The sequence below is a fragment of the Theropithecus gelada genome, chromosome 6 (genome assembly GCF_003255815.1).
Source record: "Theropithecus gelada isolate Dixy chromosome 6, Tgel_1.0, whole genome shotgun sequence".
NCBI lineage: Eukaryota > Metazoa > Chordata > Mammalia > Primates > Cercopithecidae > Theropithecus > Theropithecus gelada.
Window position 1 is genome coordinate 133,906,242 of NC_037673.1, and position 230,763 is coordinate 134,137,004.

The window sequence follows — 230,763 nt, forward strand, 5'->3', positions numbered from 1 at the left end:
CCCCCAAAACTTAAAAAAAAAAAAAAAAAAAAAAAAAAAAAAAAAAAAAAAAAAAAAAAAAAAAAAAAAAAAAAAAAAGAAAAATAGGCCCATAGATATATAGTTAACTTATCTTTGACAAAGAGGTAAAGTCAATACAATGGAGAAAATATAGACATTTTAACAAATGTGGATGGAAGAACCAGACATCCACATGCAAAAAAATGAATCTAGACACAGACCTTACAACCTTCACAAAAATTTACTCAGAACGGATCATACACCTAAGTATAAACTGCAAAATTATAAAACTATTTGAAGATAACAGGAGAAAATCTAGATAATCTTGGTAATGACTTTTTGGACACAATACCAAAGGCACAATCTATGAAAGAAATAATTGATAAGCTACACTTCCTTACAATAAAAAATTTCTCTTCTATGAAAGTAATGATCAAGAGAATGAGAAGACAAACCACACGAGAAAAGTATTTGCAAAAGACGTATCTAATAAAGAACTTTTAATCCAAAATTTACAAAGAACTTGTAAAACTTAGCAGTATGAAAACAAATAACCTGATAAAAAATAAAAAGACCTGAACAGATACCTCACCAAAGATGATACACAGATGGCAAATCAATATATAAAAAGATGCATCAAATGTCACTAGGAAATTGCAAATTAAAACAACAATGAAACACCTCTACACACCTATTAGAATGGCCAAAATTCCAAACACTGACAATACCAAATACTGGTGAGGATATGAAGCCACAAGAATTTTAATTCATTGCCAATGGGAATGCAAAATGTTACAGCCACTTTGGAAGACAGTTCAGCAATTTCTTATATACTGTTACCGTAGGATCCAGCAATCATGCTCATATGTATTTACTCAAATAAGTTGAAAATTTATGTCTACACAAAAATCTGTACATGGATGTTTATGGCAGCTTTATTCATAATTGCCAAAACTTGGAAGCAAACAAGATATCCTTCAGTAGACGAATGTATAAGTAAGTAGTGCAGTGATACATCCAGACAATGGAATATTATTCAGCACTAAAAAGAAATGAGCTTATCAAGCCAGGAAAAGACATAGAGGAAATTTCAATGCCTATTACTAAGTAAAAGAAGCCAATCTTAAAAGGCTATATACTATACAATTCTAACTATATAACATTCTGGAAAAGGCAAATCCATGGAGACAGTAAAAAGATCACTGGTCGTCAGGGATTTGGGAGAAAGGAGGGAAAAACGGGTGGCACACAGAGGATTGTTAGAGCACTGAAACTATTCTGTATGATACTATAATGGTGGATGCATGTCATTATACATTTGTCCAAAACCATAGAATATACAACACCAACCCTGATGTAAACTGTGGATTTGGGGTGATAATAACATGTCAAAGTAGGTTCATTGATTGTAGCACATGTTCCCTCTGTGGTGATTGTTGATAGTGGAGGAGGCTGTGCATGTGTGGGAAAGGAGGTAATATAGGAAGTCTGTGTACTTTCTGTTCATTTATGCTGGGAACCTAAAACTACTCTAAAAGTATTGTCTATTTTTTAAAGGGTCCTTATCCCAGGAAACCTCTCAGTCACAGACAAGGACAGTTGGTCACCCTATTCCCAAGCTGAGATAAGTTCTGCTTGTGCCTCACTCAGAAATGAGGGCAAAGTGTCTCTGAAACGATCACATTAGTTAATAGAGAAATGTGACTCGGCTTCTAGAAGTTGGAGTTCATGAGAAGTCTTCTGAAATGGGCTTATCATATAAAACAAGACATACCTATTCTCAAAATCCTCATAAAGCAAATATTTGAAAGCGGATTTCTCAAATCATGGGTTAAGATGAATTACATCAGTATCTCTGTCCTCAGGCTGTAAGCCATTCCCCAGGAGAGAGTGTCTCCTAAAATTAGTCTATTCACCTACACACACAAGGATTTATAGATTATTTTCGTACAAACCTTACTGAACAGAGGGAAAAAGATAGACTCACCTTCTAAAATACATGTTTTAAGACTTTTAGAGAAATCACATTCTATCTGTTAAAAAAAATCCATGCACCTGAGGCACCCCCAGATCCTCTAAGGACTGTAAAATTTGCAATTATTGTATCAGGAGGTGGTGAGAGGAGGTTGGAGAAAGAGAAGAAATATCACAAGGACTCTTGGGCTGTGAAAACTGGTACGAAGAGTCAAATGGTCAACAAGCGAGGATCCCCATTCACCTGCACCTTCGCACTTGCTTTCCCGAGGCTGATGCACCTTGCGGGACCTCTGGGGACACCTTTTAGATAATGAGGTGTCTGCCCTTTCCTGTAGAATTTTCCCTAATCCTTTGTTTCACTCTAGCAGACATTCTAAATGAGTGTTCCCAGAAAATTTAAATTAAGCCCATCCCGCAAACACTGAAAGTGAGGTGAGCAATTGTACTGATGAGAATGGCACTTCTCAAACTTCAACATGCCTTGAAAACACCTGGGATCTTGTACTGTGCATGTTCTGATGCTGTGGGGTGGGGGGTCTGAACTTCTGCATTTCTGACAAGCTCCCAGGTGATGTCAGTGCAGGAGTAGCAAGTCCCAGGAGTAGCAAGGACTAAAGGGTATCACCCCAGATGAGCCTGGGACTCGCCCTTCCCAGACAAACTGGATTCCACACACCTTTCCACATAATTGCATTTTTATTCCTTGAGGTTAAGAAACTTTGTCATGAGGCTTTAAGATACCTTCTCTACACAGACAATTCCCAAATTTACATCTCCAGTCTAGATGTCTCCTCTCAGTTTTCAGACTTGTAAATCCCACTGCGTGCTTAATAGCTCCACTTGAATGCCTAACACACTCCAAACTTAATATGCCCAAAACTGAACTCTGGATCTGCTCCACCAAAAAATAATTTAAACTGTGAATCAATCAAAAACCTGCTCCACCACTGGCCTCCCCCAACCCATAGAAAGAATCCCATCCTTTAACTTCTCATACCGAAACCTTGGAGTTATCCTTGAATCCTGTCTTTCTCTCACACTCCCCATCCAACCCACCATTTCTCCTGCTGTCACTCTGGCCTAAGTCATTATCATCTCCTGCCAGGATTTCTGCAGTAGTGTCCTAACCAATCTCCCTACCGCTGCCCTTGCCCCCAGTCATAGGTTGAATGGCCCCAGAAAGATACATCCACATCTAAACCCCTGTAACCTGTGAATATGACCTTATTTGCACAAGACGTTTTTGCAGATATAATTGAGAATCTCAAGATGAGATCATGCTGAATTATCTGAGTGGTCTAAATCCAATGACAAGCGTCCCCATAGAAGTAGGGTTGAGGGAGATTTGAGAGAGAGGATGGCATGTGAAGACAGCACCAGAGATTGGAATTATGCAGCCACAAACCAAGGACTATCTGGAGTCACTACTCGCTAGAAAAGGCAAAGAACAAGTTCTCTCCTAGAGTCCCTGTGATGGTTACTTTTACGTGGCAACTTGACTGGGCCAAGGGTGCCCAGGTTTTTGTCAACATTACTCTGTGTGTCTGGTGAGGGTGTTTTGGATGAGAGTAACACTTAAATCAGTAGAAGAGTAAAGCAGATTGCTCTCCCTAATGTGAGAGGGTCTCTGCCAATCAATCGAAGGCCTCAATAGAACAAAAAGGCTGACCCTCGCCCAGTAAGAGAACTCCTCCTGCTTGACTGATTGAGCCGAGACACTGGTCTTTTCCTGCCTTTGGACTCAAACAGAAACATTGACTCTTCCCAATCTCAAGGTTGCCTGCTTTTGGACTGGACTGTACGCCATCAGATCTCCTGGCTTTCAGGCCTTTGGACTGGTGCTGGAGCTACACATTGGCTCTTCTGGGTCTCCAGCTTGCCAACTGCAGATCTTAGGACCTCTCAGCCTCCAAAATTATGTGAACCATTTCCTTATAACAAATCTCTACATATGTGTGTGTGTGCACGCGTGTGCGTGTATGTGTGTGTACACATACATACACAGAGGCTGACTCAATTTGGGCAGAGTTATAACCCAATAAATCCATTGTACATGGAAAATATTGTAAGTCAAAAATGCATGTAAGATACCTAACGTACTGAACATCATAAATTAGCCTAGCCTTCCTTAAATGTGCTCAGAACATTTACATCAGCCTGCTGTTGGGCAAAATCAGCTAACACAAAGACTATTTTATACAAAAGTATTGAATATCTCATGTGATTTATTGAAAAGATCAAAATTCAAAGTAGGTTTCTACTGAATGTGTGTCACTTTCACACCATTGTGAAGTCAAAAAGTTATTAAGTCAAACCACTGTAAGTCAGGGACTGTCTACGTACATATATAAACACACACACACACACACACATACACACACCCTATTAGTTCTGTTTCTCTGGAGAATCCTGACTAATACAGCCCCAGAGGGAGTACACCTCTGCCAACACCTTGACCAGACCCCTAGCCTCCAGAACTGTGAGAATAAATTTCTGATGTCTTAAACCACCCCGTTTGTGGTCATTTGTTTTGGCAGCTGCCGAAAACAAATACACGCCCCTATCATCTAATCTCAACTAGCAGGCAGAAGATTCTGTTGAATCAAAAGTCAGATCCACTCCCTTATTCATAATGGAAGCTCCTACAACGTCTTCCCATTTCATTCAGAGTAAAAGACAAAGTATGTGCGAAGCCCTGAGGAATCTGCTCCCCCTCTCCCCCCGTTTCCTCTCTGATTTCCTCCCCCACTGCTTTCTCTCCTGCCCCTCCACTCCAGCCACACTAGTCTCCTTGCTGTTCCTTGAACACACCAGTGATGACCCCACCTTAATGCCCTGATCTTCTCCTGAGGTCTGGGTGGCCAATTCCTTCACCTCGTTCTAGTCTTTGGTTAAATTTCACTTTCTCAAGGAGGAGGTCAGGATAGACAGTATAAATGTCTTTTGCAAATAAGGTCATATTCACAGGTTACAGGGGTTTCGATGTGGATATATCTTTTGGGGGGGGCATTCAACCTATGACTGGGGGCAAGGGCAGCGGTAGGGAGATTAGTTAGGAGGCTACTGTAGAAGTCCTGGCAGGAGATGATAATGGCTTAGGCCGCAGTGATAGCAGGAGAAATGGTGGGGAGCTGAAAAGATTAATGACAGATTGGATGGGGAATGTGAGAGAAAGACAGGATTTAAGGATAACTACAGGGTTTTGGTATGAGAAGTTAGAAGGATGGGATTCCTTCTACAGGTTGGGGGAGGCCAATGGCAGAGCAGGTATTTTATTGATTCACTGTTTAAGGTCAGGATAGACTACCTCATTGAGAAAGTGAAATTTAATCAAAGACTAAAAGGAGGTGAAGGAATCCTGATTTTTTTCTAAACCGTAAACCTCAGTTTCCAAATATTCTTATCCTGCTCTACTTTCTATTTTTCCATAGTACTAATCATCTTCCAGCATATTACATAATTTCCATATTTACTATATTTATTATCTGTCTCCACTGGAAGACTATAAGCTCCCAGGTGGAAGGAATTTTTACTCCTTTGTTCACTAACATATCATAAGTGCCTTAAATAGTGCCTGACACATAGTAGGTATCCAATACACATTGAATGAATAAATGAATGAATGAATGAATGAATGAATGAAGCTTTTTCAAGATCACAGTAAATGGTAGAGTTGAGATTAAAACCTAAGACTGGCTCTAAGACCTATACTATTTCTAATCCATACCACCTCCCTAGATTGTTGTTATAATACTGCCCCTGAATTGCCTGCCTATGGACATCTTTGTAGGTGAAACACTAAAAGGGGACCCTCTTAGAATTCTCATTATAAACATACTTGAAGAGAGTGCAGGACAGACTTACCTTAGCCATGGCAGGAGTTACAAATCAGAGTAAGATGTTAGTTCTGTGTGTAAGGAGAGGAGGGTAGGGAAGAATAGAGGTGATCATATTTGTTAATCAGAAAATAAACCAAAAGTAACTTAAGTAACTTCACAAGGCAGTGAATCAGAAATGCCCAAAACTGGAGAACAGTCAAAGGCCACTAAGACCAAACACCCACTAAAGGTTGAATTGCCTCTAACTCAATCCCACCAAGAAGGTAGCTCAACTCTTACCTTCAACTAATACCTTAAATTTAACTTTTCTTCCTTTTATTGAGTAAAATATACCTTCTTAAAATATTCACCATCAACTCCTCTAAATCAGACCTTATTCCCATACATTAGACCTGGGGTCAGCACACTTTCCTTTGAAAAGAATAAGATAGTAAATATTTTAGGTTTTATGGACCATATGGTCTCTCTGGCAACTATTCAACTCTAGTATTGCAGCATGAAAGTACCCATAAGCAATATATAAAATAGCATGGCTGTGCTCCAATAAAACCTTATTTACAAAAGCAGGAAGCAGACCACAGCTTGATGACCCCTGCATTAGACCACCCAGAACAAATTAAATCCCTCTTTCATAGGTCAGTCCTGCAGATACTTTACAATAAACTCAACAGCCCTCAATTCTCTGGATCAAATAAGCTCAATGCCTTCCCCTCTCACTGGTAGGGTTTCCAGTTCCTCCAAGGGCCTGGACCCTCCTCCAACACACTCCAGTTTTCTGTGCATTCTCACTGGGGGATCCTGACCTGAGTAGGATGCTCCAATGTGTCCATACCACAATGGAAGAGGGCTGTCAGCTCCTCCACTCCAGTCAGACCTCTAATGAAGGAGCCAAAGATCACTTTACTTCCCTGCATCCCACATCCCACTGTTGACTTAGAATGACCTCTCAATCACCTACAACCCCAAATCACATCCATACAGGCTAAGTCCTTCCTCCTCCACTCCGTGTTGGTGCCCTTGTTAGTTTAGGCCTTACCTTTTCCCCCTTAGCTTTTGCCTTGTTGAATTCCAGGCTTCAGCTCCCTCTAGTCAAGCTCTCTTTGACCCCTGAACCTGTCATTCAACATACTGGCCATCTCTCCCATCTCTGTTGCTGAGAAGATACTCTCTATCTTCATTCAAGTCCTTGATGAGAAAACTCTAGGAGGACATGTCCACTCTCTCCCATAGTCCCTGGCACTTCCACTGTCCTGTGTATCCCCTCTGTGATTCAGTGACACCCAGAGTTATGGCTCCCCTGGTTGCTTTCTCTCTCCTTCAGATGCTGCATCACAGGGGTATAAACACCAGACAGGATAGAACGGATTTGTGTAGAACATGTGCCTGTGTGTGTGGCATTCCGAGGAGAGAGGGAAAAAGGGAGACGGGCCTCTGCTGGATTCTGTGGCAAAAGATATGGTCGTTAAACTCCAGCACATTTGAAATCCAAAGATCTACCTGTACCCACTTGCTTGGAAAACAACATGATTGCAGTAATTTCACATGATTATCTCTGATGTGTTATGGAGATGTGTGATATCTCTGATGTGGAGAAAGTCTATATCAGTGGCCTTTCTCTCACTACCACTAAGTTATTGAAAATGGAAGTTTCCCCCATTTTCTAGACTGGCTGGGCTTTTACGAGATTGGGAATTTGTGTTTTTTCTTATTTTTTAAGTATTTTTAAGTGAAAAACAAACTGTTTTTCAATAGCTGTCAATCATTGACTTCTTTGTTTTTAGGTTGTGAACATTTAAGTCCCAGGAGAAAAGCAATTCAGAAGAAATGTTGGTCTCTCCCTTGTCAATATTGATCTCAGATCATCTCCGGTTTCAGGCTGTAAGAGAACCAGACTTTCAAAATCTGAGAGAACAGGACACTTGATTTTGAGGCGGGTGTTTCTGGGCAAAGGCCGGGCTACGACGGCCTCTGTCACTAAAACCCCAAAGTCTCTCAACCTCTAGTTTCCCAAAGCCTGCTTGGTGTCCTGAAGCTTGTTTATTCCCTTCAGCATCCACCACCTACTCTGATTCTCAGCATTTCCTTCAGCATTGATGTCCTCTATCAGCTCTGATCTCCTATCTAAACATAGAATTGAATAATTCTTTATTGTAGCCCTAAGAAGCGAGGCTCAAAATTCATTAGCCCTGAGCCGAGATGGGTGGTGGCCTTTATTTCTAGGTGAATAGACAGAGACAAGCTTAGAGTGTGCATATGTGCAAATGTGTGTGTGCTTCCAGCCACTTACCCAAATAGAATTTGGTATTCATGAGTTTTATATTTGTCTGTTTAAGGATGCTCAGACATAAATGGATCTTTAATTACACCAGTCTAAAAATAACCCATCTCCTTGCACACGAATCCCACCTTTCACCAAATTTGTTCCTACTAACATTAGCTTTTCCTGAACTTTCAGAGAAAAGCCTAGGGTGAGTCAGGAAGAAACTCCTGTGTGCAAAGGAAAGACCTCTCCTCAGCAGGGAACCCTCCCCCACTTTTCTGTGAGTTTTCCCCTTTCTAAGAAAAGTGGAGTGAGAGGAGCCAGCAACTGCCTAATTATGGCCTGCCCATCTGCTATTTGTGAATGTCAGTGTTTTTCAGGCTGAGTAGCTTCGCCTTAAAGGAGGGGTTGTCAGTAAGTGCAGAAAGGCTCCCCTCTGCTGCCCTGCATAGAAAGCATCAAACCCGGGTTTGAGGTGGGTTGTCTCTGGGCAAAGGCAGAACCATCAAGGCTCCTGTCACTCAAGCCCCAGGACAGTCTCTCAGCCTCTGGTTTCCCAACAGCCTGCTTGCTGTGCTGAAGCTTGTTTATTTCCTTCAGCATTGATATCCACCAGCTACTCTGATTCCCTGTTTGAATGTAGAGTTGATTCTGGGCTAATGGAAAGCAGGGGAATTCCACTGCAAATGCCCATTAGATTTGTCACTGAGCTTCTTTCTGGAGATATCCCCAAGGCTTTTCTTCCTCTTCCTGTGCTCCCTGAGAACATGTGAGCACAAAACCGATCCCAGCTTCTATCCACACCATTCTATACTCTTAGCCTAGACCTTTGAACCCTCTCCTTGCAAGCCTGGCTTCCTTTTCTTTCTTTCCTTATTCAGATCAACTCGGATCACCCAAGAAAGTGAGACAAGATTCCAATTTGTCTCCTTGAGCTTCAAACCTGAGACTTGTTCATTCCTAGAACTGAACGCCCTAATAGCTTGAGTGCCATCACAAGCACTCCACGCTGCAGCAGAGGCAATTTGTGCTTCAAAAGTAATAGGGAATAAATTGCAGAAGAAATATTTTATGCAAATTAACCAAGCTTAACATTTTGATAAAGGGCTTTTTTTAAAATGAACCAAGGAATCCAATACTCCACTGCAAGTTTAACAAAAAGAAAATTTCAAATGCCTGAATTTTTAAAGTATGTGACAGCAAGAGAGATTTCGCCTGGTATGTAACACCAAGAGACATTAACCACCTATAAGATGGAACACAGGAGCCTAAGTGCCTAAAACTATTAGTTCAAAACAATATTTATGTGAACTTATGGATTAAGGTTTTTCAATAATTTAAATAACTCTCTCCTTTTCAGTGGACTCATCACTAAGCCAAAACATATTTGCTGTGAGATCAATGCTCAATTTGCATGTGAGCTTGGAACCTGCTATCAAATAGAAGAAGGAAGGAGAGAAGAACAAAGATTTGTTGAGCATGAACTATAGTCAGACCCTGTGCTGGGCAGTTCACATGTTATCTCATTAAAACAGGCATGCTTCCAGTCCCCTGAGAGAAAATGACAAAGGAACAAGGAAAAAGCCATATGCTGATTGTTCTGGGTAAAGACATTCCCTTTTGGAAAGAAAATGAGAAGGGTATAATTAATATCTTTTTCACCCACACTCAGGACTCTTGAATAAGATGCTCCTTCATAACTGAAAAAGGTAGGTTGGAGACAAAAGTTTTTAAAAGCCTGTGAATACTCCCACTTACACCAAATTCAGGCTTCCTGGAAGCCCCAAACCCACATCCCCACAATTCGCAGCTGAAAGTAGTCTACAGGAAGGGACAGGTTTCAGCAAAGGGAAAATACCTGAGTCTCAGCTCTACCTAGAAAGGTGTGGTTCCCAGGGTGCGTTCCCAAACCTGAAAGGCCTTGAAATTATTACAGGGGATCAAGCATCCTCAGGCACACCAAATTTGTAGACAGAATATGTATTTCACACACAGGTACACCATTTCCCAAAATGTATGTAAGTACTGTGGTGATTATTACAATGCAAATTCATTTTTTAAATATTTTTATTTCAATAGGCTTCTAAGAAACAGGGGTAAGCTATTCAGTGGTGATTTCTGAGATTTTGGTGCACCTATCACTACATTGCACCCAATGTGTCTTCTTTTATCCCTCACCCCACTCCTATGCTTCCCCCCAAGTCCCCAAAGTCCATTGTACCATTCTTAGGCCTTTGCATCCTCATAGCTTAGCTCTCACTTATAAGTGAAAACATAGGTTTCCCATTCCTGAGTTATTTCACTTAGAATAATGGTCTCTAACCTACAAAAATACTTAGACTCCCACACAATAATAGTGGGAGACTTTAACACCACACTGTCAATATTAGATCAACGAGACAGAAAATTAATAAGGATATTCAAGACTTGAACTCAGCTCTGGACCAAGTGGACCTAATAGACATCTACAGAACTCTCCACCCCAAATCAACAGAATATACATTATTCTCAACACCACATCACACTTATTCTAAAATTGACCACATAATTGGAAGTAAAACACTCCTCAGCAAATGCAGAACAGAAATCATACCAAACAGTCTCAGACCACAGTGCAAATTAGAACTCAGAATTAAGAAGCTCACTCAAAACCACACAACTACATGGAAACTGAACAATCTGCTCCTGAATGACTACTGGATAAATAATGAAATTAAGGCAGGAATAAATAAGTTATTTGAAACTGATGAGAACAAAGACACAATGTACCAGAATCTCTGGGACACAGCTAAAGCAGCATTTAGAGGGAAATTCATAGCACTAAATGCCCACAGGAGAAAGTGGGAAAGATCTAAAATCAACACCCTAACATCACAATTAAAAGAACTAGAGAAGCAAGAGCAAACAAATTCAAAAGCTAGCAGAAGACAAGAAATGAATAAGATCAGAGCAGAACTGATGGAGATGGAGACACAAAAGACCCTTCAAAAAATTAATGAGTCCAGGAGCTGATTTCTTGAAAAGATTAAAAAAATAGACCACTAGCCAGACTAATAAAGAAGAAAAGAGAAAAGAATCAAATATACACAATACAAAATGATAAAGGGGATATCACTACTGATCCCACAGAAACACAAACTACCATCAGAGAATACTATAAACACCTCTACACAAATAAACTAGAAAATCTAGGAAAAAAAATGGATAAATTCCTGGACACCTACACCCTCCCAAGACTAACCCACGAAGAAGTCGAATCCCTGAATAGACCAATAGCAAGTTCTGAAAATGAGGCAATAATTAATAGCCTACCAGCCAAAAAAAGCACAGTACCAGATGGATTCACAGCTGAATTCTACCAGAGGTACAAAGAGGAGCTGGTACCATTCCTTCTGAAACTATTCCAAACAATAGAAAAAGAGAGAATCCTCCCTAACTCATTTTATGAGGTCAGCATCATCCTGATACCAAAACCTGGCAGAGACACAACAAAAAAAGAAAATTTCAGGCCAATATCCCGGAGGAACATCGATGCAAAAATCCTCAAGAAAATATTGGCAAACCGAATCCAGCAGCACATCAAAAAGCTTATCCACCACAATCAAGTTGGCTTCGTCCCTGGGATGCAAGGCTGGTTCAACATACACAAATCAATAAATTTAATCCATCACATAAACAGAACCAATGACAAAAACTACATGATTACATTATTATCTCAATAGATGCAGAAAAGGCCTTCAATAAAATTCAACACCCCTTCATGCTAAAAACTCTCAATAAACTAGGTATTGACGGAATGTATCTCAAAATAATAAGAGCTATTTATGACAGACCCACAGCCAATATCATACTGAATGGGCAAAAGCTGGAACCACTCCCTTTGAAAACCAGCACAAAACAAGAATGCCCTCACTCCCCACTCCTATTCAACATAGTATTGGAAGTTCTGGCCAGGGCAATCAGGCAAGAGAAAGAAATAAAGAGTATTCAAACAGGAAGAGAGGAAGTCAAATTGTCTCTGTTTGCAGATGACATGACTGTATATTTAGAAAACCCCATCATCTCAGCCCAGAATCTCTTTAAGCTGATAAGCAACTTCAGCAAAGTCTCAGGATACAAAATCAATATTCAGAAATCACAAGCATTCCTATACACCAATAATAGACCAACAGAGAGCTAAATCATGAGTGAATTCCCATTCACAATTGCTACAAAGTGAATAAAATACCTAGGAATACAACTTACAAGGGATATGAAAGACCTCTTCAAGGAGAACTACAAACCACTGCTCAAGGAAATAAGAGAGGACACAAACAAATGGGAAAACATTCCATGCTCATGGACAGGAATAATCAATATTGTGAAAATGCCCAAAGTAATTTATAGATTCAATGCTATCCCCATCAAGCTACCATTGACTTTCTTCACAGAATTGGAAAAAACTACTTTAAATTTCATGTGGAACCAAAAAAGAACCCGTATAGCCAAGACAATTCTAAGCAAAAAAAACAAAGCTGGAAGCATCATGCTACCTGACTTCAAACTATACTACAAGTAACCAAAACAGCATGGTACTGGTACCAAAACAGATCTATAGACCAATGGAACAGAACAGAGGCCTCAGAAATAACACCACACATCTACAACCATCTGATCTTTGACAAACCTGACAAAAACAAGCAAGGGGGAAAGGATTCCCTATTTAATAAATGGTGTTAGGAAAACTGGCTAGCCATATGCAGAAAACTGAAACTGGACTCCTTCCTTACACCTTATACAAAAATTAACTCAAGAAGGATTAAAGACTTAAACGTAAGATCTAAAACTATAAAAACCCTAGAAGTACCATTCAGGACGTAGGCATAGGCAGTACCATTCAGGACGTAGGCATAGGCAAAGACTTCATGACTAAAACACCAAAAGCAATGTCAACAAAAGCCAAAATTGACAAATGGGATCTAATTAAACTAGAGAGCTTCTGCACAGCAAAAGAAACTATCATCAGAGTGAACAGGCAACCTACAGAATGGGAGAAAATTTTTGCAATCTACCCATCTGACAAAGGGCTAATATCCAGAATCTACAAAGAACTCAAACAAATTTACAAGGAAAAAACAACCCCATCAAAAAGTGGGCAAAGGCTATGAACAGACACTTCTCAAAAGAAGACATTTATGCGGCCAACAAACGTCTGAAAAAAAACTCATCATCACTGATCATTAGAGAAATGCAAATCAAAACCACAATGAGATACAAGCTTATGCCAGTTAAAATGGTAATCATTTTAAAAAGTCAGGAAACAACAGATGCTGGAGAGGATGTGGAGAAATAGGAATGCTTTCACACTGTTAGTGGGAGTGTAAATTAGTTCAACCATCGTGGAAGACAGTGTAGTGATTCCTTAAGGATCTAGAACCAGAAATACCATTTGACCCAGCAATCCCATTACTGGGTATATACCCAAATGATTATAAATCATTCTACTATAAAGACACATGCACACTTATGTTTATTGCGGCACTTTTCACAATAGCAAAGACTTGGAACCAACCCAAATGCCCATCAATGATAGACTGGATAAAGAAAATGTGGCACATATACACCATGGAATACTATGCAGCCATCAAAAAGATGAGTTCATATCCTTTGCAGGGACATGGATGAAGCTGGAAACCATCATTCTCAGCAAAGTAATACAGGAACAGAAAACCAAACACTGCATGTTCTCACTCATAAGTGGGGGTCGAATGAGAGAACCCATGGACACAGGGAGGGGAACATCACACACCAGGGCCTGTCAGGGGGTGGGGGCTGGGGAGGGATAGCATTAGGAGAAATACCTAATGTAGGTGACAGGTTGATAAGTGCAGTAAATCACCATGGCACATGTATACCTATTTAACAAATCTGCACGTTCAGCACACGTATCCCAGAACTTAAATTATATTTTTTTAAAAAAGAAAGAAAAGAATAATGGTCTCCAGCTCCATCCAGGTTGTTGCAAATGCAACAACAATTATTTTATTCCTTTTTATGGCTGAGTAGTATTCCATTGTATGTATATACAACATTGCCTGTGTCCACTCATTGATTGATGTGCATTTGGGCTGGTTCTATATTTTTGCAATTGTGAATTGTGCTGCTATAAACATGAGTGTGCAAATGTCTTTTTCATATGACTTATTTTTCTCTGGGTAGATGCCCAGTAGTGGGATTGCTGGATCGAATGGTAAATCTATTTTTAGTTCCTTAAAAAGTCTCCATACTGTTTCCCATAGTGGTTGTACTAGTTTACATTCCCACCAGCAGTGTAAAAGTGTTCCCTTTTTACCACATCCACACCAGCATCTATTTTTTTTTATTTTTTAAATTATGGCCATTTTTGCAGGAGTGAGGCGGCATTACATTGTGGTTTTGATTTGTATTTCCCTGATCATTAGCGATGTTGAGCATTTTTTCATATGTTTGTTGGCCATCTGTATATCTTGAGAATCATCTGTTCATGTCCTTAGTCCACTTTTGATTAAATTATTTGCTTTTTTCTTGCTGATTTCTTTGAGTTCCTTGTAGATTCTGGATATCAGTCCTTTGTTAGATGCATAGCTTGTGAAGATCTTCTTCTACTCTGTGAGTTGTCTATTTTCTGATTATTTCTTTTGCTGTGCAGAAGTTTTTTAGTTTAATTAAGTCCCATCTATTTATCTTTGTTTTTGTTGCACTTGCTTTTGGGTTCTTCGTCATGAAGCATTTGACAAAACTCAGCATCCCTTTACCATTAAGACCCTCACAAAAATCTGCATAGAAGGGACATACCTTAAGATACTAAAAGCCATCTATGACAAACCCACAGCCAACATTACATTGAATGAGGAAAACTTGAGAGCACTCTCCTTCAGAATGGGAACAAGACAGGGATGCCCATTTTCACCATTTCTATTCAACATAGTACTGGAAGTCCTAGACAAAGCAATCAGACAAGAGAAAGAAATACAGGGCATCCAAATCAGTGAAGAGGAAGTCAAACCGTTGCTGTTTGCCAATGATATGATTGTATACCTAGAAAGCCCTAAAGACTCCTCCAGAAAGCTCCTAGATCTGATGAATGAATTCAGTAGTTTCAGGATACAAAATCAATGTACAAAAATCAGTAGCACTGCTATACACTGACAGTGACCAAGCTGAGAATCAAATCAAGAACCCAACCCCTTTTATAATACTTGCAAAACAATAAAATACTTAGGAATATACCTAACCAAGGAGGTGAAAGACTTCTAAAGGAAAACTATGAAATACCACTGAAAGAAATCATAAGTGACACAAACAAATGGAAACACATCCCATGCTCATGGATGGGTAGAATCAATATTATTAAAATGACCATACTGCCAAAAGCAATATATATTCAGTGCAATTCCCATCAAAATACCATTATCATTATTCACAGAATTAGAAAAAACAATCCTAAAATTCATATGGAACCAAAAAAGAGCCTGTATAACCAAAGCAAGACTAAGCAAAAAGAACAAATCAGGAGTCATCACATTACCCTACTTCAAACTATACTATAAGGCCATAGTCACCAAAACAGCATAGTACTGGTATAAAAATAGGCACACAGACCAATGAATGGACAGAATAGAGAGCCCAGAAATAAAGCCAAATGCTTACAGCCAACTGATCTTTGACAAAGCAAACAAAAATGTAAAGTGGGGAAAGGATATCCTATTTAACAAATGGTGCTAGGATAATTGGCAAGCCACATAAAGAAGAAGGAAACTGGATCCTCATATCTCACCTTATGCAAAAGTCAACTCAAGATGGATCAGAGACTTAAATCTAAGACCTGAAACCATAAAACCTCTAGAAGATAACGTCAGAAAAACCCTTCTAGACATTGGCTTAGCAAATTCATTTTTAAAAGCAACTGAATATGTAGGAGTTTTGGGGTCATTATATATTCTCCATCAACATACCCTAAAAGTATAATCACTATCATATGGAGGCCTACAATTTTTTAACACTAAAAAGAGTATTTCAACACAATAAACTTAGAAAACAATGATCTTGAAAGGGCTTAAACAGTTGTCACCAAACTCACACATACTACTATGTGGGAAAACAAATCACAGTTCTACACTGCAGCCTCATTCACTCTTGTTTAAAGAGAAATTTTAAGATACTTGACTAATCCTTTTTCCAAAATTAAAAGTTGCACATTAGGAAGGCAGAAAAACATAAAAGAAATGCTCAATTGATTTAACCTTGTAACTTTTTACAATTCCTGTGTATCACAAATTCTCCATAAAAATTAAAACCATAAACTGGAGGAAAGGTATACAAAATAAACATAAGCATAAGGGTTAATAGCCTTAATATGTATATCAGTTTTTTACCTATTTGATTGATCACAGATGCTCAAAAATTATAAAACTTAATAGCATCAATCTGGTGAGAAGGGATTTACACAGTCCTAGTTGGAATATTAACTACTACTTTCCTAGAAAACAAATGGCCAAATGCAACAATATCTTTTTAAGAACTAGCTTTATCAAAATATAATTGGCATATAATAAACTATACCTAAGTGTATTATTTGATAAATTCTGATATATATATATATATATGTACCCCTATGAAACCATCACCACAATCCAGATAGCAAACATGTTTATCACTCAAAATATTCCTTGAGCACCGTTGTAAACCCTCTGCACCACTTCTTCCCACTCTTCCATCCCTAGACAACTATTGCTATGCTTTCTGTCACTCTAGATTAGTTTGCATTTTTTGAGCTTTATATAAACAGAATCACACAGTGTATTCTCCTTTTTTGTCTGGTTTCTCTCACCCAGCAAAATGATTTTGGAATTCACCTATGTTGTTGCACATAAAAATAGTTGATTGCTCTTTATTGCTGAGTAGTATTCCATTCTATTAATACATTGCAGTTTATCTATTTATCCATTGATGAAATTTGGGTTTCTTCTAATTTTTGCCTATTACAGTAAAGCTGCTGTTAGCAGTTATGTAAAAGTCTTTCTGAGGACATATATTTACTCTCTTCTTGGGTTAGTACCTAGGAGTGGGTCATATGATAAGCCAACTTTTGGAGACACTGTCAAACTCTTTTCTAAAGAGGTTGTACCATTTTACACTCTCACAAGCAATGTATGAGAAGAGGAGGGATGTTGCTATCAGCAACAATTGGTATGGTCAGTCAGTGAAATTGGGCTTAAAAAAAAAAACAAAGCAAAACTCTAGAATGTGATCAAATTAATCTCAAATCTAAGCATCTATCTTTTAAAAAAAATTAAAAATAAGGATAAAATACCCACAAATATTCATCACACATTTAATTAGTTTTAAAAATTCAAATTGCCTGAATGTTAAATCATGAGAGATGAGGTAAATTAAAATTGTACATCTTATGATAAAACTCTATTCAATCATTTTATAAAGTAGCTCAATAATATGAAATATATATTAATATATATTCAGTATGATTGAATTTTCATACATATGTGTAATGAGGAAGGGAGGAGGGAAGAATTAGATGGAAAAATGCTTATTCTTCATACTTGTTTGTATTTTCTTCTCCATATTTGTTTGTATCTTTCTATTTTCTAGGTAAATGTGTTTATTACAATCAGAAAAAAAATTTTTTTTTTTGAGACGGAGTTTCTCTCTGTTACCCAGTCTAGAGTGCTTGGCTCACTGCAACCTCTGCCTCCCAGGTTCAAGCAATTCTCTGCCTCAGCCTCCCAAGTAGCTGGGATTACAGGTTCCCACCACCATGCCTGGCTAATTTTTTGTATTTTTAGTAGAGATGGGGTTTCACCATCTCGGTTAGGCTTAAACTCTTGACCTCATGATACAATCGGAAAATTTTAAACTTTTTTTTTTTTTTTTTTTTTTTTTGAGACAGAGTCTCACTCTCTCACCCAGGCTATAGTGCAGTGGTATGACCTCGGCTCACTGCAACCTCAGCCTCCTGAGTTCAAGAGATTCTCATGCCTCAGCCCCCCAGGTAGCTGGGACTACAGTGGCATGCCATCATACCCAGCTAATTTCTGTATTTTTAGTAGAGCCAAAGTTTCACCATGTTGGCCAGGCTGGTCTCAAACTCCTGACCTCAAGTGATCCCCCTGTCTCGGCCTCTTAAAGTGCTGGGATTACAGGTGTGAGCCACCGCACTGCACCAACATTTTTTAAAAGAGTAAAAAAGTAAAAATGAGAGGGCAAGGCAAGTAAAAAAGTAAAAATGAGAGGGCACGGGAGGAGAGTAAAAATGAGCAGGTGCAGAACTAGAAAAGCCCAGCCCCATGAAACACAGATTTTTGGAGGGAGGGAAATACATATGTCTTACCACAGGATTAATAAAAATTGTTCCTACTAATATAATCAATACTCTGATCATAAAGGCAAGGAAGTTTATAATATAATCTTAAAATATTTCCATCCAAAAAGAGTTGTTAAAGTAGAAAAGTTTTTTTCTGTGAAATAAATAAGTTCCTTGACAATGTTAGGTGCATGTAGAACCTATTACCATTAAGTGGTGGCATTTGACACCATAAAGAAGTTTAGGAAAGATGTGGAATCTAATAGGTGTTACAACAGAAGATGGTCATGGGAGCACCCACTACCACCCAGCAAAGCTCAGGGCCCTGTGGCAACGGGGCATCCGTTTGAAGTCAAGGAGGGTGACAGCAGGGGGTTCTGCCCAGGAGAACTGGGAGACAGGTGTGAGACTCCCATCAGACACTGGGCACCAGGTATGGTGTGACCAAAAAGAGACAGGGGTAGAGATGGTTGATGGATACAAAAAAAACTAGTTAGAAAGAATGAATAAGACCTACTATTTGATAGCACAACAGAGTGACTATAGTCAATAATAACTTAATTGCACATTTTTAAATAACCAAAAGAGTATAATTGGATTGTGCGTAACACAAAGGATAAATGCTTGTGGGGATGGAAACCCCATTCTCCACGATGTGATTATTATTCATCGCACGCTTGTATCAAAACATCTTATGTACCTCATATATATATACCTACTATGTACCCACAAAATTTAAAAAGTAAATAATTTTTAACTTTAAAAAAAAGAAAATGAAAAAGAGAGAGAGAGACTGGGACCTGGCAAGCCCATGCCTCATCTCTGGCCTAAAAGCTGAAAACTCTGCCCCCTTGGAACCACATCTTATTCCTCTTTGGGGAAGGTGGGGAATAATCATGGAAGACAATGGAAAGTGAGAACTAGCCTTATGGGTGGGTGACAGCAAAAAGTGGATACACTGAGAGAATGAAAGGGGAGACCCAAGAATCTAGCCACAGGCTCTAAGTTCAGCCCCTGAGTTGTTGGAAATTGGTGACAGTTGTTGAAACATACTCAGTGGATCTCAGAGCTGACCAGGCGGCTCTGCCCAGAAGGCCTTTTGGAGCTCAAGCATCATGTGGTAGGCTGGGAAATGAATGGCCCCTTCTCAACAGAGGGCTTCTAGATATTTCTACCCACAGAGTCACCTTACAAAGGAACACTCACACAAGAGCAAACTGCGAGGTGATGAGGTCCCAAGACATGGGTCTACAGCAGTGGGCTTGAAAAAACTGGAATTCTAATCAAGAACTTCAGTTCTTTTGATTTGCTGGTTTTTCTTTGCCAAGACCCAGACTGAGATGCAGATTCTTGCTGGAGAGGATTGGAGAGGGAGGGAAGGAAGGAGGCGGGGGAGAGAGAGAGAGAGAGAAAGACCCAAAGGTCTGGCTGATACTGAAAACTGGGGGAAAAATTATCAGTTGAGTCTATAAACTCTTGAATTGAGTTTCCTTGGATCCAACATTCAGGGAGCTACTTTCATTATCCAAAAATTCCCCGGTCTCTCCAGTCTATAGATGGAAATGAAGGCACGTTGACCTTAAAAACAGATTCCCTACTCTTGCCCTATGCACTTACAAAAGTCCTCCGGTCCTTGGAGATCCTCCATCTCCTAACAGTCCCAAGGAGTGTCCCTTGGCTCATAAGCCCATCTATCATCTGTGATCACTATGCAGGATCAGCCATCTTTCCTTTGCCTTATCTACATTCTCCCCTACACTCAACAAGAGAGTCTCATTTCTGTTGCTTCTGATAGTACCCATCACAAATACATCAACATATGCCAACATCCACTCCAAAAGTGCCTCTCCTGGTGTGGCATGGTGGCTCACGCCGGTAATCTCAGCACTTTGGGAGGCCGAGGCAGTTGGATCATCTGAGGTCAGAAGTTTAAGACCAGTCTGGCCAACATGGTGAAACCCCATCTCCACTAAAAGTACAAAAATTAGTGGGCATGCTGGCTCATGCCTGTAATCCCAGTTACTCAGGAGGTTGAGGCAGAAGAATCACTTTAACCCAGGAGGCAGAGGTTGCAGTGAGCCAAGATTGTGCCATTGCACTCTAGCCTGGGCAACAGAGTGAGACTCTATTTCAAAAAAAAAAGTGCCTCTCCTGACACCTCCAGGGCTTACAGACTCATTCTGTCTTCTATACCCAAGTGGAAAATCCCCTTGCCCTGACTCTGCATTACTCTGTCGCGTGGGGACAGGGCATCCTTCAGCAGCTCCATGACTTATGGGGTCCTTTGCAAAAATGGCAACTTCAGCTTCTCTCCTTAAGCATTTTCACCATCACACTGAGGGACTGGGCTGGGACAACAGGGCATCCCTTCCATCACCCTTCCTTCTCCCTCTGCTCCAGGTTCTCCCTCTACCAGAAGACAGCCCACTTCTTTTAGCTAAAATCCAAAAATCCCCATAAACTGCAACTCATGCAAATAAAGAACTAAATAGGTTCGAAGTGATTATGTTTCTGAGACCTGTATTTTTGCTAGATTTCCGCTAGTCTACCTCTCCTCAAACCCAATAGGAGAAAACTGAATTCTTCCTGCAAACCTCTCCACCACTACCCCTTTTTCTCTTGATCCTCTCTCTCAACTCCACCTCTAGTCACCAAGTCCTAATGGGCTTTTCCTCTTTTCTTCTCTCGTCTTCCATCCTCAGCACTGCCAGGCTCACATTGGGACAATGAGACAACCTCTAATTGGGCTCCAGTCTTTCTCTCTGTCTCTCTCTCTGGTCCATTGGACCAACACTCTGTCAGAGCAAGGCTGCTGTCTTAATCCTTTGGGCTGCTGTAACAAAATACCCTAGACTGAGTAATAGGTAAACAACAGAAATGTATTACTCACAGTTCCAGAGGCTGGGGAAGTCCAAGATCAAGGTGCCAGCAGATTTGGTGCTGGGTGAAGAGTATCCATTGATGGCATCTTCTATCTGTTCCCACACAGCAGAAAGGGCAACCAAGCTCCCCAGCCCTCTTCTATCACGGCAGTAATTCCATTCATGAAGTCTCCACCCTCACGACTTAATCACCTCCCCCAAGGTCTCAGTTCCTAATAACACCACATTGGGAATTAGGTTTCAGCATATGAAGGGGTGGGCAGGTGGGGGGGGCCACAAACATTTAGACTACAGCTACTGCTAAAGCACATCTCTGGTTATAGCCCATTACACGCACGCACACTCACACATGTGCACGCGCGCACACACACACAAACAGTGATGCTGGACTAGACAGTCACCCCTGGAGCAGAGAAAGTCATGCTGCATTACCCTGTAAGCATCAGTAATAGTAGCCATTTCCCATGCCCCTGAATCAGGCACTCTAAATATCTTATTTTATCAATCCTTACCCAATTCTGTAAGGTAATAGCTATTGCTCCATTTTATAGATAAGGAAAATGAGGCTCCGGTACTTACTTTGCTTTTCCTTTACAAACAGGGGTCTAAACATATTTGGGGTCTCAAAACACTGTGAGAATCTAACAATAGCTATGGACCCTGTGAAGGCCATCTGTGTGCCTCCCACTGCTGTGTCTGAGGTTAAGAATCACAGCTTGACTCTACCTTTCACTGTCCCCAGAAGCAGGCCTCTAGGATGTTAATTTTATTTTCACTTAGTGATCTTGGAGGTTTTATTTTCTTTTTACTTTCTAGCACCTTCTGTATCCCTGGAATGGGGTTAAGCATCCAGCACAGAACTCTAAAACATGAGAAAGAGAGAGACAGAGAGAGAGAGAGAGAGAGAGAGAGAGACCATTATCCCTGACACTGTCCCTCAACTCCCCACAAAAAGCCAATTCCAGTTTCCCAGAATGTGTAAGAGGCATTTTCTCCTGGACAGCCAATGCGCCTTTGAAAGAGATGAGCAGAAGAGCGGCTGCAGCTGCATGGAAAGTAACCCACAGGGTCAAGAAACCAAGGACTTCCCTTCAGGAAGATCAGGAATTAATCTGATTGGTGTCAGAAATACTTCCTCATAGCACCAAAAGAACAAGAGCCCTCCAGCTATATAATCACTAAAATGCCTCCTCCAGCCCTGGGTTAATAGGCTGTCACTCAGACAGGTTGAGCCAGAAACCATCCACAGCAATGACCAAACAAAGCCTCTTCCTCTCCTTCTCACTCACTCATCCACCCATCTATACATGCAAACATCTATAGGACACCTATTGTATGCCCGTGGGTTTAGCTGTGTCCCTGTTTTCAATGAGCTCACAGCATAGAGGGACAGACAAATGATTAAATGGATAATTATAGTGCCCCATGAATGTGGATAAGTGTACATTATAATGGATGGATCAATCATGAAACAGCCACACAATAGAGTCCTATATAGCCATTAAAAAGAATAATAGAGCATCATATCCATATCATATTTCCATTGATATGGAAAGATCGCCACGGTATATTAAATGAGGAGAGAGGGGAGCAGATTGCACAAGAGTATTTACAGTACTTTACTCTCTTTAAAATTGTATTTTATACACACACAAATTCTGGAAAGATGTTCACCAAATTACTAGTTAGCTCTGGGTGGTTGGTTTTCGAGGGACTTTTATTTACTGTATTCTTCTTGTCTTTCTGTTTTGTTTATATAATTTAAATTTTTCTAAATGAAATAGCTTTCTACAATAAAAATAAGAGACATTCACTGCAGAAAATCAATGTGCTGAGTTCAGTAACGGAGACATTTGCAGGTGTGTCCTGCCCCCACCCCATCCCACCACTCACTTGGAGGACAAAATTCTCTAAAGATATCTGAAAAGTAAATGAAGATGTCTAGAGTTTTCTTCTATTTTTGGTTAGCTGACTATTACAGATTAGAGTTTTCAATGCTAAAGATTTTGGAAAATAAGAAATGATACCAAATGGCCCACGATTACCTTCAATGGCAACAATGTCTTTATTTCTCAGAAGTGAGTGTACTTGACAACCACAGCAGTTTTCACTGGATTTATTATTATTATTATTATTATTATTATTATTATTATTTTGGATGGAGTCTTGCTCTATGGCCCAGGCTAGCATGCAATGACACACACAGTCTAGGCTCACTGCATCCTTTGCCTCCCGGGTTCACGCCATTCTCCTGCGTCAGCCTCCTGAGTAGCTGGGACTGCAGGCATGTGCCACCACACCCGGCTAATTTATGTATTTTTAGGAGAGACAGGGTTTCATCATGTTGGCCAGGCTGGTCTCAAATCCTTGACCTTGTGATCCACCCGCCTCGGCCTCCCAAAGTGCTGGGATTACAGGCGTGAGCCGCCGCGCCCGGCCCACTGGATTCTTTAAGAACAGCAAACCACTCACCAGCACTATGCCTGGGCCCTCACGCCATCCCTCCAGATCCTGTCTGTAAAACACACAAAAGCGGGTGAAAGGGTATGAACCTGATTCCGGACGACTTCTCCTGCTCTCACACTCATACAAGGTTTGGGTGTTAAGTTCATTTATTTACTTGACAAGTGCCTTGTGAGCACCCCCACCCTTTGTATTTGGCGTCTATTAGGAGCCAAGGCATGGGGTAAACAAAACAGCATGCCGCCATCCCTGTCCTCATGGAACTCAGGATCTGGTAGGGATAGGGGACTGATACAAAGTGACTCTGGAGTCAAACTCTCTGAGTTCAAATCCTGGCTCCTGCTTACTAGCTGGGTGGCCTAAGCATGTTAGTTATACTTTCTGGCCTTCTGTTTCCCTGTCTCGCAAAGAAGCATAATAAACTCACATGGCTGTAACAGAGATTCCATGAGATGGTGCACGTGAAATGCTTGGCACAGGGCTTGGCGCAAAGCAGCCCGGCTAAAGGCTAATTAATATTGTCATCAGCACTTACACTTGTAATGAGCTGTTGGAAAAGAAGAGAGTCCAGAGGAGGGACTGGGTGCTCTCAGCAGGGAAATCATTGAGCATCTCCCAGCACCGCTGCCCACCTTTCCCAATAACAGTGGTCCAGTAGGAGGAAAGAACAACTTGATCAGACTTGGCACCATTCCTCTCTCTAATTAAAATCATAGCCATCAGGAACCCACAGGACTGATGCAATTTCCTGACCACAGGGTTTGACTTGGGTAATCCGGAAAGGCATGCAGAGGCAGAATGCTAATACCTCCCATTCTAGGGAAATATATTACAGGGGCCCCACCATGCTGACCTTTTCCGCATAGAGTATTTTGATTAACTGGCCACTGATTCCTCCCCTGCAGGTCTGGAAGACTATAAACAGAAAAACGGGTGAGTGGTTGGCCAGTCAGATTTTTGGTTCACTGAAAAGGTTAAGAGAGCGCAATAAAGCACAGCGACTGGAGGAGAGAGGAACCTCATCCGAAGTCACGAAAGGAGGAAGCCAGAGGGTGAAGCTGCCCCACACACTCAGCGCTGAAAGAGGCTGATATCTTTCCTTCTGGTCTTGAGCCAGGCTCGGCCTTTCTGCAGGCCAATTAATTCTAGACACAACATCTGCCCTAAATTCTTCAATGTAATTAGCACATGTTATCAACAGGAAGCTGGTACCCGCGGGCACTTGAGATAATTGTTTCAACACTAGCATTTCTCTGCCTACCGTGAAAGGTCACTGCAGCCAATATAGCTCTGCTATCCCCCATTCCTTTCATTAAATGACAAAAAGCCATTCCTTGTCATTGCAGTTATGTCAATTCACGGGTGCAGGACTCAGGACATCCATGCAAAGGCTTCTTAGCAGTAAGCATGCTGCAAGAGTTTGCAATAATTACTTCCTGTGACTTCTGACATCACCAGTGTCACAACCCCTCATATAGGCCGTATTGCCTGACGTTGTCATATTGCCTGACATCTTTGGGCTGCTGGGGCGGCTGGGGAATGTCTGCACATGGGATCCTCCTTTTTGCTGCCCCAGTTGCAGGAGACCTTTACAGATGGAGCACATAGAATGACAAACACTGGCTGTTTAGAGCAGTACTGAATGTTTTGCTCTGTCTTGTTACTTGACCTGTGGGTGCCGTCGGCTGAGAAGCACAGCTTAGTTTGCTGTGAATAGGACTTAGTGTGCTCAGGATGACTGCACTGGACAATTGCCACCAAGACTACTCAGGACGCCCCCACACATTCTCCAGGAGAGCAAGGAAAGTGGAAATCTTACAAAGTTTCCTCACCTCACCTTGCACCCATGCTGCGGCCACACTGAACCTCTCTTTACCTTTTTTTTTTTTTTTTTTTTTTTGAATTATTTTTCTTTTTCCCCCCGGGTTGGAGTGTAGTGCAGAATCTCGGCTCACTGCAACCTCTGCCTCCCAGGTTTAAGCAATTCTTCTGCCTCAGCCTCCCAAGTAGCTGTGATTACAGGCGTCTGCCACCATGCCCAGCTAATTTTTTTGTATTTTTAGTAGAGATAGGGTTTCACCATATTGGTCAGGCTGGTCTCAAACTACTAACCTCAGATAATCCACCCACCTTGGCCTCCCAAAGTGCTGGGATTACAGGCATGAGCCTCCGCACCCAGCCTCCCCTTAGTCTTGCACAAGCCCCATTCTCTCACCTCTAGAAGTGTCTGATCTTCCTTCTTCTCCAGGAACTCTTCTCTCACCCCTCATTTCACCCGGCTAGTGTGTACTCATTCTTCACCCTAGATAGCATTTCCTCTGGAAACCTTCCCTGAAGCCCCTGAACTAGGAAGGGGCCCTTCACCTTTGGCAATCTTGTTTCATGGTCTGTCTCCCACTAGTAGGAGAGCTGCGTAAGAGCAGGGGTCTTGCCTAACTTGTTCATTCTCCTATCTCCCATGCTTGGCAAGACATTCAATAAATATTCATGGAATGAAGCATGAACACATGGAGGGCATTCCACGCTGCACTGGCTGAGTAACATGAAATTCAGGGGGATATTAGTCCTCAGGGAGACACAATCAACACATTCTTGATTCCAGAGCAAACAGGGGCAAGAAAAACCATACTGTGACCTGGCTGTCCCAGCACTAGTTTCCCAGCAGGCAGGAGAATCCTTCCCGGGAAACAGTACCTCTGTGTGGAAAGCTGACTGCACCCACAGGTCACGTAACAAGACAGAGCAAAACATTCAGTGCTACTCTAAACAGCCGGCGTTTATTTGTCATCTATGTGCTCTGTCTGTAAAGGCATCCTGCAACAGGGGCAGCAAAAAGGGGGCATCCCTTGTGCAGACATTCCCCAGCCGCCCCAGCAGCCCAAAGATGTCAGCCAATGGCCACACCAAGTCATAGCTTAGGGAAGCTTTAGTGCCTCCCCCATAGTCTCCATCAGTTCCCTGACAAGTTACCCCAAAATCTAAACAAAAACAATATTCTTGCTCTGCCTCCCCTCTCCCTCCAAAGAGAGATTCTGGAGATCCCACTACCCTCAGGATAAAGGCCAAAATCCTTCCTGTGGCCAAGCCCTGCTGCCTCTCCAGCCTCCCACACACATCCCCAGCCCTCATTCCCAGGGCTATGGACACACTGGCTTCTGTCCACCCACACCTCCTGGCTCTGGCCTCTCAAGGTTGGCTCAGGCCTCTGCATCCTCTAAAGTGTTCCCTCCTTCCAGGACACCCACACAGAGGGGCAGAACCCCCAGGGCACCACACTCCTCCCACACGGGCTCTCTCCTGCCGTGACTCTACACTAAGTGTGTGCTTACTTGGTTTATTGCTTGCCTCCCCCACTAGACTGTCAATGTGAGGAGGGCAGGGCCAAGACTAGGTCGACTTTGGCTCATTTATCCGCCAGTACTCAAGTGACATGCAACAAAATTCTGTGGAGAGAAATGCATGAACTAACCTAGGTCAACATTACCCAAACTGCCTCTTAATGAAATGCCAATGAGAGCTTGTAAGTAAAAGTTTGAGAAATACGGTGAGCTCTCACCTCACAGTATGCATTTGCATAAGAAAAAAAGAACTCACCGTCCTGCAAGAAAGAAACCTGTTTAACTTTAATGCGATGTTTCCCAGCTTAGCTGAGTGTGAAATCCTGTTCTCCTCTCCTTCAGCATCCTAGAGAGTAGTGTGCCTTAGAACAGCAGTTTGGGAAACACTATCCTAGATCATGTTTCTGTGTTTAAATGTTCTATTTAAACAAACTGGTAAAGACGCAGTTCTTCAAGATACTCTGAGCCACAGAGCCAGGTGAGGTGGGGCAGGGTCCGAGGTGCCCCTGCTTCCCGCCTGCCTGTCCCTACTCTGCCTTCTGTGCCATGATGGCTTTGGGAAATCATGTTGCTACAGACAGAAAGCCTCACTTCCCTTGGCTTTAGGCCAGAACTAAGAACCAGGCTGGGACTTGGACAGGCATGGAGTAGGCATCTTTTCAGGTTCACAACTCCCTCCCACCACATGCTGGCCACTCAAAACAAGAACAGCAATTGGTATCAGCACTTTTCCAGTCATGGTTACTGATGTGATCCTTTTTGCCTTGAAAGAAACCTAGTAGGTAATTCAGATATAATTTTTCTTATTTAAAAGATTAGAGGAACTAAGACCCACGAGGTTCAAGCAACTTGCTCAAGGTCACTTGGCCCCAGAAGTTGCAGAACTTGAACAAAAGTACAAGAGCTGAGGCTCTTTCTTCCATGCCACAAAGTTATTCTTTCAAACTAAAACTATCCCTAAAGAGGCAGCTGCCGGCCAAGCAGGTCTGCAGGCGTCGAGAGAACTCCTTATGCTGGTGGATAACTTGGACTTATCACTGCGTGATAAGATGCCATAACTGGCCTAATGCATCTATGGCAGCGGCTGCCAACTGGTAGCCTCAGGGCTGGATCTGATGAGTGTGTTTTATTCAGCCACATAGTGGGGTTGTTTTTTAGTTACCCACATTTAAAATTCAAGAAATTTCACTTTACAATCTGGATGAAAACTCTGAGGCCTTCCCCCACCCTCAGCTCTGCGTCCTTGAGATGACCGACAGCTGGCGGGGCAGCAGCTTCCCTTTCCAATATTTGATTACTTGCAGGACCCTATGGCCACTCAAATGTTGCTCCCCTGCTTTGTAGATGATGGCCACTTGTTTCCAAGACCTCCAGACACAGAGGTGTGGCAGAGCAGGACAGAGGGATTGTAGAGAAAGAGAGAGAAACACCAAGAAGAACATCTTCTGAAGTTGGGGATAACAACCTCCGCTAAAAATAAAAGCAAGCTTCTGCAACAGTGGGAAATTGCAAACATAAATTTCCTTTAACCAGCAGCCAAACATTTTAATATTTATGCCTAGATTTTCCCAGGCAATTTTAATTCACACTACACTCTTCCTACAGAAAAGAAAAAGGAAGACAGGGGGTACAGAATGTGGAAAAAAAATACTTAAAATGTCATCATTTAAGTGGAATTGAATCCTTTTCAAAACACTGTGTCCAGAGGAGCCGTTGCCTCGAGAGGTGGTTTGTCAGTTCTGTGCACCACTCAAAATCCATTGAAAGCTATAAAAAGCACCTGCCGTCTTCCACAAACTCCAGATTCATTTTCTCCAGGGTTGGATTCTAATGTGGCCCCTTTGCAGCAGAAGCAGAGCTGGGGGCGACAGCTGAGGAACTGCTCAGGCCTGTGACAGGCGAACTTGTTATATTACATTTCAAAGCCACACATTGTTATAAAGAGAGGCAAAGCCATCCAGAGATGCAGCATCTCAAACCCAACTTTGTCAGGCCTGGCTGGCAGCAGGGGGGAGAATACTGATGCAGAAATAGCCAAGCACACTTTTCAAGTTCTTCAGAGTTCAATAGGTCAGGTTGGTTCTTTCTTTCAGCAGATTCACCTCATATTGGCTGTGGAGTTGGCTGGCTGGGTTTTGTATGGGGGATGGGGATTAAGTTCTCCTCATCCCTCATACAAAACTCCCCAACACCCACACAAAAACCCTCAAATCAGCCCTCTCTCCAAATGCAGGTTTACCATTGTCTCCCTGCAAGGTGCCCTCCGCCATCTCTCCAACCCTCCCCACCCTCACTTTCCTCCCAACTGCTGGAGTCTTTGGCCTTTTTTTTTTTTTTTTTTTTTTTTGAGACAGAGTCTCACTCTGTCACCAGGCTGGAGTGCAGTGGCACGACTCAGCTCACTGCAACCTCCAACTCCCTGGTTCAGGCAATTCTCCTGCCTCAGCCTTCCAAGTAGCTGGGATTATAGACACGTGCCACCATGCCCAGCTAATTTTTGTATTTTCAGTAGAGACAGGGTTTCACCCTGTTGGCCAGGATGGTCTTCATCTCCTGACCTCGTGATCCACCCGCCTCAGCCTCCTAAAGTGCTGCGATTACAGGCATGAGCCACCACGCCTAGCCACCTTTGGTCTTTTTAACACATAATCTGCTGCCTGTCCTTTTTACATGTAGAGCTTTGTGACTTGCAGCTACACAGGCTGATCTCTGAGGGCACCGACAAGGCCTCCTGTTTCTCTTTGTAACACACATGGTGCGCAGTGGGAATGGCCACCCCTACGCAGTAGGCAGAGTGGACAGGAGGCTCAGGGCCCCAGTGTGGGAAGAAACAGCAGGAACTCAGACCTAGGGGACCATGTGGCTAGAAGGATGGCAGCTCAGTGGCCAATGGCAGAGGCTTTCCAAGCCGTTGGCACTGCCTGAGGCGAGGCAGTACCCAAGAATGGCTGAGCCCAAGTTTCTGCCAGCCTGGTGGGATGGGGACTCAGATTTACAGAAAATGAGACACATTACACCTCTGAGTTTGTGACCTGAAACTCCCATCAGCCTCAAATCCAGCTGAAAGGATGACAGAAGGAACAAAGAAAGGAAGTAGAGATTTCGGCCTCAGTGCAGAGGAGGGAGGCATTGAGAACACACGGGAAGAAGGATGCAACACAGGCTCCAGGAACAAGGAGTGGCGTGCAGCTGAGTCCCAGATCTGAGCCTGGTGGTATATGTGCTTACAAAACCACAGTGCCTATTCAGACGTAACTTACATATTGATTTCAGCATGGACGTGGACTCCTATTGTCAGTCCCCCAGGACAAACCACTAAAACCCATCTGGGGCCGGGCGCGGTGGCTCACGCCTGTAATCCTAGCACTTTGGGAGGCCGAGGCGGGCGGATCACAAGGTCAGGAGATCGAGACCATCCTGGCTAACACGGTGAAACCCCGTCTCTACTAAAAATACAAAAAATTAGCCGGGCACTGTGGCAGGCGCCTGTAGTCCAGCCACTCAGGAGGCTGAGGCAGGAGAATGGCGTGAACCTGGGAGGCAGAGCTTTCAGTGAGCCAAGATTGCGCCACTGCACTCCAGCCTCGGGCACAGAGCGAGACTCCGTCTCAAAAAAAAAAAAAAAAAAAAACCATCTGGAAGCCCCAAGGGAAGTAGGGTGCCTTCTGAGCAAAGTCCCAGCCTGTATTAGTCCATTTTCACACTGCTATAAAGAACTGCCTGAGACTGGGTAATTTATAGAGAAAAGAGATTTAATTGACTCACAGTTCTGCATGCCTGGAGAGGCCTCAGAAAACTTACAATCATGTTGGAAGGGAAAGCAGGCATGTCTTACATGGCGGCAGGTGAGAGCATGTGATGGAGGAACTGTCAAACACTTATAAAACCATCAGGTCTCATGAGAACTCACTCATTATCACAAGAACAGCATGGGGGGAACCACCCCCATGATCCAATCACCTCCCACCAGGTCCCTCCTGTGACACATGGAGATTATAGGGATTACAATTCGAGATGAGATTTGGGTGGGGACCCAGAACCAAACTGTATCACAGCCCCAGGGGAAGATACTTGGGTACAAAACCATGTGGTGTCACACCACAAGTGACTGTCTCCCACAAAAGCCCCAGGACATGAACCAAACTTCCCAAACCTCCTTCACCAGCAAGCACGGTGTTTCACACATGGTTGAATGCAGAATGAATGTGTCAATCCATCAGTGACGCCCACATCTACCATCCATTCATTAAAGAAATATTTATTCAGCACCAGTTGCCTCACGCCACATGCACTGCACGTGCACATGTTCCAGCACAAGGGACACAGCAGTGAATGAGGCAGACCTGGACAGACATGGTCCCTGCCTTCATGGATCTCTCCCTCTAGTTGAGGGAAAAGACCACCAAAAACTAACAAATGGATTATATTAGGTAGGGGCCGGGGCAATTGAAGAAAATTAAAGCAAGATGAGAGAGAAAAAGTTCTGGAAGAGGCTGGGCATGGTGGCTCACGCCTGTGATCTCAACACTTTGGGAAGCTAGGAGTTCCACACCAGCCTGGGTAACACAGTGTGTTCGCATTTCTACAAAAAAAAAAAATTTTTTTTTAATTAGCCAGGCGTGGTGGCATGTACCCTTAGTCTTATCTACTCGGGAGGCTGAAGTGAGAAGATTGCTTGAGCCTAGGAGTTTGAGGCTGTAAAGAACCGTGGACACACCACTGCACTCCAGCCTGGGCAACACAGCAAGGCCCTGACTCAAATTTTTAAAAATTGGAAGAAAAATCTATCTTGGTGGTCAGAAAAGGCCACCTGCAGGAAGTGTGGCACATGAGTAGAGACGTTTGTGAAGATCTGGGGGAGGACACTTCCAAGCAGAGGGAAGAGCAGAAATGAAACCCCTAAGGCAGGGGTGGGTATGGCAGGAACAGCAAGGGGGCCAGGGTGGCCCAGGTGGGGAGGGGCTATAGGAGGTGGCTCATGGTGGCTGGTGGTGCCACTCACTCACTACAAGTGTGCTCACAGCAGGTGCTGCCTGTTATTCTTCTTTTATCCCCAGTACATAGCCCAGGAGGGAGATGCAGAGGAAGGTTGTAGCTTGACTTCTCCCACCCCTCATCTGAGCCTCTAGCACCACAAAGGCCCCACAAATCCTGCTGTTAAGAGAGAGCCCACAGAGTGTTCGTCCTTAAATGAGATAAAATGGAGTGTTTTCCAACCTAGAACTTTCTGAACATCCCCATCAGGGCCCAACATTTATGTTTGATATCAGCTCAAAGGAAATTTTCTCTTAAAGCATTAGTTACATCTGTTCTGCTATTTTTGCATCTAGGGGAGCAGGAAGCCCAAAAAAAAAAGCCTTCGTTTAAAGAAAGATTCCGGAGGTTTCTTTCCCTCCTGCTTGAGTCATTGAAGTGATGCTGAGCTCCCCAGATGGAGACAGAAAGCGGGTAGAGAGATGAGAGAAAAATGCTACTGAGGTTGTAAATCAAGCCCTTGTGATTGACCGGAGGTACTGTCTGTGCCTTGGCTAGAGACCGAGGGACTTGCCACAGAAAGAGCAATAAGGCAAAGACAGGCCGGGCGCGGTGGCTCATGCCTGTAATCCCAGCACTTTGGGAGGTGGAGGTGGGTGGATCACTTGAAGTCAGAAATTTGAGACCAGCCTGGCCAACATGGTGAAACTCCGTCTCTACTAACAAAATACAAAAATTAGCTGGGTTTGGTGGTGGTCTCCTGTAATCCCAGCTGCTCAAGAGGCTGAGGTAGGAGAATCACTTGAACCTGGAAGGCGGAGGTTGCAGTGAGCCAAGATTATGCCACCACACTCCAATCTGGGTGACAGAGTGAGTCTCTGTCTCAAAAATAAGAATAATAATAATAATAATAATAATAATGATGGAAAGATGAGGACAGAGGTCGAGGTCCATCCATCAGCCCCAGTGTCCTCCTGTTGTGTCCCCTCCACTCCTTCCCTAAGCTGCTGCCAGTCACACCTGATCACCTCCCTTGCGGCCATCGCACAGCCACAGCCTCTCTTCCTCCTGCGGGCTGCGCTCTAGGTGAAGGATGGCTCTGAAATGCAGAGGTGACCTTGTTGCTGTCTGTTAAAAACCCTTCAAAGGCTCCTCCCTCTTCTAGGGACAGAGCCCAAGTGCCTTTCACAGCCCAGTCCTCATCAGCTCCCCATCACCGCCCAACTCCTGCACTCAGTCCAGCTGAGCCGACATTCCCAGAAGCCTGTGACTGTGCCCAGGGCAAGAGGTACATTTTGCAGGGCCCTGGGCACATACCCACATGCGTTTGTGAAACAAAAGTTTCTGGAAACAGTGATCTTTACTATGTACCGTGTACCCTGATATTTTCAGTTCCATCCATTCTATTTGTTTTTTAAAGCAGGTCATGACATGGTAAATCAGTTTCATGACTCACTAACAAACCATGAACTCCAGTTTTTAAAACCATATACTAAATGAATTTCTACCGTCCCTCTGAATCTTTTCTTCTTGCCCGTCTGAGATTTCATACACAGCACTCTTTCCCGTAGGATTCACTTTCTCTTCCTCATTCCCCCATTGGCTAATTCAGTTGTTTTCCGTCTTAGCTGCACATGAGAATTACAAGCGTGCCTTAAAATTATAACAATGTCTGGGCCCTATCCAACCCACCCCTCAACTCCCACTCCGAGATCCTGATTTAATTGGTCAAGGTGGTCAAGGTGGAACCCTGACTCCCAGGTAGTTCCTCATGGGCAGCCAAGGTTGAGAAGCACTTGGCCTGACTTCTACTTAATCTTCAAAATTTATCTGCAACATTCCCTCCAGGAAACTTTCTCTCCCACCCCCGACACACACACACACACACACACGAGTCCAGTTTTGATGGCCCTCCCACAAGCTCCTAACCCTCCCTGGTCCAGGCTCTGTAGCATCCACCACATTTTACTGTGTTTGGCATTCTGTCTCTCCTTTAGGTGGTGAATGGCTTGAAGGCAGAGATGTGTCACATCTCATCTCTGTAAACCCACCATGCTTAGCGCACCAAAAGTGCTCAGTAAATATTTGCTGCAAGATCTTTGAGGTAGGTCCTATTTTACAGATAAGAAAATTGACATCCTGAAGGTTAAATAAGTTAGCCAATGCTGTACAGCCAGAAGTGTACAACGGGATTAGAACTCAGATCTGCCCAGTTCTGGGGTCAGAGCTTACTAACCAGCATGGGAGCCTCCTTTCATGCCCTCAACAGACCAGAGTCACAGTGAGTTCACAGACCCAACCCAAGCTGCTCCAGTCCTTAAGGATGAAGGTCCCAAGAAAGCCATTGGCTTTGCCAGCAGAAGTATTTTTCCCCTGGCTCTTTCCTGGCTCTGGGTTCACACAGTCACCCCCCGCCCCCACGCAAGGGACTTGGTCCTCATCATCTTGCATTTTCACTCTGCACTCTCCCAACCCAGAGGCGCCAACCCAGCTCCCATACTCCTCATGCTGGTTGGACATTTCCAAATGGACATTCTCTCAAACAATATGACTCATCCCAAACTCAGTCTCTTCCTGCTCTTGTTCCCAAACAGTCTCACATCCCCCCCAACCTCTCTCTTTTAATCCTTCCAATTATCTAAGTTCAAAATATCCCAACCCTGACTTTTCTACCTGGCCCCCTCCTCCTTACTCCCCTGTGCCATCCTGCTAGGTACCTGGGCTCCTCTATTGCTATTCCCCATACCCTACCCATTAACCTATCAGCCCATGGCCCTCCCATGCCATTCCCATGGTCAGCCTGCTCCCAGTTCATCACCACCGTTCCCTGGACTGAACATCGGTCTCCAGTACATCTCTCTGCTTCCAGGCTCCCCACACCTATCAACACCCCCAAACAGGATGCCTGACAAATCTTCCAAAGCCCAACTCTGGCCAGGTCCTTCCTTTATTCAAAATCCTCCAGTGAGCCCATATTAACCCACATTGGTAAGTAAAACCCAAGTGTCAAAGCCTACTAGTGTGAGCTGGTTGTAAGGGACCTTTCCAGCCATATCCCACCATGACTCTGCAACATGTGCCTGCACTCCCAGCTGATGACTCTGTCAGGCATGCCATTTCTCAGACCTGCCTCCTCCTCCACCCTGGTCCAGGCACCGTCGTCATCCAGGAGCAGGGTTCAAGGAAAATAACAACATCAGCAGGACCATCCTCACAAGCCGAATGATACAGGCATTAAGCCATTGCTGCCCATGTTAATTCCACGTCATCAAGTCATAAGTTGGGATCATTCATGAGCTCACAGCAGAAAAAGGTTCTGCAGCCTCCCTTGTCCCTAGGGAGACTCATAACCAGAGCAGAAGTGGGAAGTCACCACCACATTTTCTGATCTACACCAAGTTTCCTAGAGGAAGGATAGGTAGGTAATGGAGTTTCCTACTCCTTTTGGCCCATGGGAGGCCCAAGGGCCATGGGAGTACAGAACCCTTGTCATATTAACTGTGAAAAGAAGGTGGGGAAAGGTTTCTAGTGGAGCCTTGGAGAAGGCAGGTGAGGGTAAGGCAGCACAAAATGGTGGGAGTGGGGAAAGCTGGCAGCCTTGGAGATGACACCAGGTCATGGTGTCCCTGTGGACTACAGAGGATGGAGTTTCTGGCCCCCGATATGCCTTCAAGTGACTTACATTTTCATAAGGGAAGGAAGTTATTCCAGAGTGTCTGTCTGATCTGGAGTAATTAAGGCTTAGAAGTCCAAGGAAATATTCATCAGAAGCACCTTCCCTTGAGCAGGGCTTTCTTTCCTCCTTAAACCTGAGAAGGCTGGGGCCTTCCTTCCCTCTACAGTCCCACCACACATGAGGAATCAATCCCTAGATGTCCCATCCCATGACCAGACCTCTTCAATTCGATGCTTGGGGGTCCCTAAGTCAACCCCTCCCCACCCCATAACCTGTCCCTGTTTCAAGTCTGATCCTCCCTTGCACAGTGAGCTGATTAGAGCTCCTACTTTGGCATTCCAAATGCCTAATTGGGAATAATTACAACTCTTAATTACACTTCAATCATTACGTACCAACACTACAGCTGTTTTTAAGTTTTATATTTCATTAAAGCAATGTTTTCAAGAGCCCATTTAAAAAGGAGGAAAAACTACTGAATAATCATTTATATTTAAAAGTAAATAAGAGCAAATTATGATCATGTTTGTGAAACAAAACACTCTACCCAATCCAGTTAGTTATTAACCTAAAAATCTTTCTGAGTCACCTGGAGCTTTAGGTTCACGTAATAAGCTCGGTGACTCTGACTCTAAAATTCCAGGCTTCATTTCCAGTGGTAAAATGCTAGACCCCAAAGCTATAGAGTTTCCAACAAGGATGGCAATGACGAAAAAAATGTGGTCAAGGCAGAAGGTCAGGTAATCCAAAGCAAGACTCCCGAAGACAATAATAACAATTTCTTGTATCGATACAGCACTTCCCATCTTAGAATGTATATTCAGGTATATTTGTGCATAGGTCCAAGCCTCATTTTCTTTGATTGCTCTTAACCTTTTAAAGGTGTAGTCATGAAAATTATTTTCCCCAGAAAAATGCACATTCTTCAACCAAACACAAGATTTTTCACATAATTTTAAAAGGTTCACAAATTCTTACACAGGGTCATCCATGAATTTCTTAGGATTTGTGATTTACAAAGTCCTCAGTGTTCATTTGTTTTTTCTAGTAAATGATGAAAGCATGGAGGCACCTGCAAATTATATGTACTGTGAAATTTCTAGGCATGATTCTTTACTATTCATTCTATAGACATTGACTGAGTGTCTACTGTGTTCCAGGCATTGGGCTGGTTGCCAGAAGAGAGTAAAGATGTGGTGATGAATCAAACAGGGTCCCTTAAGGAACTCGCTTAAGTGGGAGAGGCAAGGGAAGGATGTAGGTCATGCTGAGGAGGAAGGAAGAGGAAGTACTGGAAGAATTTTGGTCCCTGGGATGCTGCCAAGCTGGGGCTGGCCTTCCTATAAAAGCTGCAGGTGGAATGGAAAGGCAGGGAAGTGCCCTGGCACCAAACACACAACAATGATATTAACAGAAAGACCTGAGTCCCATACAAGTAATTCCAACCCCTTGAAAGCAAGCTCATAAGCTTAACCCAGCAGCCAGAGAATGTGATAAGTTTATCCGTTAATTTCCAGGGGTGTGCTGAGTGTCTTCTGAAGACCCTACACACTCAGCATAGGAATGAGAATTCATGGCAGAGATATTTGCTGTAAGAAAGGCAAAGACTAAGTGCAAAGTATGTAGCTAATTCCATAGGTAGTGTATTTGTCTGTTCTCATGCTGCTAATAAAGACATACCTGAGACTGAGTAATTTATAAAGAAAAAAGGGTTAATGGATTCACAGTTCCACATGGCTGGGGAGGCCTCACAATCATGGCAGAGGCAAAGGAGGAGCAAAGACACGTCTTACATGGTGGCAGGCAAGACAGCATGTGGAAGGAACTGCCCTTTATAAAACCATCAAGTCTCATGAGACTTATTCACTATCACAAGAACAGCAAGGGAAAGACCCACCCCCACGATTCAATTACCTCCCACCAGGTCCGTCTCATGACACATGGGGATTATGGGAGCTACAATTCAAGATGAGATTTGGGTGGGGACACAGCCAAGCTGTATCAGGTGGTTTATTGCACTGACTGCTCCCATGTGACATTCTAGTCCCCTAATTCAAAGCTAGGCTTCTGATGTTTACAACCTGTTATTTTGCCAAGCAAACATTTGTTTGTCTACTGTTTACTAACATCACTATTTTGTGAAAGACATTTCCTTATTATCTAAGAATAAAAAATAAAGGACAATTTCATAATGAATTGTCATAATGAATTTCCTCACCGGAAAAAAAGAGTTGGCACTTCACATCATGTGTATATCCACAACGCACACAAATACACAGTTTACATTTCCTTATTTTTCTAGTTTTTCTAAAGACCAGAGAAATTTCATCACACCAGTTCACAAAAGGACATTTGGAAACCAAAGCAAGAGCAAAGTATCTGCAGAGAAATTTGCCTTGCCAGGATCAAAGAGAGAAGGTTTTCAGTGGCGGAACTATCTGGGCTGGGTGCTGAAGGATGAAAGGAGTTCGAGCTAGTGGGTTGCTGGCGTCCTGTAGACACACTGAAAGTGAAGGCAGGTGGGGAGAAGCACAATAGGAAACCTCATTAGTTTTGTCTACTAACAGCCCTTAATGTCCACGTCTGGCCGGGCGCGGTGGCTCAAGCCTGTAATCCCAGCACTTTGGGAGGCCAAGACGGGTGGATCACGAGGTCAGGAGATCGAGACCATCCTGGCTAACCCGGTGAAACCCGTCTCTACTAAAAAAAAAATACAAAAAACTAGCCGGGCGAGGTGGCAGGCGCCCGTAGTCCCAGCTACTCCGGAGGCTGAGGCAGGAGAATGGCGTGAACCCGGGAGGTGGAGCTTGCAGTGAGCCGAGATCCGGCCACTGCACTCCAGCCTGGGCGACAGAGCGAGACTCCGTCTCAAAAAAATAAAAATAAAAATAAAAATAAAAATAAATGCCACGTCTAACTTTTGTATCTTATACATGATCATTTCTAATCTGTTCTTTGTTCTCCAAAGGTAGACTTTCCTAACTAATGGACAAACATTTCAAGTTATTACTGGGTGTCCTTGTTCCCCAAACAGCAGTTCAGTTTTGTTAGCTTTACTATATTTGTGTGTTGTTCCTTATTTTTACCAACTCTTTAATATTAGATTATAGGCGGATAAAACCAAAGACCTATTACTAGAGGAAAAACAGCATATAAGCACTGTACAGTTTAGAAAAAGATAAAGTTTATTTGATGATACGAAAGCAGAATAGTACTTGCTGGACCTAACCCAGTCAACTACATGTGTAATTTTGGAAAAAAAACAAAAATATTTTTTAAAAATTTGACCACAAGCATTTGTCTCTTCTTCTTCTGAAAATCCCACTAAAATGATAGTAAAAATTTTTTTTTCTTTTGAGACTGAGTCTCTCTTGACTATCGTCCAGGCTGGAGTGCATAGGTGGTCTCGACTCACTGCAAGCTCCGCCTCCCGGGTTCACACTATTTTCCTGCCTCAGCCTCCGGAGTAGCTGGGACCACAGGTGCCTGCCACCTCGCCGGCTAATTTTTTGTATTTTTAATAGAGACGGGGTTTCACCGTGTTGGCCACGCTGGTCTCAATCCCTGACCTCGTGATCCGCCCGCCTCGGCCTCCCAAAGTGCTGGGATTACAGGCGTCAGCCACCGCGCCCGGCCTGAAAGTAAAATAATTTTAAGTATAAATAACCAAAGGAAAAGAGAGTGAGAGAGGAGATAACAGTGAATGAAAAATTTCTACAAGGCCGGGCGCGGTGGCTCACGCCTGTAATCCCAGCACTTTGGGAGGCCGAGGCAGGCGGATCACGAGGTCAGGAGATCGAGACCATCCTGGCTAACATGGTGAAACCCCGTCTCCACTAAAAAATAGAAAAAAATAGCCAGGCATGGTGGCGGATGCCTATAGTCCCAGCTACTCAGGAGGCTGAGGCAGGAGAAGAATGGTGTGAACCCAGGAGGCAGAGCTTGCAGTGAGCCGAGATCGTGCCACTGCACTCCAACCTGGCTGACAGTCCAGACAGACTCCGTCTCAAAAATATATATATATATATTCTACAAACTAGGAATACAGCAAATAAATGCAGGGTTGGTAACTTACACAGCAGGGCAGAGGAAGCTACTGCCAATGTGCCCACAAAATGGAGATCGCTATAATAAATAAGCTAATTCTTCCCTCGACACCTTCCAGAAAGCCTCAAGACTTAAGTTTCTATATGCAACAACAGACAGAAGGTTGGGAATGGGAGGCACAATGCTGAAAACAGGACTTATCGAAAGTCGACATACAGAAGTGCTATGCCCCAAGATTTCCTCTCCAACTCCACACAGCCCAGTGACTAATTCCATCTACCCTACTCCCAAAGAAACCAAAGGTTTATTCTTTGGAGAAATTAGAGAAGAGAGGCTCTGGACTCAAACCATCAGGCATACTAGAGATAACGGGAGGTTAATTTAAAGCCTGCAGTCCCCATTCTTCTGCTGCACTCCCAGAAAGCTGAGAATAAGGCATTTTTCCCCTAGGCTACAGACAAGATGATTTTTATCCATAGAAAAGATGGCCAGATTCTTATATTTGCCTTATATTACTACAGTGAAGCCTACTAATTGACCAGTCTCTCTCTCTTACACATACACACATGCACACACATACCTACCTGCCAAAGAGCCTTTAAAAACCATAGTGTTAGATATTAACAGCAAGCAGGATCACTTAATATTTGAGGAATCCCTCCAATGTGAAAGAAAAAGCAAAACAGGAAAAAGGGAAAGAACCAGAAAGAAAATGAACTAATAAAGAGAAGTAAATTCCTAAATTTTTAATAAAAAAATAAGATACTACATCCAAGAAACCAGAATAGGATCCTATCTTTTTTAAGGGAACAGAGTTCAGGAAAGAACTTTAAAATTAAAAATAAGATAGCTCAAATAGAAAAATTCAATGGAAGATTTGGAAGACAAAGATAAAGAATTTTTCCTGAAAGTTGTTTTTGCCTAGTTTCCACTTTTCTAGAAAGAGAGACCAAAGAAGAGGTGAGAATTGGACATGGGGTGCAGAAGACAATGGGACACTGCTTTCGAGTGAATGTTTAAACCTGAGATTTTATAACCACCAAAACTATCATTCCCCAGCCCTCTGCAGTTGAGAGTAAATGGAAACATTTCAAACTTGAACAAACTCATAACTTTAGCAGAGAATCTAAAGCAGAAAAGCTACAGTGTTCCCAAGTGATGAAGGCCTAGTGTATTTGTCTGTTTTCATGCTGCTGATTAAGACATACCTGAAACTGGGCAATTTACAAAAGAAATAGGTTCAACTGAACTTACAGTTCCACGTGGCTGGGTAAGCCTCACAATCATGGTGGAAGGCAAGGAGGAGCAAGTCATGTCTTACATGGATGGTGGCAGACAAAGAGAGAGCTTGTGCAGAGAAACTCTTGTTTTTAAATCCATCAGATCTCATGAGACCCATTCACTATCACAAGAACAGCACAGCAAAGACCCGCCCCCATGATTCAGTCACCTCTCACCAGGTCCCTCCCACAACACATGGGAATAATGGGAGCTACAAGATGAGATTTGGGTAGGGACACACAGCCAATCCATATCAGCTATAGAACAATCAGTACAAGTCAGAAGCAGGAAGATGGAAATTTCCAAGGAGGGGGACTCCAGGAGGAAAACAATAACACAAAATTTATAGAATATTGATATGTAGTTTGCCAAAAAAAAAACTGATAGAAATGTGACAATGTCTAATGAAAAAAAGGTATGTAACAAAAGGTCTGGGAGTAAAAAATAGAAAAAGACATTAACTCTAGAAAATAAAAACCAAATAAAAATTCTCAATAAAAACCAAGTAAAAATAAAAAACAAAATAAAAATTCTCAAAGAAAGAAAACAACTGTAGTACTTTACCTGGCTTATCAATGAACAATCGTCATCATACCAATGTAACCATAGACTCCTAATTCAACCAAAATACATTATGTCATTTTACTGGGGAAGAGGCAGTGAGGTAGGGGTAGGTAAATAGAAGGGAGTGTGTATAAGGATCCTAAACCTACCCATACTCTAACAAGAATTCAATAATGTCCAAAATGAGTGAGTCAAGAAATAGCAGTAGTAGCATATTATTTACAAATATGGAGGTAAGTTTCTAAAGAAATATTAAAGATGTTGAAAGTAGTGGACCCTGGAGAGGACTGAAAATGATGAGGGTTAGGACTCTTGACTGCTACAGCTCATTGTGAGTTTTTAATGTATGAACATATATTACTTTAATAAAAGTAAGTTTTATTTTTTGAAATAACATACATGACGCACTACCATACTATTATCAATAATGTTTAAATGCTTAAATATGTTAAATTTTTTGTGATCCTTCCTGTTCTCTGAAAACAGACTCCCTTATAACACATAAGTCTATTGTTCAACTTGGACCTATTTGATTTTCACCTGTACTTTCAGGCACATGTTCTGTACAAAGGCAGCGATTCATCTGTTAACATTTTTCTAGCACTCAGTAGCTAATCGCTCCCCAGCCCTCTGCAGTTCTGAGTCCAGGCTGGCACCTAACAGTTTCACAGTTGGCCCAGCCAGTCTGGCCTACAAGCTAATGACCCATTCATTGTGTCCTATGATAACAGCAGCCTGAGCCATGGTGTTCAACAGCTGGAGCCCTTATCAGCCCACCAGGTCAGGCCAATATTCCTGTCTCTTCAGGAATCCATCTGGCTTTCAGCAGAACCTGGGAAGTTACTGGTGCCAGCTTGCTTTTCTGGCTTAATGCTGAGGACCAAGTCCTCTACCAATACATCCTTCTTGGGAAGATAATGAAAGTGGTATTTTTCAAGGTAATAATTCCATAACTGTAATGATTAATAAACTTCCCAAAATAAGTGTCACATCTCACCAAGAAGCCAGCAGCAATTAGACTCCTACAATCTGTGAAGCCTTCTGGGGCTGGGGACCTGAATATCCACAACACCCGGACCCTCTTTCCTGGAGGTGTCAGAGGCTCTCCTTCTGTCCGACGTGGACACCAGTCTGTGTGATATGATCCTGCCATTGAGTAAACATCAAGAGGGCCAGACTTGACTTGGACAGTCTCTTTCCAAATCCAATCATGTCATAATCAGATTTAATTGAGATTAATAACCTCTCACAACTGGCTCCAGGTATTTCATCAACAGACACCGTGCTAAGAAAACTGTTTTGCCAGCCTCCAATCTGGCCAAACAAGCTCATCCCTCCTCCATCCCCATACGGGCTCCCAGCCCATCAGACCACCAAACCCTTCAAAGAGAGAAAAAAGTACCAAGGGTACTTCAGGAGTCAAAGGATGAGAAAAGCAAATACAGAACTACTTCTGAGTCAGAAGCATTGAGATCCTGGCATGAACCTCTTTGCTCTGCTCCAATAGCCCCTATTGGGTAGAGGCAGGAAAGTTCTAGAAGCATTGTGGCCATCATTGTTCCTAGGATGGGCCCGACCTAGGCTTGTATGCACTGTAGCTAATGCTTCCCAGTTTTGGCCACCTTGGTTGCTACACTGAACTAAGAGTCAACATCTTATTCATTTCCTCAAAGACATATGTTAAGCACCCACTATATGCCAGGCCCTGTACAGAGCACTATAATTTAGTGTCGACTAAGACAGAACAAGGTGCAGCCCGTGTGAGTTTAGAGTCTAGACATGGATAGTGGCTAAGCCAATAATCTCACACATAAATATGGAAGGACACATTTTAATAAGGGATGTAAGAGTATGGGGATTGATGACAGAGAATAGAAAGGGAACCTAATGTAGATTAGGGGTCAGAGAAGGCCTCCCCACGGCCAGCTAAAAGATGACTAGGAATTAACCTGGACATGGAAGAAAAGAACCTCCCAGTCAAAGGAACCATCTGTACTGTGTCACTGGAATAGAATTATGACAAGTGGTTTGTGCAGCTGAAACAGAGCAAGAACGGGGCCAGGAGAGCTAGACGAGGCCACAGAGTCCACAGAGGCTGGGCCATGGTAAAGAGGCTGGGCTTTGTCTGAAGCACAGTGAGAAGGTGCTTATGTAGGACAGCTCTTTCAAAGGCTTGGAGATGTGTGGGCATATATCTTAAAGCACAGCTCCTGTGTTTCCCTTTTGGGAAACACCTTCCTAGAATAAAGTACATTCATTCATTCATCCAGCAAGAGTGTACCAAGGTAATAAGACAAACACACACCCTGGGTGAATCAGTTTCATGTGGTCAATGGTGTAAAGTTTGTCCTAAAGAACTAATGGGTACTCCGCCCAACAATGTGGAGAAAACACAGGCTCCTGCCCTCTAGGGGCTTGAGGAAAGAGGTAGGTCATCCTGTGATTTCCGCAGAAGAAAAGGCCCTTTCACACTCTTGTTCTAATCCGGTTCTTTTAACCCAGGATGTCAAATGGAAACAACAAAACAAGTTGAAAGAAATTGAACTTGCTCTTTGGAATGAGAATTCTGAAAATGTGCCCAGCAGTCCTCTTCCCACGAACACACACATACATTTGACTCTTGGCCTAGGGCATTCTTTGCTGAGGGGTGGTACAGATAGTCAATGCTGTAAGAGTTAAGAAGAGGGCCAGGCGTGGTGGCTCACACCTGTAATCCCAGCACTTTAGGAGGCCAAGGTGGACAGATCTCTTGAGGTCAGGAGTTTGAGACCAGCCTGGCCAACATGGTGAAACCTCATCTCCACTAAAAATACAAAAATTAGCTGGGTGTAGTGATGGGCGCCTGTAATCCCAGCTACTTGGGAAGCTGAGGCAGGAGAATCACTTGAACCCAGGAGGTGGAGGTGGTTGCAGTGAGCCAAGATCACACCACTGCACTCCAACCTGAGCAACAGAGCAAGACTCTATCTCAAAAAAAAAAAAAAGAAAAAAGAAAAAAAGAGGAGGTGTGGATCAGTTCAGGTTTCAGATGGAAAAGCAAGAAATACCCCATCTAGTTTATCTCAGCCCCATTAACTCATACTTTGCACAGGAGCTATTCAAAAAGGTACTTTGTAGAGAATCATAGCTGAACACTTCAAAAAACTTCAACACTGAAGATGCTTTTTGATGGGGTTAGAAGGTAATAGCTTTAGTCCCAAGAGACTGCACTGGCACCAACAGTTGATACTGAGTCTTTAAGGTGACCCAACTCTTGGGAACAGCTTTTCAAAAAAATTGGAAATGGGACCCTACCTTATCCATTGCAACATGAATGCTCTGCCTATTACCCAAACTGCCAGGTACGAAAGGAGAGAACATGAGATGGCAGTCCCAGTGAAAGCTGCAATTACCCACGGCTCCAGCTCACCTTTGTCCTTCCAGTCTCGGCTGCTTTTCATCGCATGTTTTTCAAAAGCCATTGAAACTCAAGAGCTGGGCTGGGTTCCTGCCTGTTGCCAGAGCTCTCTTTTCTAAGCCTCCTGGGGAGGCCAGATGCCCCAAATTCTGGTCCTATCTCACTCCTCTTATCCGATGAAACTAGGTGGGGAGTCCAAAGCCTCCCCAAAGTTTCCTTTGGAAAGTCAGATCCCAGGGAGCCTCTCTCTTCAGAGTGTGGGAGCACACTTTTTCTTTTTTTTTTTTTTTTTGAGACAGAGTCTTGCTCTATCACCCAGGCTAGAGTGCAGTAGTGCGATCTCAGCTCACTGCAGCCTCTGCCTCCCAGGTTCAAGCAATTCTCCTGGCTCAGCCTCCCAAGTAGCTGGGACTACAGGCATGTGACATGCCTAACTAATTTTTGTATTTTTAGTAGAGACAGGGTTTTGCCATCTTGGCCAAGCTGGCCTTGAACCCCTGACCTCAGATGATCCACCCACCTCAGCCTCCCACAGTGCTGGGATTATAGGTGTGAGCCACCGTGCCCAGCCTGGGAGCACACTTCTATCAGTGGCTTTTCTCAAACTCAGTTCTGACCTGTCACTCCTACATTTAACACTCTTTGGTGACCACCAACTGCCTATTAGAGAGAGCCCAAGCAAGTTCCCTAAGTAGCATACATGGCCTTTTATGATCTGTCACCTGTGACCGCCACTGCCTCATTTCCTCCCCTTTCTTCTCCTTCCCCACAACTCACATCCTTCCCACCCAGCAGAAATGCACCACCGGGGACAATCCCCGAGAATGTGCCCTAGAGTTTGCATGCCTGTGTCTTTGCACACCCTGTTCTCTCTGCCTGGCATACCTTCTCCAACTGCCTCATCCAGTCATAAAACTTCTTCTCTTGAAAAACTCACTTCATGTTCCCTTCTTTCTGAAGCCTTCTCTGATGACTGACCTCTTCCTCTATTGCCCAGTACGGCTTGTAACACCAAAAGGCAATTGTTAGTTGACAGGTCTGTCTTCCCCACTAGACTAAGTTCCATAAAACACAGACTAAAGGCCAGGCGCAGTGGCTCACGCCTGTAATCCCAGCACTTTGGGAGGCCGAGGTGGGCGGATCATGAGGTCAGGAGATCGAGACCGTCTTGGCTAACACGGTGAAACCCCATCTCTACTAAAAATACAAAAAATTAGCCAGGCATGGTGGCAGGCGCCTGTAGTCCCAGCTACTTGGGAGGCTGAGGCAGGAGAATGGCGTGAACCCGGGAGGCGGAGCTTGCAGTGAGCCAAGATCGCACCACTGCACTCCAGCCTGGGCGACAGAGCAAGGCTCTGTCTCAAAAAAAAAAAAAACACAGATTAAAATTTCATCCTTCCCCAGGCCTTACCCGATACCTAGATGAAAGGATATTTACATAGTCCATAGTTAGGTATAACCATTACCATTTTATAGATGAGAAAACTGGGGCTTAAAGAGAAAGAGTCACAGTGCCAATTGGCAGTACATTTGGAACTAGAAATCAGTTTTCTCAACTCCTAATTCAGAGTGTTTTATACTAGGACTTCCTTCCCACATGGGGCAGGATACCTATCTCTACAGAAGATCAGATTGTCAACTTTATGTCCTACTCAGCCAGAGTTACATGACACAAAGGTCTCTGAGGTCAGGGTGTCAAAACCAAAACACAGGGCACCTCCTTGGCATGCCATGTAACCTCATTGCCTTTTTTCCCCTTTCCAGGGAGCTCACAGACTCCCTGGCAGCAGCTTTGCTCCAGAGAACTAAACTCACCCAGGCTTCTGAGGGTCTATAGAAGACATCACTCTAAGCACTATTTTCCAAGGACTAGAAAGGTACCCTAGTTGGGTTGCCTCAGCCCTCTGTCAAAGGGAGAGGTTCTGCACAGGGGACTGAAAACGTCTGTATCACTCACATTATCTTAACCTCCCAGAGTCATAAGCAGGGAAGGCCATCAGATGGAAGCCTTTAATTACCTGCAGATGATCCCAATTAAGCAGCACTGCCTCCCCAATTAGCAGTCCCTTTCATTGAAAATCATTAGGCTTAATTTCATTTGCCAGGAAACACCTTAATCAAGCAAGCTCTGTCCCCAACTCCTGAGGCAGCCAGACTCCCACTGACGTCAGCCTGACCCTGCCTGGCCTGGATGATGATGCTAAATTGAGCTCTGAGTCAATTTCTCAATTAAATCCATCCCTTTAATTACACTGTTTTCTAATGTATAGCCAGACCAATGATCTGTGTTCCTTAAATTACTTACTAAAGGTAGAACATGTTCAAAGAAAGCCTATCCCTAAAGGGGATAAATGTGTAAGCACACTCCAAGAAGGTACCTCTTATAAAAAGTAAATCTGAAAAACCGTAGCAGGACAGCCACAAAGCACAGCCTGTGTTCAAAACGCAAGGCAGGAAAGCTGCTGGCGCCTTCACTGTCAAAATGGGAGGAGCTCCAGATTTCTTCTGCCCCTTTTTTCCTTCACTATGCCCCAAAAAGGTGAAAATTGAGGGATAGAATCTTAGCATGCAAACCCTGCACTACCCTCTGGGGACTGTCACTGATGGTGTGTTTCTGTTCGGTGGGAAGAGTTCTTCCCAGGTGCAGATGCCCATAGGCAGCCATTTACGTTATCAGCCTTTGAATCCTAAACCTTTTACTCAAAAGGTGAGGGAGAGTGACTGCAGGAAGAAGAAAATTCAGAGTTGTGCCACCGGGACCGCTATCAATGGAATTGCAGCCTATTACATGTCAGCACTAAAGCCAACTGTTGACCATCAAATTTAGAATTACTGTAGAGAACCTCCTTCTTGTGTCCAACTCTCTTATTCCAAATTCAGAGTGCCCATTCAGGGTTCAGGGTAAACCAAGGGGTCCATTTCCCCTGTCGACAACCAGCCTGAGATCCTTCACCCTGCTGTGTTCCCAAAATGGTTTTCCTCCCCATCCTAGCAAGGCTCGCCCTCAGCTGGGCTGGCTTTTTCTTCCTTCTGCTTGATTCTCAGCAGACTTACACCTCCAGGAAACGGGAAAGGGAGGAAGAAAAGTACAAGATGGAATTGGTATAATCATAATTTAGAATCCCTGTAAACTTATCCACTAAAACCCTACAAATACATCTTAATTTTCACACTGAAATAGGTATGAAGTTCAAATCAAATTCTGTTTCCTTTAACTTTTTTCATATCCATGTTAATCACATTCCTGTGAAACTGAAGAGAGAGAAGTCCCCCTCCTTGATACTAAATTTAATATGGAGATGATCAGAAGTGCATTTGTCATTGTTGCCTGGAGAGCGTCATGCATTAGCCCTCCCCAAATCAGATTAACACTTAACCATTCCCTGCTGCTCCCCAAGTCCTCACTCCTATGCCAGGCCTCTACAATAATCACCTTCTATTGATTTTCCCCAAACTATTTATTTTTTAAACTTTATAGTCAGCTCACCTTAATTCATTCGTATTCAACTTTTGGTGAAAAACCCCAAACACTGGGAGACTCTGATCCTATCCCCTCTGGTTGAGATAGATATATGTATTTGTCTGAAGTCAATTGTTTTCTATTGACTTTTACCATTTCTTCCCTCTCTTTCCTAAAGACAAAACTATTTAGATCTGATCAAGCATCTGGCCTGTTAGATGAGCTACCCTTTCTCCTTTATAGAAATCCTGATTGAAAATGTGGCTGCTCTGATAGTGGTCTAGAAACATTTCCCAGGAGCAAGCCATAGTTTGTCACTGCATTCAGTTTCAAAGCATTTTGGTTGGGGAAAATGGATTCTTTAAATTTTCCTTAACAAAGTACCAAGTCACTCCTGAGAGTCCAGATAACCAGTGCCTTGCAACCCGCACTGCTTGGGTCTCTGTGCTAGCATTAGGGAGTAAGCCAGGTAAAAAGCTTAGTGATAATACCAGAGGTGGCCATACTACTACTACTAGTAGCAATAGCTAACATTTGAGTCCTTACTGTGTTCCAGAAACGTGAAAAGTGTTCTCCCTACAATTGTCTCACCTATACAGTAGATATTATCCACAATTTACAGAAAAGGAAACTGAAATTTAGAAAAGTCAAGTAATTTCCTCAAGAACACACAGCTAGTGAGTGATTGTGCCCAGGATTAAAACCCAGTTTGTTCTATTTCCAAGTTGTCTGATACCTCAGAGTAGGTAGAGGAGAATTAATATTGAGCTGAGATTAGCATCTATTATATAATAACCCTCTATTCCTGCTTGGCTTAGGTAAGTGCAAATTAATTCAATTTAGATCTGTCCTCGTACTCAGGTTCTGACATCCAGGTGAATTAATTCCCTCTGAGTCTTAGTTTTCTCATCTATGCAATGAAGACATTGGACTGAGTGATACCATGGGACACTCCCAGTTCTTACAGTGTGGGATTCTAGATAAATGTGATATAGACAGAACTATGTACAGACATTTAATGCTGGAGAAGCCCTGGAGGTGATCTAATCTAGGTGTGTCAAATGCACAGCATACATGCTGCCTCTTCCCTCTGCTGTGCCCATGGTAGACATCACTAATGGATCACCATCTTCTTTCTTGACGAATCCAGTCATAACTTCAGAATTCTTTCCAGTTCTATGCTAAGTAACTGAATGAGACAACCGCACATAAAATAAACCTAGTTGCCATCCCAACTGTTAATCAACCTGCTCAACTTAAAAATGAGGAAACTGAGACACAGAGAGGGTAAGGGATTCAATAAACATCTATTGAGCAATTGATATGTGCCAGATCTTGTGTTAAATTCTGAGAAAGAGATGAATAGTAATAGTCTTACCCTCTAACAACTTTCAGTTTCGTGACAGATGTAGGCTGTTAAACAAGCAGTTACAATACTGTGTAATGAGTATTATTTGACCACCTGGGAAATTATCTAACCTGGACTGATTCACAGAAAGCTCCCTACAAGGAGTAGCACTTAAGCTGAGACTTGAATGGGAATAGAATTTTGTCAAATGAATACAGAGTGAGAAGGTCATTCTAAACAGAGAAAGGAGTCCAACAGTTCAAGAGAGCTCAGACTACTTAAAGAGTTGTAAGTAACTAAGGATGGATGGAGCCTTGGAGCATAAAATGCAATGAATTTGTGAATATTGGGCAGGAAGGAGATCAGCAGGAGCCAGCCCATGAAGGGCCACACATACCATCTACAGAGGCCATTCTTTACCCTGAGGGTGGTCAGAAGACATGGCTGCAAATTCCTTGACATTTCTCCCACTGAGAGGTCGTGTCTATATCCCCTCTCCTTGAAACTCAGCAGGCTTGTAACTGCTTCAACCAATAGTGTAGTATGGAAATGGTGCTACATGACTTCTGAGGCTAGGCCATAAAACACCCTGCAGCTTACACTTTGTTCCCTAGAGCTCACACTTGTAGAGCCATGAGCCACCATGCAAAAAGACCAACCACCCTAAGACCACCATGCTGCAGGGGCCACATGTATGAGCTCCGGCTGACAGCCCCAGCTGAGGCTAGCCTTCTGACCTTCCCCACAAAGTGCCATATTTGTGAGTGAAGCCGATTACCAGCTGAATACCACTAACTGACTCTGTTGATGCCCCATGGAACAGAATAGTCACCCAGCTGAGCCCTGCCTAAATTCCTAACCCACAAATTATAAAAGATAATAAAATGGTTGTTTTAAGTCACTGAGTTTTAGGGTCTTTTCTTATGTAGCAATAGATAACTGGAAAAGAAAAGGAACATTGAAGGTTTTCAGGAAGGAAGGTGACATGATTAGATTTAGTCTGGAAGGACCACTTAGGCTGCTGTGTGGGGAATGGATTGGGAAGTGGGAAGAATGGAGCAGAACAATTCTTTGGGCTACTGCAGTTGTACATATAAGTGATGACCAGGACAGTGGCAGTAAGGTAAAGAGAAATGTTGACCTGATTAGAGATAAATGTAGAAAGCAGAGGCAACAGAATGCAGTGACTGACTGATGGGTATACGAGAGAGAGAAGAGTCAAGAAAATTCCCAGTTTTCTGGCACAGGTAATTGGGTGGATGGTGGTACCATGTGCTGAGAAGGGCACATGGAGAGGGAGATGAGTTTTCTTTTTGATGTGTTAGGTGAGATAGTGCAGGATGGGGTAGGCAAAAGCTAGGGAACTCAGGAGGTCCATCTGGGCTGGAGACTTGGATCTGAGAGCCATCCACTAAGTGATGGTGATTCATGAGAGGGATAGAATGACCAGGGATCTCACTGGGAGGAATGAGAAGAGGGAAACAGGGCAGAATCTTAGGGAGTGGCCAGGCTGAGAATGAGCAGGGAAAGAGCACACTCTGATCCCTGAAGTTGTTCTTGGGTGATTCACTTCAAATTGCCTACTATCTTCCTTCTTCTGTCTCCTGTACCCTAGAAACTGTGGGGCTTTGAACATGGCAAACACTGAGGCTAAGGAAACTGTGAGACTAGACTCTCTTCCACTGTCACTCACCAGACTTGCATAAGCCACTCCATGCCAATTTATTTAATTTTAAAATACACTATTTTATTCTCCTCTCTCCATTCCCTCCAGCCTGATTGTTTTCTTTTAAAATGTTCCTCATTTCTCTCTCATTTCATTTTCTTTCATCTGCAACCTGCTATTAAGGTTGTTTTCCCCACAGCTATTTTGACACCAAAGCAGCTTAATCTGTTCTCCTAATTAGCTTGTGATACATACACAGAGTCCAACATCTCCTGTACAATAGCATTCTCTCCAGTCGTCTCCATGGCTCTCCACCTCCCTCTTTCTTCCCTGCTGTTTCATGGGTCCTCCAGCCAGACCTTTCTCTCCGTGTTTCCAAAGGCAGAAAAGCAGAGAAACCGCAGGAATGTGTTCTTACCCTCAGAAGTAATATATCTGTTGCAGGTGGCTGATCTGGGGATATACAATGTCGCCAAGAACATGAGTTTTAGACTCTAGTGGACTGGAATTAAAACATACTGGTTTAGCTACTTGCCAGCCACATGGCCCTAGGCAAATAATAAACATCTTTTGAGCTTCTGTTTATTCATCTGTAAAATGAAGATGATATCAATACATAACTCAAAGGATTAAAAGAGAGAACTGTGTTAAGCTCCCAGCACTGAGTACGGCACAAGGGAAGCACTCAATAGCCAGTGGCTGTTAATAATACATTATGCTAAGGAAGCCTCTTATTACATTTGAGCTTTGGGGTTTGGTGCAAGGGTTGTTCTTGAGATGAGAGAACCAGATGCTTTCAGAACTGGTGCTGGGTGGCTTCCATGACCAGCTGCAGTTTCAGGAACCATGTTCACTGCCTGGAAATGTGTTGTGGTGTCTTCAGGCATGCCTCCACCTTCAGATTGCTAAAAGCTGTCAGCGTCCTTCACATAGACCCTTGGTCCACTTTAGGTTCCAAAATTGCCATTTTGAGGTACCATGAGTTGATGAAAATAGACATCAGCAACCATCTAGTCCAAAAATCAACCCTTACATGTGGGGAAAATAAATCATTCAGTTCGATGAACACCCGATCTATCCCATATTCCAGACCATTTCTTCATCCTAAGTGCCTCCTACTCAGCCTCCAGGATGTCAGTGCATTAAGCTGGTCAGCAAATATTTGATGTGCAAGGAAACACGCCAGGCAATGGGAGTAACAATAATCAATCAAGTGGGCAAAAATATCTGATCTCGTGGAACTTACATTCTAGTCTGGAAAGACAGACCATCAACAAATGAATGAGTGGTATAGAGAAAAAGCAGATTCAGGCAGAGAGGGAGTGAGAGAAATAGTCTTTCAGTTTCTACAGAGACATCAGAGAAGGCCTTCTTCACAAGGGCTTTGCACAGAGGCCGAGGGAGCATGAAGGAGTACTATCTGGGGAAGATTGATTCCAGGAAGAGGAAGGCAAAAAAGGAAAGACCCCAGGTGGAGATGTGGTTGCAGACCAGCAAGGAAATTAGGGTGTGCAGTGGTATTATCAAAAGTGAAAGTGTAAAAAAGGTCAGAGACATAGTAGAAGACCAGATCAGGTAGGAACTTGTAAACCATGGCAGCAAATAGGGCTCTAACTGTGGAAGGATAGGCAGTCAGTGTGGGCCATAACTATGAGAAGACTTAAGCTTTTCAAGGACCACTCTGGACGCTCTACTGAAAATGAATGGCACAGGTAGCAGGGAAAAGCAGGGAGGTCAGTTAGAAGGCTCCTACATTATTATCATTCCAGGAGAGAGAGGATGGTGACTTGGACCAGGAGATGGAGTGGAGGTGAGAAAGGGGAAACTCAGACCTCACTTGCTACGGGAAGCCTCATCCTCTCTCCTCCTCTGCGTTTGCACCACCATAGCACTTTCACCTGTATTTTAAGTGTCTTCTACCTCCACTGATTCTGAGCTCCTTGAAGCAAAGGCCATATTTCATGCATTTCCATCACCTCGGAACTTAACCCACTGCTTAGTGCATGGAACACGGTCCTAATAAAATGAACAAATAATTGTTTTCCTCCAAACATGCCAGGTACCATAGGGATGAACATGAGTGGCCTGTGGCCCAAGAGAATGTAGCACTGGAAATTTATGAGATCCAAGAGTGACTCTGAAGTCTACGGTTTGTCATTTTGCTGAGGCACAAATTTGAATTATTTGCTTGAAGACTTGTCTGTAAGGAAAAGAGACCTCCCTGGTGATTGAGCCCCAGTGACTACCCAGAAATACACACCTCAATCCAACTTAGTTTTTCTCTCCGTTATTCTTAGTGGTATTTTGCCAGGTGGCTGTTTAGTGGGTTCACATATTTCAAGATCCACAAAGATCTCCCACCTGAAAACCAAGAATCAATTTCAAGATGCAGTCTCTACCTTCATCAGGCTCATATTTTAGTTGGGAGGCACACATTACAATAAAATATAAGTGGAATAATAAGATGGAAAATATAGGAAGAAGACAAGAAGGATATTTAATATATGGAAATAATTGATGTATTATACCATATCAACAGAATTAAAAAACAAACACTATACGATTATCTCAATAGATGCAGGAAACGCATTTGGCAACATCCAACAGCTTTTCATGATTAAAATAAAAACCTTCAACAAATTATGAATGGAAGGGAAAATCTTCAAAATGCTAAAGGGCATCTTCAAAAAACCCACAGCTAGCCTCATACTTAATGGTACAAGAACTGTATGCTTTCTCCCTAAGACCAGAAACAACAAAAGGGTATCCAGTTTCACCACTTTTGTTCAACATTGTGTCAGATGTCCTAGACAGATAAATAAGGAAAGAAAGTGAATTAAAAGACATCCAGATTGTAAAGGAAGAACTAAAACTATATTCGCAGATTATATGATCTTAAACGTAGAAAATCCTAAGGAATCCACTAAAAAAAGTCTAGAACTGATAAATGAGTTCTGTAAGGTTGCAGAATATAAAATCAATATAAAAACTTAATTGTATTTCTACACATTAGCAATGAACAGTCCAAAAGTGAAATTACAAACAAAATTCCATTTAAAATAGCATCAAAAAGAATAAAATATTTAGGAATAAGTTTAACAAAAGAAGTACAAAACTTATACTCCAAAAACTATAAATCATTGTTGGAAGAAATCAAGATCTAAATAAATGAAAAGACATTCCCAGTTCATGGAGCAGGAGACTTTATGTTGTTAAGATGGCAAGACTCCCACAAATTGATCTACAAATTCAGTGCAATTTTTATCAAACTTCCAGATGGCTTCTTTTTAGAAATTGACAACATGATCTTAAAATTCATATATAAGAGACCCAGAATAGTCAAAACCCTCTTGAAAAAGAGGAATGAAATTGGAGGACTCACACTTCTTGATTTCAAAACATACTACAAAGCTACAGTAATCACGATCGTGTATTACTGGCATAAGGACAGACATATATAGATCAATAGAATAGAATTGAGAGTCTAAAAATAAATCCATATGTTTATGATCAATTAGTTTTCAACAAGGATCTGTGACAACTCAATGGGGAAAGAATAATATTTTCAACAAATAGTGCCGGGTCAACCGAATGACCAATGCAAAAGAATGAAGTTGGAGTCTTATTTCACATCATATGCAAAAAATAACTCGAAATGGATCAAATATCTAAATGTGAGAGCCAAGACTATAAAATTATTAGAAGAAAACATAGGGGTAAATCTTCATGACATTGGATTAGGCAATGGATTCTTAGATATGACACCAAACATGCTAGATATAAAAGAAGAAAAGTTAGGCTAGGCACAGCAGCTCATGCCTATGATCCCAGCACTTTGGAAAGCCAAGGAGGGAGGATCACTTAAACTCAGGAGTTCAAGACTAGCCCGGGCAACATGGCGAGATGCCATCTCTACAAAAAATTTAAAATTTAGTTGGGCATGGTGGTGCATGCCTGTAGTCCCAGCTACTTGGGAGGCTGAGACAGGAAAACTGCTTGAGCCCAGGAGGTCAAGGCTGCAGTGAGCCGTGATCGTGCCACTGCACTCCAGCCTGAGCTACAGAGCAAGACCCTGTCTCAAAAAATAATAATAATAATAATAGGCATTGGGCTTCTTCAAAAACATTTTTACTTCAGAGGACACTATCAAGAAAGAGAGAGACAACCAATCCAAGGAATGGGAGAAAATATTTGCAAACTGTATCTGATGGGAAACTTATATCCAAAATATATAAAAACACATTTAATAATTTTTTAAGAAAACAAATAACTCAGTCAAAATGGGCAAAAATTCTGAATAGATGTTTCTCCAAAGAAGATGGCCAGTCAGCACATTTAAAAAGAAGCTCAGCATTGTTAATCATCAGGTAAATGCAAACTGAAATCGCCATGGGATATCATTTTATACCCAGTTGAACAGCTATAATCAAAAAGTCAGATAATAACAAGGTTGGTGAGGATGTGAAGAAATAAAAACTCTCATATATTTCTGGTGGGAATGTAAGATGGTGCAACCACTATGGAAAACCATCTAGAAGTTTTTCAAAAAGTTAAATGTATGGTTACCATTCCCGTAATTCTACTCCTAGGTATACACCTAATAGAAACGAAAATGTGTGTCCATACAAAAACTTTTACATGAATATTTATAGCAGCATGGCCAAATAGTGGGGGGAAAAACCTATATGCCCATCAACTGATGAATGGATAAACAAAATGTGGTATATCCTTAAAATGGAATAGTATTCAGTCATTAAAAGGAAGGAAGTACTGATACATCCAAACATGGATGAATCTTAAAGACATTATGCTAAGTGAAAGAAGCTGCTCATAAAAGAGCACATATTATATAATTTTATTTATATTAAATGTCCAGAACAGACAAATATATAAAGACAGAAAGTAGACTGGTGGTTATTTAGGGTTAGGTAAGTTGGGAAATTGGGATATGATAGCTAAAGGACATGAGGTTTCTTTGTTAGGTGATTAAAAGCTCTAAAATTAATTGCCATGATGGTTTTACAACTCTGGACATACTAAGAAACCATCTAATTGTATCTTTTAAAAATTATATGGTATGTGAATTATACCCCAATAAAATCTATTACAAAAACAAAGAGACAAGGAAGTAGAGTGAAAAAAATCTAACATGTTTAACCAGAGTTCCAAAAGTAGGAAAGAAGAGAAAATGAGTCAGAGGCAAAGTTTGGAGAGGATTTTCCAGAACACATAAAAGACACCAATCCACAGAAAGCCCAACAAATCCCAAGAAGAATACGATTTAAAAACACACACACACACACACACACCTTAAAACGTGATATAGTGAAAGCACAGAACACCAAAGATAAAGGGAAAAAAACATAAAAACACTCAGAGAAATACGACAAAGGGGAATGAGTTCAACAGACAGCTGACTTAGCAACAAGGGAAACCTGAGCATGGTAGAATTATATGTAAAATATACTGAAATAAAATTGCTACCAATCTAGATATGGATAAAATAAAGACAAATGAAAACTGGATAATTCAATTCTACCAGAAGAAGTTGACAGGGAGCTTTTTAGAGGAATACTTACTACAATGTTTGTGTGTAGTGAAAGAAGAGCGTCAGCACTGGAACCACAGGACCTGAGTCTGCATCCTGCCCATCACTATTGGAGAAAATAAGAATTGGGCAAGTCACAGAACTTCTTGGTAAATCAGTTTTCTTCATCTGTAACACAGAAATGTCTGTCTACTTATGGAACAGGGCTGGTACAAAGCTTGAATAGAATCACATATCCTAAAAGTCTTTGAAATCTGTAAAGAATGGGGCAACTTGATGTGTACTGATATAAAATTACCTCTAAGACATTTTGTTAATTGAAAAAGAAAGTTGCATTATGTTAATTGAGAAAGAAAGGGTATACAGTAGGCTATTACTTGTGTACAAAGAGGGAGAAATATGGTAGGTGTACACTTTTATGTGCATAGTATATTTTAGGATTCATGAAAAATTTATAACTACAGTTACCTCTGGTTAGGAGAAGTAGATGGCTGCAAACAGGAAAGAGAGAGCTACTTGAAATTTTTCATAATAACATTTAAAAATATAAAACCATAAAAGTGCTAGACAAAGTATATGGCAATATATATTTTTATAATTTTTTTACTTTTATAATCTTAAAGTCAAAGGTTTTTTAAAATGACACAAAAGCAAGATATAAAAGAACAAATTTAACAAATTCAAATAGCCAAAATTAAATGTTCCTGCATGACAATAAAAACATCACAACATCTTTTGCACATTTTAAGTTTTATATTATGTAATTGCATGTATCACACACCACAAAATAAATAAAATCATATTTAAATACTTCTGAATCTCTAATGTTACATGAACCTCATAAGATCTCTGTCCCTTTCTACATTACTATTAATTCCAGGACCAGATCCTCTGAGCAGCAAAGGATCTCAACCTTCATTCCTCAACAGAGGGCCTCCCCTAATCGTGGCTATTTGGGAAAATGTGCTCTACCCTATTGAATTATCCCTTATTCTAGGTGATGTTCCTGATACTTAGATTATTACTCTCCTAGCTCTGTGACATCCTTTAAACTACATTAGCTAATGGCAGCAAAATAGTGGCAGCCAATTTGCATGTCATTTGCATGTCATTTGATACTCTATTCCTGTGAGAACAAAACGTACCCCAGTTTCTCATCCATAACTCCTACAACTGTCCAGATGTCTCCATCTCAGGCAGGCTGACCAAGATCCCTAGACAAACCCCTCACTAGTCTCCACGGAGGAATACACAGCCCCAAATCTGGTCCCAAAACTTCCAATCAAAGTCAACTCTGGCTTTTTCTTCCTTCTTAATCTTACCAGCTGTCACAGGATCCTCATTCCCTGCTAACAACTAGCAACTTTCTGACACAAATTTTGTCTGGAGTTGTTAGGCTCCTAGGAATAAAACATTTTCTTTCCTAGAACAACAAGAGACATATTAGTCCACTTTCAGTTCTGTAGCTTCTAAATGAGTATATAAACTTTTTCTACAGGTTTCAATCTTGCCCTAAGGTGATGCCATTAAATGCGTTTTAATTAAACAGAGTGGTGCATCTGGAGAAGCAAGCGTGTGTGTGGTACTGTCCATGGTTCTGGTCCTGCTTGCCAACCACTCCTAACTTGAGAGATCAATGATAACTGAGCAACCTCTTCCAAGAATTCTAAATATATATAAAAGAAAGGCAGTGGCGGGAGAGAAGGAAAGCAGGAAAAGGTGGAGGAGGAGAAAGAGAGAGAGAGGAAAAAACAGGCTATTTCAAAAGCAGACACCACTGAAAGATCAATTAGCAAAACGAAAAAGAAGGCTTCTGTTTTATTTTTCAACATAACTGAAATATGAACTACAAAATTGCTGAAGGAAAGTAAAAAGTTTATCAAGGATACTGAGATTTGTTAGTGTTGATACCAGCAAATGAGTTCTTAGGGCTGGATGAGAACAGCAGGTAGGTCAAGATGATAAGATTGAGTTGTACCAGCGTTTTTATAATTTTACTTTTATATCTTGCTGCAAATTAGGACTTATGTGTCACAATTGACATAGCTTCTTTCAGGCTCTTGTAAAAGTCCCCTCACACCTCCAACAGCTAAATTGTTTTTCTCTTTGAGAGATTGAGGAGAACTCCCTTCCTTGTCCCCTCCTCCTCTGCTCATACTTCCCTGGGGTCAGCACTGACAGCATACACTGCCCAGAGTCACTCAGCCCTGCAGCTGCTGAACGTTGACAAACTGCCAGTTCTTTCAGCAGATAACAATTCTTCACAGCTTATTTTCAAAACACTTGAACTCTATAATGTATGCTCACTCTGCTACAAAGAATTACAGAAAATGAATACACTCCTCAATCCCAAGAAGCAGAATTATTCTTCTTGGACTGGTTGTTTACGTGCAGCCTGGGCTTTAGGGCACATGAGGAGAAACTGCGAAATTGAGGGCAATGTTCAAGGGGCTTGGAGTGTGAGATGGCTGAGAACTGCTCGGAGCCTGGTAGGAACTTTGCTGCAAAGTAATCACAGGCACTGGCATAGAGGTGTCACCACTAGAAATCAAGGCCATCTGGAGTGTTCTGCATGGGAGAGAATTCTATTCAGCTCGCTTTAGTGGCCCTTTTTATTCTCAGCAGAATTTCTCAGTATTCCAGAATGTCAGAGCTAAAATAGTGCTTAAGTCCATTTTTTCCAAGCATGTTTTCCATTTACAAGCAAACAACAACAAAAACAACCCCAAAACAAACCCTGAAACCCAGAGAAGTTGGGTGACTTCCACAGTCACAGAATTAAAAGGAGATAATCGAGGCTGAAATCCAAGTCTCCGTTCCCAATTCAGGGCTTATTCATTAACCGATGATCACTCCAGACCTGCCTCTCACTGTCCATGTGTCCTTGAGTAAGCTAATTGATTACCTTCTCTGTGCCCAAATTCTCTCATCTATTAAAAAAGGAACACAATTAGCACCTCTCTTTTTGGGTTCATATGAGGATCAAATGAGGTAATTTATGTGAAATGCCTAGTCTGGCTCATAGTATTCAATAAATGAGAATTCTCATTATTATTACTAATGTTATTAATTTCCATCTTACCTATGAAGAAACTAGGTATTAGAGCTTCAAGAAGACTTGGCAAGAGAACAAGATTCTAAAATAATTGCTTTTGAATCCTAAACCCTAACTTGTTATAGAGACTGAGACTAGTTCTCTCAGGAACATGCTTCTTGGGATACATGTGTATTGAAGCCAGCAAGATCGCACCTCAGACATCCCCAGTGCCCCAGGCAGTGAGCTGAAAATGCCCCAACAGTCAGGAAGAAAACTGACCTTGAATTGTTCCTCACTGCCAGCTTCTTGATCCCCAGAACCAATGCTGGGCAATGAAGCCATCAGCAGACTGAAATCCTATATTTTGTGATCTGACCTGGCTGTAGCTTTAATTGCTGAAAATCCAAATTTCTGTTCATCCTCTGACCTTACTGATGAAGCACAATAAATGTTTGAGGATTAATACACATATTAATGAGAAAAAAGACACGAATTTACTAAAGATGCCTGGAAGATAAAAGAATAAATGTCATTAGAGGGAAAATATTAAAAGATGCAATTAACTATACATGAGAAAGATACAATTACCATTGCTGTTTTCAAAAAAAAAAAAAAACCTCATTACATGCATCAGATTAAATTGCCCCTTTTTCCTGTAAATAAACCAGAGATTTGACTCCTCTGTAATGGAATTCAACCCTTAGTCTTGTGAATTAGGATCAGATTGTAATGCTCTCATCCAGTAAGTCTGGGATTATTTCCAGCCAGTTCAGCAGCTGCTCACTCTTGGTTATATAGATCACCACCAGAAGCAACATACAGGACAGAAGGCCCAGCTTTCATACAAATTAGGAAAAAGGGAAAAGAAAGGGGAAGATAACTTGCAGGTGGGAATCAATTAGACCAGCTCATGACCTGTACATACTTGTAGACTCACTCAAAGAACCAGATCAAACTCCAACTCATACTCCCACGCACAGCTCAATCCTGAAGACCTCGTTCCTCTCACAGAAAAATCCATGTTAGGGCATGGAAGAGACAACATAGATAAGCAGAAAGGATGGTGCCTTCCGCTTTCTGGGCATTTTAGATATTGCAGGCCCTTTAATGTACATGATTTTACCCAAGCTCTGTACCAGCCCTGTGAGGGAAGGGAGCCGATGTTCTCCAGTTAGATGTGGAAGCCAAGTTCCCAAGAAGTCCTGCAATTTGTCCAATTTGAGGATATTTTTCCCCAATAGTACCACGGCAAGGATTCAAATTTAGGTTTTGTGGTTGCAGGGCTAAAGCTGTCCATTATGCACATATGAAAATGATATTGATATAAAAATTAGCCAGGCGTGGTGGCGTGTGCCTGTGGTCCCAGCTACTCGGGAGGCTGAGGCAAGAGAATCGCTTGAACCCGGGAAGCAAGGCCTACACTGAGCCAATATCACCCCACTGCACTCCAGCCTGGGTGACAGAGCGAGACTCCAACTCAAAAAATAAAATAAAATAAAAAATAATAAAAATAAATTATATTGGAAATCCCTACAGAAATCTACCTGTCACCTCCATTCGGTAAGAGAAACCTAGCAGAATGTGGGAGTGGCATGCACAGAGGAAGGAAGTGAAATTGCCTGGGCACCTGCTGCAAGCCAAGGACTGCATACACCAAATCCTCACACCAGTCTGCAAAGGAGATGTTCACGTCCCTAGTCTACAGATCAGGAAACTGAGTCACAGCGAAGCAGAATGGCTCGCTTGGGTTTCAGTTTCTTCATGTATGAAATTGCAGGATTGAACTTAATGATCCCTCACTTCCCATTTACCTCTAGGAATCTGTGATTTCAAGAAATGGAAAGAAGCTGCCTCCACCACGCAGTGGAGGGGACCCATGTTCACCTTTATGCCACCCCTACCAGCTCACTCGCTGTTGTGTGGGGCCAACCCCCCTGTCTGAAGCCCTCCGAGACCAAGGAGAGGTGTCTTCTGAGAAGCAAGAAACCTAATGGAAGTTTCTTCTGTCTCTCTCCAAATAAAATATCCCACAGATCTCAGCACACAGCTCAGACCCACTAGCCCGTGGATTCCCATGGAAATGCGGCTCCCAGCCAAGCAGCCCCATATGCTGAGTGGGAGGCCCCCATACACACAACCAGAACAAACTTCCTGAGAGTCCCACAGGGCCACCAGATTTCTGTGTGCCTCTCCACAGCCCACCTGCCTCGGCCCTCCACTCCTCCCAGCAGGAACCCACAGTACCAGAGACCAAGTCACACTGCGGAGAGGATTTATGGAAGTGTCGGCCTGACCAATGTTAATTTCCCTTTCCTGACATTAATAACAGCAGCAGCAGCTACCATCTGTGCACCTTACCATGTGCCAAGCACTGTCCTGAGTGCTTTCCATGGCCTGCCGCTTTCAGTCCTCTCCACAATGCCATGCTTTAAGCACTATTATTATCCCTGTTTTACAGATGAGAAAACTGAGGATGAGAGGTTTTAACTGGCCTAATCTCACACCACTAGTAAGTGATGGATTCAGGAGTCATATCCAGGTTTCTCTGACCTGACAGCTTACACTTGTAACGACTCCCTCCAGGGCCTGGCACTGTGCCTGGTGCTCACCAAAGGCGTGATGAAAAGCCCGTGTGTCCATATGGCAGAAGGACAGGAAACTCTTCAATGGAAGAATGGTGGATCACACTGAGCTCCGGGAGGATATTCACACATGCCTGTGACCATGCTGCAAGAAAAGCAGGGAGGCCTGCACACAACACCGGGAAAAGTAGCACGACCCTTGCCGAGGATCAGAAATGAATAGGGACGTGGGGTGGGTAGTAGTCAACGTGAGCGTCTTCTTTCCTGAGCATCAATTTACTGTACAGTCAAAATTCACAAGGTTCAAAACATACAAGGGAATCATCTCCAGAGAAAGTCCTAAGAGGTAGGCTCAATGTAGAGAAAAAAGAGAAACTTCCATTCATTCACTCAGTAAACAATCTTGAGCACCTACTGTGCACCAGTCTCTATGCAAGACATTCTCCCGGAGCCCACAGTCTGTTGGGGAGAGACCCTGCATAAAGCAACTTCAAAATATATGTCATTAATGACTGTGATGGATGCCATGAAGGAAAAGCAAATTGTGAGAGTATTTGATGAAGAAATCTGATTTAGTTTGATGGGGTCATGCAAGGCCTAACTTAAGACATTTAAGCAGAAACATGAAAGGTGAGTAGGAGTTCATGGAGCCAAGGGAGAGTGGGGGTGAGAAAACATCACAGGGCAGAGGAAGAGCATAGGCAAAGCCCTGAGGTCTGAGTGCTGGAGGAAGGCTGGGGTGGCAGATGGAAGGTTGTTGCAAGGTGGGTAGGAGGAGATGGGCCTAAGAGACACAGGACCTGAGCACAAAGAGCTCTGGGGGCTGTGTTTGGAGTGGTTTTTTTTTAATGTGTCAGGTACCATGGCAAGTCACTAAGCTGGCAAGAGACAGGAGCAGTTTTCCATTTTGGAAAGGTCACACTGGCTGTTGTGCAGAGGATGGATGAGGGCTGTGGGAAGCTGGATGCAGAGAGACGAGTTATGAGGCTAATGCTTTCATCCAGGTAGGAGTGGAGGGTGGCCTGGAGAGGATGGTAGATTGAGGTCGTGGTGAGCTATGCAAAAAAGTCTGGTGACATTTTTGGTGGGGATTGGGAAAGGGGAGTAGCAAATAGGACAGAGAAGAGCTGGAGCCCAACACCTTCTCATCTAGACCTTGCATCGCTCTGGGGGCAACGGCCCAACATTGAGTTCTAGGAATGACATTCCTGAGGCCTCAGCCTCTCCAAACACCACTCCCCTATACTGGAAAAAGCCAAGGGCAGCTCTGGGAGGCTGCTTCCCCAGCTCTCTCCCCGATGTGGGCCCCTTCCCCACTAACAGCTAAGTGGCTGTCCCCAACCAGAGCTCCCTGGGGCAGGGGAAGGAGGTGCACCCCTGAGAGGAAAACAGGTGAAAACAAACCTCCCTCCCTTGGCGGATGGGAAAAGATGTATGTCATCAAAGTGCTTCACAAAAGGGAGAAACAAGATATCAAGAGGCAGGGAAATCCAGCCCAAACCCAGCCCAAATCCCAAATAAATACTTTCTTTCTCTCTTTTTTCTTTCTTTTTCTTTTTTTTTTGTTTGTTCTTTAACTTTGTTTAGAATCAGGGGGTTCATAAGCAGGTTTGTTACAAATGCATGATGCTGAGGTTTGGAATATGAATGAACCCATCACCCAGGCAGTGAGCATAGAATCCAGTGGGTAGTTTTTCCATCCTTGTCCCCAACCCCCTCTCTTATATTCCCCAGTGTCTATTGTTCCCATCTTTAGGGAGATGTGAAATCAACCCAGGTGCCCATCAGTGGTGGATTGGATAAAGAAAATATGTTATATATACACCATGGAATACTATGCGGCCATAAGAATGAAATCCCGTCCTTTGCAGCAACATGGACACAACTGGAAACCATTATCCTAAGTGAACTAATGCAGCAGCAAAAAACCAAATACCATATGTTCTCACTTATAAGTGGGAAATAAATGTTTTCTAATTAAATAAAAATCCTGATACTGTCAGAAATATATATCCAGTCATTTCTAAGTGCCATCCTTTATCTCCTCTCAAATCAACTTTTCTAGGCAGGATCCACGAACACATTTGCCCTTATCAAATGCTTGAGTTCAGAAAAGAAAAGGCAGCAATAACTCTACCTACAGGAGGTGCCATGCCCGATGGAGCCAACAGCTGAGGCTAAGCCCTCATGGCAGCCCCGAGCCCTCCATAAGCGCACCTCCACTCATGCTTCACAGAGCAGCCCCCGGTTCTCTCACCCCCACATCCACCCCAGGGCTACTAATGATGATAACAACTATAATTTATTGAGCAGCTATTGAAAGCCAGAGCAACATTTCAAATAAGCCTTGTACACCAGGTGAAGGATCTGAGACTCAGAAAAGTGAAGCAACTCATGAGTGACTCAGTTAGGACTCGAGCCCCAGGTCTGCCTGACTTCTGAGCCACATTCTAGCCACTTTGCTAAGCCTCCTACTGGGCCCCCTGGGCCATCTCTCAGATATTGTTGGCTAAGCCAGCTGAGGGGGGCGGAGGGATGAGGGAAGGGCTGACAGTTCCCTCTTCAGCAATGAGAATGAGAATGATGGTTCTTACTTCTGTCCCTGGCAGACAGCAAGCCTCCTGTTGCCTGCTGGGCTGTAAAACAGAGAGAAACAGCTGCAGAGCTAAAGGTCAAGGGTTCAGGTCCTGGGCCCCTGAGGCCATTGGAGTGTAGCTCTCAGAAGGGGAAGACCCTGAGAACCCCGAATCCAGGACTAACGGTGACGGCTCTCCCTTCCCCTCTCCCCTGTCTCTAGGGCAGACTTCATTACCCTCCACTTCAAGCCTTTGGAGGGCAGGTCTACCCTGGCATGGTCTCACTGATCCCCAGGTTCCTCTAAGGCACAGAAAGGCAGTGGAGCACCATGGTTAAGAGCAAGGTCCTGGAGTCAGACTACCAGGATTACAGCCTTAAGAATCTTGAGAAAAGCACTTCCTGTTTCTGAGTCTGAGTTTTCCCATCTGTGATGTGGAAATCACTGCGTGAGGCTGTTGCAAGGAATGGAGGAGATGATGCATGTAAAGCCTGGCACCCAGCAGGCTGTGTCAGCCGGCATCACACCTTCCACCCTGGAAGATGGTCCATCCATCTGGGAGAACGAAGTTGACCATGTCAGCCCTGCCAGGAGGCCTTTCTGGGGGCAGCTGTACCCACATCCATACGCAGGATGGGGCTAAGCACCATCCCTCCACCTGACCAGTACAGGAGCCTCAGGCCTTCAGGATCACCCTTTCTATGCAACAGACGTGGAAATAGAGTCTCGGAAAGGTGAAGTGGCTTACTCAAGGCTACACAGTCAGTGAGGACTGCTCCAGGAATCAAGCCCTGATCCAGCACATACGCCATTGTTTCACACCCTCTGTGTCTTTCTATATGGAGCGTGCCAGTGAGCACTTTGTCATTCATGTATGAAGTCCATATCTTGGGCCAGAAATTATGCTAGGCTCTGTCCTCAAAGATCTCACAGTCTTCTAGGGACAGACAAGCATGCCATCATGAACAGATGATTGCATTTGAGGGTGGAGGTACCTCACCAAGGGTCGGCACAAGGTCCCTTAGGGACACAAAGGAGGTAGCAATCAACCTTGCTAGGGAAGGAGGGTCAAAAGCAGAGGCTGCCAGGAAGTGGGGCTGCCTGAGCCAGGTAAACGAATGTGTCTGGGAAGGGCATTCCAACCTCAGGAATTTGAGAGCTACTTTGAGGGCAGCTAACTGGAGTGGCCACCTATGCCTTGTGTTCCTGTCTCTATGGGTCTGTAGGGTGCCCTGGTCCACTCTCCTAGGATTCCCCCTGATTAATCCACAGCAGCAGTCCCCAGATCTTTCCTCAGACCACCTGATACTCACCTGACCAGGAGGCACAGGTTTCCACAAAGTGCCTACCCTCCAGGAGGGCACAAAGGTCTGGGATTGCTCAGCTCCTGATGCTGGCTCAAGAAGCCAATGAGACTCAAGCAGCCTTGGCCTCAGCCTCACTTGGAACCCTCCCTCACCTTGTATTCCCTTCCAGGGCTGCTTCTGGGCTGGAAGCTGGGGACCATGGTGCCACCTGTCCTGATTTCATCAGATTGAGCCCTACCACTTACCCCTAAGGGGTCTTCTTCTCCAGATCCCAGCTTATCTGGCTGATTTACTATTATCAACAACTACTATTATGATTTTGTAAGGCTTCCTAGGCCACAGCAAAATTAAAATGAATATTCTGCCCAGGATCTGCATCTCACGGTAACACATTACCCCAGAAAGATGGTGGAGTCAATCTCTTTCCTAACCTTCCTTGACCGAAATCTTCAGCTCTTCCTAGCTTGATAATATTTTCCTTTGGAGAAATAAAAGATGCTAAATGCTTCTACTCTGGAAAGCACAGATATTTCAGGATTATTTCAGGGACCAAATGTCTCTGTGGTAACAAGAGACTTTATTCCCCTCCAAATGTGGGCCTGTGATAATGATTAAAACGATAGACAGGCTAGCTACTTTCCAGCAATCTATAAAGACTGCAGCAATATACCCCAAAGTATCCCCAGAGAAAAAAGAGTGAGATTAAATAATTTGAAGATAATTTCTTCCGTGAAAAGAATAATGTTGCCATCAAAATGAAAACCCTTGTAATAAAACCAAATTATGCTGAGACTTTGGGAGCACTCTGCCTCTCTCCTACCATTTTGAGGCAGCGCTTCTACAAAAACAGTGTGGAATTGTCAGCACAGGGTTTGTATAAGAGGCAGAGATAGTGAGGCAGATGCCCCTGCTGCCAGTCCCATAGTCAGCATGCTCCAACGGGATGGAACACATGGGTCCAGGTCTAATATTATTACATGCCAAGCAAGCAGGCAAAAAAAAAAAAAAAAAAAACACTGCAATTTGCTCCCGGGCCCAGGTCTAATATTATGTGCTAATACTAAGTCTCAAGGTCTAACACTAACAGAAAAAGCCTGGTCAACACCTAAGAAGTCAAAACCAACCTCTCTCAGGGGCCTCAAGGAAATCAGACCATCAGGATCACGAGAAACTGCAGCACTTCTTTCTCTTCTCCAGTAAGGCCCAGTTAGGTGGGATGAAGCTTTCCCATTTGGTTTGGTGTCTGTACATAGAACAGACCCAGAGGCAAATCCATGTGTGTTGGATCCCAGAAGGCTGAAGGCGGGAAAGGCAGGAGATGGAACTTGCAGGGGAAGGAGAGAGACAGCTGACAGGGTTCCTCTAGAACCAACTTCTACCAGGCCAGGGATTTGGGCAAATCATCACCAAGGTTCTTCCAAAGAAAATTACATTTCTGTCCCAGCACAACATGTGAAAAGGCTGGAGATATTTTTTCTTTATAGTTAAGGATATGTATGAGATAGTCTGGTCTAAAACACAGGGACACATCATAGTGATTGAGCAGCATGAGGTGATGCCTCTTCATCCCAAGCAGTTGAAACCAAAGTACAGCTATTGACACCTAAGGGCCAGACCCTCAGGTAAAATGTTTCCATGAATTGTAAGACACTGCAGATGGAGAAAACACACAGGAATGCTCAGTGTGGGTTCTAAACCAGAAGTCAGGTACACAGACTCCCTGGCTTACAGGATTTGGGTTGTGATGGGCAGCTTCTTACCAGGCAGTGAGTAGCACTTACCTCCTGATATTTAATAATTGATCTGAGCCTCAAAAGGGATAGGGGAAGGGGGTGCTGGTCTTTGCAACTAGCCAAACAGAGAGCAGTGAGAAAAGATGCAGAGCATGGCCTGAAGCTTCAGTATGACCCGGCACCCAAAGGATGCAGCCCCAAAGAGAAGTCTCTTTCCTCACATGCCAGCCTCTCACTCTTCAGCAGCTGCAGGCTTCCGTGTGTACCTGACTTTCTCCCCACTCTACATGTGACTGCTAGAGGCAAGTCTTAGTCATCAAGGGATACCCGAGTCCAGTGAGTAAACAATGAATAAATCTCTCAGTCTAAGGCCCGAAGCTGGTGAGGTCAGTGCAACTTGACTTTGCTGCTCCCAGCTCTCCCGTGCCCATTCCTCCCCTGCTCTGCTGAGCTCCCCTGCCTCTTTCAAATTTTGCTCTCCAGAAGGGACATTTGCTTACTTCTCAGGCAAATCTCCTTGCTCCAGGACTCCTGTGTTTTAAGCTGGGTGCCTGGGATGAAAGACGTTGTCCCTACCTGAGGGATGCCTAACATTTGCAGACTAGCAGAGGCAGGCAGCAGGTGGGGGGCGTGGAGGGTGCGAAAGAGAGATTGGGATTGAGATTGAAAAGCATCTGATTTAGTGCAAGTAAAACGTAGGGAGAAAGCAGGAAAAAAGGCAGAGGAGCATATAAGCCCCAAAACAAAGAGCATCACATCCCCTGAGGTAGAGACCGAGGAGAGGACTAATCAAGGTTCTGATGCCAGACAGACCTGGATTCCAATCCTAACTCCATTTTTTACTAGCATGCAATTTTGGACAAGTTACTTGACCATTCTGAGCCATTTCATCATGAGCACTATGGGGATGCTAATACCAGGTGCTCGGGACTGTTACGAGGAGTAAGTGAGCTGGTGCAGATAAATTATTCAGGGGAGTGCCTGGCACACAGAAGAAATTCAAGAGCTGGTAGCTGTTAAACTATTTGTACTTCTAAATCAAACAGGGGCCTCTGGTGTGCAAGTAAGGTATTTTCCCATGTTGCAGGGCAGAACTGACTATTAAAATCTTTGAGATCCTCTTTACAGGAAGACAAAAAAGCTTCTAGGATGTCCCTAAGATCTGGAAATAAAGGGTGAAGACGGCTCGAGGGAGGGCACAGATGGCTTAATGTTAGGTCTGCTCACATAGCACTACACAGGGTATTTTTTTAAAATTTCCAACTTGAAAAAAAATTGCAAATCTTACACTGTTACAGGGACCGGGGTTGGAGGAAAGAGCCATAACTTGTTTCACTGTTGCATGTAGTCAATTTCATGCACTTAGAACAGGTGTAGCGTATTCCTAGTATACAACATTTCAAACCTCAGCCTCCAACATCTGGAACATCAGCACAATATATCATATTTGCACCAGACAGAAAAACCCAAGGGCAAGTGCTTAAAACTGAAAGGGCAAATCAGTTTCATCCCTGGTGCCAACTCCAACTGACTGGCAGGGGCGGCCTGGTGCCTTGTCTTGCAGGGGTCAGTAAGCCAGTGTCATCGTCGATTAGTGAGTGATGTGTGCCTTAGGCTCAGAATAGGATACCAGAGGCTTCTTGATATGTTTTTTATATCAGTAGAGTCTGTGCCAGTTCTCCAGACACTTAGGAAAACCAGTAATAATAACCACATTCTGCTTAACAGTTGCGACAGCAAAGAGGGTGGCCTGAGGAGAGCACTGAGGTCAGGAGGAGGATGGCCCAATGCTTAGAGCCAATCAGCAGAAGATGGAAAACAGAGTTTGAACAATTGGAATATGATGAAAGCCATCTTAACAAATAGCCACTTTGATCAAGGCAGTCCTTAGAAAAAAAAACTTTTTTTTTTTTTTGAGACAGAGTCTCACTCTGTTGCCCAGGATGGAGTGCAGTGGTGCAATCTCGGCTCACCACAACCTCTGCCTCCCGAGTTCAAGCGAAAAAAACTTTTTTCATCAGCAAATGTGGCAACAGTTTGTGCCTGAGAGAATAAAGAACCATTATCTGACAAATTTCCTAACTCTTTGCCATCCTTGTGAAAAAATTAAGACCAGATGGGGATAAGGAAAAGTGAAAACAGGTCCCTATCAACCTCCCCAAACCTTGATGAGGACTTTGGTTTAATTTCCAAATATTTGGGTTTCTTTTTTTTCTTTTTTTTTTTTTTAGATATACTATTGCTATTGATTTCCAGTTTAATTCCATTGTGGTCAGAGAAAGTATTCTGTATGACTTCAGCTTTTTAAAATTTATTGAGACTTATTTGATGGCCCCACATATGGTCTGTCGTGTACACACATATTATGGGAGATGGTTAAGATGTCCATTAATTCTTTACCTCCCAATGAAAGATGGAGTCTTTCTCCATACCTTGAGTCTGGGCTGGCCGTGTGGCTTGCTTCGGCCAATGGGACAGTAGCAAATGCAACATAAACAAAGGCTCTAAAAGTGTTTCCACATTGGAGCTTGACCCCAAGACTGCCATGTGAAAAAGCCTGAGCTAACCTGCTGGGAGATGAGATGCCCTCTCCAATAACCTGCCAACCACCAGATATTTGAGTGATCCTACATCATCCAGCCATTAGCTGATGTGCTGGCTGATGACAGATGCATGAGCAAGCCCAGCAGAGATCAACCGAGCCACATCAGACCAAGAGAACTGCCCAGCCAATCCTCAGAATGGTGAGAAATATCAGTGATTGCTTCAAGCCAGTAAGTTTCGGAGCACTTTGTTATACCACAAAAACCAACAGATATGTGAGTATATATGCATGTTATACAATATACATACACACAGACCTCAATTCCCCTCTTTCTCTCCTTTTTTCTACTTTGCATAGCATATACTATGGTTAATTTCATATTTAGGCTTCAGGTTATATGATATTAAGGCAGAATTGTCACTAAACTAGAGGAGGGATAATGCCACCTAGAGATGCAGTGACTGATGACATTTGAAGCTTTCCCTTTGTGGAAGAAGGGTAAGCATGTTTTAATTTTCACAGAGGATAGCTGTACCAGGCTAGGAAGGAGCCAGTTCTCACCATGGTTGTTTAGGCGCATGGGAAGAAGGGTGTGTGCAGATGTTGAGCAGCCACAAGGGAGGAATGTAGCAAACAATGAGGACTGATAGTTCCACAGGCTTTCTACCCCGCTCCTATTACCAAGAGGCTAGAAAGCTAAAAACTACATTTCCAGACTCATTTGCAGCGAGGGTTTCTGAATGCAGTTTAGCTTCTGCTACTCAGATGCATGGAAGCGAAACAGAGAGTGGGCACTGAGGATCTGTGGAGTGCCCATGTTCCTAGTGTAGACTGTGGCAAAGGTGGGGACAGGAGCTGTTTCTAGTTCTGCAGGTTCCTGCCTGGGGCAGAGGCGGCACACCCCTGGCACCCTAATTCAGCAGTATAGCTTTGAGAGCCATGGCAGCCTACAAGTGTGTTTCTTTACCTCTCCAACAACTTCATAAGCCACTAAATATCCTGCTATATGTCTCTCTCTCTGCAACTGAGCCCTGACTAGGCAAGAACCAAGTCTACGTTTACCAGATTAGACAAAAATTGAAAAGTTTCCCTTCCCACAAGCCAGTAAGTGGGAAACTTGTGAGACAAATTAGAACACTATTAGAGACTGCATTTTTCTCTGCTCATATGACTATATTTTCATGTATGCCTGCCAAATATGTATTATCTCATTTAATCCTTCCAACAACCCAACAAGGTAAGAACTATTATTACCTCCACTTCAAAGATGAGGTAGCAAACTCAGAGAGACTGTGCCCAGGGTCACACTCAGAGCCAGGCTCATAACTAGACACTGCACTCCCAGAGCCCTCTTTACTACTTTGCTCTTTCGCCCCCAGTTTTCCCCTCCCTGCTCTCTTGGCTACCACTCAAGTCCTCAGTGCCCTTTGCTTCCCCCACTGTGGAAATGTGCTTGGGCATTCACACCAAGATGGGAATAACCACTGAGGCTGTAACCTGGGCAGCAGGGGTGTTTTCATTTTACTAGCATCAACATCCTCCATGGCTGAGCTCTAAGGATGAAACTTCAGGCGACAGTAAGTAAGCAGAGCAACATGTGTGGGTCCTTCCTTCCTCACATGGGGGCATCTTGAAAATCACCCCCATAGTCCTGTTATCTGAAAAGTGCCTTTCCAGGTGCTCACTCTGTCTCCCTGCTAAACAGCTCCAACCCATGCACCTTCTCCCACCCTCCCTCATATGGAGAAGAATCTACCAAAAGCATCTCAGATGCCCCTGACAACACCCTCTGCTCCCCTACCCCTAGCCAGGGTGTATCCAAAAGGCACCAATATGGGACTTTGGAAAGAGCAGGTCTGACAGGGGAGTGAGTCGGCGGCATATATGTCAAGGATAACATCCTCGATTCTCCATCAGCCACAGTGACGCAGCCTCATGAAGAAGCCTGGGGAAAAGGGCAGTGAAATTGTATCTCCATCAGCCCTGGCTTCAATGATTGAAATCCATAACTCTCCCCAGATTGTCAAGGGAATGTGTTTAGGTGTGGGAACATCTGACAGGAAACTGAAATATTGATGAAGATAAGTTTACAATATTTTTGACAAATAAGATGCCTTCTGATACTATATTTTAGTAGAAACAAGTTGTCAAAGTCTAAGCAAAAATTTGCATCAAAAAAAGATTAAAAACGAGGAAATGCTGTTTCTTCCATTAATTTTTTCCTGTGGCTTGGGAGAATACTAGCGCCGAACGTTCACAGTGGAACAGCATCTGTAGTAGATGCCAATTAATCTTTCAGGGGAAACAAATCTGTGAATGAGTGAACACAAAGTTGCTCAGAATCATAAGGAACATGGCCTCCAACCTGAGCTAGACACGAGTTCACATTCCTGTCCAAATCGTCACTAGTTGCCAAGCCCCTGTGCAAGCTATTTAACCTCTTGGGGCTTTGATTCACTCATTTAAAGGGGAGATAATAATGCCTGCCTCTTAGGGTTGTCATGGGAGTCACATGCTAAAGCGACAATCTGACTGTGCTACTTCTACCCATAAAGCAGTGGATGCAGTGGTGTGTAACCCACATCCCCAAAGGCACTCACCCCTCTGGCCTGCTTACAGTGTTCATCTGCTAATGCTCACAGATGAGCTCCTCTCCAGAAACCGCCCTCTGCCAAAGGGAGCTGCCTCACCCAGTTATATGACCTGTGGGGTTCGAGGGTGGGGGGATGCACATTCACTGACTGTTTTTTATTTAAGTCATCATTTCCATGCCATAAAAATGCACCCTTTTAAATTACAATTCAGTGAGTTTGGGTATATTCACAAAGTTGTGCAACTGTCATCACTATCTCCAGAACATTTTCATCACCCCAGAAAGATATCCCAGATACCCCAAGCCCATTAGCAGCCACACCCTATCCCCCTCCCCTCAGCCCCCGGCAACTTCTAATCTACTTGCTCTCTCTATGGATTTACCTGTTCTGGATTTCCATATAAATAGATGCATGAACCATGTGGCCTCCTGTGTCTGACTTCTTTTACTGAGCATGTTTTCAAGGTTCCCCCTTATGGCAGCATGTATCACAACTTCATTCCTTTTCGTGCCAAATAATATTCCACTCTGTAAATATATGACATTTCGTTCATCCGTTCATCAGCTGATGAACATGTAGGGGTTTTCTTTTTTTTCACTTTGGGGCTATGATAGATAATGCTGCTATTAAAAGTCACATACAAGTTTCTGTGTGGTCACGTTTTCAGTTTCCTTGGGTATATACCTAGGAGTAGAATTGCTGGGCCCTATGGTAACTCTACATTTAACTTTTTGCAGAACTGCCAGTCCATTTTCCAAAGAAGGTACACCATATTATTTTCCCACTAGCAATGTATGAGGATTACAATGCCTCCATATCCTTGCCAATATTTGTTATTGTCTTTTTTATTACAGCCATCCTAAGCGGTGCGAAGTGCCATCTCACTGTAGTTTTCATTTGCATTTTCCTGATGGCTAATGATGTTGAGCATCTTTTCATGTGCTTATTGGCCATTTGAATATCTTCTTTGGAAATTAAATCCTTTGCCTATTTTAATTGGGTTATTTATCTTTTAACTGTTGCGTTGTAAGAATTATTTATATTTATGGATACTACACCCTTATCAGATATATGATTTGCAAATATTTTCTCCCATTCTGTGGGTTTCCTTTTTACTTTATTGATGGTATCGTTTGAAGCACTGAATTTTTTAATTTTGATGAAATCTAATTTACCTATTTTTTCTTTGGCTGCCTGGACTTTTGGTGTCAATCACTAATTTTGCAAAGATACAAAGGGTTGTCTCCCTTGTGTCAACTCAGAACAACACTGAAAGGCCATCCAACTCCAGAGCTCCCCATGGGATTTTCTAGGGCCTCTGCTGCAGCTTCTTCACCCTCTGCCCTCTCCTGCTTCCCTCACCCCTTCATGGGTGTTATTGCCAAAAGCACTAACCAATAACATTCTGCATGAAAATCTCAGCATCTCAGAGTCTGTTTCTTCGGGTACCCAATCTTAGACACTTTTGATGTTCCCTCATTGACCTCAAGACAGAGGGTCACCTCCTCACCATGATTTCAAGTCCTTTTGTGACATGGGCCCTGCCCACTCTCCGGCCACATCTCTCTCCACATGTTCTCCTCATTCACTACGATTCAGCCACACTGAAGTGTTTGTGCTTTCCCATAAAGGCCGTCTCTCTAGCCACCAGGCCTCTGCACTTGGAATTCCTTCCTCCTTCCTCCCTAACACCTACATCTATCCCCTCACCTGGTAGACACCCATCATTCATCCAAAATTACAACTCAGTTTGTCATCACTGCCACCAGGACACTTGCCCTGACTCTCTCAGTGCTTCCACAGGCCCCTTCACTCCCTAACCCTTATGCTTACCATACCATATTGTAATTCCCTGTTGATGACTTTGTTCCACAACATGACATGAACCCCACGAGGACAGGGATCCTCTCATTTACATCCTATCTCTAGAGCTGGCACAGAGCCCGACACTCATGAAGCACTCAAAAATATGCAGTGCATGCATGACACATGCAAAGTACAGAAGCAGCTCAGAGAAGGCGGCAGCTAGCTAGGGTCTGCTTCAGAAAGGGGGTAGCTCCCGCCCAGGGCTTCACAGTGGACAAGAGTCCCCCAGGCTGGCAGTGGGAGGGCTCCATGACACCACCCCAGAGTTCTGGAGTTCACTTTGGCACCCCGTGATGTATAGCTGGCATTACAGCAAAGCCTAATTCTCTCATTCACCCCACCCATCTCCACATGGGCCTCCGGAGCCACCTGGGGCTGGCCCGCCTGTGTTCACAGGCTCCTGGTGCCTAGCAGTTTCCCAGATCCAGATAGAAAATTTCTGCTAGAAGCTGCTAGAAATCAAACTACCCTTTCTAGGACATGCATAAAGCCTCATCTGGCTGCCTAGAGATGGTTTTATGGGCGTCCTTATCTGGACTCTGCAGCAGTTGCTGGCATCAGGACAGACAGTTCCTTAGTTAATCATTCAAATAGGAGGTCTGGGTTACATTAAAATGATGGATCTGTGGCTGGAAAATATATTTGGAAAGCCCTATGAAGCCTCAGCCTTCGACTGCACACTCTCACCTCAGATCCAGGCTGCTGCTTGCAGGTGGAGGTGAGGTCCAGAACAAGAGAAAGGCCCGCAGGGGGCTGTTAGCTCCCCTAGAGTGCGGGCTTCCTCACCCTTGGAGTGCGCTGCCTGTGCGGACCTATTTGTCCTGGGAGGGCCTTTTATCACCAGTGTCACACTACTAGTAATTCACAGACAGAGATTTAAATCCACACTGTCCAAGGCAGAGCCCGTGCCCTTAACCATTGTGCCCTATCGTCAAATGATGTTTTGAGACTAGATCTTCCGGTTCTCACTCCACCCTCTCCATGCTGCTTCACATCCTCCTTATGAGATGCAGGGCAAGGCCCAAGCCCCTCCAGCCCAGATATTCCTCCCTCCCTACTCTGTGCCAAGGCTAGCGTCAGGCCCACACCTGGGGGACACAGAGCTGGGACAGCCCCTTGGCAGCAAGCCTGTTCACATCATTTCTGTGACCTCCTTCAGCTCAGCTCAGCTGAGGACACCACTGGATGGGCTGTCATTAAATGTGAGGACGTGCTGGAGGGCAAGAGGACAAGGGAGTTGGGAAAATTGCCTCCAAGAGGCCAACACCAAATCTCTCCCACCTCCACCCTCCAGTTTGTGGCTCAGAAAGATTGATGGTGCTGCACAGATGGGTCATTCTTGAGATAAAGTTCATAGATCTTGCAGCTGACAGGTCTTTTCAATCAGTGCTTCAGGAAAACTTCCACAGCTGATAAATGAGCCGCCACTAAAGCCTCAGCAATAGGCTCCTAAAGGTCTCCATGGCTTAGGATTTCTCATTTATCCTGCAATAGGGACATCCACTGTTGATGCCAAACAGAGCAAGGAAGAAGGCTGGAGTGCAATTGTGAGAGGAAGCCTTCCTTGCCCAGCCCTATTCTGAGCCCCCACTCTGCATCCCCTCCGTAGATGCCAAGTGCACAGGGAGCATCCTTAGCACTCACTGACAAGAAGCCCTGCATACAGTCAGTATCCAGCCAAAATAACCTACAGGGCAGATGCTAGAGAATGGACCAAAAAGACCTGGACTTTTGGATCCAAGAAAGCAAAGTCCAAGCTGAGTGGTGGAAAGGAAGCTACATGGCATTTGGAGACATAAGGCTACAAGGACTTTCCACTGTGGCCTCATTGGTAGTTGCCCAGCTAATGTTCATTCTCCCCTTCTTTCTCCCAAGGCAAACTCGGAGTTTGTTTGGAGCAGCAGCATGCCCAAGTAAAAGTATTCATCTGCCCCAACTCACTTGCAGCTGGAGCACGGTGAGAATGTAAAGGTTGCTCTACTAGGGATTTCTGAAAAGGTTTTGCTTTCCTGTCACAGGCACTGTCCACCTTCCCCTCTCCTTCCTTTTCATCCTGTTGTGGGGATACCAGAATACCTATGGAGCATCTGTCTCACAGCATGCTAAGGATGGAAGAACAGGAAGACAGCAATACTTGGGCACCAGGGAGCTGCTGTGCTAGCCCTGGAAAAACAGCCTCTGGACCTGTGGTTATGTGAGCAAAGTAGTCCACTCTTTGGTTAAGCCACTGTAGTCATTTTGCTGTCACCTGGAACCAAACACAATCCTGCGTGATAGAATCCAAGCCTGGAGAACTTCATTGACTTCCTTAACGTCTCTTGAGCTTCAGCTTATCTATATAAAGGGAATAAGATGATAATATTCATTCCCCCCAGTAAACTACTCACTATGCACAGGCACCACGTGGAGTGTTTGGCGTGTGCCACCCACAAATTGAGAAAGTGACCATTGTATACAACAGGCAGAGACAGTGCACACAATAATATCTGCTAAGGCTACCCCACAGGACTTGTCAATCAGATGAGCCCACATGGGAGATTCCTTAGTCATGTCAACACTTACACACACGCTTACCAAAGCCCACATTCCCTGGTGTGCACAGAGTCGAAACCAAGAAGAGGCCCTACTCTGAAAGCAGGAAGTAAGCTCCTGAAACTCATGCCTTCCACCCCCTCCAAGAGAGGAGGAAAGAAAAAGGGATTTCAACACATTGTGCCAAATAGAGAGCAGCTAAGTGGCCACAGGTGAAACCAGGCCCTGCCAGATGGCTCCACTTGGGGCATCCTTCAGAAATGAGGTTCTACTTATCAAAGATCTAATGTTTTTTAAAAAAGAAAAGAGGTCCTAGGTGTATCTCCTGGCCCAGACAAGACCCCGGGACAGAGACCTTCTGTCCACACACACTCCAGTCCCTCGAGCCTGCACGCAGTCAGGACATCTCCAGCACCAGCACCCACCACCAGAGACTCAGTGTCTCATGCTGCAGGCCGCTTCTGCCAGGCCGTGCCTGACTCCTGGGGCCTGAAGCGGCTGCCTTCTGTTTTAGGGCCTTCTCATGTTCATCTCCACAAGCTCACAGACGTGGTGCATCATCCATATTTTACAGATCAGGGCACTGGCTCTGAGAGGGGAAGAGACTCCTCAAACCCAAGTGATTACCCTTCCTGAGTTCAGACTTGAAGTCTCCTGACTCTAAAGCTTCTGCTGACTCTAAAGCTTTGCATCTGAACCGCCATGCTGACCCATCCTCTGCCAGGAATGACTCTTGCTCTGTCTTACACTCTCGCCCTCTCATTCTCTCTCTCTGGGTCTCTGCCTCTGTGTTTCCATTTGGATGGTACCTCTTCTTCCCTGGCCGTGTGTGTGTGCGCGTCGTCTTTTTTATGCTTCTGCCTCCCTGTGTTTCTGTGTGTCTCCATCTCTCATATTCTGTCTCTTGCTCTGTGTGAGTCTCACCCACTTTCCCCCGGTCTCTGCATGTCTCTGTCTCTCCTGTTGCTCCCTGTGACTCTCACTCGGGGGCATGTGTTTCCCCTCCTCACCCACTCCTGCCCCCGCAGCACCAGACTGTACCTGCGTCTTTACCTGACCATGTTCTGTAGAAACTCAAACTTCCATGTCCACAGGGACCGCCTGTTCTGTTAGCAGTTGCATCTCAAGTTCCCAGCAACACGCAACATAGATAATGGATATATTCTTGTTGAAGAAGTAACTGTTGAACACGCGGAAAAGAGAGAATGAAAGACTCCCAACACTGGGAGGGACAGTGGGGTCTTTCCTAGAGGCAGCTGGGAACTAGGAACGGGAAGGAAAGAAAAACCGAGGAAAGGAAAGAGGTCTAAAGCCAAACTTTCCAGCCTTTAGCTTACAATTAGGAGATTCATCAAAACATTTTCATCATGCATGTTCACTGGCAGGGTCCAGGGTCCTAACAGATTAACAACACGTGCAGCATAGCAGTCAAAAACTACTACCATGGAAGATGTGGGTTCAAATCCTTGTTCCCCTCATCCCTCAGCTCTGTGAACCCCATCTCCTTGCCAGTTATGTAGGAGCAAGAACAGGGCCTGGCGAGTGCAGTAAATGCTCATAAGGACACACGTTCCTTCATTTGACAGATAAGGAACCAGAGAGGGAAAAGGATGTGCTGCAGGTCACACAGCCAAGAACAAGGCCTTCTTCCACCCTGGGCCAGTAGACGCCCCTGACACCTGCGAAGGAGAGTTGCAGCCTCCAGCGACCCTGGGAGCCTGGAGCAGCCTTTGAAGCTAGAGTGGCCACAGAGCAGGAGTCTCAGAGAGACCACCCTGCCATGATGGGGGCCACCCCTCCTCTCTGTTCCACCCCTGAGGGTCATGGGCCTCAGGCCTGCAGTCACTGCCTTTCCTCAGCGCCAGAGCCCCCCCAGAGGCAGGTAGGCAGGCACAGGCCCTGGAGCCTCCACTGGGCTGATGGGAAACCTGGCTCACTTCAGGCACTTGTGTGCAGCTTTGGAGCTGCAAGTGATCTAGAGAAAGCCACATCAAAACTACCTAAGAACAAGAGCCAGCTGCCTCTCTACAGCTCCAAGCCGCAGTTTCCCCACGTGCAAATACATGGGCTGCATCTGACAATGTCTAAAATCCCAGTCAGGGGCCCCTTCCCATGGGCACTGACCCTGGAGCAGTAGGAGAAGCTGTCTGAGCAGAAAGGGATAGACAATGGGGAATACAGATTCCTATGTGAAAATCACATGAGGCAAACAGAAGATATTTTTATTAAAGTAAAATAGCTTATTAGGGTCAAAAGACACTATTTGTAAACTATAGAAACATAAGTTGGTAGAAAAACCACCAAATATGAAATTATTCTGAAACTTCTCCTGTAAGGAGAAACCAGGCCAGAAGCATAGTGGGGGAAATATGTGTGCCCTGAGACAAAGCCCTCACTAGCCATCAGCCCCTCGCCAGGCCTCTCCAAGGCCAGCTGAGGCCCAGAGCAGGTTGACCGCAGAGGGGGTCTCCAGCCTAGCTCTGGGATCTGCTTCCCTGCCCACCCTTGAGGGCCAGACGCTGGTGACCTCCTAGCTGCAGAATGCACTCATAGGGTATGGCCTCTGGGATTTGAAGATGGCACAGTTCAGCAAGCAGCTTCAGTAGGAGGAGGGGGCCTGCACCTCTTCTCAAGGGTCTGTTAATTAACTCCGGTAATCCTGTGAATTAGGCAGAGCATCATGTGGTCATTTGCCTCCATGAGGTGTTATGGAGATTAACTGGAATTAAAGCATTCGGCACAGGGCCTGGCACACATCAAATGCAAAATAAATGCCAGCTGCTATGATTATTGAAACAACCGCAGCCTGAACCCTCTTCTCAGGCTGATGCGCAAATTCAATTGTGGGTCAAAAGAGTTAGTAGGTTTCATCCAGGTGTGCTCCACTGCTCACAACACACCCCCAGATAAATGGATTCACCTTTGTGGGCCTCCCCTGTCCCGGGGCACACATTCCTGCCCACCTGCTCGGGATCTGTGGGGCTCCAAGAGGCCTGACCTCATTCTTCTGAACAGTCTAACTGCTCGACAGGAGCAGAGGGTGAGTCGTGACAGCTGGGAGAACAGAGGCTCTGGCAGAGGCCAGCCCAGGAGAGGGGAGAGGAGTTGGAGGAAGGAAAGAGACTGCCACCCGAGCCCTACCACGTGCCTTTCTTTGCTCTTCCATCAACTGTTCCTGAGTGCCAGCTGAGCGCCAGCTGAGTGCCAGGCACCAGGAGTGCAGAGTGAGTCAAGCAGGCTGTGCCCTCTTGGAGCTCAAAACTTACTTTCCCAAATATGGAGAGGAATCTGGCTAAGGGTTCCCACTCGTCCCTTGAGTCTCTCCAGCTTGAAGGGAAGTCCAACACCTCTGTGCTGTCCATCTGTCACCTGGTACAGGCCAGAGCTACTGACATCTCAAAAGGGCCTGGAACTGCTTTGTTAACTAGAGAGAGAGCTACGGTCTCTGACCAGGAGGCTTTGAGAAGTTACAGCTGAGCCAGGGATCCACCCCCGCTTCATACAAGGCTCCTCTCCCAAATGGTGATGCCCAGCTGAGCTAGCCGTCTTCCCCACCAAACCTGACTCTCCATGGTTCCCAGTGATTATCTGGCAGTTGCCCACACCACCTAACACCCCCTGGAGGGACTGTCCTCTCTTGGCCTCATTGAAGAAGGTCTTTGTGGGCCTGGCACTCTGCTGGGGCCAGTGATGGAAACCAAGGAACCCAGATCTTGTCCAGTACATCTTAAAATTTTTTTAATCCGAAGACATATAGGAATAAATCCGTCCTTTTCATGTTTGAGACATAGCAGAGAGAGTGGACTACACAAATGAAATACTGAGAAAAGTTTGCACAGTTCAACTTTTATTAAAATTAAAGGATGGCAAATTAGAACATGATTCCTGTTAAAATAATACATTTGAGGAAATGTTTCTTCAGCTATCGCTGTAACTGATCAAGCATGTGACAAGTGTTCTTTTACAAGATATACAGTCCCTAACAGCCATGCAGAGAACACCAGATCGAGGATCTTACCTATGCAACATGTTGTACGGGGTGTCAGTGATCAAGTCTGACTGGCTATGACAACCACAGGGACAGAGCACCCACACAGACATACACATTCAGCGTCTTCACTTTTCTTTCAAAGAAAGTATTTTACACATAATATGCAAATTAAACAAAAAGCACAAGGGTCCTCTATTGCCACTGAAAACGAGGGGAGGGGAGGACGGGGGAGCGAATAATTTACAATCTCATAACCAAACATGGCACTAGGGCAATTTGATGCTGCAAATGCCACAGTCCTGTGCATTCCTGCCATGGCTGATGCTATATCCATGAGTCACTGAGTCCCATGACGAAGGCTGCACAGGGGTTATGAGGCTGCAATTATCCACTACAGAAGTAATCTCTTCCATTCCCAAATGCTGGAAGTGCTGCTGGCTCTCCTGTTTGGTCAGTAGAAACACAGCACAGCTGAACATGAGGGGCTTAGGACTCTAAATAGTGCAAATGCTTAAAAAAAAAATACATTCTAACCTCCTTGCTTCTCCAGGCAAACAGAGCCTTTAAAAACTCCAACTAACTGGAATACGAGTTTGCTCAGCCTCCCAACCTGATCCAGCTAGGTGCAAATGGGGAGCATGGAGGCAATGTAAATGGCACCTGTCCCAACAATAATAATAATAATAAATTTTAAAAATCATGATGCTAATGGCAGATAAATACACAAACCAGAGCCTGGAGTAGAGACACAGCTCAGGAAGTAAGTTGTAAGTGTCGTGTGAGCACCTGCAAAGCACATGCTTAACACATGGGGATCATGAGGACTGACCCCTCTTCCAAAGGTCAGAGACAAGATGCTCCCAAAAAGGGCATCATCCAGCAGCAAAGCCTTCAAGCTATTGGAAGCTTCAGATGAACAAGGAGATAGAAGAGAATAAGGAATGGTCGGCTGGACCTAGGAAACTATGGGAGTGTGTGCTGGGGGGCAGGCCTTTCCCTGAGGCTTCTCCATGCCACAGGGTGCCAGCCTCAGTGCCCGTCAGTGGGAGCCACCATGAGACAGCCCAGCCTCACCCCCACAGAAAGCAGGCTCCAAAAAAAAAACACACACACAATCAATACAGATGGGCAAGAGCTGAGTCGAACACAACATCAGTCCCTAGCAATTCAAGAAACACCAGTGACTGTGTTTTAAAATGCAGCAGACTCCCTTGAATATGGTATTTGAAAAAAAAAAAAAAAAAGGCTCATCTACCTGGCGCTGCTGAAAAAGATGCTTCTGGAGGGTGAGAAACAAAAGGAAGAGAGCTACAGGCATGAACTATGTTTGAGAGTGAATGATGCAAAGAACATAACATATTATCATGGACAATAAAAAGCGATTCAAACATCTTGAAAAAAATATCTTATAAAAATATCTACATTAAAATTTTAGCCTAAAACCTACAGCTTCAATTTTATAAAAAGGCAATATTTGAAAGGATCTGGCTCAGAAATATACAAACATTACACAACAGATATCAAAGTAAGACAGCTCAAAAAGCATCTTAGGGGATATTGCAACTGGCTTGTCAGGAAATAGAATTAAGTATTCTTATTGCATAGCAGAAAATGAGGTCACTTTCATTTGCATAATACTGCAACTTTGTAGATGGAGAGATGCCATTGGGTACTTATGAGAAATAACTTTGGAATTCAGAATCTGACTTCTACATTGTTCAAATCAGTATCCAAGTGGCGTCTCGGCTGCTTCTAACCTTGGGCCTCAATTCCATTTCACCACCTCAGTCAGATGACAGATACGCCACTGGCAAAGCTGCATTCACAAGCAGCCGTGGCCACCCTAAGTGGGGCAGTAAGAGGCTTCATCTACCATGTGACCAGCACAAACTCGAAAATAGCCTGCTGTGTCCACTGGGGAAAGAGAATCCTACCTGGTAATGAAGAGATAGCAGGTTTTGGTGGCATCTGTGGGCAGCTGGAGCAGATTGGCTTTGGTGATGACGTACCAGTGTTCTGGTCCCCGTGAGAAACGACACACGAGGGTGAAACAGACACAGCCTCGCCAGCACGCCCAGCAGAGGCAGTGCTTTGTAGGGAGGGAGACATGAGGCGAAACCAATTGCAAAAATCCAAAAACAGAAAACATGACTGACTAGCTTTCAGTGGAGGGACCCTTCCCTGGAAGATGACACATAAAAAAATAGCCTCTCCAGCACGAAAGTCTAGCTTCTCAATGGTGGGGGAGGGACGTGGAATTCACCTGTCATCTGAAATTGAGAGCTTCTGTGGACGGCATACATCAGATCCCAACCCCAACCCCATCCCCATTACACAGACACACCAAAACAAGACTCAAAATTTCCTCAGAGAAGGAGAAAGGACATTTCTCATTCCATCAGCTTCCAACCCACAGCCAGGTAGAGTTCTGAAGCCACCGTCATCCCCACTTCATAGTGAGACCACAGTACTCAACTAAAACATGCCTTGCTTCCTTTGGAGACATTTCTTCCAGGTCCCCCAAAGCTGGATATTTTAGCCTCTTCTGAAGGCTTCTACAACTTCTGGGTACCTTGTTGTTCTCCAAGCGTCTTGTTGAAGAAACATGTGCTTAACATCAGAAAGAGAAGTTTTGTCTTTAGGAGAGTTGCACATTTGGGGCACAATAAATATACAGTAAATATACAAAGCGGCCCACTGGCGGGGAAGACTTCGGGGTTTCTGACTGCAGGGGTTGGGGGATGCCAATCTCCTGCAGCACCTGCTTGGAAGTAGCCCAGTCGTATCAGAAGTCCAACATCAGGATTTATAAAGTTCCTTGGCTTCCTGTAGGTAGATTCTCAAAGTAGGGAGTGTCCCAGACTGCAAGGTATGAGACTATTCTCCAGACACAAGACTTCCCATGCTTATGCCAGAAATTCCAGCATGAGCAATTTGCTAGTTTACGAACAGCACAACTTTAAAGTTTTTTAAAGACAAATTACTCCATGCACCCTCAAATGCCCACTCCTCAAGATGCTTGAAGCTCTATCATTAATCATTTTTACCTGTGAATTAGCAAAGCTCTTCCCAAGCTCCCTTTTTAAAATGCAAGCACACCTCAGGAGGCCTCAAACCCAGGGCCCACTGACACCTCCTACCTCACAGGGAAAGCAGTAGTGAGGTTCTTGGGGCTTGGGGAGAGGGTGCACACCCTGGAATGGGGGAAAGCACAAGAAAAAGAAGACAAGGACATTAGACAGACTTGACCACTGTCACAAAGCGCCAAGGGCCAGCTCTAGTGGTATATTCCTTTGAAGCCATCCAACGTCCATCTGAATCACACACGACTCCATCCAACACAGGCACAAATCTGTATTTGCATTTGGAGGAGGGTGGCCTCTTATTTATCCTCCAAACCAGAACACTTAAGAGAGTAAAACGGGGTGCTGTGAATAATTAAACCCGGATATTAAGTATAAATGGGGACTGTCCCATCCTGGGAAAACCTAAAAGTAGGACCCTCTCTGAGACCATTACAGGCAGGAACTGAATCCTTACCACTTTGGTTTTTGGTTTTTTGTTTTTTTCCTGGTTTTTGTTGTTTTTTTTTTTTTTTTTTTTTCAGTGTTACCCGAGGCTTCTCTGAAGAGCTAGTTTTCCCAGCCGAAGAGACATAATATCTCCCAGGCCTGGAATCTATGACATCAAAGACCAATGGCCTAAACCTGAAGACTGAGCAGTTCTCATCTGCTTCCTGTAGGAGAACTCAAGGAAAAACAGTGGGCTGAGAAGCGCAGGGAACCCATTTGTCCCTTATTCTAGCACACAGAGGACACGGTGCAGCTTTGAAAATTCTCTAGCTCTTCTGCAGACAAAGTCACAGTAGTTAAAGTACATAAGTGGGTGTGGCCAGGGAACTGCCCCCTCACTGGTTATTTCTGGACATTCCCAGACTGTCCAACTGGACCTTCGGAAGAAAGCAGCTTTAGTAGTCTCAGGGTCCCCATGGGACAAATCCAGAAGAGAGGTCTCTGTGATTTGATTTTTAACACAGCGAAAGGATCAGTAGCAAAGAAATCCAGTAGACTGTCACACACGCTCACCCCCCAACTTAGAGAAACACCATGTTCTACACACACACACACATTCCAGGGTCTGTATGGTCCCTGTAGAAACACCAAAACAAAGCCCAAAGGTGCTGCCTGGGGCTGTCAGGACCCCATTGCTCAGGGCATAGGCCAGAGCACCTCAGGGGAGCGGGGGTGGGTAATGGTGTCCACACTGCGATGAACAACACCAGTCTGCCAAGTCAGAGGACAGCAGTTCTCATAGCAGCACAGACCCTCCCAAGGGAGTTGAATCCAGTCACCAAGGTCCTGCTGTTTAGAGTCACAGGCAGCACCTGCTCCTTCCTCCACCTCCTGGCAGTGGGATTTTGGGTCACAAGGACTTGTGAATCACGGCAACACCTAATAAGAAAGGGGGAGAAAGTTATCATCTTAGCTTCTCCAAAATTACTCAGAGTCCCAGTGAGTTCATGAATCCAAGATATCCTGAGTCACAGCCAAGGGAAATGTGTACAATTTTTATCCTAATATCGAAGTGTCTGTAGACTCAGGCTGCTAGCAGCTGGCCGCTCCCCACTCCAAGAGCCAAGTCCTGGCAAGACACTTGAACCTACGAGCACAGTCCCTCAAACACCGCTGGCTAGTGGCCTCACCGGGTGTCATCACATGGACTCACTGTGGTGACTCCCGTTCCCAGCCCTAGCACCCAGCCCAACAATGCTCAGTGCCCAGGGGCAGCTATGCAGCTCTAAATTTGAATCATTGTAAGAGAAGCGATGGGTGATTCATCTCTACTTTTAGAAGACACTGGAATGAAGTGGAAAGTATAGTAGGCTGCCTTCATGGGAGCAAGAAAGACTGAATTCCAATCCTAACTCTGCCACCAGTCAACCTGCACTATGGCCTTTGGCAAGTTCTTTGACCTCTTTATGCTCAGTTCCCACACGAATATCATCTAACAGACCCTGCCAATGTGACAATCTCGACTTTGATAAATGCTCTAGACATGTACGCTGTGTTACTGTTTTAGTCCGGGTGAACCACGCTCAACACCTAACTATAAATCCACGCATGACCCAGAACCTCACTGTAAGGGACTGAGGCTACATATCAGATAGTACAGGTTGATTCCGTCAACATCCTTCCAACTTGCTGTCCTTGACTACAGCCACCAGCAAGTTGAAAGCTCGGGTTCCCAGACTGCCTGGCAGTTAGATGTGCCATGTGACCCAGTGCTGGCCAATAAGACTATAAAGGCAAGTGTGCCAGTGTTGCAACGCTGGCTTTGTTCTTGTTGTGACTGGAATGCTCACGCAAGGCCAAGGGGAGGCAGCAGCCCTTGATAAAGCTGGCAGAACAGAAAAGAGAAGAGAAACCTGGTTCTTCAATGTCAGTCTGAGCCCCCAGGCCAACCTTGGATTTCTTTCTACTTGAGACAAATACACTCACTTCCTTATTTAGGAAAGTATCTGTCAGGGTTTCTGGTGCCTGTTGCTAAACGAAATCCTAACTTATAGGTGTCTCCAGGCAGGATGGTTACTGGAGCCTTATTTTAACATAGTCCCACAACTATAAAATGTTCTGGTTGAAGATGAGATTGACAGAACATGGCTAAAAGCAAGCCAGGATACCCCACTGGAGATATTCTGCTAAGACATCTATTTCCTGTTTATTCCTGGCTAAAGGTGCAGACATTGAAGCTTCGAGGCAGGCAGAACCTGAGTCCAGGTGCCTGGTCTTGACAGCATCTTACTTGAATCTCAGACATCTCTTTCAGAAGGTAGCTTTTTGTTTTTGAAAGCAGGCTCCTGTGTTGCTTTTTCATATAACCTTTATCTTGATTATAAAAGTAATATATTCTCATTATGGGAAATCTGGAAAATGCAGAACACAAAGAAAAAAGCTTTAATCCCTTCACACAAAGAAAACCACCACTGTCTTTTTGGAATACTTTCTAGCATCTAATAATAATTACAATCATTTACTGCATGGTGTCTACTGCCAGGCAGGCATTGTGCTTAGCTCTTCACAAGTATTACTGCATTTCATTCTCACAGCACCCTAAAAGGCTTAGTCTAATTTTATTCCCATTTTACAAATAAGACAACAGGGGTTCAGTATGATAGGATATCTGGCCCAGAGACTCAGGGCTAGTGGCAGAGCTGGGATTCAAATTCACATCTGACTCCAATATCCATCTGCAGAAGAAGCAGCAGCTATTCAGCCCCCACTCCCGCTACCAGCAATACAGGACTACATGTGTGAGTTCACAAGGTTCATACAACTTTGCATCCTTTTTTAACCTAACAGGCTATTACAAATGTTTTCTCATAACATTAAAAATCATACACTATATAAATATCCCATAGATTATTAACTATTTCCCTCATGTCAGACATTAAGTTATTCTCAGTTTTTTCCTATCATGAGTAAGGCCCCAATAAATAACTGTCCACAAATCTTTGCATTCTGGAACATTTCCTTAGACTTTAATAGACTCAGTAAGTGGGTTTGAACATAAAATTGCAGGTTTGCTTGTCTGCTTCCTACCTACTTCTGGAGAGGGCAGACAATGAAGAAAGGTACATGAAATATTCAGCATATATATGAAATTCTAACCACCCACACTTAACTCTTCCCCTCTCATTAAGGCACGCATGGAGTCAAGGGAAGATCCTCACTTGTCTCACTCATCCCAGAACAGAATTACTCCAGGACCAAACTTCTTCTAAAATGTTTTATACTTAGCCAAGAAAAGCATTACAAGGTGAAAAAAACTCTAAAGGAAGAAAAAAGTTAAAGTCCATTGCAACAGAAGTCTTACGTTGAAAGACTGTGCTGCAAACTCCTTCAAATCTGCACAGCACAATCTTCCTCTGCAGTCAAACTAGATGGAATGACTGACCTTTATAACGCAAAATGGGAATTGGAAGAATATCCCTGGAGTTGTGGTATGGATTAAAAGACATAATGACTATCAAATACTTTGGATAATGCCTGGTATGTTCTGTGTGTGCTGGATAAATAATGTTATCTCTATTCCAGATTCTGGAAAACCAGATACAAGGAACTGAACTACACTATGGATATATATTTGCTCATCTCCCCATAGAGAGAAACACCAACTCTGACGCCACCCCTGCCCCTGCCACTCACCAAACCCCTCACACACACTCCCCAAGAAGAAGCTTCCACACCCGCCTGGTGCCTTACTCTAAGGCTTACCCTAAGCTGGGGTAGCACAAAGGGCATGGACTTAGAACTCTGGGTTTGAACTGACTTTGCCATTTATTAGCTGTGTGGCCTTCAGCAAGTTACTTAAACTCTCCAAACCTCAGTTTCATCATCCATAAAATAAATGGATACAGTCCCATTCAGCCCAAGAGTTGCTGAAAAGATGAAAACAAATGCACACTCTGTTCCTAACCCACTGCCCCATGGCACGGGGCCAGCCACCCAGTAAAGGACAGCCATTTGTGTGATTGTGATCCAGCCTCAAAGTGTAATTGAGCCTGTCTCCTCCAGGAAGGGTTCCCTGGCTTTGCCAGTTCTCACCAGTCTCTCATGTGCTAAAGCCTGTCTAGTGTATGTCATTTAGAATTTGTATATACATCATCTTGTCTTCCCAGTTGTCCAATTCAACTCTGGACAGCAAGAATTGCATCTTATGCCATCTAGGAGCCTGGCACAAAGTAAACCAGGAATGGCAATGAAATTCTAAAATCTCTTGTGACAACTCAGTTCAGTTGGAGTGGCTCGATGGAACAAACATTATAAATTCTGAGGCTACCTTCAGGTTCACAGGGTCAGGGCAGGGGCAGGGGGTAATAAGTGCTAATTATCAGTATCTGTCATGAGCTCAGAATGAAAGAGTGGTGACCATGTAACAATTACCTGTCATCCCTGGAGGAGGCACTCAGGCCCAAGTTAAGCAAGCTCACATCCCCTCATCCCACCGGCCCACCCACTCCTCATTCCCCCAGTGTGTTGGAGGCCTCTGGGATGGGCATGGAGATGGCACACACTGACCTGCATAGCTCCGCCCCGTGCTCATGTTGGTTGGAAGCAGTGTCCATTTGTCAGTGACAGGATTGTAGTACTCCACCGAAGCCAAGTTGCAGGACCCATCATCCCCTCCAACCACATACAGGAGCCCATTCACTGCACAGACCCCTGGGAGTCAAACAAAAGCCATAGGAGACATCACAGCAGGCGCACCAAGAGATCAGAATTGATCAAGAGACAAATCCAGAGAGCCTGGGAGGCTCTTTTCCTCCCTTCATGGTAATACAACGGGGATTTGGCTCCACAGGTTTGAGTTTGCTAAGTGGAAGAAAATATTGACAACAGCCACTGGGCTCCAAGGATCCTTCTTCCTAACAAGATCATTTCCCTGACCAGGGGGTCTGATTACTTATAAAGTGTATGCCCTCCGCCACACACATACCTACACCATAAGTATGTAGAGCATATGGGCACAGACCCCTCTCTACTGGAAAGGTGTACACAGACCTCCTGTGCCAGGCCTGAGCTAGAGAATAAAACAATTCAGGGGACTTCATGCATGCTACTACTTCTCTGCTGCTAAGTTTTTCCCGGATAAGCCCTATGGTGTATCCACACTGTGTGATGCTGATGGTTATGTCTGTTATCCCTTTACAAGTCTGGGGTCTACATTCACACACAGCTCCCAGGGATGAGGAACAGCTCCCACCCTGATCTCAGAGTGAGATGGGTTTTGGGCAAGGTCTCATGCAGCAGGGTCTAAGGCGTACGAAAATGTAATTAATTATTGCTCATTAAGACTTTCAAAGGCCATAGTCCAATATGTTGTGTGTTTTTCAAAATTAGATTAAGGGATTGGTGATACTCCAAAAAGTAGCAATTACCAGTGTTGCTGAAGGTACTCTCAAATACTGGTGAGACGATAAAATGGACACCTTCCTGGATGGCATCTAAAATACACGTGCTCCCTCTAATTTAAAAAGTCCACTTCTGGCCAGGCACAGTGGCTCACACCTGTAATCCCAGCACTTTGGGAGGCCAAGGCAGATGGATCACTTGAGCCCAGGAGTTCAAGACCAACCTGGGCAACATGGTGAAACCCTGTCTCTACGAAAAATACAAACATTAGCCAGATGTGATGGCACATACCTGTGGTCCCAACTACTCAGAAGGCTGAGGTGGGAGGATCTCTTGAGCCCAGGAGGCAGAGTTGCACAGCCAAGATTATGCCACTACAATCTAGCCTGAGAGAGCGAGACCCTGTCTCAAAAAAAAAAAAAAAAAAAATCTATTTCTGGCCTTTTATTCTAAAGAAAGAATTTTAAATGTGTGCACTGATTTAGCTACAAAGACCATTTATAATAACTAAAGTATTACTTATAGTATAAAAAAGATGGAAATAACCTGTGTCCAATAGTAGATTGTTTAAATTATGATATAGTCATTTAAAATAATATCATATAAGTAAGTTTAGTGTTGTAATAAGATATTCATGAGAGATTGTAAAGTGAGTTTTTTTAAAAAAAAAAAAAAACAGGTTACAAAATAGTGTTATAGTGTAATTCCATTTTTGTTATTAAAAAATAGAAATATCTATGCATGAATTTTATGCAAACACACATTTACATCTAAACTGAATTCCCAGGTTCTAGATAGACTAGCTGCCTTAAGGGTCCTGTAATTCTTTGCTCATGTGGCTTCAAGCCAAATGAGAACTTCTATCACAGCAGGCTTAGGCAACGAGTAAATTAATAAACATCCCCTCAGCCCCTGTTTACACTTCCAAGTCAGACACGAATGGGCTTAGCAAACAGGTAATATGAGAATAATGAAAATGGATCTGCCTGAAAGTCACCTGTGTGTCTTTCCAGCCTGGGAAGTTGGGCTAAGCCAACACTGTCCTAGAGCAAAGAGGCATAAAGGTATACTGGCACAGTACACAACCCACAAGGCAAAGCTCAAAAAGGAAATAGCTTAAAAGGGGCCTCATGCTCCAGGAAATATAAACCTAAATACTCTACAGTAAATCATTCCTACAGGAAGGCATAGGAGACAAGAAGGAAAGGAGAGACAGGAATACAAAGAAAGCAATAAGGAAAGGAGAACTGATCAAGGGTCCAACTGTCCCTGCAAGGAAGGAGACTGGTTTCAAGTAGGAAATGAGAGGTTCTCCTAGCCAGGCACTGGCAAAGAATAGATAGAACCAAGTGCCATTTTCTGGCCCTTGTCCACAGAGCCCTGAGCTTAGCTACCTACAAAGCTGTCGGGCAAGGGGTACTGACGGCAACCAAAGGACTTTTCCAGGTCTGTGCTCATCCGTGTGTGGTAAAAGTCATCACCCTTCAGTGGGGAGGAAGGCGATCCTCTGCATCTAGGTTGCAGGATCTTCAGCTAGCTTTCGGGGTCTCAATTTCTCCCCTCCTCTAACCGAGAGCCCACCTGGAAAATGGACACTCCCTGTTCAGGATATACACTCAGCTCCAGACCCTGGGAATCTCCCTGATGTTTACAGCCAGTGTCTTCAGGGAGAAAAGGCACACGACCCCCAAAGGGGAGATGGAGAGAGCAGTCATTACCTGCATTGCGCCGGCACATGTTCATGTCTGCCACTTGCTTCCAGGTATTTGTTCCAGGATCGTAAACCTCAACGCTCTTCCTCACCAAAGGCCCATCATGCCCACCTGTGGCGTACAGCTGTCCGCTAAGCACTCCAACCCCTGAAAGGCAGAGCACAGTGTCCCAGCCTCAGGCTGGCTACAGTAACCAGAAATCAGGAGGCCTGGGGTCCAGTCCTGGACAGCCCTGACCAGCAAGGGGACTTGGGGAGTGCCAGTTTGTCTCCCTGGACCTCAGTGTCCTCATCTGTAAAACAAATATAATGACACCCTACCTGCCCCCTCATAAGACTCGCAACCTCAAAACTTTGAAGTATAAAGCAAATGTGACCCAAATTCTGTTTTGAAAAAACATAAACATATACATACATATATACATACAGGGGACGATGTTCATAAGCAAAGAAAAAAGGACAAAAAATACTGAAAGAAATCCATTAAAATATTAAGAATAATTATTTCTGAGTGGTAAATTACATTCATTTTCCTTTTTTGCCTATCTATATTGCCTAAGTTTTCCTACAATGTTGTATTACTTACTCATCCTTATATTAGTTGATTAAAAAGAGTTAAAAATTGAAACTAGCGACACAGCAAAAGTGCTGAAATTATTATTAAGGAGGCCTCCCTGCTGGTCATGTAAGCAGAAGCTGACCTTTCTGCCCACTTCTCTCCTCCTGTACTGCAGAGGGCATTATTAGATCACTAACCATGTTGATCGGCCTGAGCTGAGTGCTAGAATTGCTTTGTTTACAAGTTTTAGTATAATCTTTTAAAATCCTTTTATACAACAAGAAGATGAAAGCCATAAAGAGGGAAGACAGCACAGTATCTAGAAAGTGCAACTGACCTGGTAGCTAGGACACCTGTGTTCTGGACTTGCCTCTCTGACTTGCTCACTAGGTGACCCTTCCCCTTTCTGGGCCTCAGTTTCCCTATTTGTAAAGGGAAAGAGTTGTACTAGATCAGTAGTTCCCATGGACCACAGACTACTCCACTCCGTGGGCAGGCTGCATCTCAATGGACTGGGAAGCTTTTTACAAGATAGATTCCACACTGGTCAGGAGTCAGAAAAAGTTCCTCAGGTGACTGGGATGTGCAGCCAGGTTTCAGACCCAAGAACCAGATTTGTAGACTATAACTCCATATGGATGAGGACTGTTTTTACCCTGTCCTCGTCTGCTTCCCTGTGCCCCACGGCAGTAGGTTCTCAAGAAATATTGCTTGAATGACAAAAATATAAATTAATAAAATCCCTCCCAGCAATTATGTGGTTATGCTAGTGGCTCCCAGCAGTTGCTCTAAACTAACAGCAGATGGCGCTGTCGTATCAACAATGGCTCTCTCTAACTGACAGGTTTAATACAATTAGTTGAGTTCCAAAGCTGCCTCACCTTCCTTTCCTCCATGCTCAGCAGGAACACGCATTCCCTGAGAGATGGCCTCTTTTTCCCCTAACCATCTGGTAGCATTGCCCACACCCTGCTGAGGAAGCGAGCTGCCTTCCAGGCACTCAGGCAACTCTGCCTCTGCCCTAGTGCAGCCTCATCCATAAACATTCATGCAGCGGCGTCCTGGACCTAGAGCCACAGGCGCTCCTGGCACCTCAAAGGGCCTCAGGCAGCCAAAAGCCAGGGCCTCTGGTCTCTGGGTCTTCAGCCAACAAGAACACCAACCTTGATAAGTATGTGGGTTCCCAACTCCAGAGGTGAGACTTGCCCAAATCTCACGAAAGTGAAGCACTGAAGAAAGGCTGACCTGGGAGTCGGAGGCCAGGGCTCTGACAGTAACCTCAGGAAAAAGGCTTGGTTTTGATTTCCTAAATCAAGGTCAGTGTGCCTCCCAGGGACACTGCACTCCCAGGCAACAGACGTGTCACCCTCCAGGTCCTCCAGTGTAGGTAAGAGACAGGAATAGGGCCAGGTAATGTCCACCCAGCAATAACCATTTCAGCAGCTTGGCAGAGACAAAGCAGCTGTAGTCTCCAAAGGTGGCTCCCTCCACAGAGACAAGCCTGAGCTTCCTAACGCAGGTCTGCCCTGGCGGCTTCACGCCCGGCTGCCTCCCCAGGCTTTCAGCCCTAGGAGCGGTGAGGCATCTCAGGGTGTGCTGCCCCAGGCATGCTGAGCTCTCACCCCTTACGTCACAACAGAGGATTTCTAGGGAGTACGAAGAAGACTCTACCAAAACTTTAGAAACCAAAATTTCCGAAAGAGGTTTACGACAGGAAAAGAATCATGGGATTTGTGGATTGACTTGGTTCTTAGGGAACATCTACTACAACCCTACAACCCACTCATTTCACATATAAGGAATTAGAGGCCAGAATAAGGGAAGGGATTTGCCCAAGGAAGGTCATATGGCAAATGAGAGCAGACCCAGCACCAAGTCCCGGGCCTCCTGACTTCCAGGCAATGGCTGCACATTCAGGAAGGGCCAACCTGTCAGAATCAGCAGAGATAAAAATTCCTGAAAAATAGCACTCCAAACACAAACACTTCTTAAATGGCATCATGCAGATTTTATTTTCGAAACCAGTGAGCACACAAAGGCTCTTTAAAAATATTAAAATAGCATACTTTTTAAAGAATGCTGAGGAAGTGGTCATATGTTTGGTACTATAAAATGAGATCACAACTCAATCTCCAAAAATACACAAAAAAAAAAAAGAGAGAGAGAGAGAAAGGAATAACATTGTGGGAATGTGGCTACCCTTCTCAGAAGTCACACAGCCTTCCCACCAGGATCAGATTGGTAATCAGTCACCACTGACCACAGGAACCAGCAATAAAGAACCAGTGGACTGATGCCTCTGTCTGCCCTCAGACCCTTCCCTTTGGGCCTCTAAGACAATGGATGGGAAGACAAAGCAGGGGAGAAGGGGTTGTTGCTCCGCTTCCTGAAAAATCCCAAAGGACCATAGAGCTTCTGGTTTTCTGACAAGAAGTAGAAGCGGAAACCTTTTGGAAAGTCATTTTCTTCCCATGTTGGGGAATGCATTGAAGTGAGGAAAAGTGGGAGTAGGGGACATAAGTTATCTCCAAACATGAACACTAATAGCTTGGCTTTCATTCCCAGACAGGCAAGCTCAGCTTTGTCAACTGAAGACTTGTCCTACTACTTCAGAGGAATAAGACTGATAATTTAGGGATTTAAAAAACTAACTCTGGAGTCAGCATTACTAATTATATGACCTTGGGCAAATTACTCAACCACTGGCAGCCTTCCTTTCTAAATCTGATAAGTGGAATTCATATTGTATCCACATTGTAGGGCTGTAGTGAGGATTAAATGGATTGAGGCATAAAAAGTATTTGTTAGGACAGTGCCTGGCACATAGTAAGCCTTCACTTTCAAAAGATGTAAACACCTTCATAGAAACATAAGCGATGATGAGGAGCGTATTATCTCATCCATTCTCTAGTGATACCCCAGGAAAGGTTAACTTATAAGTGCTGTGTCTAGCTGCAAAGGTGCTAGTAGGATTATATACAGCAAAACGAAAGAAGGAGGAGTTAAAATAAAATGTTAGGTTGTTGAACCAATACCCACTTGTGACTGACTAAAGAAATCACAGATTACACAAACAAATGGAAAAACATCCCATACTCATGTATTGGAAGAATCAATGTCATTAAAATGACCATATTCCCTGAAGGAATCTACAGATTCAACACAATTCCTATCAAACTATCAACACCATTCTTCATAGAATTAGAATAAACAATCCTAAAGTTTATATAGAACCAAAAAAGAGCCCGAATAGCCAAAGCCAATCTTAACCAAAAAGAACAAAGCCAGAAGTATCACATTACCTGACTTCAAATTATATTACAAGGCTATAGTAACTAAAACAGCATGGTACTGGTACAAAAATAGACACAGAGATCAATGGAACAGAATAGAGAACCCCGAAACAAAGCCACATACTTAAAACAAGCTGATCTTCAAAAAAGTCGACAAAAATAAAACAATAGGGAAAAGACACTCTATTCAATAAATGGTGCTGTATGTGGCTAGCCACATACACAAGAATGAAACTAGACCTCTGTCTCTTACCATATACAAAAATTAACTGAAGATGGATTAAAGACTTAAATGTAAGACCTGAAACTATAAAAGTCCTAGAAGAAAACCTAGGAAAAACTCTTCAGGGCATTGGCCTAGGCAAAGAATTTATGACTAAGATGCCAACAGCAAGTGCAACAAAAACAAAAATAGACAAATGGAATTTAATTAAACAAACAAACAAAAAAAGGCTTCTGCACAGCATAAGAAATTATCAACAGAGTAAACAGTCAACCTACAGAATGGGAGAAAATATTTGCAAATTATGCCCCCAACAAAGGACTAATGTCCAGAATATACAAGGAACTCCAACAACTCAACAAGGAAAAAACAACCCCATTAATAAGCAGGCAAAGGATATACATACAGACATTTCTCAAAATAAGGCACTCCAGTGGCCAATAATCATATGAAAAACTGCTTAACATCTGATGATTATCATCAGAAAAAGGAAGATTAAAGCCACAATGAGATATCATCTTATACTTGTCAGATGGCTATTATTAAAAAGTCAAAAAAGGCTGGGTGCAGTGGCTCACACCTGCAATCCCAGCACTTTGGGAGGCTGAGGCAGATGGATCACGAGGTCAGGAGATCGAGACCATCCTGGCTAACACAGTGAAACCCCATCTCTACTACAAATACAAAAAATTAGCTGGGCATGGTGGTGGGTGCCTGTAGTCCCTGCTACTCAGGAGGCTGACGCAGAAGAATGGCGTGAACCCAGGAGGCGGAGTTTGCAGGGAGGCGGAGCTTGCAGTGAGCCAAGATGGCGCCACTGCACTCCAGCCTGGGCAACAGAGTGAGACTCCATCTCAAAAAAAAAAAAAAAAAAAAAAAAGACATTAGCATGGTTGCAGAGAAAAGGGTATGCTTATACACTGTTGTGGAAATATAAATTAATACAACCTCTATGGAAAAACAGTATGGGGATTTCTCAAAGAACTCAAAATATAACTACCATTTGACCCAGCAATCCCACTACTGGGTATCTATGCAAAGGAAAAGAAATCATTATACTAAAAAGACATGTACAGTCGTTACGTTTAAAGCAGCACTATTGACAACAGCAAAGTCATATAACCAATCTAAGTATCCATCAATGGCTGATTAAAGAAAATACAGTATGTATACACCATGGAATCTTATGCAGCCAAATAAAGGGTGAAATTATGTCCTTTGCAGCAACGTGGATGGAGCTGGAAGCCATAATCCTAAGTGAGATAACCCAGAAACAGAAAATCAAATACCGTATCTTCTCACTTACATGTACAGGCTAAATAATGGGTATACATGGACATAAAGATGAGAACAATAGACACTGGGGATTCCAAAAGGGATGAGGCTGGAAGGAGGGTGAAGGTTGAAAAATTACCCATTAGGTACAATGGTCACTATTTGGGTGATGGGTACACTAGAAGCCCAAACCCGACTGTTATGCAGTATATCCATGTAACAAACCTGCACATGTACCCTCTGAATCTAAAATGAAACAAACAAACAAAAAAATGTAAAGACCCACTTGTGAGCAAATCAGACACAGCCAGCATCCCGAGGTTCTCCCATACCTGCGCCACTGCGACGGGTGCTCATGTCCGCCACGTATGTCCACTCATTGGTCGCTGGGTTGTACTGCTCCACAGTGCTCAGACACTGGCGGGAAGCTCCATCATAACCCCCAACAGCATATAGCTTCCCTGCAACAGACAAAGTGGCTGAGTGTGGTGCCAGGGACACTGGCATGAAACCAGAGCTCAGCTAAAACCCTATCTGCAACCAACTGGGGCACCCTTACCTCAGAATTCTGTTCCCTCTTTCTCCAGGGGACCACCAACTTACTCCTCAACCAAGCAAAGCATCCTTCACATTTCTTCACATATTCTACTTGCTCTTAAGCCATGAGCTCCTTAGAAGCAAACACTGAACATTCTAAATAAGCACCCCCAAATACCCAGCCCAAAGCTATGGCCTGGCACCTCTGGGACTCAACATAATCTTGCTGGTGAATTAGGTTAAATTTTCTCTAGAACAAGACACCAGCACTGGATAGATGGAAAGCTAGAAGGCCCCCAGCTATACGCAGGCAGACCACCTTTCTGGCTCAAGGCTTGAAATAGCAGATGAAATAAATATGGAAAAATCTTCTTCAATGAGAACCCAAAACCTGTCTTAGCCATTGTCTCTACCCCTTCCACAACCCTGGCAGGTACAGTGTATGAATGGAGTGTTCTTTGTACATTGTGGGCCAGGGTGGCTGGAATTTTTCTGCAGACTACCCTGTGATCTCTGAGCCATACACAAGAGCCCTGAGGTGCCGTCATCTACTTTTAAATTAAAATATCATTAAGCTGCTACCCAAGAGTATCATTTCCGCCTGGGGCTGAGAGCTGACAGTGAGGCTGGACACAGGAGGAAACATTTGGCATTTGAGCTATCCCAAAGCAGAAATTCAAACATTTTGGGTTTAAAATTTAGTCTTAAAATGCAATGGGATGGTCTCTTCTGTGGGAACAGAGGGAGGAGTCACACTAGTTGCAGACTAAATAAACATCGCCAAATGCAAATCCATTTAACAGGATTACTTGGTAGATTTTTTGGTCATATGTGCTTTCTTGATGGATAGACACCAAGAATACTACTAGTATTTGAAAATCCGCAATTATTTTAAGTTAGAAAGATTCTCAGGCTCAAACCTATACTCTGCTACCAGAACTACTGCTGTATTATCAAATGTAAAAATGTTTTTCTTCTATCATCATTGAGCCTGGCTTTATTTTCTGCCCCAGGGTCCTCTCAATTGACCTATCTAGAAGAAAGAAACACACCCTCCCCTCAGTTCTGCACGCACCGGAGTGAAAATTTTTTAAAAACCTGACTAAGCAGCTCTTCTATGGTCCAGGCTACTTGTACGGTGTGTGCTGCTTCAGATGCGACAATCTCCATAGCACACTCTCCGCTCTCTTGGGGAGCTTCTGCCTATACTCTGATCCACACAGTCTTTTCCTAAATAGCTATTCTTCGAGGCAGCCAGTAGCAAATTATTGCAATTTCCTCCATTTTTTTTTTTTAGTGTCATTCAAACTGTATAGCCATGGTAATGAGATGATGAGAGGGAGGAGAGGAAGCCAGACAGTGCAGAGAGCTGTCTCTTCAAGGCCACAGTGAAGCAGAGTCCACTTAAGTTCCTCCCTCAACATTCTCACCACAGCTGTAAATTGGACTCTGCTGCCCCAGGATGCCCACAGCCAAAAGAGCTTCAGATTCAGGAGGGGCAGAAGAAACAAATTCCCAGCCTGTCTTCCATGTCAACAGGGCGTGCTACAAGACAGCACTTCTTCCACATACAGAACATGCTCACAAAAGCCTTTGTCAAGGGGAGTATTTTAAATTACCACCATTATGGCACCTCCTCTAACCCCCATCAACCATTCCATCTGCATCAGCTGAAAAATTACGCACTCAAGGTTGCTCCTTCAGTCTATTAACAGGGATTTGCTATTTTTAACCCCTACTCTATTGTTTGATATTCCTGGCTAAGGAACAAGAGAAGAAATGAGAAGGTGGCTAGACAAAGCACTTATACTTGGCAGACAAATCAATTTCTGTTCCACCAAGAGAATGAGATTGCAAGACACAATTTACCTTGGAAGGAGGACAAAAATCCTTGCCCTCACAAAGATGACTTATTTAGTATGTTAGAATAGTATACCTTTAAATGAAAACTTAAATTACACAATACCAGTGCAGACTGAGAAATACAGTGCGAGAAAAGAATATTTCTATTAATGTCTAACTCGCTGAATGTTACGCTGTCCCCAGGACACATTTGTGTTTGCATGTGTATTCTTGAGTATGTACATGAGAGATGGAATGTCTGCACACATGTCTGAATGAACAGATATTCCATCTAAATTCTCACACTAGCACAGGTTGATGAATCAGTGTTGTCCTGCAAATAACATTTTAGTTCAAGTAATAGTCTATGCTTTGGTACACTGAATTCACACATATTTACAGAACTCCTACCTACTGGCATTTGTCAGCATTCTGAAGGGGCATAGCACAGTGGAAAGAGCACCGGCTTAGGAATCAGAAGACCTGGGTTCAAGGACAGGCTGTGCTATTTACTGTCATTAGAATGTGGGGCATCCGGAGGATGGAGAAAATCTGAGTCCTGCCTATCTCCTTCAAGGGTTTTGCAAACAAAACGAGAGACTAGACGTAAGAGTTTTTTTTTTTTTTTTTTTTTTTTTTTTACAAACGAATGTGTACCATCTGACCAGGCCCAAGACCTCACCACGCCCTCCTGCCTTACCCTACACAGCTTTCCTGACTAGAGCTGGACTCGATCACCAGCCTGCCCTGCAGAGACAGTCATCAGACCTAAGAAGATGTGCCTACCTCACCCACAGTTCTGTTAATGTTCAACATATGAATATGAGGACAAAATTCATTAAACACATTTAATTCTCCCTCCACTACATTATCCTCCTGGGTCACATGCTGACTATGGATTCCCTACTCCCTTCCCCTCCCCAACCTCCAGCAGAGCTATTGACAATGGGCCAAACCACAGGCCGGCATTTCCCCTCTGGGCTCCTTCTACTCCCCCAGCCCAGCTCCACCACGGGCCAGGAGCTCCACCACCTCTCTGAGTCTCGTCTGCTGAATCAGGATAATAGTACCTAACTCAGAGGAGTGATCTCAGGAATAAACCAAGGTAGAGGAAGCACCAAGCAGGATGCTGGACCCAGGACAAGGCCTGTGGGCCGGATAGGCCTGGCCACTGGCCACTGCACCTCCTTACCCTCCACAACGCCCACACCCACACTGCTCCGCCGCGTGTTCATCGGGGCCACAAAGAACCACTCGTTGGTCTTGTAGCTGTAGGCTTCCACCGATGCTAGGCCTGGGAGACAAGAGACTCATGAGACTTCCATGGCACCAGGCCTCACCCTGCTGTGTAAGAAGCAGTGAGGATGGGGGAGGAGTCCAAATGCAGGGGCTGGAAACCTAAATGTATAGCTCGGTGCCACCTCTGAATCACCATGCGGCCTGTGGCGACTCCCTCAAACACATCTGCAGTGTCTACCTGCGGGGACTATTAAGACTTGACCCAGAGAGTGGGCTGTGAAAGGACAGGGGGTGTGTCTGAAATGCATGGCAAACGTAGATCATAAAAACTGCAGAGTGAGATACTTTGATTCCAAGTAGTCACTTGAGGTAACCTCACTGAACACCTATTCCAATCCCCTTTCCCCCAGCTTCGTCTGTCTTAGCAGTGGAAAGCTAAACACTTGCTTTCCAAGACTCCCTCGCAGCTAGGGGTGACCAAGTCAATGAGACCTGAGCAGAAGTCTATGGGGATTTTAGAAACGGCCTTTGCTTTTCTGATATAGATACCACCCCCCACCCCCCGGAACACAAATGTGTTGGCTGGAGGTATAACAGCCATCTCATGATCATGAGAAAAAGGCCAAGAAAATCTAATCTTAAAGAATGTGGTCTCAATGTCCATGAGCCACTGGACCAACTCAGCCACTGCTAACCTCTAGGCTTCTTGTTTCATGAGTAAAGCAAAATCCCTCATGTTTTAAGGCACAGTTTAATCAGGTTCTCTACTTATAGCCAAAAGTAATTTCCAAAAGAAACAATGCACCACTACCCTTTCGTTCTCTTTGCCCCACTCACTAAAGGCAGCCTCCAGAGGGGCTAAAGCCCTGGAATTATATGAGTGAGGCAAAGAGAAGGCTGAGAAAAATCCCCAAATTGTGAAGACACAAATAAAAATTCAGAGAAGTAAAAAAACACTGCTTTTCCCCTCCCTGGGGGCCAAAGGATATCATATTAGTTTAACAGAGCTACTGTTTACTGAGACACCTACCTGGCAGTATGAGCAGAGATGAGATCACCTCTCTGAGCTTATGTCAACTAATGGTTTCGGGTTGAAATTTTGAAGCTAGATAGAGTCCAGAGGCAAGAAGGCTCACCTATGGTGAAAAAGCCTGGCAAAGCTTCAAGTGGGGTAGTAGAAAGGGCAACAGAAAAAATGGGCAGCCTGGCCCACTGCATGACCTGAGCCAGGTTTCTTCCAAGTGCTGAACTCAGCTCCCTCATCTGTCTGGCAGAGGATTCAAATTGGAGGCCTGAGGCACCCCCCAGCTAAGCATGCTCTCCTTCTAAGTCTCATCTTCTGAGTAAATAGGTTCCCAGACACTGAAAAGTAGGAAAGGGACTCTTCTGAGTCCTAGAAAGCCTAGTACATGGGCAGTTACATATTCTGTGTGCAAGAAGGCCTGGCTCTTCCCCTGAAAGCTGGATGAGGCAGAAGGGTGGTACCTCCCTCGGGCAGTAGCTACAAATGGACAGAAAGTTGGTCCAGAACTGGCTGAATAAAACAGGGTTTCATGGAGGGTGTGTCCCAGGCTAGGAGGGGTTGGGAACACACCCTGAACCTACCAGTACTGCCATCAAAGCCTCCCACCGCGTAGAGCAAGTCATTGAGCACCGCTGCGCCCAGCGTGCTCCGGCGCTCCTGCATGCTGGCAATGGATGTCCACTGGTCCTTCACGCCGTCATACACATCCACTGTCCGCACCCGCAGTGAGCCATTAAACCCTCCCACGGCATACACGTGGCCAGCCATGAACACCACACCTGAGGCACAGGAAACCGAGACATCAAGGTCAGGTCAGGCGCATGACTGCTCAATGGAGGAGCAAGACAGACACAGGAAAAGTCACCACCGAAGATACTTTAGATATTTGGCAGTCATGGGATTCACTGGATTTCTTTCCTACTTGCTTTTCTAATTTTGTCTGACTCAAGTAAATACTTGAATCAGCTTTAACTCCCCAAGCTCATAAGAACTGATCCCAAAACAGCCAAAAACTGTGCAAGTGGCCGGGCGTGGTGGCTCATGCCTGTAATCCCAGTACTTTGGGAAGCCAAGGTGGGTGGATCACCTGAGGTCAGGAGTTCAAGACTAGCCTGGCCAACATGGTGAAACCCGTCTCTACTAAAAATGCAAATATTCGCCAAGCATGGTGGTGTGTGCCTGTAATCCCAGCTACTTGGAAGGCTGAGGTGAGAGAATCACTTGAAGCCAGGAGGCGGCGGTTGCAGTAAGCCAAGATCATGACGCTGCACTCCAACCTGGGTGACAGAGCAAGACTGTCTTAAAACAACAAAAAAAAAAAAAAAAAAAAAAAAGAAAAGAAAAGAAAAAAAGAAAAAAAAACTGTGCAGGAGGGAAAAGAAAGGGAGCCTGAAATGCACAGATGCTTGAGGAAACAAGGAGTAACTCACGACTTCTGGCACAGAGTGGGGACCAGCAGGGGAAAAACAGCTTGCAGAACTGGGAGGCTGCTCACCTGCTCTGCATCTTCTGGAGGGAAGCTCAGCAATCTGATCCCACCGGTCCTCCTCGAAATCATAGCACTCCACACTGCGGATTGCCTTGGGTGCCTGGCCGCCAACCACAATCATGACCTCCAGAGAGACAAGTGGACATTAGCGGGGTCTCCCCAAAATCTGGATTTATGGTATCCCTGGTACTTCCACATGGCTTATCGCTCAGGGTCTGTGGATGATCCGAGATGCCAGTTTACAGAGCTACATACATGGAGATGCTGCCCCTAGTCACCAACAGGTATGAGTATTCAAGAAAAGTCTAACAAGCATCTTCCCACAGAAACACAATCATAAGTTCTATTTCCCAAATGCCCCACTAGGGGCTATCTTGTGGGTGTGTGAAGCCACGTAGGGCATCATCTGTAATCTCAGTGTCCTCAAGATTGGGAATGGGAGGTGCTAAATCTTATATCAAAACAAACTTGAATATACTTTGAAAAAGAGTGCAGAATTTGGATGTATTTTTTAAAGTATTATTCAAAAGTATTTCTGAATGCCTAGAATGTAGGGTGCACTTATGCACTGCAGTATAGAAAAAACTTGTGAAAAACTCCTGTGAGGTGGTTATTACAAAAGTTATTAAACTGATGATGTTCTGAAAACTAGTGCTAGCAGTCCTATTTCCACAAGTAAGGTAGTAGCCGCCATTGCCAGGCACTATGTGAAATGTGTTGTCATTTACTCGTCACCACAGCTGTGAGGTAATCATCATCATCCACATTGACAGATAGGAAAGTAAAGCTCAGAGAACACATTAAGCGGCCCAAGGTCACACAGCTAGGAGTGTAGGCAGAGACTGAAATCCAAGTCTATCTGACAGAGGGTGAGGCCAGCCACCCCCGCAACTCCTGCTCTAGAGACAGGATCCAAGCAAACACAGCTGGTTGCATCTGTGTTTGTCAAAACACAGGTCACTTTCCATTAGTAAGTCATGAAATCAATTTAATGGATTATGACCAGCATATATATTTTTAAAAGTACAGAAAATATGATAATAAGAATATTATTTCATGAAATATTTGTTTTAGTTATACACACTTACATGTGTCTTCTGGATAGAAATTTAAATGCATTTTGTATTGCAAGGGCATGGTCAAAAACAATGAAAACTACTGCTCTGGTTAGGTTAATAGAACTGCAGTACTTAATTGTGGTATCACTGCTGTGACTTTGGTCACATGTTATTAATAAATAAAAATTAAAGTACCAGTTACCTATAGTTTACATATTTTAATAAACGTGTGCAAATTCATAGCTGTCCCCACAATGATGTCACTCTCACTCAATGGCATTCCGATATGCTTTCTTGAGTGGAGAGAAAGGGTGGAAGTTACAACCAGCAAATCCATTTGATCATTACCTGTAGCTTGTCTTCTTTACCCAATGGTTCTCAAACTTGAGCATACATCAGAATCACCTAGAGGACTTGTGAAAACACAAGCTGCTGGGCCCTGTCCCCAGAGTGTCATTCGGTGGATCTGGAGTGGAGCCCAGAGGCTGCCTTTCTAACAAGTTCCCAGGTGCTGCTGCTGCTGCCACTCTAGGGTTCATACTTTGAGAACTACCTTTTTAATCCACACTGTATGGATCTCCTGATGATATGCCATGAAAAACTTTTGCCATTATGAATTATCATAGGGCTTTTTACTTCCCCATGATGTATTTTTGGGGAGAGAAGTGCCCATCAAACTCTGTGTGACCTCACAGGAGCATATCCCTCAAATGAACACTTCCCACCATACGGGAGGCAAAACCAGAGCTCACCACCATTACTACAGATCAATCTTTTATTCCCCAATATTCCAGAAGAGGCTCACCCACTGCCATGTGGGTGGTCACTGGTCATCAGATTTAGTCCATAGCTGTCTGTCACCAAAAGTGGGTGACCAGTGTTCAAAAATTCAGATATCAGTTCTGACTTCTAAAGCATTCCAAAGGAACCCAGGACACAAAGCCCAGCCTCGAGCTGCTGCTGCTGCTGCTTCCAGACAGAAACATTCTGTTCTTGACTTTCCTGGGTGCCTCAGTTCAGAGGGCCCACTGCCCTGTGTCAAGAGTAGCCTTTTTCAGAGTAAAGATGAATTCTACATTACTTCCCATCTGGAATTCTTTGCTTAGACAGGCATCTATGAACAGTTCAAGGCGGATGTTAATGAGCACAGCCCCTTGGGCAAACTCCAGACAATGCCTAACCTCCAGACAACACTCTTCAAGGGCAGAATTATGTGCTCGTAAATATGCCCAGAACTTGCATTGTCTTTCCGGTTTTGAGTTGGTAAAGCTAAACTGAAGGCAAATATTGCAAGATTTTCTTTGAAATCTGATTTCTGAAGCTGAGTGAGAATAAAAGCAGTTTTAAGTTTTCTTTCTTCAAGGACTTTAGGCACCCCACACCCTCCCACGTGCTGTTCCCTGACTCGAAACCTTCTTCCCAACTCTGAGCACTCTACTTTAACACCTGCTTATATTTCAGGTCTCAGTTTACGTGTTATTTCCTACAAATGGACTTCTCTGGCCTCCAAGTCAGAACTACACATCCATCCTCTGAGATTTCACCTGCCCTGTGGGTTCTGCATTGTGCTGGACCATCAGTGACTTGTCTTTTGCGCCTCTAGACGGTGAGCCCTGCCTGGGCAGAAGATGTATCTGCCTCAGTCACCAAGATAACTCCACAAACTTATGTTGCCAGGTAAAAGTGAGGGCTCAACTATTTGTTTGGAATAAATAATACATGAATAAAAAGTAAACAGCACATGCAAGGAGTTCAACAACAATACAGAGTTTTTAAAAATGAAAAAAGAAACTAAACTAGAATGCCATTTTCTTTAGTTAAAATATGTTGGAACACCAGATTAAAATTCTGGAGACAGTGAGGAAAAAACAAGTAAAATAAAAAGAGAAAGTGAGAGCTTTTTCCATCTTTTGACTCGACCACCAAAAGAAATTTTGCTTATTCTTGGCATAAGCTATCCAGCTTCTTTTGTAAATTTAAAAAAAAAAAAAGGCAAAGTTTTCAGGAACCCTCACCATGCCCCAGAAACTATCTCCCACCAGGGAAGTAGAGGGTACATTCATATTGGAGAAAATCTACCACTCATCTCTGAGAATTTTCACAGAAACAGTGTTACAGAAATGCAAATTTTGTAATGTTAAAGTAAAGCCTCAGTAGAAAGACAAAAATGATACACGACAGCTAGGTGCAGTGGCTCACACCTGTAATCCCAGTACTTTAGGTGGCACAGGCAGGTGGATCTCTTGAGTCCAGGAGCTCAAGACCAGCCTGGGCAACACGGTGAAACCCTGTCTCTACAAAAAATACAAAAAAGTAGCTGGGTGTGGTGGTGCATTGCCTGTAGCCCCAGCTACTTGGAAGGCTGAGGTAGGAGAATCACCTGAGCCCAGGATTTTGAGGCTGCAGTGAGTTGTGATTGCAGCGCCACTCCACTCCAGTCTAGGCAACAGAGTGAGACCCTGTCTCAAAAAAAAAAAAAAAAAAAAAAAATAGGATACAAGATAAGGTTTTCAAAACAAACTTGCCTTTGAGCTCATAAAACCACTGGTAAGAGATGACTTTAAACATACGAAACTTGTACAACTATCTGAGAAAAGGAATTATGAGGTTTTGTGGGATAGGACCATCAGTTTCAGGGGTAGCTCAAGGTAGCGGGAAGAGCAGGTATACATCTGCTTCTCTCACAGGCATAGGAAACTCAATTTTTTTGTTTTATTTTTAGTTGGCACATAATAGGTACATATATTTATGGGGTAGAGTGTGATGTTTGGATATATGCATACATTGGGTAATGATCAAATCAGGGTAATCAGCATATCTACCAGCTCAAACACTTATTATTTCTTTGTGGTGAGAACATTCAAAATCCTCTCTTCTAGCTATTTTGAAATATACAATACATTATTGTTAACTATAGTCACCCTACTGTGTAATAGAACTCCAGAAGGTATTCCTCCTATCTAACTGTAACACAGTATCCATTGATCAGCCCCATCTCCCTTTCCCCATCTCCCCTCCCTCCTCCCTTCCACAGCCTCTGATAACTATTCTGCTCTCTACTTCTACGAGTTCGGCTGTTTTAGATTTCATATATAAGTGAAATCATGTGGTGTTTGTCCTTCTATATGCCTGGGTTATTTCACTTAACATAATGTCCTCCAGGTTCATCCACGTTGTCACAAATGACAGGATTTCATCTTTTTATTTATTTATTTATTTTGAGACGGAGTCTCGCTCTGTCACCAAGGCTGGAGTGCAACGGCAGGATCTTGGTTCACTGCGACCTCTACCTCCTGGGTCCAAGCAATTCTCCTGCCTCAGCCTCCCAAGTAGCTAAGATTTCAGGTGCCTACCACCACACCCGGCTAATTTTCTGTATTTTCAGTAAAGACAGGGTTTCACCATGTTGGCCAGGCTGGTCTCAAACTCCTGACCTAAGGTGATCCACTCGCCTCAGCCTCCCAAAGTGCTGGGATTACAAGTGTGAGCCACTGTGCCCAGCCTTTTTATAGTTGAATAGTATATATACCACATTTTAAAATCCATTCATCTGTTGATGGGCACTTAGGTTGATTCTGTATTTTGGCTATTGTAAATACTGCTGAAATAAATATGAGAGTACAGATATCTCTTCGACATGCTGATTTAATTTCTTTGGATACATACCCAGTATTGACTGCAGGGTCATATGGTAGTTCTATTTTTAATTTTTCCTGGACCCATACAACCAACCAATATAGAATCATGAATAAACAGAAAACCCAAACAGACCAATAACAAGCAACAAGATTGAATCACTAATAAAAAGTCTGCTATCAAAGAAAAGCACAGAACCTGACAGTTTCACTGCTGAATTCTACCAAACATTTAAAGAAGAACTAATACCAGTTATTCTCAAACTATTCTAAAATACTGAAAGGGAGGGAATCCTTCCAAATTCATTCTTTGAAGCCAGCACTCCTCTAATACCAAACTAGACAAGGACACGACAAAAAAGAAAACTATAGACTGATATCCATGACGAACACAGATGCAAAAATCCACAACAAAATATTAGCAAATGAAATTCAACAGCACATTGAAAAGATCATTCACCATGATCAAACGGATTCATCCTAGGGATGCAAGGATGGTTCAACACTACACAAATGAATAAAAATGATACATCACATTAACAGAATCAAAGACAAAAACCACATGATCATTTCAATAGATGCAGAAAAAGCATTTGATAAAACTCAACATCCCTTCATAATAAAAACTCTCCACAAATTAGAAATAGAAGGAAAGTAACTCAACATAATAAAGGCCATATATGAAAAACACACAGCTAAAATCATACTAGAAAGGGGAAAGTAGAAAGTTTTTCCTCTAAGAACTGGAACAAGACAAGGATGCCCACTTTCTCCACTTCTATCCAACATAGTACTGGAAGTCCTAGCCAGAGCAATCGGGCAAGAGAAAGAAATGAAGTACATTCAAATTGAAAGGAGAAAGTCAAACTGTACCTGCTTTCAGAGAATATGATCTTATATATTAAAAAGCCTAAAGATGCCACCAAAAAACTATTAGAATGAATAAATGAATTCATTTATTCATTATACACTAATAGCGAACTACCTGAAAAAGAAATAAAGAAAAACAACTCATTAACAGTAGCTACAAAAAAATAAAATACCTAGGAATAAATTTAACCATGGAGGTAAAAGATCTCTACAATGAAAACTATAAAACATTGATGAAAGAAATTGAAGAGGACACAAATAAATGGAAAGATATTCCATGATCATGGATTGAAAGAATTAATAAGGTTAAAATGCTTATACTACCTAAAGCAATCTACAGATTCAGTGTAATCCCCATCAAACTACCAATGACATTCTTCACAAAAAAAATAGGAAAAAAAATTCTAAAACTCATATGGGACCACAAAGGATCCTGAATAGCCAAACCATCTAGAGTAAAAGGAACGAAGCTGGCGGCATCATGCTACCTGACTTCAAAATATACAGCAAAGCTAGAGTAACTAAAACATCATGGTACTGGCATAAAAACAGACACATAGATCAATGGAATAAATTAGAGAACCTAGAAATAAATCCACACATTTACAGCCAACTGATTTTTGACAAACGTGCCAAAAGCACACATTTGACAAGGTGTTAGTACCCAAAATGTATAAGGAACTCAAACAACTAAATAACAGAAAAACAGATAATCTGATTCAAAAATAGGCAAAAAGATCTAAATAGATATTTCTCTAAAAAAGATATATGAATGACCAACAAGTGTATGAAAAAAAATGTTCAACATTACTATTCATCTAGGAAATGCAAATGAAAACCACGAGACATCACCTCACCCCAATTAGAATGTCTACTGTAGAAAAGACAAAAGATAACAAATGCTGGCAAGGATGTGGAGAAAGAGGAACTCTTATGCCCTGCTGGTGGGAATGTAAATTAGTACAGCCCAGTATGGTCAAAAGAAATCCAATTTTTACGGTAGGTGTTGCAAGAAGCCATCATACATGGAGCACTATACCCACTATTGTGTTGATCATACAGAGTAAAAAGAATAAATTTCTTATCATGAGTGCTAATGGATACTTGTTTCCATGGATACCTGATGTTAGCAACCAGTTAGGCAAATATAAGTATTTCCCACAGTCTACACATATCACATCTCTGAAATCACAAACTTCTAGCTACTTAAGAAGACCACAAGATGTCAGAGAAAGAGACGTGAACCATTCTGTCCTATATGCCCTCATTTTATATTTCAGAAACACTCAGGCCCAGGGAGTTCTTTCTTTTCCCAACACTCCTAAACCCCAATATACTTAAGATTAATATGCCTTCATTAGAAATTAATCAAATCAGCCTATTTAATGATCACTATTTTTAACATTTATCTTTCAAGGTAACCCTGAGTAAGAACTATCAGTCATCTAGGAATCACAAACTAAAGAACTGGCTCTAGGTGAACAATTGTGCTAGACTGAACATAATTTAATCACTCTGGTGAACTGCAGCATACGTAGGAGTTTGGCAGGGTGCCTCAGGGTTCTGATCCCAAGTCTTAACTGTCACTATGTTGAAGGCTGCAGAAGTTCTGGTGAATGGAGGTTCTCTGGTTGACAGATTATGAGTGAGCTGAACTCCACTGTAGCAGGAATGGTTATTAGATACCTCCCAAGGAAAACACTCTCATTTTGAAAAGTCAAATAGCCATTTATTTTAGGAAGACTAGTGAGCCCATGGAAAAGACTACCTGATTCCTTAGGAAGGAAATTTTACTCCCAGCATAACATTTTTTAAAATTAATATATAATGCTCTCTTGTTTACATAGATGATTCTGATTCCACCAGCATGACTGTGGGATTGAAGGCATGTTGGTCCCTCCTCACTGAAATCACAACCACCCTGTGTCTGAGAGCCATTAGGTACCACAGACTAGCCAGGGAAAGGGACAATCCATGAAGAGAGTAGAGATTTCCAGCCTACGTGTAGATTAAGACCCTAGCCCTGGCCTCAGGACTACATAGGTCATTCAAATTTCCACTCAGGTGAAAGGAACAATCTAGGCTCTACACACTTTTTTCATCGGGCAAGAGTAGAATGTATGTCCAAACTCTCTTCTGTGACCGGTGAGCTGGGCAGGAGGCAGGCCCAGCCAGTCGGTCCCTCGGGCCAGGGCAGGAAGCGAGACTCTCTCTTACCCTGGTGCGTGGGGCCGCAGGGCTAACACCAACAATTCATCCGAAGGAGCATGTCGAGGTCGAGCCAGAAGACTTGTCCAAGCAGGTTCCTGAGCAACAGTTGCTCTAGGCAAGTACTGATAGCAAGGTGCAGAGACAATGGGGGTCTGAGAACCAGGTAATATGAGGTCAAGGCCCGGTGGAGAGAAGAAGAGTGGAAAAAATGGGCTTTGGAATCAGACACATCCAGGCCCAAATATAGTATCAGCCCAGTCACTATATAACTGTGTGGCTATGAGCAAGACATTTAACCTTCCTAAGCCTCATTTTCATAACTTGTAATATCAGGATAATAGGATGCTTCCCGTATGGGTGTCAGGAGGCTTAAATGATATGAAGCACTTAGCACAATGCTTGCTAAACAGTAAACCCTAAATGTTATCTGATTAACACTAGTGTCATTATTAGCTTCTAAGACAGGTGCTAAAAAACAGATTCCCAATGAAAGGTGGAAAAGGATACAATGAACCTGTGAAGGGAGGGTAAGTACCACTAATTCTAGGGGTGATTATGGGGCTTTTTCAGGACCCCAGGGTGCTTGCCAGGGTGCGGACCAAGGTGGAATGGGGCAGTGCCCATCCAGGGGCCTGGGCCAAATGAGAGGTCATCCCACCCACCCTGTCAACAGCTTCTTCCAACACCATCTACTGAAAGCAGGACAGCCCAACTCAGGAGCAAGCCATCCACTTCCAATCCAAATGGCGTTTCAGTAGCATTTTTAAAGAGCTGAATAGAGATGCCAACTGAACTGGAATGACAGTGAAAAGTGCCAGGTTCAGTACATTTCCAAAATGTTCATTTGCATCTTCCTGAAACCTCATTTCCTTGCTGCCATCTGTGGAACAGGGTAACGTAGGAGACTTCTGAGTGGCTGGGAGGCAGCTTCGGGTTGTCCATGGCAACACAGCCTCAGGGAAAGTGCTGGGCGGTGAATGTGTGGGAGCCAAGATGATGCTGTTAGCTGTTCCGGCTGGGATGTGTCAGTATGCTCTGTGCATATATGGCTCAGGAAAAACACCCTTATTAGCCTCTGCAGCTATCTCAAGGCAGAGTCCTGTTCCTCTCAGGGAAGGGACTTGGCTGGCAAACAGAGTTACTGCTGAGAATTACTGAATATAGTGCCAGTCTCTCTCCACCACGTTGTTTTTCAAGTTTGCCTGCTAGAAAGCCTATCTGGACTGAATTTATGAAAGCCAAAAACAGCCTGCCCTTGGAATTCATGCCTGCTTCTCCAACTAGTCCAATTATCTCCTAATTTCTCTCTTCCTCTACTTATTTGGTTGTTCTTATATGTCTATCTTACTTTCTCAGAGAGACTTCTTAAAATTAAAAGTCCCCAAAGGACAGGAATCAGGTTTCTTTCAACACAGCATTCGGCTATAATGCTTTTGTGACATTTGGAAGCAATATAATAAAACAGTTTGGAGCGCAGGGCGTCAGGCCAGTCATCCTAGGCTTAAACCTCAACTCAGCCATTTACTAATTGTGCTTTAAAGACGGGTCACAAATTCTGTGATACTTCTACACTCAGACATGGAACTTAATACCTCTCCCCTTGAGTGTGGGCTAGACTTAGTGACTTGTATCTAGCAAATAAAAGACAGAAGTGATGGGACATGGATTTTGACATTAGGTTAAAAAAAGACTACAGCTTCTGTGTTAGGTGTGCGCACTCATTTTCCTGCTCTAGAATCACTCTCTCTGGAAGAAAGCCAGCATGTCATGAGGACACTCAAGCAGCTTATGGAGAGGCCCACATGGCAAGAAGCAGGCCTGCCAGCAACCACATGAGTGAGTTTAGAATCAGATCCTCCCCAAACAAGCCTTGAAATAACTGCACCCTGACCAACAGCTTGACTGTATGACCCTGGACCAAAAGGACCCAGCTAAGCCACGCCAGGATTCCTGCCCATAGAAACTGTGAGATGACAGATGTTTACTGTGTTAAGCCATCAGAGTTAGGGTAATTTGTAATGCAGAAATAGATAACTAATGCATAATGAGTGGGTGACAGAACCCAAGGTCCAACTTCCTCATCTGCAAAATGGGGATAATTACAGTTATGAAAATCCTATGAGATACAAATATAAGTCACTTAGCCCAGTGGCTGGCACATGATAAGTGCTCAGTAATTGGTATCTGCTGTTATCATTATTGTGGGGATTACTATCATGTAGTGATTAAAAGCCCAGGCTTTGAGTCAGCCAGACCTGGATTCAAGTCCTCACACTGCCACTTAAGAGCTGTAAAACCCTGGGCAAGTCACTCAGTCTTACTCAATCTCACTGAATCTTGGTTTTCTCCAACATTAAAGCCTCCAGAGTTGTAATAAAGACAAAATGAGATAATGGGCATTAAGTACTTAGGCTAACAACGCAAAGAAGTTGCTCAGTAATTAGTATTTAAATAATACTACTTGTATTATCAATACCTTCAGTGATGAAGACCAGGACAATGACCCAGAGAAGAAGATGCAAAGTACAAATTATTCTAAGTGGTCACCAGAGGATGTAAACCAGTTTTCTCCTGCAGTCACCTGAACCAGTTTCTGGATGTTCACTCTCACAGACAATTCGCATTTTACCTTGGAGACACAGCTCCTGTCAGCTCCTGCAGAAAGCTTTCCTTAACTCCTTACCCCTCTCTGTGCTCCCAGAGTGTTTTGCCTGTACCCCTATGGGGGCATTTACTCACTCCATTGTAATTGTCCTTTCACAGCTGTTTCCCCTCCTTCTGGTCTGGGAGTCCCCTGGAGAAGAGACCAGTTCATATCAGCCTTCGTGAATCCAGTACTTACCCCAGTGCCTGGCAATTAGTGGTTTCTCTATGGAAGTATGTTGGATGAGTGAATTAAAAAGTAATGAATCGGCCAGGCACAGTGGCTCACGCCTGTAATCCAGCACTTTGGGAGGCTGAGGAGGGCGGATCACCAGAGGTCAGGAGTTCGAGACCAGCCTGACCAACATAGTGAAACCTCATCTCTACTAAAAATACAAAAAACGTAACTGGGCGTGGTGGCAGGCACCTGTAATCCCAGCTACTTGGGAGGCTGAGGCAGGAGAATCGCTTGAACCCAGGAGTCAGAGGTTGCAGTGAGCCAAGGTCGTGCCATTGCACTCCAGCCTGGGCAACAAGAGCAAAACTCCATCTCAAAGAAAAGTAATGAATTAATGCATACATGATTGTTTATAGCTGGATTTCAGATTTTGAATGAAAGAAAGAAAGAAAGGAAAGAAAAAGAAAAGAAAAGGAAAAACAAAGAGCTTTACAACCCTTCTAATCCTCTAGAAACGACAATTGGATTCATTCTAATCTGGACTTGTAGGCTTGAATCAAACTAGGGTCAACCTACATTAGTGATCAAAGGAGGATATAAAGTAGGATATAAATCCTCGCTAAAGCCATGTGAAAACACAGGTATGAATGCTGATAAGCCCATCAGGAAAAAATGAGGGGTAATATAAATGGTCAGTATTAAGTATTAATAAATAATGAGGTTATTTCATCTTTAAAAATGTATTTCTTTAATTGAGGTCATGTGCCAAGGACACAGATGAGTAACGCCTGCTGCCATGGAACCTACAGTTGCGTTGAGGAGCTAACACTCTAGAAGACAGCCCAAAATGCGTGCCTGAAGCATCAGTCTGGGCTACTCAGTAATCTTCTGAAACTACTGTCCTTGTTGTTCAGAAAGCAATGAAGCCATCACCAACCTGACCTCTCCCCCATTAAATAACCTTTCTAACCAATCACATTTCTACATATCAGCAATAAACAATTAGAAATTGGAATTTCAAAAGAAAACATTTACAATAGCATCTAAAACTATAAAATACCCAGGGATATATCTAACAAAAGACACATAAGACCCATAAACTGAAAACTATACAACACTGATAAGAGAAATTAAAGAAGACCTGCATAAATGGAGTAATACTGTGTTCATGGATCTAAAGATTTAATATTATTAAGATGGTAGTTCCCCCATTTGATCTAGAGATTTAATACCATTCCAAGCAGAACCCCTACAAGCTTTTTTGTAGATAGACAAGTTGATTCTGAAATTTAATGGAAATGCAAAGGACCCAGATTCACAAAAACAACACTGAAGAACAAAACCAGAGGACTCATACTACCTAATTTCAAGACTTACTAGAAAGGTAATAATCAAGGCCACATGGTATTGGTGTAAAGGTAGACAAATAGATAAAATGGAACAGAAGAGAGCCCGGAAATAGATGAACACATATACAGTCAATTATTTATAACAAAAGTAACAGGGTAATTCAATGGAGAACAGAGAATCTTCCCAATAAATGGTGTGGAACAACTGGACATTCATATGCAAAACAAATGAGTCTTAGACTCTCACCTCATGCACCATATTAAAACCAAAAAAAATTTCTCAAAATGGATCCATAGGCCTAAATGTAAAACCTAAAACTACTAGAAGAAAGTATAGGAGAAAATCTGTGACTTCAAATTAGGCAAAGATTTTTTTAGATAGAACACAAAATAAACCATAACAGAAAAAAAAATTGAAAAACTTAAAACTTATGCTCTTCCAAGTACAGTACAGCCACCATGGAAAACAGTGTGGAACTTGCTCAAAAAAAATAAAAATAGAACTACCATATAATCCAGCAATCCCATTATTGGGTATATATCCAAAGGAAATGAAATCAGTATGTCAGAGCAATACCTACTCTCATGTTCACTGCAGCATTAGTTGCAATAGCCAAGATGTGGAATCAAGCTAAATGTCCATCAACAGATGACTGCATAAAGAAACTGTGGTATACATACTTAGTAGAATACTCTTTAGCCTTAAAAAAGAAGGAAATCCTGTCATCGGTGACAATATGGATGAACCTGGAGGATATTACATTAAGTGAAATAAGCAGGGCACAAAAGGACAAATAACGTACAATCTCATTCATACGCGGAATCTAAAAAAGTTAAACCCATAGAAGCAGAGAATAGAACGGTGGTTACCAAGGGATGGGGAAGGGGTTGGCCGGGAAGATGTTGATCAAAGGATACGAAATTTCAGTGAAATGGGAGAAATACCTTTAAGAGATTTATAGTACAACATGGTGACTATAGTTAATAACAATGTATTGTATTCTTGAAAATAGTTAAGAGAATAGATTTTGGCCAGGCGTGGTGTCTCAAGCCTGTAATCCCAGCACTTTGGGAGGCCGAGACGGGCAGATCACGAGGTCAGGAGATTGAGACCATCCTGGCTAACACGGTGAAACCCCATCTCTACTAAAAAAACTAGCTGGGTGAGGTGGCGGGCGCCTGTAGTCCCAGCTACTCGGGAGGCTGAGGCAGGAGAAGGGCATAAACCCGGGAGGCGGAGCTTACAGCGAGCTGAGATCTGGCCACTGCACTCCAGCCTGGGCAACAGAGCGAGACTCCGTCTCAAAAAAAAAAAAAAAAAAAAAAAGAGTATAGATTTTAAGTGTTCTCACCACAAAAACAAAATAAGTATATGAGGTAATACATATGTTAATTAGCTAAATTTAGCCATTCCACAATGTAACTATATTTCAAAACCTCATGTTGTACATGATAAATGCATATAACTTTTGTCAATTAAAAAATTAATTAGTTAAAAAACTATCTTCCAAAGATACTGCTAAGAAAATGAAAATATAAGGCACGGGTTGGGAGAAAATATTTACACAATATATATCTTATTAAAGACTTGTATCCAGAATATATAAAGAACATTTACAACTCAATAAGAAAATAATAACCCAACTTTTCAAATGGGCAAAAGATTTTAACAGACACTTTACCAAAGAAGAAATATGGGTGGCAAATAAGCACATGAGAAAATCTTAACCGCATAGCGATTAGAGAGATGCATATTAAAACCATAGTGATATACCACCACATACCTACTAGAATGGCTAAAATTTTTTAAAATAGATAATGTCAAGTAGTAGCAGGACTGCAGAATAACTGAAACTCATATATTGCTGGTGGAAATGCATAATAGTACAGTCATTTTAAAAAACAATTTATCAATTTCTTATAAAGTTAAACATATACTTACCATATAACCCAGCAATCCTACTCCTAGGTATTTACCCAAGAGAAATTAAAACATATGTCCACACAAAGATCTGTAAGTGAAATCACAGCAGCTTTATTTGTAACAGCCAAAAACTGGATACCCAAATGTCCACCAACTGGTGAATGAATAAATTATGGTCCATCCATACAATGGAACATTACTTAGTGATAAAAAGGAATGAGCTCCTGATACATGCAACAACGGGGATGAATCTCAAATGCACTATGGTAAGAAAAAGAAGCCAAGCTCAAAGGACTACATACAGCATGATTCCATTTATATGACACTCTAGAAAAGGCAAAACCGTAGGGACAGAAATCAGATCAGTAGTTGTCAGAGGCTGGGGGTAGAAGAAGAGGATTGACTACAAAGCAGCACATGGAAACTTTTTGTAGTGATTAAAATATTCTATGTTTTGATTGGGATGGTGGTTACATGATGGTGCATTTGTAAAATCTTATCACATATCTCTAAAAAGTGTGAGTTTTACTGCATATAAATTATTATACCTCAACTAATCTAAAAGAAATCTCTTTAAACCGCTACCAAAACCTCAAAGCTGTTTCTCAGGAAGCAGTTTGGTGTAAAAAGAAAAGCATGGATTTTGGAGTGAGACAGACCAAACCCCAGCACCGCACTTAGCCAGTACTTAACTGGGCAAATTTCTTAACCTCTCTGAGTAATCTCAGTGAAGTGGGGATATGAATAGTACAGACCTATTACTGTGATGATTTATTAAGACAATACACGATCTGATAATCCCTAAGTAATCATTTCCCTCAGCATACCCCATTCATTCTTCAAGCCCTCAGTGGGGATCCCCTCACTAATTTAAGTGCTCAAACAATGGTGATGAGAGTATAGTTTAAGAAGCAGGTTAGATAACATAACCTTAAATCATTTAAGGATTGAATACAGGAGAACAATGAGACAAACAGCAGTGATGTCTTCTTTATTTCTTTCTTTAACAGATTCTAAGGAAGTCATGGTTTCAGTTGCCTGCAGAAGGCCCAGGAATCTAAATGTCTTCATTCAGAAAATAAATGTTTCTTAAGGAGTAGGGTAGACAGAAGGATGGCTTTGACCTCCTGAAACAAGGGGTAGACTCTTTCTCAACTACAGATTCAATCCCTAGGATGAAACAGGGGTGATGGTGGAGCAGCTCTCAGCATGCTTCGTCTAGGCTCAGGCACAAACTGGGCTTTAATTTTCAAACTATCTTTTTATGGGTATATGTGGTAAGAGCTAGACATGGAGTCCAGAAAAGGAGAAGTCACTAGGTATGGTTTCTACACAAAAAAGCTGGGCCAGCACTGAACCATTCCCTTAGCTCCAAGCTACACTCCTCAGGCAAAGATGTCATTCATCTGATATTATAGAGGATGAGAACCACAGCTTCCAAAGGGAAATGTCACAGACGGAACACCAGCTGAAAACCCAGGGAAGTAAAAATGCTAAATAAAAAGCGGTGCAGTTAGAATCAACATGCTCAAGACATGAAGCTTGTGGAAACTTAGATCATAATAAAGATAGTATTCAAACCAATGGGGGAAAAGGGGAATTAATGAATAAAATAACCTTGAGACAACTGGCTCATCATTTGCAGTACAAATAACACTGAATCCCTGCCCTCACTCCTTACACACACAAAATAATTTTAAGTGCATCAAAGATTCAAATGTAAAACAAAAATTATAAAGGTACTTGAAGAAAACATGGGGACATTCTTTAAATCATTTCAGAGTAAAGAAAATATTTCTAAACATGACACAAAACCTAAAGCAAAAGATAGATCAATTTGACTCCTTAAAAACTGGGGTTTTTTGGACTAAAAAATTACTATAAGCAAGAGACAAACTGCAAACTAAGAAAAAACATATTTGAAATATATACATTCAAAGGCCTAACCTCTTTAATGTGCAAAGAGCCTTTAAAAACTATAAATAAGGCCAGGCACAGTGGCTCACACCTATAATTCCAGCATTTTGGGAGGCCAACGTGGGTGGATTGCTTGAGCTCAGGAGTTCGAGACCAGCCTAGGCAACATGGCAAAAACCTGTCTCTACAAAAAAATTAAAAGAAAAAAAATTAGCTGGGTGTGGTGGCACACACCTACAGTCCCAGCTACTCGGGAGGCTGAGGTAGGAGGATCGCTTGAGCTTGGAAGGTTGAAGCTGAAGTGAGCTGAGATCACTCCACTGCACTCTGGCCTGGGTACAAGACCAAGACTCTGCCTCAAGAAGAAAACAAAGGAATAAAAAATATTAATAAAAAATATACAATCTAACAGAAAAATGAGCTAGGGACATGAACAGAATTCTCCAAAATAGAAATACAACTGCCAATAACCATATGAAACCAAGATGAATCTCACTCCCAATGAAAGAAATATGAACTCAAACCTGATGCCATCTTTTAAAGGATACAATTAAAAAAAAAAAAAAAGGAAATTACTGCAAAGCCCATCAGTAGAGGACTGTCTATAATATGTACATAATAGTGCATAAAATTAAGTACCAGGTACTATTACAATTTAAATGCTGATTTCACCTATATGATAATATTAAAAGCAGTCTACACCACATGGCTGCATGGGGGGCAAATATTTCAATCTGTGTAGCGATACACTGTACATTTGTATCTATCTGTGAAAAAGTGCACAGAGACATGTCTGAAAGAAAACTTTCCAAATAATAGCAGATTTCTTACCCTAGGAGACATTTCAAGGGACTTTTACTTAATTTCAAAATTGTAGTATCCTTTTAATAATCTACAATAAGCACATATGTCTATAATTAAAGAAAGCTAAGTTATTTTCAGTTTGAAAAATATTGAAGAAGTTTCTATGCAATATTCCAAAAAACAAAACAAAAGGCATCAACCTGCAGTAAGACCAATGTCCAGCCAGACCAAGGCCTTGCCTTGCAGCTATGCCTTCTTCTAACCCACACTAGGCAACATGAGGCCAGCAGGCAAGTATGCACTCTCAGGTTTACGAAGGTGAAGTCAGGTGCAGGATGGTATGGGTTCAGAAAACAGGTATGGAGAGTGATAAAGACTCAGTTCAAATGCTGATTCTACCACATTAGCTGTGTTGACCTTGGGCAAATAAATTAACTTCTCTGAACCTCAGTTTCCTCCTTTATAAAACTAGGATAACTATCTTTACGTTGTAGAGTTGTTGAAAAGATTAAATAAGATACTCAAGTGATAATCTCAGCACTCAATAAAGGTTAGCTGCTTGTATTATTATCTGGGACACTGAGACATTTGTTCACATTGAAACCAATATATTCCCCATGATCCAAGGTCATGGAGCAGAGGGGAAAGAAGGTCCTGCAAACCTCAGAGAATTCCAACACCTGGTCTTGGAAAACAACATGCTTCTCCAGCCACTGTGAAACCTTCCTGGAAGAAGCAGGCAGGGAGGATGGCAGCCAGCTGGAAAGAGGAGGAGGAGGAGGACAAAGCAAGAGCCTAAATAATTTCCTGGTGCTGCCTACTGTGTCATCAATGAGACAGCATGACCCACTCCTCTCCTCCCACCTTTCCTCTTGGGTTGACTGATTCCTTCCCCCAGACATCAGCATGTTAGACTCCTAGAACGACTACTTTGGTGCCAAGCCAGACAGAACTTTAGGGATCAAGTGGAGCATCGTTCATTCTGTAGATAAGGAGCCTGAGGATCAGAGAGGAAAGGAGACTTGCAGGGAACCAAAGCAGCCAGCACACACCATAAACTCTAGATCTCTAGATCATGGGGTCCCCTCCTATGTCTTCCTTCCCTTTCCCTGGTTGCTCCCTCACAAATTCTCATTTCTCCCATTTCCTTCCTCTGCTTCATGACCTGTCGAACTCCTCAATTCGACAGGGTCCTTTTCTCAGAACCCCTTTTCTTCCCTCTGGCAGCCCTAATTGTCCTTTTTGTCCTTCCCTGAAGTGGGGGAAAGAAACAGACTAGGACTATTGTAACTCAAAGAATGGCCTAGAAAGAGGAATACTATGGCCATCACTAAGTGAAACCAACATAGCCATTCCTCTGCTTCCAACAGAAATAGAGCACAAGCCATGGTGTGAAATGAGAAGTCAGGGTGGGGGTGAGAGAGAGCTCTGAGTTATTCTCAAACCTCCCTGATGACACTGGAGGTTACCTTGAAACTCTTAGGAAAGGAAGACCCCAGAAGAGAGAGGTACCAGCAGATTCAAGAGGAACCAGCAGACTCCATCTCCTAGGTTGTAAATGCAACCCAGATGCAGGGCAGCCATGGGTGAGGAAAGACTTGGAGGCAGGAGTGGAAGGCCACTTTCCCAGGGCACACTCCTGACTCTTGGCGGTTACTGGGCTGGGGCTTACCTTGGGAAGGCTGACTGGAGTCCTGGGCTTGGTCCTTGGGTTCTTAATCAATAGCCTCTGATCCAGAGGGAGCAGATGGTATTTCATGGCCTCAATGAGGAAGTCTTTACAGGTGTTGTTATTCTTTATCAAAGTTTCTTCTTCAACCGTCTAGAGGTAATAATCCACAGGTGATCCTGGAGCAGAGCTTAGCCACATTTCCCAAGCTTTCACCCTGGGCTCAGTCATTCCTGCACTCCCACACTCATTCACTCCTTCACCACATCATCTCAGAAGCCAAAGAGTTACAACTTACTGCTTACCTCCTGAATTTTAAGAACACAGTGGGATAAGGGATCAAGCTCTGGCATTAGACCAGATCTACTACTTAACATCTCTGATCCTCAGTTTCCTCATCTGTAAAATGGGCATATTAAAGGTATCTACAACCTGACTAGTTTTGTTTGTTTTGAGGCTTAAATGAGTTTATGCAAAACAAAAGACACGTAGCCATGCTGAAAGCCTCTAACCACATTTCTCCTGATTTGAATGCATTATAATGTTTAGGGCAAACAGATATCTGAGAGGAGGAGTGAGGGGAAAGAGGAAAGGGTGTGGGAGCCATCAGCCAACCTTTGGAGGCATTGAGTAAAATAAGCTTGTCAAGGAGAAACATTCATATTTGTTGTCTTATAGTGAAGGTCTCAGGACAGAAAATCGGCCAGTGAGGCTCTTTCTAACAGAGTAACAACATCAGAGCAGAAAAATTATCCTGCACAAAGTCCCACCTATTGACCTCACCTAGGACTCCACCTAAGCTGGGGCTCTGACTTCTTCACCTCCTATTCCAGCGCTTAGGACCTAAGCAAGTGCTCAGCAAATGTAAGCCTAAAGGTTTCATGGGCAAGACCAAGCATGAAGCCATTCCGGTGCTCTAACTCTCGAATCTCCACATTTTGGCCCAGGTCAGATCACTGTGTGGTATATCTGGAATGGGCAGTGTGGTCTTCTGAGGCTGCTTTGTGTTAGGAAAGATTAATTCTATTCAACAGCTAACACTGATTGAATGTCTCCTGGCTGGGCAGTCCTGTGCTGGTCCCCAAGAAGAAAACTGATAAACAAGACAAAATTTCTGACCCTGAAGACTTCAAGTCCAGTCAGAGAATGAGAAGGGCCTCCCACCTCAATTATCTCAGCCCTCAAGTCAGTGATGTACAAGGCATGACTGAGCCTCTCCTGGGTCCCAATCTGTCACTAGGAATGAAAGCATGGCCAGGGCCATCACCTGCTGGGCAGCATTGGAGCTGGCAGGGAAAAAACGATTGGCAAGAGAAGGCCTATGTGTACCTCTGACCACCTCTCTCCCCAGAGACAGTCCCCAAGAACTGTTTTCCTTGGAAGGTTTTTTTTTCCCCCTCCCAGTAAGGAACTGAGCCAGCTTGAGACAAATCATAAACTTCTAGGGTCAATTACAAAATGAAAAGGGTGGGAGATGATGTCTAAAAAAGCTTGGAAGGAAGGAGAAATGCATGAGCAGCTATTTCTCCAGAAGAACTTACTCAGCTTGAATTAAAAGTTCTCTTGGAAAATTAGTGCTTCATGGGTACAAGAGTTTCAACTTTGGGGGTGATGAAAAAGTTTATAGTAATGGTTGTACTGAATTTGAATGTAATGAATGCCTCTAAATTGTACACTTAAAAATGGTTAAAATAACAGTTTACGTTATATATATTTTATCACAATATATTATATATTTAGTACAATATTTTAAATGCTGAGTAAAAGCCTAATAAATGCTACCTTTTGTGAAAGAAAAAAAAAAAAAAAACCTCTCCCAGAAGTCAGGCAGCATTGGTGGAGGTCTGCCCAGGGCTTTCCTTTCCTCCTCCTCCTCCTCCTCCCCAACACCATCAGCCATCCCAGCAATTATACTCATTTGAAGTTTCAAAGTCAAATGAATGTTAATGAAACATCCTCTTCCAGAGGTGTTCACTCTGAGAGACCTGATAAAAGGCATTTCTGAAAAAAGGGCGAAGGGAGGAGGAGTCCCACACAACAGTTCTCATGCCCATTGCCTCCGACCCCCTTCTTTTCCAGACCTAAACTCTACTTTGGCATAATAACCCAAGAACCATTTCCTAATGGTGACATTTAAGTTTCAGTTGTGGATGCCTGATGGGAGTTTGTGACCAAGGGTCTCTAAGGCGCTTTAGCTTTCTCTGGAACCCAGGTCCCCAGGTCGCCAACATTCCCTGTGGAAGCGAGACTATGCTGGAGTCCCGGTGCCTCCTCCACCTCTGGCCAGCTTCCCACAGGACAGTGGGAGGTTTGACTGACATTGGATGCTCAGGCCGGTTCACTCCCTCCGCTTAGGGGACCTTTTCTACAGGAAAGATATGCTGCCACCAGGTGGCAGTGGTACCACCCAAAGTAGCATGCATGCCCCATTTAAGAGCTTGCAAGCATATCCCTCAGCACCTGAGGAGGCTGAAGTAAGGCAATTCAGGGAACATTTCACTGACCCCTCATACCTGCAATCAACAAGTGTTACCAGCAGAGGAGTTTACACATGCTCATGAGGATACTGTGTCACCTGCTACTAAGAATCACTGCAGTGGTCACAAAAACTACAGAGTAAGATCAGTAACATTCACTGAACACTGTATTATAGGCCTTACATGGATTATCTCATTTTATTGTTTATCCCCAAACAATCCTATAAAGCAAGCGCCATTTTTCCCAGATAAGAAAACTGAGGTTTCAAAAGGTTAAGTATGTACCTGGTATTATATGGCTGGAAAGTAACATGAGTTGGTCTGCTGGGCTGCTAGGCTGCTAAACCTCCTCTTTATCCTTGCATCACACCTTCCCTTCCTTCCAGAGACTCCTTGGAGACAGCTGAGGGCTAACCTGCTGTCTCGATGTTTTGTTTTGTTCATATATTTTAAGGTTTATTCTCTGCTTATAAAAGTATCTAATGCCATTTACTATATAAAATAAGTCATGTAATGGGTAAGCAGAAAACAGCGTATCAATGGTGGCAGCTAGCTTAGTGGAAGAACTATGCACTGCAGAGCCAGACTGACATGGAGTTGAATCCTGAGCCTCCCTAAGGATGGAGACCCCTGATAAATCCCAACCTCCACAAGCCTCAAGGCCTACATGTGTAAAAAAGGAGTTACAATCTTTGCCCCTCAGGGTTATTATAAGGATTAAATGAGAAAACATATGGCACCATAAGGGAACCCCATAATTCTTAATTTTTCTTTCCTCTTCAGAGGAAGTGGAAGCACTACGTATTCTAGGTACCCAGTTTTTACAGTCTTGAATTTGGCTTCAAGTTGCCTAAAACTAAGACAAAAAGGGAACATAGAAACATTGTGGACATGACCCTTCTTGTTTCAGTCCTCTACAACAAAGGCAGCTAACTTTCATGGAACATTTGTTACCCCAGGCTCCATGCTAAACAGCTGACTTGCATACTCTACTCCTTTAGTCCCTACAACAACCCTGCTTGGCTCTACTATGATATCTGTTCTATGGAAGAAAAACTGAGGCTTGAAGAGGTTAAATAAAAATCCAAAACTAATAAGCAGTAGAGCAGAGACTGAAACCTAAGTGTCCTATTTTCAAGCCTATGATCTTCAACTTTACAACACCTAACACTTAACCCAGTGGGTTGGTTCCCTCAGCACATACGGAAACCACCCACTAAAGCCCTCAACTACTCCGTCCAACCAGGGTTGCCCATTGCTATTCCTAGAGGCCTGGGTGAACACAGAAGTGCTTGGCTCTTCATACAACACTCACTTGGACTAGGTAGTCCCTAGGTAAGAGAGGAAGCCGGACATGTTCCATCAGCTTTGCCATGTGCTCCAAACGGGTTTCTTTCTCGTAATTGATCCATGAAATCACAGCTTCAAACACCTATAAAGAAAAGCAACATGGGCAACTTCAGTAAAGAGATAAAAGCTTTCAAACAACCCTCAATCTATTAAAAAAAAAAAAAAAAAAAAAAGGAGAAAAAGTTATGAGTCATCCACACAGGTGTTTAATTAATCTGAGACTCATATTTAAAATAAAAACAGAAAGCGTTGGTTTACTTGCTGGCCTCAGAGAGTGATCACACACACACTCTACACACACAGACACACAGACACACACACACACAAGGACAAACCTGCTATCCCAAACGTAGAATCATCATGGTTCATTCTAAAATAAAAACCAGTTCCAATAGTTATTTAAGGGTAAAAATACACAGCAGTAACTGTGAACCAAATTTATAGAGGCTGCTCAGGAAGATCAGACCCTGGGGGCAATGTCATCATCCCCCCATGCCTCCATTTCCTCACTTATGTCCTGTGTAAAGTTAATGCAGAATAAAAACAGTAAGAATGCCCTCTGCCCAAAGCCGGCTGTGATGGTCAATGTGACACTGAATGACAAGGAATGGCAAACATTTCTCCTTGAGGAGAGATTTCATTTCTATGCGAATCAAAACTAGAGGGCTTAGAACCAAAAAGGCGGACCTATACTTTGGATGTTCACTCTACTCAAGGATAAGTCCAAATTCAAACCCTGTGCCACCAGACACACACAGGCAGATAAAATTCAACGTTGGAGGGGCCATGGGGAAACCAGCAGTGTCTGTAAAAATTTCATTAATAATGCTTTTTAAGAGGGGAGGGAAGTATTGGCAATATCGATCAAAATTTTAAATGTGCATACTCGTTGACTTTAAAATACCACTTCTGGCCGGACTCAGTGGCTCATGCCTGTAATCCCAGCACTTTGGGAGGCCGAGGTGGGCGGATCATGAGGTCAGGAGATCGAGACCATCCTGGCTAACACAGTGAAACCCCGTCTCTACTAAAAATACAAAAAAATTAGCTGGGTGTGGTGACGGGCGCCTGTAGTCCCAGCTACTGGGGAGGCTGAGGCAGGAGAATGGCATGAACCTGGGAGGCAGAGCTTGCAGTGAGCCGAGATCGTGCCACTGCACTCCAGCCTGGTTGACAGAGCGAGACTCCATCTCAAAATAAAATAAAATAAAATAAAATAAAATAAAATAAAATACCACTTCTAGAGCTCTAGCCTATACTCACATCAGTGTAAGAGAACAGAATATGTGCTCCAAGATCTTTGCTGCAGCATGGTTGTAACGGGATAAAAAAATGAAACCACCTAAAGCCCACTAATGGAGAAATTATTAAAGGAGTATCAATACCATTAGATACACTTATCCCTCAGCATCCTTGGGGCACTGGGTGTTTCTTGTTTGTTTGTTTGTTTTTGTTGTTGTTCTTACTCTGTTGCCCAGGCTGGAGTGGAGTGGCACAATCTGGGCTCACTGCAACCTCCACCTCCTGGGTTCAAGTGATTGTCCCATCTCAGCCTCCCTAGTAGCTGGGATTACAGGCGTGCACCACCACACCCGGCTAATTTTTGTATTTTTAATAGAGACAGGGTTTCACCATGTTGGCCAGGCTGGTCTCGAACTCCTGACCTCAAGTGATCCGCCTGCCTCAGCCTCCCAAAGTGCTGGGATTACAAGCATGAGCCACCACGGCCAGCCTCAGGGCACTGGTTCTACAACCACCCACAGGTACCAACATCTGCCAATGTTTAAGTCCCTTATATAAAATGGCATGGTATTTGCATATAACCTCCACACATCCTCCCATATACTTTAAATCATCCTCCCATATAATTTAAATACTTTAAATATATATATTTAAAGTATATAAATAATAAATATACTTTAAATAATTATATAAGATTGCTTATAATACCTAATATAACACCCATACATCACTTCGTGCAAGTGGATTCGATGTAGTACTTGGTGTTGCAGCAAATTCAAATTTTGCTTTTCAGAACTTTATGGAATTTTTTTCCTCTGAATATTTTCTTAGTTGAATCCATGGATATGGAACTCATGGATACAGAGTGCCAACTCTATTTTCAGCTATTAAAAAGAATAAAGCAAACATCTTCTTATATGTGATTAGAGAAGACACGTCAAAAAGAGCCAGCTGGATGGGGCTTTCAATGCCAATATTTGGGACAAGTTAAATATCAAAGAGAATAATGAAGAAATCAGATCAGTGCTGCCACTTTGAGGGGAAGGAGGGTCAGGGAATGACTGAAAAAGGCTCAAAGGAAACTTTTTGTGGTTTAGGGTGGGCATTTCATGGGCATATATGTTTGTCAAAACTAATCAAATTGTGTGTTTAATATCCATATACCTCAATATAAAATATTCTTAATTTTTTTAAAAAAATTATAATATGGCCAGGTATGGTGGCTCACACCTATAATCCCAACATTTTGGGAGGCCAAGGCAGGCAGATCGCTTGAGCCCAGGAGTTCAAGACCAGCCTGGGCAACATGGAAAAATCCTATCTCTACAAGATACAAAAATTAGCCAGGCATGGTGATGCATGCCTATAGTCCCAGCTACTAGGGAGGCTGAGGTGGCAGGACTGTTTGAGCCTGGGAGGTTGAGGCTACAGTGTGCCATGAGTATACCACTGCACTCCAACCTGGGAGACGAAGTGAGACCCTGTCTCAAAAAATGATAATAATAATTAAAAAAAAATTCATGAGCCCATATGGATACTAAAAAAGTGTTAAGAAGGTCTCTTCTATTTAAAAAAAAAAATGCCTGAAAAAGGAATGATGGAATTAGAAAAACACCATTTCTGCAATACCACCAATGTAATAACTGATTGAACAAAGATCACCAATGAATGCTAAAATCAAGTTGTTAAAGGCCAGGTGCAGTGGCTTACACCCGTAATCCCAGCACTTTGGGAGGCCAAGGTGGGAGCCCAGGAGTTTGAGACCAGCCTGAGAAACTTAGCAAGACCCCATCTCTACAAAAAAAAAAAAAATCAGTCAGGCATGTTGGCACGTGTCTGTAGTCCCAGCTGCTTGAGAGGCTGAGGTGGGAGGATCACTTGATCCCAGGAGGTTGAAGCTGCAGTGAGCTGTAACCATGCCACTGCACTCCAGCCTGGGCAACACAGCAAGAGCCTATCTTTTAAAAAATAATAATAATGTTGTTGGATGGGGAAACGTTCACAATTCTCAAGGAATCACCCAACAGATTACATATCACTTACGTGGAGGGAAAATATCCTCAAATAGATCTGATAGACAACACTTTAAACAAAGAACCAAATTTAACACCACCAATAAGAGGACAAGCTTATATTCCTGATTGTGATTTAATGGAAAAGACACAGTATCTCCTAACTACAATTCTTCCTAAAATACTAATATATAACCTGAATTTTACAGTGAGGAGATGATCAGACAACTCTATGTTTGCAACATTCTACAGGATGGCTAGCCTGGATTTTCAAAACTATTAATATTATGGAAGACAAAAAAAGATAGGGACACAGTTCTAGATTAGAGAGATTTATAGACAAGGTAACTAAATGCAGTGCATAAATCTTAATTAGATTATGGCTCTAAAAGAAATAGCCATAAATACTTTTGGGGGGCCATAGGAAAATGTGAATAACTACTATATGTTAGATAATATTGCTAGATCAATATTAAATTTCATTGGTATGATAATTGGCTTTATGGCTAGAAAAGAGAATTTTTCTTCATTCTTAAGAGATACATGCTAAAATATTTAGGGGTGAATGTCATAATGTCTGCAATTTACCGTCAAATGATTCAGCAAAATGAAAGATTAAATCTAGAGAGATAAAGTAAATGAAGCAAAATGTTAATGGTGAGTTTAGGTAAAGACTACGTGAATGTTCATTCTTTCAAACCTACAAGAGGTTTTTAATTTTTCAGAATAAGAAGTGTAAGGGAGAAGAAAATAAATTCTAAGGGAAAAAACTACAAAATTTACAGGATGGCAGAAAGTTGAAATGAAAGCTTTATCTGCCAGGGGAAAAAAGGACTCCAATTTTTCATAACCTAAAGACACTTTTTTGTGTTAATATGCTAATGATGCTTTGCCCCTGTTTCCTAATTATACACTTAAGTCAGGCTGGACATAACTTGAATTTGGCAAGGAAAGGAAAGGGAAGGGGAAAAGGGAAGGGAAAGGAAAGGAAGGGAAGGGAGCAGAAAAGGAAAGGGGTAGTACATATGTATAGTTTGCTCCTATTTCTATATAAAATAACCTGTATGTGTACAAACATAAGCACATATACCATAGAAATCCTTGTCTAGTTCATTTTTTATTAGGAACTCTCATTGAGCTATGTCCCGCACCCTCACAGCATTGTTTGACTCTGTTTCTTCCACTAGCCCTTAAGATCCATGAGAGACCTTGTCTTATTTGCTGGCACATAACACAAACTCAAATATTTTTAAAATCAATGAATGGAAAATGAATTCAGAATAAGCATGGAAGGAGATGTGTGGAAGCTGCCCGGGCTGGAGCACAGAGCAGGGCTGGGGAACAGGCGGTTGGAATCTTGGTAGGTAAGACAGAGTCAAAGGCAGATAAAGTCTGCCTTTGCTGAGTTAGGTGATGGGCAGCCACAACCCCATTCTGCCTTGTATGTGGTTGGTTAGCCACACCTCTTTCTACTCCCCTTTACTAGACCGTGAGCCTATGCAGAGTGAGAAGTATACCAGCTCTGTGTCTGCACGCCATCCCCCAATGCTGCCTAGCACAACACAAGGTAATTGATTGGCAAAGCTTTGCTGAAGAATGAACGACAAGTCCTTGACTGGGTAGCATTTATTGGTCACATTCTTCCCTATCAACCAGCTTAATTTTTGTTAGAAAAACAAAAAAGCAAGCTGAATCTACCAAAGTCGATATTTAACCTTATCTTTATTTTTGGTTTCACTTGTCTAACTGGTTCCACTTAGTTGCACTGTTTACCTACTCAGCTGTGAAAGCCACAGCATTCGGCAACAACACTGACCTTCTCAGCAGCTAGAGAAGGCCACATATTTTTTTCATTTAGACTTCATGCTTGAAAAATAAACAAGCAAATAAACTTCCAACTTGCTTTAGCTTTCAATGTACCTAAAATGGTTCCCAAAAACCCTTCCCACCAAGAGACTCTCCATAAACAATGCCTCTCCAAATTCTCAAGATAACCCAATGATTAAATACTCTTATGACTTGTTAAATGACTTGCCCAACTCCCAGAACTGAAAAGCAGCAGAGCCGGCTCTGCTTGGTTACATACAGAACCGACTTCAGTGCTCATGCTCTAAACCCATTATTCTTAGCTGACTCTCAAATGTCTAATAGGTCTAAAAGCAGGGGGGTTGCAAACTGCTGCCCACAGGCCAAATCCAGCTTGCCACCAGTTTTGGTAAATAAAATTATGTTGGAAGGCAGCCACACTCATCGTTTACATATTGTCTATGGCTGTTTTCACATTACAGTAGCAGAGTTGAGAAGCCATAACACATAAAGCCTAAAATATTTACTATCTGGCCCTTCCTAGAAAAAGTTTGTCAACCCCTGGTCTATAAAATCTAAGCAGAGACTATAGATTCAATCATAGGACAGGGTGGTATCTACTTAGCTACTACTTTTTGTGATGAAATAATCAGCTGCTCATAGGTATACTTAGGGTTTCACTTTTTAAACAAAGAAATAGCCCCATTTCCTCACTGATTAATGTCCTAGAACCAATTTCTTGTATGCTACAAGACTGTCATGTGGAAAGCCGTTGGAGAAAATCAGATTCCATAGCTCCCAGCTCACCACACTTCAGATGTAAGCACAGGTCTTGGTCAGAGAATACCAGATGAATCCAGTCCTTCCACTCCACCCCTCTGGACAGACAGGCAGCCAAGCTAGGGTGGACTTGCATGTCCCGAGGAAAATGAGGAGTCCTGGGGCACTTTTCCCTGCTTTCAAAATGTGTTTTGAAGATCAAGAAGGACTCAAGTTAAAAAGGCAGGGCACTGACTTGGCAAGGGGAGAAGTTCAATTGGGAGCAATTCTCAGCAAAACATAGGAAGAAGGGAAAGAAGCTAATTTTGACACTATCAGGGGGAAAAAAACTAGGTTCCTATACATGGACCTGATTTGTTATTCGATCTGAGAAGGACTAACTTTATCAATAGCAACAAGCACAGTGCTAGGCATTTTACACATATGATCTCATTGAATCTACCAACAATCTCTGTGAAGTAGGTGTCACTGCTCACATTTTTACAGACGAGGAAACAGCCTCAAAGAGGTTAGCAAGCTGTACAAGGTCACACTGCCAGGAAGAGTAGATCTGATGTGAACTCACCTTTAACTCCAAAAACCCATGCTCAAACATTATGCAATTTGCACCTCAGAGACACAATTAATTTTTAAAACCTAGGCCGGGCATGGTGGCTCATGCCTATAATCCCAGCACTGTGGGAGGCCGAGGAGGCAGAGATGAGCGGATCATGAAGTCAAGAGATCGAGACCATCCTAGCCAACATGGTGAAACCCCGTATCCACTGAAAATACAAAAATTAGCTGGGCATGGTGGTGCATGCCTGTAGTCCCCAGCTACTCGGGAGGCTGAGGCAGGAAAATCGCTTGAACCCAGGAGGTGGAAGTTGCAGTGAGCTGAGCTTGCACCGCTACACTCCAGCCTGGCGACAGAGAGAGACTCCGAGACTCCGTCTCAAAACAAACAAACAAAACAAAAAACAAAACAAACAAACAAACAAAAACCTGGGCAGACTGTTGAGTTGGGAAACTAAGTTCCTAAACCTATAATCCTAATTACAATCCCCCAGCCCTCCTGGGACATCTCCCCTAGGTCTCCTATTCCTTTCCCGGGGATTGAGGCAATACCATTTACCAAATCTCCTGCCATGCTTTTAAATCAAGAAGATAGTGCTTCTAGACAAAAGAATGATTCTGTCAGATTCCTGTTTTCGTTTCTTAAATGAAAGCTTAACAAGAGTTGTGTTAACTCTCTTGTTAACATACTCTCACCTCATTGCCACACACAACTCCAGGGACAACTGGGAGCAGTGGTGTGTGGCAATAGGAGCTCATTGTGCATATCTCTTCCTAACTCCACGTTTAGTGACATTACACTGGTAGTTGAAGTCAGCCTTGATGAAAATATTTACACCATGGAAATCAGCAAATGAATCAACACATGAATCAGGGCTTTTAGAATGTTTTTTAGAGAGTCAGTTAAACATTTACTAGCACACCACTGACTGAGCGATGTCCTGGTCTGAAGGCTCCCTAGAAACCTACCCCGTTGAATTCTCCTTTCTGACCATACCATCACCCTTTCACACAACACTTAAAAGCTCTTTCTTGTAGTCGCTTCATTTCAGATTCACAAGGACCCTGTGAAACTGCTAGCCATTTGCAAAAGGAGAAAGCAAGGCAGAGAGAGACAAAGTCGTTTGCCTGACACTACCCAGCAAATTGGTGAGAAGACAGCAATTAGAACCACTGATTTCAATCCATACTTTCACAGTACACTGCACATTTCCTTCATACCACATCTCTCACTTTGTAGCTATATATTTATTTGTCCACATATTTTATAAAATCTCTCTCCTCTATGTGATTATAAATTCTGCAAAGGCAGGTATCTTGTTTTTATCTGTTTGCCAGTGTCTCTCCTGTGACTAATACGCTATTTGCCACACAAAGAAATATTTCTTCATAGGATGAATAAATTAATAAAAGCATGAGTGAATGTACGTATGGTTCTCTTCCTACAGCAGCACACTACCAGATATCTGACTTCAGATAACCAAAACTGATGAAAAAATTAAAACAGCAACATCACTCAGCCTGGAAATCGTTCTTCAGCTTTCTATTACTGCCTGCAGTCAGTAAAAAAGACTTTCACTACGAGTCCACAAAGAATAAGGAAATGACTGAAGCATACTGGTTTGATAGGAACGTTTACAAGCTGAGAGACTTCAGTGGAACTAATTCTAACCATGAGTGCAGGATGACATAGGGATGGAGAATGTCTGACAGTCAATATGGTAGACTGAACTGCTTTGGAAGGAATCTTTCCCTGTAGCTCCAAACACGTGAAAATGATGTATTACAGAAAAAAATAAAGATTTGAGCCATACACAAAAGCCAGAAGAAAATGCTTGAGTGTTTTAAATAAGAAGGAATTCAATCCAGGCAGCTGAGTGGAAGTTGAAGCCAAAATGGCTCCCAGAGACAATTCAGATATGGGCTTTAACTGAGGACTGCTGTCCCATTGGGTAGGGTGTCTAGGCCACAGGCTCCTGTGGACAGATTTGCCCCAGCTGTAAAACTAAGACTACATGAACTCTGCCCATGTGCTATGAGTAAGGGGAAGGAAGCTCACCATCTCCTATGGGCTGAGGAATGCAGTGGGGTGGGAGGCAAGGGAAAGGGGCAAGATAGGGAGTAAAAACTACATCTTCAAGAAACCCAAACCCTAGGCTCATGCCACCTACAAATTTAGAGTTTGAACTGACATCACCCAGGTGGTATAGGAAATATCTAAGACAATGTCTAATACAAAACCTTTTTCCTAAACCAGTAAACCTGCCCTATAGGGTCCACAGCCCAGGGAAAACCTAGATTCCCAGGATATGACATCCTCTGAACATGGAGTCACAATCAAAAATTGTAAATCACCAAGGAAATGAACTACCAAAAGACATATCAAAGATACAAAAAATAGTAGAATACCTGGGACAACCAATGAAAGGTGGCTTAAAGACTCTTCTCCATAATGTGTCCCTAAGGATACTAGATGCAGGAGATATTCTGTAGCAAAGGGGCTCAGGGGCCAAATGAGCCTAGGAAACACATCATACTGTATCCTCAAATACCCCTTAAAGGTTCACAAAGCTCATTACCATATAAAAGCTCTGACAAGTCCTGTAGTAAAGAAACCCGGTTACTCTTTTCAGCCAGTGTCTTCTAAATGTACCTGAGAATGCTTTAAAAACAAAACAAAACAAAACAAAACAAAAAAAACCTGGCCAGGCACCGTGGCTCATGCCTGTAATCCCAGCACTTTGGCAGGCCGAGGAGGGTGGATCATGAGGTCAGGAGTTCAAGACCAGCCTGACCAACATGGAGAAAACCCGTCTCTACTAAATATACAAAAAAAATAGCCGGGTGTGGTAGTGGGCACCTGTGATCCCAGCTATCCCAGCTACTGGGGAGGCTGAAGCAGGAGAGACGCTTGAACCCGGGAAGCAGAGGTTGTAGTGAGCCAAGATCATGCCACTGCACTCCAGTCTGGGTGACAGAGCAAGACTCCATCTCAAAAACAACAACAACAACAACAACAACAACAAACCCAAACACCTATAAACATCTTATAATACTGGTTGGGCGTGGTGGCTCACACCTGTAATCCCAGCACTTTGGGAGGCCAAGACGGGCGGATCACGAGGTCAGGAGATTGAGACCATCCTGGCTAACACGGTAAAACCCCGTCTCTACTATAAATTCAAAAAATTGGCCAGGCGCGGCAGCTCAAGCCTGTAATCCCAGCACTTTGGGAGGCCGAGACGGGCGGATCACGAGGTCAGGAGATTGAGACCATCCTGGCTAACACGGTAAAACCCCATCTCTACTAAAAATTCAAAAAATTGGCCAGGCGCGGCAGCTCAAGCCTGTAATCCCAGCACTTTGGGAGGCCGAGACGGGCCGATCACGAGGTCAGGAGATCGAGACCATCCTGGCTAACATGGTGAAACTCTGTCTCTACTAAAAAAATACAAAACACTAGCCGGGCGTGTTGACGGGCACCTGTAGTCCCAGCTACTGGGGAGCCTGAGGCAGGAGAATGGTATGAACCTGGGAGGCAGAGCTTGCAGTGAGCCGAGATCACGCCACTGCACTCCAGCCTGGGCAACAGAGTGAGACTGTCTCAAAAAAAAAAAAAAAATTGTAATATTGTCTTTATGGGATACAGTTAGGCAAATACTGACTTCAAGAAGAAAGTTCTCATTCCTTAAATCTCTTCACAGACTCCTACCCCATTCCCAGCCTCATCTCCCACCATACCCCATTGAAGATCCTTGATTCTCATCACAGAGGTTACTTTTCTCCCCAAGAACAAACTATTCCAAACTTCCAAGTCTTCAGTAGGAACAGTCCTACTATTCCTCCAACCTAAATGGCTTTCCAAAATTCTACTCTCATTCTCCAAAGTTTAGCTCAAAGATTCTCTTTTCCATGATGTCTTTCCTATCCAACAACCTGGAATAAAATATTCCACGTGCTTTCCTTGAACTATAATTATAAGCAATTATTTCTCTTGGCCACATACTGTGGACACATGTTTTCAGTATGTCTGCCCACCAGACTATGAGCCCCTGAATAGTAATGACTAGCTGTCACTCATCTCTGTACCCCTCATCAGGGTGGGGATGCATTAATAAGGAGCGGGCCTTGGGAGGCAGACACACACAGCTTCACATCATGGAGTTGTCTACTGTTAATGAGCTGTGTCACCTCTCTGACCCTTAGTTTCTTCCTCTGCAAAATGAAGAGAGTAATCTCTGCCTTGCAACTTGTTGTGAGGGTAAGAAATGATGTTCTGAACGTCATGCTGGACAAGAAAAATCAGACACAAAAGCACACATGCACCATTGTTCAGTTTATATAAACTTCCAAAACAGGTAAAACTCATCCAACAGGTGAGAAGCCAAGAAGGTAGATGCCCTTCCCAGGATAGGGGGTAGTAACTGGAAGGGGGTTCTGGGGTTTGTTTCTTGATCTGGGTGCTAGTTATGTGGGTATTTTACTTTGTAAAAAGTTTAGTTGTATACTTTATTTGTTTACTTCTCCATGAACTTACTTCAATACAAGCTTCCTGTTTAAAAAAAAATGATGTGTGAAATGTACCTGGAGAACACTGGTTGGTCATGGTAGATTTGGGGGCACAGTGCTGTGGTATTCTGTGCATGGGTGTCCTTTGGGAGAACACCCATTCTGTGCAAGAGTAACACCAAGGTAGGGCGTTAACAGATCACTGTTGGCAAGCTGAGAAGCTGGCAACTCTGATAACCTCAGAGTAAGGCAGGGCTGCCAACAGCTCGGCCTAGACAGCAGGGTACACCTGCTCAGTCACCTGGCAATGCCTCCACAGCAATCATGTAAGCCCAGGCCACCAGCTGAGGCTCTCCAGCCTGCCTCTCACAGCCTGCCTCCCACAACCACCTGGCTGGAAAGGCAAAGAATTCAGACAGAAGGGCATGGAACACCAATGATCCTGGGAGACAAGGGCCCAGTTGCTCCCAAGAAATAAGATATCAGAATTTGACCTGTAAAATGCAGTTTAAGGAGACAACAGCACATTTTAAAATGTGATAGTGCAAAGAGAAAGTAACCTGTAGTTCTTATTCCAGAACATACTTAACACTAATTTTTTAAAGAGACTTAATAAATTTCTCCCTGACCGGTATCTAAAATGCAGGCCATTTCCCTGTTAAGTCTCACTCAGAGGTGTCTCTGAAAAGCCTCAATGGTGTTTCATAAGAAGACATGGGATCTTGAGATGGAGAAATATATTTACCGGCTAGGAAAGCCAAGATTCAAAGAAGGCCAGTAAGTTGCTAGGTCCCAGAGCAATTCAACGGCAAAACTGCGCTCGAACTCAGGAGTCATATCTCTTTCCTTAGAGTGGATTTGTCCCAGAAGGTTGTTTACACTGCCCCTGGGTCACTGGTCACTGAGGATGTTCATGGCCAGAGCTGAACTTTGTGTCTCAAAAAGAAATACAATAAACATGCTGTCAGCTTACAGGCTTAGCCCTGACCCCTCAACACCCACCATATGGAAGAATCAGATGCCTTGCTTTAATCTTCTTGGCTTTGCCCTCAGAGTAGTGGAATGTATGATAGATGCACCTGACAGCAATAACTTAAGCATACCCTGAGAATGACTCTACGGTCTACAAAGAATGTGTGTTCAGTGTTCCAAGCTAAGGAATCAAGAACCTGGAGATTCATTCCTTATCTATGAGGAACATCTGAACCCCAGCCCATCCTGGGAAACGCAGGCCATATCGGGGATTGAGGCCCTTTGTTTTGTGTTAAATGAAGGTTGCCAGGTGAAGGTCACCAGCAGGAGGGTGTTAAGTGAAAATGCTACATAAACTGCATGCATTTTACAAGCAGTTGCAATTTCCTGTCCAGCCTGCCACCACTGGACAGCCCGGTATGTAAGTGCCCTCAATAAACCCTAAGACTTGTTTGCTGCCTCCAGGCCTCTTCTTCAACCTCTTGAACATGGTGCCATCCCTGCTGAAGTCAATAGGGGTCTGGCATGACATGAGGAAGGGGAAGGTCCTACACAATGAACTAGTGATTTTGTGTAACTCCCATCACAACCATTTGACCTCTCTCAATAACAAGAATTCTAAAATAAAAACCACATGAAGGAAAAACAAGAGCGAAAATGGCAAGGATTCATGCCCTCCCCTACCCTCTAATTCCCCTATCTGTCCTTACTCTCTAGAAAACTGTTAAAATTATTCCCATAACCTCAGCTGGCTCAGTGCAGAGTCCAGCCCCAGTGTGCCTCAATCCCTTGGGGAACATCTGCTGAGTCCTTCCGTGGCACCTCCTGGGGCACTGAGTCAGGCACTGTGTGTGATACAAAGATGACTAAGGTACCCTCACAGCCCTCAAGGTGTTTGAGGGCAGTAGAGGAGATAAGGAATGGGAATGAGCAAAAGTAAGTGACGTTGGAAGAAGAACAGTCTCTGAGCTCTGGGAGGGGTCCAGGCAGGGCTGGGGACACTGGGGAGCATGAGGTCACAATCACTCTCTGACTCTGCTAGGCACTGGGCCCCAGGTCACGCCAACAGCCCAGACCAATATGGGCACTGGGAAGACTTCCCCTTAAGAAAGGACCCAGTCAACAGTTATGACTACTACTAGGAGCAGTGCTAGTAGTAATAACCATAATAATAGCAGCAATAACAACAGTATCTTACAGTAATGAACAGTTCCTCTATTCTAAGCACTTTTCATATATCATCCCATTTAATCCTCATAACCTTACAAGATAGATACTCTACTACCATTACTCACCTTTTACAGATGAGAAAACTGAGCCATAGGGAGGTTCTTTTATTCGTTCTTTCAACAGCTATTTTTTCAGTGTCTACTGTGAACCTGATACCACTCCAGCAGTGACAAGCAGACAGACAAAATTCCTGTCTGTCTACTTGTAGATGGTACATACATTCTTGTGGGAGATAAACAACTTGCCCAGTGTTCTCAGCTTGTTTAAGTAGGGAACTCAAGATTCAAACTCAGCCCCTCTGACTGTACAACTTATACTTGCAAACTCCCAAGATGAAAGCTGCCTGTTACTTATACTCATCATTAATAGTAAAATATTACATTTCCTCTATTTTAAGATGCATGTGTTTTTTACATGTTAATGTGTGAAATCTGGCTTCATTTTATAATATATGTTCAAAGAAATCTGTGGGCTGCACGCAGAGTAAGTCATAATTGCTGTTATGCTGTTAAGTGTGGATTTAGCAGAACACAAGTTATTTGATTACCAACCCAGTTGAGTTTTCTGCAACTGTTAACATTATATGCCATTGAATTTTAACTTAAGATTCCTAATATTACTTCAAATACATTTTAAAATTCCACTATAAAACAGTATTGAAAGGAAAGGTTATTATGCATGCAAGAGATTGCTTGTCACACGCAATGTAATTAAAGGGGGTAGAAATCACTAAATCTCCTGGAGCAGACACAGAATTTTCAAAGCCTAAAGGACTAGCATTAAAATGAAAAACATCCAATTGTCAGAAGCTTCCAGCTATTTAACTTCCAGCAAGACATGATCAATTATGGAGAAATAAAACTATGAGGTTAGCCAAAGAGAAAATGTAGCCCAAGCCCCACTATTCTTTGATAAACCTCAAAATTACACTGCCAACCTTAACGGTACTAAAGGGATCAAGATCATGAAAAGCAGCACATAATTCTGAAGTTACATATAACTTTCAAGAAGCAAATATGAAATAGAACTTGGTTAATCTGAAAAATACCTATACTCCAAATTCTGGCTATACAGAAAGAGCAACTCATATGTAAGCATATGAATTATTGAGCAACACTGCAAACAATGTTTAAGTGTATACATTTAAAGTCATGTTTCTTTGTTTCTGGAAAGATATAATTAACTCAATGGCATATTTTACCATTATCAATGGCAAAATTGATACCATTATCATTATTAATGGTGCCTAAAAACAGATGATTGTGGCAATTACAATGACAACTGCCATTTATTGAGCACCTGCCAAACACTCTATTTGGTATTTTATATCCATTATCTCTAAGCCTCGTGACAACGCTATAGAGGAGGGACTCAGAATTCCCATTTTAAATTTAAGGAAACTAAGGTTGAAAGAGACTAGTGACTTCTCAAAGTCATATAGCCAGAAAGCAGACACTAGAACCAGGTTTGCCTGTGTCCAAAGCCCAAGTGGTTTTCAGGGCACTATAATGCCTCTCCCTATTAACAATCCACCCCTACTCCCACCCAGACACAGCAAGCACAGATTAGCCTTCATGTGCAGAAAACTTTCTATGATCTCAAGAGCAGGATGGGCCAGCATGAATTCAAAGTAATAGGGTCCCCCACTCTCAATCCACATACCCCAGGATGATTCAAATCCTGCTGTTTATATGAGTGCTTCCATTTTCTCACTCTACACTTAGAACATAATCAAGGGGGCCCCAAATTGACCAACTGTCTCAATATTCACATAGCCAATCAACTGACTGGTTCATTCCTTCCAATTGTGCCAATTTGGTAGCAAAATCAGAGCAGACAGTAAATATGCTTGGTAAGAAGGAAGGGCATCCTCTCAGTTTCTGACCTTAAGGCAGGAAGGGTCCTATGTGCACATATGCATTCAAGGAAGCTGAGGCCTCCCTGAGCCTAAGGGAGAGTCCAGTTGATTGTGCCAGTCACCTTCTGGGGATCCATTGCTAATCTCAGGGAAGCCCACGGTTTTAACAAACTACTGTTTTTCTTCTTGATCAAACTTTTCCAGGATGGCAGGCAGGGGTTCGTGAATTCTACCCCATTCTCTGGACATGCGAATACAACTTCATCTCGTATATAAAATTCTTGTCAATGTTTCTCCTGAAATATTCCCTCAGGAAAGAGCCTCAAGCTTGGATGCAAAGAGTGAACTAAGACATTCAAAAAACATTTATTGAGCATCTCTGAGGGTACAGAAAGGAATAAGATGTAGTCCCTACCATCAAGGAACTCAGTTGAATGTGGGAGGAGGATCAGCTCAGAACTAACTACGTACAATGAAAAGGAGAACAAGGTGAGTGTTATCCTGAAACACAGAGGAGGAAGGGATTAATTCCAGGTGCAGGGTAAATAATAAACTGGGCTAATACTGATTGAACACCTACTAGGTACCAAGGACTATACCAGGCATTTTACATATATTATCCCAATTAATTGCCCTGTGGAATATGTTCTAATACTATAATCCTCACTTTACAAAATGAGGAAACAAAGAAGAGGCAAAGTACCTCACCCAAGGTCCCATAACTAATTTGTAAATACTGGAGCTGAGATTTGGACCCTGCTGGCCAACACCGAAGCTTATGTTATTTTCACTATAGTAGACTACATCTACCAGCACAGAGACATTTTTCCTGGTAGAAGAGGAATCTGAATGTGCTTCCTCTTCTGTAATGTGGGGACAATAGCAATGCCTGCTTCACCGGGTTATCGTAGAGGGAATGAGCCCAAGAACATAAAGCACTCAGCATAGTGTTTGGCAAACTATAAGTGTTCAGTAAATAGTGACAGCTTTGTCGTCATCGTCATCACTGTCATTTCTTCTCTAAAGAGTCTAGAATGTAGCCGTCATGAGCCAGAAAGTCTTTTTTTTTTTTTTTATTTTTAAAGGGATTTAAAAGAAAAAAAAGCTGTTGTTTTTCTCTGAAAGAAAAGAAAAGATTGGCCGGGCACAGTGGCTCACATCTGTAATCCCAGCATTTTGGGAGGCCAAGGCAGGTGGATTGCCTGAGGTCAGGAGTTTGAGACCAGTCTGGTTAACATGGTGAAACCCTGTCTCTACTGAAAATACAAAAAATTAGCTGGGCGTGGTGGCAGATGCCTGTAATCCCAGCTACTCAGGAGGCTGAGGCAGAGGAATCACTTGAACCCGGGAGGCAGAGGTTGCAGTGAGCCAAGATCTCACCATTGCACTCCAGCCTGGGCGACACAGCGAGACTCCATCTCAAAAAAAAAAAAAAAGAAAGAAAAGATCTCACCAAACCACAAGTCCTTCCCATGACCACCTGACAAGTGAGGTTCCTGTTTCCCCAGTGAGCCACGTCATACCTTCTCTTCTGAAGAAACGGTCAGCTTGTCGCTGGATATCAAGCTGCACACCTGGTCCAGACTCAGGCTAAGAAATTCTTCTCCTAGCATCACCTCTGGAAAGTGCTGCTCTGTTCCAAAAAAAAAAAGCAGAACAAAACAAAGTTATAACACATTCCTGCCCTTCCAAGACAATCTGTGGGATTCACAGTAGAGTCCTGGAGGGGGCCGGGGGGGCCATGGAGGGAAAGGGAGTGAAACAAAGACAGAGACATCATGGCTGGAGGGAAACTTGCCTTTTAATTCAGCAGTGATGGCATCCACTATGATCCTCTGTCCTGAACATCAACACAGACGAAAATGGGGCAGACAGATCTGAGTTTGTATTTTTTCCATGCTCCATGAGATTAATAATAGCATTGCAGAAAAGCCTCACTGGGACCTGCCTCCATAATTGAGCTCATTTCCCCTCAGAGTGTAAGCTGGTGGAGTTGCAGACAGTGCACCCTGAAGCTCAGCCAAACAAAAATGGGTCAGAACTGTTGTGTGTCTGAGAGATCTCTGGGGGTTCTTATAGGAAGTCAACATTAGAAGGTCAGAAGACGGGATCATTCTTTCTTGCCCAAAGTCAAGCCTACTATTGTGAGTCTCTGGTTCATGAGGAGGCCCAATTAAGCATTCATCCAGGTGTGGTGGCAACAAGGTGACCCCACCACCCCTAGAACAGTCGACGGAGCCAGGCCTATGGAACTGTAAGACAGAGGGGAATGTGGTGACAACTAGAATAAGATAAAACCCACAGGCCAAAGCTCCACAGAAGGGAAATGCCAGGAACAATTCCTACCCTGACATTTTTCCAGGTCATCATCCTGCTATTAGAGAATTATATTCACTGAAATGTCATCTACTTCAGAAAGAAGGAGCCTAGGTTCAAACCCTGGCTTTGCCATTTATGATTATGTTTTTGGGCCAACGGCATCATTGCTATATTGCCCAGGTTGGTCATGATCTCCTAGGCTCAAGTGATACTCCTGCCTCAGCCTCCTGAATAGCTGGGACTATAGACACAAGCCACCGCACCTGACTTCATTAACTTCATAAAAATCAAACAAATAATTTAAGATTTAAATCATTTCTTGTGAAAATCATTTTTAACTTTTTATATTGAAATAATTTCAGACCCAAAGAATTCTCACATAAATTTCTACCTTCATCCAGATTCCCTAAACGTGAATAGTTTATTCTCAAATACTGAGTTATAAATAATATTTTCCATCTTCCACTGGACAAAAAAGGCTCCCCACTTGCTCCACACCAGCCTATTGATATTACCATGGTCACAACTAAAGGTTGTCCATCTTGAAACTCAGAAATATTTACACATAATAAGACAAATCTGAAAGTCAGTTTCTTTATGAAGGGAACCAACTGTCAACATCAACATGGTAAGAAGCTGGTCTTTACTTCTCTGTATATCAATACAAAAAAAAGCCTTTAATTTTTAAGTGAAACATTCAAAAAACCTTCTTAACTATGGAAATATTTAAGACTAGATAGTATTATTTTTTAAGTGTTCATTGCTAAAGATCTTAAAATAAAAGCAAGAGAGCAATCTTCTTTGGATGGTGAGAATTTATTCTTGGGCTGGAGGCTGGGAAAGTACTGGATTCTCCCTCCATTCCCTTTCTGATCCAAAAAGTCTTTGAACCACAGTCCCCTGTCGATTGGTAACACCCAAGAAACAGCAGATAGAAACAGTAGTCACCACACAAGCCACCACACCATGAGCAAGCACAGGACATGGAGGCTCTCTGGACCAGCCACAGCTGAGCTCAGCAGGACCACATGGTTCTAAGGAGAGTCCCGCAAACCAGCACCAACATCTCTGGCCCAGAGCCACATCTGGCCTTCCCACATGTATCTTTGGCTGACCAAAAACCTGACAGCTGGAGAAGGGAAAAGAACAAGAGGAGGTAAGAAAGTAAAATTCTATGCTGTGAAATAAAAATTTCCTTAGAGCTCATAAGGCTGTAGATAGGCTTCGATTTTAAAAGGGAAGATAAAAGAAGTGCAGTAATGTATATTCTAGGTGATGTGGGGAACAAATTAGAAATCCTTAGAGATAAATCAAGACAGAAAGTAGTCAGCACCCCACCTCCATCTCTCTGTCCCTCCCCTGCTGCAAGGTTTGAATCTAAACCCTTTCTTTCTGAAGTGGGCCGCTTCTCTGCCCATCTGGAAACCTTCCATTGAAATCCCATTCAGAAATCCTCCCAGGAAGCAGTATCTAGTGGGGAAGGGGCAACAAGAGAAATAGCAGGCAGCAGCTTTTCACCCAGGGCTGGCACCCAGGGATCTGTGAGGTTTGTAGGGCATAAGTGGAAAGAGACAAAGAAAGGGATCAAAGAGGAAAATGCCTTCCCTTTTCCATTTAGTCTGAGGAGACAGGAGTAACCCCCAAGTCTTTGAACTAGGGTCCCCTCTCTGTTAGCAACACTCAAGAAACAACAGGATAGAAAAGACAGAAACAGGATGCTCCAGCTAACTCCATTTCCTGGGAAATAGGATTTCCCCAGAAGACTTTGTATTCCAGTCAGCCCTCTCCACAGCTGCTTCCTGGAAAGAACCCACTTTGCTCCCAGAAGATACCTTCCTGAATCATCTTCTATTTTGAACAATTATTTGGGTTTTTTGTTTTGTTTTGCTTTTAATGTATTAATGGAGAATATAGTAAAGAGCCTTGGCTAAAGGGTCAGAAGACCTGGGCTCACGTCTTATAGTCACTTCTTCCCAGGCTTTGCCATCCATTTTATGAAGGATGAATATTATCAGCCTGTGTTCCCGCTTTCCAAAGTCCGGTTCTGTGAGCAGTAACTTTTTTTTTTTTTGAGATGGAGTTTCGCTCGTTGCCCAGGGTGGAATGCAATGGCACAATCTTGGCTCACCACAACCTCCGCCTCCCAGCCTCCCGAGTAGCTGAGATTACAGGTGTCCACAACCACACCCAGTTGATCTTTTGTATTTTTAGTAGAGACAAGGTTTCACCATGTTGGTCAGACTGGTCTCGAACTCCTGACCTCAGATGATCCACCCGCCTCAGTCTCCCAAAGCGCTGAGATTACAGGTGTGAGCCACTGCGGCCAGCAGCACCACTCTTTAACAGAAAAGATTTTCTGTATAATCAAGATATTCCTTGGAGCCAGGCACAGTGGCTCACACCTATAATCCTAACACTTTAGAAGCCTGCGCAGGAAGATCATTTGAGGCCAGGGGTTCAAGACAGGCCTGGTCAATAAAGTGAGGCCCCCTCTCTATTACAAAAAAAAATGTAACACATCCTTTGGGACTGCAGGTCCTATGGGCAAGGCTGTGCACCTGCAAGATCTTAGAGACCAAATTTAATTCTATCGAATTCAGCAAACTGTCCAGTGATATAGGTTATTCCGTTCCTTGAGGCTGCAGGTTTCCCATATATTAAATGGAAATAATAATAGTACATATCTCATAAAGGTGATATGGGCATTAAATAAAGAAATAGATGTAACTCACATTTACTGAGTCCACTGCAGGTGCTAGATAACTCATAATGTATGATGTATCAATTGCAGCATTCCTTCAAAAATGAAGAAACCAGAACTGATGTCTACAAGCAGCCTACTGCCTCACAAGCAAGACAAAACAAGGCACCAATAACTCCATCCCAAAGTCTACCTCTCACATGACTCAGAGAGGTACTTTCAGTACAAACAAAGACAGGGAACAGGAAAATTCAGAGCACGTGTAAAGAACAGTAATAGTGAAGTCTAGCTAGAACCTAGGTGATGTCTTCATTCATCCAACAAAGGTTTGCTGAGCACTCCCTAAGTATGAGGAGCTCTGCCCGGCTTTTGGAGATGCAACGGAGAGGCAGACAAGGCTAGATTCTGGGGGAAGAATGCATGTGCCAGGGGGCATAGTACCTTTTAACCATGGGCTAGCCCTTGAAGGGTAACTCTCCAATAATAACTAACTTTTCTTATCGTTTTGCATCTTTTTCTTAAAGAGGAGTGGACACAGAGAAAAATAAGTCAGTTAATTAAGAGTTCTGGTTAAGAGTCCTAGTTAACCAGGCTTTACTATAAGTAACAAATATTGTTTAAGTTCCATATCCTGCTTGGTAAAACACAATGAGTATGTTCCTGTCCATGTGGATGGGAAATTATGGAGAAGAGGAAGAGGCACCATATAACTTTCAGTCTTTTCCCCATCCAAGCAACACAAACATATCTTCCCAATGTTAAAAGGATGATAAAATTTGGGTGATACATTCCCAGGCAAGGGCTTTCTCTGGGGATACAGTTGCATCTTGGAGAAAGTTGAGGCCATTTCCTAATACTAGCTAACATCATTCTAAGCATTTTACATATATTATGTCTCTCAATCCCCACAAAAGCCCTACTAAAGTGAGTATCAACATCTCCATTTTACAGATGGAGAAACAGAAGCTCAGAAAGTCTAAGACATGTGCTTAGGTTTACAGAACAGTAAACCTGGTAGAGCCAGGTTTTGAAAACAAGACTGCCCAATTGTAATAACAAATATTCTGATGAGTATCTTAGGTACCAAGATAAACACCAATCCTGAGCAGTCCACTGGGATAAAATTCAACACAAACATCAGAAAACCTTAAGAATCCCTCTCGGGGTGCTGGACATAGAAAGAGACAGAGAGAGGCATAGACAGAGGATATGCATCTAAAAACCTTTTTTTGGGGAAAAAATAGAATAATCTTAGTCCCTAAATTCCTAACTTCTTGGCATTTTGGAGTCAGTTCTGGGTTCAAATCTCAGACCTAACACCGGAATTAAGATATTTCCCTAATCCCTCCATCCAGTAGGCCAGAGGAAATGATAGTCTTTGGGGTTCCCAAAGCCCCTCAAACAAGAAATAACAATCATATCCCTAATCACCCTGCTTTATTACATGAATCTTTCTATTCTATTGGGACTGGGAGCCCCATGAGGTCAGGGACCAAGTCTGTGTTATTTGAAGCTGAATTCTCAGTTTCCAGCATAATATCTGTATATATTGAGCTCTAAAATTATTACTGCACTTTCCTGACTGTTCTTCAAGACTGCCTAGGGCTCAGGCAACCTCTCAAGCTAGCCCCAAGACTATTCCTCTCTCTTCATGGAATGAAATAAACCTAAACCTTTGATCTGGTTCATCTAACCTACAAGCTTAGAACAAACGGAATGATGACCCATCTGTGACTTCCTTGACCTGCACAGATGAAATAAGCCCCATAAGAGCCATAATTCCCAGGGCCAGCAGCCCCAGGGAACAGGTGTGAGTGCCTCTGAACTGAACCACAGGTCACACCCTCAGGACAGACTGGCTGACACAGGTGGACACACAAACAAAATGGAAACATTTTGGCAGGGTGAAAAAATAAAACCACAGAACTGCCTTAAAACCCTCTCTTCTGCCCCTTATTACTCTGTTTTTAGAGGCCAGAGGCAAGCTTTCTTGAATCAGTATTTAGCTTTCCAGGCTCACAGTTTCTCTGCTCTAGGGAAAAGGCTCAGCTCCCACAGGGAAGTAACAGAGACCTACCTTGATCTCTTCTCAGAAGGGTCATGACCACCAGCCCTCAGACTCTAAATATTATTACCTCCACACTCCCTGGGAAGGCAGGAAATAAGCTCTCTTTCCATGTTGCCTTACTCCAGAAATATTATGTGTTGTCCTCTCTCTCCTCTCTTTCTCTCTCTCTCTCTCTCTCTCTCTCACACACACACACACACACACACGCATGCACACACAGCCAAGGGCCATAACAGTGCTATTGATTCAACAGTGAGGTTCCCCATAACCCAGAAAATGGAACAAGGGAAGTTTCCTAAAATCCTAACAAAGAGCAAGCAACGAAACCTATCTGTGTCTGCACTACTGCCTTATTTGCCACCTTCAAATTAGATGCAGAAAATCCAAGAGAGGCAGGAGTGAGGCAACCATCATGGAAAATAGGCTGGGCTGGTCTGGGTGGGTGAGAAATAAGTAGCGGGGCTTAGGACACAGACCTCTGCAGTCAGCTGGCCTCCCTCTGGCCCTGCCACTTACAAGCTGTTAATATCTGATCTTGGACAAGTTACTAAACCTCTCTGGGGTTTCAGTTTCTTCACCTATAAGCTGAGAAAATAATAACTATCTCTTATACTTAAGTGAACAAAATGAGGCCATGCCTATGAATCATGTAGCACCATTCCTGGCACCTAGCAAGTGTTCAAAACTGATAGAAATGCCCATCATTATCGTCATCATTATTTCATGGTGACAAGTTAGCAGCAGCAATTTTAGAAGAGGACTCTCACTGAGTCAGAGATTTATGTTTTTTAATGCTTTTTCAAATTTTTCTACTGCCCTTAATTTAATTACTTCATTCCATGATCTCAAATGACTCAATCAATCAAAAAAAGGCCATTTCTCTCCATGAGCACGTGAAATCCAATGGCTTTTCCATCCCATGGCTGGAGGTTTTCGCTTAGCTTTGGCAGCCTGATGTAAACAACATGTCCAAAGAATTTTAATTGCTACTTCATTAATGAAGTCCCATTAACATCCCTCCGAAACAGCTCTGCTGATGGCCCAGTGCATGGCTGTCCAATTACCAAACAACAAAGTCCCCATAAACCTAAGCCCTGGCCTCTGAGGTTAAAGATTAAGCAGTCCCTGGAAACAACAATAATGAGGTATAAGAAACAGGCTGTGAAAGACACTGGGGTCCATTTCCCAGCTACTAGCTGCCCAGGAAGACTGTGATGCCATTAGCTGAGGCAAGAGTCTGAGCAGTCAGCTTCTAAATGCAGGACCTACCCTCCCTACCTCAGAATAACACATATCATAGCAAAGATCTGGGGGACTTCCCTGAGGGGGAAACTGAATCCAGAGGAAGCAGGAGGGACTGCCACAGCAGGAAGAGACAGGGCCCTTCCAAACAGGAAACGAAATAGGCAGCTGGACATAGAGATGAAGCTTCAGCCCCCACAAAGTTGTGCTCTCCCTGGAAAAGCCAAGGACCTATCAGAAGACAAGAACTGGCTTTAAAATAAAGTCACATTTGTTTAGAGAGCAAGTTGGCAAAATCTATCAAAAAAATTTTTAATGTATACTCTCTTTGATCCAGCAATTATGCTACTAAGATTGTACCCTATAGGTATATTAGCAAGTATACTCCAAAATATTATGTATAAGAATTCTCACTGAAGCATTTTAAATAAAAGAAAAAACTGGAAACATTAATGTCCATCACTAGAAGACTGGTTAAATAAATTATACTCCATCCATGTGATACAGCAGGTTAAAAGAATAAGATATAGCCATACACAAGGGTCTGGAAATAATTGCAAAATTTGTATTGTCAAACAAAAGTACAATGAGTACAGAGTGCTTCTGTTTGTGCAAGTTAAAAAGCATAATATATAAATTCTGTGGGGTTACCAAGGATCTCCCCACTTCAGAGAGACAGCCTGGGAGAAGACTGGCTTTGCATTTTATACCTCTATGTACTGTTTGCATTTTTTGGTCATGAGTATAAATTGCTTTTATTGAATATATTACCTACATTTCTCAAACAATGGTATAGAAATATATCTGCTAACATGGAAAGACATTCAAAATATACTGCTAACAAGTTTCTTTAAGAGATGGGGTATCTTGCTATGTTCCCCAGGCTGGACTCAAATTCCTGGGCTCAAGCTATGCATGATAGCTTGAGCTATCAACCTCAACCTCCCAAGTAGCTGGGACTACAGGCACCTGCTACTGTACCTGGCTAGAATTTTTTTAAACTGGAAAGCATACATGTACAATGAAAAAGATCTGGAAGGATACACATCAAGGTGCTGCTGGCAGTTCTCTCTGGGTAGGATTGTGGTATATTCTTCCCACCCGTGTGCTTTTTCTGTAATAGTCAGGGATGAGTTTTTATTAAAATAGCAATAACAACAACAATAATAACAACAAAAAAGAAAGCTTTTTAGAGAAGGAAAAGAAAGAGGATTCAGCAGCAAAACTGGAATCTACAGACAAGTGAAGGCAAAGCAAAGCTAGCCAGAAACTGGGAAGAGTAGGGGAGGCTGCACAGAACATACCTGCCTGCAGTAGACATCTAGATAAAGAGAAACCAAAACCAGAAGTACTGGAAATCCTTCTTCCCACAAAGTGCATGTGGTCTGCAACAGCAGTGACCTGAGGATTCCTGTCTCTCCTGCCTGGACCCAACTCTGAGGCTCCCTCACTGCAGATGATGAGGCTGGGAAGGAGGCTCCACAGCACAGCCCCAGTGGTGTCTACTTCCATAGAATGCTCTCCTCCCCATTCCCCCTGTTCCCTAGATGATCCTGGAAACAGGATAGGATGTGCTACTCCCAGGATAGAGAGGAGAAAATAGGCTCAGGATTATTCAGCTCCAAAGTGTTAGCTGGTCTGATTCCTAGTTCTGATCTGGAAGGTCTCCTTGTAGTTTGTTGTCATGAAGTACCTTCTAATCAAGGCCTGGGTCCAGGGAGGCCTCTGACCACAGAGACCAATGCTTTCCCTTGTGTGTGACCCTAGTGGGTGCCTGCACCCCTGCACTTACAGTAGAGTGAGGTCACAGGTCTGTCTCAAGAGGCAGTGTGGCAGAGAACCCCAGGCTCCATCTAAAATCAAGGGTACAAGGAAAAAAGCAGGCCCACATCAGTGGGTGGGTTCAAGTGTGTAAGCATAGATAATCATTTTCTACTTCTTCTCTAAATACTGCAAAATCTAACCTTCATTCCCTTCTTCTAACATCTTTGCATCATAGCCTTATCTTCTGCATTATACTACTTTAAAAATATTACCTCCCTAGTGTGCAGAGCAGAGTGGGCTGCAGAGAAAGCTACCCAGGAGAGGATCACAGGCTCCACAGAAGGCCTACATAACAGGGAGGAGACTCTCAGCCTGAAGATCATGCTGACCCAGCCAGGGAAAGTAGGAGGGCCTACTCACTCATGCAGTGAGGGAACAGGCTCCATGTGTCTGGGAGGAAGTCACCCGACAGGGAAGAGAAGCACCCACATGGTGCTTCCTCCATCCCAAGATGACGACATACCCTGTGTCTAGCGGACAGCTGGATGTCTGTCTACACTGTCTGGTTGTTGGGATTTGGTGACTACATTGCACAGGCTTCCAGGAACATGCTTTCAATGGAAAATGCCAACTCTAGCCACATGCACTCTTCAGTTACGGATTCACAGGGCGTCCTTATGTCCAAACTGGGCCTAGAAGCTGTAGAATGTAATAAACACTGGCTCTGGAGTCAGCACTGCCTGGGCTTGAATCCTCTCTTCTGTCCCATCTGTCACGATGTGACCTCAACAAATTACTTCACCTCTCTATGCCCTGGTTTCCTCAGCTATCATATGCATTAAATGGGATGATGCCAATAAAATGCTTAGCATAGGGTATGACCCAAAGGGAGAGCTCAAGAAACACTGGCTAAGAATAATTCATCAGGATGTCTGCATACACACACCCATAATGCGGACAGAACACAATCACTATGACAGCAACAGGACCAAGGAACACCAGAATGATGGATGTGTTCCTAGCTGCATCTGCTGCACTCTCCCACAGATGAGTCTCATCATCATAGAGTGAAAGGGGCAAAGGGAGAAAACACAGACATTGAAAATTGGGAAAAGACAGGCCAGAAGAGCCTGGGAGCCCTATTAAAGGTGGGGATTCACATTAGAGAAATGCACATCAAAACTACCAAGTGATACCATCTCACACCAGTCAGGATGGCTATTATTAAAATGTCAAAAAACAACAGATGCCGGCAAGGTTGCAGAGAAAAGGGAATGCTTATATACTGCGAGTGGGAATGTAAATTAATTCAGCTACTGTGGAAAACAGTCTTGAGATTTCTCAAAGAACTAAAAATAGAACCACCATTTGACCCAGCAACCCCATTACTGGGTATATACCCAAAGGAGAATAAATTGTTCTACCAAAAGACACATGCACACATACGTTCATTAAGCACTATTCACAATAGCAAAGACATGCAATCAATCTAGGTGTCCATCCACAATGGATTGGATAAAGAAAATGTGGTACATACACACCATGGAATACTATGCAGCCATAAAAAAAAGAACAAAATCATGTCCTTTGCAGGAACATGTACACAGCTGGAGGCCATTATCCTAAGTTAATTAACACAGAAGCAGAACACCAAATACCATGTTTTCACTTGTAAGTGGGAACTAAACCCCAGGTGCCCATGGACATAAAGATGGGAACAACAGACACTGGGGACTCCAAAAGGAGTAGGGGCAAGGGCTGATAAATTTCCTATTGGGTACTATGTTCACCATCTAAGTAATGGGATCAACAGAAGCCAAAACTCAGCATCACACAATATACAAATGTAACAAACCTGTACAAGTACCTCTTGAATCTAGAATGTAATTTTAAATTTTAAAAAAGGTGGGGATTCAGTATACTCCCCAAACCTCAGACAACTATACCAGCCAATTAGGGCGGGATATGTGCTAGGTGTGCACACACATGTATGCACACACTATGTGGAAGGAGAGGGCTGGTAAGAAGAGATGCAGAAGAAGGAGACAGAGAATTTCTGACATCTAAGCACTCTCCCTTTGCCACTGCACTAGCAAATATTTGTGAAAACAATCTGCAGAGAAAATGTTTGCCTTAGCAAAGAGCTTGGCTCCTGCTAAAGCAAAGCCTTAGCACATCCATCCATCTAGAAAGTGACCTCTTCAAAGGCTTCACTGGGAACCCTCCCCAGGGCTCCCTAAGCGAAGGTAGAAAGGCAGTGGAGAATATGCAGGGAAAAGAGAGCACAGGAACAGCAGAGAGGCAGAAGGGTCAAGGTTCAGAACCAGAAAGAATCAGCAGGACTCAGAATTGAGGATACTGGGTAATGTCCTTCACAAAAATCATCATATAAAGACTATCTTTACAAGTCTTCAGAAAGAAGACTTGCTTGTGCCTTCAGAAACAGGCTGCAGGGAGACATAAGAGTCTCTGCAGGCTCCTGGGGTCAGGGACTTAATCAGAGAGAAAAAGCATGCCAAGGAACAGAGCAAATGCTTGTTGCTTTGTTGATCAAGAGGCTAGCACAGCACAGGTAGCTAGCTGGCAGGTGGGCCGCCAGTAGGTCCTCAGCTAATTTCCAGACACTGGCTGAACAGGAGACACTGAACAGAATAGCAGCCATGACAGTGCTTGAGCAGGGGGAAGAAGGAGGTGCTTTATTACAAGGGAAGAAGGTGGCCATGACTGAATTTATCAATTTAAATGATCAGACCTATTTCCTAGTCATTCATCATCTTTCCTCAGGCTGGAACAAGTGGCAATGAAGATTTCTTTCCAGCTAGCTAAATAAACATGGTGGACTGAATATAAATGTTCATTTCTACTCCCTCCCAAAACCCCATTAAAATAATAGAATGACAAGCTCTAGCACAGAGAACATCTCCAAGAAAAATAAGTGAACCAACAGATTATCTGATGCATTGAGGACTGTTCTAACAAGAAGTAGTGGTAGAACCATACACTATGCAAGAGAAAAAGACAATTACTAACTGCCTTTCTGATTAAAGTTTTCTGATTTAAAAAACACTATAATTGTAATAGATGACTTAGTTCAGTTGTGGAAATTATATTTGGACAATAAAGACGGGGATGGCTGCATGTGTATAAGGGGAAAGTCTGCGAAAGCTCAATCTTATTCTTCTGGAGAAGTCAACAAATAATATCTAAAACTAATAAATCAAAGAATAGCAGTTATACATATTATTTTGATAAATGGAGGTGAGTAGTAGATGAAGTAGCTTTTAGCTGGATCAGAACCAGGATTTTAATTCCTAAAGGATTGAAAGTGAGTGGCTCTGGAGTGCAAGACTTGGTGTGGAAAGGTGGAGCAGGGCACTCCTCATCATTACAAGCCCTGCAATAGTACGTGACTTTTTTTTTTTTTTTTTTTTAAGACACAGTCTCGTTCTGTCGCCCAGGCTGGAGTGCAGTGGCACAGTCTCGGCTCACTGCAAGCTCCGCCTCCCGGGTTCACGTCATTCTCCTGCCTCAGCCTCCCAAGTAGCTGGGACTACAGGTGCCCACCACCACGCCCAGCTATTTTTTTTTTTTTGTATTTTTAATAGAGACGGGGGTTTCACCATGTTAGCCAGGATAGTCTCGATCTCCTGACCTTGTGATCCGCCTGTCTTGGCCTCCCAAAGTGCTGGGATTACAGGCGTGAGCCACCGCGCCCAGCCAGTACGTGACTTTTAAAAGAATGTTCATGGAACACTCAGAAAAAAACAAAAGTTTTCTTAATAATAACAAGACCTAGCTCAAGACCTAGCTCAGTTTGCTCTCCCCACCGCCCAAGTCTTCTTGGATCTCCTTCCTCTACTCTAGTGAAAATTACTGTCTGTACCATCCCCTTGGCAATCAATCATTTTCCACTTGGCAATGAGCTAAACTCTCCTATCATTAATTATCTTTCCACCTGTATCCCTACCTAAATCATAGCTGCTTCACAGCAGAGACCACTTCTCATAATCTTTGAGGAGTCTGCAGAAGACCAGGTGATTAGATCCACAAACTCGGAGGAGGTGCAGCAGTCCGGCTCCCCCTTACCTGCATAGGCATTGGCCTGCTGCAGAAGGTCAGTGCAGGTGTGCACATCTGCAAACGCACGGATGCCCAGGCAATTGGTGGGATGCAACTGAGACTGCAGGAAGTCACAGCAGTTCTGCCGAACATCCATGAGCTGCAGCAAGCTGGCTGCCGGAAGCAGCACCTGCAAGAGAAAGTGACGTTCTCAGACATTGGCTCCTACTGGCAGGGACTCATCCCCTTTTTCCTATCATATCACTTCCATGCTCAAGATCTTTTCATGGCCCTCCACTGCCTGCCCAATAAGTCCAAACTTCCTAGCCTGCTTTCCAGCCTTATTTCCCACTACTCTGCACTTCATGGACCCTAAACACCAGCAGATTCTCTGTATCCCTACAGCCATGCTTCCCAGTCTTTAATTCCCTGGGGATCTCATTAAAATACAGATTCTAACTCATTAGGTCTAGGATGGGATCTGCGAGCCTGCATTTCTAATAAGAACCCAAGTGATATTTGCAGTTGCTGGTCCACAAACCACACTCTGAGTAACAAAACTCTACACACACACGCACACACACACACACACACACACACAATGGTTCTCATGCTGGGCTGCAAACTGGAATTACCTTAAGAGTTTTAAAACTACTGATGCCTGGGTCTTGCCCTAAAAGAATCTAACTTAATAGGTATAGAGTGTGGCCTGGACATTAAGATGGTTTTTAAAGCTCCCCAGGTGCTTCTAATGTACAGCCATATTTGAGAGCCACTGCCCCACAACCTTCAGTGTACTGTCCTCATTCAGAAAGGTACTTAATGAATTATTAATTACTGAACATCTATGTGCCAGGCACTAGTTTAGGCTCTGGGATTCAGGGGTAAGCAAGAGAAACCAGATCCTATTCTCCTGGAGCTTAGAGTCTACTGGAACAAGATTCATCCCAAATCCCTCAGGACTCAAGCAACGACACTTCATTCTCCCATCGAACAGATACAAAGCAAAGAACATCTTTGGGTACATTCTTAGAGAAAGGATGGCTAAGTTTCCATTTAAAAGGTCACAGGACACATGACTACTTATACTATATGCTGGAAGACAGAAATAATTCTTGCTCAGGTATATGTGCATGTGTTTTTCCTAAGGGTCAGGGAAGACTGGCTTGAGCAGGCCTGCTGGGTGCTCAGACAGCCAACCTCTGTCAAGTTTCCCTAGGACTTTCCCTCAGCTGCTGAAGCCTGCCTCTAGGTCAAACATACAGGACAAAAGGCCAAAGTCCTGTCCCACTTCAGCTCTGCTACCCTGACCTTCACCTATGGAAGCAGCAGATAGTCTGAGAATTATTTTCCAAAAAGAAATTTATTTTAAAAACACACTGCAGAAGAGCTTGATTTAAGGCTGCTTATCTTGGGGACCCCGGCATCCACTTCACCCCAGAATAATCCCCTTGCCCCAGTCCGTTGCTCTTAGCTGCTGCCCTGGCTCTGAGACAGAGTGACTGAGCCAGCTACACTCTAGCTGTTCCCATCCACAAGGGCTTGCCCAGGAAGATATGGGCTGCAAATGTATTTGTTTTCTTGATTCAGGACACTTAAAAAAGACTTCTTTTTTTTTTTAAGTGATTTAAATTCTGGACTCTGACTTTCTCCCAAGACAGGTCTGAGTCCTCAGCTCTGACTCTCATCACTTTTATGTACTCAGGCCAAAAACTCTGCCCCACTGCCCATTTGGGGGCTTTGTCCCTCCACTGGGGTTACCAACAGTCCTAGTTTTTCCAGGACTGGGGGGTTTCCCAGGACTTTCAGGGCTAAAAGTGGGACAGTCGGTCACCCTTCATTATCCCTGCCCACAGACAATAACCACCAAGAGCCTCCACTATCAGTGCTCAAACTCCTGAGCCAAATGCCTACGCTCAACAAGGAAAGCTGCTCCTACCCACAGGCTTACACTTCTCCCTCACGACAGCTGAGTTCTAGAAAATGTGCTCCTTTTCCCTTCCTCTACCCTCTCTTCCACTATCCTATATCCCCAGCAGGAAAACAGTAAATTAACACCATGTCTGTGATATTTTCTGAACCACTAATACATTCCTGAGCAAGAAAAAGATAAAATCACCCTCTTCTGAAAGTTTTGGACTATAAATGAACACAGGTAGGATCCAAATCTAATCTAACCACCTGAACTCTCTCCCAACTAAGCAGCCACCATCCCCACTAAGCAGCCACCATCCCCACTAAGCAGACATAAACTGGGAAACTCAATTAACCTGTGAGCTTGCTCAGCCTGGCCGAACAGATTCCAGGACCAGATTAGTCTCTGCCTGCTAGTCAAATGGAGATCCATTAACCATTCTTGCTGAATGCACACCAGGAATAAAAAGTTCTGCCCCCAGTCTCCAAATGACCTCCATGACGCCCCCTGGCCAGTATCAGCTAGAGTTAAGACTGGAGTTAAGGCCATAGGTTGACCAATCATGCTGATTTACCTGGGCCTTCGCCATTTTTACCGCTGAAAGTCCCCATTCCAGAAGGCCTCTCACTTCTGGGCAAACTAGGCTAGGTGTTCATCCTAGGGAGAAGTAACCTCTAACCAGTGACCCTAAGAAGCCCCGGAGGGAGAAGAAGCCATCAAATGTTGGCCAGCACACACCCTACTCAGAGGTGTGGTAAACTCCAAAAGGGCCAGATGTGAGAAGAGGCAGGAATTCAACAGCAACCCTCTCCCCATCACCCACCACCCAAGAGAATTTCTGAGAGTCCAATCTGCCCCCAGACTGCATTCCAGTGAGCTCCCCCACCCTATACACATACACAAGATCATGCCAGTGACACACAGTCCCTTCCCCCTTCCCCTCTTCCAAGGAGACAGCAGCACAGTGTGGTGCTTAAATTCTCAAGTTCATGACAACTAGCCAGAGAAATGAAATAATAAATATTTCCTGAATATACTCCTTAGGTTACAATTTCAATTTTTAAAACCTCCCTGGATAGAGCTATCCACATAGCTTTCAACTTCCCTACTGTTCACAATACCTACTTAGTAGGCAAAAACTATAAGGATTTCTACCACTCCACACACCTTATCCTGTTTGAGTCCTCTCCTACCCAAAAGCCTTCCCAAACTGACTTCCTAAAATGAATTAGGCTTCTGGTTTCTCTAATTGCTCTTTCCCTCTCTTTGACTATGAGACTAGCTTAGAGTCAAAGGCCCTTTTCTTCCTTCTACTTGCTTCATACAGAAAGGTATGGAAAAAAAAGTCAAGGAAATCAGAATACTGAAGGGAAGGCTTGGAGGCTGGAAGATGTATCACTGCTCAGACTCAGTTTCAGGGATAAATTAGGGCCCCATCCAATGGGGTTCTGGGATCTAGACACAAGTACAAAACACATTCCCGGAGGCTCTGAAAGAAAAAAGAGCAACACATCCATGAAATGACTGTCTTCAGTTCCCGCTCCTCACATCAACAGGACTTTGAGAGGACTTCCTTTTATCTTGCCTAAAACTCTACTCCTTCAAAGCAGCAGCAGTGACAAGACTATGAACAAGAGGCCAAGCGTGGGTCCTCAGCTCTGAAGCAAGACCATCCTCATAGAATCACTAAGGCAGTACCGCCTGGTCCCTGGAGGGAGGAGGCTGAGATCAGAGGAGTAGTTGGCCAAAACCACCCATCAGGATGGAAGATTACCCTAAGTCAAAAATCTTCTAGCTTGCCTTTTGCCACCTCAGCATTACAGTTCTTGGAAAATAGGCCCTGAAATGGCCCCCGGCAAAGAGTTTACAGGTTACCCTTCAGCTTGCAATGGCTTCCCCTCCATTTTTCATGTGCAGGCCCCATTTTTTTTTTTTTTTTTTTTTCTCTCTCAGATAACATGAAAACATAGCAGAGGATATCCTGCCACAGAGTTTGCTTCCTTTAGTAAAAACAAAAGGAAATGCCCTGCCTCAGAAAGCACCTTCTCCTGGAATTGCAGGGAGGCAGGGCCATGCACAGAGGGAGGGCACCAGCCAGGGGGCCCAGGTTTTGGGGCCACCCAGGGTCTCTGCCCCAACCACACAGTGGGTCTGGCACAGAATCAGTGCCACATAAAGAAAGAAAGGAAAAGGGGTGGGGGGTATATAGATGAACAGGGAAGCTGATAGAACAGCACTATGATTAAGTGTCATTTTGAATTTTGACTCCTCCACTTACCAGCCATGCAACTGAGGACAAATTACTTAACCTCTCAATGCCTCTGTCTCCTCAAAAATAAAATGAGGACAATAAGGTTTGTTATGAGGATCAAATGAGAAAAATTGAAAGCAGTTAACACAGTGTTTGGTACATAGGAAGTGCTCAGTTGATGTTAGTTTTTATTATTGTAAATCATTATGAGCCAAAGTCAAGGTTCTGATCATTCATTTAATGAGAAACTAGAATTCATCATAGCCACAGAGCACAGTGAGTCAGCGGGGACTGGCTTCAGCTCCCAACTCTACCACTTACTCTCTATGTGACCATGGCAGGTTATTTAACCCCTTTGAGCACCAGTTTCTTCAAGCTGTAAAGGAGGGATCATATTGGTATGGTCCAATGGGTGATTATAAAAATTGAATGGAATAATGCATGTGAATTGATGGGCATATGCTTGCTTATAAAAGTAAGTCAGTTATGACTGCTGGTACCTCCACCACGGAAGGGGAACTCAGGGTCTCTCCAAGGTATATGTGGCTGGGAAGCGACTCGGGGTATAGCTCTCAGCCATTTAACCAAGTCCCAGATCTCTGACCCTTGTTTCTAAGGCTTTCAGGAGAGCTCCAGTGCCTCCATGCTCATCTCCTCAGTGCACCAAATCCTCAATACCTCCTGTCTTCACAGACAACCTGTGAGCAACTGCCTCAGCAGATACATAACAGCATGGAGAAGAATCCACATTTTGATCCAAACTCTCTTCTTCCCAATCTTTTTTTTTTCCCAGAGACAGAGTCTCGCTCTGTCACCCAGGTTAGAGTGCAGTGGTGCAATCTTGGCTCACTGCAACCTCCGCCTCCCAGGTTCAAGTGATTCTCCTGCCTCAGCCTCCCAAGTAGCTGCAATTACAGGTACCTGCCACCACGCCTGGCTAGTTTTTGTATTTTCAGTAGAGATGGGGTTTCACCATGTTGGCCAGGCTAGTTTCAAACTCCTGACCTCAGGTGATCTGCCTGCCTCAGCTTCCCAAAGCGCTGGGATTATAGGTGTGAGCCACCATGCCCAGCCCCTTCCCAATCTTTTTTGTTTTTTCTCCAACATCACCCTTGACCTAACCACAGTTTAAAGTGAAGAGGTTAAAAGTCCCTAAACAATGAAGTTCAGAGAATTTTCAGTTTGGTGAAAGCATCCATATGCTGGGAGGGTGACATAACCCAACCTCAAAAGACAGAAGCTTCTGGACTCAGGACCTCCAAACAGTGAACATTATGTCCACACAAACTATACCTTGCTTTATGTACCTCTTAATCCTAACCAGGCAATAAGGATCCAGAGTAAAATATCTTCTAATTATCCAAATTTGGAAACACTTTGTATTTTACAGGAAAAAAAAAGTTATTAAATAAATACATGATGAAAGGAGCAAAGAGAGCTGGTCCCAATTATAGAATTCTATTACCTCCCCTCTACTCATTTTATACCAAATTACTTTGCATTTACTGTTCGTACCCAAAAGTTATTGAGCTGTTTGAATTCTGAGATGAGATGATGACCTGGGGAGAAGAGGAGTCACTCAAGCTCCCAGCTTTTCCTTCACAAGATTTTGAACAGACATGAGTTAAAGACTTTCTACTCCCAGGGTCCAGGCTCATTCAGGGATATCATGGCCTAGTGGCTAGGAGCATGGGTGCCCAAGCCAGGAAGGCATGAGTTTGAGGACCAGTTGGCCCACCTCCTGGCCATGTGGCCCAGGGCAGGTCACCTGACCTCCCTGGAGCTTTAGTTTCCTCTTCAGTAACCAACTGAATTGTTGTGAGGGTTAAATAAAATAACACTGTAAAACGGTGGGTCCTGAGTGTGCAATACACTGAGCTATTAGTGAGCCTGAGTTTACCTGGACATTCTCTTCGGTCACCTCGATTTCAGCAGTATAGATGTAGTCAATCAGCTTACTCAGTGTCTGCCCATCCACGTCCTTGATTTCTATCTTTTTGGCTTTACTCTCAGACATGTCACCTAGAGTTTACAACAAAAACAAAAAGGTCATATGGGATATGTTTACCTTCCACATGGCCTCCTGCCCTGTCTTGGAAACATAAAAGCACTACCTGGGCTCCAGGAGGCAGCAGAAGGGATTCAGGCGCAGAAGAGGATAAACCAGGTAATATCAAAGTCACATCAACTTTGGATGTGTGATCACCTACAAACCTAGCCTTAAGTATTCCTTACTCTATCTATTGCCCACTTCCACTTTGAAGGAAAATCTGTGTGCAATCACTCATTTAACCAACATTTACTGTAAACTTCCATATACAAGGCCAGACAAAGTGAACAAGATATGCACCTGTCCTTAAGGAACACAAGTTTAGGCCTGTCCTTAAGGAACACAAGTAAGGCAGATATATAAAAGTGTTTATAAACAGAGGTGACAACAGCTTAGTAGATAGAGTTATACACAAAGTATTGTGATAACAACAAAAATAAGTAACATTTCCTGAGAGCTAACTATGGCCATACACTGTGTTAAGCACTTTAAAGTCTTTTAATCCTTGCAACAACCTATGAGGTTTATTACTATTATCACCATTTTACAGATAAAGAAACTGAGCACAGGAGGGTAGGTAATTCATTTTGCCCACAGTCACACACCTAGGAAAGGCCAAGTTGGGTGGAAACCCAGGGAGTCTGACTCTAGAGTCCATACTTGTAACCACCATGTTATACTAAATCCCAAGAACACAGAGGAGGGAGCAACAAATCTCTCCTGGGAACTCCAGTCAGGCATCCTATTAAGAGGTCACATTTGAGTGAGGCATTAGAGGATGAGGAAGAGTTCTACAGGCAGCAAAGGTGAGGAAGGATGAGCTGAATCTGGAATCCATTCGTGCAAAGAGAGGAAAGTACCAAAAGAATAAATTTTGGTAAAATGGCAAGAGGTTGGTGTGGCTGGTACATGGAGTAACAGTAAGAAGAAGGAAGCTGGAGAGGTAAATAGGGCCAGGACCTGACAAGCCCTGTAAGTCACGTAAACAATCTGGGACTTTATCCCAGGTGTAGCACCACTGAGAAGTTTTCAACAGGGAAATGACATCAACAGATGGGCATTTTTGAATGAAATTTTGGATGCAGGGTAGAAGCTAGATTACATGCAGGGAGAACAGCTGGAGGCCCTGATAATAATCCAAGAAAGAAAGAAGGCAGGGCTGTAAATAACGGCAATAGCAGCACCACATTTCCACAGTCCTGAGGCCCCTTGCCTTCAGCCTGCACTCTATATACAACACACGGGTTTATCTAAAGCCAGGCCCATTCAACAAGGGCTGCTGATTTCAGGAAAGACAGGCAACACATGTCTTTGTAGACTGAAATAAAGGGCAACCTGACTGCAAGAAACAAGAGATCCAGAAGCCTTAATGTGAATGTGAATGTGAATGTGAAAACAGAGTCTGGGTGGTTGTTTTCTCTCTGTGGAATTCATACACCAGAGCCAAGAAAATAAAGTACAGTACAGCATGTGGGCTGCAGACACCCACCTCCAAGCTGCACGGACTGCACATGATTCCTCCACCAATCCAGAGTCCCATCCTGACACAGTTCTAGAGCTGAATGACTCTGGAACGGAGAGGAAAGTAACGGAGGAGACATTCCAAATCCTGCCTGCTCCCTTAACTGCCAGATCAGGTGGACCTGAGACCCTCCACCCTGGTCTCTCTTCTCTGACTGCCAGTGGAAGCCCGTGAAAGGCCTCAGCACAGTGCCCTGGGGCAGAACGAACAGGTAAAGAAAAACAGGGAAAAATAGTATATTCCTCCTCCACCCATAAGACAGGCTCCACAATCTCTCTCTTGAGTTTATTGAGACACACAAACAAAAACATGCATACACAAGGAAATCAGAAGTTAAGCTATTAAAAAGTTCATTGATGAGGGTCCAGTTGGTAATTATACTGCAAAAGATAATCAAAGATAGCCGATTCTTTTTTTAAGGAGTTAGCCCTCAAAAAATAAGACTAAAAAAATAGAGCAGCCTCACTGTAAGAACCAAGGGATTCAGAAGCCCTCACAGCAGTGTAAATCAGAGCCTGGGCTGACTGTTTTCCGCCTGTGGAATTTGTGGTTGAAAGTCAGGTTAGGGTTTTGTAACTTTGGGGTAAATAAATGGAAACTCCTGGAATTGTAAGAAAATATTTTTCTGTATGTGCAAAAGTTCACTTTTTCTAGGGGGATGACAGGTCATTTTTATCAGATTCTTACAGGTGTCTATGATTCAGAAAAGTTTAAGACACAGCTTTCTAGACAGTAGGTCTTTAGGAGACTTTTCCTTGCTCCTTTACGTGACTCTCAAATTTCTAATTTTCTATATAAAGTACTTAAAACTTAAACAAGCAAGAAAAAAATGATGTGAAAGAAAAACTAAGGGCTCAAACACACCACTTATTTTCTGAGAAAGCTTGTAGAATCTAATTTTATTATCTTTTATGAACCAGCAAAAATGACTACACCAAACTAAGACTTTAGTTTAAATGGGCCCTAAAAATACTCATAGTAATAGTCACTACTGTATACCTGACCTTCTGCTAAGGTACACTAATGTGTATCTGACCCACATTATTTCATTTAACCCTTGAAACAAGTCCAGGAGGTAGACAGTATTACTTCCATTTTACAAATTATAAAACTGGCATTTCTTTTTTTTTTCGAGACGGAGTTTTGCTCTTGTTGCCCAGGCTGGAGTGCAATGGCACAATCTCAACTCACCGCAAACTCTGCCTCCCGGGTTCAAGTGATTCTCCTGCCTCAGCCTCCCAAGTAGCTGGGATTACAGGCATGCACAACCACACCTGGCTAATTTGTATTTTTTTTTTTTTAAGTAGAGACGGAGTTTCTCCATGTTGGTCAGGCTGGTCTCGAACTCCCAACCTCAGATGATCCACCCGCCTCAGACTCCCAAAGTGCTGGGATTACAGGCGTGAGCCACCGCATCTGGCCAAAAATGGCATTTCAAAAGGGATTTACACATAGATACTAAGAGGCAGGACTGAGATTTGAACTTTGGCCTAACTCTAGACCCTGTGTCATTTCTAATACATCCCTCAATAAAATCTCACCCTAACTAATAACCTTAATAAAAGTATTCCCAAACTCAAGGCCTTGATCTTAATTCTGAGGACAAGTTAGTACTTAATATCTAGCAAGAACCAAGCGGCTTATCCTCAACACATAACAAAGTGCTTGGCATAAAAGAAGCACTTAAAAAGTAATTATTGGAATAGAAAAAAAAAAAGAAGAAGAAGGGAGGCTCTCTTGACATATCATAATTCCATGGGCTTCAGTAATTCTGGAGGGGGAAAACCATTAAGGACTTGGTCATTCTTGCTCCTTCACTCATCCCTAATAGTTTGACAAAGTATTTCCAGAAAACAGAAGATGAGCCCTGTAAGTCCTTCCATGTTTGTGGTCAGTCCAAGTGCTCTCTTCTGCTAGCTCTTCCCAAGAGGCCCAGACAGCCACCTCAGACTCTGAACTTACAAAGAATGTCTGTCAGCTGCACATCTTTTTACCCTTTCCATCTTCTGCTCACCATCTGCCAACATGCATGTCCTGTTTCTCCAAAGACAACATGATTCTCTCAGGGGCAGATATTTGTTCATTTATTCAATTCAGCAAACATGTATCAGATGTGTCCTCATGTGTCAAGCACTGTGCTAGGCCCAGATAATACAGTGGTTAACAAGTCACAGCCCTGCCCTTATGGAGCTCAGTCTGGTGGAGAGAGAGACAAGAAAACCAACAAATGCAAAAGATGTCAAATGTTAGAAATGGGGACTTAGCTTTAAAGGTCCTTAAGCCAGGGATTCCTGCACCCTAAAGCTGCATGCAAAATGATGAGCACACAAGAGCACAGGTTTGCTCTTCCAGAGATAAAGTCCATTGTTTTCATCAGATTGATGCATAATGGTTAAGAGCCACTGATCTGGAGGAGTCATAGTTATTCAGAAGAGAAGTGAGAATGAGAGAAGAGTATCCCAGACATAAACTTTGTATAGTATATACAAAGGTCTGGAGGTAACAAAGGGTGTGATCTGTCTGGGAACCATAACAAGTTCAGTCTGGCTGGAGCACGTTAGGGAAGAATGATGAGACGGGGCTGTAGATGAAAGCAGGAGCTGGACCATTTGAGGGACTTACAGGCCATGCTAAGGAATTTAGACCCTTCCTAAGGGCAACAGGGAGCCCCTGATAGATTTTAAGCAGGTAAGGGATACATCAGATTTTAATATTGGGAAAATCACTGTAGCCACAGTGTGGAGAATGGGTGGGGAATGGGAAAACAAAACAGGTGGCAGACTGGCCAATTAGAAGACTGCTGCAGAATATCAGGTAAAAGATGATGTTGGCCTGACTGTGTCTTGAACTTCTTTAAATACTTAGACCGTTACGGCCTTGCACTTAGCAGCCTCTGAGAACCACAGAGGGCCCAGAAGAGCAAGCAATCCCAGAAGCCTATTAGGTAAAAGCATCTAAGTCTTCATTCTAGATCCTAACAAGCACACTATGTGCACAGCTGAGATATTTTTAGGTGGAAGACTGCCAAAGAAGAGCAAGAGGGAGAAGGATGGACTGGAGGAGTGAAAGGAAAATCTTTCATTATCACAGAAGACTCAAGATGTCTAGAAAAATCACTAGCTCATCTTCCAGGTCATTGGTATAAAAGCAACCCTATTATTAAGTAAATAAAATCTTGAGAATGAAAATGTAATAGATTGGTTGGCAGGTCTCTCTGAAGAACACCACAGCTAAACCACCGACCACCTCTACATAGTTATATGCCCTTAAAAACAAGAAAAGGGGGTATTCAAGAGTCCTTATGCCACAGAATACCTTCTTGCTCCTAACTTGAATTAGTACTGTAATTTAGTCTCATGTTCTGGGTAGAGAGAAAACAGGAAAATCCTTATCCTTTGCACAATGATTCTTCATGGGCACTAAGACGGTTATTGAATTTCTTCCCTCCAACCCTCATCCAAGTCCTAAAATCTGGGCTGCCAACCCATTTGGCTAGAGCTGAGCTCTAAGGCCAAAGAGCTTTCTCTCTCACAGGAGAGAAAGAAATGCTCTGCCATCTCCTTGAATCCTGGCCAACCCTGCTGCAGGTGAGTGGTCTGGGCCATTTGACTGCAGATCAGGGAATGTCCTTAGTTCACAGATCCTTATGTCATATTGGGAGTGAATAGCAGTCTATATTCCTGGGTGCCACACAGTCCTCTGTTGAACCACAGGTTACCCTATATCACCTGTGAAATAAAGACATTCTCTGTTCTGCCTTTATCCCAAGGCTGTGTGAGAATCAAAGGAGACAATGAGATTGTGAAAGGTGGGACAGCAGGATCCAGCAGAACCACAGTAATAGATACCGCTTCCTCACCCACCCTCCCTGGAATCTCATCCCTCCTCCACCTGGAAATATATTTCTGCTCAACTAGAAGCACAGGAAGCACAAAGTCAGGAAAAAAATGCCTCTGTGTCATTACATAGTGACTACAAAAAAAAAAAAAATCAACCCTATCACCTCCACCCCTGACATCCACAAGAATTTTTAAAACTATGACATACTCTACAATAATAAAAGTAGTCTTTATTAAGTACGCAGTGCTGAGTGCCTTATACCCATTACCTATATTTGTTCCCTAGTTATTGTTATTATTCCAGTCTCTTCAATAAGAAAGCTGAGGATCAGAGAGGAAAGTGAATTCTCCACACACCTGTGCAGTTAAGATTGGAATACAGGTCATTATTACTCCAAAGCCCTTTCCAAGATACCACACCATCTCCCAGTGCAAGGTGGCATTACCACACTTGTGTTTAATCTTTAGTAAAGAGGCCTCTCCACATCACCAACTCCAAACCTCTTCTATGAACATTCATAAAATATTCCTTACCAATAGTTTATTTCCAACGATGGTCTCAATTTTAAGGCTGAGCTACTCTAAACCCAAACAAGTCTACTTCAGACCATCTCAGTCAAACCAGTTGCACCTTAATGGAGAAACCACTGGGAGTGAATAGCAGTCTCTATTCCTGACCACCACACCATCCTCTGTTGAACCACAAGCCAAATTCCTGCTCAAAAAACTTGCCATTTCTGCATCAAGGGTAACATTATTAGACAGGACCGCTGGCTCCCTCACCCTCAAATCTTCGTCTCCTGAGCCAGAAAAAGATGCCTGACTTTATTGTGGTATGATAGGGACAGGAAGAAGAAGCCCTATGTCACTGTCACTTAGTCCAAAAGTGACTAACTCTAGAAGATAGTCACATGGAAGGTGAAGCCATTGCTTCTTGATCCCAGGCAGCGTTTCACACCTCCATCCCTTTTTCTCTGAACTATTCTACCTAATCCCTGACTCCTCAGAGGCAAAACTCTCATAAACCAGATGCTATCTACTACCACTATTACTCTGCAACCTCTCTGAAGGTCCACTTTGTCTAAGAAAAGAATTCTATTCCCCAGTTCTCCTTCTCTCATTGTCCATTGCCTTGTATTCAGTTTTGCTGAGCTGCATGTTATGCAGAGCTCTTCAAAGGCATCGATACACCACATAAACACCCGGAACACAGACACGGGCCACAGGCCAGGGCCTGGTAGAGTCTGGCTGGCAGCAAGGGTGAAAAAACAGTTCTATGGAAGGAACTTCATGCCTGGGAAGTGAGTAAGACAGCCAGGCCCTCATGGTTCTGCCTTGTGGACAATTCATGCCTACTCCAAGTCTAAGCCCCTTGTCTCTCACCCCCAGCATATTCCTGAACTCTCCTCCCTATTTCTACTTACCATATATTCAAAGATACCAGTCAAACATCAGCCTAAATCTAATAAAAACTGGACAGTAACTCCTCTTTAAAAAACCAATCTAAATCAGCCACTACATACAGTACAATATGACCAGATGAGTGGGACAGATCACTCCCAGGGCTTCATTTGCGATGGAAGCCCAAGTGTCTTTTAGCCATGATTATGGGCATAAGACCCTGGGCGCATATATTCTGTAGACCTCAGTTTCTTTAACACTATAAAATGGGGGCTGTATCTGAATGACATGTAGGTCAGGGACCCATATGGAGTAACAAATACTACAGTACACAGAAGCCATGGTAAAGGGCATGATAAAAAGAGAGAAACACTGATGAGGAGATTTTGGGAAAATTGCTTCCCTTGGGATGGAGGTGCCAGATGGGGAGGATGGGGAATGAGTCTTAAGTATTTCATCTTTATAGGAAAAAGATGGGCAGAACACAGCACTGCTGGCCTCCCCACTCAAGTCATGCTGAAAGCAGTAAAGGGCAAATAGGTTGACTGCTCACCCCAGATCTTCTCATAGACTGGTTGGATTGGGACACTCTCTGATGGGCACTCAGACCTCAGTTTCACATTTATTCCAAGTTATTGTCCAAAGGACAATGGTCAAGAAGTGTGGGATTGGTATTTGGAACCATCTCAGGACATTTGGGCAACATGAACACAGAGGACAAAAAAATAAAAACATTTAAGCTTGAGGAGAAGACCGTAATCACACAACTCAAGTCAGAAGAAAGCCATGTGTATTTTACTTTCCTTTTGGCTTTAAACATACTGATAGAAATGGACCTAACGAGAGTCAGCCTCTTACCCCCAGGACACGATGCATTTTACACGTTTTGAAGTTGAACCAGATAATTAGAACAAAATTTTGCAGTGTTACTGGAGTTTTTTAGTACCCACTTACCAAGTGGCAAAGCCAAGGAGCCTTAAAATATATAAATCTTAGATATATTACTGATGGGAGTATAAGCTGATACAACTGTTCTTTAGATCAATGCGGCACATGTCTCAAAAGTCTTCAAAGTGTGCATACCTTTTAACCAAGTACTTCTTGTTTTAGGAATCTATTCTAGTAAAATAATCAGGAATGTAAATAAAGACTAAGATGCAAGGATGCCCATTATAACATTATTTATAATAATAAAATATTACATAAAACTATAATTTCCAACAAAGAAGGAAATGAATTTTCAATTAGAGTACATATAATGGAATCTTATGAAGGCATTAAAATTAGGTTGTAACTGCAATTTCATTGACATGGAAAGATATTCATTATATATTGCTAAGCTCAATTAAAGAAATTTTTATTGAGCACCTGCTAGATGGAAGACCATGCTAGGTAGCAGAGATGTGGTGGTGAATTTTAAAGGTATAGTTCTTACCCTCATAAAGCTTATGATTGGCCAGGGAAATCAAATATTGAGGAAGTAATAAGATCAGTAGTAATACTAAAGAGAAGCATAAAGTACCATGGGAGTAAGTAGCAAAGGAATTTAACCTAAGCCAGAGAGGTCACAGAAGGCCTTCCTGAGGAAGTGATGCTTAAGCAGTAATGAAGGATGAATGGGAGTCAGCCAGGCCAAGAGACGGAGGACAGAACATTCCAGGAAGATGAATAGTAATTTAAAAAAAAAAAATACATACATCGAAAAAGGCTATTTCGGCTGAGAGCAAAGGCTCACGCCTGCAATCCCAGCACTTTGGGAGCCGAAGCAGGTGGATCACTTGAGGCCAGCAGTTCAAGATTGCTTTGCAACATGGCAAAACGCACTCTCTACTAAAAATACAAAAATTAGCCAGGCATGGTGGCACACACCTGTAGTCCCAGCTTCTCAGGAGGCTGAGGCACAAGAATCACTTGAACCCAGGAGGCGGAGGTGGCAGTGAGTTGAGATTGCACCACTATACTCCAGCCTGAGCAAAAGAGCAAGACTCTGTCTCAAAAAAAAAAAAAAAAAAAAAAAGACTATTCTACTGTACACATTAAATGCACTTATTTGTTAAAATATATATTTTATATATGTATACATTCATAAATATAAAATCTAAAAAGACATAAACCATATTCTTACCTAGATGTTGTAGCACACATAATTTTTTACTTTTTGCTTGCCCACAGTTTCTGATTTTTATCTGTAATAAACACATGTGAACAGTATTTGGATGGATGGGTGAATGGATGGGTGGAAGGATGGTTGGTAACCAGGTTTAATGGAAGGCTTGGGCTGGGCATTGCATTACACTGCTTTCTTCTCTTGATTCTCCCGTCCCTTCAATTCCTAGAATCTAAGAATGCCCCAGAAGCACTTTTTCTTCCAATTTGTACAGTCACTTTGGTTTTGCTATGACACTTCCGCTACTTCAGAGGTAAGTTCATCAGCAAAAAGTGGAGCCAGCACGACAATTCATTGCAATTCCAAACAGATTCCTCTCTCAACACTGAACTCTCCAAACCCCACACACAAAGAATAACTGGCAGAGGTATTTATTGAAGTTATAGCTAAATAACTTCTACAGACAAGATGAACTATTTTAAAATATAGATGGATGAAGGAAAGGGGGAAAAAAGGAAATAAAGGCCTTGCAACTAGGGTTTAAAACAACTCAAAAGGGAATGCAGCTCAAAATTTCCAGATACTGAACTTAGCTGGTTTTCCAGGCTACAGTGTGAAATTCCTGGCTCATGGATGAAAGTAAGGTAAGAGTAGCTTGGTCCATTTAGCAGAGGCATGACTCCAAGTTGAGACCAGCTCCTTCACATGACAAGTCAAGGGGGAAACACATGTGACAAACTCTCAATGCACAAGTGCCAAGTCTCTCCCAACAAAACCAGTCTTTCCCAGCTGTGTACCATATTAGGAAAAGAGTTACAGCCCATTCAGCAAAAATATGCCTGCACTCACCCATCATTAGCAAGCTTGTGTTCATTCTTCAGACATTCACTTATTCACTACCTCCTGTAGTGGGCATGGAGGATTCAACAATAACAAGACATGTTCCCCAAGTGCCCAAAGCTCACAGTAAGGTGCAGGTGACACTTCATTCACTCATTTAAAAAATATTTGTGTCCTGCCATGTACCAGGTGCTCAGTATATGGTAACAAACAAGCCCAACAAGGTCCCTGTCCTCATGGGGCTTATATTCTAGTGAGGCAAGACAGGTAAAAAACACATAATGACAAACCAAGATGATTTTCAGATGGTGATAAATGTTATGAAAAGATGAAGTCAAGTTATAGGAAAGAGAGAGGCCTGGTGTGGAACTATGGTCAGAGCGGTGAGAGGGGGCCTGCCTGAGGAGGAGACATTTGCAGGATGGAAAGCAGTCAGTTACATGAGATACAGGGCATGGGCATTATAGATCACAGGAAACAGACAATTATGCAGGGTGACAGTTGCCATACTCAGAGTAGGCACAGGCACTTGGAAAGCATGTAGAAGGAACACCTGACCCAGTCTGGAGGTCTCACCAAGCCCAGATGGCCTCCTTCTGTCAGCAGTGATTTATAGAGCACTGAAAGTACCTGGTTCAGGGGAGGTGCTGAGAGAAACTATAGACAGGAAGATTAGCCCATGGGTTTCAGGTAATTCAATCTCAGAACTAACAGATGGGAAATATTTGGACAAGACTATTGGGCATGCCCAGTAAATAGGGACCCTGGAAAGTTGGCAAAGGTGCTGAAACTGAATGTCAGATATTGATTATACCTATTTCTCATCCCTCTCAAAATCCATCATCACTTTTCCAAATCTCCTCCACTCTGTAAAGACTAGAGGAGGCCCAGGGCCCCTGTCTGGAATGAAGGTCTAGGAAAGGACAATAGGTAGGCCAGCTGGTAAAGCACTGGGCCAGGTGCCAGGAAGCCAAGCCCCACTCATTCACTGTGACCTTGGACAGGTCTCTTCCCTTGTCTCAGCCTCAGTGTCCTCCATCTGCAAAGTGAGAGATCAGAAGGCCTGGCCATGAGCCCAGGAGTCTACATTGTTAACAATCTCCCCCACATGATTATGGTGCAGGCTGAGTTTTGAGAACTAATGGACTATGTGAGTCTACCTTTTTTCCTCATGGTGGACACAGGCGACATGCCCAACTGGCCTGGACTTGGTTCCATCAAGTCCTCCATGGCACAAAGCACAATATCTGGCATAGAGAAGCCCCTCATAGTGGGCTAAGGGCTTTCTCTTTCCTCCCTCCCCTCATGTCACACCCCCAACATTCTCCCATTGGGGCTGCAGCCCCATAACCATGGGTTAATGTTGGCCACTCACCATACCTGTGAACATTGCACAGAAGTAAGGGCTGCAGGCTGCCAGGACCACACGGTGGGCTTCTATCTCGACATCTTCTGCCACAATCATCACGTCACACAACAGCTGTTTACTGTAAGACACCAGTGAAAGGACAGGATGGGTCACAGCATGGACACCTACCCTCATCTTACAAGGGTATTTTTTTCTCCCACCCAGATTTCACACTATCACTATACAAAGCTGTCACAGGGACTTGCTCTATCTTGAGTTAGAGAGGCGGGTGGATTCATTGACTTTTCCAAGTCCCTGAGAAACCTGACATTCATGCTTTCCTAAGGTCCATGGAGAGATCCAACTACTCTCTGGCTGTAAATTCTGGGCTGCTTCATTTATCTTCACCTCTCCGTTCCCCAATTCCATCAGCTCAGATTAATAATTAGGGGTTTAGTGGCTCAGGGAACAGTGGCAAAAGCTTGGGGCTATCATTCGAGTGACCGAATGAATGCTGAGGAACGTGAGCATACCACTGAGTGTATCACCAGCAAGACCAAGTACTAACAATTCCCCACGGGATCCACTGTATATGTAACACCAGTAAGAGGCAAGCCAGCCTTAGGTATTTCTCTTTCCACCCAGATTTAACACTTTCAACAAGAAGACTCTGCCTGCAAACACAGTGCTCCCTAAAGACCCTGTGCAAACTCCAATCACTGAAATTATTAAAAATACTGTAATTACCTTTCTGTTTGTCACCCCCACTGAACTCAGAAAGGGACTTGTCTTATTTAATGTCATATCCTAGACACCTGGCTGCATACCTAGCACATATTAGACCCTAAATTTTTACTGAATAAATAAATTAATTAATGAAATGTAATCAATCCACATTCATAGACAGAATGGAGATCTGACTACTTTAGAGATTGATAGGGTGCCACGAGCTTCCATCAACCCAAGAATTTTTCCTTCATCACTCTCCTAAGCTCTTATCATGACTGTTAACAATATAATAGTTAATATTTATTGAGTTACATGTGCCAGGCACTGTTCTAAGCACTTTTTTACACATACTACTTCTTTTAATCCTCTCTACAACCCCATGAGATAGGGCTAATTGTTATGCCTATATTACAAGTGAAGAAACTGAGGTCCAGAGAAGTAATTTTCCCAAGGCCACACAGAAAAGCAACAGTGGAAACGGGATTTAAATGAAGGCAGCTGAAGCCCAGAACCCATGCTCTTAACTTGAGTGGTATCCTGATCACCACTCATTCCTCCTTGAGATTAAAGCACTGGAGAGAGGAGGAAAGACAAGGAGGACAAACCCACTTCAACTGTAAGCTACTGGTAGTGGTTACTTGGCACGCTACCCTGGTTTGAGAGGGTTGAGGTCATGACTAGATTCTGTGTGAGAATGTTGAGGCCAATTAATGAGTCTGCCATGGTTGACAGATGGAAGAAAAGCTACATATTTGCTATCTCTGGTGTAGCACATTAAGTCACTGTCAACTACTAAGATATTTGTTTAGGTTCACGTATCAGAGAAATAGAATCACAGGTCCTGAGAAGGCTGGAGCTGCAAATGCTGTTAGAGATCATCTGGTCTATGAAATTCAGAGAGGTGAAAAGATGCCCAAAGCCACAGAAGCCTAAGTCTTGAATCCAATTCTCCTTACTCCAGATACAGTAGTTTTTCCACAGTACCACAATGCCTCATGATTGGCTGACACTCAGAATGAGAAAAGACAGAAGACAGGTTAGCTCAACAGGGAGAAGTGGTCAGGAAGTAGAATAAGGTATCATTAAGGAGGCTTCCTGGAAGGGTGAGACCTTTGGCAGCAAGAGGCAAAACCGGGGGATTGAGACCTTACCCTACAATGGACAGTAGACCCTAATCACCAACTATATCAGGATAAACCAGTGCAACCAGGAACAGAACTGGCTCTGCCCCTAACTGGCTATGAGACCATGGGCAAATAAGCTCACCCCAGTTTCTCACCTGTTTTAGCTGCCTTTGGGACACATATCATGGGGGCCGAATGGGATTACAGGTGCCATCTGAAAACGGCCTTTTAGTCTCATTAAATTTTACTCTAAAAATGTATTTCCAACATGAATAGACTCATTTTGGACATTTTTACTTATATTAACAATTTTAGGAAGAAAATTGAATTATCACTGCTATTTAAGAGTAACCACATTTTGGGAGGCTGAGGTGGGCAGATCACTTGAGGCCAGGAGTTTGAGACCAGCCTTGCCAACATGGTGAGACCCCATCTCTACTAAAAATACAAAAAAAAAAAAAGAAAAAAAAATTAGCCCAGTTTGGTGGCAGATGCCTGTAATCCCAGTTACTAGGGAGGCTGAGGCATGAGAATTGCTTGAAACCCAGGAGGCAGAGGTTGCAGAGGGCCAAGATCATGCTACTACACTCCAGCCTGGGTGACAGAGCAAGACTCTGTCTAAAAAAATTAAAAAATAGAGTAATCGGTTATATTTTTTGGTAACTAATAAGAAAACTGTTGGCAGAGAAGAGTCAGAAATGCTGAGTAAATGTTCAGTGCTAGGAGCTGAACAATGTCAGGGTGTGTTATCTTGCACAAACCCAGGGAGGCTGACAATTTTTGAACAAATGGGAAAGAAACACAAGGGAATGAAGAATAAAGATGGAGAATCCAGTTAAGCAAATAAATGACAGCAGTTCTGATGGGTGGAAAGTGTATCTTAAGGCCAGAGAAATTCTAACCTGGGAAATTGGCCAAAAGAAACTTGCCAAATACTTAAGATGGGCTTTCCCTGGGGGTGGGGAAGTCTGTCTGCACACTGGAGACATCTTTATGTATACGTGCTACAGGGAAGAGGGAAGTAGTAGCTCTAAAGCACTGCATGGCTCACAAGCACTCCTATTCAACTTACCTGGGATCCTATGGGATCCTTTTTTCTGAGCTATCACTACTCCATCTTGAGGAGAGAAAAGTAGGACTAGACACTTTGCCATTTGTGGAAAAGTACAGTGTAGCTGTTAGGAAGGAGCTCAGGCTCTCAAATCAAACTTACCTGAGTTCAAGCCTCTCAAACCTCTGTCTCACCACTCTCTAGTGTAGCCAAGTATACAATGTCCCCAGAGTGTCACGGAATTAAGATGTGCTGTAAATCAGGTAATGCATAGTGCTAATAGTAAATATTTAGCAAATGTTAACTTTTCATATTTTGAAAAAAATTATATTTTAAAAAATTTGTATTTTTCGATTGTCTGCTTCACTTTTCCTCCATATCTTCTTTTTTCCATATAATATTTCATTTAAGATTAGAGGTTAAGTTTTGAACATGTTAAGTTTGAGCTGCCCACTGGATGCGTAAGTAAGGTTACCAAGCAGGCAAGTGGTTACATGGTTCTGGAATTCAGACGTGTGAGATGGTTAAGAGGTTGAAGGGAGGAATAACCAGCAAAAAAAAAAAAAAAAAAAAAAAAGACAGTGTGTAGCTGGGTGTAGCGGTACATGCCTATAATCCTAGATGCTCGGGAGGCTGCAGCAGGAGGATTACTTGAGCCCAGGAGTTCAAGACCAGCCTGGACAACATAGTGAAACCCCATCTCAAAAAATATGACAGTGTGGTCTAGTATAGGATAGCTATATAGATCAATAAAATAAAATTGAGAGTCCAGAAATAAACCCTCATATTTATGTTCAATTGATTTTTGACAAGGTGGAAAGATCATTCAACTGGGAAAAAATAGTCTTTTCAACAAATCGTGCTGGGACAACTGGATAGCCATATGCAAAATAATGAAGTTGGATCCCTACCTCATGCCATATACAAAAATTTATTTAAAATGGCTCATAGATCTAAAAGTAAGAGCTAAAACTATAAAAACTCTTAGAAGAAAACACAGAGGTAAATCTTCATGACTCCAAATAAGGCAATGGTTTCTTAGATATGACACCAAAAGCACAAACAATAAAAGAAACTGATAAATTAGGTATCCAAATTTAAAACACTTGTGCTTCAAAGGATGCCATCAGGATAATGAAAAGACAATCCATAGAATGAGAAACAATTTTTTGCAAATCATCTACCTGATAATTAGCTTGTATCTAGAATATGTGAAGAACTCAAACTGTTACAACTCAATAATAAACAGAAAAATAACCTAATTAAAAATGAACAAGAGATTTGAATAAGCATTTCTCCAAATAAGATATAGAAATAGCCAAAGAGCTCATGAAAAGATGATCAACATCATTAAAAATCAGAGAAATGCAAATCAAAACCACAACAAGATATCACCTTACACTCATTAGAATGGCTATAATCAAAAGCACAAACAATAACAAGTGTCAGAGAAGATGTGGAGAAATTAGAAGTTTCACTGCTGATGGAAAGGTAAAATGGTGCAGCTGCTCTGCAAACAGTTTGGCAGTTCCTCCAAAGATTAAAGTTGCCATATGACCCAATAATCCCACTCTCAGACATATACCTAAGAGAAACAAAAACATACATCCACACAAAAACTTGTACATGAATGTTCATAACAGCATTAGTTATAATAGCCAAAAGTCAAATGTGATATATCTATACAATGAAATATTATTCTGCAATAAAAAGGAATGGTGTACTGAGACATGCTACAACATGAATGAACCTTAAATGCATTATGCTAAATGAAAGAAGCCAGATACAAAAGGCTATATATTGTATGATTTTTAAAACAGGCACATCTATAAAGACATAAAGTAGACTAGTGGTTGCTTAGGGCTGATGGGGAGTGGTGGTAAGGACAGGGTAAACTATGGAGGGGATGACTGCTAAAGAATACAGGGTTTCTATTTAGGGTGATGAAAATATTCTAAGATTGTGCTTGCACAACTCTGTGAATAAACTAAAAGCCATTAAACTGTATACTTTAAACAGGTAAATTGTATGGCATCTGAATTATGTCTTGATAAAGCTGTTACCAAAAGAAAAACAGAAAGCAATATGCTAAGATGGTTCATAACAATAATAAAAGCATAGTGACAGATCATCAAAAAAAAATGAGAGCAGAGAACTGTTTGCAATGGTGAAATGGGAGATTAAAATTGTCAAAATGAGAAAAGAAAGACTGCATGTGGATTCTACTCATTGGTTGTTCCGTTCTCTCTGCCCTCTTCTTTTCAGGCCTGGTTAGGATGTTCTATTCTAAGAAGGCCCACAGTCCCGTTTGCTGGCTGGATGGTAAGTCAGGAGTAAGAGTCACTAGAGCTCTGCCACTCAGAAGCAGCAGCTGCGGTCTGGCCACAGCAGAGCAACGAAGTGCAAAAGGAGGAAGAAGCCTTGGCAGTTACTATTCCAACAGCCATTCTCTACCATGGAGGTAAAAAGAATAGGAAACTCATGAATTTGTGATTCATAAATTGCAAATAACATGTGTGCTTTAACTCAAATAGCTTAAAATTAAGGGAAGGGAATGTGAAAGCAATGCAAGAAAGAATCCCAGATCCCTGGAATATCATGTAACATTTTATTAGCTTAACCCCTGGATGGCAAGATGCTTTAGCCCAGACCTCCATAAGTATACCCAGCCTCTCTCTAGTTCCCATTAAACTCACTCAGATCAATAAAGTATCAATGCAGACCCCCTTCCTCCCTGCCTCCCCTTTCCACTCTAGTTTTCAGAAGTTAGCCATTTAATTACCTTGGAATTTGATGTAGCCTTTCAACAACATGTGAATACAAGCTTCATTAAGGGCAAGATTTTGGTCCTCTCATCTCCTGTGATATTCCCGAACCTAGCACAGTGCTTAGCACATCATCATCATCATCATCACAGCTAATGCTTACAGAATATTCATTATGTGCCAGGATCTCACAACAGTATCTAAGGAATATTATTATTATTATTATTATTATTATTATTCTACAGGCTGTTCAAATCAGCAGTTCTACTTCTCTTCTATACAAATAATCATGAATGTGCACAAGTATTCAACAACAGTAATATATGTGTTGTCACTGTTTTTAAGCATTTTATTCATTAATCTTCTTAACAAGCCAGCAAGACTGGTACTCTTATTAGCCTCATTTTATAGTTGACAAAAGTGAGATCAGAGAGATTAATTAACTTGGCTAGGGTCACACAATAAGTACTAGAGATAAGATTTGAAACCAGAGTCTATGTTTGTAACCACTATGCTATACGGCTACAAAGACAACCACAGCAGGGGTTATTTATATGAGGAACTGGGAAAACCTAGACATCTAACAATAGGGAACTGTTTTTAAAAAATAAATGAAAAATAGAATATCATTGATCCACTTAATATTGTAGAACAGTTAATGACACAGAAAAATGTGTTCAATATAGTGTTAAGTTAGGATGAGATGTAAATTTCATTTTTTTTAATGAGATGGGTCTCACTATGTTGCCCAGGCTGGCCTCAAATTTCTGGGCTCAAGTGATCCTCCTGCAAAGCTGGGATTATAGTCACAAACTCCCATGCCCAACTAAGGCACATGTTTGTTTGTTCATTTGTTTGTTTGTTTAAAAGAAGAGGAAACTTTATTTCTTTTAAAGGTTATGGCCTGCAGGGTGGCTATTCTGACAGGCTGGGAAGCACAGCCTCCAGTCAGAAGCCAGAAACAAGATACTTTGAGAGAGTGGCAAAAGAAACAGGAATTTATGCTGATCAAGGTGGCCAAATACACATATTCAATAAGCTATTGAAGGAGCCATGAATATTTATGAAAGGAGAAACATACACATGTGCAATTGAGGTTCTTGCTCTCCAAGTTCAAAACCTGAGGTGATCAGAGGGCGGAGTTTTCAGTCCTCTGACGTTAAAAAGTGAAGCAGAGGCCGTGAAACCCCTTACTGCACATTCTCAAAAAAGACTAGCCAGAACCACTCCTGTGGTCAGTGGTCTCTTATCAGGTAAAAAAGGAAGGACAGTGTCAGAAAGTTTGTTTATATCAGTGGTGGGGTCTTTTTTGTTAGAACCTTAGGGAGGAAAGCTTAATCACGGTCACCAAGGGAGGGGGTCTGACCACCCTCCCATCCCATCATGGCTGAGAACTCCATTTTCAAAGTTACTCAGGGGTCCCCTTGGCCAAGGGATGGTCTGTTCCAGTCCACTGCGGGGCTTAGAATTATATTTTTAATTTACATTCTCACCCTTTTAGACAAGATCTGCCAGGGGCAGCATTGATGGCCAAACCTTCATTCTGTCCTATCTCTTTGCCAGGGTAGTGTGCCTGCCTGCCCCAGGTCCATCTTGTCCCTTGGTGGGACCCCTATGGCCAAGGACTTGGAGCCAAAAGACTTACAGCCAATTTAAATACTCCCGGTCAGATGGGAACGGAGGTGGGCAGGCACTCATCAAAACCCATAAAACTTTTTAAGCAACATAACCAAAAACCAAAGCCAAAATGCAAAGTTACTAAATTGACTTATCTGTAAGTTCTATACATTGAACTACTGTAATCTTGGTCTTAGCTAAAGACTTGTAGCCATTAGCTATATAAAACATAAACATTTGGCTGGGCATGGTGGCGGGTGCCTATAATCCCAGCTACTCGGGAGGCTGAGGCAGGAGAATTGCTTGAACCTGGGAGGCAGAGGTTGTGGTAAGCCAAGATCACACTATTGCACTCCAGCCCGGGCAACAAGAGCAAAACTCTGCCTCAAAAAAATAAAAATAAATAAATATTTTGCCAAAATGATTTAAGCTAAGGAACGTAGAGACTTTTATTGTGCCACAGTGTCTTTTGCAATGAGACATATATTCTAAAGAAGAGAGGTATATTGTCCAAGGTATTACAATGGTTACCACTATGTACTAAAATTATAGATGACTTGTTGCTCATCTGTATATTCTAAATGTTCTATAACAAATATATTCCTTTTACAGAACAAAAATTAAAAGAAAAATGATAGGAAAATCTATGCCTAAACCTGAATTAAAATTTTCCCAGCCAGTCAAATATATACAGATTGTGGTCCATTTGAAAAAACACAAAAAGAGGGAGAATAAGATTATTCACTTAAATTTCAGCAAAGGACTATGTCTGGTATTAGAAATGTATTTCCCAAAACAAATTTCACAAAACACTTGGTCTATCTACAACCACCACCAAAGAAGACTCTATAGTCAAATATGTGTGGAAAACCCTCAATCAGACAAATTTAGTGCAGGACTTCTCAGAGCGTTTAATATGCCAGTAGGCATTATGAACCTCAGAGAGGGGTACAGTATATAGCATTCTTCAAACTCATTGGGGCACAGAGCTCTTTTTTCTCACAGAGCATCTTAAGGGAACTAGCATTTCTCAGAACAGAGTTTGACAAATGCCGAATTATACAAAAGAGAAGAAGCAGCAGGACTGTTGGAGATGGCTAAATCTAAGTCAATGCTTTTGAGGAAAGAGAAAAACCTAGTAACTTGTAACAGAAGTAATGAGAACTTAGGATGTCTTTTTAAAAAATTAATTAAGGAAAAGGGAGCTGGGCACGGTGGCTCATGCCCATAATCCCAACATTTTGGGAGGCCACGGTGGGAGGACTGCTTGAGCTCAGTTGTTCAAGGTCACGGTAAGCTGTGACTGGGACATTGCACTCCAGCCTAAGTGACAGACCAAGACTCTGTCTCTTTAAAAAACAAAACAAAACAAACAAAGAAAAGATGCTAGTAATAGAAAGCAAGGGTGCAGGGAATCTTGTGTACATATCTATTCCTAAATTCTCCCTTTCAGCCATCACTGGAGTTGACTATAATACCAGGCAAAATAAGGCCTGGTGAAAGACTCCTCAATCGGACAAAGGGCACAAGCATACCCAAAAGAACTAAATGAGGAATTCCAATAGTGTCTAGGGAACACAAGACAAATTCTTCAGTTAACAAGAGAACCATGTCCATAAGCATGGACATCAGCACAGCCCGATGCCTAAGACAGCTATGGGCAGAGCTTCCAGGAAATCTGGCAGGAGGCCTAATAAAACTTGAGCAGTGGAGCATAAGGCAAATTTAATTTAACGTGGTTATTAATGCCAAAGACTAGGCCCTGTAGAAAGGAGAAATAAGAAAACAAACATAGAATCAGGTAGAACTTTTGTTTAAAAGTAGTTCAACTCCCCACTCAACACACACTTCTTTGGCTATGTGCCATTTTCTCTGCCTGGAAGGCTTCTCCCTATCCCCACTACCCTTCATTTGTCTAACTCTTATTTGTCATTCAAAATTCAGCTCCAGCATCAACCCTCTTCTCCAAAGTTCCCACCTGTCATACTTGCTTCTGTGGCCCTCTTTAAGAAACAAATAATTATTGCGTACCTACCACCTATCAGGCAGTGGATGCATTCCGCCATCATAATACCTATTTGTACTACAGAAGGATTATTTTCATTGACCTATTTCTATTTTTTACTTTGTACCCCACTGACCCATTCTAGGGCCTAGCCAGTGCCTCTGGGCATCTTTGGTGAATCAATAGAAGCTCCTATGAAGTCCCAGGTGCTAGAGATAAAAATTACTCAAAAGTTGCCTCTGCCTTCAGAGAGTTCATGAGCTACACAGAAAAGATGAAATAAACAATTACACCTCATAACAGGATGAAGTATGCAGTAAATAATTGCATGGGCAAAGGAAGCTTCTGAGCTCTCTGGTAAAGAAGAGATCATGTGCACAGGCTTTGTACAGGAAAACACGTACAGAAACACATGTTCAGCGCTCTGAACCTGCCTTACAACAAGCTTGTCAAACATGCACATTGGCCTTACAAACAGCCCGTGTACCCCTCACTATTAGCTCAGAGAGGATGAGTATATTCACATTTCATTTCTCTCTTTACATTTAAGGAGCCAGGTATTCTTCCACCCATGTGGTTGTCTTGCCAACCTAAGTTCAGACCAGTGAAAGAGAGAGTGAAACTAGAAGAAAATACATGACATCCAGTCTTTAATCTGCAATTGTGTGTGGGTGTTGCAATCATTCTATTACTAGTTTCCAAGTAGCTCATTCTGTTAGAAATCAAGTTTATGAACAGACTTGCTATAACCATAAAGGATTTTTCCCCTGTGATTAATCATTAAAATGATAGGTGTTAAATACATACAAAGGAAAGACAGTTTTCTGGCAAAGTCATTCTTTCTCAAGCAGAGTTTGAAAGGGGAAACCTGCCAGGCGCGGTGGCTCACAACTGTAATCCCAGCACTTTGGGAGGCTGAAGCAGGTGGATCACAAGGTCAGGAGTTCGAGACCAGCCTGACCAACATGGCGAAACCCCATCTCTACTAAAAATACAAAAATTAGCTGGGCATGGTGGCATGCACCTGTAATCCCAGCTACTCGGGAGGCTGAAGCAGAGGAATTGCTTGAACCCGGGAGGCAGAGGTTGCAGTGAGCCAAGATCACGTCACCTGCATTCCAGCCTGGGTGACAGAGTGAGACTCCATCTCAAAAAAAAAAAAAGAGAGAGAGAGACAGAGAGAAAGAAAGGGGAAACCAAGTGACTGAGAGTGGGTGGAAAGAGTCAGAATTCCCTAAGTGGTCATATTCTGACTTCTATTCTTAGTCCTTGATGAAGCTCATGGACAAGTTCCTTCTGCAAGGGCATAGACAAGATAGAAAAAGTACCTCCGCAGTTCATTCATAACCTTGAATGCTTTCCCCATATGGGCAGGGTTGACAGTGATCGTCCTCTGGTTCTTCTCATCATCTCCAGCCTGTATCAGAGTCTGGGAGCTCAGCTTGATGCTGTGAACAGGAAGGAAGAGAGAGGGAAAGAGAATCACTCATTGGTAAACCCGTTCATCCAACTGCCAAAAGCTCATGCATTTACCCACCCACCAGAGGCATCTATCAGCCTGTTCTCACACAGACCCAGTAGGAAAGACAATGTACTGGGAATTTCTTCGTATCTTCCAATGCAAAGTGCATTCCTCTGAGGGAAGGAAAGTCATAGTTCAGCTTCTTCCACCAAGTACTGTGTGATTTTGTGTGAGGTCCTCATTCTCCATCTCTCCATCCTGAAAATTGAAAGGGACTAAGCACTCTATCACTCACTTCACAGGTTTGTTTGTTCATTAAACAGGCATTTACTGGAGGCTACTATGTGCCAGGCACACATTTAGATTTAAGGGAAACAAAACAATAGACAAAGCCACCGTCACTACCCTCACAAAGCTTAGAGTTCAGTAGAGGAGAACGCCAAGTAAACATTTAAACATCACATCTTAAGTATTATGATTTGATAGAAGCTACAGAAGCACAGGGGATGGCCAACTCGTCCCAGTGATGACAGGTTGATGGAAAGCTTCCTAGAATCTGAGACCTGAAGAAAGAACAGAAACAAGCCAGGTAAAGAGAAAGAAGATTATTCCAGGCAGAGGAAACAGTATACACATAGACCTGGAGAAGAAAAAGCACAAAGTGTGTTCAAAATACTGGCAGTTCAGTAAAACTAGAGGAGAGCACAAGAGGGACTATCAAGAGAAAAAACTAGAAGACTGAGCAGCCTTTTAAGTGTCATATAAGCAAAGCTAAGAAGTTTGGATTTCTTTCTGAAATAATGAGAAGCCATCAAAGGGTTTTAAACAGAGAATTAGGACAGAAAGCAGGTAAACAAATCTGTGCTTTAGAAAAATCACATTGGCTACACTCCAAGAAGCAGTGGAACAACAGCAAAAGCTTTTGGGAAACTGTAATCCCATAGAAAGACAAAAGGATTATAAGTATTATGGAAAGAAAGGCTATCTGTGTAGACTAACTGAGTAAGTAAAATCTAGCAAGAGTCAACCATAATCTCAATGCCTTCTCTACTGAAATTAAGAGACAAGGGTATGGTGGCTCATGCCTGTAGTCCCAGCTATTCAGGAGGTTGAAGTAGGAGGACTGCTTGAGCCCAGGAGTTTCATGCCATTGCACCCCAGAATGGGCAACGGAGCAAAACTCTGTCTCTTAAAAAAAGTGAAAGAGAAAGACAAAATAATTCAAATCCCTGTGGGGTGCCAGCTAGTTACCCAACAACTCCTGAGCAACATCTTTCAACTTTATGGAAGCTGGAAAAAAGGAATCAAAAGAATGAGCAAGGAAAGGTGTTTCTCCCCAAATTGGTGAAACCATTCAGCTCCCAGGTCAAGTGTGAGACCTTGGAGTTACCTGTTTGAACCAGGTGAAGATTTGCTTTGCTACTAGGACAACAGAACCTTCTCCACTTGTGTAGATTCGGGGACCCATAGTTCACTCCAACTCTAGGACAATGATGGTACTCTCCTTTGATTTTCTCTAGTGAGCCTCTATCCATGCTACCACTTAACTTTGCAGACTGGCTAGAGAAAGAGGCTTCTATGATTGAGAGTATATTTCAGAGGCCTGAGAATCCCTATAGATCTCACACTGGAATTCGTAACTACTGGAACATTTAAATACAACCAGCGTGGCAGACCCACAGCTTGTCTGACCATAACAGACTCCTCTTTTGACTCCCTTCCCCACCGTCAGTTCATCATGCAAATGTAAGCCATGAATATCTGAACTTTGGGACTGTCTGGATTCTGTGTACAAGGAAGTTAGCTAAGCAGAGGAAGATGTGCACAAAGGAGGATGCTTAGAGTTGTGTGTTTAAAGCAGGTGAAGAAAGTCTCAAGCCAGCAAATGTGATCAGAAGGGGAAGCAACCAGCAAAGATGAAAAATTTCTTCAAAAGATGAGAAATTCCATAAGCATAATTTATTTTATGGTGTCTTTCTTTACTACAAAGCTAGAAAAACATTATCTGCTATGTTCTACTAAAGGTTTAACATTTTTGCTTTTAGTATTTAAGCCCTTATTTCATCTGATACTGATTTTTTTCTCTTTTTTTGAGATAGTTTCACTCTGACATCCAGACTGGAGTGCAGATCTCAGCTCAACCTCCGCCTCCTGGGTTCAAGTGATTCTCGTGCCTTAGCTTCTCAAGTAGCTGGGATTACAGGTGTGCACCACCACACCTGGCTAATTTTTGTATTTTTAGTAGAGATGGGGAGTTTCACCATATTGCTCAGACTGTTCTCAAACTCCTGGCCTCAAGTGATCTGCTCACTTCAGCCTCCCAAAGTGCTGCGATTACAGGCATGAGCCACTGTGCCAGGTCCTGATACCGATATTTATGTCAGGATATGACATAGGGGTCTCATTTTCTCCATGAATTCTATGTATTTAAAACTTTTTATTTTTCTCATGCATCTGTCATGCCATCTTAGGTCATATATTAAAGTTCCAGATATAAAGAGATTTATTTCTTGACTTACTAACCTATTCCACTGGTCAGTTTGTCTGTCTCTGTACCAGTACCACATGATTTCTGTAGCTTTATAATAAGGTCTGATATCTGACAGGGAAATTCCCAATCCTATTATTATTTTTGAGAAGTGTCTTGACTAGCTTGTCAAATTCCGTAAAGAACTCGAGTGGGATTTTGATAAAAACTGCATTGAACTTATAGATCAATTTGGATAGAACCATCATTTTTCTGATACTATGCCCTCCTATCCATGAACACAGGATATCTCTCCATTTATTTAAGTCTTCTCTAATGTCACTCAAACTTTTAGATTTTCCTGTATGAAGACCTTACACGTTTGATTAGATTTATTCCTAAGTACTTTATGGTTTTTATTGCTCTTTTGTAATAGAAATGATGTATTTTTAAATTATGTTCTCTGATTGTTACGGTTTATAAAATGCAATTGATTTTTGCAAATTGATCATATATCCAGCCATTGTCAATGTTCCTATTATTCCTAACTATTTGAACATAAATTAGGTGTCCTATGTAGACAGTCATATTATCTGCATATAATGCCAGAGATTTTTCTCCTATCAAATTCTTAGGCCTCTAATTTCTTTTTTGAAAAATGTTTGCACTGGCTAGGATGGTCACACAATGTCAAACAGAAAGGATGCTAATGAGTAGTATTGTCATATCCCTGCTTTTAAAGATGTTTCTAATGTTCCCCTATTATGTATGTTTGTTACAGGATTTTTGTAAATGTTTTTTGTCAGATTAAGAAAATTCCCTTCTATTTTTATTAAGAGTTTTTAAGTCATAAAGTTATGCTAAATTTTATCGAACGTCTTTGTGTATCTAATGAGATGTTCATATGGGTTTCCTTTAATCTTGTAATGTGATGAATGACACATATATTTTCTAATACTAAACCATACTTGCATCCTTGGGATAAATCTACAAACTGTAAAATACTCTATAAGTATTCATTATAAATATTGTCTTCAAACTGTGGAGAGACTTAAAAGCCAGGATGAGAAAGCACAATTTGGTATGGATCAGGGAACCACTGAAGGTTCTTGACAGGGAATTAGTAAGATTAAAGCACAGAAAAGCCTAGTGAACAGATATTATTAGCTTCACTTCAAAGATATGGAACAAGTATAAACTAAAAAGAGCCATTTTAGAAGCACTGACACAATCTCCAGTGTGGCTAGGGAGCAGGAAATCTCACTCTTCTGGTGTGTTGCTCTTTGCACTTTCCAAAATGGTCCAATAACGATATATCCTTGTTAATACAATGTTGTGTTTACCAAAAGGTCTCAAACACAGATTGCCTATTATCAGAGGATCAATGTTCAACAAAATATAATTCACACTAGAGCCTCCCTGAAAGAGCAAGTGACTTGCTGATGACCATAGGGCTGGCTAGGGAAAGATACCGGTTTCCCCAAATCCATTCAGAGCCCTTTCCACCCTTGATGCACAGGCAAGGCTTGACATCTGAAGGAACCCAAAGTTCCTTTCTTCCCCTGCTCCTCCATGAAAAGACACAGGGAATTTGGAAGAGATTCTGAGTCCCTGGTCTCTGGAAGGTACAAGCTTCTTGGCAATTCATTAACCTTCCAGAGAACAAGAAATTAAGAAAAGAACATCTGAGGGCCCAGAGACGTTCAAAAAAATATTTACGAGATTGTACAAATAGTAAGTGGTAGAGATGGGATCTGAGTTTAGGTATCCTATACTTGAAGCTCACAACCTATACCCTCCAGCAATATAGTTCACGCATGTACACAAATGCACATACGTATACATATTTCTCAACCTAAGGTCACATGCCCAAGAACAGAGTTGCTAGATCTTACCATTTCATCCCCTAAACCTTTTTCCCTCCATTCATACCAGATCTTAACTACTTAACCCTCAATAGATTGCCCCATCCCCACGCTATCAAGTCCCAATCCCAAGAATTCTCAGTTCTTGTTCCAAAATAAGGCTAGAGGATCCCCTCTCCTCGCCTGTGAAACACAGACCACACTAAGGTATATTCCCACCATCTTGTTCAAGTCTAATACCATACTTTTCACCCTACCCAGACCCAACCAAAATCACACACACGCACACACACAATTTTCCAGGCAGACTCAGCCACAAGATGTTTTCTGTTGAAAAGCATTTCACAGTAAATGCCCTTACTCTAAGCATAAAATGGTTGATTTCACCAAGAGCAAAAACTGGCCCCAGATTCTACTAAAAACCACAGTCAATGTTAATTTATATGTGCCCCTCCCACCAGACCTGCAGCTCAAGCTGCTAACCAAAGGAACTTTCATCTGTATCCCACTGTCCAGGGTTCCAGCAACATTCAAGTTGAGCAGCCATATTTAAGATTCAAATGGGTCAACAATCATAGATGTAGTGAGAAAGTATGGGCCAGGCAGAATCTTTGCTCTTTGCTGTAGAAATATACAGAAATGATCATCTAAGCCATTTTCTAAATAAGCTGCAGCACAATCAGAACACATAAATCTACTCAACTTTGTCAAAGCATCAGATACCTGGCTCAATACTTTAATTAATTTCCACACTGGCCTGTTACTAGTAAATTTGCTTATATGAACCACTACTGGTGCCATGATGAACCCACTGCAGTGGATGATTCATTCCTTCAACAGTCCACAGAAAGGGTGTCCAAATTGGTTCCGACTTACCTCACACTCACAGATACCCACTGACCCCATTCAAGAAGACATACATGTGAGACAGTCAAGCTTCATGGCCATAAGGATAGACATAGTTGGCCCTTCTTTCCTGGGCTTTCAGCTTCTCTTTTCCCTTGACTTAGACTGTTACAGTGGCCTCTCACCTGCTGTTTCCCACTCTAGATACTCTCCCTCCAAGTACTTCCTGCACACCATTGCCAAACTCATCCTTCTAAAATGTCATCTGACCATGACTTTCAGATCCTCACTGCACACAGGTCTCTTCAGGGGCTATGAGGTTTATGAGCTGAAGCTTCAGTCACAGCCCTCTGCCTCCATTTGTTCTATATGTTGAGTGTCCAGATAAAATTTCCTTTCAAAGGACTCTATAGCTAAACAGCTGAAAAATCATCAGTCTACAGGATAAAGTCATGATTCTTGCCCAGTATTCAAGGACTTCCTTGACCTGGACTGAACCTAAATGCCAGCCTTACCTCTCTCGTTTACTCAAATATTTACTAAGTACCTATTATGTGCCAAGCAGATGAACTATTCACTGCAGACACCTAGATTTCCCTTCTCTTTCCCTGTATCATAATCTAAATACCTGTTATTTGAGGACCAATTAAGCTTTGCCTCCTCTATGAAGCCCTTGGGATACGTCAGTTCTAAATGAGCTCTTCCTTCTCTGAATTCCTGTAGTATTTCTGGCTTGTAACTCAGCTGGCACATAGAATTCTGCCTTGTGCCTGATTACTTCTTCATGGTACAAATCCAACTACCTACCTGCCTCACACTAGATTCAATATACCTGGAGGGCAAGGAACATGTGTCTGAGGACTCTGTATAGCTTAGCCTGCCCAGCATGAGGCCATGCCCACAGTAGGTCCTCATTACATATTTGTCATCTGAACTCTACCTGAAAACCCTTCACTTGTCTTTACAAGAGTTAGATGATAGAGCAGAAGGGGATAGTCTGACCAACACTTTTATTTTTTAATGAAAATAGAGTTGGCCTTCAGAGTTAAACTATAAATAAATATACGTAAAATAGTAATTATAAAAGTTATAGATAAAAATATATAAGCTCTAAAAATTAGGCCCTCTTTCAGCACCACACCTTCCAAAGCCTTCTTTCCTGCCCTCCTCTATCCTCTAAATTCCAGATCCACATATCCAATGTCTTATTTGAGTCCCCTAGATTTTACACAGGTAACTCATACTTAGTCAAAATTTAAGTTCCCTACCCTCCCTTAAGCCTGCTACTCTTTCTGTATTCTCTATCTCAGAGGCATAACCAACCACCCAATCACCTATCTAAGTCAAAAACTGGGGTGTTATCCTTGATATCTTCCTCCCTTTCTCTCTCTCACTCCTCACATACAGCCATAAATCATATCAATCCTATGTGTTAATATCCCTGCACCCCATTTCCTTCTCACTTTCACTACCACCACAACCCCATTCCAGGCCATCATTGTTTCTTGCCAGGATTATTCTAATAACCTCCTCCCAGACTCCAGAGGGACCTTTCCAAAGTGTCAATGTGTTCAAGGCATGTTCTACATGAAGCCTCACTGATTCCTCACTGCATTCAGAATAAATCTCAGGCACCTAGCCTGGCCCTTAATCCCATCGTTGCCCTGAAGACTTCTCATTACTGTAATACTAAAATACTTGCAATAGCCAAAATACACTAGGCTCTCTGCCTTGTGAAGTTTTGTCTGACTAGAAAACTGTTCTATCCTATTCCCCACTCACTCTCCCCTGTGTCTAGCTAGTTCCTACCAGCCTTCAAGCCTCTTCCCTGAAGCCTTCCCTCTCTTACTCCACTACTCACTAGATTAGATAAAATCTAGTGGGAAACTAGGTTAGTTTCCTCTCTTCTGCATTCCCACAGTACTCTGTGCTACCTTCTGTATTGCATTCTAATTACCTCTTACTTATCTGTCTGCCCCACACACTGCGTGCTGGTAAATGTTTAATAGTTGGTTGGGAGGAAAAGAGCCCTGATTTGTAACATTTGCCAATTTCCAGAGTGTAAATACTCCCACCATGGCAGATTTTAAGCTACCAACATGATGCCACCAAACATGAGATTTGGGAAGAGATGTGCAACAGCACACCATTATATCACTGTATAGTATTTCTACAGCAAGACGCAATAGACACAACCTCAAAGCCCTAGAAGACTATAGTAAAAATAATTAGAAAGTGATGAGTTTGAGGTACTTTATTACATTCAATTTTAATATAATTTATGTTACATAATTTAATTGTTAATAATGGCAGCATTTAATAATTGGCTCACAAAATTCCTGAAAATTTAACAAACAGCTTTTGCAAGTGGGTGAGTGCTGACTCCAGCACACTGCTGCCCCCTCTAGATTGTGAGCTCCATGAGAACCAAGGCAGTGTCTTAGTTGCCTCTGAATTCTTAGCTTCTGTCACGTGATAGGTGCTCAATAAATGACTATTGCGTAAATTAATTGATAGATAAGTAAATTAGGTTTAACTACTGACCACTGTAGCTTTCCTTACTCCTCTTCATTAAAATACTGATGGCTTTGTCCTCCTCAACCTCCTCTCCATAACCCCTCCACCCCGCATTCAGAGAGGAGTACTTTCTTAGGCAGCCCAGTCCCCTGCATTGATGACACGGAATCAGGAGGATGGGGGTGAGAGAAAGCCAGCAACAACTGGAGAAGAGGGAAGAAAGGCAGATGGGTTGCTGCTTACTGTGTCAATTCTTAGAGTCTTTCTGTTGCTGAGGAAAATGGAGCAGTGAATAGAAAGCAAAGGATACTAAAAAACATGCTAGAAAGGCAGGAGATAGAAGAGTCTCCAAGCAGGCTGATTGTGCAGCAATGTTTGGGGGAATCTAACAAATGAGGAGCTCCAAATGATGAGAACTCATGGACACAAAGAAGGGAACAACAGACATTAGGGCCTACTTGAAGATGGAGGGTGGGTGGAGGAAGAGGAGCAGAAAAAATAACTATTGGCTACCTGGGTGATGACAGGTACTAATCTGTACAACAAACCTCTGTGACATAAGTTTACCTATATAACAAACCTGCACGTGTACCCCTGAACCTAGAATAAAAGTTTTAAAAAAAAAAGAAAGAAAAATCAAATGAGGAGCTCCAGAACATCCTGGGTGTGCAAGAATGTAGAAGGAAGGAAAGGGGAGTCTGAGAAATGCTTTTAAAGGTTATGATCTGTTTCACCTCTAAAGGTCTCCAAGAGATGCAAATAAAATTCAGAAGTCGTGAGCTGATACTAGCCACATACAAGAGGCAGAAGCACATTATGTTCAAGCTAGAGATGAGATGGAATAAAGAGGCAAAACCACTCAATGAAGGCAAAACAACTCTGAGCCAGGGCAAAGCTGTGCTGAATGCATTAAAAACTCTCAACAAAGAAAGTGTAATTTAGAAAGGAATAACCAAAAACTAAGAATCTGACAGAGAAGAAAGCCCTCGGTACAACCCATCTCACTCTGTCTAGGAAAGTGATTTAATCACTAGATGTCATCAGCTGGTTCAGCCTCAGGTCAGATCCCCATGGTGGAGCTTGAAGCCTATAAATACTCCATTGCCATAACTCAGTCCCTAGTTTACTCTGCAGCATTTTGACCAGTTTGGCCTCCCCCGTGGTTGTCCTTCAGAGAGCCAGAATGTGGTTGCAGGCCCTCAGGAATAGCTTGCCAGTAATATTTTACTGTAAATCAATAAACTGATGACATGTTGACTATTGTACTTTAGGTTCTCATGAGGTCATTGGCATGACTCTGCTTCTCCAACTCTAGGCAGCAATGGGACCCTATCCAGACAGGATTTCTGAGCCCCTGGCACTCTGGTCAAACTGCAGATCTAGTAAGTATCCCAATCCTAAAGTTCAAGACCCAAATGACCAAACTTAGATTGCTACTTGTGGATTAATGAAGAACCTGACTCGTGAAGATGTCCAGCCAGCAGGATTCAGGACTTGGTGGTGCAGTCCTGCCACCACAAAGTACCATTTACACACAGGTTACCAGAGAGCCCCATACTCTTCATCCCCTTTCAGCAGTGCCACCTCAGTTCATAGCATTAGGTTGAACCCCTGTAATAGCCCACATGGATATGCAGAACATATGCACTAGTAAGGTATAGATTGAGTTAACATTTCCTGAAAGTTGAGGGTATGTTAAAGCACCTTACCTCCATTATCTCATTTTATCTTCAGAACAACCCTAGGAAGTAGGCAGATTTTTCTCTTAAGGTACAGAGATAAAATTTGTCCAAAAGTCCCACATAACTAGTAAGTGCAGAACTGGCACTGAAACCCAGGCCTATCTGACTCCAAGGCCTGGGCTCTTAATAACAATGTCCACCAATTCAGGATAATGTCCATAGCCCATCAGACCAAGGGAGGCACAACCCCTCATGTCCCACTCTCTGACGTTCTTCCTTGTGCGACCAAACCAGGCCAAATGAAAAAAGACTAAATCTCCTAGGACCTGTGATATAGCACTACTTCACTTTTGATTATGGGAAATTGCAGTGTGTACTGGAGTCTGTGTTATTAATTGTACTGAACTTGGAGTTTACGCACTGGGGCCTTCACACAAGCCAATCATGATTCACCAAAGATGACCAGCAGCTGCTGTCATTCCTGTAATGTGCTCCTTCATAAACAAGCTCAAGAACAGGTATGTTACTAATCACATTCCTAAAACCCCAAGTCACAGATCACTTTCTGCAAAACTCAAGGGGAAAACTCTTAAATGGGCTATGTAAAAATGTAAAACATTTTACACAGACAGATAAAATTAGACAAGAAGAGAGAAAGACTAAAAGAAAACATGCTACTCATTATGTGACATTTTGGGAGCCAAGTTTATGTTTAGTTTGAATAGGAGAGCTAAGCCCTTGCAAGTGTGTGATTTTGATAGTGGCTACGATATACTTTCATAAATGAAAATGAAAAGTCCAGGAAAGTTGTGCTAAGACTCCAAAAATCCTCATAAATGATAAAAAGTTAGATCTCTGACCTGAGAGGCATTGAACTTATTTAACAGAAAAAAAAAAATCTGGGTTGGGCGCAGTGGCTCACACCTGTAATCCCAGCACTTTGGGAGGCCAAGACGGGTAGATCACGAGGTCACGAAATCAAGACCATCCTGGCTAACATGGTGAAACCCCGCCTCTACTAAAAATACAAAAAATTAGCTGGGCGTGGTGGCGGGCGCCTGTAGTCCCAGCTACTCTGGAGGCTGAGGCAGGAGAATGGCGTGAACCTGGGAGGCGGAGCTTGCAGTGAGCCGAGATGGCGCCACTGCACTCCAGTCTGGGCGACAGAGCAAAACTCTGTCTCAGAAAAAAACAAAAAAACAAAAAAACCTACCAGCACATGTTCAATCTATTTTTTACATGGTTTATTAGTGCTCTATTCCATTTAACCTAGTTTGAACATTCATCCAGAAAATGCAAAAAAAAAAAAAAAGGTTAGTTTGATGATGGCAAATTTCATCAAATAAAGCACTTGCTTTAGGAAAACTCACACAAAAATTACCTTGTCCAGATCTGTCTTACCAATTCAAAACTTAGCAAGCAAAATCCTAAAAATCCAAATCTGGGTGCAGGGAAATCAAGAGGTTTCTTTCCCTGACTTTGTTTTTGCAGTTGAAAACTTTACTTTGCCAAAAAGTATTTCCAAAATGAAAAAATTTGGTTTCAATTATCATGGTTGAAATGCATGCACATCTGCTTCAGGCAGCAGTGATGCCCAAAACTTTTTACAGAATTTTCTATCCCTGACTTCTAAGGTCCGGGGAGGACTAAGTGACTTGCCACTGGGAACAGAAAAAAGGCGAGGTTGCTCAACACTTGCTCTTCCCTGGGTCTTGCCAGCATTTAACCTGACATTAGAAAACTCAACATTTAAAGTATACTGGCTTTCAAAGTCTTGTCTCCTCAGAAAATATTCTCTATCTGTCATTCCTGGATCAAAGGTAAATAGATGAGCTCCTTTGGATCAGAAGTTCCCTGAGGTCCAGGAACAGGCTCTCCTTCGTAAAAACCAGTCAGTAAGAACTATCCTCTGAGGACACCTCACACAAAATCACAGCACAGTGCCCGGTACATGATGCCCGTCTCAAGCAGGGGCATCGCTGTGCTTCTGATGAAGAAAATAATCATGATTTTAAGAAAAATAGACAATTAACTTCCCCTTTTTATAATGCTTCTTCCAAAGTTGTGCTGCTCTGTAACTCTTGCAGATCTGCCACAGTCTGGGCCTGAATGTTTTTTTTATTGTGGTAAAATAGATATAATATAAAATTTATAATTTTAACCATTTTTAAGTACAGTCGTACTGTTGTACAACCATCACCACCATCCATCTCCAGAATTCTTTCATCTTCCCAAACTGAAACTCTCTATCCATTAAACAATAACTTCCCCATTCCTCCCTCCCTCCAGCCCCTGGCAACCATTTTACTTTCTGTCTCTATGAATCTGACTAACCATTTATTTTGAAATTTTATTTTAAGCTATCCACAAGGCTGATTTCCAGAACTGAAATAAAATCCCAATTGCAAGGACAACTGCCATTTGTGATACCTATCTTCTCTACATACCCACTCACATGGACACAATTTATCATTGTAATAGCTAACAGCCAGAGACCCTTTCCCTTTGCAAAAGAGAAGACAAAATCACCTTCGTCTGACTGGTCAAGCCACAGTGATTCTCCCACAGAGGGAACTGGGGAAGACTTAGTATCATAAGTTCCAGGAGAGACCTCTAAATCTAGAAAGATACACCAAAGGTTAGTGCAAATTCACAAGTTCTTCTTGAGATTTTGGCCTGAACAAACATGTATCCAGCCCATGGTTCCAAATCACTGAGGAAACTAGATGCCACAGGTTGTCTATAAAAAGAAAGATTAAGGTAGATCTTGATGAAACCTAAAAGAAGAAATGCCAAGCCCTATGGGGTAACTTACTATACGGAGATAGTTTTAGGTAAGAAGCAAGATGATGGCCTGATAAGCTCCCTCATTTCCTCATGGAAATGGTTCTACATAATCTGCTTTGGATGATAAACAGAGAGAGGTCCTAAAATATGCCTTGGTTAGTAACCCAGCAGCGAGGTATAGGCTACAACATAGCAATAGGTGGATACCAATGATAATAGCAACTACCATCTACTGAGTACTCACTCAGTGCCTAAAAAACTTTACTAGGTACCTTACACATATTGTATCATTTAATCTTCACAACAGCTCTATGAAGTATAAGTACTGTTATTATTCCCTTTACACAGAAGAGAAAAATTAGTTCTGAAAAGAGTGTGACACACTCAAGGTCACACTGTAAATAGATTCACCACTAGGTCTAAGTTACTCCAAAGCCCATGCTTTTAATTAATAGCCTTTCAAGGTACAAAGTATTTTCATACCCTCATGGCAAAGAAAAAAAATTGTTCATTAGCAATCTCTTGGTTGAAATTTTGTAATGCTTAAAAACAGCCCCAATTAAGATTCAGCAGGTTAAGTGTGGAACAAGCACCAGATTTAGGATCCCTCCAGTCTCTGGAGGTTGGACATGTGATCCTAGGCAAGTCACTCAGCTTCTCCGGACCTCAATTTCCCAGGGAACTTGCAAAACAAGGCTACTTCCCTCTGTTCTCCCCCCTATCTCAAAGCATTCCATGGAATCAGTTACCCGTGCTAAGATAATAAGGCTGATATCCAAAGATGAACCTATTGGCCAAAGGCTTCAGTCTCTTCTCTCACCAACTTTCTTTTTAGTTATCAGAGCCTCACACAAAGGTTATTAGTTAATCAGCTAATAACTATTCAGCACCTGCTATTTGTGTACCCACACAGTAGTCAATGGGCGTATTTAGAAGTACAAGGTACTAGCCTTGCCCTTGAGGACCTGTCTCCAAGTTTGGGGACTGCTAAGATATATGAAATAAAAGCACTAAAAGATCTGATGGGCCTATTATTCAGTGTCCAACTATGAGATGCAAACTAGAGGGATTAGAATTCAGAAGAACATCAGCCAGAACTAGAAAAGCTGAGTTTCCAAGATAAAGTAGAATTTTAGAATAACCTTGATAGATAACTTTTGCAAAATTAGAAGGGAAAGACATCCAGCAAAAGAAACTCTGGGAGCTAAGGATATGAGGCTAGATGAAGTAACGTATAGGATGGGTGATCATGAAAGAGATCAATAGAATTGTTAGTAGGCTTATGAGTGAGCAGTGGGAATGGGAACAGGAGTTGGAGTTCAGAAGACTTGAATGCCTGGCATGGTAAGCTGGGCTTGAGGCAGGAACAAAAGGTATGACCTGGGTGACCTGGTGAACATTGGAAGCTGCTCGGTTTGGATTTCTTGTCTACCATCTGCCTTCAGCAGAGGAAAAGTACAAGAACATGTGCAACCTGGTGTTCTAAAGCCATAGACATCAGCCATCCCAGCTGAGAGGCCCCAGGACAGGGGCAGGGACTCATTACATTTCTGAACACAGAACTGGGAACACAGTGCCCAAAACCATTTGATCCGCTGCTAGTAGTCTCACACTGATCTCTCAACCCCAGTTACACCACAGATCAAGCAAATAGGCATGGCCCAGAATCTCTAAACCTTCATCACATCAGCCCCATTCTCTGCCACCTACCAGATCAATGGAACACTGTTTTGGGGACCAAAGACACTGCTCACCTCTGCCCCACACCTAGGAAACAAGCCTTCACATGTTCTGCTGCCCAGCAGGCCACATGCAGTTCAACACTAAACTCCTGTTACAAAGAGCACCCAGAAAGACGATGCACCAGCAGCACAGTCAGTCCCAGGCTCTTCCTGTGGGAGTCATCAAGAAACACAATTCCCAGGGCCTCTACAGACAAAAGAATGAGATGACACTCAACCATCATGCCAGTTCTAATAGGGTCTAGAGATGTTCAATGGCATCACTGAGCCCCGTGAGACGCAGAAGTCACAACAACTCATGAAAAGGAAAGTGTTCATTGAGAGATTCTCTAGTGTTGACTTAGTTGAGCCTATTATTGTTAACCAGATAGTTACTGTCTGCATCAAACTGGCAACCTGGAGCAGCAGCCTTCCCCTCAGTGGTGCACTGCCATGGCCGGACCCCTCCCTGCAGTGTTCTCTCCTCGGATAAAATGGCAAGCCCTGTACTCTACCAACTGCAGACCAAAGAATGAAGAGGTTGGCACTCAAGAGATATTCTACTTCATAGACAGAGGAATGTCACCTCTGCACTGCACTGAGTACTTTCACAATGAAAGATTCAGATCTTCAGATAACAATTTAAAAATTTAGATGGGTGTGCCTGCCAGGATCTAACTGCCTCGCTAGTTAGATCCAGCTCAACAAAAGTACTTGAAATCTTTTCTGCTGGTTCGTATTTCAAAAGAAATCCCTGATGGAGGAAGCACAGACCTTCCAGTATAACTCATAAACTTTTCAATACAAATATGAAACTCAGTTCAGAGCAAGTGTCATCTGACTGGATTTCTCTCCTTCATCCCTGAATGTGTGTGTATACAGGCATACACGGCGTGCCTGCGCGCACACACACACACAGCCATCAGCATGGCATGCTTGCTGAAGATTCGAGCACTCCTGCGTGAAAATGCAAGTACACTATGTCAGGCCAGCCCCACTATCACATCAAAAACCCCCCACCAAAGAAAAAAACACCCCGGGAAAGTAGCCAGGAAAGGGAAACGCCTCCTTGAAACAGCCTGAGAAAGGCAATCTAATTCAGCCTGTGCTGAAACTATTCCCGAACACCAGCCAGGAAGTCCCTTCTTTCAGGGTGCTCCGCTGCCTAGCAAACCCAGACCTGCCTTTGCGGAAGCCAGATCTCTGGAGATTCAAGCCCTGGAATGGGTGGTTTGGAAAGCGGCTTTCCTGCTATTGCTCTGCCGCCCTTTGAGATCCATCAGTGGCCAGGTCTTCCAACCCTGCCTAGCCAATGCAAACACAAAAGCTGGTGGCTGTACCGCAAGCACACATTTACTTATATACACACACAACACAGCACATACTTATACATACATACCTTTCACCCTCCATTGTGTGAGGCCCAGTCAGGGTGGTAGCCGCTGAACTGTGTGCATGCACCCGGGGATCCTAGTTCTGTTCTTGATTCTCCCAGCAGACCAGTGGGAGATCTGATCAGCAACAGTGATTCAGCATGGCTGCAAGTGAAGCCTCCTCCCTTCTCAATCCTCCTTCCTCTGACTTACTCGCAGCAGCTTCTACCGCAAAAGCAGCAGCAGCAGAAAATGTCTTACCCAGAGCTCCCTGCAGCCCTTTCAGCTGCTAAAAGCAGCAACCCACTTGCTCCCCCTCCCCCGCAGGCTTGCTGCTCCTTGGTCTCCTAGGAACGGCAGCAGCTCCAGCGACCCAGGTGCACTGCCACCTTTCCGGCTGCCTCTGCATCTGCCTAGGCATCCCCAGCCCAGGCGATTAGCCCGCCCCTGGGGCTCCTGCCTCCTCTGTCTAGGCTGCAAAGAATCAGGCAGTTCGTCACTAGCCCGAGAAATACTGGCCCCTACACCCTCCCCTGCCCCCATAGGCTATGAGTCTGTCAGCCTGGCCAGATTGCTGGAATGAGGAGGCCCCTCTGTGGCCTGCAGTGGAGTTTATCATCCACCTGGGGAAATTCACTTGTAGGTCACAGTTTATGTTCCAAATCCTCCTCCCAAATTCTATAGTAGCTCTGAGTGTCTGATAGATGGGGAGAAGTTAAGGAAAAAGCACCTGACAGAAGTGAGAAGAACACAGAGAGAAATTAAAAGAATACAGAGAGAAATTGGAAAATTAGTCGAAAAAGAGAGGTAGTACAAATAGATGAAACAGAAACAAACCCTATTTTACTCCAAGAGGCCAAAGACTACTGCAGTAAAGCTATCACAATGAATACTAAAATATCTTAGCACAATCCTAAAATATCTTCCTAAAATCTGTCATATTGGAATTTAACTTAAGCTGTGGCTCCAACTAGTAAGTCTCCCACTGAACCCCCATATCCAGCCAAAGATCTTTCACATCCTGTAATCTCCAGCTGCTAAGCTTCTATTTAGACTAATTTAACTCTCCCTGCCTGGAAAGGCTTCTCCAATCCCAGTCCTTTAGTCTTTCTGGGAGGCTAGTCAAAATCCCATGTCTTCATAACTTCCCGAATCACACCAATGACAGCCAATCACCACCAAAATAGCTACAAACTATACTGTCCTGTATTGTCATCTCACACCTAATATACTGTCTTGGCTAATTCATTATTTATAAATCTTCTTTCCCAAACTAAAACATAATCTTGTGGAAAGCAGGAGGCCAGTCTGTATATCCTAGCCACAGAGGCTTAGAGGTAACTGGGGCAATTAGCCACAAAAAGTGGTGCAGAAGCTACCCTAATGCCTCAGAAAAATCAGCTATGAGCATCTCTCTTCTGGGACCCCTCAAGACACTCCTGGGCTTTTCCGAATCTGCACCAGCTCTCATTGGGTGAGTGACTTTCCTGAGTAGTGTTCTCCACACTCTGGACCTCATGCTCAGCTACTCATTCACAATATAGGGTCAGACCAGACAGTCTTTAGAGTCCCTTTCAGCTCCAAAATCACAGGATTCTAAAAATGTTTTAAATGGTCTGTTTTTCTTCTCAGAGTAATCTGTATGATTGTTTAAGAAGAAACACTAGGCTCTAATGTTTTGTAGGGGGCTTCAAGGAGGATAACATGATGTAGGTGAAAGTATGAAGAGACGCTTAGTAAATCTATCATTCTTATCATTTTAACCTGATAAATGTCTTCACTACTACAAAGCTCTAAAACCACAGAAGGAAGAGAGAAACACTGGGGTGACAGAAAGTAAAAGTAACTAATACTTTATATAGCCTCCTGAACTCAAACTGGCTACAGGGTTATTCTCAAAGATTACCTCCCCTGGCACCTCAGCGTTCTCTTAGACGAGGCCATTACTCAAACTCACTCTTTCTCAAGTGAGAAGAGGCCTGGATAATTTCATTTACACCCCACAGGGCTGTATCTTCACTTCTTCCTTTCACAACAATACCCCCCCTATCTTGTTCCCTCTATGTCCCTTCCTCCTCTAATCAGCCTTGTGGCCCTGCTCCAGATATTTCCTCTTGAGGTCAATCACAGGGACCACAAAAAACTGAACATCACAAATGAGGAAATTGAATCTCGGAATCCATGCCAGAGTTCAGACATCCACCAGGAAGACAACTGGGTGATTCATAAAAGGGACATAAGAAAGAGATGACTCCTTTGCACATACCCACGTTTACATATTCGCCTTACAGGAAGGTGGGGAAATGCCACATCTAATACACCAGACAGAAAGAAAAAGGATCCAAAAAGGAAATATGTAAGGGTTGTGGGTATTCAAGTTTCAAAATACAACTATAAAGAGCCAATATCAAAACCCACAAAATTTCCCTGCAACCCACTTTTGCCATGCTAACCGATATCATTATAATGTATGTGTCAAAACCATACTACTACACCTTCATACTTTATTCACCACTCATGATTCACGGGAAGTAGACAGAATAGAGAATACTCAGAAGATGCCATTTAGAAAAGAAAGCTCATCTTAAGCAAAAAGAACAAAGCTGGAGGCACCACATTAACTGACTTCAAACTATACTACAAGGCTATAGTAACAAAATCAGTATGGTATTGGTATAAAAACAGACACATAGACCAATGGAACAGAAAAGAGAACCCAGAAATAAAGCTGTTCACCTATAACCAACTGATTTTCAACAAAGTCAATAAAAATAAGCAATAGGGAAAGGACTTCCTATTCAATAAATGATATTGGGATAACTGGCTATCCATATGCAGAAGAATGAAACTGGACCCTATCACCATATATAAAAATTAACTCAGCCAGGTGCAGTGGCTCATGCCTGTAATCCCGACACTTTGGGAGGCCAAGGCAGGCAGATCACCTGAGGTCAAGAGTTTGAGACCAGCCTGGCCAACCTGGCAAAACCCCATCTTTACTAAAAATACTAAAATGAGTCAGGTGTAGTGGCATGTGCCTGTAGTCTCAGCTACTTGGGAGCCTGAGGCAGAAGGATCATTTGAACCCGGAGGTTACAGTGAGCCGAGATTGTACCACTGTACTCCAGCCTGGGTGACAGAGTGAGACTCTGTCTCAAAAAACAAAATAAAATAAAATAAACTCAAGATGGAGTAAACAATTAAATGTAAGACCTAAAACTATTAAAATCCCAGGGAAAAAACCTAGGAAATACCCTTCTAGACATTGACCTTGGCAAAGAAGTTACAACTAAGTCCTCAAAAGCAATTGCAGCAAAAGCAAAAATTGACAAGTAGGACCTAATAAAACTAAAGAGCTTCTGTATAGCAAAAGAAACTATCAACAGAGTAAACAGTGTACAGAATAGGAGAAAACATTCATAAACTGCATCTGACAAAGGTCTAATATGCAGAATCTATAAGGAATTTAACTCAACAAGCAAAAAACATATAAACCCATTTTGAAAAGTGGGCAATGGACATGAACAGACGTTTCTCAAAAGAAGACATACAAACAGCCAACAAATATGAAAAAACGCTCATCATCACTACTCACCAGAGAAATGCAAATCAAAACCACAATGAGATACCATCTCATCTCACACCGGTCAAAATGACTGTTACTAAAAAGTCAAAAAATAACAGATGTTGCCAAGGCTGTGGAGGAAAGGGAATGCTTATACACTGCTGGTGAATGTAAATTAGTTCAGCTACTATGGAAGGCAGTCTGGAGATTTCTCAAAGAACTAAAAATAGAACCACCTTTTGACCCAGCAATCCCATTACTACGTATATGCTCAAAAGAAAATAAACCATTCTACTAAAAAGGCACACACACTTGCATGTTCATCACAGCACTACTCAAAATAGCAAAGACAAAAAATCAAGTTAGGTGCCCATCAATGGTGGACTCAATAAAGAATGTGTGGTATATATACGCCATGGAATACTACACGGTCATAAAAAAGAACAAAATCATGTCCTTTGAGGCAACATGAAAGCAGTGAGAGGCCATTATTCTATGTGAATTAATGCAGAAACAGAAAACCAAATGTCACATGTCCTCACTTATAAGTGGGAGCTAAACACTGGGCACATATGGACATGAAGATGGGAACAATAGATACTGGGGACTACTAGAGGATGGAGGGAGGGAAAAGGGGTGATATGATTTGGATGTTGGTAGGATCCAAATCTCATGCTGGAATGTAATCCTCAGTGTTACAGTTGGAGATAGGGCCTAGTGGGAGGTAATTGGGTCATAGGGGCAGATCACTCATAATAGTTTCACGCCGTCCCCAAAATAATGAGTGAGTTCTCACTCTGAGTTCATTCAAGATCTGGTTGTTTAAAAGTGTGTGGCACCCTCCTCCTCACTCTTGCCTCTGCTCTCATCATGTGATATACCAGGTCCCCCTTTGCCTTCCACCATGATTGTGAGCTTCCTGAGGCTTCCGCAGAAGCAGATGCCAGCACGCTTCCTGTACAGCCTGCAGAGCCATGAGCCAATTAAACCTCTTTTCTTTATAAATTACCTAGCCTCAGGTATTTCTTTATAGCAACACAATAACCACCTAATACAAGAAGCAAGCCTTAAAAGGTAGTTGAAAAGCTACCTATTGGGTACCATGCTCGTTACCTAGGTGACAGGATCATTCATACCCCAAACCTCAGCATCATGCAAGATACCCATGTAACAAACCTGTACATGTACCCCTTGATCTAAAATTAAAGTTGAAATTTAAAAAAAAAAGGAAGAAAGGTTATCTAGCAAAACCAGGGACAGAGCTGAGTCAGGAAGCAGTCTCCAGACTCCTAGCACAAAGTTCCTACCCCCAATATTTTCCAGTTTCAGAGATACATTTTACATTTTCTACCTTATTATCCAAATGTTCTCTGGACCACAGCCTGAACCTGTTTGCTCTAGGCTAATTTTCCTGACTGGACTTCAGATTAAGGACAGTTGCTGTTGGAGTCTTGCAGTAGAGGAGAGTCAAAAGAATGAAAGTGGTATCTGTCTGGAGAAAAAGGTACCATCGTCGGATCGCCCAGCAATAATAGTGTCTTAGTCCAGCGGGCCCCAACCTTTTTGGCACCAGGGATCAGTTTCATGGAAGGCAACTTTTCCAAGGATGGGGGTGGGGGGTCAGGGAGGATGATGGTTTCAGGATGAAACTGTTCCACCTCAGATCATCAGGCATTAGATAGCTTTTCAAGGAGTGCACAACCTAGATCCCTTGCATGCACAGTTCACAATAGGATTCATGCTCCTAGGTGAATCTAATGCCACTGCTGAGCTAACAGGAGACAGAGGTCAGGTGGTCATGCTCACCTACCGGCTGCTCACCTCCTGCTGTGCATTCCAGTTCTTAACAGGCCACGGACCAGTACCGGTTGTGACCTGGGGACCCCCGTCTTAGCCTAGTCCTTCCCACACCCCAGCCTTCTTCTACAGCTTATCAAAAGTCCCCAGTGACCCCAGATCTCTACCCCAAAGCAATTTATTCAGTTATCTACACCGACTTTGTTTAGAATCATTCAGCTCTTATGTGGCTTAGGAAGAAACCATGTTGGGAGGAGAAACTTCTTTAAGCTGGGTTTTATCTAGAAAGTTCTCTCTTCCATACTCTATCTCTGTACAGGGAGCCAGTACAGTTTATCTGAAGACAGCTAAGCCAATCATTCTTCCTTGTAAATGCCCTTTTTCTTTTCTCGCTTTTACCCTCCTTCTCCAGGACATCAGTTCCTCACATTGGCAGGCACCATAACAGAGTACAATGGTCCCACACCTAGCTGTGCATCAGAAACATCTTCCCAGCTGGTTAAAATGGTAGGTGTCGGATCAATAGGCATGAAGAAAGTTTTAGGGTTATAGAAATGTTCTGTATCTTGACTGTGGTAATACCTGCACAACTGTATACAAGTACTGCATTTCATTAAACTATATACTTAAAAAGGGTTTATTTTATGCAAATTATACCTCAATAAATCTGGAAAAATGAAAAAACACTGCAGGGTCCAGCTCTTCCTCACACCCATAGAATTAGAGCCTGAGGAACAGGAATTTTAAAAAATTTTTTCCTTTAGTTTTAGAGACGGGGTCTCTCTATGTTGCCCAGGCTGGACTCAAACTTCTTGGGCTCAAGCAATGCTCACACCTCAGCCTCCCAAAATGCTGGGATGGACAGGTGTGAGCTACTGCACCCACTGGGAACAGGAATTTTAATGAACTTCATAGGTGACTCTAATGCACAGCTGGATGCAAACATCACCTGAACAATGAAAGGAGCCCAGACCATTAAAATCAGACAGGGCAAGGTTCAAATGTACTTACCAGAAACATGACCCTAGGCAAGTTACAATCTTCGATTTTCTCATTGAAAAAAGGTGAGAACAATAGTACCTACTTCACAGCGTTGTTAGGTTAGAATGTGAAAGTATGTAAAGCACTTAGCTGAGAGCCTGGCCTATAATAAGCACTCAGCAACTACTAGCAGCTATGATTTTCATTGTCTATGCCAATGCTACCAAACTATAGTTCTGTGAGCACTCGGTCCTAGGTTCAAGAAGAAAATTAAACAGGGCCTCTCCTGGAGCTATTTTCACATCTCCACTGGTTACTATTACCAACAAGGACTAAACAAGACCAAAGCTAAATTAAGGTCCACCCACACCTGTATCACCAAAATGCCCTCTCATATTCAGGAGCACTTGCCAAGTGCCCTCAGACAGCCAGGCAGAAATTGAAAAGGAACTTGAGACCCCAAAAAGTCAAAAGATAAACAAAACAGCACCTTATCCAGAGGAATAAGGACTCTTCCTCTGAAGGTAAAAGAATTCACGCCAAGTAGATTCCAGAGTATAATCACTCATGCCATTTGTGTTGCATTTTTAAGCTTACAAAGTGCTTCATATCCATCATCTCCTTTGACTTAAGACAACATCCCCTGAATGGTAATAATAGCTCCCATTCCTTGAATATTTACTCTGGGCCAGAACCTGTATTCCACACTTCACGTGTACCCTTCTCATTTAATTCTCACAACCCTGTGGGACTATTATCTCTCTTTTAAAGAAGAGAGAATCAAGGTTCTGAGAGTTAAATAACTTGAACCAAGTCCTCACAGTTAGTAAATGGCAAAGCTGGAATTTGAACCCAGTTCTGCCTGACCTCAGAGGCCACTATTAGCTATACACAGAATGTACTACCCCTATCTTACTATCTCCATTTTAGAGATAAGCTAATTGAGACAGAGAGAAAAGGTAACTGGGTCAAAACTACCTGGAGAGCCAAGCTCAGTGCAGAACGAGACCCTCAGATGCCTGGCCTAATGCCCTTTTCACCTTACCTCTGGATGAGGAAAAACAGCTTTGAACCCCTAAAGATATTACATACAGGCTGGCATCCAAGGCTTCCCAACAGTTACTATACTAAAGTCCTTCCACCTGGATTCCTCTGGGCACCTAGCTTATTGACCAGGACTAGCCAAAGAATGCTCTTGGGGAAAGCTGGAAGAGTACCACCAGACCCCAAGGGAATTAAAAAAAAAAAAAAAAAAAAAATGGGCAGCTCTGGGGCAGACCAACTAAAGCAACAAGCAGAGTACTTCACACAGACCAGCACACTGGTCTCTGAGTCTTCCTATGAATCTGCAACCTACAAGTGGTGCCCTCTGCTGGCAAAAGTATACATCTCTTCATAACAAAAGTAAAACCTAATTACTACACCAGTGGCTTAGGAAGGAAAAAAAAAAAATCTGCTTCCTTCACAGACATTCTCTTCAGGAAAGAACACTATTTCTTACTTACGACTTTCCAATAGGTATATGCAACTTTAAACCGACTGCAATTATCCTCTCCTCTATCTGCTGCCTCTGCCTCACGTCTGCAGTTCTTTCCTTTCTGGATCCAAAGAAAATTGGGCTGTTTCACATAAAAAGATAAAATATAAATAAAGGATGCAAAGCCCCAAAGTCAAGAATACAATGATGTGTATGTGGGTGAGATCGGGTCTGCACATCTAGCAAGTACAGAGAATTGAGGGAGGCACACACTTTAAGTGATATAAAACCCATGGGCAAGTATGCTCAAATATTTTGGTAAATCTCTACTTTCATAAAATAGCATGCTTATAATTCAGTCAACTAAGTCTCACTGAATGTCTACTATGTAGGCTGTACCAGAGAGTGACAGCATAAATCCTATATTAATATAATGCCAAAGAGCATACAAGCTGTTTGAGAAAATTAGACATAGGCATATACAATGGTAAAAAGTATGAGAGTCAAGTACAGAAAAGGTATCATGGAAACTCGGTGGAAGAAGAGGCAACTTCCAGTTGGGGAGAGAGAGAGGATGATATGAGAACAGAAATAAATTGAGAACTTAATAATTCTATGGAGTTTTTTTAAAGGTATTCATAATTGTAAATATTTGCAAATAAGTAATTTCAATGTCCCATGATTTCATTAAAAAAATTTTTTTGGCCGGGCATGGTGGTTCACACCTGTAATCCCAGCACTTTGGGAGGACAAGGAGAGAGGACCACTTGAGCCCAGTAGTTTTGAGACCAGCCTGGGGAACATAGTGAGACCTCATCTCTACAAAAAAACACTTTAAAACTTAACCAGGCATAGTGGTGTGCACCTGTAGTCCTAGCTACTTAGAAGGCACGGGCAGAGGGATCGCCTGAGCCCAGGAGTTTGAGGCTGCAGTGAGCCATGATTGCACCACCACTGTGCTACAGCCTGGGCAACAGGGCAAGAGCTTGTCTTTAAAAAAAATTTACAAGATACAATTTTTTAATCTCACTACTTTAATATACTTACATATTTATTATGTTAAATATTTTTTCATTACGATTTTTATTGTGGTAAAACATACATTAAATTTGTCATTTTAGGCCAGGTGTGGTGGCTCACACTTGTAATCCCAGCATTTTGGTAGGCCGAGGTGGGAGGATCACTTGTCCAGGAGTTCAATACTAGCCCGGACAACATAGCAAGACTCCATATCTACAAAAAGATTTTTTTTTTTTTTGAGACGGAGTCTCGCTCTGTCACCCAGGCTGGAGTGCAGTGGCTTGATCTCAGCTCACTGCAAGCTCCGCCTCCCGGGTTCACGCCATTCTCCTGCCTCAGCCTCCCGAGTAGCTGGGACTACAGGCGCCCGCCACCACGTCCGACTAATTTTTTTATATTTTTAGTAGAGACAGGGCTTCACTGTATTAGCCGGGATGGTCTCGATCTCCTGACCTCGTGATCCGCCCGTCTCGGCCTCCCAAAGTGCTGGGATTACAGGCATGAGCCACTGCGCCCGGCCTACAAAAAGATTTTTTAAATTAGCTAGGTGTGGTGGCATGTGCCTGTAGTCAGTTCTAGCTACCGGGGAGGCTGAGGCGGGAGGATCACTTGAGCCTACGGTTCGAAGTTGCAGTGAGCTATGATCATGCCACTGCACTCCAGCACGGGCACCAGAGTAAGACCCTGCCTCCAAAAAAAGAAAAAAAAAGCCACTTTAACCATTTTTAAATATACGATTCAGCAACATTAAGTACATTCATAATGTTGTATAACAATCACTACTATCCATTTTCAGAACTTTCTCATCATCTGAAAAGAAACTCTGTACCCCTTAAACATTAATTTTCTATTTTTACCTCTATGAATTTGCCTACCCTAGGTACCTCATATAAGCGCATAGTATGTCCTTTTGTGTCGGGTTTATTTCACTTGGCATATTTTCAAGGTTCCTTCATCTTGTAGCACATACCAGAAATTTATTCCTTCTTACGGCTGAATATTCCATTGTATGTATATACCACATCTTGTTAATTCATTCACCTGATAACACTGAGTTAATATTTCACCTTCTGACAGACCTCAGTTAACATTTCCCTAATATTTGACAGTTTCCAATTTTTTGCCACGTTGTAATTTTTATGCAAAGACTGTTTTCCTTTCAATAAATTTTTCAATAAACTATCTGTTAGGTTAAATTCCTAGTAATGGTGTCCCAGAGCATATGAATACTTTAATAGTTCTTAATAAATCCATAATTTTACTCTCATTTGCCATTTTTCATAACCTGATGGACAAATTCCTGTCAGCAATTTGTTACAAATGTATAAAGTGTGACAAAACCAAATGGAGGGAAGCTTTTGGAGAAAAGAAAAGGAATTAACAAAGCAGAAACAGGTCAGAAGAGCTCTCCACTAGACAGAGCTGGCTGACTTCTGTGATAGGTTGCCCAACTGCTTCTTCTATCCACAACCTGATGTTTTCCACTTAACTTGGTGACTCTTAAAAAAAAAAAAAAAAATCTAGCTGTGTCAGAGATCTCCCGGACCAAGCCCATATTCAGAGATTCGATAGAAGGGCTCACAAAACTCAGCACTCATACTCGTGGCTAAAGTTTATTACAGTGACACAGTAGGTGTACACAGTTGGATCATACAGGAAAAAGACATAAGCAGAATCTGGAGGAATCCACGTGCAATCTTCTTCAGGATCTCTCCCTCCCATGAAGATTCACACAGAGCACATTTTTATACGAGTGATGTTTCTGCCTAGGGACTCAGTATGCAAGGTTTTCACTGGGAGTTTGGTCATATAGACACCCTTTACCGGCATGTATCAAAATTCCATACTACTAGAAGGAAAGCAGGTATTTAGTATAAATCATCTTGTTTGCACAGTCTAGGTACGGTGAACCACCTTTATTAGTTAGTGAACAGTGGGAATACCCCTAAATCCACATGTTCAGATAAGGGCCAACCATGCAAGTAGGCCATTCTAAAAAATACCAGTCTCAGGCCAGATATAACTTTTTCTGCACACCCCCAATTCAAGATTCATTTTAGCCAAAAAGCAGCATCTCTCAATATATATATGTATATACCTATGTTAGAGTTGAAAAGATTGTGGATCATTCATGCCTTATCCAAGTAGTTCCAATTGCTTTCCTTATAAACCTTCATTGAAAGCAGCTGTATGACAGGAATAGGAATTTTGAGAAATGCAGAATCTTTTAAAATTCAAATCAGATCATGGAACTCCTCTGCTCAAAACTGAAATGGCTCACCATTCATCTAGTAAAAGCCAAAATCCTTACAACAACCTACAAGTCCCTACATGATCTGGCCCCTCTCTGGCCTCATTATTCCTTTTCTCCTCTTCATTCAGGTCCAGCAACCCTGAACAATTTGCGTTTCCTCAGAGGCCAGACACAGTCCTGCCTCAGGGCTTTTGCTCTTCCTAATCCTCTACCTAGAATGCTCTTTCTCTTCCCCTAAATACCTATATTGCTCACTGCCACATTTCCTTCAAGTCTTTGCTCAAATGTCACTTTCTGATAGATCTACCCATACCACCCTATTTTAAAGTATGCTATCCTCACAAACATCCCTTGCAACACTCACCATTCCTCACCCTAATTTTTTCTATACTTCTCATCTTCTAACACACCATATAATTTATTATGTCTTATTGCCTGTCTCTGCCCAGTAAAATATAAGCTCTTTGAGGGCAGGGATTTTTGTCTTTTTCTTCTGTATTTCCAGCAGAATCAAAAAGCAGAAGGGTAACAAATTTTAATTTGACATAGTAAGAAACAGGGAGGCACTGAATTTAGGGGTAGTAACCTAGTGCAAATAGCTAGGTCTTCACGTCTGGTGGTGTTGGAAGATCAAGTCATTAGAAAATGTGAAAGGTTTTTTTTCAAATTTCACTGAAGAGATGACCACAGTATATTCAGTTATTGAAGAGTTTTAATAAAAGGAACTATTTACAAGAGTGTGGGCACAGTTAAGGCAAATCAACAAGGTTTGAACGATATTGGGACTAGAGAATCTAGCAAATAGGAGATAGTTACGAGAAGTCAGAAAAGACCTAGAGCCATTGGAGCAGAGCTGTGGCCACTGACAATCTCTTGCTAAGTATATGAGAAAGAGCAGGAACAAATATTTCAGCCTCACCTTTGTATCACGGTCCAAACCCACCATGAATAAAGCCAGAAAAGAGAGTATGCAGTTCTTTAGTAGTCAGCCTCCCAGGAACACAGAGCAAGAGAGATAAAGATGGAAAGTGGATCAGAAAGGGCAAAAAGAATATCCAGCACAATGGCCATTTTGTAAAGCTATATGCACAAGACACAACGCTTCAATGTGCTACCAGCGTCTTTGACTATGTCCACATCTTCCTTCTAAATCTTCTCTATTACCAGTGGCATCACCATCCTCTCACTCACACAGTAATTTTGATTAATCTACTCCCTCTTCCTCATTCTTCATATATCCAATCATTTGTCAATTATGCTTTCACAATTTACCTCTTCTCTGTCAGTCTATTTCCAATGCCACCTCTTTGTTCATGCTCTCTCATTCTCTTACCTGGTTAACATCAGTTGTCTTAGCAAACTTGCCACTTTGAAACATCCCCCACTGCCATTTATGTTACTCAATGCTACTGGACTAATCTCTGTGAATTAGTTTCACTACCACTACTGTTGCTCAAAAACCTTTAATGACTTTTACTGCCTACCAGGTAAGTCCAAACTCCTTAGCCTACTACTCAAAGACCTCAGTAATCTGGTTCCACCTTAATTTTCCCAATTTATTTCTCACAACTCTCTTTTATCTTAGTACAAATTAGTCATTTGTTATCTGGAAGTCAATGAAGCTTAATGAAAGGAGCAAAATGACTAGAATTGGTCAGACTTGGATTCAACTCTCAGTTCTATCATGTCATCAGCTAGGGGTCCTTGGGAGTTACTTTTCTGGCATGAGATTTAGCAACCTTATCTGTGAAGCGGAAGGTTACTAAATGATGCAATGAGAACATCTGTAAATGTACCTAGTGTTGGACATCAATTAGCAAACTTCTCTGAATATGCTCCATGTTTCTGCCTATCTGTCCTCTACCTAAAATGCCCTCTTTCTCCTTCCACCTTCTCTATGAGAACCTTAATCTTTTAAGATTAAATGTTATATGCTCCACAATGCTTTTCTTGATCCTTCTTCCTGCCTGAAGTCACCTCTCAACACTCACATTATTTACACCTTCCTAATATTAACAAATACTTAAAACATTACAGATAGCTAACATGATTCATCTCTCTCCTACTAGAGTTGAAGCAGCAGTGATTTAGATAACTACCACATGGAAGCTCACCCAGCAAGTAAAGAGCAAAGCCTAAAGACCATGCATGTCTCGGGTACTAAGATATAAAAGTATGCCTTTTGCTAGTCTGTCCCACTTCTTCCTTAGGGGCCAAATAGTAAGATTACTGTGTACCAGAGACTATAGTAAGCCCTTCTTTATATGCATTCTTTCATTGAATCTGCTCAACAATCCTATGCAGTAGGTATTACTATAGCCTATTTTTTACAAATAAGGAAAGTGAGGCTCGGGCCAGTTTGTCCAAGGTCGCAGTGCTATAAAGTGACTGTGTCAGGAATAGAATTTGATCTATTAGATGCCCAAATTTATGTCCTTAAGGGCTATGAAATATTAAACCAGACACCCACTATGAAGCAAATTACATTTGCAACATAAGCATCAAAGACAAAATATACCTTTGATTTCTAAAAAGTAACGAATTAAGGAGAAGAATCTTAATTTTCATCAGAGAATATACGTTCAATGACAATGGAACTAACTCCAATTTGGATGATGTGAACAATAAGAGATTGTGACCCAATGCTGTAAAGGAAAAGATGCATCATCTCAAAATAAATTGAATTCCAACAAGAATGCAAGATATGTGAAGACAGCAACCGCGTTTGTCTCACTGCTGTGAGACATAGAACTGTCTTACACAAAGGTGCCTAACACCCAATGAAATTGAGGATAAACCCTGGGAAATAAGCACACTGTTTAAATGGCAAAAGTTTACACTTGAGAACTTTAGAGCAGGAAATGATACCTATTTCAGATAGACTTTTTAAGTAAACCATACAAAGTGGTAAAAGAATCAGAGACAAAGAAAGTCTGCCTGAATAGAGAAGGAAGCAGTTAAGAACTACCACCAAAGGTGTCTTCCTGAATCCTTTTCCTCTCTGAAGGTTCAAATCATCTAGCTTCAAATGAAAGTAAAAAAATAGGTGGAAAATAGAGAATTGCCCTTTCTAATCTTCCTAGTTTGGAATTCCTTTTTAAATAGCAGCTTTCAAATATATTTTTTATAATAAATGTTTTATCTTGTAACATTTACATTCTCATTTAAGGCAAATATGAAGTTCACTCAAAAGCAGGGCAGCTAAGGAGTTATTTGATGAGGCAGTCTTTGTTGCTATTTCAAAAGGCCAAAATAAGGCTAAGAGGAGGAAAATTTCACCTTAAAGTGATTCGGTAAGTTGGTTAAGATTTAGAAAGACACCCTAAGTGCAAGTGCTGTTTTTTTGGGTAAAATCCATGCAGTCTAGATGCAGTTCTGCTCAAAATCCAACATGCAAATGCCTATCTGCAATCAGCAGACACAGGCAGACAAAATTTAACCTAAAATGCAAATTCTCAAAACTTAAGCACACTTAAAAGGTAAACTAAATAAGCCTACAAATCCAGTAATTGATACTGTCACTTCTGGTTTTGAAGGAAATCATAAAGCAAAATTCTCGAGTATCCTTAATTTTTAGGTTTATTTAAAAACAAAAATTATGAAAATTAGATTTGAATATGAAATGTTCCAAATCACTAACAATGGGTGAATGGGTACAATCAATCAGTATAGTCATTCTGATTTGATAGCTATCACTGTGAATCGTCACTCTGATTTGATAGTTCACTGTGAACCTTAACCATTTGCAAGCTTTTTTTTTTTTTTTTGGATACACTAAATCAGTACCAATGAGAGCTTTTTAAATGACCTGAAACACTACAGGTAAGTATTCCAATCAAAAACTCCAAAATGCTCCAAAATCTGAAATTTTTTGAGTGCAGACATGACATTGAAAAGAAATGCTCATTGGAGCATTTTGGATTTTACATTTTTGTATGAGAGCTGCTCAGCTGGTAAATATAATGCAAATATTCAAAAACTGAAAAAAATCCAAACTTAAAACACTTCTGGGCCCAAGAATTTCAGATAAGGGATACTCAACCTGTATCATCTTTAACTGCCTTTCAAACCACTTTCAACTAAAGACTACTGAATTTAGACTTTTAAAAGAATGTAAATGCAAAAATTCTTCACATTAAGATGAAAAATAGGAGGATTAAAAATAGGAGGTTCACTTTTATTTTGCTAATCCGTCAAAATACATTCAAGCATAGCACGAAAATTATATTCAACACTAGGTTCTGTACCACCTGCTCCCATGAACTCTTAAATCTGAATAATGTTCAGATAATTCTCATAGGTGGAAGGGGTCAAAACATACAACCAGTTGTCCGTCCTCCCCAAGTCCCACATGCCAACATGCTTTTGCATATAAAGTGACAAGAGGAACCCAGAAGTGACTAAATACCACTATGCTTTTTTCTTCACTACAGTTTATAGCAATTTTAAGGGTAGACACATGACAATGAAGTGTTAATATACCACGAACAGGACAGGTTGCCTTCCTAATAAACAGAAAATCCTGTTACATAATTCAATTGCAAACTTTAGAAGCCACTATATTCCCATGTTGGGAATATAAAATGACAATAACCTTATTAAACTGAAAACCCTGAGAAAGGTGAACTACTATTCCAATTGACCCAGGTCTTCCCACCAAAACTGAGTAAGTCAAGCAGAGCAGTATTTAACAATTGCAATGAAAAATCTCAGAATCATTTTCTGTATCCTAGAGGCCACTCTACAGCCAACAAAAAGTTGGACCAAATTACCAAATGAAGTAGCCCACATGTAATTTGTATATCACTAGAATTTAAAAAAAGAAATGTATGGAAACTGTAGATTTGAGAGCAAAGGATTTGACTACGTGTTAATCACATCAATGTGCAAAAACATTCACCCCATTTGTCAGAGGATATAACACTATTTGTACCAAGCATCCGCTACCCTTTGTCAAAGTGACTACTGAGCAGCCATAACTTAGCCTAATAGTCTTAACCTTTCTTCATACTTCTTTAAAAGCCCTGTCAATCAGAAAAAAAAAAAAAAATCTGGCAAGAACTAGACCTTTAGGAATTGAACAGTGACAAAAAGTTAAAAAATGGTTCAATATTAAAATATTATTTTATTTTAAAGCCCAATAATCTTTCAGAAAGTTTCTTAGTATAGCTTTGAGCCTTCAACATCAATATTTAAGTCAAATATTTAAGTTAAATATTATCATAACATCAAGTTAAGCACACTAGATTAAAAGGTACTCTGAACCCACCCACCAGGTTATACATACTCTCACTCAATCATGTAAAGAATTGAATTCTTTATTTGTGATATCCATAAACGTTGCTATTCTATATTTCTATTCAGAAAGGCAATTTTCTCCTATTATCAGTTTTTTCTTCTCTTATAAACAACAACTTGAATGCTATTGCATGAAAGGGCTACAAATATACATTTGTTAACCAAGCAGAATACACAGATATTTTGCTTTACAACTTGCACCTAAAATACCAGTATACGTAGCTGGTTCATTAGTTGTCATAGCAATTTAGGGCTATTGCCCAAGCTATGCATAGCAGTTTACATTTTCAAACCTCATATAGAAAGGGCAATTGTGATATGAACTGGCAACTACATTCCTGTGAAGCCCATCTCAGTTACAAGCAAACGTGTAACTTCCAAGTCTGCAAAGAATTCTGATGGCAAAACTTCTATATCTGATGCAATTGTCCTAAGCAAGTTTTTAAACAAATTGTTTCGCAGCTACTCTGCCATTCTGCCAGTAGGTGGTGCTACAAAGATCAGGAAAAGGATTTCCATGAGGACAACAGTTCAGATATAGGGGGAAAAAAAAAACCGTTTAAACCTGCTCTGAAAGTACAAAAACGCATCTGAGGGTAAAATATAACCCTTATTTTTAACCATTCATTACAGATAAACCAGTAAGAGGGATGAAACTAGGCCATCTGGAAAATTTTAAACAGTTTATATGAATGACATGCTTAACACAAACTATATAGAACTACACAGTACACAGTTTGAAGTAAATTGTCACAGAAATGACCGACCATGTCAAGATGGTAAGCAAATCGCTTAGTACAAGAGATGGATGCACAGAAACTTAGGAGTTTAAAAAGCCACATCCACCACTTCAAAAGTTTTGCCTGAAAGGGATATAATTCAACACGCAACTAGCAGGGCAACGGGGGGCGGGGGGGGGGGGGGAACCACAGGACCTCTTAAGTTTCTCTAAGTACACATCAAGAATAAAGAATTAACACGTAAAGTCTTAAACAAATATCCCTTAAAAACGGTACGGAATGGATCCTAGAAAAGAAATGTTAGACATGTACGGTCAAACACAATGATTTATTAAAAATAAAACGTAAAAATGATTTTTGTACATATGCTTCCAAATTTCAGGCATGGGATCCAAGTAGATTTCATAGAAAACGCTGTAGCCAGGTTATCAAGTCCTTACAACAAAGTAAACTACCCCCCACCCCAACCCCCGCCCAGGTTTTGCTACAGAATCAGCAAGTTCACTCCCTCCCTCCCCCCAAAAAACACAAATTAAAACAAGACATTTTGCTAGTATAAAAACGACCAAGGTCCAAGTAATAATAAAAAAATAGAGTCCATCAATGACTGTAACACAAAAATGTGTATGTGGGGCCGAGTCCATCTTCAGAGGGAGAGACAAGAGAGGTGGCAGGCAAATAGAGGAACACCCCCAAGGGTAAGCAGCCTTAGAAGTGGCTCCCCCAAGGGCAAAACAGGGAAGGCGGTGGTGTGTGTGTGAGGGGGTGGGGCTTAGGAGTTGACCCCACTTGGGTTGTTGAAAAGAGCTACCCCAATAGCCACTCCCAGGCATTTTAAATTTTCTTTTAGAAGGAGCTCCCTCCATAGCCACCCCCACCTCCATAGCCGCCTCTGTAAGGTCCACTATTACTGCGACCGCCCCAGCTGCTGCCTCCGCCGCCGCCGCCGCTCTTCATGGGCCCATAAGAGGACTGATGCTGACTGTAGCTGCCGAAGCCGCCGAAGCCGTTACCGTAGTCGTTCCCACCGTAGGACGAACCGCCGCCGCCGCCTCCGTAAGCATTGTAGCCGCCGCCACCGCCGCCGCCGTAACCACCGTAGCTGTTGTAACCGCCGCCGCCGCCCTTGGAAAGGCCGTTCTGGTCTCGACCACCGCCGCGCCCCCGGCCGCCTCGGCCGCCCCGGGAGGATCGGGAGCCGCCTCCACCCCCACCGGAGTAGATATCCTCCTTGGGGACTGCCTTCTTCACCTCCACGCGATGGCCCTGAATCGGATGGAACTTGACCACCGCGGCCTTGTCTGCCGCGTCGTGATTCTGAAAATACACGAAGCCGAATCCACGCTTCTTGCCGGACTGCTTGTCGGCAATAATCTCGGCCTTTTCCACGGTGCCAAACTGCGAGAAGTGCTCGATCAGGTCGCCCTCAGCCACGTCTCCCTTAAGGCCGCCGACAAAGAGCTTCTTAACCTTGGCGTGGGCACCGGGCCGCGCCGAATCCTCCCGGGACACCGCCCGCTTCAGCTCCACAGTGTTGCCGTCCACGGCATGGGGCGAGGCGGCCATGGCGGCGTCGGCCTCCTCCACATTGGAGTAGGTCACGAAGCCAAAGCAACGGGAGCGCTTGGTCTGGGGATTCACCACCACCACGCAGTCCGTCAGAGTCCCAAAGGCCTCAAAGTGGCCGCGCAGGCCCGACTCACTCGTCTGCACATTGAGGCCGCCGATGAACAGCTTACACAACTGGGAATTCTCCATCTCCAAGGCTCGGGCCTTGCCCCCGCCCTGCGAGCTCCGAGGTTTCGCCGTCGCCGCCGTTATCGTTGGTTAAGGCCTCTACACAGCTTGGGCCCAGCCGTTGCTGGAGCCACCCCCGCCGGTCGCCGACAGGGAAGGGAAAAAGGGAAGGGGAGGGAAGGAAGGAAGAAAGGAAGGGGGAGGGAAGGGGAGCGGTGCCGGCGAAAGGGCGAGCCGAGGAGACTGGAAGACAACCAAGGCCACCGCTACCGCCGCCGCCACCTCCGCTCCCCTATCTGGGCACCACACAAAGAGGCCGCTGAACGCGCGCGCACCCTCCCCGAGGCGTGCGTCACCGCCGACGTACGGCAGCCTAGGGCTGCCCTCCAATCCCCGCCTCGCTCCCCTTAATCCCGCCTACCGCGCCGCAGCGCCGCTCTAGATCACGGACTCCCCGCCCTCCGCGGTCTATTCAAGCCCGCGGCCTGTGCCGCTCCCGCCTCCCCTTCTGCCAGCCCGCTCTCATTCCCGAGCGCCCTACTGTCCCTTGACATGGGTCCCTCCCTGCCCTCCGCGCACCGCCGCGATTCATTTCCTCCTAGCACTGCGGCTGTTCCCAGTGTTTCTCCCCCTCCCCTTTCCTCATCCCCGCGCCCAACTCCGCAGTGGCGTTCGCGCCAGCCCCTTGAGAGACATGTCAGTTCAGCCAATCACCGTGATCCCTCGCACCCACTTCCGTTTTCGGCAGCTGTTGGACGGGCGCGCTCCCCGGTGCGCGCTTGCCCCGGCGCCCCCAGCATGCAGAGCCTGTGTGCCACCCCCTCGCCTTCTGCAGCCCAGGGCTTTGCAGGGGAGAGAGCAGGAGGCGCGCTGGGGGCCATTCCCAGCGGATGCGGCCTGGGGCGCCACGCGCGGGCTTTTTGAAAACTTGACGTTGGGGTTGGGGGCCCGGATCTACCCGCCGCCTTTCCGCTTGTCCGCTACACCTGGCGTCCCCGCCCCACCTCCCGCCCGCACAAAGATGGAGGGCAGAGGCCTGGTCCACGAAGGCGGTTATTAACCGTTTACGGTGGGCCGACATGCGGTTAAACTAAAACTTTGCCACGTGGCCCTGCGCAAAAGCGAGCCCGAGGCGGCGGTGTGAAAGACAACGGAACCAAAGAGATTCCGACATTACGAACCAGACGAGGCGCTACATCCCTGCCACCCTCCCGCCATCCTTGAAGCCCTCCCACGACGCCCTCTCAGAAGAAGGCCCTTTCAGGTCCCCTTGGCATACTCCAAAATTTTCATTTAACCTCAGTGAATGGGTTTTTATGTGTAATTTACATCATCCATGTGTTGCTTTCTTTCAACTAGAATGTTAGTTTTTTGTTTTTGTTTTTTTTTTGGGGATGAGTTTCACTTTTGTTGTCGAGGCTGGAGTGCAGTGGGGCAATCTCGGCTCAGCAGCCTCCGCCTCCTGGGTTCAAGCTGTTCTCCTGCCTCAGCCTCCTGAGTAGCTGAGATTACAGGCGCCCACCACCATGCCCGGCTGATTTTTGTATTTTAGTAGAGATGGGGTTTCACCATGTTGGTCAGGCTGGTCTGGAACTCCTGACTTCAGGTGATCCATCTGCCTCGGCCTCCCAAAGTGCTGGGTTACAGGCGTTAGCCACCGCGCCTGGCCTAGAATGTTAGCTTTGCTTGTTTTTTGTGTTTTGTTTTGTTTTTTGTTTTTTTGAGACGGAGTCTCGCCCAAGCTGGAGTGCTACCGCACGATCTTGGTTTACTGCAACCTCTGCCTCCCAGGTTCAAGCGATTCTCCTGCCTCAGCCTCCCGAGTAGCTGGGACTACAGGCACTCACCACCACTCCTGACTAATGTGTGTATTTTTTAGTAGAGACAGGGTGAACATGTTGGCCGGACTGGTCTCAAACTCGTGACCTAGTGATCCTCCCGCCTCGGCCTCCTAAAAGTAGAATGTTAGCTTTTTAAAGGTGTTGGTTAGACGAACGTTTTACAGAGAGAGAGATCATATAGCCCTAAGTCACTGCTTTTAGTGCCCTCACTCAGATGGGAATGGAAGAAAATTACAACGGCTTCCATTTATTGAGCCTTTGTGTGCCAAGCAAGATACATGGGGTGGGACATAGTTAATATGAGGCATTACGTGACCAAAAGCCTCCAAAACTATATGGTAAATACTGAAGAAGTTAAGAGGAATTCCTCACCGTATCCTCAAGTATTCAGGAGAGATTTAGGAAAGAATTGGAAGTTGCACTGAACCTCAGAGCCAAAGACTAGTTAGTATCCTAAACAAATTAAGGCTGGAACAGAAAACCAAATACCACAAGTTCTCACTTATAAGTGGGAGCTACACATTGAGTACATATGGACACAAAAGAAGGGAACATTAGGTCTTTTTTAAGGATGGCGGGTGGGAGGAGGGTGAGGACTGAAAAACTACCTATGAGGTATTATGCCGGTGACTTGGGTGACAAAATTATCTATACACCAAACCCCCAAGACAATTTACCCACATAACAAACCTCCACATGTATCCCTTGAACCTAAAATTAAAAATTGGAAAGGAAAAAAAAAAGATTTCTATATGGAGTTTACTTGAGCAAAATCCAGAGGGAACATAAGCTTCAAGAGACAGGGAGTGGACCAGTTAGTTTGAGAGGAGCAGGCAGTTTTAGATAGAAAACAGTAAGAGGTAAGACAGGTTGAGGGTCTTTGATACTATGAAATGATACTATGGAATGTGTTGAATCTTAGGTTAAGTAGTTAGGGGGATATTGTAACAAAGGTAAATAGATGGACTAAAGTTTGAGGGTAAACTCGTCTGGTCTATCACTTACCCTGTAACCATCCAGTTATGTGACTTTGGGCAAGTTACTTAACCTTTTTAAAAATGTAATCAGTTTTATTATCTTAAAATGGGAATAGTAAAACATCTTTCTGTTGTAGTGAAAATTAAAGAGATTCTACATGTATACATGCCTGGCACATAGTAAGTGCTCAGTTTGTCCAATTATATGAATCCTATGCCTGGTGGTGGCAATATGGCTGTAAACAACAGACAAAAACCTCTGCCCTCATGATGCTTACATTCTAGTAGGAAGAAGCAGACAATAAACAAGAGTGGTATATGGCATGTTAGATAGTGATAAATTACATTGGAAAAAAAAACGAAAGAGGACAGGAGAAAGCTATTAACCATGTTATTACGAAAAAAAAATTCAAATGTCAGGATTTGCCTATTGATAATAAAGAAAAGGGAAAGTGGGCTGGGCACAGTGGCTCATGCCTGTAATCCCAGCACTGTGTGGGGGGCTGAGGCAGGCAGATCACTTGAGGTCAGGAGTTCAAGACCAGCATGGCCAACAAATTGAAACCCCATGCGTGGTGGCACATGCCGTAATCCCAGCTACTTGGGAGGCTAAGCAGGAGAATTGCTTGAATGCAGGAGGCAGACGCTACTGTTAGCGGAGATGGCACCACTGTTTTAGAGTCATCCAAATCTTAAACCAGTAAAAGATGAACTTCCGAAGGAATAAAGACTATAACTTACGAAAACTGTTACTTTAGGAATTTACAATTTTAGTAGATAGTTTTTGCCTACATTGTTTTTAAATAATAGTTTACCAGCAGTGCCCAACCTTTCTGGCACCAAAGGCCTATTTCATGAAAACAGTTTTTCCACAGACCAGGATGTAGTTTCAGGATGATTCAAGTGCATTACATTTATTGTGCACTTTATTTCTATTATTATTGCATCATAATATTCAATGAAATATAATAATTATACAACTCACTATAACATAGAATCAGTGGGAGTCTTGAGCTTGTTTTCCTGCAACTAGCCGGTTCCCATCTGGGGGTGACACCCAAAGTGTGTTGCTTATGTCCAGTTTACTCCATAATCTCGTTTTGGTTGCTGTCACTGCAGAAAACCCTGCATCACAAATATAGGATGCTGGAAATGGAAGCAGGCTTTTCAGTGCTTTTGTGGCAATCTCAGGATATTCCACCTTGACTTTAATCCAGAATGTATGGAAATTTGAAGTTGTCTCAAACATACAAGGTCACCGTCACCTGCAATCTCAAGCAGTTGATCCTCTTCCAGTATGGACAAAATCGATTCTCCTGGCTTATTCACAAATGGGTGGTGGATCCATTCCTTCCCAGTTCAGGGTTTTTTTGTGGTTGGCAAGTAAAGCTGAAACTCTTTTGAAGCTGAGCTAGGTGATCATGCACCAGCTGGGAGAAAGAAGGTCCTGGCTCAGCCTCTTTCAAAATCTCTGCTAATGTTTGAAACATGTCAGAAATCCCAATGTTCACTCGTCGCCCCCAAAATTCCAGTTTGGTTTTGAATGCAGCCCCTTTATCTGCTGATTTGAACACAGTTGTTGTTCTCCCCTGAAGTGACAGATTGAATTCGTTGAGCAGGCTGAATGTGTCACACAAGTAAACAAGTTTTGCCACCCATTCTATGTCACTGAAATGTGCTGCCAGTGGTGACTGTTTTTGTAAAAGAAATCTCTGGAGTGGCTCTCATAACTCAAAAACTCTGGCCAGTTATCTACCTTTAGAAAGGCATCTCATTTCTTATACACATCTCACAGAGTTGCACAAATAGACGTGAGTTAAGGGCATGCACTTTAATGTCATTGATAATTTTAATCACATCCTGCAAAACGTTAAGTTTGGGTGATGATTTTCAGCTACCCAGCATTTCTCTATAGATGACACAGTGCATAGACTCACATTCAGAAGTGACCTCTTTGACCTGAGTAGTGAAACCAGAAAGTCATCCAGTCATGTCAGCCACTCTGTGCATATACTGACACAAAATGACCAATTCCGTTTTCCTATATGTAATCATTCGAAGTCTTGAATAGTTCTGCACCTGTGTGTTGGTTGGCAACAAAAGTGCACATAACATATCCCCCTGCACATCCTCCTGAAAAAGATATGGCACAATAACAAGCATTGTTGTCTTGTTATCAACATCGGTAGACTCATTAACCTGGATTGCATACCATTGTGATGCATTAATCCTCTCTAGCAATTGTGCCCCAATATCCTCTGCTATTTCATCAGTTTGTCTAGTTATGGTACTAGCCGAAAAAGGAACACGTGCCACCTTTTGAACTCCAGCCTCTCCTAAAAGTTCATGATAAATGTCCTTAGCAGCAGGCAGGAACAACTCTTCACCAGCGGTAAAGGGCTTCTTAGCTTTAGCAATGCAGTTAGCTGCTAAGAATGATGCTCTCAGTACAGATACATTTGATGAAGTGGTGGCCTTCAATAATTGCTTCTGGTTTTTTGTTTGTTTGTTTTTCAGACAGGGTCTTGCTCTTTCACCCAGGCTGGAGTGCAATGGCACAATCTTGGCTCACTGCAACCTCTGCCTCCTGGGTTCACGTGATTCTCATGCCTCAGTCTCCCGAGTAGCTGGGACTACAGGTGCACACCACCACACCCAGCTAATTTTTGTATTTTCAGTTGAGACAGGGTTTCGCCATATTGGTCAGGCTGGTCTCAAACTCCTGGCCTCAAGCAACCACCCACCTCAGCCTCCCAAAGTGCTGGGATTACAGGTGTGAGCCACCGTGCATGGCCAATTGCTTCTGCTCTTTGTGTTCATTTGAAAAACTTTTGAAAAACTCCAAAGCCTTGACTTTTAATACAAGGTGCTAGGTCTCCATGTGGAGAAGCAGTTTTGAAGGTTTCATGGCTTTGCTGGATAGCCAGTTGCCATATGTTATACAAAGCGGGCTTGTAGAATGTTAATCACCTGTTGCAATGAACCTGTAATTTAAGTAGGACTCTTGGTGTTTTCTTTTAAATGCAGCTTTATTTTTGATGGCAGTCTTAATGTCTTCTGATGTCTCATGATTCGGTCTGTCCCCCTTGACAAAGAAGCTCTCCAGTGACATTTGTTTTTTACTCATTTTGGCTAGGGTTAGCTTGTGGGCTAACAAAACTGTGACTGAGACAAATGCATAGCGTGGGAAAGAGGCACGGATGGAAGTGGTAAATAAAATAATGGGCAGGCCATGCTCAGACTAAAATAAGTGTCAGATTCTGACAGCCTGCCACCACTTGTAGCTGTACAATTGAAGTACATCAATTCACTTGCCACTATAAAGCCTACCACCAGCCATGGCTTAATTGTCACTTGCCACTTGCTGATAGGGTTTTGATATGAGTCTGTGATTTATTATGGTCTCTGTGCAGTCAAACCTCCCTGCTAATGTTAATCTGTATTTGCAGCCACTCCCCTGCATTAGCATTACCACCTCAGCTCCATCTCAGATCATCAGGCATTAGATTCTCATAAGAAGTGCACAACCTAAATACCTCGCATGTGCAGTTCACTATAGGGTTCATGCTCCTATGAGAATCTAATGCCACCACTGATGTGACAGTAGGCGGAGATCAGGAGGTAATGTGAGCAATGGGGAGCAGCTGTAAATACAGATGAAGCTTCACTCGCTTACCCAACACTCACCTCCTGCTGTGCGGCCCAGTTCCTAATGGACCATAAACCGATACCAGTCCATGGCCCGGGAGGTGGGATCCCCTGACCTATACCACCTAAATGGGGATCCATTAGGGTTTTCATTTCTATTGACTAATAAAGCTTCATAGAGGCAAATGTCAGGTCTAGACAACTTACATATAGTAGGGTGGAGGGATGATCAGAGACAATACAAGAATGTTGTAGAGACATTAAGAAAGCCAGGATACACGCAGTATGATTGGAATGTTAAGTTTTTTTGTGTCAGTTTGTTTGTTTTTTGAGACAAGAGTCTTACTCTGACACCCAGGCTGGAATGCAGTGGTGCAATCTCAGCTCACTGCAATCTCCACCTCCAGGGTTCAAGCCATTCTCCTGCCTCAGCCTCCTGAGTAGCTGGAATTACAGGCATGTGCCACCATTCTTGGCTGATTTTTGTATATTTAGTAGAGTTGGGGTTTCACAGTGTTGACCAGGCTGGTCTTGAACTCCTGACCTCAGGTGATCCACCTGCCTCTGGCTCCCAAAGTACTGGGATTACAGGCATGAGCCAACACACCAGGCCAGAATGTTAGATTCTTTTTGGAGATTAGATCAGTAAAGGTAGGGACAGTCAATAAAAGGAGTGTTATGTAAACACTTAAATGATGCAGTCAATTTCCTACTCTAGGTCATTAAGGGGGAAAAACTATTTTTTTCTACTTTGCCTTTTAGATCATTGCCTGAGTTTACTTTGTTTCTTTAACTTGCTTACAGGTATCTCAGCCTTCAAAAATAAAACATTTAAAAATATAACTGAAATTTAGACTACCTTTGGCTTCCATGCCTCCTGCAAGCTTGATTACAAAAACCTAATGGAAGGTGATGGTTACACAAGTCATAGAACCACACACTAAAAAGAGTGTGTTTTAATATATCTAAATTATACATAGAAAGAGAAAGAATGAACTGAGAAAGAAAGGAAAGACTATGGCCAGCTATATTTCCAGAAAGCAGCAACTGTGATTTTTTAAAATCAACTTTTTAAAATTACATCCATGTTTATTGTGCAGTTAGGATTCTGCTATGAACTAAATTGTGCACCCCTGGTCCCCACTCTCAAATTCATATATTGAAGTCATAACTCCCAGTACCTCCAAATGTAACCATAATTGAAGATAAGGTTTCAAAAGAGGTGATTACATTAAAATGATGTCATTAGGATGGGGCCCTACTTCAATATGTCTGGTGTCACAAGAAGAGACAACAGGAGCACAAGTGCATAGAGGGACGACCATCTGCAAGCCAAGGAGGAGAGGCCTCAGAAGAACCCCAAAATGCCAGCACTTTATCTTTGACCTCCATCCTCCAGAACTAGGAGAAAATAAATTTCTATTGTTTAAGCCACTCATTCTGTAATATTTTGTTATGACAGCATTAGCAAACTAGTACAGGTTCCATTTTTATTTATTCAGGGTGAACATTTCAAAAGGGCATTCTTTGCCACTTGTGGTGAAAGTATATTTTTTCTAGTGGACCCTAACAACTCATATCAAAAGCTTTTAAATTTGGCCCATTCTTTTGAACCATCAATTACACTTCCAGAATTATATCACAGTGAAATAATTCAGGACCTATATAAGGATTTAGCTATAAAGATATTTATTTTAATTTGTTTATACTAGAAAAAAAGTTGGAAATGACCTAATAGTCCCAAAATAGCTATCTAATAAATAGGGAAACAATTAAGTGCTCCAGGTAAGAATACTATATTATGAAGTACTAAAATTGATATTACAGAGGAAAAAGTCATGACTTGCATTTAGATATAAATCTCATACCGTCAAGATAATGTATAAAAAGTCACACTATTTATTTTGCCAAATCAAATTAAGTCTGACTTAATTTGAACCCCATACTTGTCAGAATGGCAAAAATGTCAACATGTCATTACGGGGGTTCCTTCTACCTTTTTTCATGCAAAGGCACTTGCCTCTCTCTCTTTAATAAAATGCTTTTTGTGGAGGGAAAAAAAAAAAAAAAAAAAAAACCCAAGAGGAGGATTGTCTTTAAAAGGGTCTCTCCTGAGGTGAGAAAATGAACAGACCATTTTGTTGTGGTGATGTTAATTGTACCTTGTTCTTCTGCCTGTATATTCCCTTGCCTCAAGAGCAAAATCTAGGCTTTTAGACAGGAGAATTGTATTTGTCTCTTCCAGATGGAAGGAAATGTTGAAGGAGAGCTGGGCGCAGTGGCTCATGCCTGTAATCCCAGCACTTTGGGAGGTTGAGGCGGGTGGATCACGAGGTCAGGATATTGAGACTATCATGGCTAACACGGTGAAACCCCGTCTCTACTAAAAAATACAAAAAATTAGCTGAGGCAGGAGAATGGCATGAACCCGGGAGGTGGAGCTTGCGGTGAGCCGAGATCGCGCCACTGCACTCCAGCCTGAGTGACAGGGCGAGACTCCGTCTCAAAAAAGAAAAAAAAAAGTTGAAGAAGGAGGGCTTAGTGTGAATAAAAGATAGCTTCCCAAGTCTAGAAGTGACAAGAAGCTTCTGAGTTTTCCCCACTGGAGGAAGCCAGTATACAGCCCCCTCCACCCCCAACTCCACCCCATCCCCCACATCATTGATAACACTGAAGGCTGAACATTAATTATCTTGAAAGTAAGGTATGCCACCTTGGTGTTGGAACCAGATCCACGTAAACCTGGAACTTTTGTATACACAACTCTAGTAATAACAGGGATTGAATTGCCAGCCAGATGGGTAGGAGGTTGAGGCAGATGATCAGAATTAGAGGACTAAACAAATTTAAACATTTCTCAGAATATCTGTTCCCTAAAACACACACACCCAAGTACATACACATGCACAAACTCATACACAGAATATGTACCTTCTAAATTGAAAGTATTTAGAGCTTTCTACTGTCATTTATCATTTCATTTAATTCATTCATGGGCTAGGTGTTGTGAATAAAGAAAAGTCTCTGGCCTCTAGTCTTGGGAGCTCAACAGTCTTGGGAGAAAGAGAAAATCGACAATTAAAATACATATGACAAGTAGTATAACAGAAGTTGTAAACACAGTGTATTAGGATAGAAATGAAGAAACCCAGAGTTCAGTAAATTCTTCAAATGAAAACTGACTTCGGAAGTACATATAATATTTAGGCCTACAAGAAGGTACAGGAAACGGTGTGTGTACATGCTGTGTTTGGAATTGAAAAGTAACTATCAAAAATGTGACGGTGTGCTTTGCAGATGCCGCCACTGAGGAAAACCCTATACTACCAGCCATGGTCAACCCCACCATGTTCTTTGACATTGCCGTCGTCGGCGAGCCCTTGGGCCGCGTCTCCTTCGAGCTGTTTGCAGACAAGTTTCCAAAAACAGCAGAAAATTTTCATGCTCTGAGCATTGGAGAGAAAGGATTTGGTTATAAGGGTTCCTGCTTTCACAGAATTATTCCAGGGTTTATGTGTCAGGGTGGTGACTTCACACGCCATAATGGCACAAGTCCATCTATGGGGAGAAATTTGAAGATGAGAACTTCATCCTAAAGCATACAGGTCCTGGTCCTGACATCTTGTCCATGGCAAATGCTGGACCCAACACAAATGGTTCCCAGGTTTTCATCTGCACTGCCAAGACTGAGTGGTTGGATGGCAAGCATGTCTTTGGCAAAGTGAAAGAAGGCATGAATATTGTGGAGGCCATGGAGCACTTTGGGTCCAGGAATGGCAAGACCAGCAAGAAGATCACCATTGCTGACTGTGGACAACTTGAATAAGTTTGACTTGTGTTTTATCTTAACCACCAGACCATTCCTTCTGTAGCTCAGGAGTGCACCCCTCCACCCCATTTGCTCACAATATCCTAGAATCTTTGTGCTCTCGCTGCAGTTCCCTTTGGGTTCCATGTTTTCCTTGTTCCCTCCCATGCCTGCTGGATTGCAGAGTTAAGTTTATGATTATGAAATAAAAACTAAATAACAAAAAAAAGTGATGGTATATATTAGTTTCCTATTGCTGCTGTAAGAAATTACCAGAAATTTAGTGACTTAAAAAAAACCACACAAATATATTATAGTTCTGTAGGTCAGAATCAAGGTGTTGGCAGGGCTGTGTTTCTTTCTGTGTTTCCTTCTTTCTTTCTGGAGGCTCTATAAGAGAATCTCATTCCCTGCCTTTTCCAGCTTCAAATGCCAGCCTCATATTCCTTGGCCTGTGGTCCTCTTCCATATTCAAAGCCAACAATAAGCCAGTTGAGACTTTCTCACTGACACTAACTCTTCTGTCTCCCAGATAATCCTGGTGCAATGGACTGAATGTGCCCCCCAAAATTAAAATGTTGAAACCCTAATCCCAATGTGACAGTATTTGGAGGTGGGACCCTGAGGAGGTAATTAGGTCATGAAAGTGAAGCCCTCATGAATGGGATTAGTGCCCTTATAAGAAGAGCCCAGAGGGCTAGCTAGCTCTCTTTCTACCAAGTGAGGATACAATGAATGAGAAGTAGGCAGACTGCAACCTGGATGGGGCCCTCACCAGAACCCAACCATGCTGGCACTCTGATCTTGGAGTTGTAGCCTCCAGAACTGTGAGAAATAAATTTTTGTTGTTTATAAGCCATTCAGGATATGGTACTTTGTTATAGCAGCCCAAACTAAGACACCAGAATAATCCCTTTATTATAAAGTCAGCTGATTAGCAACCTTAATTCCTCTTTGTCATGTAACATAACACATTCTCAGGTCCCAGGGATTAAAATGTGGACGTGTTTGCAAGACCATTATTCTGTCTACCTAAGGTGGGAACAAGAAAACTAGCCTGATGAATAGAACAGTACCTCACATCTCAATATTAATGCTGAATGTAAATAACCTAAATGCTCCACTTAAAAGATACAGAATGGCAGACTGAATAAAAATCCACCAACCAAGTATCCGCTGTCTTCAAGAGATTTGCCTGATACATAAGGAGTCACATAAACTTAAGGTAAAGAGGTGGAAGAAGATATTCCATGCAAATGGACACCAGAAGCAAGCAGGAGTAGCTATTCCTGTGTCAGATGAAACAGACTTTAAAGTAATAATAGTTTAAAAAGACAAAGAGGGATATTATATAATGATAAAAGGATTAGCCCAACAGGAAAATTTCACAATCCTAAATATATATGCACCTAACACTGGAGCTCCCAAATTTATAAAACAATTACTATTAGACCTAAGAAATGAGATAGACAGCAACACAATAATAGTGGGGGACTTCAATACTCCACTGACAGCACTAGACAGGTCATCAAGACAGAAAGTCAACAAAGAAACAATGGATTTAAACTGTACCCTAGAACAAATGGACTTAACAGATATTTACAGAACATTCTCCCCAACAACTGCAGAATATACATTATTTTCATCAGCACGTGGAACATTCACCAAGATAGACCATATGATAGTCCACAGAACAAGTCTTCATAAGTTTAAGAAAATCAAAATTATATCAAGTACTCTCTCAGACCAAAGTAAAATAAAATTGGATATTAACTCCAAAAGGAACCCTCAAAATTATACAAATACATGGAAATTGGAAAATAAGTTATCTGCTCCTGAATGACCTTTGGGTCAACAATGAAATCAATATGGAAATTAGAAAATTCTTTGAATGAACAATAATAGTGACACATCCTATCAAAACCTCTGAGATACAGCAAAAGCAGTGCTAAGAGGAAAGTTCATAGCAATAAATGCCAACATCAAAAAGTCTGAAAGATCACAAATAGACAATAAGGTCACACCTCAAGAAACTACTGAAACAAGAACAAACCAAACCCAAACCCAGCAAAAGAAAAGAAATAACAAAGATCAGAGCAGAACAAAATAAAATTGAAACAAAAAAATACAAAAGATAAATGAAACAAAAAGCTAGTTCTTTGAAAAGATAAACAAAATCGATAGATCATTAGCAAGATTAACCAAGAAAAGAAAACAAAAGGTCCAAATAAGCGCAATCAGAAATCAAATGGGAGATATTACAACCAATGCCACAGAAATACAAAAGATCATTCAAGGCTACTAGGAACACCTTTGTGCACAAAAACTAAAAAACCTAGAGGAGATGGATACATTTCTGGAAATATACAACCCTCCTAGATTAAACCAGGAGGAAATAGAACAGACCAATGACAAGTAGCAATATTGAAACAGTAATAAAAAAAATTGCCAACAAAAAAAAGTCCAGGAGCAGATGGATTAACACTGAATTCTATCAGACATTTAGAGAAGAATTGGTACCAATCCTACTGAACTTATTTCAAAAGATAAAGAGGGAATCCTCCCTAAATCATTCTATGAAGCCATATTACTCTAATACCAAAACCAAGAAAGGACCTAACAAAAAAAGAAAACTACAGACCAATATCCCTGATGAACAAAGATGCAAAAATCCTCAACAAAATACTAGCTAACCAATCCAACAGCATATCAAAAAGACCATATACCATGATTAAGTGGGTTTCATACCACGGATGCAGGGTTACTTTAAAATATGCAAGTCAATAAATGTGATGCGTAAACAGAATTGAAAACAAAAATCGGCCAGGCACGGTGGCTCACGCCTATAATCCCAGCACTTTGAGAGGCCAAGGTGGGTGGATCACCTGAAGTCAGGAGTTTGAGACCAGCCCAGCCAACAGAACCCCGTCTCTACTAATAATACAAAAATTAGTCAGGTATGGTGGCACACGCCTGTAATCCCAGCTACTTGGGAAGCTGAGGCGGGAGAGTCGCTGGAACCCGGGAGGTTGAGGTTGCAGTAGGCTGAGATTGCACCACTGCATTACAGCCTGGGCAACAAGAGTGAAACTCCATCAGAAAGAAAGAGAGAAAGAGAAAGAGAGGGAAGGAAGGGAAGGAGAAGAGAAAGGAAGGAAGGAGGGAAGGAAGGAAGGAAGGAAGGAAGGAAGGAAGGAAGGAAGGAAGGA

At 42.8% G+C, this 230,763-nt stretch overlaps 2 protein-coding genes and 1 pseudogene across 5 annotated transcripts; 1 reads left to right on the forward strand and 2 right to left on the reverse strand.

Annotated features, from left to right (window-relative positions):
- Positions 1 to 81,664: 81,664 nt before the first annotated feature.
- Positions 81,665 to 198,961, reverse strand: KLHL3 (kelch like family member 3). Of its 4 annotated transcripts, none has more exons than XM_025388597.1 (15): positions 198,438 to 198,961; positions 183,020 to 183,139; positions 172,433 to 172,539; positions 161,194 to 161,315; positions 155,155 to 155,317; positions 142,498 to 142,607; positions 125,976 to 126,092; positions 122,187 to 122,336; positions 103,932 to 104,049; positions 103,018 to 103,215; positions 101,366 to 101,467; positions 98,127 to 98,255; positions 92,452 to 92,592; positions 89,900 to 90,043; positions 81,665 to 86,272 (listed from the first exon to the last, which is right to left on the reverse strand). In XM_025388597.1, exons 1-15 carry the CDS (start codon positions 198,449 to 198,451, stop codon positions 86,244 to 86,246), a joined length of 1,764 nt encoding a protein of 587 aa, XP_025244382.1. In that variant the 5' UTR covers positions 198,452 to 198,961; the 3' UTR covers positions 81,665 to 86,243. The 4 variants fall into 4 exon arrangements, with proteins under 4 accessions (XP_025244382.1, XP_025244384.1, XP_025244385.1 ...); XM_025388599.1 differs by lacking the exon at positions 198,438 to 198,961 and adding an exon at positions 183,233 to 183,864; XM_025388598.1 differs by lacking the exon at positions 198,438 to 198,961 and adding an exon at positions 187,533 to 187,546 and having other exon boundaries at positions 83,426 to 86,272.
- A 15,649-nt stretch (positions 198,962 to 214,610) lies between these two features.
- HNRNPA0 (heterogeneous nuclear ribonucleoprotein A0) lies at positions 214,611 to 217,626 on the reverse strand. Its single transcript, XM_025388603.1, has one exon. The coding sequence runs from the start codon at positions 217,299 to 217,301 to the stop codon at positions 216,390 to 216,392; it is 912 nt and encodes a 303-aa protein (XP_025244388.1). The 5' UTR covers positions 217,302 to 217,626; the 3' UTR covers positions 214,611 to 216,389.
- A 9,452-nt stretch (positions 217,627 to 227,078) lies between these two features.
- Positions 227,079 to 227,727, forward strand: LOC112626849 (annotated as a pseudogene).
- Positions 227,728 to 230,763: the final 3,036 nt, after the last annotated feature.

Coding starts and splice junctions, on each gene's coding strand:
- HNRNPA0 (XM_025388603.1), bottom strand. CDS start 217,301: ATGGAGAATTCCCAGTTGTGTAAGCTGTTCATCGGCGGCCTCAATGTG.
- KLHL3 (XM_025388597.1), bottom strand. Junction 142,608..155,154: donor GCAGGCCAATGCCTATGCAG/GTAAGGGGGAGC, acceptor TTTTTGGAACAG/AGCAGCACTTTCCAGAGGTG. Junction 92,593..98,126: donor CACCCGTCGCAGTGGCGCAG/GTATGGGAGAAC, acceptor TCTGCCTTTCAG/GGGTTGGAGTGCTTAGCGGA.